Below are 271,148 nucleotides of genomic sequence, written 5' to 3'. Positions count from 1 at the left end.
GTGTTATGTAAAAAAAACAACAACTGTTAATCATAAAAAACTGCCTTTGTTAGCCATACAGCCATGTCTCTCAGCTGCTGGGAGAGCATGGTGAAGGAGGGGTGGGGACGAGGTGTACAGAAGCCCTGCAGGACACAACCTCAATCGCCATCTCTCTTTGGCTAAGGAATTTGGAGCTGGCCGCTTTCAGGTGCTTCTCTCTTAGGATCATGCCAAATTCAGTGGGTTACAGTCATTAAAACTGCATCACCAAGGCACTAGCCTGGGTAAACCCTGACGAACTTCTGGCAAATTTGAGATTTGCTCTGCAAGTCAGTCTGGCGAAGAGACCATTCAAACCCATTTCCAATGTCCCCAAAATCGAGGAACCAATCACAACCGCTGAGGCGGGCTTTACGCGACGACGATAGCGCAGCGACGGCGAGCAGCTTTTTGTTTACATTCAACATGATGGCCACCTGAAGAGCAGCGTCACCCAGATCGTTGGTCTGATTGGTTGAAGGACTATCCAATGCGCCCAGAGGCATTTGAGCGGCGTCCGTTGGTGACGCCCCTTTGGAAATGAACTGTCAATGAACCTTTCCCAGACCCACTCTCAGTTACAACTGAGAAGGGTCTGGTGTCAACCAGGCTACCAAGGCACCACAACCACCGTATTTTCGACCCTGTCGGCAGACTTTATTTTTTTATTTTCATTTACTTTTCATGATTATTTTTTATTTGACCTTTATTTATAGGACAGCTGATGACATGAAAGGGGAGAGAGAGGGGGAATGACATGCAGCAAAGGGCCACAGGTTGGAGTCGAACCAGCGGCCGCAGACTTGATTTTAGGCATTTCTGTGCAAAAGGCCTGGATTATGTTGAGTAGCAACATTTTTATCTTATATTCAATGGCAATGTATTTAATTATTATTTCTCCACTCAATCACAGCGCAAAGATTTACATATTCACATATTGACATTGTGACACTAAGGAACACTGTGTCGTCATGGTGAATAGAGAGTGAAATCTTCGGTGTTTCACTACACTAAACTAAACCATCTTGAACAATAAAGAACAAGTCCACAGTCAACCTTATATGTGTCAGGAGCCCACCCAGTTCACCCTGATGGAAGATCAGGGTCTACTGATGAGAATGTTCTGCTTGTAGAAAACATTTTATATTTTTAAACAAGAATCTCATATCCTGGAAATAGAATAAAATGAAAGGATAATCAAATTGGCTGCAAAGATAAAAGGTGAAAGGAAATGTACTATTCCACAGCATCTTGCATAATATATGTGATGCTCTTGTACAGGGCGGAAATTGTCTTTCTAAAAATATTAGGGGAATAAAGGTAACTGTGTTTGAATGGGAAGCTGGGAATAATTGCATGCCCCTGATAACTACAATATAACCAGTTTTTCTTTAACTTTTTGTCATAGATTGATACTTTTTTTTAATATATTATCTGTAGGCTTATGCAACTACATGGTGTAATACAGAAATCCAGGCAGCGATAACTTCTTTTAAAAAATCCATTCATCCACAGTGTAATAATAGTTTGGGATTTATTTGTGATATAAAGATGATGCAAGATAGCAACATTAGGGTGCCATGCGGGGCTGCAGAAGTCACACAGTGTCTGAAACAAAGCCATCACACACGCTCACACCCATGGACTAGCCAGACCCTCCTCCGCACCGCTGTGGAGGAAGGTCGGGCAGTGCGAGACTATTTATAATGTGAAAGTAACTGAATTTGACTGTTAGTTCGATCTCTTGTTTATGGGAAATGTACGTGTGTGTATGTTTGCGTGTGTACACATGCATGTGTATGTATGTGGGCGTGGATAAGTATATTGCATATTGATGTGTTTTTACATATATATGTCTGTGATGTAATGGGTATATATTGTGTGTCTAGTGTGGACCCCAGCAAGTGCAGCTGACTGCTACAGCATCAGCTAATGGGGATCCTTATAACAAAAAATAAACCCCTAATCAGAACCTTAATTTAAAAAATAAATAAAGCTGTATTTAATTGATTTATGGACAGGCACTCATCTATCTATTAACTACTACTACTATTAACTTCTCAAAATGTTTTTTATGAGATTAGGCTTCATGAGCAGCTCTCCTGATGTGTGCAAGAATGTTTTAATATTATTCCAAATTCTATTTTGAGTGATAGTTTTATTCTCAGAAGAGTCATTGTCAAACATAACTCATTAAACCACAACGCAGGCAGCTTTCCTTCATGTTGTTTTGTTCCCTTCACAAATGAGTGTGGTGTTTCCGTTGTAATTTAGAAGCCAGACCTAGCTGCTGTAATTCTGTACATAAATCACAGCGCTCATTAACACCCAGTGAAGCTATCTATGGACCAGTCTGCATTTTTATGCACAGTAACTGCTGTTCCACTTTTCCCCACAGACACTGTGTGTTTACTCATTGAGGTTGTTTGACATGCCGCATAACCTCTCAGGATATAGCCGCACATGATGTTTTTATCCCTCCTCAAACAAATGTGTTCGAGGATGGATAAAGACATTTTTGTAGTATAAGGTCTGATCCACAAGATGTGGGCACATCACCCAGTCACAGCTTTCATGCTCTCCATCGGAAACCCTGGACCCTCTGAAGGGCAGAGAAGGAGGAGGAGGAGAGAGTTTGCCAGGTCTTGTTTTAATGAGGGGAGCACCTTGTTATCCAGGCCTCCTGCTGTTCATCTACCCTAGGGCAGTTGTCTTGGGTAAGCAGGATGAGGATGGGAGGTGACAAAAAAGGCCATGGCTCCGTGTGTAGTTAGTAGTTAGACTTGCACGGCTTAATCTTTGAGACAGGCATATTTAATACATCTTAATCAATTAAAATACATAGTAATGATAGCTGAAAAGGGTCTTCAGCAGCTAGAGTGAAACCTGGTGTAGTGCTGCTCTACAGGACATCCACAAATTGACACCTCAGGTTTCAAACCTGTATGTATTTTCTTTTGTTTAAAACATTTAACCTCAAAAGATAAAAACCACAGAGGAAAAGGATGCAGAGTTTACCGTCTGGACCCCAATGTTCCTGGAGGATAAAAGACCTTTAAGGCCTCAATTGCCTCCTTGGAAGGAACTGACTGACCCATGTCTGCACTCCTGCTCTGCTTTTTTGCTGCTGGGGTTAGTGTGTGGTCTGCATCCTCAAATACTCTCCCCACACTTATTCTGCAGCTCTGGCAAACTTAGCTTCCTTTGATAATACACACGCTGTTTTCTTCTTTTTTTTCCTTGGGAAAAGATGCAGGACATGGAAAGTCATGTATCTATGGCTTAAATGATTAAGAAAAACACGTTTGGCTGTTCAGGGTTGCAGTGTTACAGCATGTGGAAATCGCAGTCCTAGTTGTAGTGCTACAGAGAATACTATAGGCTACTACAGAGAATCTATATGCTCGCTAGTTAATGAATAAGGTCATGAAACCCCTGGGCACAATTAGTTTTCATTAGTAATGCACGGGTCAGCAGTGGCATCATCCAGATCTTCCCGCATATCAAGAGCTCAGCTACCCGTGTGTGCCCAAAATAATTAAGTTCAGACCTGCATCTGCATAATGATAATTAATTTATTAATGATGATTAACCAATGAATATGTAATGCAAATGTAAAAATGTTGCTGCTGTGTACATGAACACAGCAACAGCATTAGATAATCAGATTTTCAGTAGGCTACCAACTTTTAAGGATCATTTTAATTTCTATAATATACATTTCTATATTTCTTATGTTAACAGCTAGCATGCTAGCAGAATAACATGCTAGCAGATTTGCTCTCTAGCAATAGTGCTGGCTTTGAACTGATTTGTATTTTTCTTGTTCCTATGCTGTCTTAAATGTATTCTGTGCTTGTGTGGCGCACCATCACTGAACAGTGCATAATGCAGCATTTGTCATTTACACAAACAGAGCCCAGGGACACAAACATGTGTGGTTTTCATAGTCATAGTCACAAAATTGTCAAAAATGCCTCATGTTACCACCACAATCAGAAGAGACTGGCCCGATCTGCCACAGTTGGAATTAATTTTCAATCAAGTTCAGAGGGGTGGTGTAAACCTTTCATCATCCGTTCAATTGGAACATATTAGCACATACTATGTAAACACTTAATCTAATCGTATCTCTCTGGTTAGAATAAATATATTTTTTCTGCACGTTGCTCATTCCGTGAGACCAATTTTCTGTCACCAGTCTTTGCTTCAGACTTTCATCCAATGGCTCCTGGCAGAGGAAGGAGCACCAACCATTCTTGATGAGCTGTAAAGGATCTCTTTCACTCCTTGTATTTCCGACAGATTAGATGCTTCACAGAGGGCGGAACCACTTTGCGTACATCAAAAAAGTTATCTGATTACATGCTTTGGGGCATGTAAACGTACATCTTATCGAATCACTTTATTTAGCATCCACGTAATTGGTTAAGTTGGAATCTCTAATCAGAATGATATCAATCGGGGATGAAGAAATATTGTCCATGTAACCGCCGTGTGATTATGAATTCTGAAATGTGGCGAGGACCGATTCGCCATCACAATACACTTACTCAGGCCCTCAAATGGCCTAACCCATGTGATGGAATGTCTGGCCCAGGAGCCATCGAAGCTTCCCATGTCACTGTGTGTTAGCATCATGCTGCAGCACTCACAAACACAACATGTATCCACCGGTCTCAGTAACTCCTGTGTGTGCCATATCCATGCTGGGTTTATTTACAGAAAGAACCTGACCCCAGCCTTCTCTTGCATGCCTCAAGTAGGTATGACATGAAGCTGTGATAAAAACTAGAATGTGAAAGCCGTAATAGCTTCTGATGCATTTCTGCTATCTAAACCTTGAAGTTGTTTCTTTTAAAAATGACTTTTTGAGAGCTTGGCTCATTGGTCCTCTGACACAACATACGATCAAAGGCACCAAAATCACCTCTGTGCCTCCAGTGGCTCGCAAGACTTTAAAATACAGCATGTCATGCTGCTGTGAGATAATGAGCATATGTTGCATATGTTTTCATCTATAACTACATCTATAACAAGACATCTAAAGCTGCCAGGCTTGTTTACTCGTCTACATCGCTAACAATGTCTTCATTATTTGTGAACTCCATTATGAGAAACGTTTTGTTTACAGGCTTTAGAATAAAATCCAACACATACATTAAGTGTTTACATGCAATGCAATATATATGTCACATATTGGGTAAGGTGACCAAACTCCCTTAAGCTCATCATAGTTCTATAACAGTTAGTCTATAGGCTATACACAATGTTCCACTTCCGGGATTGTTCTCGTTCTGCCGAATATTCCACCGGATGTCACTCTTTTCGGATGTCCATTTTCGGATGCCACTTTACCTTCCGCTTCCGAATTTTAAACTCCGGTGGATTTCTGAGGACTATGGTTAACTGCTCCTCAGATCTCTGCAGGGTAAATCCAGACAGCTCTCTAGACTGTCTGTCAAATCTGAGGTTTCTGTTATATGACTAAAACAACCTTTGAAAGTACACACGTTCCACCAAAACAAGTTCCTTTCCGAGGCTATTTGCAGAGGCACTGTGGCTCCACCCATGACGATTGTGATTGGTTTAAAGAAATGCCAATAAACCAGCACGTTTTTTTGCTGTGTGGACTAGCCAGACCTGTGTGGACTAGCCAGACCCTCCTCCGTAGCGCTGTTGAGGAAGGTCTGTCAATGCAAGACTATATAACAGTTAATATCAAACTAGCACAAAGGTGTATTTTGTTTGGCATTGTCTGTCTCTTGCTGAAGTTGGTGAAATTAACTGACTCACCCAGACAGCTATAAACCTTCACTGGAACATGGAAGCAACATTCACTCCACTTTCCCTCTGCAAAAAAACATTAATCGGACATTCAGAGAAGATAATAGCAGACATTACCCCCATTGAATTTTGAATAATAGCTCCTTTGATGCAGATGCTTTATGCACACTGAACAGCTGTCATTCTTTGTACTCCCAACAGTAGCCCTCTTCTGTTATATGTAGACACACAAATGTGTGAATAGATAGGTGGATATGAATGTGAGCAGAGATATGTGTCATGTATAAATATATATGCCAATTTAAACGAATACATTGTCTCAGGCTTTTCTTTATTAATGTATGTCCTTATCACATATAATCCTTAAAATAGTTAAGGTAGTTGACATACAATATTCCTAAAATATCATACTCTATGTGTACTGCACTATATTAAATTATATTAATATACAGATTACATACACCGCATTGACATGCATCCAGCACTTCAGTTTACACGTGATACGTCACCGAACGTCATATGATACATCAGACTAGCATACAGTAGGAAATGTACTGTATATATCGATACTGTTCTTTTACATTAAAACATAGACTCCTGAAAACTCAAAGTAATAAAGCAATGCCCTATTTTCCTCAACTTTGCTGATGCTTCAAACTAAATCCTTGTTAGACTTTTCATCCAAGAGACCAGGGTTCGTGAAAAAAAAAGTAAACAGAGAGTTTTTTCAACTTAACCCTTGTGTGGTGTTCATATTTTTGTTACACAGCCAATGTTCCCGGGTCTGGTGGACCCACCACATTATTAGGCGTTTAAATCAATACAGCCATAACAATTTATGTAAAAATACTTAACAGACGTTTATTTTAGCTCAATTACCAATGATATATACAATATATACAAGTGAAAGTGCTTGAAATGTAACAGTTTTGTAACTTTTTGTGAGAATAACAGGTGCAGAAAGACAACATAGTTTCATAGCACCTATAATTAAATACACTCGGGTCCACTAGACCCGAACACCTCATATGTAATAGGTATGTGTAGGGGGGGGTGTACCATGTGCAGTCATTGAAAACAAGTTATTTTTTATGTTCTTCACAGAACATGAGCCAAGGCCAATGAGTTTGAGTTAGAAGAAATAATAAATAGCATAATTTTTCTTTTAGCACACATTGAAAACGGGTCCCACAGACCCGAACACCTTACAAGGGTTAAAAGAAGAGATGCAACGTCTGATTTTAACCCAAACTACAATCTTTTTCTAAACTTAAACAAGTAGTTTTTGTGCCTAAACTTAGCCATTTCATAACGTGTTAAAAACTTGACCGTTACGTTCTATGCTTTAGATATGAGGACAGAAAACGCTCCTGTGGGTCCCATTAGAGGGTGGAAATAAACAACCTATGTCATCATATGTTTTGAAGGACTTTGCTTTGCATAGTTCATAGCTTTTAAACAGATAACGCTACAGATGTTTCCTACCAACCGATTTACACATTATTAACGTCTTTACGAGCTAAGACATCTTTAATCATAATGCTGCAAACCAATTTAGTAAATCAATTAATTAAAGCAAGTTAGTAAGAAGAACTTTACGCCATGGGTTTACGAATAGATGGTGCAACCGAATCCAGTAGAGTCCACTCAAACTACGTCATACATTTCAGATCAGGATCCTCCTAATCTATTACTACTTTTCACTTGCTCACTCTTTTGTAGCTAAGAATGTTATAGTTCTTAGATGACACTTATTGTAAAATGATGTGACTCCCTTTGTGCCCTCTGTGCTCCAGCTCTGACTCGACTCTCACTGTTACAAGCTCTAGTAAATAAGTGTCTAAACATGACTTGATGATTTTTTAAGCTTCTCTGTGAGAACCCCAATTCATCAATTACAGCCTACAAAAGTCTACAAAAGGTGTGGCGGAATTTGAAAGAAGACTTACAAAAATAATGTAAATTACCATTAGACTGTCACAATAGATGACGGAAATGAGAGGAAGCCTTTGTGGAAGAATGTCATGAAAGTCAGGACATCCCAGAGAATGGGTTAGCTACAACCTTGTGCAGTGATGATTTTCTTCTTCTTTTCAAATATAATGGAAAGCAAATGACAGGTGTTGTACTCCAGGTACAATAATAATAACTTTATTTGTATAGCACCTTTAAAAACAACACAAGTTATACAAAGTGCTTTAACAGAAAAAACAATAGCATAAACAAAACATAAATATACACAGCACATCAATACACATAACTATACATACGCAACTAAAGATGAGGCAGCTCTAAAGGACAGGAAGGAGAAAAAGAAAATTCACAAGTAGATTGAAGAAAAGTGGAAATAGCAAGTTATAGGAGGACAGTCAGTAAGTGGCGATGAACAGAGAAAAGGCAAAAAGGATAAAAAGATAAAAAGACAGCATCACATAAAAGCAAGTCTATAAAAATGTGTTTTAAGAAGTGACCTAAAAGAAGTCACTGATTCAGCAAGCCTTATCTCCTCGGGCAGGTCGTTCCAAAGCCGAGGCGCCCTGATCGAGAAGGCACGATCACCTCTGGTTACAAGCCTCGACCTTAGAACGGTTAAAAGGGCCCGAGGATCTAAGGCTACGAACAGGCTCGTATTGGGACAAGCATCTCCGAGATATAGTGGGCCAGACCGTGACGAGCCTTAAAAGTGATCAGTAAAATCAATTCTAAAATGGACAGGGAACCAGTGAAGTGAAGCTAGGATTGGAGTAATGTGTTGCCTTCTGTTAAAACCAGTAAGAAGCCTGGCTGCTGAGTTTTGAACCAGCTGGAGGCGGGATAGTGATTTGTGGTTGATGCCGGTTAAAAGAGAGGTGCAGTAATCTAGACAGGAGAAACTGAGGGCATGGGCTACTTTTTCCAGATTGTGCTGTGACAGTATGCTTTTTTATTTTGGAAATGGTTCTGATATGGACGAAGCAGGACTGGACAACTTTATTGATATGTGGGGTGAAGGTGAAGTCTGAGTCAAAAATAACACCTAAGTTTATGGCAGTGGGATTGATATAACTGGTTGATGGGACTAGGGATAGTGTTAGGTGGATTGAACAGTATTATTTCAGATTTGGAGGTGTTAAATTGGAGAAAGTTATAGGCCATCCAGCGGTTCACATCTCTGATGCAGTCTGAGACTGAGGAGGTAAAAAAAGAGTGTTGTCAGCATAGCAATGAAAAGAAACATTATGCTGCTGGAGAATTTGGCCGAGTGGAAGCATATAAATAGAGAATAAAATTGGACCTAAAATGGAACCCTGCGGTTGAGTTGTAGAGGAAGAGTTGATGCCTATGGTTACCGCACAGGTTCTGTTAAAAAGGTAAGAAATAAACCAACCAAGTGCAGTGTCCCTACCAACCCAAAGTTTAAGACAGTTTATTAAAATGTTGTGGTCTATTGTATCATATGCAGCACTTAGATCTAGAAGAATTTAAATTGTGCTCTCTCCTCTGTCAGTGGTTAAAAGTCATTGGTAACTTTAAGGAGGGCCGTTTCAGTCCTGTGTAAAGCTTTAAAACCAGATTGAAATTTCTCAAATAAATGATTGTATGCCATAAAAGACAGAAGTTGGAGAGAGAACACCTTTTCTAAAACTTTTGAAAAAAAAGGGAAGTTGTATTCCATTTTGTGGATGTCATGAATACATCAGATAAGTGAGAAGAAGCCGTTTATTCCAAAATGCTTCTTTGGTTTAGCAAATCTCCCATGAGCATGCATGTTTTTCAAAACTGCATCATCATTGAACTTTACCAGTGTTTGAAAATAATTTTCTCACACACAACCTGCAGCTGTCCTTGTGTCCTTCGGTTTTTGTACATCCAGTCCTCAGCTGCTATTTTGATAACCGAGGACAAAAATCCATGCTCTGCCAGTATGCTGCTGTATGAAAGGAGCAAGGCGAGGCAAGGCGGCCTCTGAGCTGCTTTGAGAGAATGTAATTTGAAGATTGTGAAGTGGCATGACGGTGCTACTTCTGAAAGAAAAGAAATTTACCAGATGTCTGCTTACCTTATAAATCCTTGGGGTGTGTTTGTCTTTCCTTTTTGTATTTCCTTATGTTACCATACCAATGGGTTGAGAAGGGATACAGCTACAGTGACGAGTAGACGTTTCCTGGGTGAAAGTATTACAATTATATTAATTATGTTTTATTAGATTTGGTGAGATTTGGCGTAATTTTATTAACTTCCGGCCGTAGCTGTATCCCTTCTAGCCACTACCATACCAATGCCTTCTCATGAACGTGTTAGTATGATATCGTACAAAAAGGTATGCACAACAATTCGTATGATATCTTACAAAAATACAGCGACCACTGACCAGTTACTTGACGGCAACTTGTCTTGACTCCTCCCTTATCTTTTCTCTGGGATTGTCCCAGCAGGTGGGGCCCGGCATTACCAGGAGTCAGCCACACCATGTAATCTATATCCACGACGTTCCACTTCCAGGATTGCTCCGTTGCCGCCAGAAATTCGCCGGATTTCACTCTTTTCTGCCGGATGTCCGGTACATTCTGCTTTCTTTGTGTTGGAATTTTAAACTCTGGTCGATTTAAAGACTATGGAAACTGCTCCTCAGATCTCTGCAGGGTAAATCCAAACAGCTAGCTAGACTATCTGTCCAATCTGAGTTTTCTGTTGCACGACTAAAACTACTTTTGAATGTACACAAGTTCTTTCCCGAGGCTATTTTTCAGCTGCACCATGGCTCCGTCCGGCGCCTAGCACCGGCCATGAAGGTCTGACAAAGCGAGACTAGCCAACATGAAACCTTATACAAGAGGGTCATGCAATAGAATAAACAATGCTGATAATGTGTGAGCAAATGATGCTGGCATGTTGTATAGCACAGAATAAGGGCGCAACAGCAGCAACATTATGTCATCCAAGGGGCTGATCCTCTGATGACATGCTCTGGCAGAAAGAGTCAGATGTTTGCCACAACCCCATAATCTAGCGGCATGCGTTCCTCTCACATCTTTATGGATGTGGAGCAAATGAGATTGGAGATGGTACAAAGGGATAGGATCAGAGGATAAGCTCTGGCTGTACTGCAGTCTGTGAAATCCAACATGTATTTCCAGTGGTAAACTACATGGTTCATCCTCTGGCACGCTGCTGGTTGAGCCACAGAGGGAAGGATGTACGCATTACGTTACGCCTCCCTTTTTTCATGAGATCATATAACCATTAGTTAAAACCAACACACACTGCCAAAGGGGGTAGGTCATTGGAGCCAGTAATTTCTGTTGACACACTGGGGAGCTGAAGATGTCAAGCCTGTCAGGTTGCCCAACACTTCCATCTTGATGCTTTCTTAAACCCCCGCACTTCCATCAACCCCACCCTCCCAGATTACAAAAATGTTTGGATAATAAAAATGTGTCTGGTAATAAATTACTTTTTAAATTTAGGAGATTTATATTCTCAATAAACCGGGGGTAATTAGAGAAACATATGAGACAAAGGCCCCTAAACATAATAGTGATAATCCATTCATATGTCATAAAACCAAATACTAAAAGTCCTGTCTCCCGGCAACACAAAAAAAGCACACAAAAAAAAATATATTAGCAATCACTTGAGGCAGTACCAAATTAGATTTTTACTGATGTGCAGCTTCACAAAATGTAAAATAACATGAATGCTTTTAAAATGATATGAGATGCTGACACCACAGAACCAGCACATTGAGATTTAAGAGTGTGCTGTAATTGTACCTGGGTATTGTTCCTTTCAATGTCTGTAAGCTACTGGGATCTTGAATTTCCCCTTGGGGATCAATAAAGTATCTATCTATCTATCTATCTATCTATCTATCTATCTATCTATCTATCTATCTATCTATCTATCTATCTATCTATCTAGCTATCTATCTATCTAGCTGTCTATCTATCTTTCTATCAATGAATAAAACTCATGTGAAATCAATATACTTCTGAGTGATGGAAGCATTTTGGAGGCAGTCAGCTGGAAGTACCTCGAGTCAAAAGTAAACAATGTGTAGCTGCTATTAGCTGTTTTGCTACACACAGATGGAATTGCACTTCTTTTCTTTCCCTTGTTTAATTTGGAGCAACGTATTACTGCACTGTCACTGCACTCAAACTATATGCTGGTCTTTTTGAAATTTCTCATTTTAGTCTATTATAACTGGTTTCCCCCCCTTGGATTTCTTTTTTTTTCTTTTTTTTTTTCTTTATTTATTTATAAAGGACAACACACATTAATCAACATTTCTGTAAATGTGCCAGTGTTAGCCAGCCGGCTAATTTTCAACTATAGTCCTTCGGCCAGATGATTTTAGACCAGATTGGCCTGTTTGAAAACTTCCCTTGCCTTATATATAATAATATATATAATATAATAGATGAAATAGGGCCTGTATGGGTCACCATTGCGTGCTTTATTTTATTCTTGTCGTCCTGCGTGACTCAGTTGTCAGTGTCACTCTGCCGGGCTGTGATGAAGACAGATTTAGCTCAGAAGTGTTGATTGGCCATGTCAGTCAGCTACACAAGAGGTGCCACTGCTCTGAAATACATCAATGTCGGGCTCCTTCGCTAATCTGAGGTCTCCGCAGCTTGCTCACTCATCATCATCATCATCATCATCATCTGCATTTGTTTGCAATGTTTTATCATGTCAGGTTGTGAACTTTCCTTTTGCCACTTTTAAATGTCATACATAAAATCTGACTGAAAAAAAACATACAAATGTGGTTGTTTGAAAAGTTGTACAGTGTATTCCAAAGTGTGATGACTATTGGAGGGCTGCAAAAGATTTTCAGGTGATTGGGCGCCTGGGTAGCTCACCTTGTAGGGCATGCAACCATATATACCATATATAGAGGTGTACTCCTCGACACAGCGGCCGTGGGTTCGACTCCGACCTGCGACCCTTTGCTGCATGTTGTTCTCCTTCATGTCTTCAGCTGTCCTATACAAATAAAACCCTAAAATGGGCAAAAAATTATCTTAAAAAAAAAAGAATTGCTGAAAAGAGAAAATTGATTATCAAATTTGTTGACGTATAGTCTTCTGTCAAGCGATTAATCAATACTTGTTTCAGCACTATTATTTTGGAATCGGGACACTAGACAGATCACCCCACTCATCCTGAGATTTATTATATTTGGATTGTAACGAATGGACCATCAAGCATTCATTCAACCACACAGAAGGGTTAGGGTATGGGTAAGTGATCAACATTATATAACGACTTGATTATTTTTAATGACAATTGTGACAATATCTCCATGCATAGTGTTGGAGTACATTTATCTAGTATATGATCATTGTTGTAACTCAGAACAAATGAATTCACAGTTTGAAATAAAAAAGTGGCCTGTATCACTCAAGTATACTTCTTTCCAGTAGTGCAGTGGCCTCAGAAATGCTTTCATTGGCGAGTACATTGTGGAGAGTGGGTTTGAATGGATGTATTCAAAGCTGTGGCCTTGGAATCTAAAGAGGTGGGGTGGAAAAATAAAGAGGCTAGGAATACAACAGGATGCCACACTACATATGTCTGCACTAATCAAGACCATCTTTAGCATCTCTGAGTGTAAAATACGCTTTTGCTTCTGGAATTAAAACAATTCATCGTAAAAGCAAAAGAGCATTTTCAGAAAAATGAAAGGTATGGGTAATGTCGTGTCAACTTTTACCTTGGTCTCGTTTTTTGGTTTTGTAGCCCGTGTGAGGTGATTCTGGTGTGAGTGAGTCACAGAGTTTCTGAATGGCGGGCTGGGTTTATAAACCTCCGCCAGCCCTAAACACATGAGTTTGAAGGCCACTTGTCTCTGCTGTCTGTCACGTATGCACATGCAGGAAGGTCCGACAGCCTCAGAATCCTTACTTTTCACCCTGGAGGACACTGGAGCGCAAAGACAGCTCTTCATCATGAGGTCCTTCTTCCTACTGCTCTTCACCTTGTTGTTGGTGTCGCACGGATCGTCAGCAGTCATCACAGGGGTGAGTGAGAGCAAACAGGTAGATATCACAGGGGTGTGATGGGAATATGCAAGTACTTGTTTTTTTAAACTATATTCACAAAGGAAAATGTTGCCTGATGTGTACTGTGTAATTGTATTTTTTGGTCTGAAGGGCAAACATTTAGCATATGTCATAACCAATGAAAATGCTGTCATATTTTGACACTTCAAATGGACGATACTTTGGTATGAAATTAAACTGTCAATGCAAAAGAAACAGAAAGAAAATTAAATAATGTAGTAAAACCACATACATCAAATAAGTATATAAAGTGACAGTAAAGGACAAAAAAACTTGTATGTATGCGTGTATCATGTCTTATTTATGCTTGGACCAAAGACTCATTGTCACATTTATCTTCATCAAATTATTCTCCAAATATTTATATAGGCTATAAGTATTTGTATTTTACTGTGCTTTTACTGTGATGGAAATTACTCATTCTTTAGTACAATGTAGTTTTTTATTTGTTTACTTTTAAAGAGACTTGCTAAAAAAAAACACAAAGAAATTATTTTCTTAAATTTCTCTCTAGAATTTGATGCCACACATACAGCCAGTATGTGAGGCTTTTTTATATTCTAAAAGCATGAAGAGCTATTATAATGTAAAAGGAGAAGTGTGGTATATCTATTCATTTATTCACATCAATTTATAACAACCCACCTGTGAAGTTGCAAATTCTTTTGAATGACTTCCCTTTCCGGATCAGGATTTACATAATTCTATGAGCATAAATCATGGCCATAACCTGCTAATAAAACAGCCATCCCTGTCACAACAACCCTATGGTCGCTGATGTGAATTGAAAGAGGAGCAGGCAGCCATAAAACAGACAGTGATTTTCATCCATGTCTGCCGCATGAAATCACTTCTGTTCCTCTTCATTGCGTTTCCTTCAGCTCATCCAATGCGAGAACTGTCACTCAGATTGTCATCCACACACTCAAAACAATAAATTACTACCAATCCTGAGGTGTTTTGTTGGGGTATGATATGACTGATAGTGTAATAACATTATGCCATAATATACTGTTAACGTAACAGCATGTTTGCAGTATTTTGTGCTGCTAATACATTTCTTGTCCATCACAAAAGCTCACAAACACACTACCTGCATTTTCCTGTTAATATCATAATTAGTAGTAGCTGGCTGTTCATTTACAGTCTTTTTTTTTTTTACATGTTCGAAATAAAGCCGTCATCCATTTATTCATTCAGACCACATTTTATTTGAAACAATTTTCAAACCTGAAATGGTGAAATGGTCTCATAATATAATAAAAAAATATAAGTGATATTACTGTAACAGATAGTAACAGTCATAACGGTAATAATGAGTACATATTAATAAGGAATTCATTACATTAACTAGTGTAAAGCACAGGGGTAATTATTAGCTGGAAATTGTTATTACAGATTTAAATGATGTTGACAACTTACTTCATGTCCATAAAACTAATCATTCTTTTGGTCTAAGTCATTACGTAATATGCCTAATTAATTCACAGCATCTCAACTGTTTGTGTGTGTGTGTGTGTGTGTGTGTGTGTGTGTGTGTGTGTGTGTGTGTGTGTGTGTGTGTGTGTGTGTGTAGGCCTGTGAGAAGGACTCTCAGTGTGGAGAAGGCATGTGTTGTGCAGTGAGTTTGTGGATCCGCAGCCTGCGTATGTGCACGCCCACGGGACAGAAAGGAGACAACTGTCACCCTATGAGTCACAAGGTGAAATCGTCGACAGGTGTAGCCTACTGTCATCTCACCTGTGAAGTGTCCCACGTCACTGATTTGTCTCCATACAGTGGTGTCATGGCAGTGATGCTTTCAAAGCACCTCGACCCTCACCTTCAAAATTCACAAAAGAGGCCAGAAAAAAACGGTTACACTTTACTTGAAGGTATCTACATAAGAGGGACATGACACTGTCATGAACGTGTCATAAACATTATAAACAAGTCATAAACGTTTATGACATAACGCTCCTGTCATTAAGTGTCATTCGGTTTTTGTCATGACAAGTTAGGGTTAGGGTTCGTGCGTTCATGACAGTGTCATGTGTTCATGACACTGTCATGTCACTTATGTAGATACCTTCAAGTGAAGTGTTACCGAAAAAACTATGTGTAGCAGAAGCAGTTAACAAGAACAATCCTGGGACTGCGAAGTCGACTGACACTTTCACCACCTTCCATTGCATCCATTATGTCTGATGAAAACAAAAAATTAATCGCATACCAAAGGTGTCTCTCTTTCTGCTTCCAGGTTCCTTTCAATGGGAAAAGACTCCACCATACTTGCCCCTGCCTGCCCAACCTGTTGTGTATCACCACAGAGGAGGGGAGATCCAAATGTCTCCCCCCATACAGCTATTCCGATTACTACCTCTGAGGACACTTACAGTTACACCGTTTGCCACTCGCACTGTTCTGCCTTTAAAAAGCCTGTTGTTTTTGTTTGTTTTTTATTTTATTTTGAATAAAGAGATATATTTAATAATGCATCATCATTTGGTTCAGGTTGAATTTACTCTATATTTAAAGGATAATGCCCCCTTGCATTTTAGAACCAATAATATATTTAACACAATGCCAGATGGGAAAGGATGACTGCTCCCTGCTCTCAATAGCCGCTTTCCGACCGGAGGGATTTTTTGCAGTTCCTAGAACATAACGTTCCCAGAACCCTTTTTTTCTCCAACCAATTTGGGGATTATTAAATTCCTCTGGCCACAGTTCCTGTACCTCTTTCAGCTCCTACTTCAGGGCAGGGTCTTTTCCCTTTTCCGCATAGTGGTGGTTAGATGGCTGTGTTATAACAACAAAAAGTCAGTTCCTATGGCTGCTTGGCCAGTGTGAATGCAAATGGAAAAAACGGTTTTGGGGAGAGTAGTTAGTAGAACTGTTTAGAAGTGGACTGTTCCTATAACTACGATCCTGTAACTACTTGGTCGGAAAGAGGCTATTGATGAGAGTTGTGTTATGTAGTCTTGTTAAATAGTACAAGACCGCTCCATATAATGTGTTTTTTACTTAAACATGCACAACTTTGCCACTTTACAAACTTGAATTTTCTTTTATATCTGCACACCACATGTTTATTTGTATATTCTACATTTGCTTTGTCTGTTTCAGTTAATACATTTGAAAATAGAAATGTTGCATTGTATACGATACAGACATGGTGTTAGGTGTTTTACGCCCCCAACGTCGTCTTCCAGGCAGCGCTGCATGGAAGGCACTAGGGTTAGGCAATGGTTAGGGTTAAGGTTAGGTTAGGTTTGGGTTAGGGTTAGGTGCCTTGAAGCCGACGGTTGCATCGCTGCCTTGAAGTTGACGGTGGGGGCTTAAAACACCATCGTGCTACAGACACCTCACAGGGGCTCACGTTAAATAGTTTCTCTGATTAATTGGATTATTTCATTTTATTTTTTCGGCATTTTTGCCTTTATTCGATAGGAAAGCTGAGACATGAAAGGGAAGAGAGAGGGGGGAAGACATGCAGGAAAACCGTCACAGGTCGGACTCTGGACCCTCTGCATCAAGGAATAACCTCTGCATCTGTGCGCCCACTCTACCAAGTGAGCTAACTGGCCATGATTAATTTGACTTTAATCAATATAATTGATATATATTTTAAGATTTTTGCAATCAAAATACACATGGGAACAAGTCTTCTTCTTCATTTGTATTTGGTAATAGGAATGATCTTGATTTTAAGAGACACATGCTGTCTCATGGTGTTCTGCAGTAGTTGATCTTTGGTGAGCTTTCAGCTTCCCTCTCAGGAAACAAGAAGAGAAACACATCTTATTTCACTGGTGGTGATATGCTAAGTCACATGCAAGTTGGATGTTATTAGAGTTGATGTAATTACCTGTATATGCCGACTTTAAACACGTGGTTTGATGGTTTTATCTGGCTATAACATGGGAAAATGATGGGGTGATTTTTTTTTAGAGAACAATGAATAATTTATTTGAGAAATAAACAGCAGTTGAATCAATATTAAAACAATCATTAGTTTCAACCTTTAACTCTTACTTACATTAAAGTCTTTTTTACAGGTGCTGAGGAGGACTACTTCTGCAAATGTAAAAAAAAAAAAAAATAGTTGTATAAGGCCTTTTGTGGCTGAAGAGCAGACATGTATAAAGTACTACAGACCCATACTTGAGTAAAAGTACAAGTGCTTTATCAAAAAAGTGACTTGAGTAGAAGTTGAAGTGCTCTTTAAGGACCACACTTAAGTAGAAGTTCTAAAGTATTCAACATTTTTTGTACTTAAGTATTGCAAGTAGTTTATTTTAAAATTGACTACTCAAGTACAGAAAGTAAAAGTACAAGTATTGTGTTATGTAGTTATTAAAGAAAGCAGTCAAAAGTTTGAATATCATATTGTTTATATTATGTCAAATGTTTAGCCAAGGCTGTATCCAAAGGAATTATCAAATATTAAATATATAATATTATATTAAAGATAACAAATATTAACAAATACTGAAATAAAATGTACAATTATCACACTGTGCAAGTAAAATGAACATCCTCTCCAGCACAGTAACCCCAAAAAACATATCACACACTAGCTAGTAACGTGTGATGAACAGTGGAAAGTTAGAAAGCTAGCAAAATACAGATAATAGCAGCTTCACATCACAGGGTAAAACAGTTAAAAACATTCAGTACTCATTGCAGACTGAAACATCTCAGGAATAGCTTAATCTGCTGCAACAATAGCTAAATAGAAAGTAGTTCTACTTCGTTATTATACATCTCTGCTGAAGAGGGAGCTGCGTGAAATCGGATAGACGTCCTCAAGTTTATGTCACTTGAGACTGAAGACTACAAGTTTTAAAATGAAATGTGTGGTTGTGGCTTGATGCTACAATAGCTGGTACTAGTATAGCAACCCCAAATCTTCAAATAAACTGTTGTTTGCATTTTGGGTAACGCAGGCGCCAAGTTTTGACAAGGAACAATTAATGCTTGGAATAAAGGGTTATCCTTGGTTCTGCTGCGTTAATTCTGATCCCTGGTGTGCAATGTTAAATTGATGGAGTACTCCTTGGTTTGATCATTTCCTAAGTACATTTAATAACTTTGGATACCTGACCGAGACTAACCTCATCAGACCATACTGTTTAATTAAAAAAAAAGCATACTTTTCCAACTGTTCAAATTGTGTTTTAGGAAAAGCCAGTGAAGAGGACAGAGATCAACGTATTTGCTTCGTGGTCAAAAAGACTGAAAAGGTCAATAAAAGAGCCAGCAGTAAAAGTCCAGCAACGAGAGTCATATTTCCCCAGCGTCACAACGGAGCCTGCGTGCCCTGAAGACAACACGATGTGCCAAAACTACTCGACCTGCAATACACGAGAGCACGTGCAGGTGAGGAGCTTCGTGCAGCTGAGGAGCCACAGCAATTACACCATGAGACGTGAGCACGCTGCTAGCAGAGCACAGCCAGCTGTCAGGGACAAGCGAGTGCATGTTGTGATGCTAATGGTTATGGATGCACTGAGGGCAGACAGTGTGTTGAGGAGCTCGGCGTTGTATGGCAGATCAGAGCGCTCAAAACACCTCACTAAATCACAGTGATTAAAGTGTGTACTGAGATAACGGCTCAGCCTTAGCAGTTTGGTGTAATGGAGACCAATGCCAATGAATGCAACGGCAATTAGCGGAATCAATAGGCTGCTACTGGCATAAGGAGAGAGGAGGGGATTGGGGTTTGAGGGAGTTTGATTAAAAAGCAGGTGCCAGGAAAACGGCCTATTGAAACAAATCTAATTAGCTGTGAGTGCTCTGTTGAGAAAGAAAAATCAAACATTTAAAGGCCGTTTTATGCTTCTGCGTCAAATCGACGACATAACCCCACAGACCCCTCTGCGTCTACGCTGGACCCTACGCTGTAGCTTGACGTGCACCTCTCGAAAAATGTAACTACACGTCGCAGCGACACACGTTGCTCGGCCGTGGCTTGGCAGCGTTGCATTTCCCCTGACTCATGTCCTGGTTCTCCTTCTCCATAATCAACATGAAATCAAGGAGAGGGTTAACTTTTCCTGCTCCAGATTTCCCACCGTGGTCAGAAAACACAGAGGAGACACTTTGTTTCTCTCACTATTACTCTAGAGTCAGTACTCGCTCCGAAGCTATTCGCCGTCACTCTCTCACTTCTCCCTCGCTCTAACACACTCCCCACACACACACACACACACACACACACACACACACACACACACACACACACACACATGCCGGCTCGATGCACACACCAGCGCACAAGTATCAACATCAGGCCACTTATGTAGGCTACGGTGAAAGCTCTGCGTGCCTCCGCAGAACCATAAAACGGCCTTAACTTTTTAACTAAGAACCTACAAGCGGTTCACATTGTATTTCTGGTCACATTTTGTTGCCAGCCAGGAAAGCCAGCTAGGGAATATGTCAGGTTAAGGTTTGGTGTCAGGATCAAAGAGCAAAGGTGTCCTTAGACTCTCCCCTTTAACCTGATGTTAAACACATACAAGGAATTAAGGAGGAATACAAGGAGGCCCGTATGGATTTTAGATATAGATGAGGTCATGATATCCCCTAAACCCCCACCCAAAGAATCCAGTTCAAAATTCTCCTCATCATCAACTACAGTACAAAGCCCTCCACAACATAGCCCGATCCTACCTCACTGAGGTTATTATTAATGCACCTCTCATCTCTATCTTATTTTAATATGTGGATTTTTTGTATTTGTTATGCAATTAACTGTTCATTTTTATTTATTTATTTCCCAAAATGAAGGTCTAAATGCTAAACGCCTTCTCCACACTGACAATGATTTATATATTGAGTCTAATAGTACTGAAATCCGCCTAAAATATACCGACCACATGCACATTTTTAATGGTCGAATCTAACAAACCCTCTTGGTTATTAAAGGGGCACTCTGCCGATTTTACACATGAAGTTGAGTTTACTTGTCAAAAGTAGTTCTATTCAGTCTTTGAACACAGATGTGTTATTGTCTGTTGTGTCTATGGAGGAGCTTTTTTAGATCTACAAAATAACCCTCGAGACTAATTTAAACACAAAGTGAGCATCACAAACTGAAAGTGTGGGGGTTTGAACAAACTGGGCATTTAGACGCTATCCAGTTGCTTTATGGGAAATGTAGGATTTGGAGCCTGATCTTTTCTAAAGACTAAAAATCAAGATTCTGCCTCCGCTGCTTCAATTCCGACCATTCTTCTTTTAACCTGTCCCTTGTTACATTACATGACGTGTCATTTAGCTGACGCTTTTATCCGAAGCGACTTACAATTGCTATATATGTCAGAGGTCACACACCTCTGGAGCAACTAGGAGTTAAGTGTCTTGCTCAGAGAGACATTGGTTGATGTATCACAGTGGGAATCAAACCCAGGTCTCCCACACCAAAGGCATGTGTCATATCCACTGCGCCATCACCACCCACTTCCCACTTGTGAGTCCTACAACTTTATGGAAGAGCAATTCTAAATTGCTGGAGTGCTCTTATAAAAACTCTAAAGCCCCGGAATAAATACCAAAGACATGACCGTTTCCTATGGCCCGATAAGGAGAAATCCACACTAGAAACACAAAGATAATAATGTCTGTATTGATTAAGCAACCCAATTTGTTCAAATATGGGGTGCAACTCTCACTTTTTCTCAAGTGGAAAATCTTTAAACATATACAGTATGTCAGCCTCACCATTTAACAACCAAAGCAACAATCTCACGCCTGTTCTCAGGGGATTTAAAAAAACAGATTATAGAACCCAAACAATGTATCATCCATTTCCTTATTTATTTACTAAGAAATACAAACAATGCAAACAACCTTTCCAAAGCACCAAATTGTTAACATTTCCATATCGGTAGAAAAAGAATGCTATCTGTACAGTAGGCTATATCCACACGGGAATGCGAATTAACCCATTTCTCAACACAGCTGACCCTTGAAGAAGAATAATAACTTGCAAAATACCTTTAAACAAAAAACCTTTTTCAACACAAAGAATCCCAACGGGTTATGACATATACAACATGTCTGGTTAAAAAAAGCAGAATGAACGAGGGAGAATGGCTTTACATTATTTACAAATGTGACACTGTCCTAATTAAAAAATATACTGAGATCTGTTTCTCATTTGTGGTATCCAAACGACTAGAAACCGTCACAGATGCTAGAAACGGACTCTAATCAGCTGACAAAATAGTTCTGTTGTGTTTCAGTCATCAGTTCTGCAAAAGGCAAACAACCCCAAAAGGGTGCGGACGGGATATAATTTCAAAATATACAAACAGATAACCAAAGTGACATTCATGTACAACATTGTAGTGGAGCAATAGAACATAACATGACCCATAACTGTCATAGAGGCTACTCTATATTTGGAATTCACCTAGAGGGATAAATAAAAAGGTGGAAAAGGTGATTGTTTTGTAAAAGCATCACATTCTGCTTCTATCCCTTAATATAGCTGTAATTAATCTGATTCGGATTATCATAAAATAGTATGAATTTACATCATATTCAACTTTTTTTGCTCAGAATAAAATAGCAGGTGGCAATCTTTGCCACAAATAAAAAAATATGGGCAAATTGAACTGCAGTGGGTTCACCCTCCACAACAGCCTGTGTGCTTGTACAAACACATTTTGGGGACCAGTCTGTACATTCTGAAACAAGATGTAATGTGTCTTTGGCAGTATTTTAGGGCCTGTACTGTTCAGATGACACAGTATGGCTCCATGGGTGTCTGTGTTCCCAGGCAGCAGGGGAAACAGGCTCTGAGGCGCATCCGGAGCTCCTTGTTGAACAGGAAGCTGATGATGGGGTTCGCTCCCGCCTGGGCGAAGCTCATCCAAACCGCAGCGCTCAGGTAGAGCTGCGGGACCGGGGCTCCCTGCACAAATATTCTCAGGTAGCAGGCGCTTATATAAGGAGCCCACAGAATGAGGAAGGTCAGTGTGATCATGTAGTACATCTTCCCTATCCGTTTCTCCATCTTAAACTCGTCCAGCACCAGCAGCCTCCTGTTGCCGGGGTGCGAAGCTTGCCTGATGCCCACCAGCGTCGGCGGAGTGGGTCCGCGGCCGAAGCCTGTGATCCAGTTGGCGGCGGCCTGCCCGGTGGCCCCGGGGCCGTGGAAGGTCCAGTTCTGGCTGATGGCAGGGACCAGCTGAGCCGGCTTCATCTTGCGGTGATCGTAGACGAAGCACAGCATCTTGATGTAAACCACATGGGTCATCCCCACGATGACGGCCAGCATCAGCATGAAGCCCAGGGTGTCGTTCGCCTTCACGTAGCGGTGCTCGAACGTGCACTGCTCCTCCTCACGGATGAATGTGTAGGTGCCCACGTCGAAAACCGGAGGGAAAGCCATGGCTACGGAGAGAGTCCACACCATGCAGATCACCGCCGCGCACGTACACAGATTCATCCTCTTGTAGTAGAACCTGTGGTGGGCGATCGCCATGTACCGGGTGACGCTGACGCAGAAGAGCAGGAAGGCGACGTGGAAGCAGAAGAGCACCGACATGAAGGCGACGATCTTGCAGCTGAGTGCGCTGTACGGCCAGGCGGAGCCGCCGCTGATCGATGCAATCACGAAGGGGAAGCAGACGGCCGAGCGGAGCACGTCTGCCAGGCACAGGTCCAGGAGGAAATAGTAAGGAGCCTTGTGCAGCGAGCTGTCCTTCAGCAGCAGCAGCGACAGCGACGCGTTGCCCAGCAGGCTGATGCCCATGATCAGACCCAGGGAGGCCACCTTGACCGCAGAGGCCGTGGACGCATAGCTCTGTAAGGACGGGCTGCTCTCCCCAAACTCACTTGTGTTTGCCATCTATGCAGCCGAGGTAGCGTGTATTCCCACATCAATTCATTGACGAGCGGTATAGTAGCCTATCCTGCCAAGGCTGACATTAAAACAAAATCAACACGATCCGCCACCCCTTTAAAAGAAATAAACACTCAGGATTAAATTCCACTCAGAAGCATCCGTTCAACATCGGTTCGCACCCACCCCGATGTGCTGTGATCCCCATCAATAACAAACATCTACTATTTCTTTTTCTTCTTCTTGTCCTTCATTTCACAAGTGTCCGGTTCAAAAACCAGTCCTGTCTGTTGCTCCAGTCTCTGCTGAATAGAGGCAGCCTGGTTTAGCTGTATACACTATCTCAGAAGGCATCCCTTCAGCAGACAAGCGGCTCAGAAAACACATTTCAATTCCCACCGATGGCGGAGGTCTCCCGTTCGTCTTGAGGAATAAAAAAGCACACAGTGTTCGGAAGCATGGCGCAAATACGCATCCGCAGTGTCATCAACGGCAGCTAAAATCTCACTTATAGCCTACTAAAGCAAACATGTTTGTAAAAGCCGAGTGGAGATCGGAAGCTTGCAGAGGTGGAAGCGGTGGATCTCACACCGCAGCGTCTATAGCGACGCACGTCCGTTTGCGTGTAGTTAGCAGGCCTGGGATCAGTCAGGAGTCTCATCTGCCGGTCTTTGTCTATTGCAATCTGTCTGCAAGCACTGACGAGATGCAAATGTTGACAGAGATTGACAGATATGCCCTCTAACATTGCACAATATTGGATGTGCAGGTTAAAAAAAAAACTTTGATTTTAGGAAAATACTAGGCTTATACAAACATATTGTATATTATATTATAATTAGCCTATCTATAGGTGTAGGCCTATTAGAACAGTCAAGCACGCCATATATGTCCATTAATGTCAATTTATAGTCTTAATTATTACTAGAATAACATTTCGAAACACACACACACAGACACACACACACACACACTGCATTTCAAATATATTTTTTAAAAGCCGTTGAATGTTAATCAAGCCGTTGAATCTAAAATCAAGCTAGAAATATGCAGAATCAGACAAATGCAACAGAGAGATCTTAAAGAGGTCATAAGAAGTATTTGTTAAACACAACATCTGAGTACAAGACCTTTAAAAGGACAGAAAATACAGGGCAGAAGATTCTGCCTCTGTCTCTGTATTTTCACACACACACACACACACACACACACACACACACACACACACACACACACACACACACACACACACACAATAATATTATACTGTGTGAACATACAAAAGACACAAATAAAGACAAGTAGTGGTAAATAATAAAAATCATATAGCCTACTTTGCCTCTTAACTCATACAGGATTCATGGTCATAGGTCAATGTGTAACAATGTCTTGGGTCTTTTTTTAGGAGGCCAGAAAAAAATAAGATTACACACAATACTCTCCAGACTACCAAACTAACTACTATCTGTCCTTATTGTTTTGAATGCACATACAGTTTAGCCTAAGGTACACTGAACAATTGACAGTAAATAGTTATAAGGTGCATCACCCATTTATTACAATGTTCACATCTGCACATATTATGTGTTGTTATAAGTCAATCTAAAAGGCGAAATTAAATGGTTTACTGACTGATACTCACTTAGGCTCTCCCAAACTCAACACATAGCTACAATTTAGAATGAAAGGTATCACAGCTACAGCTGATGTGAGAGACTGAAGGATGACTAAGTTAGCAAATAACAGTGTGGGTTCAAATAAGGTAAAAAGCTGCATAATACATACAGTGGGATCTCAGAGGATACATCTGCAGAGGAAAAGTGGGTCGAATAAAGAATGTTATATTTGATGTCTGATGGTGGCAGAGGATTTGACAAGCAGCTTGAAAACAGCTGAAGAGACCATTTGCATTCTAAAAAAAACTGAGAAATGAAAGGTTATCTGTTTTTATTTCTTTTTAAAGCACTGCCTAAGTGCAATATGACTGCTCCGGATATAAACAACCCAGAATCAAATTATCTAGAATATGTGATATAAATAATAAAATCTTGCTCTCAGCAGAAACTGTGTACTTTCAACTGCAGTTGCCATCTGTGGCTGCACCTGCTTCTGCAGTGGTTCACCAGCACCCCCTGCTGCAGTGGTTCACCAGCACCCCCTGCTGCAGTGGTTCACCAGCACCCCCTGCAGCCAGCTCTAAGGATTACATGAGCGCATAAGAAATCTGGCACGTTAGCCTTTAATGATATCTGACAGACAAATATTGGCCTTGTCCACAACTGACCAGAACCCACATTGGTCACGCCATGCTGAGCCAAAGTCCAATGCTTTGTAACACTTTCCTTTCCATGCCTGGCCAGGTTTTCTTTGTGACCCTGTGACCATACTGGAGCCAGATCCCATTAAATCCAAAGGAATAAAGAGAGAACGGTGTTCAGGCAAATACTAAATCCCAGTAACAGCACTGGGTCAACCAAATGGTTCCTACTATCAAATGGGCATGTGTAGGTTAAGTTTAGCATTAAGTTTAGACACATAGGCCAACTGGATGTTATGGGGCTCTTATGGTCAACAGCTGAGATTGAGCTTTAAAACCTCACATCCTGCTCGCTTAAAGAAACAACCGTCTTGTTGGAGCTTGCAAAGTAGACTGCTTCCACCAACATGCCCTAAAACAGGCAGAAGGGGCTTGAGATTGAAGATAGTGTAATAAGATGATGCCTCACTCAATAAAAATAAAGAAAAAAACCTGCCCATTCCCATTGCACAAGTGGGGATCACTCTTTCCCATTGACTGTAAATAACAGTCTATGCTCTTTCCTGGTTTTCAGATAAGAGATGCTTACTTAGAACTGAGTGCAGCTCTGGACTATATACATTAATGTAGAGGTAATATAAAAAGTGCAATTCCCAGACTCATTCAGGTCTAGCCTCCTGGTGTGGCCGATAGTAAACAATAAATGTAGGCTACACTAAATTTCTATACATCGAAAGCTGAGCAACTTCTCATTCCCTGTCCTCTCCCTTGTGCTTAATGTACTGCTCCACATGTGTAATGCCTCCTGAGAAAAGCAGATTTTTTCATTGCTGATGAGAAAGGAAGCAGTTGCATTTAACTCCACAAAAAATGAATGAATTGCCCACCTCTCTGGAAACAGTGCTCCGGGACAACCTTTCTTTCAGGAGTAGAAAAAGACGTTTTGGTGGCAGCATGTGTACTGTGGTCTTCAAGTGTTGCAGACTTTCTAGAATATTACATGGTTACTATAAATAAAAAATGAAAAATCCCCAAAATATTTGGTATGTTTGAAATAACATTTAAAAAATGCCAAAAATGAACCGAAATATCTGTGATGATAAGCTAATATCAGCTGATTTCACATCCTGGCCAATTAATCGGTCACACTCTATTATTAGGACTACAGGTCAAATTGTTACTGTTTCTGTACAGGCCTATATTGTTAAGGATTATGGTCTGGTTGGTATTGTGCTACATACGGTAGTGCAAAGAGCCTGTGGTAACCTAAATGTGTAAAAGTAACCTACATTTTAAAGCCAGTTGCTAACAACAAAGTTAACCACCTATTATGCAAAGATAAATAAGATAAAGGTGGCATACAATGATGCACTTAGAATCCTGTTGAAGTGTTCAAGATGGACCAGTACTAGCCATTTGTTTGTGATGAGTAATGTTCCCACCTTCCATGTGGTGCTGAGGAATTTATGTACAGATTCATGTGCTGATTAACAGAGTCAAAGAATACAATTTTAACTGCCTTAACCATCCCTGCACTTAGTGATACCAGATATACCTCCCAACTCTGGAAACACTGGAACACACATCTGCACCTGTTTTAATTATTGTATTATAATATTGCACAATAATAGCTGTCTGTATGTATATATGTACAGTATGTTTTGTGTGTTCACTTTATGTAATATGTATGTATTTATGTTTGTATATATATACAAAGATAAATACATACAGACTATATATATATATATATATATATATATATATATATATATACAAACATAAATACATACAGACATACAGACTATATATATATATATATATATATATATGCGTTATATATGCAGTTATACAGCTGGACTGGAGAGGGAATTGTGATTCAGGTCAGCTACCAGAAAAACTGACAGAGTGAGGTCTCACTCTCTTGTTCCTGCTCTCTGGCATGGACCAACTGTGACGTTTGTTTTCTTCCCAGTGACGCAGAGACGTCACCAGTCGGTAGGCGGAAAGCGGTAGTGTGTGTTTCGTATCTGGAGATAAAGCCTAGCCGGGTGCTTTTATTAAGGAGATACACAAGGAGATATAAAAAGGTTAGCTTTGTGCCTGCTGAAATGGCGGTTCCGGCTGGTCAGGCAGATCTACAGATGGACAGGGACGCCCTGAGCGGCCAGACGGTTTCCTCTGAAAACAACATTGACATCGACGAGAAAGAGTTGGAAAATATCACAAAGAAACACCGAGAAGACGAGACGACAACGCTGCCTCTGCACTCACCTTGGACGTTTTGGCTGGACAGGTAATATTTTCCCTGTCTTCCGCGTTGTCTGTGAGTTTATAGCCCCCGGGACGAGCAGGAATGATGGAGGAAAGATATTACTCAAGGCCACAGCTTTCCGCAGGCCTTCGGGGGCTAATGTAGCGGGAGAGGGTTTAAAATAACATTCTTCTAGGTACAGTACCGTTAGAAAGTAAGCATTTTCACGGCTATAATGTTATCCAAGGTAATGACTCCTATACGTAACACAGTGGACATGCTTACCCTGTTATTTTTTGGTATTAAAACACGAAAGCAACATGGAGCAAATGTAGCGTGAGCATTTTAAACAGGAATTCCGTTAGAAAGTAAGCATTTTCACGGCTATGTTGATATCAAGTAATTACGCGTTATTATGGCTCCTATGTAACACGGAGGACATGCTTACTCTGTCATTTTTTGGTTTTCAAACATGCAATTCAAGTGACTTTAGCTCTGTTTCCCAGCAGGGGAGCCTGAGAGGGTGTGTAGTCCAAAAAGTAGCACAGTTAGCCTAAGAAATACAGGCTTCATCTTTTCCATTAGCCAAATATGTAGGCAGTTAGTGTTGACTAATGCGAAACTGTAATAAGATACATTGTAACCTTGCTACGGAAACGTTCATATATATATATATATATAAAATATAAAAATATATATATATTAGACCTTGTTGTATTGTTTATTGTTTTACCTTCCACCTTGGAGCAAAGGTTTCCAAAATTTTGGATGACACTGCATAAAAAAAGTCTATAGGCAAACACATAAAAGTCACAACTTTTATGTGTTTATGTGTTATGTGCTGGCTTGAAAGGAGTGAAATATTAATGAATGTAGCCTACTCCTGAAACTTTTGAAAGTACATAAGAATTCCCAGATCACAGACCCCAATAACACTGAAAGAATTTAATCAATAACTTATTGGTTGATCTACTTGTTTTATCAAGTCGAGATGAAGTATTCTCTGGCTCCAGCCTCAAGTGTGACGATTTGCTGCTTTTCTGGGTTTTATATGATTTTAAACCGAATATATTTGGACTGTGGATCTGACAAAAAGAAGACATTTGAAGATGTCACATTGGGCTCTCAGAACTTGTGATGGGCAATTAACAGTGAACAGTTAATTTAATTGACATTATATTATTAGTTTTAGATTAGATTAGATTCAACTTTATTGTCATTGTGCAGAGTACAAGTACAAAAACAGCGAAATGCAGTTTGCGTCCAACCAGAAGTGCAAAAAAAAGCAGAAAAGTGCAATGTGATATACAAAGTACAGACAGGTGGTGCATAGACAGGACAAGAAATATATTGCAGTGCTATAAGAGCAGTATGAATATGGCTATGTAATATGAACAATGTATGAACAACATGTACAGATATGTGCAATGTAGTAACAGTGACATTATACTAGTAGTAAGAATAATATAGCTATATGCAGTGTATTAACAGAATATATAATAAGAAAAACAGAATAAATATGGATATTCTGTATGAACCATATAGACAGATATGTACAGCTATGTGCAGTGTGGTAACATAAGAGTAGTAAGAATAAGTGTATGTGCAGGATGAATAGTATGAAGAGCAGTAGAATATGGCTATGTATAGGTGTAATTACAGTATGAACATTTGTAAATAAGAAATAAAACAGTATGGGTGGGATAGGGTAGTGGAAATTGTCCGGGGGGGGGGGTGGGGCGGCTAGTGATAAGTTGCAGCCCTATTTAAGACAGCTTGGTGTATCTACATGTAATCTATGTAATTTTCTTCAAAATATTTCTTCAAAACTCTGTTCTAAAGCTGGTTAACTCTCAGTATAATAGACTAGCTGACCAAAAAGAATAAAGAAAACAAAGCATGAACCTGACCATGTTTTGTGTGTAAGCAGTGCAATCAGCTTGTTTATTTCCTTGTTCCATCAGTGTATCATTACTTTGGGTTAAAACAGTTTTCACTTGTTCTTTAAGGTCATTACCGGGCACTACGGCTGCAGAATGTGAATCCAATCTGAAGAAGATCTACACCGTGCAAAGTGTTCAGGTGAGATTTGGTGTCAGCTTAAAGAGCTTCATCATCTTAAAGTGTAATTCCCGTTTTTTTTTTCAACCTGGACTCTATTTCCCCATGCATTGGTATCTTAAGTGACTAATGTGAACACAGATCTTTGAAATTGGTCCAGTATTCAGCGAGAACGCTGTAACCATCAGCCACGAGCCAGGCTGCAATGTAATCATACAGGGCAAATGTGCATCGTCAATTTCCGTCCACTAAAAGTGCTGTTTTTGCCACTGACAAAACTCAGCTCGTTATTCTAAGTGTCGACAACATTATGGAAAGGATCCCTACAGAGAGAGACCTTTTTGTTAAAGAGTGAAATCCTTTTGTTTAAACCAGAAACACTGGTTTAAACACTCCATCTACTTCGTAAATAAACAATAGTGTGTATAGAGCCCGCATATTTGCACATGGAAATTTAAGGATTTATTTCAACCAAACCAGAGTATCTTTGATAGTTGGATTTTGTTTTTGTCGACTTTAAATGAAGTGTGTTTTACGATGATAACATGACTGTTTATTTAATTTATTAAACAGTCATTCATTTATTTCTCTCAGTCAAGCTCATTAATGAGCAGCGATGAACGTATGACTATGAATTCTTTAATGTATATCTGTGACTGATTGTATGTATGGATATGAATGGAGGAATGAATGCATTTTTTATAACTGAATGTATGGATGTTGATGAATGGATAAATTAATGTTTATTTATGACTGAATGCATGGATGCTTATGGAAGTAGGAATGATTGTTTGTAAGGGAGAACAGAAGAATGTAGGAAGGATGGCTTTTTTGCACAAGTATAGAAAATGGTAATTTGCAATTTGCATAGCTCTTTGAGTAGCCCAAATGTTTACTGTACATTTGTCTTTTAATTGTTTTAACCCTGTGCTTGTTGTGTGTCTCTGTTGTAACTCTTGCAGCAATTTCTCTCAGTGTCCAAAACAAATTTCTCCTTAGGACGACTAATAAAGATACTTTGACTTTGAAATGGAGTCTGGTGGGTTTGGCGATAGCGAAACAAAAAGGATCTTACGCTTTAACAAAATGATCGACCTCCGTATGTAGTGTACTGTTGATTGACATCATAGATTTTACCAGTGAAATTCAAACGGTCTCAAATTATCGTTACTGCAATTGTGTGACGTTCCTGTTGATTAACATAGTGTGGCATGCATGGCGATAGCTTCTGATCTGTGTTTCTACACTCACTGTATGTATGTTGCAGTGCATGCATTACTACCTTTTGATGTCATGCTCTGATGGCATGTACTGTATGTTGTAAAGGGGTAGTCAGTTTATTGTTTTCATGGGGACTTTCAGCATGTAAGCTGTAGTTAAAATAAGCATAATGTTTGTCCAATCATCACCGAAATGCCAAATCACAGGACTGATGCCTGCGATCTGTCAATTCCTTGACAGATATTTTAATATAAAAAATGGGCATTATACAACTAAACAAACAACAACAAATCTAAGTCAGTAATATTTGTGGTGAAGATTTTTAAGTTTTGTTTACGTTTCAATTTTTTTTTTTTTTAAACATAGAACTAGGGCTGGGCGATATGGAGAAAATCAAATATCACGATATTTTTGACCAAATACCTCTATCGATACCGCAACGATATTGTAGTGTTGACTATTGGTGCTTTCACAAAATATTTACACAATGAGATTTTTGATAAATAATCATCAGTAATGTGGATATAATGACTAAGTGAGTAAATGCAAATAATAGAACAGTTACAACAGTCTGGTAAGTTCAGAAAATGACATCACTTTACTGTTATGCAGCCTTTAAAACCAGGAAAAGACAAGACTTATGCCATATTACGATATTACGATATCCAAAATCTAAGACGATATCTAGTCTCATATCACGATATCGATATAATATCGATATATTGCCCAGCTCTACATAGAAGTGAAACAGTAGTTTCAGTGAATAAGCTGAGACATACAAAATGCAGTCAAACTCTTATCTTATCATGTACTTTGTACTGATTGGGACATTAAAGCTAAAATCCAAGGCTTTTCACAGGTTGTCCCCTGAGAGCAATGGTGGTGGAGTATATGAGTCTAGAGAGGAATGCCATAACAAAACCTGGAAAATACACCAACAAGCAAAGTGTCATACAACCGTGCTTTTGTCTGATTTGATGTGTGAAATGACAAAGAATTTGCGAAAATGTTTTTCTTTTAGCATGGTGGCTCTATTTTTTGGGATTTGGCTTTATAAGCATTGTCAGTATAGCCTGGTCCTACCAGACTCTGGTACATTTCATTAGTACAGAGAGTGTGGCCACTCTCCATTGACAAATGATAACTTCCTTGAAGGTGGGTACTCTGTTGAAGTTTAAAACTATTGGATCTGCCCAGAGCCACTCTGGATCTGCCATAACCAATCACTAACGTTTGGTCGTGATGTCGGCTTAGCATCGCTAGCGTTAGCCTTAGCCAACTCCTTCACCACTAACGGAGCGAGCTGGAAAATCAAACTTTTCCCGAACCCCGTGGGGAGGAGGGCAACAACATCATGGCCACCAACAAAACTCAGCAAAGATTATTCTTGCTCGGGCTTTAACTTCTGGATATTCGGCAGCATTGCCACAACGGACCGAATGGCTTCGCTCCTATCTTTCTCCGCCGCCATGACGGAGCTACAACTCAAACTAGCGCACAACCTCAACGTCATCGTTCTCAGCCACTCCCTCTGTTCGCTGATTGGCCCGGTAAAGATTTGGCCAGAGAAAACCCACGAATATACCGCAAACCCAGACGGAGTTTGAAGGAAAATGAAAATTGAGCGGAAGTATGTAGGAGGGCGGAGCCAGGCTATTGTCAGTATACATTATTGTGCAATTGTGTCACAGAATAGTAGCTTTGTCTTGGAGCTTGAAGAAAGGAAAGCAACTCGTTTTGGTTGTAGGCATGACTTGTCTATTTTTTTGTTTGCAGATGTTCTGGAGTGTATACAACAACATCCCCCCAGCCACAGCCCTGCCTTTGAGATGTAGCTATCACTTAATGCGCGGAGAGCGGAGGCCTCTGTGGTGAGTCTGTTGTTATTATAAATATTATGATTATATTCCTTAACTTCAGCATGAATAGAGGGCAAATTCTAACTGTAGTCATGTAATGTTATAACCTGTTAAAATGCAATACAAGATTTTCTCCAGTTGCATTGGACATACAAGAAAAACTGATAATGTAATAATGACAATACACCCACTCAACTTTAAAGGGATGTTAAATATATTTAAGTTTATCACAACAACTTCACTTATGACAATGTTATATTTTGGAATAATTACATCGTTGTTATTATTATTATTATTATTATTATTATTATAATAAGACCATCAGTTAGACATGTTGCATGATAATTGGTAGGGCATATATTAAAGGTTACCTGTTTGATACTTTCACAGGTTTTACAACCCATTCTGAATGACATTTTGCATTAACTTTTTACCATATCCAACATTTATCTCTATGTCGCTTGAATTCATTTTAAGTAAAATATGTATATACGGTAAAAGCTGGTAACTAGGTTAGGGTTGCATAGTAAGCATCAATTTAAATATATTTTTTTTTTTACACCAACAGGGAGGAAGAAAGCAATGCAAAAGGAGGAGTATGGAAGATGAAAATACCAAAAGAAAGCACTGTAGGTGTTGTGCTCCATTTTGCTTCTTTTTCGCACAATACTATCACATAATATTATAAATACCTGAATTATGAATGAACTCATCTGTGTTCTTCCTGCTTCAGTCTGCAGTTTGGAAAGAATTGTTACTTGCTACTATTGGGGAACAGTTTGCAGATTACTGTGCCTCAGGTGAGCTACTATAAGTCCATACCCCCTGCCCCCCCCCCCCCCCCCCAATTGCAATTGCATTGATGAGTACTGTATTTATTCACTGTCTGTTTTGTCTCCTTTTATTTTCCAGACGATGAGGTTGTTGGTGTCAGTGTTAGCGTTCGGGATCGGGAAGATGTCGTACAAGTCTGGAATAGCGATGCATCTCTTGCTAACGAAGCAAATATCTTGGGAAAAGTCTATGAGCTCCTCCCATCCATATCTTTTAAAGCTGTTTTTTATAAGTGTAAGTATGTCCATTTTTCTCCCCACTTACATGATTTGTACCTTTCTGGATTTAGAAGTGGAATGAGCTTAAGCTTTACAGATGCCTTGTCAGAAACCTTCACGTATCATGAGTCAAGTCAGACTGTAATAAAAAGTATGTACAGTATATTGACTGCGGATTGAACTATGCACATTTGAAGCACATAGTTCCAACCAGAGCATGCACACATGCCAGATCTGCTGTAGGCTAATCAGGGCTTTATATTGATATATGCTCCATATGGCTTCATACCTGCTCCACACAACACATTCACAAGGGCTAGTCTTCTCACTACATGTTAAATACGTGTACCCAATATTAAAATGAGCTGAACAGAGAAGGTTTTTGTACTTATTATACTAGTTTTTAAATTAAACCTGTGCGTAACTTTTTGATATTAATAAACGTCTGTTACATTCAAGCTATTGCCAAATGAGTTGCTACAAAGCTAATCATGTTTTTTTAATCCTCCTCTCCTCCTTAGCTGCTAGCAACTGCGTGGAGGAGGGGTGGGGGCGCGATCACGTAAAGGCCTTTTTACAGTCGCCGTTCCCGTGTCGCGCGACAATGTGACGTCAAAATGACGTAGCTCTCGCTGGCGCGCCAGGATTTAAAGTGCGCCACCAGAGGACGTGCACCGCTCTGTTTTTTTCAGCGGCGCACGACAAAGTGGAAACAGGAAGCATGGACGAGTTCGAGGGCAAGCTTTTCAGAGTGACTGAATGTCTCTCTTGTAAACTTACTGGGTTAAGATGAGTTCTTTTATGGTGAATGAAAGGTTGATCCGACGAAGTAGGTCATCGAATCGTTGTGCAGACATTCTGAAGTATTCAAAGTGCTTCCCTTCGTCTATCATCCTCATTTGTTTCACGAGGATATTGAACTCACCATATTTATGTCTGACATTATTCAAAGGATGAACATTCCACCTTCTTTTTCTTCGTTTCTTTGCAAGCAGGCTCAAAAGCAGCTGTTCTTCCTCATCCATTGACTCCAATATCATCTTAGCCACTGTTGACATTGACGTCGATGCTGCTGCTGCCAGTTCTGCCATTGTTTACCTTTTTCTTCTTCCTCTAGTCCGTAGAAATAGCAAAAGTCGGTAGCCTTTCCTCAGTTGCGACCTCTGTTCAAGACTGCAACTAGTGTCGCGACCACCACGCGCGAGTATAAACAGTTACGGCGCTCCCATGCCGTCACACTGTCGCGCGCCAGGTCGGGAACGGCGAGTATACTGAACGTTTTAAGGCTTGTATCATGTTGACGCGCCGACAGTGTTGTTGTCATTATTTACAATTCCTCATGGGGGCGACAGAAACTACGCACTATAGCTTTAAAATCTGGGGATGGGTATACAAGTTTTTATGTTCAAAAACTAAAAAAAAAGGTAATTCTGTAATCAAGGTCCAAATGGTGTCTTGCATGTAAAATGATGTTTGTATGCCTAACAGAAGGGTTAATACTCACCATGAATCACTGTGACATTTCAGCTCACATGGAACATCATGCCTTTGAAGGAGGACGCTCAAGACATTAAATGATTGTAATGCACTTTTTATTTCAACCTGAACTCTGTACCTGCCTTTAAGGCGCTGTCCACAACCTAATCAAGGATATTATTTTGCATTCAACAATGAAATGTTATCAATATATTTTTATAACTTGTTATGACTGATGCCTTGTGTCATTTCGATGTGGGTCCTAAAGCTCTGAACTCTTGAGAGAATGTATATCCATATAAATCTCATCCAGAGTGCATTAGTTCATGTTGGTTTTGACTTCCTCCTTTTGCTGAACTGAACTGAACTGTCCTGGTCCTGTTCTCTGCACAGCCTATGGACCTCAAAATGTATTCCTGGTATAGAAGTAGCAGCTACAGAATTAGTGTTTTAACTGTTTGATATGTAGGGTATCTTAATTCATGTCATGTTTAATTAAGTCTGCTTAGTCAGTGCCAAGGCACTTTTCTGCTGTTTAAGAAGTTTGCATCCCAATGGTGTTTTATTCAGCTGGAGTTCTTCCACTTTTGAGGATGAACTGAATGTCCCATTTGGTTTCTTGAAACTTCATCAAGCGTACATCAAATTTAAATCAGGGTAACACTTGGACATATTGCACATGACTATTTTGATCACAGTGTCCCTTAGTTATAAAGCCATCGTAGGGAAGAAGACTCAGCTTTAGACTACGTCCACACTAATACATTTTCAAAACCGTGTTTTAAAACGAAGACGACCTCCGTCCAGATGTGCGTTTTACCACCGTTTCAGAAATAATCTCCATTATAAAATGCAGAATTTAACTGCACAACAGCCGCAAGCTTAGACAACAAGGTCAGCAGCGGCTGTAAGTAGTTATCCATGTTGAATTACCCACTGGTAGTCAAGGTTGACGTTGTTTGTTTTCTCCCAGAAAAGGGTCACATGATAGGGGCGTAGCGATTCAGGGAAAGATGTGTGGATGTAGCCTTAGTTAAAGAGCAAAAGCCATCTTGAAAGATGCCTCTTATGAATGTTCTTAGCCACACCGCATTTGACATTTCTTTCAATACACCGTGTTGAAAGTAGCCCCTCTGCTTTCCTATATGGGGTCACAGACTGTTTAGTGTATTATTACTCTGAAGATATACTGCACATTGTTTGTGACATTTTGATACAATATGTCAAATTGTATCATTATGAAAAATAACAGATTTGGCGAGTTTCAATTCAGTCAATGAGTCAATTTATACTGCTGCTTCAAAGAAAAGTACACTTTAAACCAGAAGTTACACTGACCTCACCTATTTGATCATGTCCGTAATGAGAAATAGTATCACTATTAATAAAGAAAATAGAAAAAACATTTTCTACCAGCTCTACCCTTTACAAATCTGGGTCATTTTTGTGAGACTTCGTCACTCAAACAGTTAAGCGATTGCAGTGTAGGATACAGTAAACTGAATGCTTCTATCAACCATTTTTTATTGTGCAGCTTCGGGGGGGGGACAATATTTCCTTTTTGCAGTGATATGAACAAAGTAAATAAAATGTAAATGAAAATACTATTATTATCATGTGTGTTTCTTTCCTTAAAGGTCCTATGACATGACATGCTGCTTTTTGGATGCTTTTATATAGGCCTTAGTGGTCCCCTTATACTGTATCTGAAGTCTCTTTTATATAGTCCTTAGTGGTCCCCTAATACTGTATCTGAAGTCTCTTTTATATAGGCCTTAGTGGTCCCCTAATACTGTATCTGAAGTCTCTTTTATATAGGCCTTAGTGGTCCCCTAATACTGTATCTGAAGTCTCTTTTATATAGGCCTTAGTGGTCCCCTAATACTGTATCTGAAGTCTCTTTTATATAGGCCTTAGTGGTCCCCTAATACTGTATCTGAAGTCTCTTTTATATAGGCCTTAGTGGTCCCCTAATACTGTATCTGAAGTCTCTTTTATATAGGCCTTAGTGGTCCCCTTATACTGTATCTGAAGTCTCTTTTATATAGTCCTTAGTGGTCCCCTAATACTGTATCTGAAGTCTCTTTTATATAGGCCTTAGTGGTCCCCTAATACTGTATCTGAAGTCTCTTTTATATAGGCCTTAGTGGTCCCCTAATACTGTATCTGAAGTCTCTTTTATATAGGCCTTAGTGGTCCCCTAATACTGTATCTGAAGTCTCTTTTATATAGGCCTTAGTGGTCCCCTAATACTGTATCTGAAGTCTCTTTCCCAAAATTCAGCCTTGGTGCAGAATTCCAGCCACTAGAGCCAGTCCCACAATGAGCTTTCCTTAGGATGTGCCATTTCTGTGTCTGTAGCTTTAAATGCTATTGAGGAGGAGAGAGGGGGGGGCAAGGTGGAGGGTGGGGGTGAGGCCTTGACCAACTGCCGTGCTTTGCTTGTTTTAAAGCCATGATGTCTCTCTCTCTCTCTCATGGGCGGGCCAAATTCTCTGGGCGGGCAAAGCAGAAAAAGGGGAGGTAACCTTTCCTCCTTATGACGTCATAAGGAGGAGATTCCAGATCGGCCCATCTGTGCTTTAATTTTCTCAAAGGCAGAGCAGGATACCCAGGGCTCGGTTTACATCTATCGCCATTTCTAGCCACTGGGGGACCATAGGCAGGCTGGGGGAACTCATATTAATGTTAAAAAACCTCATAAAGTGAAATCTTCATGCCATGGGACCTTTAACAGTACAACCAACAATAAATATGAAAGGCCAGTGTTGCCATTCACATGTGGGGTGTGCATTAATACCTCAGTGTTTTAGCATCTTTCACTTATGCCAAGCTATATATTTGCTAGCGTTACAAATACTGAATGGTTATTAAAGTGTATAGTGTCCACATCACTGGACAGATGTGTCAGTTTGTGAAAAATATAACGTTGAAAAACCAAAACGATAATTTCAAACGATTTGTTAAGTAATAGACTTTAAAAAAAACAAACATATTATTTGTGATTTAATGATGTATTCCTTTAAGGGTTAAATTAAACAAAGAAAAAGCATGTCACACCATTAAAACATTTTCATGTTCGGCTCATCCTATTGAGTGCTGATTCATCACATTTAATTGTAACAGTTGCACGTTATACTCTTACTGGTATGTCTCCTGAGGGAAGATGGGAAATGCCTTCATTAAATTTGATTTCAAAATGTGTGCAGATGTTTTGGCAGGAAACCCAACAACTTAACGTTTTTATTTATTTATTATTGTAGCTATGCTACTTTATACACTTGCTCTTTTCTTACTCTTAATTTACCTTGAATGTGAGCAACTGCAACTAAATAATTTCCTTGAGGCGATCAATAAAGTTTTCTGATTCTGAACAATTCTGTTATTGTCCACAGTGAACTCTGTAAATCAAGCTGGAGCTAAACCACATAGAATTAGTTGTTTTGATCTCTTAACATGTCAGACTACCAAATATACAAGATTTCATGTCTCCTGTGCAGTAGCTTATGTTGACCAATTACATGGACAACTTGCTTAGATTTTAGAGTGTCTATGTCCCCTGTGGTTATAAAATGCATTCAGAAAGAGTAATTTAGAAAACCAGAGCAGAGTGCATATACGGTATACTGTATACCTCCACTCTGCTGACCATGCCTACACTGAGCTGCACTTCCACAGCCAATTGAAATAGTTCAAAAACATGGCTGGTGAGGACCAGCACACTTACCATCTCACAAATGTGATTGTACCCACAGTCAAACATTATAAGGATCCACAGGCCAGTGGCTTGTGTGGTTCAGAAACATTTCTCTAATGATCAGAGGGAAAAAAAGAACAACTGATCCTGCCAGCAGCAGCTACCAAGAAAAGCCTCTTGATCTTTAAAGAAATGCTCCTGTTATATGATTTGCACTGACACACACACATTGTTACAGAACCTTGGTGCTGCATTTCAAAAGCAACTCCTCAGACTAAACCCTTGCATGAAAACTTGTAGAATATAAAAAATATGTTTTTTTTAAATCTTATTTTCAGTGATACTGTTGAAACTGAAAACTGCTAAAAGTTGTTTTCTGCGACAATAGACATTGCCATTATTCATCATTTGTGTATGAAACATATGAATGCCAAAAGAAAGGATGTTTATTACCTACATTGTTATAAAATGAGGTAAGTGTGTTGAAATACTAAGAGCATGCAGGTCAAAGCTTGATGTTCTTAGCCATAATTGTGGTATTTTTTGTGGGGGTTTTTTCGGTGCCACTTATTTCACTTAGAAGTGTGAACTTATTGTAACACTTATTTAATTTTTCCTTGTTGTCTTTGGACTTAAATTGTTCTACCACTTGACAAAATGAACCACTAAGTATGATTAAGCATGCACTTTAAAATTAAAATGCAAGTATTATGTAAAATGTCAATTAAACTATTAATTCCATGTAATAGTACTATATAAAACTGGTCATAGACTATGATGTACGATTTGACTTGCAGCACACTGTCACAATGATATACAGTTGTGTCACGCTATACCGTTGAGTATGCTTCATGTCAGTATGCCATTGTTTTAGGCCTAGTGGTACATTGTGTGTATTAGCAGTTGTGTAAAAAGTCTCACATGACAAGGCAAGAGAAATATACTAATTATGGAATACCTACAATTACTGGATATTGGAAAACCCCACAAAATACTGTTTCACAAAAGAAAGAAAATGTACAGTAAATTCCAAATATTCAAAAGCCACTTTTAAGGTATGCAACATGCGGCAAATTCCCATGAGTCTTTCTAGGTTAAGATTATATTAAATGTATTTATCCCCATACAGAGACAATCCCAACACATCAGGAACATCCTGGGTAAAGTTTTTTAACAAAATAAGAAATACAAAAAATTCATACAGTTATCAGTGTAATCTTTGTTGCAGTTTTTCTTTTCTTATTTTTTGTATGTGGCAAAAAATAGAACTAAAATATAACTGTCCACTTTATGGAAACCATGCATTAAAGAGAGGGGGCTTGCTTTCTCATTCACCCATAGGCAATGATGTATATTTGCATCATGCATTATTATCAGAATCATGCTGGCATTACACATACTGAATGGTTATTAAAGTGTATAGTGGACAACAATGGACAGATGTGTCAGTTTGTGAAAAATCTAACGTTGAAAAACCAAAATGATAATTTAAAATGATTTGTTGTTAAATACACTTTAAAAAGCATGTCACACCATTCATGTTTGGCCTATAAATTAAAAGTTGGTGCAATCCTTTACACAATGTCCTTATAATGCTTCATAAAAAAAGTATAACCTTTTTATAGTTGTTTATTTATGTTTGAAGACTGGAAATGAAAAGAATACCATGCCACATCAACCACCTACAACTGCAGAATGGTGCATGCATCATCTTCTCTAGTGTGTCCTCCTTTTACTCATTTTATAGTTCTTTACTGGTCATTATCTGAATAGCCTCCTGCTTTCATTACTGAATGCTGCAGCCCCCAGCAGCAGGGGGAGAAACAACGTATGAAACCCATCCTTCCCTCTTTGGAAATCAAGAGGAGCTCCCATTCATTTGCTTAATTACCTAATTAACAGAGAGCTAATTACTTTGTTGTGTGCACGCGTATGTGTGGAGAGGCTGTTACGTAATTGATAGTGATCCTCAATTAATTTGTAACTACACTCCATCCAGTCAGGGCCTTAATCCACACAACACATCACCAGGGCGACACCAACAAAACATGATAATAAATTCCGACGCAGACACATGGCTGTCGGGCTCCGCTGAGCTCATAGATCCAGTATTGACATGCAGATCAAGCCAGTGAAGAATTAAAAAGATCATGTGTTAGATTGTCTTCATAAAACTAACACACACACACATTGGAATGCTCTCATTAATTACACCAGCCAATCATGTTTACAACCTTTTGAAAAACAAAACCCTGCAGTAATCTGAAAGACTGGCTCAGTATACAAATCATAGCAAAACTGCAAATCCTGTTAGGAATATAATGAGAGTCATGTCATACAATAACAGATAACATTTCACGAAGATGAATGCCATCATAAATTCACCACTGACTAAAACAGACACATTCAAAAGCCAAATAAGAATAATTTAGTAGTTGATTTCTCTAAGGAGTGTCAAAAGGTCAAATCTTTCATGTTAAGAACTACTTTATTCTCTATTTCAGACCCAGTGGGATCCATATCACAATAAGAAACACACAGAGTAAAACATAAAGAGAAAGAATAAAAAAATACAACAATACAAAGCCTTCCACAACGTTCAGTATCTAACATACAGACATATTCGCCAATGGTTCCACAGTCTGGAAGAAAATCTGACAGAACTGCGTACAGGGTTAGCCAAAACAGCGATTAAGTTGTTTTCTGTCTCAGATACCCTACACATAAATCTATACATCAGGTTAGGTACCCCGACACTGATAAACATATGGCTTGAACTAGAGCTTCTTGGAGCTCTCAGCAGCAGCCTCACGCTGTCATTATAAGCCACTATGAGTTTTCTAATGCTGCCTTGCTTATAACGACACCACAGGTAGATTTTATGGTAATGCGTAATGTAATTCTTCATAGATTTGAATTTTCACTTCTGGCTGTATGTGAATTAGTGTTGCCTGCCCCAATTCATAGGTTTGAATTCAACTCTGCTGCTTTGTACTTATCAGTCGAATGGCTCAGAGGACATCTGTGTTGCTGTGGCTTCATGGGCCCCTGAGGTCATTAAACACAACATTGTGGTTGTAGGCCATGCAGTGACTGGTGCATGTCTGTGTGACTGCTACAACATATACAACCACTGCGGCTTTACAGTGGGAATAAAGACATATTACTATATGACTACTTTGAGCCCTCATGACATGTCCCCCTTTTTTAAAATTTTTTGTATCAATTCTCTTGTGTTAAAATTGTTGTTAAATGTACTGCATGTCTCTAAAATGTTCATAGGCTCAAGACCCAAGGAATGTGTGAGTGTTTTCCACAGTATGCATGTAACAGGAAATAGGACAGTTTGTGTTTTCCTGTTACTATGAATTAAGAGTTGTTTATATTGTGTTTGGTGCCAGTCGCTGAGCCGTTACAGTAACTCATGTGAAACACAGTACATTGCATATAAAACATAAAAAATAATAGGCTACATAATTTTTTTTTTTTTTTTAAATCCAAAATTTTTGGAACCTATAAATGATTGAACCCAAAAAAAAAAGAAAAAAGAATAGCAACATTTTTAGTGGTTTATTGTTGTTAATACTATGCTAAAGTATCCAAGCATTATTGTTTTAATTTGAAGCTCAATAAGTAACATGCCTGACCAGAGGAACGTAAGACTGTGTTGGTAAAAAAAAAAAAAAAAACATGCTAGAAGGATATTACAAAAAACATGTAGGTACGATAAAGTATAATAACACAAGAGATGATTGATAATATGAAGTAAAGTCCTCATATACTCACATACTACAGATTAAATGGTTATTCTGTGGAAATATTATAGGGTTGTTTCCTGTTACTGTTTCTCTGTTGAACGCTCAGAATTAGCCCCCACCCTTACACTGAACTAAGTCAATCAACACTGTTCTGCTCATCTACATCATTACTATTTCAATCTTACAATTACAATATTGCTATTAATATATTACCATTGCACTGAACTGCCTTGCACTATATTTATATTGAAATCTTAAATCTCAGACTATACTGATATACTATTCCTTCCCTCTCTTCAATTGTTATTGTATATTTCTTGTAAATTTGTAAATTCTATTTTATCGTTATACTGCATACTTAACAGTATTTTTTTTAATATTTCTTGCTGTCCTTTCTGTTTTTATTCTTTATAGGTTAAGTGAGTGTTGTACTTTGAGAGCAAAGATTAACCGGAGTCAAAATTCCTTGTTTGTTTACGAAAACCTGGACCAATAAATCTGATTCTGACTCAGATTCTGATTCTGACTGATCCTGGTCAGAGGGTGGCGCTCTCGACTAAGAAACAGACTTTCCTGAGCGGGTTGATGAGCAGCATTGCCCCCAGATGCAGACGTGATAAATGTAATGCCATTTACAGCTAAATGAGCTGTGCTTCTCAGACCTTGATCAAGGACAAAAAAACGACTTCAAATATTTTCTCTTGAGGTTAAATTAATGTTGCTTTACAATGAGTGTTAACTGGACTGTTGAGCTGGCCCATGATAATTCTCGTCTTCAGGGGTAAGTGACAGAGATTTTAATTACTGTCATCATGTTTTTGCTCTTCTTGTGACAGACAGACTGTTTAGGAGTCCACACAACTTTTCAACCACAAATATAAATAAATATGCTAAGCAGAGATTCTTAATAACTTTGTTGAAATTTACATGCAGGTAATGTCCCCCATTCAAAATGTTATGAAGAAATTGGCCCACATGCCAGAAAATATAACCACACCAAACCGAGAGAACCTGCACTCTTGTTATCTACACTGTCATTTTTAAAACCATAAAAACCACCTCCTTAAATAGTTAAAACTCCTCACAGTTGAGATTAAAACATATTTGATGATGATGTCAAAGCATTTCATTTTTCTGCAGTGAGGGTTGCGAACAGTTATGATGAACCTCGGATCCAAAAAAAAAAAGACAGGAGAATTTTCTGAAATAATAAGTTCATTCTGCCTCGGTTGTAATTAGTCAGCTTAGACATTTTAGCTTTTCTGACAGCCCCCCCTCTCTCCTGTCACACTTTCAGCTAAAACTAATGCATATCATTACATTTCCCCGTAGAAAGGACCCACTAAGTGCTGCTGAATTGTACTTGTGTGACTACGATGATGTTTCTGTGAAGGAACTGCGATGCAACGAACGTTGTTTACGAGCAGGTGGATATGACGTCACGGACTTGGACAGCAAAACAACAACATCCAAATCCGCGATTCTTCCTTTTTTTTTTTTCCTCCTTCTTTTCTCGGCGTGTTGAAATCTAATAACAACATTAAGAGAGGAGCTCGTGCCTATCTCTGCGAGGCAAAGTGGGAGGCAGCGAGTGTGAAAGTCCACATTTTGCTTCTTTCTTTTTTTTTTTTTTCTCGACGCCCTCGGTAAGATGATCTCTTTCTCCTTGTAGTTAAGTTAGTTAGTTATAGTCCCCCCCCCCCCACTACCTCCACCTCCACCACCACCTCGCCACCAACACCAGCGGGCGGAGTAATAGCCTATTTACGTGCGGTGTTTACGGTGTGATTTGTTCTCGCATGCGTTCTCGGTACACAAGCTCGCGTGCACGGTTTGAATACTAGCAAATCGGTACCCCTCCGCGTGCGCCTGTTAGCTGCTGTAAAGCGTTTTCCATTCTGGTAAGTTTCACTATTATGTTAACATTAGCTTTGCTGTATCGTATATATAGAGAAATGCTGCACTCAAACACACACGCACACACGGAGTTTGTCTCCGCGCTTTGCTGCTGTTTTCTGCAATGGTTACAATTAGCGAAATAAACAAATAAACAAACACCTGTATTATTAGCATGTAGGCTGCTTGGTAGCGCCGTTTAATGTCTCTGTAACAGGAGTGGTTTTGTTACTACGAGTGTTGTATCCTCCACTTTTTTGGAAAGTTGGGTTTCTAAACTTAGTTGAGGCTAACGTACGTTGCTCATGAGACCCCGGGGGAAATGCACCTTTTATAACCAGTTGGTTCTAAAGTGCTGGTTGATGATAGCCGGTTAACAGTTAATTACTAGCTACCTGTTACGGATACAGCCGTAAAAGTTGTTTAGTTTACACGGTGAAAGGGAAGTTTGAGTGCCGTGATTTCTTTTGAGTAACGTTAGGACCAGGGAGGGAGCTTTACCCCACGTGTTAGCAGTCCTCCAAACTCCGAAAGACCGGAGGAAGGCATTACAACTGCCCCGAAACTATTGCTATTATAACTGTAAGTTTTAGCTAACGGGCAGGTCAACTTTTATCTATTTATTTATGAGTATACACTACATTTAAAGCGGATATTCATCTCATAGTCAACTTTTCGTTAACACAAAGGATTTAAAGAGCAAAATCGTATTGATAGCTGTCACAACTGAAATTCACACCTCAACAAAAGTTAAAGTTTGTGACATGCTTTATTTAACTTTATTGCTCAAAGTTTAAACGGAGCGGTTTAGAGTCAGACATGGGGTGGATTAAAGTTTGACGTTTTCTTAACTGTAAATATAGGCTGAAGTTACAGAGCATTTTAATATCAACTGGGAAAAATAGACTTAGTTAAATTTAAAACTGACCTAATATTGCTATAGTGTATAAGTAGATTAACGTTATGTGGTATCCTAATGCACTGTACAAAGGAATGCACAAATTGTAAAAATACATTCAAAGCAGTCAATTTTAGATTTATTCTATTTAAATTAATATTTTATTACAGGTGTATTACAGACAAATGGACATCGCTAACAGGTATGATAATGAATTTTACTGTGCAGTTTTTATATATATATATATATATATATATATATATATAGGGCCTACATACAGTATTATAAGCACATGTCTTGTGTAATTAATCCATGTTGATTCATTAGTAATTTGTAAAGTCAGACAGAATTAGTATCCTCAACAAAATTTTATATATATATATATATATATATATATATATATATATATATATATATATATATATAAAGATACAAAGTAAGTATTGAGAGTGAACTGCATACATACAATAATTAAATATTAGCCTAATATATTTTACAGTAAGTCTGCAGCTGGCAACAGCAGGACTAAAACCATCTGAAAATTTACGAAAGGGAAACTGCAGCTTTAACAACTATTGCTGGCAGGGCTCCCTCCTTCTTGGTCTTTGGATTAGTCATTGTCTGAGGGAGAAAAAAAAAAAAAAAAAACACCTTTTTGTAGGAGAAGTAAAGTAAACAGCCTCCAACAAGCGAACCTTGACAACCCAGATTAAGGAAAACATTGGAGATCAAACAGTGCTGCTGCTGGGCTGTTGTCATGAGCTGCCTGAGAGAGAGCTGCAGACTATTTGAACAGGCACTGGGGTTTGTGTGCTCACTTATGCAGAAATGGACCTTCCCAAATGCTGACCTAGGTTTTAAAACACAGGATGAACTTTTTAGGATGAACTTTTTTTTGTGTGCAACTTTTCTAAGCCTGCTGTTTGACACGGCTGTTGCACACAGACATTTAGCCTTCTGCTGTTTCTGATGGGAACACTGTCCCCTACGTCTGCTTCTACAAACTAGAATGGCTGTACTTTCCGTGCTCCATACTACAAGTGAATAAATTGAGTTGGGGTAAAAAAGCTTGAAATTTGAGGAAGTGCAGCTGTATAGTAATGACGCAAGATGCTTAACGCACCAATCTGTGATTTTGTATTATTTGGAAAGCACTTGTTTCTAGTTTGGCCTCTTCAGGCTGGGGCTAAGGCTATTCTTTGTAGAGAGTTGAGGTTCAACTGGTAAGAAAGTAATCAGTCACTCATGCATTCAGTGTGAGGACTCCAATTCCCGAGTGGAGCGGCCCTCTCTTTCATCTGACGGCTCAGTATTTGTGAACACGTTGTGCTGGGTACGGAGGGGCTGAAAAACTGACTGTGCACCCTTGCTTGCAGCTGAATGATAAGGAGTTATTTCTGGTCCAGTGTGGGAATAAGGTTCTGTATTTGCTGTATTGTTTCTTTCAGATTTATTTGCCGGCTTCACCCCTCATTTGATTTTTAGATACAAGACGCCCTCAAACCAGTTGCTTGAAACACTTTTGCACAAAGCAAGACAAGTGACAGATGAATAAAGGGAATGTTCTGGTAAATGAATTTGTCATGTGATTTTTGCATGTTTGATTCACACAACACAAAAGAGGAAAAGCACTAGCAATAGGACTATGAGGGCAGCACGCTCATTAGTGCTCCATTACATGAATGGAAATGATAACAAAGGAAAGCAGAACAATATTTCCAGGGTAAAGGTTAGTGTGTCCCGGCCCCTGTGGTGTGCCCAGGCAGATGGTTGTCCATGCCAGGGAAGGCTATTGGTCGGAGAGTGGACAGCCTCAGGTGTGCTCTGTGCAGCTCCTCCGTCTCTATGGAGACTGCAAAATGCTCAGGACGGCCATTAACTCATGCAGCCATTAATTACTGTCTTCTACTGTCATCTGTCCTTAATAAAGGCAGGGATGCTGACAAAAATGTCATCACTGTGCATGCAACAACAATCAATTAAGTTGCATTACAAAATTAATTAACTGCTGGTTTTGTCTTGCAGGAATACAGTACAACATTGGGGTGCATGTTGTGTCTATTGTTGCAAAAATATATCTAAGTGTCCTGTTTAGTCCTTTCAAGTTGGTGTAATGAATTAGTTGTTGGTGTGTTGGTTTCAGACAAAAGTAGTGCTATTTTAATACCTAATTGGCTGGGTTGTACATGCTGTGAAGTTGTATTAGAGACTAGATGGGCTGCAGAACAGTTTGCAACAGCCTCTGCTGTATCAATAAGTTATATTGAAATGGTACCAGTAAAAACAATATTTTGCTCAATCCCTTTCCCTGTATGATCGCTTTTATTATTTGTATGATTGAATACGTATTTTCGAATTCTCAGAGTAATATCAACTAGGGCTGACGATTATTTTCATGGTCGATTAATCTGTCGATTATTTAATAAAAAAATGACTCAAACGATTAATTATTTAGTTTATTTAGTAATTAGTTGGCGATTAATTTAATAGTTGACAACGAATCGATTAATCGATTCATCGTTGCACCTCTAATATCAACATATTTTTACCTTGGGATTTAATCTTGGTAAAATGTGTGATGTTTTTCTGACTTTCTTACTTGAGATCACTCAGAAAACTCAGCAGAAAAGAAGCTGATTTGACTGATCATGTTTGCTGATCTCAAACAAGATACAGACAGTTTAAAATGAAAGGGAGTTGGCTTTGCACTGTGGTGTGGTTTGTGTTGACATCTTGATATGAGACCTTTATTAGGGTTGTGAAGTAGTGTAGTCAATCGAGATGTTTCCTATTTAGTTTTCTATATCTTCATATTCAGACAAAGGTGTTCACGCATTATATAAATAAACAAAACTTAGCCAATTTAGAAAATTTGAGAATTTATGAGATGAATTATGTCGCAGGTAGACAAAATTTAAGTTGTCTCTCTTTTGTTTAAACACTTTATATACTGCCGAATGGTTTTTATTCTTATGCAAACGATTCCCTTTTCTCATTTTTGAGTGAGTGCAATAGCCTCTTAGCATTTTATAACTTAAAATCAGAGTTTTTTTTAAAATTTTTAAAAAAATTTTTTATTAAAAACACAAAACTTGTCTGTTTTGGGAATGTTGCAGGTGAGCTGCAAACATTTCCATCCAGACATGAGGGGCTTAACCATATCCTACAAGCTGTGCTCAGCTGCCAGGCGAAACCTCAGCTCCTGCTTCCTGTTTCTATCAGCTGTCCAGTCTGTATGTCAGTCTGCGTGTGTTTATGACGTGGCTTCGATGGCCTGATGGATGACGTTCATTTCGTGTAGTTATTACTCACATCTTGTTTGGTTTATCATGCCAGGCCGACTGAGTTTGCTCTCTCTGTTTTAACCTCCACAGTATTTCCAAAAGTTTATGTTCAAACAACATGTGATTTGAAGCCCGGTTCTCCAAAAGATGTCTCGCTTTCATTTGTCTTTGAGTAAAACTTTACACAGCGTAAAGTAATGTAGATCCTAATGATAAAGAAATTTAGCTTTCTCGCAATTTTGGAAAAGTCAGAAGAAAGATTAAAAATAAGTGACTGTTGCGTTCCTGGTGCAGCTATGTTGGAATTAGGCTATTCCTGAATACTGGTTGTATGCATGTAGCCATGTCATGTAGACAATGTGACTCGAGAGTGTAAGAGGAAGCATCACTTTAAAGTCGTAGTTGTCGAGTTGTTACATGTATTCAATATTATATGTTGATGACAAGTTGTGTAGATTGATATTTGTGTGCTGCCGCTAAAAATCACTTTTCAGTCAAACGTTGCGATATTGTGTTGTGATATATCGTTTTATGATGTTTTAGTGGTGGTATGTGGCACGTGGCATGTTCTCTGTTCAGCTGTGGTGGCTGCTCATGTTATCTCACAGCTTCCTCTGTTTATGCCAAACTGCTGCTGGAAATGTAAAAGTCTCCACTTGCACCAGGTGTTCAGATCTTAAGACCTGTCCAAAGCTGGATGCTTAGAGCTGCAAAATAAAAGCTTTCATAATCTGGCTATAGGTTACATCATTACTATATTATATCAACGTGAGAATAAGAGTAGCAAAAACTGAAACTGACTAATGTGAAAATGTCCCAGGCTTTTACTTACACCCCGTTAACTGCATTAGGCAGCGCGATGTAGAATAAGGTTACAGGAGCACATCTTTAAGAGGCCTCATCCTTGACTTCTTGGCTGTGTTTTCAGTTGGCAGTCCCAGCCTAATAAGAAACATAACATGGCAGGGCCTGCTCTTCCATCATCATTGCTGGGTGGAAAGTTGGTGTGCTTTGATCATGTCTTTTGGGCGCATCACTCCGGCTTAGCCTGCTGCTCGCTATGTGATAAGCCATCAGAGTACTCAGATCTAAGCCGGCAGCTCCGTGGGCTTGAGGAGAGACAGGAGAGAGTAATGGAGATGAGGAGAGAGCAGCAATGCAAATTTTGTTGACAGACTGTTACTGCAGCTGTTTTCTCTGCCTTTGAATTCAACAATGTTACTGTCCCTCTTCACTCTGTCTGTGAAGAAAAGGCCACTTTCATTTTTAGGTAATTAATTTGTGGAAAAACACTGTTACCGTGTTGTATAATTTGCCCTCTTGGCAATTAAAACGGCTTTTAATGAGATGCACATGTTAATTGCCTCAAAAACATGCGATTTCATTATTTTACAAACTGTAATGCCCAGATGTACTCTTAAGCCGCGGCTAACTGATACAAGTTCACTTTGAAGTTGAGTGCTCCGTTTTCGCACAGCTTTCTTCTGTCCGTCCATAAAACATCATTTTAGACCCCCCATTATGAAAGGGTGCTCCTAATTGACGGGTTGTTGCTTGTTTATTTGATATATATTTACCGGCTAGGTGGTAATTGGGAAGCAGTAATTACCCAAGATGCAGTGCAGCGCTTCAGCAGAGGTGCTACCACGCTGATGAGTCTAGAGCACAGATGAAAGTATGCAGGTTACTATTATCATCCTAGCAGACTGTTTAAATACTTGACAGCGGAGAGCAGAGATTGCTAATTGGCCCTGTGTCCCTTTTTATACAGTCTTATTGTTTACTGTGATGACGTACAGTGTGAGATCAAAAGAATGGTTCTGTTTTCTGTGTGTGTGTGCTTTTTTTTTGGTACAGTTGTTACAAGTATGCCTGAGCAGTTAATAGCAACAATAAAAGGCCAGTGTACGTAAGGGCCTCATGGATTCGGAGTCCCTCCTGTTGATGTCGTTCCTTCACTGATAATGGCCTTGTTAACGGAGATTCATTACCTCTTCATTCAGAGTCCCCTGGATATTGAGGGAGAGCATTCTCAAACTACTGTTTGCCACGGTGAAGTCATCCTCATGTGGTTTTGTAAGCTATTCATGAGAAGTGGTGACGGCATCTTCCCTGACTCCTGATGATTCAGTTGACCTGAGCTGAGACTGGGGTTCCACTTTCACACCAACTCTCGCTTTCACTCCCTCTCCTTCTCTCAGACACCTTCTCTCCCTCTCCAATACCCTCGAACACAGAGAGATGCACACCTTGTTTGTGCGCAGGCTACTGTTGTTTGATAGCCCGCTCTCCCAGTAGATCTTCAGACGTTGTTGTTGTTTGCCTGTATTGGTTGGAGTGTGTGCCTTGCATTTGCCCGGGCTCCTTGGAGGGAATTTGTTTTTGTTCTCAGTGTTGTAAACAGGGTGGGGCTCCATTCCCAAACCACTCAGATGGAGATGGTTATTTTCACAGGAGTGATTTTATTTTTTTTGTTTATCATCTCGGTCAATAGATTAGCCTGGGATGGAATTATGTGTTGAAGCAGATAGTGTGGCTAACCATTTGCTGCATGTGCTGAGCAGATAACCACTTTGTCACTGTTGTTTTTTTGTGATTAAAGAAGCACAAATGTTGATAACTCTCACTTTCTTAGGGCTGGGTGATAATTCATTAGTATCATTTATATCGATCTCTATGATTATAATATGCCCTCATTAAAAAATTTTAAAAACACATTAAACTATTAATATATGTATATTAAACATATTAAACTCTTCCACAGTCATAATGTTCAAATATTGTACTTGATGATCACAATACATTTTGTCCAGATCCTACACCCCTAGGTTGGTCATATACTTTCACTTTCGATTTTGGAAATTGTGAGATTGTAGTTCCCCTTGCTGTTCTCATGTATAACTCTAACCGCAGTAGATAACATTTGGTACTTTAAGTAAAGTTTTCACTCGGGTCATGGCATCGGTTTCTGACTTTGCTCAAAATTGTTTTTGCCAGGAAGGAAAAGAGGGAGGTTGTCCTCATGTGGTTATATCAGAACTTTAACATTAGTAGATTTCAGTTAAAGGCCAGGTCATATTGAGTTTAAGTCTCAACCCAGTTTCCAAAACAACATTTTTGTTTATTAGAACAAATTGGCTGAACACACCCCTGGCTAGGAATGACTATGGCCTTTTTCGAGCCCACTAGTTTGCTATGAACTTACACTAGTTGAACCATGGTTGAAAATGTCAAGTTGCAAATTAAAATGTTTGAGGTACTATTTGGCCCATATACGGATTTATGTAGATGCGCAGCGTGGTGGCTTAACTATTTAAGGCTCCTGCTTATCAAGCATGTATTAAGGTGAGATCCACACAGAGATCCCTGTCAGGTGTGATACTTATGTGGCTTTCACAGAGCGGCTCGGCATCAGAGGCTGCGGATGTGTGTAAAGTCCCTTTTTAGATGATGGAAGGCGACAGCCACAGTGGTTGCTGCTGATCCTGCAAAGAATCACACAGCAGCAAGCACAGCAGTCCGCTGTGTGACGTGCAGCGAGCGGCAAGTTTGAAATGGTCAGCAGCTGGAAGTCTGTCGTTTGTAGGGCTGGGTACTGAATTTGATGCTTTTTAGGAACCGACCGAATTGCCTCCTTAGTATCGAGTATCGAAAAATGCCAAAAGGGCCAAATGTCATCAGCATCAGTGAGCCAACCAGAATGCAGCATGCTTCTACCAAGATTTAATAGTGTTTGTGATTGGCTGTCTAACGTTACACGTCGTAGAGACACACAGGAAAAACTCTACGCTACGCACAGAGATGGGGCTCACGTAGTAGGAGCCGAAAAATAAATTCAAAGTCGATTTGTACTGTAATGTGTAATATTGTCATTTCTTTTTGATGAAATGAATTTTCGTCAATATTGTTCAAGAACTGGTATCAAAGTCACGGTATCGAACATTATTATTGTTATTTTTTTTTTTTTTTTTTGGGCATTTCTGCCTTTATTAGAGAGGAAAGCTGAGATATGAAAGTGGGGAGAGAGGGGGGAAGACATGCAGGAAAACCGTCACAGGTCGAATTCGAACCCTGGACCTTCTGCGTCGAGGAACAAACCTCTGCACATGTGCGCCCGCTCTACCAACCGAGCTAACTGGCCACGGTATCGGTACTTTTTTGAACGATACCCAGCCCTAGGTGTTTGTGAGTGGGAATCGCATCCTCCTGAGTCCTGACTCATATCACTCTAAGTTACTGTCAGGGTCTCATTACAATGAATACAGAGGTGGGAAGCAGCTGCATAGGCTACTGTACGTTCATACAGCTGAGGGAAACTCAGTTCCTATAAACAAGGCTAATTTCTCTCTGTACAATAGAAGACTCACTATCACATCAATCCCAGACACTAGCTGTATGAGTGTAGCAATTTATTCAACCATATATTTTATACAAAAAAAAACACACTCAAAACTTCAGTGAAATGAAATAAATGGTTATGAATTTACCATAGCTGCTCGATTTCTCAACTCAAAATCTTCTTGTCAATTCATCTTAAATGCAGTTTGAATGATTATAGAAGACGCTTCAGCAGCAGTGTGTGTGTGATAGCCTAGTGCTGACATTATTCCCCTGTTTCCTGAGACAGATGTGCTTCACCTCTGTACACTAAGCATGCACATGCACCCTGGTAGTCAGGTGACATACGTAACAGCAGGTGGTAACAACAGGCACACAGCTCTCTTGTAAGAACGTGATCTGTGAGGGTTCACAGCGGTAAGGAAAAGAAAAACAGCAGAAAGTTGATGGGAGTTCAGACTTTTTGGAGTTTAGTGACGAGCTTTTGTACACCAGCACAAACGCACGCACGCTCTTGAAAACTCTTTGATAAACCAGCATTTGCAGTTGATCTGAATGAGTTAATGCTGACTTGGCTTCATGTCCCTGACACCGCTCGGCTTTCTTGTGAATGGGTGAACGCGCGTTTATATTACGGATGGAAATTTTGTTGAATGTTATTGTGGCTTACAAGGTGTTTATCTAAGTGACTATCCCACTGGTCTATAAAAAGACCTAAGACAGAGAGCGAACAAGAAAAAGAGTGGGTGAGCAAGAGAGAGAATCTGAACTGGAACTGAAACTTTATTTGGTACTTGTTTTGTTCCAGGAACTATAAAAAGCATGAGAAAAACTCTAATTCTGTAGCAGAAATGTGAATAGCGCGTCGGTTGCAGATCTGTGAGTCTCCGTAGTAGAGGCTGATGACGACCGGTCCTACCAGAGATGAACCTGTGACAGCAGTTGCTTATGTATTGGTCAAACACACTATGCATGTTACAACACGACGTGTGTGTGTGTGTGTGTGTGTGTGTGTGTGTGTGTGTGTGTGTTTGTGTGTGAAACATTTTATTTATTGTCTTATTTATATCTATTATACTAATTTTTTTTAGTAAGTGAAACTGACATGTGACATCAAAGTGCCTTGTGCATCACGCGCACATGTTCCAGAGTTGCTTTCCTCCCAGCTCGCTACGGTTAACCATTTATTATTTACTGTTTACAGCCTTTTGTCGGAGATTTACTGCACCTGTTGTAAACGCTGCTGAATGTGGTGTGGTGTAAGCAATCAACTGTTCTGAATTATTGGATATTTTTCTAAAAGCCTTTTCATGTTGAGTATATGGAGTGCATGATGTACACGCTTTTAATGTGTTGACCAATCAATTCCTCCCGCTGAAAACAACTCTGTTAGAAATGAGTAAATCAATCTTTTCATATCCTACTACAGACAGGCTTTTGCCGTGGGTTTTTAGTGCATTTTTGTGTACTTTATACACAATTGTATGCAGTGATTGAAGGGCTAATTCAAAGAATTTTAATCACTCCGACCAACCCTCTTGCAGTGTCATCTTTTTTTTTCAAATTCCCCATAAAATGAATAGATGAGCAGCCTCTTTTTAGAGCATAATGGCTTCATTAGAATATGAGATAGATAGTAGATGAAAACTCTGTATCCTTCATGCACTCTTTCTCTTTCACTCAGTCACTCTGATCTCTTTTTTTCTATAGCGGTCCTGTGTAAAAGACCTTGCAGGCCACAGTGAAGTGTTCAGTTGAACCTCACATAGACAGACAAGAGGATTGGAGAAAGCAAAGTTGAGAACAATTTGAGCAGTACATTTTTTAGAGTAACTGGTGCAGGATCGACTGTTTCAGAGCCGGCTTAGCTAATGTATGAATGCTGTGGAACCAATAATACATTGGTTTTGTTTCTGTTTACGTCTCTCCACCTTCATTGATTGCAATGACACACCCTTCTACCAGATTCACAGTTACAGCTATTTTTTTCCACCAAGTAAGATCATGCCATTGGAGGCTGTGTGTTGGTTTCTCATCAGGGCCAGGCTAACCACATAGTGCCAGTCAATATGTAAACAATGGTGGAGACAGTTTGTCATTGCCTAACTGACATTTATTTATTGCTTGGCTGCTGATTCATCTGAGAGATGTTATCTCACAAAGTGTTTTCAGGGCGCACTGTACTTACAGTGGTTTCGACAATTCATTTTGTGATCTTTGTCCACCACATTCACTGTCATATACTGTATATGCTAAGATTGTAGGCCATGCTAGGCCACTCAGTTCTTGTTTGGACTCATAAATAGGCAGCTATTTTCCAGACCACGTGACCAGACTTGGAAAAACAAGTTCTTGCCTAAACAGACAATACTGTTGCTAACTACAACTACCTGTGTGTTGTCATCGGCACCCAGGTCTAAATGTTAATATGTATGGAGGTGATCGCTTTAAATCTTAGTGGATTCATTGTGCATGATATATATATTTTGATTTACTGTGCGTCTTATCCCGATTGGTTTGCATTGCAAGCAAACCATTAGTTTAGTTTAGTTTATTATTTACAGATGCATATACACATAATCAATAAAATATGTGATGGAGAGATGCATCTCTTAATCTGAGTACTCTCCAATACATAATCCATTTAACAGAAAGAAACTAAAATAATTAAAAGAAAAGAAAGGGGGGGGGGCAGGACGACAGTAGTAAACAACAGTAGCCTGCGCACAAACAAGGTGTGCATCTCTCTGTGTTCGAGGGTATTGGAGAGGGAGAGAAGGTGTCTGAGAGAAGGAGAGGGAGTGAAAGCGAGAGTTGGTGTGAAAGTGGAATTGAGTAGCAAACAAAGTCAAACACCACCACCCCAGTCTCAGCTCAGGTCAACTGAATCATCAGGAGTCAGGGAAGATGCCGTCACCAAACGAGAATTACACACAATTTCCAATCAACAGAAAAATACAAAAGGTAAAATAATATTAGGAGTTACTTGAGTGGTTTACAAAGACATTCCATAGGGATAACATTGCACAGACTACCACCGGATTCTTAACTCAAGATAACTGATCAACTAAGATCAACTTATAAACTCTAGTTTTACACTTTTCTTTTTTGAAATCATGGTCAATAAACCTCATTTCAATTAAATAATACCTAATTTGAGTTAAAAAAAAAAGCTGAAATTATGAATTATTTTGACAAATAGATTTAGTGGATAATCACGACTGTTAAAGTTTAGTCCAGATACGTGTTGTCTTCCCGTCGACCAACAAACTGTTTTCTCTGGGTCCAAAATTTCAAATTGAAACTTTTTTTTCAACGTTTTGGTCGTCTTTTTCGACACTTTTGTTGCTTTCCCCCCCCGATGTTATTGTCACTTATTTCGACGTTTTTGTCGATATTTTATTTTTTAGTTTTTTGCGCCTTTTGAAGTTTTTGTTTTCCAACGTTCTTTTATCAATTATTTTCTTCAAATGCTATAAATTGAATAAAAAAACCCCCAAATTCAATGAAAGTAGGTAACTGATCATTTATCTAACTTGTGAAGAGTGTTGTAGGGAAACCATCCACCTTTTTGAACATTTTTGTTTGATGTAGAAACTTTTTGAAAATTGACCTCGAGGACAACAGGAGGGTTAAATTGTACAAGTGAATTGAACTCACCATTAGTCTGGTGAACATAGGAAGTAGGGGTGTGCAAAAAAATCAATTCGTATTCAAATCGCGATTCAAAATCGATTCATAGAATTCCAAAAATCGATTAATATTATTATTATTATTTTTTTAAATTGTATGTCTACTGCAATCACATGATAGATAGATAGATAGATAGATAGATAGATAGATACTTTATTGATCCCCAAGGGGAAATTGAAGGTCCTAGTAGCTTAAAGACATAACACACAACATACACATGTGTATGTTGTGTGTGATGTCTTTAAGCTGTGTACATCATAACAGGATGTTAAAATAACAAATAACAAGAAAAATTCCACATGAATAATATGGACAATAGAAGATACTAAATAAACTAAATGAAAAATCCACATGAATGTACGAAGGTACGGGAAAAGTAACTACATTTACATACTGTGAATCGTTTTTTTCATCGAGAATCGTTTCTGAATCAAATTGATTTTGAATCGAATCGCGACATTTTCTGAATCGTGCACCCCTAATGGGAAGCTCTGTCCATGTCCAAAATAACGTTGAATTGCTAAAGGTAATAGATTATAAAATATAAATTTTCAATGCTTTTCTTTTATTAATGGCAAAATGTGCTATGCATGGATGAAACTTGAGATAACAATGTTATATATTTGCATAGAATTTGCAATACAATAAAATAATATGGCTACCTAATATTCCCATGGCAGTAGGGCTGGTTAGTTTAACTACTTTGTAAACAAAATAATAACATTTCAGTATTTTTAAAGAAATACTACACTAAAAAGCGATCTTTTTAGTATAGGGGCTATGAGGACGCAATATCAAGACACAGAAGAAAGGTGGTTAGCTACATTGTGCAGGAACTATTTTCTCACTTATTCTGTTTGTACATAGAATCCGTCTGCTGATAAATATAAGTCAAAATAGTCTAATGGGAATCAACAGGGTAAAATATAAATATAAAAAAATTAAAAGATCCATACCAAACAGTGATGCTGGGTCAACTGCCTGTATAGACAACCAACTATAGGGGCATTTTGTTTGTTAATATACTGCAGTAAGTCTACTGTTTACTGGCAATGTGATAGGATTGAAACGTGTCATCCACGTTCTGCGTTGTTTCTGTCCTGTAATGCAATTGGTTTCTGCTATGGAAAATGAAATGAATTGCCATAGAATAATGATGTCAAAATCAAGTGAAATATCTATCCCACTCTAACTCCAGCTAAATGAAAGTCACAGTTGCCTTTTTCCTTTTTATGCCTCTTTAGATGGTGCACCATTTGGTCAGTGGCAACTGACTGAAGTCTTTTTTTTGATAAAGTCACCTGGGTTACAATGAGGTTACAAGAAGCAAAAAATGTTGCTCGCTTTCATGTTCTGGGAGTGACACCTTAGATATTTCTCTCCACTTGTGCTAATGTAAATGATTGCATGGAGTTTGTCCCTGCTGATTAAGGCTGTTTGGACTGTTCTTCTTTGGAACCGTGCCAATTGAATTTTCTGCCTTCTAACACGCTTGGAGAGTGGGGAATATGGTTCTCATTGGGCCTGGGGCTTGATCTCCTTCTAGCCTCCCCCAATCCTTTCACATCACTCTGACAATTAGCAAGCTCGACCATCCCCAGATGACACACGTAATTAAAGAGTTGGCATTATAATTACAATGTGTTTATTGTCTGTTTATGGGTTTTGTGCAGTGCATTACGCACTGGGAGATTTCTTTGGTGTAAATGGATGGAGGGCTGTTAATATATTTGGTGGTAAATGCGATTTCATGTGGTTAACATCTCGGTATCGCCTTTATCAGCCCTTTGACAGTTGCTCTGTTTGTCGCACGTACAACACGATTTGGCTGACAGCAGAAACTGGCACCCCGAAAAAAACTCAAATTATTTAGTCATGGGCTTTTAACAGGCACAACAGTAAATGCATGTTAAGTAAATGATGCAATTTATTCCCTTCTCCTCATTTCCAGGCTGGCTGCCACAGCGCTTCTGCCAGCTTTAAATAAGTGGTACCCAGATGGTATTCACATGATGCCCACTTGGTTACAAAAACGGTCCTTGGGAATGAAGCCGACTGCCACAACAAGCAACGGGTCAGCCGGTGAGCCTGTTGCGTGTGCAAATGGGTTAATGTTGTGTCACTTTGCTGAATTCTTTGGGAAGGTTGTATCTCAGGGGTCCTAAAAGAATTGGAAAAAGAGCCCCGGTAATGAGGAGGGCGGGTTAGAGAGATAAGGGAGAGAGATTCTCTGCAGGAGTTCGTTTTTTTTTTTTTCTTCCTCTGCTTCTTGATTCCTCGGAAAAGAGCGAGGGAGGCAAGTGATGAGCTTTGCCTCTGGAGTAATATGAGTCTGTCAACAAAGCGATTTCTTTACCTTCTTATCTTAAAAAAAGGCAAAGACTCTTTCCTTTTCTTTTCTTCTCTTCTCTCCATGCATTTTGCAGCTGTGCTGGTCTCTGGGCTGGCTGTCTCCTGGAGAAGTGGTGAACTGTGTCATCTCCAGCCACTAACAACCAACAGCTGCAGCTCCAGCCACCGCTGCAGTTCGAGGTTTTTAACGCAGAGAAATAAATACACAAAGCCCCTGGAAAAAAGGAACAACACCACAAACAACACACAGCTTATGCAAATGCTGGGGAAATGTGTTCGCGAATCGATAAGCCCTATTTGTGTATGAAGAGACTATAGGACAAGAGTGACCATTTTACACAGAGATATGCATTACTAAGTTTGCTATTTTATCTGCAGTAGCTACCCCAAACATCTGTTTAGTTTTTTTTTTTTTTTTTTTTTTTTTTAGTTTTTTTATCTTCTACAGTACATGTTAAACCCACACATTATGATGAAACACAAACTATTTGTTGTTGAGTTGTGACATGAAACGACTCTGGGGAGGGTGCTCATTGCTGTTTTACGCAAAAAAAAAAAAGGCACCAGATGTTCGAGGCAAAGTTTTAGTCATTGTGGTGGGAGAGGGGTCAAACTGACAGTAGGTCAGGGGTCGAGCAGCATAAAAATCTGCAGCACCCACACAGTTAATTAGAGATGAGAGATTTATCGTGGAATGGTATATGTCACCATGTTAAGTTCTAGTTTAGCTGCTGTTGTTTTAAAACCTGATCGTCAAATAGAAGGGTTCTGTCAAACGGTGTGTCAAACGCGACACTTTCTTTTGTGAGATGTTTTTTTTCCATGAATGAAAAATCAAATCTCAACAGCTCGTCCCATTGTTTAGCTTTTTCTCCCAGTCACCTTGTAATTGTTTCTGTGTCATAAGCAGCTATTAGTATTGCTAGAAAATGGTAATGCTTTGAGAGACTCATCTCTTTGAGAGAATGGCTCTCTATCACACTCTCACATTCTTTTAAAAGGGAAAAGGAAGATGAATTTTGCCCATAAAGGCTGTATCACAAGGGCTTTTTATCCTAAATGGCTCTGGGGATTGTTATCTGTGGGAAGTGTGTCCTGCCTCTGTCGTGTTCAATCAAGTGTCCACTTAGCTGTGACTGGGAGTAATTGTTCCCAAGTGGGCCACACACTGACCTGTTAATGTCTGCGTTGACCCTCTAACCTTGTCAGCACGTCTTGGGGAGGAGTTTAAATCATGTGGATCTCCTCCATGTCTTTACGCTACCGGGTCAAGTGGGCGTCGGCCCTGAAAGACCACTCTCTTGTAATTGTCCCCAGCAGCATGGGTCAACCATGGGTGTTCCCAAAGACCGGCTCCTATTAGATGAGGTGCTGGGAATGGTGTAACTTAATGGGTCAAGCCATTGATCCGATACAGCACCAATGTCCCCCAGACAGTGCAGTCACAGTCTCTGACTGACTCTGGCTACATTGTAGATCCATCTCACTGACTTTATGGATGCCAGGTCGCAGTCTTTTTTTTTTTCCAATATGATCTTTTGTCTCCCTTTTCACTCTCAATTTCGCTTCTTGTTGACAACTAGTGCAGTGCTCGTTGAAAACGTGCCTGTTCCCTGTGCCTCCAGTATTTGTTCTCGCAGCTTTCTCGAGAACCGCTTCGCACTCGACACTGCTCTTCCTTGGCTCCTGAGCAGTACACCTGCCATGAGCTAGTCGTGTCCCCTCTAGCAATGCCAGAGTAGTCATCTGCTAACATCTCCAGTCTCTCAGGGCTCTCTTTCTTCATCAGTACCTCGAAGGTATTGTAGCGAGCGACGGAGAGCAAGCTGTACCCAGCATGCCGTTCGGCGGTGTAACAGTCGGGTCTCCTCTCAATACATTACACAGTGTGTACATAACGCACTACTAATAAATATGTCCCGTAGCTCTCAAGAGCTCGCACTCGACACTTCACTTCCTTGGGTCCTCAGCAATAAACCCGTCAAGTGTCAAGTCAAGTCAAGTCGATCGGATGAACGGTTGTCAAGAAAATCAAGTTCTTCATTGTAATTCATGGTTTGAAATGACGACGACAACACAAACAATAAATGTTTTCATATGCTGTGTTTTCAAACGTGCAGCAGGTGGCCTGTACTGATTAATATGGCAAAAGAAACATAATTTGGTTCACCTGACGGGTGCTAATTTCTGACCCTTTTTTTACCCCTTAACGTGGATGGACAGCTTTAAGTGCCTGTCTCGTTTGCCTGGAAACTCACAAATGAGTGGCAACTAACACACATGCTGCAAAGTGGATGGATGTGAAGTTTCCTCAGAAACTGACAGAGTTTGTAATTTGAGTGAAAAGGGGATTACAACCACATGTTTCCAGAGTAAGAGCGAGTCTAGTGTTGAGCAGCTGGCATGCAAAAGGCCACTTTGCAGTTGGAGGTAAAAAAGTTTAACTTTATGTCGGCGTCTTAGCATGTAGTGTATCTCAAAGTGTTTGGTTGTTTAGTCTTTTTTTATGGACACATTATGCCATAAAACCTAACCACTTTTTAAAATCCAGTGCTTATTAATTTGCAATAAAGACTCAAAATCAGAGCTGCCTCTTATGCACTCCCAAGCTATTTTAACATCCTTTTTGTGAGACTGCACATAAATCCTTCTCATCAAGTAGTTACTGAAGCTTGAGGAAGTTGTACGTCGGAGACACGGCAGCGCGCTCGGCTGAAGTCACTGGGTGATCTCGTTCTCAAAGTGAGGGGACCTTTTTAAAGCAAGTGCTCCTTTGGAAGGGCATGGAGATTCACAGCCATAAATCCACCGGGGGGGTGGTGGGGGTGTCTGTTGGGATCAACATAGCATATTGGGGAGTAATGACAGGGATGCGACCGAATAATCAAATGGGTCTTATGTGGGGCCGAAGGCAGGCCCAGGAATGTGGACGCCGGGCTGTGGAAACAACGGCTGCACTAATAGAGTTAGTTGAATTCCACACTGTTGAATTATGAGGAGTTAGGACGTCGGGCTGGGGTTTGTTGTGTCTGGTTGGAATTATACCACTACACCCAGGAACAGAGTTATAGATTTAGTTTTTGACACGTTTTCTCATAGAGCAGGCCAATTAACTGGGGGCTGAATTGCTTTGCTGTGCTGCTGTAGCCACATTAAACGGCAAAGTGGTACACACATATATCATAGGGCAACAAGCCACACATGCAGCCATGGCTCCTGTGACAGGGACAAAACCAGAAGCCATCTATTCTGCTGCCTGATTTGCATGATCTGAACCGTATCTGGAAGTCATTAGCATCTTTCCACTTGTTTATCTGGCTACAGATGAATGCTTTTGAGCTTAACGCCAGGTTTTTGAATAAACAAAATGTTGTCTCATATGTTTTTGTAGTGGTACAAGTCATGCATCATTTATGTAAAAAAAAAACAAACATGTAATATTATGAATATTTGTTTGACTTTTTTACTGAGGTGGAGACCACTGTGGGGTTTATAGGAGTCTCCAGAGCAATCAAACCGGTGGTGTCATACCAACATGTAGCTTTGTAGTGTGTTACAGTAGTTTAATGACCTTTTTGTAGTAACTATCTTATCATGTTAGCTTGTTGTAATTTAAATTTTGTAATGTGTCAGTAATGTATTTAAGATGCCATCGCTTATTTATACATCATTATTTTTGTTTTTCATTACTGGGAACATTATCAGAAAAAAACAAACATACAACCTGTTTTATCACAGCTGACATAATGTACAGTGCAGCACGTTTTTAACGCGGGTATTGCAAAAGTTCTCCCCACAAGTGAACAAAGGGCAACCATGTGCATGTTTACTGTTTTTAAGGTGTGAAATAAACCACAGATGCTGTTACAAACACTTTTGCTAGTATTTTACATTGTGTGCCTGTCAGAGCTGCTTATCTGCATGTTCAGATATAAAAGATAACTTGGTATGCATGTAGGCCAGGAGATAGCAACAGGAATCAGTGTGTCATAACATATCAAATACTTGTGGCTGACAATGATCACTTTTACTTTTGCCCGTTCTTATGTCATTTCTGTACATGTGGGCTCATTGGATTAGGGTAGGGGCTTTCCCCACCTTTTCACTTCCTGTTTGTAATAGTTGTATCTTTCCCCTTCTCTCTCTCTCTCTCTCTCTCTCTCTCTCTCTCTCTCTCTCTCTCTCTCTCTCTCTCTCTCTCTCTCTCTCTCTCTCTCTCTGTTTGTGTCCTCTGTGAAACCCCAGTGGTCCTGCCCTCAAGACTGTGAGCTGAATTCTGATTGGAGCACATGGAGTGCCAGTCTGTCCTGCACCAGTGATCAGGGTATGTGGCAAACCTCCCACTAACCCATCTCTTATTTCATACAGTAATGTGTGTGCTGTTTGTCTGTGAAGTGGCTCCAAAGCACAGTTAGGTCCGACTACTACGCTTATTTGTATCAGGCCATAATAAGCTGGAAGCAGATCCCAACAGATGTATCCTGACGTTACCCTTTTATCACCTTTATTGCTCAGCTGTTTAGGCCAGTGAGCATGGATGTGAATGATAAAGAAACAAATAGTACAGACTAGGGCTGAATATATCAGGGAAAATATCTATTCACGATTTTACTGGCCAATGTTGCAATTGTATAAATAAACTCCAGGACTCTATTTGTGGAGACTGGTTCCATGCCTCTGAATTGCTGCCCACATACATGATTTTGCCAGTGATTTAAATAGGTGTGGGACTTTGAATGGCTGATTTCTTATAGTTTAAAATCAGCAGAGCCAATCAGGGCTACTTCACAACTCCTTATCCTGGAGGCCCCGATTCCTGAGAGCTATTAAATTAATAAGCTTAGAACAATGATATGCTATTCTTACATGTAACTAGAAGATCCTGACCGGGTCCACCGCCATTGTAATAATTGTCGATTAGTCAATGGACTAAATAGTAATCAGCACCTATTAGGCTATAACTAAAATGGAAAAATTGACTTTTTCAAATAATGTTTTAATATAAAAATGAATAATTGTCCAGAATACTTGAGGATCTTCATCTACTAAGTGCACAATGAGCTCAGATGTTTTGGTTATAAAATGAAAATGCATAGCTCAGAGTCTTTTGTGTGAATGTAGTAAAAACCCAGACATTTTTAGTGCTTAAGACAGAGCTGTAGTTAAGTCCACCTTTGTCGAGTCCAAGACAAGTCCAAGACCAGGACTAGTCGAGACCGAGTCAAGACTGAGTCCAAATGAGAGACAGTTGAGACCGAGAAAGAAAGCATCAAATTAGGCCACATTATTAACTTTAAGCATAACAATTTTACTTAAGTCACGTAAAGTTGAAGTGCAACTTTACATATTAGACGTTGAGTCTTTTTATTCTGGTGTAACAAGAACATTCTGGATTGCTGATGGAAATTGTAACAAATAACAAGCAACACAGGTATCATAAAAACATAAAGACATGTTCACATTCTTAAACTTATTACTTGTCCTGAAGAATCCATAGTACAAAGTGCTCGCTGATATTGTGTCTGTGGCCAAAATGAAAATGATTAAAGCCTGATGAGGCATATGATGCACCGAGGACCACTACCAATGCCTGTTCTAGATGGATTTGGAATTAAACCAATACCTGTTTTCTGAACAAGCACACGTCATCAATGGTTTTGTTTTGAAAGAGTAAGTTACTTTAGAAAAAAAAGCATATAGTGCTGGACTCGGTCAAGACCAACAAGAATATTTGGCGAGTCCGAGACAAGTCCGAGACAATAGAAAAACGTCTCAAGTACTACAGCCCTGGCTTAAGGGTATTATTTATCTTTTGCAGCTTTTCATTTAACTATTAATAAAGTACGGAAAATAAGGTTATTTTCAGGTTAAAACTGCTAGTTCATATTATTTGTAGGATCTTGACATTATGACTTGACTTGAAACTCTATGATAATAATAGTAATGAAAATAGTATACTGTTAATTGTACACGTGAAATCAATAATTTATTTGCTATTGAAGCAGATTGCCCTCTACCTGAATGTTGCATCGTCAGCTGCTTTGTGTTCGTGACTCTCCTTTGTTTTTTTTAATATCTTTGGCGTACTGTAGTCTTTCTGTCCCTCTGCTCACCTCTGTCTGCCCTGGGAGCCCTGATTGGCTGAACACTTTCTGCACTATAGTCTGGCTGCTTGCCAGCCATGCTGCCAGTGGCTGCCGTGCCCCCTGATCAGAAGAGAATGTGACATTTGTGCAGAGGTAATGGAATCTGCGTGCAATTAAATCTCTGACTGTGAAGAGGAGTCTATCTCCTCCATGCTCCCCGTCTCCTGCCATTGCCAGCAGCAGGGGGGGTCAGGCACAATGATGAAACCCTCCCAGCAGGCCCTTCGCTGCACTGTCTTTTCCCAATCTCCATGTCAGGTTGTGTTTTTTAACTTTGCTGCACTATCCATGCCTCTAACTGACAATTAATTACAGAAAACGTCCATTAGGAATCTGTCCAAATATTGCGTGATAATTAATATTCAATTATAAAATAAATTTACATTACAAGGCTGCTACATTACCAATGCTTTAATGAATTCTGCTGCAGGTGACAGTTGTTATTTTGTGGTGACTGTTGTTGGGCAGTTAAGTGTGTTTTGATAAAAAAAAAAAAAAAAAAATTGTAGGGGGAGTGGTAGAGAGCAAGACAGAGAGAAAGGAAAGGAGGCAGAGGGCAGATACATGCATGGATGAGCAGTGGGTCATACTCTATCTCTCTGCTCCTCTTTCTCTGCTGCCCTGCCACTACACTTAACGCCTCATTTGTGGGCTTTGTGGCCAATGGCTTGAGTCTGTGATCTGTTGCCATAAAAGGCAGTTTTTTTCCTCTCTGCTGATGGGGCACTTGCCTGTGGGTTAATACCAGACCCCCTCTATAGGCGGACTCATATCTAATGGATATGTGTTTCCCCATCAGGGTAGTTCATAAACATAAAACTCTCAGCTGCCATTGTACTTGGTGGAGCTGGTTGGGAAGGACAGAGCCACGCCATGCAAGCATTTCCCTTGAACTTGTGTAGGAGTAGTTCCTTTCTGTGTTCCTTGTCCACACTGGGTGGACTGAGATGCAGGATTTCCAGGTCAAGGTTTGGCTAAATCCTCCCTGTGTCGCTCACACCCTGTGTGGGTCTGTCTAAATGGCACCTACACTTCTCTTCAGATCAGACACTGGACACAATGTTCAATATGAATTGGGAATGCATGTTCCAGTTCCTTTTTGAACAGTGAACAATTACATTTTATTTTCACATGCTGCTGCTGCAGAATCCAGCTTTAATGTGGCTGTTTTTAAGTCACGTTCAACTCTTTAATTTTTTTTCACATTCAGCTTCCCTGGTAATGCATTTTGTCATGATGAATTATTAATGTCAGCGTTGGTTGAAGGGAGTGTTGTCTCAGAAAATAAGAGGGTCACTCTGTTTCTTTTTTTTCCTTCACCCAAGGGTTAATTTAAACCAACAATTAAAAACAATCCTCCCTATTTTCTTTGCTGCACTATGGGTCAAAATGAAAACTGCTGGGTCTCAACTTTATTCACCAACATCCTGCTAAACAAATGCAACACTATTCCTCTCGGCTGTCTCTGTGTTCCGCTATTGCAGATGACTTGCGCTGCGTAGTGGGATAAAGAGGAAAAGGCTTTGCTTGGGGAAGGACGGAGAAAGAGGCTTGCTCCATTAGTGTCATTTGAATGGTGAATTAGAGCAGTCTGACAGATAGATGCGGAAAATTGTTTTAATTGTATAATCCTCTGTGGCTAGTCACTTGTGCGGAAATGTGCTGTGATGTGCGTGACGGTCAGGGAAGAGCACATTTTGGCCTTTATGTGCTCATTTTGTCTTTGTACAGGAAATGAACAACAATCGGGGGTCCTGAGGATAAACATAAACACACCCAAACTCTCAAACCCCCCACCCCCAGGCAGGTTATGACATGCTCAGTGAGATGCTGCTCTTTAGAGTAATGTGTCTGGCCAGTGAACCTTCTCTTCAGGCAAAGAGGAGGGTGCCTGTAACCATAAACAAGATGGCACAACTTAACACAAATGTAACAGCTATGCAGAAAGGGGCAGAAAGCACTCGCTTAATCATATTCATTTCTGATAAGATATAAAATGCGAGACTACGGACAGATGGCACTAAATCTTTGGCTTTATATCTGTCGCTTGTTCTCTACTGTTTTTTCTCTCTTGCAAAACATTCCCATAAGTGACTTTGCATAAAGTACCTATCTAAACTGCCAATTTGGTTGGAAAATAATAACAGTTATCATCTCTTCCTGTTTCAGACAGTGAGCTGCTATTTCAATGAAGAACTTGCTGTATGTTTTGTTGTATACAGAATGTTCAACTGTGAGGCTAATTTAGCTTAGTCTTTCTTCCTTCATCCTTTTTTCTCAGATCATTGTTTTTATGGTTTTGAATAGAAGTAGTCTCGCATTGCATCCTTAGAATTAAATATTGCTGCTGTTTTAACAAAGGCTTTGTGGTCGGATTAAATAGTTTAGGGCTGAGGACATCCTCATCTTAATTCCAGTTGACTAATATTTTGCTATTTATCAGTGAAAGAATTTGTTTATTTAATTGGCAATTTTATGAAATATGTACCACCCCATTTGGTGTCTTGTAAATATAAAAAATTGCAAATGTGTATGGCTTACGTGCAGTTTAGTGTCACAAATAATTTTTCAAAAACGGAGTGTCCCAAATGATGAGGGTCTTATTTGAGACCGGTTAAGGGTTAAGGGTAGGGCTAGGGTAGCACAGGTGGTTTAGCAGGTTCATAATTAATTAAGGACATTGTATGGGGAATTTGGGATACTAAACTGCACGTATACCTTTTTTTGAAGTCACAGTGAGTCACGGCAATGCCGATAAAGTGGTTTCAAGTGTGGTTACAGTTTTTCAAAACTTCACGCAGACACCTTTCATTGTGATACGATATTAATGGCGAGCCGAAAGCAGTTGCTGTGCTGTTGACATTACGCTTCCTGTGAGATGAGCAGGCACAACGGTGGTTTCTGTGCCCTGGGGACTGACTGACAGGCTGAGGTTGCAAGGCAACTTTATTTCTACAGCACCTTTGAGCAACAAGGCAATTCAAAGTGCTTTACATGAAACATTAAAGAGCAATTAAAAACAGTCATGATGAAAATAAAACAGGCTAAAAAAGAATAATGGGACGGGCGTCTGCTCGTTGTCTTAGTAGCAGGAAAGTCATAGATGTGAACGTAGCAGTGCAATCTGTGTACAGTTTATCTGTCGCTGTCAGTGAATAAATACTACAACTCCTCAAGACCAAAGCCAAGTTCCTGTGTCTTGCTTACTACCTGCTGGTTAAAGTGAAGGGGTTAGCCACGGCGCGAGTGACAGTTTTAGCACAGGCTCACTAACTTAAGGTGGGCTGGCTTTAAGGTAGATCAGCTATTCTGTAAGTGACAAGACTGCTCCTCCAAGTTTAGCTTTAGTGATCTCTCCCTCGCTGCAACCGGCAACCAATAAGTTGCATGCAAATAACTGCCAGTGACGTCCCTAATAAGCAAATGAGCGTATGACGTAATTAGCTCTAAAAACCCAGGGAAAACCCTGCTTGCAAATAAAGCCCCAATTGAATTGAGATCAAGTGATTCTCCGTGAAGGGCGAGAGAGAGAGAGAGAGGTGCGCAACAACCAGCTATTTTTCCACGAAGGGCTAGTCATCGAAACACAATGCGATTTGACTTGGGAGATTGGCTGCCGGTTCCTTTTGATTTAAATCGTGGTCACCACTACGTATTTTCTTGCCTTTGTTTCGGTAGTTGTGGTGTTGTTTGGTCTAGCGTCATCGTCTTTGTTGGTACACGATCTGTCCTGCCTGCATGATCCGTCATGCGCATGCGCAAGATGTTCGCGCATGCGCAGATGATAATCTTGTTTTACCTAGGATACGACACTGCACGATCTGTTCCACGCTAGCCTCCACCGGGAAGCTAATGTTAGTTTAGCTAACAGCTAATTCAGCTAACCGCTAGCTGACAGCTTGATTCAGTCTAAAATAACGTTAACTCAAACTAAACGGTGGGTAAAGAAGGCTACAGCTAAATTAAGACTTTACAGTAATAACAATAAAGACAAGTATTGATTGATTGTATTTTAAATGAGTAAAGTAGAACTGACGTAACAGCTGTTATATATTTTAACGGTTATTTTCAGGTTTTATTTTGAGGGTCTTTTAAAGTTATTACATGCTGTCTCAGCTAGCGGTTAGCCAAATTAGCTGTTAGCTAAACTAACGTTAGCTTGCCTATGGAGGCTAACGGCAGACCGCTACAACTACTACCCGAAGCGTGGAACAGATCGTGCAGTGTCGTAAATCCTCGTACAACAGCGGATGTGCAGGCAGCACGGATTGTGTACCGACAGTCTTCTTTATGTTTAGCTGCCAGTTCTTTTCACAAACTTGTCAATGCTTTGCTAGCATGCAGTGCTGCAGAACCATGCAATATTTATTTATATATAGCGTCGCTAGGTGTTTCCCCCCCGCCGTTATAACTCCAGGCCACCCCTAAGAGGTCATGCCCCCCCAGTTTGGGAACCACTTAGTGAATGGTTTTTCAAGCCTATTGGGCTAAGCCCAGGCCAAACACTGATGTGCTGCAGTCAGCAGCTGCATGCAATTTTCAACTCAACTCATTCAAGTGTAATAAAACAATGTAAGGAGTGCTGGAGGACTGTGGGCCTGGATGCTCTCACTCTTGAAGGGACATTTGAAATAGAACATAAGACAACAGTATTCAATAAGTGGAGCTGCTACCATATAAATTCCCTTCATTGAGTAGTTGCTTCTGTTCCTAGTTTGACACATTTTGTCATACAATACCCAGGTTGGTTTGTCATCACAACAAGCAGGCCTTTGATACTTTATCATGTGATGGATATTCACACACTGAGCTGGTCTGATGAGAGTCTTGCAACACAAAGCAATTCATGGACTGAGAGCTTGTCATGTCTCAGTTGTTGCCTAGTCATGCTCTGTTGCTCAGTTGCACCTCCTGTGATAATGCCCAGGGGATTAGCAGGTAACAAGGCAGCAGCACTCCTCTGAGGATGTCGCGCGTGGCTTTGAATGTCTCATACGGTACTACATAAAGAGAGAGGGAGTACCACCAAATGGTGACTCCCCTGCTACACAGGGAGCCTCCTCCTGGATAATGTAGTAATGAAAGGTGACAGGAAGGACTCAGGGTCTGGAACGAAGCCGGGGCAGCTGGTCAGAGCAGGAGAATAGGAAGCAGTGTGCACCCGGGCTAAAGTGCAGCGAGAAGCAAATTAAAGCTCATATCTGCCATCTCCCTCGCCTCCCTGCACTTTCCTGTTTGGACTTGAAGGTGATTGGGAGCCAAGGCGGTGACAGTTGACGGAAGCAACGCGGAGAAGAGAGTATTTATTTACAGTGAGATGCAGCGATGCTTGTTCAGGATGCGGTTTCACGCAGGATGTGCCTCCCCCTCCCTCACATCCCCCCCACACACCTCCTCCCAACTTTCTCATCTCCACCCTCACACTACAATCCCCAGGTTTGATCAAGAATGGGAAGTGGGTTATTGGGGAGGAGGGTTGGCCTGCTGCAGGGCCAGGCAGCCTGTATTGTGTAAGAGGCTGGGTCTGGATACAGCCAGCAGAGAGCCCACTCAGCATGCCTTCCTGCCTGGCCCAGGAGGTGGTACCAAAGTCAACACAGGTCACTGGGAAAAAGGAGTGTGAAGCATTAAGATTGCATTGTGTGACAAAGATTGTCTTTAGCAAAAGGAAGACAGTGATCTATGTTTGAAGTAGAGAAAATGAACAAAATTGAGCATATACGAAAAGTAAAACGTGTAAAAGAGGGTGTGTTTTAAGACAGTCCAAAAGAGAGTGTGCCAGGAATTCCACCTTGTAAAGCCAGGGTTGGATGGGGGGTAAGGGTGTGTAAATCCCAGTAATTACACTGTATGCTGTGGTTGCAGTACAATTACCTTTGTCGTCACCCTACAATACAGTATTCACATTACAGTAAACTGCTCATTTTAAAGATGCAAGTGTGTGCAAAATGATTTCATACCACCCAAGAGTAGATATGCAGGAATCGGACTTCATTAGTCAGATAGACTTGAACATGTAGTACGTTTTCACCTGGCCATCCCTGGCTTTCATCTTGTGGGATGTTGAGCATGTGTAAGCATGTGAGTGTGCTGAAAAGGTGAGCCATACAGATCTCTGCTCACTAGCTGTCATGTCGGCATTAATCCTCCCAAAGTTTCAAAGGCAGGTTTTATGACCTGCCTTACAGCCTCATCTATGTGGACAGCAGCAGCATCTAAACTCTGGAGAACCTGCTACATAAAATGCACATCTGTTAAAGCCTAAATTGTAAAACAGCCCCCGCGTGTCCAGGCAGCTTTGAGTTAATAATACACTCAAAGTACAGCTTTTAACACTCCCTGCAGCAACAACAGCAGTGATTGTCTTATGGTTACTTCTTTTTGATCAGCTATTGTATCCATTTTGACCACTGCAGTTTTATGTATTTTTCAACGTTTTTGACCTTTAGTGTCTGTGATTAGTGTCTGTATAGTCAAAACAGACTGTAGAAAGCTGGCGGTGTCTTTGCTAGAATTTCTTTAGGTTTACTCCATCTATTTAATTTTACAGTTACAGTTACATCTAAAATGCACAATAATTAAAAAGAAGCTTGAGCATCTAATGTTTCAGACTGAACTCCTGACAAGTTGCTTAGATTGATCTACTTTTGAATACATTTCATCAAGTTAACCTTTAGTCAACAATAGCTTACCTTGCTTGCATAGTAAACACTTCAAGACTTTTTGAAAAAAAAATATTTTATTTATTTATTTTTTACAGTTCCATGAACCTTGTGTGTGACTTTTACATTAAACAGCTTCATTTTGAGTGACAGAATGACGTGTGGCGCTAACAAGGCAGGCGTAGCAGGCTAGTAGTATTACCAAATAATGGCAAGTATTATGCTCAGTCTTGAAGTGTAACACCACAGCCAAAATACTATTAAGAGATCTGTGAGTGATGCAACTTAAGTAGCAGTTGTTATTACAGGGACACAGTTATTACACACTTTTTTCAGTATCCTAAAGAGGAAGTATGGTTTCTCTTCTTAAGGTATTCAAATATTGCTCTTATTGTACTGCGCGCACACACACACACACACACACACACACACACACACACACACACACACACACACACACACACACACACACTGCACCTGTGGTTTAGCTGTGTGCCAGAGTACAGACACTTAGCTTTGGACCTGACAGAAGCAACATGACGTAACATAAACAACATACAGTAAATCTCTGGGCTGAGTTGAGGTTTGTTCAAAGGCATCTGGCAAGTAACCTGAAGGAGAACCGCTATGCAGTTCTGTCATGTTCAAAGTTTAGGGGGCCAGGCAATCAGCATTCGTTTGGAACTCAGGTATTATCTGTGCAAGCAGTTTTATGAAATGGTCAATATGGGTTGACTATATGTTCAGTAGAACATGTCATACATGCTTCTTCTTTTAATTAAAGCTAATTTAAGAGCTTTAAAGTATTGCAACACCTGTTGTAATACCGTTTCCCTATTCTGGATTTTGTGCACAATACTCAGATTGATTTGGATTTGATTAAAATTATTGTTCAGCCTGAAATAAAATCATCAGTATAGAAGGACTGACAGCAATGGACAGCCAATGTGAATTGCATGCACATTTAAAGCTGGTAGAAGGTTTGATAAATCTGTAATATTTGTATTAATTGGAGTAAATAAGTCAAAACTAGTTCTAACTACTAGTAACTTCAGAACCCTGTTCAAAAACAAGTGAATTTAGCCAACACTGAGAAGAATCAGAATCAGAAAGGGCTTTATTGCCAAGTACGTTTTTTTACACATACAAGGAATTTGTCATGGTGTTGTTGGTGCATGTCACACATTCTCTAAATATAAGAAGGATAAAAAGAATATAAACAATATAAGTATAAACATATACACACAGTATGTATTAATAAAGATAAAAATAGAATGTAAAATAAAATAATTAAATAAGTGAAACAGTAAGAAGGCCAAATCGATACCCGATTGTATTGTTAAGTGTTTCTCTCAGGTCAGAGGGTGCAGCTACAACACCTGTTACTTTTAAAGGCACAGAGGGAACAATCTTAGAGAATCCTCAATGTTTTTATTTATTTTATTTGTGTCTCGTGTTGCTTTCTGTAATTGATAATGACAACACGGTAACATCTTGCATGTATCGGAAAAGATTTGTTATTTACTGTGATAGCAAAAGCTCTGGTTGAGCGTAAGCTGGGTCCTGGCTTAATTGATATTTTGGAACATGAGCTCAATTGGATGAGTCATTAGGCCTATTACCAGAGTTTCATTAAATGCCCCAAATCAAAAAGAAGAAAAAAAAAATGTGTTGTGGAATATTCCCTTCCTAGGATAACAGGAGGTTGGATTGGTAAAAGGCAAATAATATATGTGTGAGATTGATCAGTGAGTAGCGACCCCATTATCTCCTGAGATGTTAATTACACTGTGCTCAGCTTACATGTCAAAAGGCAGATAATTGAAGAAGGTAAAATATGTGCCACACTTTATTTATGCTGTCACTTGGAGCTGGTGGAAGATCGTCTCTCTTATCTGCTTTTTATTCCTCTTCTTTCTTCTCTCCTTTTTTTGTCCATGATGTATTTATTGTTGGGTAATATTACATTGTCAGAGTTGATCATTTTGCAGGGATATTATTCACACTTCATTACGCGTGTGTGCGCGTGTGTGCGCGTGTGTGTGTGTGTGTGTGTGTGTGTGTGTGTGAGACACACAAGAATCTTCTGCCCTGTCTCTGTATTTTCTGTCCTTTTAAAGGTCTTGTACTCAGATGTTGTGTTTAACAAATACTTTTTCGGACCTCTTTAAAATCTCTCTGTTGCATTTGTGTGATTCTGCTTATTTCTAGCTTGATTTTAGATTCAACGACTTTTAAAAAAAAAAAAAATATTTGAAATGCAAGCCTGCAGTCACACTGATATTCTGGCTCTGTCTGAAAATGACAGGACTGCACTCTGGCGCCATAGGCTCCAAGCTGAGAGAAGTTTCAACTCGTCAAATGTTATTGTATGTGAAGAAAATAATTAAACTGTCATTTACGTTATTAAGGTGAAGTTAGTGTAAGAACAATCTTGCCTGGTTGTTGTAATCAATGCAGCTGCTAGATGATGACATCAATATAAAAAAAAGAGAGGAATAAAAAGGATGAAAACATTTTTGGGAGAGTCTTAGTACCTTACAGAATCAGAGTGGTCATTTCACTGAAATACACAGTGATGTGAGAGGGTGCAAAAAGCACCAGAAACACTTTTAAAAGTGGTTGTTTCTGTTTTGAGTGCAGTTCCCCCACTTGATTAGCTTTGCGGTGCCTGTAAACTTCCTATTGACAGTGTATAAGCCATAGGGGACACGCTGTACTTAAAAAAATAAATAAATAAAAAAATCTTGTTTGTCATTTCGCGTGCTCATAGAGATAGCGTCAAAACTGTTTCCTGTGGTTTCCTGTGGAGAACTGTGGTGTCTCTGTGTGCTGCAATTTACAAATGCACGTGAACACAGTCTGCAGTCTGTCCCAAAAGCAAATGTGCACATAAGCAAACACACACACACACACACACACACACACACACACACACACACACACACACACACACACACACACACACACACACACACACACACACACACACACACACACACACACACCTACACCTGAGTCCTCTTGTCCTTTCTGAACCTCAAGGGAGTGGCCAGACTGTGGTCATCACACCTCAGGGGCTGATGGACAGTTGCTGCCCAGATGATTTAGTGCATCACCTGGTGGACACTGCTAAGAATGAGCACAGCATGATGGGAAACCACATTCACAACACTGGGATGTACTGTCTGATGACCTTATATTCCGTCCATATACTCTTCTGGTTTTGTAGTTTACTTTCACTCATTGGTACATTTTCTCTTTTTGTCCCTGTCAATCTGTGAATAAGCAAGTGTTTATGACATCATGTTAAAAGAAGAAAAATGTCCTAACAGGAAACTTCCTCCCCACCACACACACACACACACACACACACACACACACACACACACACACACACACACACACACACACACCTTTTCTTTGCTTGACTAATATCTAACATCCATTACCATCTTTTTTTTACTTGTTTATCTGCCTTGCCAGTAGACCAGAAGGCTCCATAAGGCAGACAATGAACTTTATTGGATTTAAAGTTTTTATGGTATTAAGTTTGAAGTGTTTTTCTCATTTTGCCCATTTTTTGTTTGCCGGAGAAAGACCTGTGCTCTCTCAGATGCCAGCGAGCAGTATTTTGCTGTGGCAGTCCAGCCTTATCTGCGCTTGAGGTCTGTACTTTAATGGGCTTTATTGATCTAAACAACATCAGGGGTTGCGGTGATGTTATTAAGGCAGAGATAACTTATATGTAATTCCACTCCAACAATATATTAGCCTTTTATTGGTCTAAATAACTTTGCCTTTTAGACAGTAATGCACCAGTAAGTCACAGCAGCTCTTCATGTCGGCAGGATCTTAATAAAGCATTTCCTCTGGACATCCTGCAGCGGAGAGAGTGAAAAACGACAGGTTAAAAGGCATGCTGGGAAGTTTCCATGCCATCACTGTAAATTATCTCTTTTGAATACATAAATAAAGATAAAAGAGAGCTGTGAACGGGAAGGTGGGGGGGATTGGTGGAAGTTTGTACAAACGTGTTCCAGCGTTTTCTCTGTTTCACACATGGAGGTCCTGTTAGAAGGAACACTGCAGGTTCCAAAAGCCAAACTATTAGTAATCAGGGACGTCATTAGGACTGAAAGACTGGGGGGGGGGGCTTAGCCCCTATATTTACTGCTGACATAGTTAGATGTTAATCTGGATTAATCAATTTATTAATTCATCATTTGAATGGTTGGTTACATTAAGATACCGCTATTGGATCTGATAAGTAATATACTATAAACAATTCAGAAACACAACACAACAGTGCATGCAAGAAAAAGGGAAGTGGAAGCATGTATCACACAATATCTGCAATGTGTGTTTGCATGAGCAGGTATAGTAACCACCATTAGGCATGTAAGTGGACATAATGAAAGTATTGATAGATATTAAATGTAGATTTAATACAGAAACGCATTGTTATGACTGTAATGCAAATATCAGAGATACATAATAATGACAATATAGGTCAAGCTTTAGATGTTCCTTAAAGGTTTGTTTCAATATAAAAGAAATGATGCAGCCACAGTTCGATGAATTAAAACTAGAATATATAATGATATAGGCAAATTCATTTTTGTTGTTTATTGATTTTTTTTTCCTGTAGTATTGATTCAAAGTGCATTGTGCGTCTGCAAACGTCTGAATGGACAGTTGCAATATTTCTTTCCTTTCAAGGGCAGCATTATCCAATATTTATACGAAATAACGAACCCATTTATCTGGAAGTGTATTTTCAAGGGGTGGGGGGTAGGGCTTTATAATTTGCAGCTATTTAAAGCCTTGGTTTTGGTAATGAATTATTTTGTCATCTCGACTGTGATGAGATTCATCTTTAATAACTGTAACAATTATTTTATTAAAAAGAGAAGCCATGCATTATGGCTATCTCGCCAAGGTCTCAAGCTGGAAGGAATTCTCATTAAGAGCATTATATTACCCCGGTGTGCTTTCAGTTGGATGTCCCGCTGAAATTACATTAGGTGTCAACAATGTTTGTGTTAGAAGTAAGCAGTCATATTTACAGAGGCTAGCTTTTTCATTTGCTGGCTGACACCGGGAGATGTATTAAAAAAGATACTAATGCTTTGTATCTGATTAAGTCACTTAGAGAGAAACTCCTCTAAAGTGTTGACTTTTAATATGAGGCAAGCACTGCTCTGTAATCACAAAGACATGAATCTTTATTCGGAGATGAGGAACTTTTGATTGCTCTTGATTCTCTTATTATTTAGTTGGCACAAGAGACTGTTCTCACCCCTCATTCCCAACATTTAGACCCTTCCCAAACTGTAAGCATCAGGTTGTTTTTGTCATGACTGATTTATTAGTGTCTTTTCATCTACATCCTGTGTTTCTTCTGATGGTTAGCGTGGTGCGCAACATTGTGTTTTGTTAATGGCTTCAGGCCCAGGGTTGCTGCTAATGACATGGTTGTAATTGTTTGTCAGTGTGATAATGTGTGATTTCCTATTTCCATGTGAAGTTGGACATTTGATGAAGGAGGGATCTTGTCAGGAAGACAAAGTGCTGTCATTTGTCACCAGCTGAATGAGCTTCTCTCCAGACATCCTCTTGGTTTTCAATGGCAATATTATATTCACAGAATATGTCTTTTGGGGGGGGTGGGGGCGCAATTGCTATGATTTCCACATCATTCAGTGCATTGTATAAAAGAGCAAGAAACCTAGATTAAGATTTCAACAAAAAAAAAAAAAAACAATGAGATGAAATGTTTCTCTCAGGTTGTGTTCTGTGCTGACATATAGGAATCTGTTAACTGTATTTCACAGAAAGACGGAAGTGAAATTACTGTGTGTGGTAATCTTTTATTCTTAGTGTTTGCTAGGAGTCATCACTTCCTTAAACTTAACATTTTTAAACTGAGAAACTATTTCATCATCTTCAGAGGAAATAATTTGTCCGTTCATGTCACTGTATTGACAGTTAGGATTTTCTGATTTCATATATAGGAAAGTAGCTTTTACATTTTGTCTCTCTAGTAATATCACAAACTTATGAGGCACATAATTGCAGCAAATGAAGGACAGAATTGTGGGACTGCCTTCATACTTTTCCAAAAATCTTTGATGTAGTCGCCCCTGAACAGACTGCTTCTGTTTCTGATTAGACTGATTCCTTATTGTGGGGTTGGGGGCAGATCCTTCCTAGTTAACAATCTAATGAGCTAAACAAGCCAGACAAAGGAGAGGTATAGTGAATAGGTCTCCTGAGGGAGCTACTTATTGTCACAATTGCCCCTCTGTCTTCTCTTTCCACTCCATATCGATTCATGTCTTCATTGGTTATGCTCTGTCCTCTGTAGCACACACGGGTGGTGTAATCAGCTAAATGTAGTCTCTGCTTTCTTATTATTACCTGGGTGCTTAACACTGGGTTTTTTTTTTTTCCTTCAAGGACAAATGGTATAGGAGAAGGCAGATCCCGTGTGAAGTCCCTGAGCTCTCGCCGAGCGGCAGATCCCTTTTCAGTGCCAGCTGTTCTCTCAGATAGACCAGGCCGTGCTGAAATTCTCTTAATATAATTCTGGGGGCTCAGGAGAATTGTGCAAAACAAGCGTGCCAGCCAGGAGAATGTTGAATTTTTCATCAGTGGGCCTCAACTCGCTGAGTTAGTGGGCAGCGCTCTCATTCATGAGCAGATGTTCAGCGCAGTTACACTCTGCAGTTAATGTGAACTTACTGGCCTCTCTGCCATTGGCTGCAAGGACGTTGGCAGCGACCTGGCATCTGAGAATTACTCCCAGTAAAAGGCGCAGGCCTGGAAAGCGTAGCCCCGGCCTTTTTTAGCCACTTCCCAGCCCAGGAGCTGGATCCTGGACAGGGGAAGGCACTGACAGCCCATCCGTCTTCAGTCCGACAGTGATGAAACACTTGCCACTGTTTGCTTGGGGAATAGCAGTGAAATTCCTGAAGATAATTTTCACACAAGTTGTTCGTTAATTTCTAATGACTTGCTAAACGTGAACCACTTAGCAGGTGGAAAGTACTGTATGTGCATGAAATATAAGTACATGAAGGTACCAGCCCCCGCTGTTAGTATGAAACAGTTTTACATGCAGAGGAATTATTCCAGTACCCTTGAAAGAGGAAATTCATAGGAACAAGGCACCTGTGAGGGGGTAACAGTTTGGCCCTGGTAGGTCTATAGCTGAAACCAGCTGGTGCTGTGGTCAGCCTGGTGGGCTGTATCCTCTCCCCAGCCTGGTACTTCAGACATCTGCATGCCCATGCTGCTCAGCCTGGGTTTGATGTGGCCATACAGATCTGTAATGGTTTCCTTCTAACTAAGCAAAATGCTATTTGATGTAAAGTGCCATTAACTAGTCAGAGTGTGTACGTGACATCAGGTTTAGTAGGCGGCATGCCAATCATCTCGTGTGTGTGTGTGTGTGTGTGTGTGTGTGTGTGTGTGTGTGAGAGAGAGAGAAAGTCATCACAGTAAAGTTGTGCATATGGGACTTAAAACTGTAGAAATGACAAGCTCTTGTTTCCTCTGCACGTCTCATTTTCACTTTGTAATTGGTCGTTTTCAGGTTGGCTTTACGAGAGCAAAACTAATTAGTGTTTCTAAATTCAGCAGGAAAAAAAAAAGTCAGTCGGCTTGATTGTTCTGGTTTCCTCTCCTCTGTCAGGCGCTCAACAATAAAATAAGACTCTAATCATTTTCAAATTGCTCGTATTTTTAAACCCCAGAGCTGAATGTCACTCCCGGTCTCTTGGCATTTTGTTTGGCAAGATCAGGGAACAGTGGTTGCCCTCTCGCCTGTGTGCTCTCTTTGTAATTCGTGGGAAGTTTGGACTTGGAGCCGGTGGAAAAAAAAAAAGCGTTGTGTTTGAGGTGGGGTTGTTTCTGCTTTGATTGGGAACGTCCTGCTGACAGGAGCAGCCTAGCAAGTTTACAGTAGCTGTGACATTGCTGTTACCTTTATTCAAAGTGCTCCAGCTGCAGCGAGCCCTCAGGAAGCCCAGCGCAGGCCCAGCGCAGGCCCACATGGGCGGCTGGCGGCCCACAGAGAGGAGAATGAGCCCTGTTTGGGTTGGCAGACACTCCCCTCTCGGGGAACTTTTGCTGCCTCTGCAGAAAGGCCAGTGGCGACGGCTCTGGTGTGGCGGCGGTGATTCTCAGGACAGGATGGACTTTTTCCACCTCTCCTCCCTTTCAGGAAACACATTTAGCTGTTTCTTCCCTCTGTGTTTGCAAACGGAGGGAAGGAGTTAAGGTGAAGGGCCACGGGGCAGTGGGGCAGTGGGACTGAATGACAGCTCCACTGTAAGAGGCTGAGTGCTAATGTGTGGTGATTTGAAAACGGCAGTTTCATACCCTGAACAAGTTATTTCAGGATACTTGACCTTCATTCATATTGAATAAACACACTTAAAGTGTGCTGTAAAACTTGCACTAGAGCTAGGTGATATGGAGAAAATGAAATCTCACAATTTTTTTTTACCAATTACATCGATGGCGATATTCTAGGGTTGACTATTGGTGCTTTCACAAAATATTTACACAATGCGATTTTTGATAAATAGTCATCAGCAATGTGGATATAATGACTAAGTGTGTAAAGGCAAATAATAGAACAGCTAGAACAGTCTGGTAAGTTCAGAAAATGACATCACTTCACTGTAATGCAGCCTTTAAAATTAGGAAAAGACAAAACTTGTCATATTACGATATCCAAAGTTTAAGACAATATCTAGTCTTGTATATCGATATCAATAAATGATCGATATATTGCCCAGCCCTAACTTGCACTGTTTTTATTTGTCCATCAACACTATAGGGATTCAGCCTTCAGAAACGAGTAATTAAAACGCGCTTGATCTAAGGTCGGGAAGGAGCAGTGTTTAAATGCAATTAGTGCAGTATTCCAATTAATTTGGACCCAGTTACAGTTTTTGTAATGTTTCATTATTTGTTTAATCAAGGGAGTTGTCATTTAAGATGCTAAATATATATCCACATATATTTAAGGGGGGGGGGGGGGCACTGTGAAACCTATTTAATTCTGCTATTATGAATATTCATTTTAAAGTGACTTGTTTTGTGTTCCTCCACTATTACTGTCATACTCTGAGAAGCGTGTGTGTGTGTGTGTGTGTGTGTGTGTGTGTGTGTGTATGCTCACACACATAATCAACCAAAAGGCATCTGTGGTGACTTCACTGTTAGTATTTATTGTGCTTTTTGGCTTTTTACCTTTCCTTTATTGTGTTATATATCTTTTTGTGCATGTTATAGGTTTTCAAAGTGAAAAAGCCCAAAGTCCACCCCAAAGGGACTTACCATCTCCAACAGAAAACACTGTTCACAAACTGCTCCAAACAGCTCTATTATAGTCCAGCCTTTACTTCCGTGACAAGTCACTTTACGTCACTTTGTAACACACGTTATAGAGAGCCGAAGTCACGGCCTTCAACTTCCGGTCCACGGGACCTATCTTTCGAAAGAAATATGAACGGGAGTGAACGGGGAGAGGCAAATTATTTTTTTATCCCATTTGAATTGAGCCATGGATTACAAATATGATGTTCCTCAATTTAAAAGATACTTTTTCAACCGAAGAAAGTCTCAGTTTATTGTTAAACTGTTGAAGTATAAGACAATAATAATAAGATAATATGTAATTAGAAAGACTACACATTTCAATGTCGCATGGATTACGTCTCGCTGAAGCTACGATGTCTGTGTGTATCGTACCGCGGATGTAACGTTACTCAAATGAGCAGTGGATCTTGCTTGTTCCTTTGCTTATCTGCTGAAACACTTCACTGGATAAAACACATCAGGTGAGATAACGTTACATGTGTTGTGGAACAGAGCTAAGCTAGCTAGCAAGTTGAGCATCAAGCTAGGTGATGTAAATTGTGTCCGACGAGAGATGTTGTTCACTGAGCGGTTTCACACAAAACTAAGTGGTCATATGACAAACCTACGGCTAACTGAGACTTTCTTCGGTTGGAAAATTATCTTTTAAATTGAGGAACATCATATTTGTAATCCATTGCTCAATTCAAACGGGATCAAAAAATAATTTGCCTCTCTTGCCATTCTTTTTCCGAATTTAGGTTCCATGCGGTCCACCAGAAGGGGAGGGACTTCGCCTCTCTATAATGCTCGCCTAGCTGTGTGGCACACCCTCAAACCAAGCTAGTTGGAGCGGAGGCCCGAAGAGTTCAGATAGTTGTATTGCCATGTCCAGGAGACAATTTGAAAATTAAACCATGTAAACCTATACTGATATAACCTCTAAATACAATTATGAACCTGAAAATGAGCATAATATGAGGTCTTTAATAAAGGTGATTGTGGAAAAACATTTTTTGTTAATCACCATGTTTCAAATAATTTCCATTGTTTCTCCTCATCCCTTTCTACCACGCCCACCTTCCTGCCTCCTCTCCTTTTCTTCTCTCCTCCCCTTCTACCTGCTCCTCGCCGGTCCAGCTGGGAGACTCCAGTGGTGACATCCTGTGGGGCCAGAGATCAAAGTAAGTACTTCTCATGCACGTCCGTAGACGGTTCAAGTCCGTTAACACAGAAACACTACTCCTGTATTGGCTTTTTGCATCATTACTTTAACTTTTGGACAACCTGGATTTGAATGTCTTTTCAAAGAAGGGCATTATATATGGAAATTGTTATGAGTTTGAGTGCAACTAAATGATAAGGCGGGTTTTGCATAGTAACCGATTTACCTCATTTCCTGCTGCAGTTACATATTTACATCCCATTTGAATGACGCTGAACATGGCGACAATGACGAGGCCGAGTCAGTGCGAGTCCTCTCGGTGTTAAAAGTCGCCTGGGAACCTGAAAAGTAAAGGATCATGTCTGCATCCCCTGACCATCCTAGAAGCCATTACTCCTTGTGTGGTGTATAAACACGTCAAAAACAAACAATGGCCCTGGGCAGACTCCACACCGCAAAACAATCTCAAAGCCTGCATTGTAGTGTAAACAGCAAACATGGCCAACCTTCACGGAGAGCAGACTTCACCTTAAACCCGGTGTTTGTTTTATAGTCCCTGTCGACCTTGGTCAGATATAGTTTACATCTCTTCAGTTCTTTTTCAGGTCGATGTAGCTCAGGTTCTGAGCTGACATTTAGGTTGAGGCTTTCAGTGGACCTTGGTAAAGGGCTATGTTTTTATTTTTATTTGAGGTTCCTTTTGTTTATTATTAAAAGCGATAGTGCGTAGTTTCTGTCGCCCCCATGAGGAATTCTAAGTATTGACAACAACACTGTCCGCATGACGCAAGCCTTCGGTGGTCGCGCACCACCCCCACCCCTCCTCCACCAGTTTCTAGTCGCTGAAGGAGGAAACGGTGGATTAAAGAACACATGATGGACTCTTCAGAAGAGGTAGTTTTTTTATGTCCTCTTCATCTCCAAAGTGACTGTTGCTGTTGTTCGTTCTCAGCGGTGACGTAAAACGCACAACTCGAGTTTCTGCGCGCGAATGTCACCGGACGACACCATTTTGTCAAAACAGCCATACTGAGAAATACAGAGAGAGTTTGGTGGAGTTGATAGGCTTATTTAGCTTTGTATCAACTCATTTGGCAATAATGTAACGGACGTTCATTAATATAAAATAGTTGCCCACTATAGGTTGGAATATATGTTATGTGTATATATAACTTAATACAAATTATTAAAATGTAGGTTTTTGCAGAGATAGGATTGGGATAAAAATAAGCTCTGAAATAGCATTTAGAACATCATGGGACATTACACTCTCTTCAGAAGCCATAGTGATACATTTACATTTGAAATGAGACATTTCTCAGGACAGCTTTTCAAAATAAAAAATGATTAAAAAAAAAACAACTAAATCCATCTGCACTCTTCACATCAAAGGTGGATGACACTGAGAAGATATTCAGGGAAACATCAATGTTGTTCTAAACTGAGTGTAAATACTGCTTTGCTGGGATGTAGATTTCCCGTACAGGGACCCTATGTATCAAGTAATGAATATGCATATTCTTGTTTCATAGACTCTTCTGCCTCTGTGAGCTCTTGCGCACTGAGCCAGGGGTGACTGTAGGGCGATATGTGAACCTGTATTTTTAATAAAGCCCAGCTGCTGAATGATCAAATAGGGTCTCTAATTAAGGCCTGAGTGTACACCCATGTAAAATTCTCTCTGGAATGCTAACAACCTGTGATATTTCCAGAGGAATTTGCTGTGCAGGTCTCAGAGAAGGGAGGAGGAGTTGAGTGTTTGGGGTTCGGCAGGAGGAGGGGCAGTGTTCATGTGGCAAGCCAACATGTTGTTCACATCCGTGTCAGATTGAGGCTAATGAAGGCCAGGCTGATCCTTGGATGCAAGCCTTAAGTAAATGATCCCTCTTTGAATATATTAGAGCCCCCATAGCAGCGTCGTGCCTTCCTGCCGTGCCAGCACTGCTACGTGTTGTCTTGTGGTCTGACGAGGCCGGTCAGAACGGCAGTCACGGTGTTCAATCATGTTGTATACCATCCAGCTCCATTTCAGCAGTGTTGTTACATTGACTTGGTGGTGAGGAACTACACACACACACACTGATCGTTTCCAGGTTAGCGCTTTTGAAAAACAGTTTGATAGTAAATGGAAAGTATGAGTGTTGTGTTATTTGACAATGTAAATGAGCCATCTCAAATTTTTCCCCACCCTCTTAAGAGGGATTGCATTTACATAACAGGCTGGGGTTTGGTACTCATGCAAATTGTTCATGTAGACAACGCTTAGTTTCCCCATTTTGCTGTTATTTTTGAGTTTTATAGAGAAAGAAATAAGTATGTTTATCAAAAATATTTAGCCATAATAAAAATAAAATAGATAACCAAAATAGTATAATAGAAAAATAGAGGGGGAAAGAACTTTTCACTGCAATTTATGGCCACACTGGCACTTTGCATGTAAATGAATCCTAAACGTGTAATTACAAGGCACTTTTGAATATTGATTGGAAAGACAAGGACATAGAAATGAAGCACTTGTGAATGCGCCCGTCCTAAGCTACTGTAACATCCCATTAATAAATACCTTTCTGGCGCTTTAGTGCTGGGCTTGCCTCACACTGAGTGAAACAATGTCGTTTGATTTTCGCTGATATAGCACGTGTACTTCATAGATGGATGGATGGATGGGATGGATCCAATTAGCCATGGTCATTGCTCATGTATTTAAGCTGACAGTGGGAGTCTGGCATAGAATATCCTTGATTTTGGTAGTTCTGTGAAATGCTCCTGCCAGGTACTTTAAAAGCCTCTAAAGAGCACGTTGTTCGGAATGCACCTCTGATGGACATTTGATTTACAGCTGTAGCAAACTTTCTCAATTAGACATGGGAGGGAGATAATTGATTTTCAGTAGTACAATGATGGGGAATACTTAAAGGATAATAAAGTGACCAAGATCCATACCTTTTTCTTTTTCCCTATTATACACAATCAACACACAAATTGTTTCTGACTTTTACTTAAGATGTCATACAGGGTTTATTAGCACATAATGCATCTTTTAATACAGAGCACTCACATTCTACAGCCTACACGCCACACATTTGCAGCAGGACTGATGGATTATGACACCAGCTGCACAGGTGCGCGTAGTGTCTCAGAAGGCCTCCTGACCTTCCACATGATCTGTACCATGCTGGCTTGTTTGTGAGCGCGAGCCCCTGTTTGTAAACACGGGACAGAAGGATGAGAAGTACATTTGCCCCCGCTCGCGCTCAGCTTGCAGACAGGCACCACGCAACGTGACAAGCAACAGATGTGTCACACAGGCTGAAATCAAAACAGCCGTCCAGCATGGAGTTGTGCTCACCATCAGACGTGGTTGCTGTGATGAGGCGGGGAGGCAGCGAGCGCTGCTGGCAGATGAGACAAGGCAGCGCCTCTGCTGCTCCCAGCTTCCTGTCTGGGAGAGGACAGGCCTGTTTGTATGCTGCTTTGACACTCCTAGTCACTTTGTCATCTGGGTGCTTGCTGCTGCTCTGATCACATGTACACGCTGCATTCAAAGAGCGTCATATCAGCCGTGTGACAGGTAGGCTCCCAATGAGACAACAGCCAAAGGGGGATGTCCTTTTCGATACGCTGTGTGAGTACAAATGCACAGTGCGCTAAGACAAAATAACATCACATGACATCATTCTGAATGCTCTTTATGTTTTCTCTTTTTATCCAGTTTGGAAAGAAGTTTGTAACACAGTGTCGTTTTTCAGAACTGTCCTGCAACAGAATAGAGAGGCCTGCGCAGAGAGGCGGGGACCAAAGTCACACTCGGCTCAGCCATAATGTCCACTTCATGCAAACTGATTGTTGTGTTTGACAGCGGCAGTAAAAGTGCAGCAGGCGTTCGCTTAACACAGGGAACATGTTAATGACATTCTCTGTAGCTTAATCTGCCTATTGCCGCTGCCCCGTAAGCAAATAGTGTGGCCACATGTTGAGCTTTGAGGGGGGAGAAATTGGAATCCATCATCAGAACAAGTGAATGAATGAAGGTGCAGCAACAGCTGCTTGACTGATCATGTACTACAGACTGTCACCCCACATCTGTTTACCGCTCCGACAGCCACATAAGTGTTTATATCCACGGCTGTAATTGAGCTATTTTCCGGAGGGCAGCTGTGACCCACATTAAGTTATATCCCAACTTTCCATTAAAGCGTGGGGGGAAGTTTTACTGATAGTAATCACGCCCAGCAACACTGCTATGTAAATATGGCTTATCAGCTTTGCCATTTTGGTTAAGTGACATGTACGTGGGCGATTCACATACTGTGGCTCTGACACTGGCCACGTACAGTAGCTATTTATCAGCATCGGTAACTTGCATTGTTAGTATGTAGAAAGCAAGAACATGATGAAAATGATGGCGTGTAATACCCATATTGTGGAGAACAGATGCAAATAGGCTCACAAAGTCTTTAACTTGCAATGTGGGCAAACTTAACTGTCTGCATGTACGGTATATGGAAATTGCACTGGGAATATCTAGATCTAAAACACACCATTTCAATATTCAAATGTTAACAGCAAACAATATAGTGCATTATGGCTTTTAGTATTTGCGTACAACTCTGTTTGCTGCTGTGAGCTGGGGATGAAACAAGAAAGAGAGAGGGAGAGAGAACACACTGGACACTGAGTGGAGGATATGGAGCACACAAAGCATTTGTCTGCCAGTCATAGGAAAATAACATCTAATACCTGTACCAACTTTTTGTTAGTTCTTAATAAAAAAACAAGAACTACCCCGTTGTTATTATTGTACATAATACATCTAGCTCAATCTGATTTTTATTTACATACATTACTATAACTGACTACCTTTCTAGTAATGAAAAAGGAGAGAGAGCAAACTTTATTTAGTTTATCTTTATTTCATTGCAGTTAAAGGGGAACAGAAGAGAATAAAACCAATGAGGTAGCCGACTTGCAGAGATCATGGGCTACCTGACAGTGCTTCTGTTTATGGTACACACACAGCTGAATCTTTGCTAATTTGTAGACACATTTATTAAGCAAAGTACACCCAAAGCACTCATTTAGTTTAAACTAACAGTGTTTTTGACAACACAGTCATTGCCAACCCCAATTTTCTTTAACTTAAGGAAAAAGTTTCAGATGTTAACAGGTGTTTTCACATTTAGTGTTTATTTTTTTATTTAATTTATTTATTTATTTATTTATTTTTATCCTAGTTGCAACCGACTATTCTACACAAAAATGAAAGTGAAGGTTATGCAAGGTGCTCAGAATGTGGTCACTTTTGAAAAGGTATTGCACCTTGGGTTGAGATTTGATGTAGCAGAGCTTCCAAAAATGTAGACAGTGCTGAGTAACAACAAACTTTTTTCATCTCATTCAACCAATCACAGTGAAGGGTAAACTACATCCTATCTAAACATGGAACATGTGATATTAGAGACAAATCAACATCTGTAGCACACTAAGCTGTGGGGTCAGATACAACGGAGCAACAGGTAAACTACACGAGCGGTCCTTTACTATAGAAACGACAAGGTGCTCCAGCATTTAAAAAAATATATGTTTCTCCTCCCAGGGAGCGCTCCAAGCAGAGCTTTTTCCATACAAAAAGCTCAATATGCAACATATTTAAATTGGATCCTTAGGCTTTGGAGAAACAAAACCATAAGGGAAACGGTGATCAGAAAACCTTGTGCAGCTGGTTTTTGGTGTCTGGTAGGTCTTTTAATGGAAGGACCTCTCCAGAAATGATGCAATTTTATTAGGCAACATAGCCAAACAGACAGAAATTAGCCACCATCAGGAACGTGATGTGTTGGAATGCAATGCAAAAACACTAAAATCATTAACAATAGATGTCACACATGATCTTTTCAGATATTTTTGTACTTTTCTTGTAGAAACATACATTACACTAAATAACCAGGTCTTGTGTATCACTCTCTATCTCGCCTCACTCTTCTTCATCACCTTGGCAGTGATTTTTGTGGGCACTGAGCAGACAGACACCGAGGGATGGTGAGAGGAAGAGGAACACTATGTGACCGAGTTAAACATATTAAAGGATTGCCAGTCCAAGCTGTGACATCTGTAGCCACCATCGACACACATTGTAATTAATCTGCAAGTTTTAATTCTATATGCTATTCAATAACAGCCCCCAGTTATGAATAATTTAAGGAACATGGGAGGCTGCTACTTGACGCCTTTTCACTTTGTGTTTAAATTTAGCTGGTGTCATTGTCCAGTAGTGTGATTAATAGTTTATCAGTCTGGCCTATACATCTCCATGAAATATCTCTTTCCATCTGTCATTAAACTGCAGATGGAAATTGGTTAGATTTTCAATCAGGCATAGATTAGACTGAAAAAAAAAGGGAAATTACATAAAGAAATAGCCATCAAGATGTACTCACATGCAGGTAAGGCTGTGACCCAATATAGGACATCATTTATGGAATAAGTCTTTCTAGCACTACGCATTCTCTGTTGAAAAATGACACTATCTTTGTATGAAAATTGGAAACCTCATACAAGGCACAGTATGCATCCTAAATGTGGTTTTAAATAAGACTGAGATGTGTAGCAGTCAAAGTGAGTTGTGAGAGAGGGGCCTACTGCAAGGGGTTGACCAGTGAGCCAGAGATTGGCTTCCTTGTCAAATAAAGATTAGGCATTTTATTTCACCATTTAATCCCTGTAAATCTCTCATGGAGGAACTTGGGCAGTTCAGGGCTTTTAATGGCGCAGAGGCTTCACAGTCTGCACGTCTGTCTCATCGATGAATGTAGGCTACACGAGTAGATACAGCAAACCGTGGCCCCTGGTTAGTCGGTGCATTTAAGTCTGGATTACAAACCAGTTGAAGGTGAAACCGGAAGGTTGCTTGTTAGCTTTACGTCGCCAACAAGCTCCAGTCCAGTTGAAGTTACTCACAGAGCACTGGAATTTCAGATGTAGCTGTTATTGTGTTTAGCTAACTTGGTGCTGCCGTTTGACTTCTGTGGCTTCATTTCTCACATTCTCTTGTTATTGAATGTCTTCAGTTTTTTCCCCCCTTCAAATATGCTGAACATTGTCTTTATTGAATTATTAATGTGTATATTGAATTATTGAAGGAAGATAATTTCTGATCAGATTAATATTAACTCCCTGTGAAATATTAATGACGAATGTTAAAAAAAAAAAAAAACATTAACTTACAGAACTATTAATATAATCATAAACAGACGCAGTGGAAAGTGGCATGGAGTCAAATGTGCTAGAACCGCTCCGATCCCTTTTTAATGCAGTTTCCCTTGAGGTCGGTGAATATGAAATATTGCACTAGTCGACTTTGTACTCAGACGCTTGGCTAATGTCATTGGCCAGTCCTGCCCCCGGGCCTGACGGCAGTGTCACAGAGGGGAAGTTCACCGGCATTTGTCTGCCGGTTACCTTTGTCACCTTGTCCACAGCTGACCTGAACTGTGGCCAGGGGAAAAGTTACAAAGATGTTTTGGTGTTAATATCGGTCTGGTCGCTTTATCACCCCTGCTGATTGGCAGAGCTCCACTCACAGCTCCAGTATTCAGCTTCCTCCTCCTCACTACTCTCGCTCCAAGGGCTGGTGACTAAACTCAAGTGAGGTGTCAGCTTTACCCTCTTTACCTTCTTTTTTTTTCACAAAAGGTGGCACAAAGTAAATCTAGCGAGCCTAGAACGGATCCAGTCCTTTGTTAGTTTTGATTAAAAACTCTCTTTAGATTAATGGTATTCAGCAAAGATTTCATACATCAGTTTGCCATTCTTTGACCTGTTATCACGAACTTCCAATTGTATTCATAAAATATGGAAATCTGAAAAAAAATAAATTTTTGTAATTATTGTAACATAATGGCAAGCACCTTGAAAATATGGTTACATTGATTATGTTTTAAATGCTAATGCCGGTGAAGAACATAATAACGAAGACATGAAAGACACTCTATTCAAAATCTGATAGCCAGGGAGAAGCAAATTATTTCAAATATTTGATATTGAAATTATTTTCAAATGAACAGAGACATGAGTAGAGCAGAGGCGAGTAGTTTCCCCTGGTGATCCTCCAGGCTTCTTTGTTTCCTTGGTGTGTCTCCAGCTCATTAATGTGAGAACCAGACCATACTCCATAACCCATGGCTGGGGACACCTCGGGCCCAACACACACACACACACACACACACACACACACACACACACACACACACACACACACACACACACACACACACACACACACACACACACACACACAGATATACAGTATACACACACACACACACACACACACACACACACACACAGATATACAGTACACACACACACACACACACACACACACACACACACACACACAGATATACAGTACACACACACACACACACACACACACACACACACACAGATATACAGTACACACACACACACACACACACACACACACACACACACACACAGATATACAGTACACACACACACACACACACACAGATATACAGTACACACACACACACACACACACACACACACACACACACACACACAGATATACAGTACACACACACACACACACACACACACACACACACACACACACACAGACACACATATATACACACACACACACACACACACACAGATATACAGTACACACACACACACACACTCACACACACACACACACACACACACACACACACACACACACACACACAGATATACAGTCCACATGCACACACACACACACACACACAGATATACAGTACACATGCACACACACACACACACACACACACACACAGACACACATATATACAGTGTGTACACACACACACACACACACACACACACACAAATCCTTCAGCCGTTTAAAGTCCACTGGCTCTTTCAGGAAGTGATGGCCGCCGAGCTGTCCTGATTAAAATGACAATAGTCTAATTAACTCGACCTCAGTCTCAGTGCACTAAAACGGTTGATGGCTCACCAATTCCTGTTTGAAAGCCCTTTGTCCACCCCATCGACCCCCCCCCCCCCAGCAAAATGCCTCAACCCCATCTGACGAGATTAGCTAATGGCAATTATTTCTCATAAGCTAATTAAATCTAGGCAAAGTTTTGCATTCTTTTTTTATATATTTTTTTTTCTCTTGTAAAAATCCTTATGTGCACTTCTCCAGGGATTTATCATTTAGGGTATGGTATCACAAGCACCTTTCGGCAAGGTAAGTCCTTTAGATCATATACAATTCCAAAGTGGTGTTTTGGTGTTGAACCGGATTTTATTTCAAGCATTTTCAATCATAGTCATTTGCCACTTCAGTCCTCTGTATGTCTGCTGGTTGTGTTGCCTTCTCCTCTCAGTGGCCATCAGTCAGGTCAAACAGGCAGATAGAAAAAGGGCAAAGATTGCACACTTAAGCAAAGGGCTCTATTTGCATAGCCAAAATCTGTGTTTAACAGACAATATTTGAAAAATGAGACCTTACTTGTGCCCCCCCTCCCCAATGATTCTTTTGCATCATTTGATGGACTCATCTGAAGTGCAGAGGAGAGAAAAAAGAACAACAACATAAAAAAAATAAAACTTTAATGACTGAAGAAGAAACTGCTTTTTGTTCTATTATCCTTCTTTTGGTGATTAAGGTCTATAGGGAGATAATTACGCTTTAGTCTGGAGTTAATGAAACGAAAACTTCTCTTTTCTTGTGAAAAGGAAGGGCAGATCTTTTGTACTGCTATCTGCAGACAACTCCCACCCTTGACAAGTCACACAGAGAATTGGTTTTGTTTTAAGGTTGCAGCCCTCTCTGCTGCCTGTCAGTCTGTTGCTGATATGAGGGATCTGTGAATGAAGCCAGAGTCAATGAGGTCTGTCTCCGCCGCACTGTTGCATCTGCCTGTCTGTGAACGTTAGGCACGCTGGAAAACATCAAATGAAACCATCACAACAGGTCATCTGGGATATGTGCTGATTTAAATAAGAGAAAATCCGGGGTAAAAAAAAAAAGAAAAAAATCTCTTCATTCTTCCTGCTTCACGATGTTCTGTTGTTCCTCCACTTACAGCGATGAAGCATGTGTTCGCTATCGGATGACCCTGCTTTGTTGGACATAAAAAGGAATGCACAGATTTGAATTTATCACCCCCACAACGTCGGAGCCATGTGTATCATCTGACTTCCGGCAGCCTTTTTGAACACATGGAGGTGTTGACCAAAGCATTGTCTGGTAGGCCCAAGCTGCGCGGCACAAGTGGTGGCCAGAGAGAGCACATATTAAAACTGTCCTTGTGGAAGCTCACATCTGGTGTGTGTGACCACATGCCCCAACCCCTCCAAAAGCACTCTCACATTTCATCATCTGTTCTCCAGCGCCAGGGTGCTCCGGCACAAGTTGGCTGCTCTGGATCCATCTGTTGTTATTATTTTCCACTGATAATTGGCTCGAACAATGGAATGCCTGTGTCCCCCTTGCCTTTGAAACACTACACCCTGTTTATTTTCCAGAGGTCTCATTTCTGCTCTGCTTTCTCTCTCTCTCTCTCTCTCTCTCTCTCTCTCTGACTCCCCTCAAATTCTCCCTTTGCAGCCTCCCTTCACCAAGTGTCACCTCACCCATAGCGCCCCCTCTCCCTTCCCCCTGATCCATTTGAGAGGGTTTCACATGAAAATGAAATTTTTGACTGGCCGCATCAGTATGTCACTCAGCATCTGACACCACTCTCCAGAATTTCTGGAGGGGCTCAGCTCCCATTCTCTTCTGTTTTTTATTTTTATTTATATATATTCTTTTTACTCTGGCAGTTTCCCCCTGCACTGCACACTTCTGCATTCCTGTCCTTAATGAGAAAAAAACAGAGGGAGAGACAGATAGATGAAGATAATAAGAGGGAGGGAGGAAAGTGGGGACATAATTGAGACACTTAAGAAAAGAAGACATGGACTTGGTATAAATAATTTTTTTCTGCGGATTAAAATTCAGCTTTTATTTGTTTTCCTTTTCCACCAGGTGTGTAGTGGAGAAGCATATGTGAAGATGAATTAAAGATCACCATGTGCATTACAAAAAAAAAAAATCCAGGACACACTTTAATGAAAACTCACCAAAAAATTAATTAAATTTGATATTTTAAAGTGTAATTGGTGTTTTAGGTTGTAATTAAGCAGTTTCATGTTAAAGTCTTCATGCTCTGGTCACGTTCATGTGTATTCCTATTATATCAGACAATTGGATTCATTTTTTATCACCAATCAACAAAGTAATATTGGCTAAGTTTGTTTAAATGTAGAATACTCTTGTGCAGTAAATTACAAGGTGCAAACAAGATATACCAGCACAAAAATGTAATATCTTCTTTGTGACTTGTGAAATGTGTGCACCTTTTTATGGCTTCTCTATAAAGGCCTATTCTTCTCATTAAGGACATTTTTTTGAAGATTGAGGAAGTATTTCCTTTTATTTTTTTTCTCCTTCCTTTTGTTCTGCCTCATGTGAACGTGTTGATGTTCATTTGTTCTGCCTGCTCTTGTCTAATTAAAAGAGGCCAGGACAGGTAGGGCTCTCAGCAGGCATCTGCTCTGTGCCAGTTCTTCATTTGGTGAGTGTTTGTGTTTATGCAAAGGGGCCGCTTCCTGCATATTTAATCTAGAGCAAGGCAACAGCTTTTGTTGTGTTTAGACCACATACCTCTCTCTCTCACATACACACACACACACACACACACATGCACGCATGCACGCACGCACGCACGCACACACGCACACACGCACGCACACACACACTCTACTTCAACTACTCCATACCTGCTACTTTCACTGGCAGCTTTCTCCTCTTCTTCAGAAGTGGATTTCTAAACACTCAGTGCTTGGAGGAAATGTGAATCAATATACAGTTTCATGAACATGATGAAAGTCTATTTAACTGATCATGGGTAAGTCTGTAAAGGTTTCATTATCTTTTATCATCCCCCCTTTTGTCTTTTATGACTGGTGGATGTATGTATGTGTGCATGCCCAGTCTTATGTTTGTAGGTGTGTACTGTAAGTGATTGACAGAGTTGGTGTATAGGGTGTAGATAGCATTGGGTTTTACTGTAGTTACTGAGTAAGAGTTACTACTACATGGCCAGTATTTGGATACAATGTAGTCTCGCTTTGCCCGACCTTCTTCCACAGCGCTGCAGAGGAGGGTCTGGCTAGTCCATACAACATTCCGGGATGGGAGAAAAAAACGTGCTCTGGTTTATTGGCATTTCTTTAAACCAATCACAATCGCTAGCTCCACACAGATCCGCTGCAAATTAGCCTCAGGAAGGAACTTGTTTTGTTCAAACGTGTACTTTCAAAGGTTGTTATAGTCATGCGAGAGAAAACTCAGATTGGACAGATAGTCTAGCTAGCAGTCTGGATTTACCCTGCAGAGATCTGAGGAGCAGTTAACCATAGTCCTCAGAAATCCACCGGAGTTTAAAATTCCAACACAGAAAGCAGAAGGAAAAGGACATCGGCGAAAAAACATGCATCCGGCAAAAATGTCATTTTTAAGACAAAACAATTAATTGATTGATAGAGAAAATAATTGACAGATTCATTGATAATGAAAATAGTCGTTAATTGCAACTCTAGTTGTGTGTCTGGCGTTGTAATTTAAAATCTAAAGCTTTTTCCCTCAAAGTGCCTAAATGATAAAATAAACGTTTATTAAACGGGTAGCTCAAATCAAGCAGTCTGATTGCTTCATAGTTGTGATATAATAACCATATACAACGGCTTTAATTCAAATTCCTTTGCACAATAAGTATCACTCTGGTCTGAGAAAAAAAACGGTGGACTAACAAACTGATGTCTGGTGCCACAGAGGGAACCCGTTCATCTGTACACACACTACCATGACACATAGCTGGTTTAAAATCCTCAAGTGTGCACTATATTTAGAATATTTTTGCTGCTTTACCTTGCTGTCAGACCGCCCTTTACGACGAGGAACTGAAGCCGTTATCTATGCTCTCAAAGCCACCAGGCTCCATTGACAAATAGTGGAGTTGCTGGTCTACTGCTGTCTCGATCGGTTCATTTTTTTTGTGGCGTTGTGTTCCTTGCTTTAGCGTTAAAGGTACATCGTGTAAGAATTTCTCCCATCTAGTGGTGAAATTGTATATGACAACCAACTGAATATTACTTTCTAGCCCCTCCCATTCCGAGCGCGTTTTAACTCCTACGGTAGCCGTATTATTCCAAGATTAACACGGCTTCCAGTACGAGTATCAGTGCTATCGTTATTCTGTACATTGTCCAAGATTAATAGTGTAAGGCTATGTTTACAGCGTAGGCTACATATTTTTCTCCGTGAGCAGAGTCAGAGATCAGCGATGCGACGGAGGTGCGAGGGAAAGCTAAAGGAAGAGGGAAAAGTAAAGAAAAACCAAAAGACAGAGCCGGTGGCAGTGGATCGGTGAGGCAAAGAAAAACTAAAGAGACACTCTCCAACGATGACGAGGAGAGAGTGGAAGCCCTTCAAAGACAAAGGAGAGAAGCAACGGAGGTTTGTGTTTTTAATAGATTTCTCTGAGCAGTATGAACAATGTCAATGAAACCGAAATTAGCTCTTAGTATCTCCATCGTTTACACGCAGCTGTTCTAGCTGTAGCTAGTCTGTGTTAAAACTGCACATGACGTGAGCTGCCAGGGAAATCACGACACATGATTACGTTTATGTTACAAGGTAGACAATCCTTTTTCATTTGACGCGAGCAAAAGTATCCTAGACGTTGTTCTAGCGTTATGCACAACCATGCTATAGTTAGCCAAGCAACTATAAAACTTCGAATTTACACAACTAGGCTGAATTACCTGTCGAGAAGAAAGCAGGCAACTTTGGCGTCCCTTTTTAAACTCCTTGCTCCTTATCAGCTCTTTCCATCTTGGAAAAGCCACTCCAATATTAACTTTGGTCTTGTTGCTTTGCCTGTTGCGTTGTCGTTTTTAATTCTCTTTTTCGCTTCTTTGGCGACTCCGTTACATGTCCTAGAGAATAGGCGTGATCCTCCATCTTCAACAGGCTTTCAAATCTGCCGGCAGTCGCAAGTAATCTCCCCCTGGCATTCGTCACGGTGCCACTGAGTGTAAAAGTGCGAAAGGCGGAGGTATGTCCCTCTTTGGCTAATGTATTTTAAAGATGGAGGCGCAACAGGGCTACCACCATTCGAGCGACTCGCTCGTATGTATTGTGAATGGCTCGTAATGATTCTAAATGGCAGATTCTACGCGTACGAGAATACTTTGATTAGTTGGTGGAAGTAATTACACCTGAATGAGCACATATTTGTGAAAGAACAAAGGGGTTTTTGCTAAGAATCAACTCAAAAAATTACACAATGGTGCTTTAACCAAAAGAAATAGCCTGTGCTAGCTGCTAGTGTAGGCTAACGTTACATGTCACCTTAGCTGTGATATAATCACAACATACCCCGACCTGTTGTGAGCTATTGCTTAATTATATAAACGACAACTTTGTCAGTAAAAATTCTTGTTGCTAGTACATTTGGCCTTAAACTATATAAACTTTTAATAGATCCGAATTGCGATGAGGATAAATAAGAACAAAAAAAAATGGTTGATTAATGGAGGAATGTGTTGGGCAATTTAAAAATTCACAAATGATTGGAAAAGATCACCCAGCTGTGGTCGTGTGAAACTTTGTGTGAAAAATGTTTCCTTTTTTTCCAGTGCAGTAGGGTTGGAGGTGATAGAAAGTGGTAACCCCACGGTGATGCGTGAGGGTATTAGTTCCTCCCTTCACTCATCACCTCTTGTTCTCCCTTTGTCTTTGTCTGGGGAAATGGAATCTGCAGCTTATTGATATTAATAGCGCACAGGATCCGTGGTCGGAGAGGATCTGGGTCCTGGGCGAGAGTGGAAACCTGATATGGCTGGGTTGAATTGACAGTCTTTCTACTTGACAGGGTGGAAAGGGGTTGGCTATAAAAATAGGATTGCATAATGTTCACTGTGTGTTTGCCCTTTGTATGCTGTACTGTTCATGCGTGATCAACTTTTTTTGACTGTGCTGATCTAATTTCACGTGCAAAGTGAGACTTTTTTTCACCATCTGTGTGGATCCTGAGCTGCCACCAGCTTTGACTGCTCAGCAGACAAAATAATTCACAAAGTGCAGTTTTCTGATGCTTTTTCTCATGGATCAATAGATCAGAATTCTCAAAGATACAGAGTAGTGTGCACTGGATATCCACTTGATAGGGCTTCCTGTATTCAATGAGCTCATTTAAATAGTGTAGCGAAATGTGTGGCCTTGTTTGTTTTGGGTTAAGAGTGAAATTCCACTTCCTTGGTATTAAGGCAGCAAAGCTCTCTGTTTGCACTCTGTGTACTTTGTTCTTAGCTCAGCAAAACGTGAGGGCAGGTCCAAAGTATCGGGGGGGATCAGACAGGCCTGACATTCACCAGACTGCACTGTTGCCTTTTAAGCTGAGGGGGAAAAAAAGAATGTGAAGAAAGCACCCAGAATAAGGGCTGGCTGGATTGAAGTTGGATTTAATTGGTGGGTTTTTACTCTGTTTGCGTGTCAGAAAGTGCTGTTGTTTACAGTCTGTGTGGGTGTTACAATATAATACCAGGACCATGCCAATCACATCAAAAAACAAAAAAACAATGCTTGTTTTTTCACTTTTTCAAATGCTGACTTTTTTTGTCTTTACGAGACTGTTTTTCATTTAATCAGTCCTTCTTAATAAAAGCCCAGAAGAAAAATAGGAGAAAATAGTGTGCAGTCAGCCCTTTTAGCAGATCAGATCATACAGTAAGCAGCTGTGTTTGTTGAGAAGTGACTCGTGCTTATGATTTCCCTGTGTTTCAGAGCACAGACAGTGACTTGGAAAATCTCCTGCACACACCCAAAAAACAAACACCAATGACCCTGTGTATATATAGTAGTTATCACTGACTCTACTCAACTAAAACTCTCCTACGCCCTCCTTCTTAGTTACACAATGCTCTTAATACAGATTCACCAGCCTTAAGGAGTGTTAACCAGTGTCTCTACATTTTTGGGTTTTATTCAAACACACAGTTAGGCCCTGGCAATGATAAATAGATACTGTTGATTTATTCAGTGGCTGATACTAAGTGATCGAAACATCCGGGATGGGCTGTAAAGAACCGAGAGACAACTCTGGCAGCCTCCTATTGACAACCATTGAGTTGAGCATTAATTAATATGGTAATGATGTGTGAAGGTTCATTAACGAGCCGCCACAGAAGTAGCCACAGATACAGTATTACCCGTGCTTGGAGTAATTAATGGAATAACTTTACTTAGTGGTAAATATTCATGGGCCCTCATCTTTTTGTCTGCACAGTGTGAAGAGAGAGGAGAGCCTGTCCATTAGAGGAGCTGAAGAGCTGTCCACAGTGAATGCGGGCCTTTTGTTGGGATTGGGTGCGTTTCAGTGGAGGGGTATTAATTCATATTTTGAACATGCAATCTTACAACAAAGCCAAAGGCACTGATAACATACCTAGGACTAAAGAGCATATTGTGAAGCTGCGACCACCTCACTAATAGGTAAGTCCACTTCACAGGTTTGTGGACAGAATAAAACCAGTCTTTGTTCGTGCTCAGATGTAACCACAGCAGTTCATTATGATAGCAAAAAAAAACCTTCTGATTGCCGCCCACACACACACACACACACACACACACACACACACACACACACACACACACAATTACTATAAAGCCTGTGGTTGCATGGAGAACAGTAACATTTATTTGGATCATCTGATACTGAGGTTTCAGGCTAATGGTCACACTATGTATTGCACACACGAGTCTTACCATAACTACTATGAGATTTTTCTTTATCAAAAGCCTTTGTTGTCCTATTTTCCACTTTGTTTAACACAGAACACCTACAACATCCTCTCAAGACTTTACAAGAGAACCTTGCAAAACGCTCCTTAGTTCCCTATTGTCTTTTGAAATTGTTGCATTTTGATTCATATTCTTAGCTAAAGCCTCTTACTGAGCATGCATATAACCCACCTAGGTGGGTAATTATCTCAACCAGGAGTTGTTCTATTCCCTAAAATCTCAATGTGGGAGTGTGTGATGGGCTTGGTTTTCCCAACCGGGCGAAGCAGCGTGTGCTTGTTTATCCTCACCCTATGTTCTCTGCACCCCCACTGTTCTAAATGGTAATATTACAGCTTTGTGCTGTTTGAAATGGAGACAATTATCTGTTTAGGCATTACAAGATGGGCATTATGTTACAAGGAGAAAAGGCATACAGCTGCTATCAGGATCCCGTTGTTGCCTTTTCTCTCCAATACAAATTTTCCATCATTAAAATGATGGAACATTTATCTAAATCGATGTTATGCGTTGGGTAAACTCATTTAGCTCCCAGGGCTCTTTCAGGTGATGGGAATTAATGATGTTTAGGAGTTTGAAACTGAAAATATCTGTCATTTGTCACCACTCTCCATTGATTTACGGTTCCATTGATGATATGTTAATTGAAGTGTAATGAATCACAATAATAGGGTAGTTGTGTGGGAATGGTCCATTTTGGATGATTGTTCAACCCTCAGTAGAGTTCAGAGCGAGCTGCATGTTGACTCGTGTTTTCAACAAGGGCATTTAACACATAATTAATGCTGAAACTGGGCAAGTTGGACCAGTGTGTTTTTTTTTTTTTATTATCTTTGTCTGCTTTAGATAAACACTTGCACAAACGCCTGGCCGCAGTTTTGACTGCCAAATGTAAACGGCAAAAAAGAACATTGGGAGAGGGAGTTGGGAGCTTTTTTTGTCTTTTTCTTTTTCTCCTTTCATATTTGGATATGCTTTAATGCTTTTATTCAAATGCACCTGAGATATTGCCACACAGTCACTTCTCAGTTTACCATAAAAATAAGATTTTGTTTCCTTCTCTTTTTTTGTCATCTTTCCTTGCCTGGGTTGAGTGCTCAGTTAGGAAAGCTGTGTGCATGCAGATCAGGGCCGCCCGGGGGGGGGGGGGGTTGAGTCAGGGCAGAGCAGGTACAGGTACACTGTGCTCACCACTGGGGGGAGGGGGGCATTATGAAAAGTTTTTGTCTTGCAAATAAACCATTCACTCGCATCAGACAGCTCCATTGTTCATTTGTTATCGTCAGTGGGTGTAGTTGTAGTTAACAGACAGATGGAAATGCAAGGATGTGTCTTGCGTGACAATAGTCGGCTTCTGCCCCGCTCAGAGCTGAAATGGTGGCTGGACGTCGGTAGCACCAACGGGAGGTACAGTGAGCGGTGCAGCTCCATGCAGACACAGGGAAGCAAACAGCACTGGAATGCAGAGAATTGATTTCTTTCTGATGATTTTGCAGAACACGTATGCGACTGTTTGTGCACGTTATCAATTCTAATCAACAGCAACTGGTGGGAAAGTTGTTATTAGCAGCATTTAGTTTACACCCATGCCCTCTGTGCTTCTCTCTTTCATACATTGGCTTGTGGGTGCTGTTGACAAGCAATATGTTTTGCAGTGGTAATTATTTCTTAATTATAAATATTTTCTCCATTTTTTTTGTCCGCAGGGCAAGGAGGCTGTTTTACCACCGCTGGAACTGAAGATTGCTTTAAATAAGCAAGTCCTTGTAGAAGGTAAACACACCATCTTTCATCAGACTCTAGTCCCTGCATGTGTGTGAATGCTGGATTGATTTGGCTTAATAATAGGGCTGTCAAACGATTATTTTTTTTTAATCGCGATTCATCGCTGAATTTCTATAGTTAATCACGATTAATCGCATATTTTATCACATGATTAAAATTCTTTTATTTTGCATTTCAGAACAGTTTTTAAGTACATATTAACAATCGAAAGCAATTCTTACCAGTGTATCTTGATTGGGAATCAAATGAATGCAAAGAAAGTTACTTTATGAACTTGATTTTAAGATTTGTAATTATTTATTTACTGTAAACAAAAGAAAAATGTTACTAAACAATATAGTGTTTAGTAACTCCTAAATAATGTTGATTACTCACTGACGTCCAGTGATCACCGCTTAATGAGACAGCGTTTGCAGCACCTTGCAGCAGTTGGGCTGCTTTCTCCGTGTGGTACAGGCTGTGTGTGGGGCTGCTGTCCCCCTCGACGGCAATGAGACGGGTCAGAACATGCCAACCGTAGTACGTCTTTAAGACCCGAGTCCTCTACGATGCTGACAGGTCTGCAGTTAGTTGCCACCTGTTTCGCAAGAGCTGTAGTCATTTTTTGGGATTTGGTTTCATCCACAGGTCGGCAAGTAGCACTCTCCAAAATAGTGCTTTACCTGAGTGGGTAGCATGCTAGCGGGTAGCATCAACGTTAATAACTGTACTACTATGCTTAGCTCGTAGCTGGTAGCTCCAGCTTGACATGCTTCGGTGATATTTTAATTTGGCTTTACACAATATGCATATGGCTTTCGACTTGTCTACGAGCCGTCCTGGAGTTTTGGAAAATAAAAAGCACCATTCCGAGTTGTGTTGCTGCTGTCTTTCTCCATCATGCCTGCAGCCTGCAGCAGCAGGATGTGTTACGAGGAAGTATGGCAGCTTGATGATAAGTAAAGGTGCTGCAAAGGGTCAAAATAGTAGCCTGTTAGGCACGACGCGAAGCCGAGTGAAGTGTAAAATAAATTAATTAAATAAATGCCGGCATGCGATTAAAAAAAATTAACACGTTATGCTCGGCCCTTAATCGCATCGCGATTAACGCGTTAATGCTGACAGCCCTACTTAATAACTAACTGAATGCAGCGGGGTTGTCATGTTTGTGTACTGTATTTTGCAATCTGTCTGTGCGGGTCAAGAGGGTGGGAGGGTTTGTGTGTGTGTGTGTGTGTGTGTGTGTGTGTGTGTGTGTGTGTGTGTGTGTGTGTGTGGGGGGGACTAGCATGGTGAGTAATAAAGAGACAGTTCCCCTGAAGATCAAAATGGCGTTAGTAAGAAGTTGGGTGTGTGATAACTAGTTTGGAAGGAAATGAGGACATGAGGAATTGAGGTTGCTTAATGCAGAGATATCTTATCTGTCTGTTTGTACATTTTGACATTTGTCGGGAAAAGCTGAAATATGGTAATGCCATGTTTACCAAACAAGAGGGGGGAGGTTTACCGCACTCAGTCTTGTTATCGTTGGCATCTTAGCCATGCTGGTGGATATCTTGTGTTTGCTCCTCACACCCGTCTCCCTATCTGGGAAAGTTTGGGGCCCCAAGGATGTGAACCTTTGGCTGGAGCGATCTGGTGAGGCTGTGTGTGTGTGTGTGTGTGTGTGTGTGTGTGTGTGTGTGTGTGTGTGTGTGTGTGTGTGCTAGGGGGTGTTAACACTTCAGGAGCTCAGGGCTTCAGAGGAGGAGTGTGTGTCTGTTTTCTGTCTCATACAGCCTAATGCTCACCATCATCTCGTTCTTTCATTGTATTTTTGTCTATTTTTATCAAGTCTTCTCTGTCTGTCTCTCGCTCACTCTCTCCCTCCATCGGCACATTGTGACTTGTAGGTAGATTGGACACATAATGTGCCAAATAATGACTGTACATTTAAATAGTGCGTTTTTTGTTTGAGCCTGTTACAGAGCAACTAGGCTGTTGTTAAATATGTAAGGTTTAACGCTGTTTTTTGGGATTGCAATAGTGATTGAGTTAATTATATGATTATTAAAATATACAACAACTTGGCCTGCCCATGGAAGGATATCCACCCAAAATAAACAAAATGCTAATTTTCAACATTTTCTTGCCACAAAAAATGCAAACCTGTTCAAGTGGTAAAATGTTAAGAATATATTTCTTTAAAAAAGGAGATTTCTACAACTCAAACACAACAAAAGTGGGCAACATTACAATAAAAGTGTAATAAATCCAATTACATCCTAGATAGAAGGGATGATGGCACTTGCGGGCCACTCTCTGATTTTTAACAAAAAGCTGTTACTGATACATTATTCTCATCTTAAATATGAACTGCTGCAGCATCTCTGTAGAGTTTGGAAAAAGCCAAAGCAGCTGTAACTGTCATCGTTACAGTCAGCAATGGCTGTTGGATTTCAGCCAGACTAGTTTCCTCTTCATTGTAAAAGGATGTGCTCATCACCATATGTTAAACAGCCTATACTCCTCTTTATTTGACTCAGACAATTACCCCCACATTTGAGAAACAGACTTGAAGCAAATTGAAGCAGAGGATTCATGTTGCTGCTGTTTATCTGGAGTGCATTCTCCGCATAGTCAGGTCCACTGCAGCAGGCCCCCTCGGCTGCCTGCTACAGTTGTAAGAGTAGCCCTGAAATCCTCCAAATGGTTGTGTAATTCATGTTAATGTGGCAAAAATCAGTCTAAGGACTGACACAACTTTTCAATGTGATTTTGATTGCATCGCTAATGCAGGAATCCCTGTGGCAGCTTATGGGATTACCATGTCTTGGTGTTTAAAGCTCTTTCTTTTTTCTTTTTTTTGTTTTAAAGCGCAATAGACTCTAACATAGTGTATGTATTTGTTTGTGTCTACATTTGAACCAGCTATGCTTTTTAGAATATTTGTCATTAATTGAAATGTAAGAAAAGTCTTCTGAAAAGCGAAAAAGCAAAAATTGATTTGGATATCTGGAATACTTATCATCCCATCGACATATCTGTGCGATAGGGCTGCCTCTGATGTGTGCTGTGTGTAGGCCTGCTTTCTTTGGCCAAGTTATTTAGACCTGATGACATCCAACTTCCCAGTATCCTCAGATGCTTCAAAATGTTATCGTCTCATGCTGGGCCTTCATTTGAATTTCATGAATCCATGTAAGGGAGAGAAGAACACATCATGCAAACACTCCTTTTCTTGTAATTCTTCCTTTGCTGTACATGCTTTGGTTTATATTGCCTTAGTTTTAGCTGTTGAAGTTGCTTTATTTAATCCACTTTTTATGGAAGTGTTAAGAATAAACAAGTGGATTCATGAGTTGGACCCACAAAAAGGTCATGTGCAGATTTATGCTGGGATGAAAATAGGGCCTCTGTAATGGTTCCCTTGACTGCATTTATTGCTTACTTTAAAAAAGTAATTTCTTTATATCAGCATCAAGCTGGCAATTGCCATGTATTAGTATTAAGCTTGGTAAGCTTCTAATTCTGTGGCATTTACAGCTGGCTGTGTTTCCATGCATTTATAACACTTTGATTCTTAAGAGCTCCTGTAATCGCTTATGCCTAGCTTGGAACATAATAAACAACTCGCTGTAGCAAAAGTGCCACATGGGGGAGATTTCTTGGAGGAAAGTTAAACGCTTCTGTCACTGGCAGTTTTGTTGCTGTGTTTTTCATGCACTGTAAGTACCGTAATCTACTCTCTGAGCTTGGCTGCTGTGGTTAAAAACAGAGACAGGCAGAATAGATGCAAGGCAGCGTGAAAATGAAAAATTATCATCCCTACAGAGACGTCACAATAGAGACCAAGGCAGAGCCATAAAGCGACGGTGTGCCTCTGCCGTTTCCTGTTGATTGAGATACCAGGATGTGTGAAAGCCTTCTAAACACCCTCACCTGACCCCCGTCGGCTTTCCCTATCTGATGCTCTGCTCCCAAGGCCGCATCAGCTGCTATCAGAGCACACACTGGCAGATCGCCCGCCTCTGTATTGTCTGGCTAAACAGGTTGCGCTGCTAGATGCGTGCCTCATTCTGAATACAATATGTCACACAATAGAGCTACATCCTTATTTTCTCTCGCATCTCCTACTACTTTCTGATGAATTATCTTGTGCTGCGAGGTAGAAAGAATTGAACTGATAATGTTATCACAGATGTGTTATCTTGAAGCTACTTAAAATATCTTTTTGGGGAAAAACGCGTTTGGCAAGTTTCAATCTATTTTTCTATCAGCATCAAACAGACACGTCTTCTTTTGGTCTGAAACATATTGACGGACATATAAACTCTGGTCTGCTAGGAGAGTGAGGAGCTTTGATAGTGTCTTGGTGCTACCAGGTGCAGACAGCGAACGTGACAGTCTTTGTGTGAGATTGACTGAGGCGACAGAAGTAAGCAAATTCCATCCGCAGATGAGTTGTCTTACAGCGAGATGAAAAGGAAATCACAAAAGTGAGAAAATGTGTCAAAGCTCTGTTTTTTTTAGCTTTGGCCTTGATTTGTTGTCTTCTGAGCAAAAATGACTATACAGAGCTTTTCTTTTTTGTGGTAACCCAGGCCGGCATCTGTCAGACTGTCTATACTGTACCAGAACTGCTGTAATATCAAATATAAAAAAAAACTAAAAAAAACCGTAATGTATGTACATACTTTCCCTGCTCCCCAAAACAATATTATACATTTACAGTATATATTATGATACTTAAAAAGGGCACTTGTTTATGGTTTCCAGTCTGACTTGAGAAAGTCTCTGACTATTTAAGGAAATTAAATAAAGTTCCTACAAGGCGCAGTCATTCTTATTTGGATAGTTTTGTCTTTGTTGCAATCACTTCATGTCATGGTAAATATAACTTTGGCAGTCCATTGCTTTCTCTGTTTATTTTAGAAAACAAATCCCTTTTTAGGGATAAAGCACCTGGTGGGGCTACTTAATGGAATGGCTTCAGCTCTACGCAAATAAACAGCTTGCATTTTGGTGTGAGATTAGGAGAGGAAGAGTGAGTGAGGGAGTGAGGGAGGGAGGGAGGGGGAGAGAGAGAGAGAGAGAGAGAGAGAGAGAGAGAGAGAGAGAGAGAGAGAGAGAGAGAGAGAGAGAGAGAGAGAGAGAGAGACCAAACAAAGAAAGTCAACATGTGGAGAGGACAGAAGTGGAGAAGTTGCACGTCTACTTCCAACTATAGTTGACTGTATGTATTGTATGTCTATAGAAATGCATGTGGACAATATTGGCACGTTGTACTGATCCTGGGTAAGACGTCATGCTGAGGTAAAACTTTTTTTTAATATAGTCGACCAGTGAATCACCAGTAGGATATTATTGAAAAGGGTTGGAAAATATCAGTCTTTGTTTCCACACTTGCACGTACAAAACATGTGTTTATGCCTTATCTTAACCTGGAAAGGAAAGATAGCGTGGTAACCAGAGCCAAAGAAAAGGGAATGAACAGGGAGGAGAACAAGTAACCAGTGAAACATTAAGCAGAATAAGGGCTACATTTTTCTGAAATAGCTCAACATGCTATTGAAATGATTGAGATATGGAGCCTTTTAAACCAAGCACGTCAAATAGTTATTTCATTCAACCATTAGTTTTCCCACTGCTCCGATTCACATTGTATATGGTTAAGAATTAGGTCCCCACTCATTCTCTTGTTGAATTTGTCTGGCTAATGTTAACCTATTCGAAATACTGAATCAGAATTAAGCAGCTAAGTGACATTTTTTTGTTGAGGCTACGTTCACATTATCGGATATATCAGTATTCTGTATAGAAAAATTACATCGTCCACAGTCAACCAAATCAAATAATCCGATATTAAAATCTTTAACGTATCGAAAGTCTGTACTGAATGGCCAATCATAAATAATATAAATATAAAAATAATACTTATTGTTACTAACAAATATTTCCCGCACTTGTCACACCAGAAATTGACACTTCTTCTAGAAGCTTGATGACGGAGGGATTACTTGCAAGGCTACACTAGCCTGTACTCTTCACACACTAGCCCGCCAGGCTAGCACTAGCATAGTCGCGCTTTGCCAGACCTTCCTCCACAGCGCCACTGAGGAGGGTCTGGCTAGTCCACACAGCATTCCGGGATGGGAGAAAAACGTGCTCTGGTTTATTGGCATTTCTTTAAACCAATCACAATCATCTTGGGCGGTGCTAAGCACAGGGCAGAGCCACTGTGCTGCTGCAAAATAGCCTCGGGAAGGAACTTGTTTTGGTGGAACGTGTGTACGTTCAAAAGTTGTTTTAGTTGTGCAACAGAAAACTCCGATTGGACAGATAGTCTAGCTAGCTGTCTGGATTTACCCTGCAGAGATCTGAGAAAAGGTTGACCATAGTCCTCATAAATCCACCGGAGTTTAAAATTCCAACACAAAGAAAGCCTAAGGTAATGGACATCCAGCTGAAAAGAGTGAGATCCGGTGGAATTTCTGGCGGCAATGAAGCAATCCCAGATGTCGTGGATATAGACTAGCACTAGCACGTCCTTCTATTTTCTCTGTTTTGGGCCTTTTTTCTCCCCTGGCATTTTGTTCTCTGGATTGTACGTTGTTTTAATCAATAAAGAGTCATGGAAGGAGGATAATAAAACAAAAGTTACTTTTCATTAAATAAGATTCAGGCAGTAGCCTACAGACCTACAACACACGACCACATTGGTTTTACTCAAGACCAGGGTGGTGTTGTGTTGCAATGCGTGCGCATGTGCATGATAGTGTTACATTGCCTCTTAGCGAAGGGCTTTTATTATGAAAGTTAAGAACGGAAGGGTTGAAGCTGTAATGCGTTGACATTAAGAGTTTGCTGCCTTGGTTCAGACTACGGAGCCTCTGTATATAATAATCTTATTATTTATTATAAATTATTATTGTTTTTCAAGTATAGGCACAACTCATAACCCTCGGCTACAGTAGTGTATCGGTCTTTATTTCAAAATGTATTTTAAAATTGTAATCCTGCTAATCCCATTTCTACTAAATGTGTCGATGAACTGATTATGTCTGTTTTTTCTGTAATTTAACGGAATACAGTAACGTTTTTGTATTCTAATTACAGTACGAATGCTGTTCCGTGTATTCCAGTACTCCCCGAGCCTGAACACCACTAAGAAGTGTCAAGTGATGATGGCTCGGACTTTCCGCTCTCTGTTCTCTTAAAGACGGTTTGCTATTGGCTATATACTGTATATTTGGTGCAGATTCCGTTGTCAAAGTTCACCAAAGTAGAATTGAATGTAAAAAAATTGGATGTGGATTAACCTTGCCCCGTTGCAATAATTTGATTTGGCCGAGAAAGTTTGTCAGTTTTAAATGCTTGTATGACTGGGCCATAAATCATAACTTTCGATTGTATTTTACTCAGGTCAAGTTGTTGTTCAAGTGGCAGTTATTGCTGGGATAAAAAAAAAAAAAATTAAATGATACTCACCTTCATGTTCTGCACCCTCTTAATCTCAATGATCACTTGTATTGTGTTTCAGTATAGCCAAAAACAATATTTCCATATTTGTCTGTGAAGTATAAAATAGGGATTTTATGAACGCAAGACCATTGATTGAACCACTGTTGAGTGGTTTTAAACAGTACAGCTTGCATCTGTGCAAGATGGTGAATTAATGTGGAGGGAAGGCCAAACTGGAGAGGAAACAAAAGCATCCTCAAATGTAGCTGCCTTAGTGTGGACAAGGCCCGGGGGTGGAAACCGAAAGCTGGAGGCTATTTCTAACCAAATGTGGGTTTATTTATGTAATCAAATGAAAAAGGTGGAGGCATTTTTTAAACTTATATTTATTTACAGTTTTTTCTTTTTCTCTGGTTTTAGTCTTGGCTCCTGGGTTGTTTTCCTAAACAAAGTCTCTCTGGCTGGCTAGAAAAAGGAACAGGGGTGATCAGTGCACTGAAAACAGGAATGACAAACACCATTAGCTGAAAAATTTCCATCTCATTGCAACTATGTTATTGTTTACTTTACCATACACGTCCTAATATGGTTACCTCCCTGTCAAAGCGGGCCAGAGCAGAGCCGAGGGGCCCTCGCAGGGAGACGCTTTCAGCTGCCACTTAGACAATAAGAAACAAATGTCACAGCTCGGCAAAATAGCCTGGCTTTCACAGCCTTACAGTACTTGGCCTTCCATGCTGCTTGGCGCAGGCTCCCGTGTGATATTTATCTACTCTCCACTGTTAGATGCCCAAGTTACAATGTACCCCCACCCCTCTCTGTCTCTGCCCCCTTTCTTTTGCTCTATCTTCCCTTCTGTCTTTCTTTGTCTGTATCTCTCCATCGATCTCTGTCCCTGTCCTGGTGTTAGCTATGTGTAGGTTGACTGATGGGCCTCTGTTTGCTTGTGTTAAGTTATTTATCAGGGGGTGGGGTGATGTGTTTGGAGTGGCTTCTGCCCTCCTCACTGTGGCCGAGCGGAGGCCAGTTCAGCTGCAGGTCACGCCCCGGCTCGAAGCCGGCTCTGCGTTTGAACTGGAAACATCTTGGCGACCCTTAGAGACCCTGTATGATACTTGGATGAAATCACAACCACACAAACTCAGAAAATGTATTCTGCAGAGTAAATAGGGTAGATGCTAAATCGCATCTGCTAGACTGGTCGTCGTGGTTAGGTTTAGGCATGAGGAGTGGGGATTGGTTAGGGTAAGAACACCAGGGCAAGGCAATCGGAGGCAGAAAAAGGCGAGCCATGAGGCACGTCCTTTGACGTCGATACGTCTGGCAGATCCGATCTAGCATCTACTGAGGAAATGTGGCATTCTGGAGACAGTGGCTGTTTAATTTGAATTGTTCTGAAGTTTGCTGAAGCCTCATTTGTTGTTGTTATGTGTGCAAATGTGTTATTTCTCATTGCAGATTGAATAAAGTATAAGGATCGACCGATACTGGTTTTTAAAGGCCGATACCGATTATTAGAAGATAATGAAACCGATAACCGATATTTGGAACCGATGTGCATTTACAGTGAAAATGAAAATCTTTAAGTCAAAATTGAGATTTTGGAATGTTACAAACTCCAACACAAAATAAATAAATAAAATAAATGAAATGCTTTGAGCAATTATTTAATAAATTCGAAACTTTAACATAATACCTAGTAAAAGATAGTCAGATAGTGTCGTGGGCGCGACATTAAGACATCAGACTCAGCGGTGAATGAAACTGAAGCATAGGGACAGACACAGAGCTGTAGCGGAGCCAAAGTAGTGCACTTTTTTAATGAATTATTAATAATTATAATAATTCAAATTAATTATCTTTATCTGCAAATAAAACGGCGATACAGGTAATCTGCAGACTGCCAAAAAACGGCCCGATAATCGTCCAGGGCCGATAATCGATCGATCTATTTTTTTTGTTTTGTTTTGTTTTGTTTGTTTGTCTTTATTATCTATACCCTGTAAAGCGACTTTGAGTTTGTGAAAAGCGCTATATAAATTAAATTTATTATTATTATTATTATTATTATTATTATTATTATTATTATTATCCCTAGATGTAACCTATACAGTCCGGGAACATTTTCAGCAACAGTAGTTTGTTTAAAACAAGGAGAAGTGAATAGTTTTGCATGAGCGGTGATATCGGTTCAAAATCCAGATAAAATGTCATCAGAATCATAAAACTGGACGTTGCTCAAATTGCCAATCTTCTGGGATCCTCAGTGGATTGTCAGTAGGCTATTAGGCATTAGGGTCAGGCTACCTCACCACAGGTTAGTCTGACAGGAGGTGGAAATAGGCTTCTTTCAGATGCATGGGCTTTCTCTTCCCCTGTTGGTGGAGGATGATGGCAGCCTCACCTCAATCCTAAAATCCTCACGTTTATGATATTTGCCCAGTATTATCTGTGCCTGTGGATGAATGGGAGGACAGAGCATGAGGAATGTAGAAGGTCAGGCTGCGTGATTTACACAGTACAGAGCCAGAGAATCCTTGGGAAAATACTTGGGCCGGGATCAAACAGACATCATGTGATATGTTCTTAACACTGACCTTTAAATTCATGCATTTTACTGCTACCCTTTGGCAAATGATGCACTACATGTAACACTATTTGTATTGAATTTTGAAAATAACTGCACGTTAAAGAAAGCATTATGGACATTTATTTGCAAAAGAATGCCGCCTTGTGCAACAGAGCTTGTTTTGTGCTTCTGACATTTTTTGTATCTTCATAATGCCAGTATTTTGAATATGCACGGACATGCATCGTAAAACAAGCCACTTTTTCTGAATTCCTGGAAAAGATTTGAGATCCAGGTTTTCATTTTATTGCCAAAAGGCCAGTGTCTAAATACTTATTCAGAGTCCCGGTGACTTTGATGTTTTTGACGCGTTCACGTAAATAATTGGTCAAATAATTAGTTGTAAGTTGACATTTTTTAACTAACAATTATAACATTCAGTTATGTCATAATTTAGTTCCATAGTTCAAATGGACATACGGTTCATTATTTCTTCAGTATTTGTTCAGGCCTGCCTATAATTTCCACCCCATTGCAGTTATATTTTGTTGATAAGCTAATGGCACAGACCTTTTTTTTTCGTCGTTTTTATCTGAGCGGAAAGACTATAACCTCTTTGAAGTTAATGAACTTTGTGAAAGGGTTGTTTACTGGCTTCAAGGTCAGTTTCTGAGAAGGGCAGCAGATTTTCTTGTAAACATATTAACAGCCAAAGATGTGTAAACACTGTAAATGTATACAGGTGGGGAGGGAGCCATACTGGCATATTTTCCTGTTTTCTCTTTGTTTATCCTAACCTTTCCCATGTATGACACACGTATAAATGCTGTTGCGTGCATATGTGTTTTTTTGACTCTGAGAAATATGTTTTGACTCTTAGAAAGCATAATGATGTGCCTACCCGCAGTATAAAGCTGGGAGGGGAGAGAAGGAGAGGCTGACAGTAAGGCAAACGCAGGACTAGTGGGGGTATTAAATATGAATTAATGGAATGATGCTCAGGCACATCTCTGGGTGTAGTGTAGTGTTAAAAAATAAAATTTATGTTGCCGGCTACTAGCCGTGAAGGTGCATTTGGACTTAGTATCCTTTAATTAGAAGTGAGATATTAGCATTTCATAGGGCTTTATGCTGGGTGAGGGGATCGGCCGGCCACCGCGCCTTCATTACCCAGCTTCTCTGTGTAATGAGTGCCATCATTAGCTGATGGAGTGGATTTGCCCTAGCTCTACCTTGAAAGGCACATCTCTTACATACTTGCAAGGAATAAGGCCTTTTAATGGATTTCTTAATGAATAAAATAACATGCCACTTCTTAAAATTTTTACGAGTGCATTTCTGATGATTTCTGCTGCCTTTTTCCTTTTTTTTGTTAATTAATAGCAAAATACTAGTGATAATAGTGAAAAGTGGAACACAAAGGTATTCACGGGGCTCGGTGGTAGTATGACTGACATTTAGCACACCGAAAAAATCAACTTCACTTTTTATGTTGTGCGATCCATCATAAATTCTGAATCATACCAATAATATGTGGACGATAAAAGTGCTACATCAAAAGGGTCGACTTTCATTCATATGCACATGAAATAAGGTGTGTGTGATTTCTGTCAGAGGTCTGAGGAAGTGCTCTCTGAGCTGCAGTGCTTAAAACTCTCCAGGTTTAAAAGGAAAAAGGCAGGACAGCTATTGGATAAAACCTGAGTGCAAATTATATATGCGTCTGTGTGGGAGTGTGTGCACATTCAACAACAGTCAAGACAGTCAGAGCCGAGGTGTTTTTTGTGATATGGAAGTCTCCCTAAGCCTTCGGCTGTAGCTCCATTCTCAGAATCAGGCGTGAAGTGATTAGTATTTTATTGATGAGCTCCTGAAGTGGCAAGTGTGGGAAATTGGATCTTTGATCTCCTGGAGTTTGGGAAATATATCCTGAGAGTGTGGAGCTCTCCAGGTAAAACACTCCCATCCTACCAACATCACTACGCGCATGCACACACACACACACACACACACACACACACACACACACACACACACACACACACACACACACACACACACACACACACACACACACACACAGTTTTTGGAGGGATATTCCACCCCTTCCCCAAACACATATTTGTTTTGGATGTTTTCACTGAGAGTCTACATGGTGATTACAGATGTTCATTAACAAAATTGCGTATTTGTTTTAAACTTTAACCAATCACTTTGATATGCTAATTACAGTGTAATTTAATTTGAGCCCTGTAATGATGATGCTGTTATTATGGACATAAATGATGCAGTTAAGCTGAGAGTAATCTCATTTGCATACTGTACATGCCAGTAAATTAAGCCCTTTCCTGCATTGCTTCAGCTTTAATTTTCCAGCCCTTTTCACACAGCATCCCTCAGCCCCTGTGCCTAATAGCAGGCCAGCTTGTTTGATGTGGAGAGCCGCTTCCTCACACTAAATCTAGTCACAATATGTAATACATAAAGGCTCTCATTATAACTGTAAGTGCTCTTTTAAGAACTTGGCATTAATAAGCAGGCCAGGTTTTCATACTTTGTATTGATGCACAAAAACTGTTTTGTCCCTTGCCATAATCATCTTCAACATTTCCCTAATCTGCTACTGAGAAATAAGAACTGTCATGGTTGTGATAATGATGTGCCCTGGAATAGTTAAAGAGCCACTAATCATATTGTATATGTCATCTTCTATGTGTTGATCAGAGATATCTTCAAAGAGGTGATTGTATTTTGATATTCCTCCTTTGAAAAAAGGATGAAGGGCATTTGGACGTGTGTTTTAACTAACACATTTTCCCCTCACAAAAAAACTAATTGAAAAATATTGCCTTATTGTATGTTTAGAGCAAATAATTTGGCTTCTTTTCTTTGTACATGCTTTTTGATGTCTGTGTGAAAGAGGCACATTCCTGACAGAGGGACACGGCTGGCCTTGATAAAAGCTCCCGTGTCTTCATTAGAGAAGCAGCACCTCATGGTGTCTGATTGTCTGATGTTTGCAGTGAGAAGGTAAACATGTTTGTCATACAGGGGTGTGTTTATGCTGATCAAACATGTGGGATAGGCCGTGGTGAATGTTAAGGACTTTGGCTCTGCACAGGGTTCATCAGCTCTGTGGACACACAGCCTTACGATGGTCTAAACCTGCCCTTACATCCCCATCCGACTCCCCTTTTGCGTTTTGAAGGTGGGCTAGGATGGTGGTTTATGGACTTTAACACTGACAATACAATTGCCCTTGACTGAGAATGCTCCTCCATTTTGTACCATAAAGAATATTATTTTTCTGCCAGCCAATTTTCTCTGTTAGTCTCTAATTGGCTACATAAATCTCGGCCGTTGAGGGTGAGAAATGTTGCAGTGTCACACAGTGTAATCTTCACCCTTATTTACCAATTCATTAAGATTCATTGATGCAGGATCGGTGAGAGGAAATGACAACATAAATCAGGCCTCCAACATAATGACCCTAATCAGTTGGGAATTGCAGAAAATGTCATGATGAACTATGTCCTTGTATTAGTGCCACTGTACATTGTCATTGTGCTGCTTTATGAGTGGGACGCATCCTCCTGAGATGGGTTTTATTTAACAAAAAAAAAAAAAAGAGTTGTTAAAACCTGATTCCATTAAAACGCAGAAATTCATGTAGGGTCTTTTGGTATTTAGCCCCTTGCCCTTTATCTTTAGTTTAACTGCTTAATGGAAGGCACAAACTCCCTTCCTTTTTAACCCTATCTGTCCTCTCTCTGGGAAGCTGGGGTTTTTAAAATAATAACATGCTTCTTAGGCTGAAATGACCCTGGTACCACAGCGAGGAAGAATTGCTTCTTCAGAAGCTGCAGGAGGGGATGATGGGTAAGACCACTCCCATATCAATCACAGTGAATCAGAAGACTTAAGGCCCTGACACACCAAGACGACCGTCGCCCTAGTTTTTGCAGTGTGTCCCGCACCGTCGCCACGTGTCGGCCTTCGTCAGCCTTTTTTTGAATTCAACATGTTGAATCGACGTAGGCTGTCGGCTAAATAGCCTATCCATCTGATTGAAAATGGTAGTGAGGAAAGGAAACAAACGACTGAGAGCGCACACAGAGGGCTCTTTTCTCATTTTTCATCTCATCTGATTAATCCAATACACATGGAGCTGTCAAAACTGGCCAAAAATGATGTTCGAATGTTCCTTGGATTCCAACGATGGGAATATCTATTTTTGCACAATATGTCCATAAGATGGCAAACGTTTGTACAACGAGGTACATAACTACTTGTGTAGGTGTATTTATTTCAGCATAAACTAACCTTAATGTTTCAGGGCTCAACGCTAACTTTTTAAAGTGGTTGCCAGGCTTGGCAACCAGGCATCAGCTTTTGGTTGCCGAAATTGACAATACGGTTGCCTGTCTATATTTGGAGCATTTAATTTCCCATGTAACTAAACCACACATTTTAATAATGAAACAATGAGAGAATGGCTTGCAATATCATTTCCCATCCCTCTCAAATAAAAAACTCACGTTTCGGATCACGGTTTTGAGTCACGGATCAGATGCACAAACAATGTTCTCATTGCTTTCGTTAAGGTGTAGAGCGAAAGCAACTTCAATGGTCGACTGGTGATACTTCGAGCAACGTTTCATGTTGTGTCGAGCCTTCTTAGTGTTTTAAAAATGTTGATTTTAATGCGATCATAGTAGTGCCCCTAGCACTCCCATTCAAAAGGCCATTTGACCGAAAAACGAAGATACGGTAAATCTTAAAATTGGCGCTTTTAACAAAAGTTTGACTCGGGTACATTCACAAAAAGACCCTAGGTTGCATTTTGGCGAGAGTTATGCTTTAATCAAGTTACTACTGTTGCTAATGGTAGGCTAACGTTACCTGCTGCCAAGTGTAACGTGTTAGTAGTGTTTACTAGCGTGACATGCAGCGATGTTTCGGTTGCCTCTAATATCTGTTTCGTTGCATCAGAGAGCAGCGCAGACATTTAAGTGGCATCGTAATGAGGCACCGAAATCCGCGTTGCTATTCTGTCCGGTAGACACCGGGCACTGGTGGCATATTAGATTTTAACATGCGCTGTTAACGTGATCAGAAAATTGCGTTGCCTGTATCTTTTCACAGCACACGTGTGTGGAAAGAGGCCGCACAATAGCTGAAATGTGTTGCACATGAATGTAGCTGTTTAAACTTCACAGAGACAACCAAATAAAACATTGACTTCTTTTGAAATAAGATTTTCCAGTTTTGTAGGTTTTGATTTTATATATATATATATATATATATATATATATATATATAAACACAAATATTGAACAGTAGTCTGTGCGGTGTGTTCCAGTGCTAATTTTTGGCCAAGACAAAGGCGACGTGGGCGGACATAAGGCGACGCCACAGTCGGCCTTCGTCGCCACTAGTTCTAGTCACCTTGGTGCGTCAGGGCCTTAACAGCAAACCAGTTCTTGTGTTACAGAAGTTTTAAGCAGTCACTGAGCACTGGCAGTTGTAAGTGAGACACTATTGAAATTAAATAGCCATTGCCCTCCCATGCCATTATTTGTTTGTAAAGGTTAATGATTGTGTCTGGAAAATCAATAGCTTAACTTAATCTCTGTGTGAGTAACTTTAAAGAAAAGAGGTGGGAGACCTGTGGTGTGTTTTTGTCGGTAGAGAGACGTTTAACAGTGCTAAGAATCATTTAAATAGCAGGGGTTAGGCCAGACCCCACCGTTTCTTCCAGTTATTATGCATGGTACTGAGAGAGGAATCATAATAAATGCATCTACCACACTTGATGACTTACTCAACAGTAATTAGTGGCTTATTTTGTGTGTGTAGAGCGGTGGTGTACCACAAGTCTATCTTGGTGATTTAACAGAAGTGCAAAGCTTTTCCTAAAAATGATTAGGCTACATGTTGTCAGCTCACAGAGGAAGTATGTACTCCAGTGAGTTGACAGCAGCTCTAATAATATTGTCCTCTCTTTGCGTAGGTACGCAATATTAATTAGACAAGTTCGTTAAGGCTAACCTTGGTTTTCCCTAGGAAAATGCATCTGACACATTTCCTCTCCACAAGTTTGCATTTCTATACCCACGGGAACCGCCCTTATATGATTTCTAGTAAAAAAAAATGATTAAAAATATATGACACACTTTAAGTAATGTTAAAACAATAAGTGCTTTTGCAGATCCCATAGGATGCAGATAGATTGAATTTGTGTTTTTCTTTGGGTATGCATGTTTGACAGGTCTAATTGGTAAGATGAGCTTGAGGGAAGTAATGCCTGCATTGAGCCTGTGGTCAGAAAGAAAGGCCCTATGTCTCCTGGTGTCTGTCCTCTCGCTGTAGTGTTAATGGGCATGAGCCACATGTGAGCGAGATTGTCAAAGTCAAGTGAAGGAGAGTTTCTGAGAAAACCACTCCTAAAAGAGGCTCCACATCCCAGAATTACTATTCCATTCATGTACAACCAGATTTAAACTCATTAGACTTCTCTATTTACTTAGTCTCTATCGGCCCTAGTTGTACTAAAAATACCATGGCCTGCCTTACTTTGGCACATTCCGTCATTGTCTGTGCACAGCAGGCCTTTACACCAATGTGTTTCAAGTTTGGCTCCATGCAAAGAAGACAAACTGGTTTGTGTATTTTCTGAAATTATGGATCTACTCAGCTTCACCACCGGAGTCTGCCTTCTAGTAGCCTTCTTTTTGTTAATTTATCTGAGCTTGTAGCGTGATAATAGGTTGATATCCACATGCTTGGATGTCGAGCCTCTTTCCACTGCTCGTGGTGCAGTAATAGGTTTGGATCTAGATTTCATGCTTGAGAATCCTATCACAGTCGTCCCAATATGTTATAAATATGTGTTTGGCACCCTTGCTCATATTTTATGCCTGCCTTACGTGGGATTAACTGTTTTTTTAGAGATTAAATGAAATCAGTAGGGGAAGTGGAGACAGAAAACTATGGATTCTGGGTAGGGGCGCCCCATTGGATGGATTTAGCTCAGCAGATGGAAAGTTGTTGTATTCATGAAAAAGTCATGGCCAAGGTGACGTGCAGCTTGAATGTCCCAACACTGCATTACCTACCTTGTCTTTTGTAATCACTACTTATTTGTACTGTTTGATGTAGCAGATGGAGTAACTCGTGATCTGTTGAAATCACACATAAATGAAGTAAACAAAGATATGCACTTTGATTTATGATAGATAACATCTTTGTCCGTTCAATCCCAAACCCTATCCTTTTTGTTGTTGTTGTTTTTTTCACTCCGTACCCTGATGTTGTGAGCACCAGCTCTCGGAGCTCTCAGACATCCTTTGTTTTTTCCACAAACCCAGTTACTGAATGATTGAACAAGGTAAATGTTTAACATGTTTTTACAAGTTTCTCGCTGCGCTGTTGTGAAGAGCCACTGTTTGTTGGGTCTGGAAGAAACACTTGGTTGCTTTGCTTGACAATGTGTTTCCATAGGAGACCACCGCGCCGGCTGCCCACCCCGGCGTCGCCCATCTTGTTCTCATTCACGGTGGCTCGCTAGCAGCTGCAACACACCAGCTTTATGCGTCCTCAAATGTCAGAAGAATGACTTTTTGTTTATCTTGACTTCTGCCTTGCTGTTTATTCTAGCCCAAGCTGCATTTGCAACGGCCTTGATTCCCTAAAGCCACCCCCTCCCCTCCCTTCCCAGAACCTGTTTACACTATGCCTGCCCCGAGTGTCACCTAGGAAATCGGCTGATCATTCCACCTGGTTAATATTAAATGGCTCCTGCAAGGAGATGTGTTTGTTCATAAACACAAACCCCCGCCCCCCCTACACTCCTCCTGTTTACCGTAGCCATGGCAGCAATCACTTATTAAACAAACAGCTGCTTTGTTTGCCAGAATGAGTGGTCGGCTTATACCCCGTACAAGGTCTGTGAAGAACTTGGAAAGCGCTTCTGTGTCTCGTGTGGTGCAAGGATGTGGGTTTTTTGATGGAGGTACGAGTTTCAGGGGGTGGGGGTTCATACTATATTTTCACAGTAGTCTGGAGATATGCTTTGCTTATCTGTGACTTGGTTGAAGTGGCTGACAAGATTACATAGTTGTTTGGTCTGACTGTGAAGTCTCCTTCGGCAGAATATCATCCCTGCCGTTAGCTCCTCTCAGCAGAAAGCAGACTGAGAATTGTAGTCAGAGCGGCAAGTGAATCCCGATGGAGTCTTTTTGATCGATCGGTTATTCTCTTTGCAGAAGGCCCCAGTTTGCAAATAATAAGTGGAAGGAGGTGGGATTACAGTAGGGCTGGGCAATATATCGATATTATATCGTTATTAATATATGAGGCTAGATATCATCTTAAATTTTGGATATCGTAATGTCCTGATATGACACAAGTGGTGTCTTTTCCTGGTTTTAAAGGCTGCATTACAGTAAAGTGATGTAATTTTCTGAACACACCAGACTGTTCTAGCTGTTCTATTATTTGCCTTTACCCACATAGTTATTAGGGCTGCACAATTAATCGCAATTGTATCGAAATCGCAATATGGACTAATGCAATATCCAAATCTCAGGGGGGCGCAATATTTGTTAATGGCAAAACATGTGTCAAACCATTCTGAATTAAGTATTGTGGTGCTGCAGAGACATCCCAGCCTACAAATCGTATCTTACAGACTAAAGAAAAACATCTTTGTTTGGTACAGATCCTCGCAAAAATCAAACTATAATCATTTTAATTTCTTTCAATGTTAATAATTTTCAATGAAAATGAGAATAATGATACAAAAACGATCATTCCCTCCAATATCGTGAATCATATTGCAATCGCAATATCAGTCAAAATAATAGCAATTAGATATTTTCCTCATATCGTGCAGCCCTAATAGTTATTATATCAACTGATGATTATTTATCAAAAATCTCATTGTGTGCATATTTTGTGAAAGCACCAATTGTCAACCCTGCAATATCGATATCGAGGTATTTCGTCAAAAATCTGGGCATATTTGATTTTCTCCATATCGCCCAGCTCTAGGCTACAGTTTCGAAAGGTTGTTGGTATTTAGCCCAATTTCTATGTCTGTTGGAGTAGTTTGCTGGCTGTGATGATGGATTATTTAACATACAGCTTGTGTTTGTCTTTTGACTTTTCCCTAGAATCAGGAGCCAAAATACAGCCGAACATAAGACTCTTAAGAAACCTTGAGAAGCATTCTGTTGTTGTACCTTTGGTACACGCTGATGTGTTGTCTAGTCTAGCAACCAAGCCGAACCTAAACCGCTCTAAATTGAACCTCTTACCATTATCTCTCCCTTGGTGTGTCTTTATCTCCAACCCAAGAAATGTTGTGTGCTTGTGTAAACAAGGGCTGTGTGAACAGTCTGTAAATCGAAACAGGTGGCCGCTAAGCCCTTACTGTCATGAGTAGGGTTGCAAAAGGTTGGAAAATTTCTAAAGGAAGTTAAGTACATTTTGGAATTTTTCCATTTTTTTTCCATTGAAAAGCATACCTTTTAAGATTGAACCTATTTGGGGGAAAATACACATAAAAAAGCAATACTAGGCATTTTTTTTGTTAAAAGCTTGCCCATTTAATTGAATTGTAACCATGCACTGCATTCAGCAGCGCACTCTTCCTAGCCTGGTTGACACCAGACCCTTCTCAGTTGGAACTGAGAGTGGGTCTGAGCAAGCTTAATTCGCAGCGCATTTCCAAAGGGGCGTCACCAACGGACGCCGCTCAATGCCTCTGAGCGCAATTGGATAGTCCTTCAACCAATCAGACTAACGATCTGGGTAACATAGCAGCAACAGCGGCATCAACGGGTTGCTGCCGAAGCGGTGGCCGTCATGTTGAATGTAAACAAGAAGCTGCTTGCCTTCGCTGCGCTATCGTCATCATGTGACCTTGTTATTTGTACACGCTGTGACTATACAAATCACAACATGTAAATGGGAAAATGTTGGCGTTATTTTGTCACTTATTGGGAGCAGTAGGCTAGTTGGAGCCAGTTACCTCCAGGATCTGTGCTAAGCTAGGCTAGCGGTGGGTGCGTCAGACAGAGTTACGACACGCACGGAGATGAGAAGGGTATGTATGACCTTATCTAACTCTGGGGGATATGGTGAATAAGCTAAAGTCCCAATAAGTCGGCGTGTTCCTTTAAGATCAGGATTTTTTTAACTTATTAGAGGCGCAGAACCCCACACTGCAACTTTTCGGAATTGTTCCAAGCAAAAATACAATTGTAAATATGACAAAGAGTAAAGATTAACCGCCAACAAGGTCTACACTCATTAATTAGAATGGTTTGTTTTCCACTATGGCATAAACGGAAACGTTTTAGTGGCCGCTCCCAGTAATGCCGACCAAGTCTATGCCTGACAATGGACACCTCGTTGGGCAGTAACCCTTACTTATCTCCCTTGGAAAGTTTCCACCTTGAATATTCACAGAACATTGCAACTCTGGTCATGAGCATTAAAGAAAAACAGAACATGGAGAAGGGTCAAAGCACAGCTGTGCAGGCCGACCCTACCTTGAGTCGGCTGCTGACTTGTTTGAGCTGTTGAATTCCAGGCAAGCATGACAGGGGAACAGGCATTAGATTTCCAGGGAGCGGGGAAGAGGAGAGGCAGGGTTGATGAGCTCTGGCTGCCGGCTGTTCTTAACCTTCAACCTGTCTGGTCAGGTGGGAGACACATGTGACTCTTGTTTGTACTGTACTCCCCATATCTGAGGCAGGGAAAAACAAAACAGACTGTAAACAAACAGAAACTCTGACCTTTTTTTATTATCCAGTGTTTGTTCCAAACACTTGTTTTGTTTTGCAAGCAAGTCTCCTCAAAGAACAAACCGGCATCTAATAATCGACAGCACAGCAAGTTCTTTCCATACGAACTGTTGCCTTGTTTAGAGCTCCCGGAATTTCCATTATTTCATATTCTTTCTTAACTATTTTCAAAGCTCAGATAAAAAAAGTTGACATGCTCAATTCTTTTTTTCTTTTTTTCATGTCTCCTTTTATTTATTGTTTCATGTTAAAATGTTTGTGTTTGGAGTAGGGCTGCACGATATGAGGAAAATATGCGATAACATTGAATATCAATATTACTTAAATAATAAATAAATAAACGGATGTAAAAGTGTACTCATCTCTGCTGCTTTTAGTATTCTGCTGAAATTGCTTGTTGAATTTCAAGCAAATGAAAGGAAATCATTTCCAACATTCTTTTATTGAAGAAATTGAACATTGAATTGAATATAAAAAGGCACCACTAAATAAAGAATGGCTGCTACATTTTAAAGTGCAGTTTTCTTTCACTAACACAAAAACTCTCTGAGTGTCTTTCGCGATACGTCGTAGCCTTTCGCGATGTATTTATTGCACCAGTTGGTATCGCCATGGCGATTAAAAAAAAAACAAAAAAAAAAACCAACATATATTGTGCAGCCCTAGTTTGGAGCAGGAATACGTATGCTTTTAATCCCAGTAGCTACACCCCTTTTAGCAGGACACTTGACCCATAATTACAGCTGAATTTGTATGTGTTGTATAAATGGAACGGATGGAAACACTTGGAGCTTTTTAAGTCATCACAGGCGAGGCAATCCTCTGAGCAAAGTGAAAATAAATAGATAGATAAACATACGCAGGGCCAAGTCACGTGGCCGAGTTGCCCGGGCCCCAGCTGATGATGGTGTCCGTGCCTCAGTGCTTCACAGATTAGCATTGTTATCAGCACAACTCTCTAATAAGGCTCTTTTCTATCTTCTTGATATTTATGATGGATAATGCCCATTTTCCATTTTCTTTGTTCCTCCAATTTTTTCGCTCATGATATTGCAGCTTTGAATTATTCTGTGGTAAAATTAATGAGAAAGTAGATTTATGGGTTTCATTTGTTTGTCAATTCGAAAATTAATTGGGTGTTAATTTTAGCCATCGCCTCATCAGTGCCGGTTCCAAGCATGCGCGCATTACTTTGCATTCATTGTAGCCATTCTCTGCTTTATTGTGGGTCACTAGTTTTGCATACATTAAAATAGCCCCGCGGCTCATTCTCTTGATTACTTTCGGAGATGCCATGCATTTGGAAATTTACGCCTTTCCGTTACAATTATGAAAATTTTGCATGGAATGACAGTGCATGTAAAATAGCCATTACCCCCCCCCTTTTATGTAGCTTTGAAAAAAAGAAAGAAAGCAGGCCCTTCTTTTTTCTGCATGTGGAAAAATTTCTTTTATTTGAAAAATAAATGGGGGTGAATAACGTCAGCCCATGGTTTATTTCAAATGGCATTTAATTTTGGCCGAGACTGTGTTTCTAATTGGTGTCTCAAAAGGGGAGTTGGTGCAAGCAAGGGCCTGTAGGTGGAGTTGTGGCTGGCTGCATCCCATCCCATAGTATCCCTCTTGCTCACTCCTTGTTTAGAAAATCCCATTATGGAGGGAGGCCGTGCCAGACTGGAGGGGTGAGCCGGGTCAACATCTGTCTGGAGGGAGAGGGGGGCCGGCTCTAGCCCCAACCCAGAGAACAGGGCCTGTAGGCCGGGCCCAAGCTGCTCAGACAGGCCTCTAAAGTGTGGGGGCGTTGTGACACACAACTGAACCGGCACAGGCCACAGTGTCAGATGACTCACTCGGATATGCTTCTCGCAAGGAGGGCTTCTACAGGAGAGGAGCTGTAAACCATAGTGAACTTTTTGGGTTTGATTTTTGTTCTGGTACAGTTTTAGCACGCCGTAGCCCACAACTGCTACTGATCATACTGAGCTGGGAGACTGTCCCAGAACCATGATTTGAAAGGGAAGTGCTTCTTATAGTGCTGTTAATTTTTTAATAATCCCCATGTCTAGATTATTATCTCAACTATGCTCTGTAAATATTCTTATGTGACAAGTTGTCAACATCAATTTCCTATCTGTCAGCCTGAGTGTGTGTCCCCATGGTGTCTGGGAGTGTGTCTACATCTTGTTTAGATCTGGACCTCTGGGGACACGGTGCCTGTGTAGTTGAGCACACATTAACTTGCATCGGCTCTCCTATTACACGCCTTAAATGCAACACCATAAATCTGCATTTAGTTCCATTTTCACCTTCTTTCATGATGAGGCCCAGTGTTTTAAAGGCATTTATTCTGCTTCATATAAATAATTAATCAGCCAAGTTAATTCGCTTCTGTCTGACTTGGTCAGCTTCATTAACCGCCCTGGAATTGGGAGGCTGGATGCGTTGTGCCACTGAGGCCTGCGACCAACGCACAACAGCTGTAAATCATTCTACTGATTTGAGGAATACGGGCGCAGAAATGCACCAGCGCCACTGGCACTCATCCCCATGGAGACAGAGAGGGGCGGGGGGGATTCATGTCTGTCTGGCTTTTGTGTATCCAAAAGCAGAACAGAGGTTGTAAAATGTAAGCAAATAGCTGTGTATTCACATTTAACACAGATTACCACTGTCATATGTTAAAATAACACAAAAAGCATGCAATGACAGGTAAAACTACACAGCCAGTATTGGTAGGTTATCCTTTTGAGTTAGATTACGTTATTAAAGACAACGTTTTTTCCAACAACTCAAAGGGGTTTATTTATATCAGACCTGTATTTTGGTGTTAATTGAGCACCCCTGAAGGATTTGACTGTTTTCGCCGGGCCTCAGATTAGATGTTTCTCATGGAGATTCTTTGGCAGGCCTCACACAGTCACCCTGTTTCCCATTAAAAAGCTATTCTGCCGTGGTTCTTCTGGGAGCCATGCGAGTAAATATATCCATTTCCATAGAAAGTGTTTTGTTTTGGAGGTTCAGTGTTTTCTTGGGCTCCTCCACTCTCACTCAACTCAGGTTGGGTTCCTCTGCGATGTGTGCTGGACCCCAACCCCGTCCACCGCACCCCTGCATATAGGCTACCCCATAATGGAGAACACAAACAAAACCTGAGTCCCACTCCCTCTTCTCCGGCCCAGTATGGACTTGTCATCTGCAAAGGATCTGCACCGGAAAAGACAAAACAGGTCATTATTCTGTGCAGAAGCAGCCTGTGAGCGTGTGCATGTGTGTTTGCTTTATTGCATATGCCACAAGCAAACAAACAAGACACAAGGAAGCACAAACCGACAGGGAAACCTGCAATAAAAGTGAAATTGTGTGGGAAGGATATGACAGATGTTTATAGTTTGGCCCAGAGTTGAAATGCGACCTCATTGCTGTGTGTTTTAACAGCTGTTTCTCCCCGTCTCCATCCCTGTTTTCTGTCTTTCTGTGTCTTCGCTCAGGTTTTTTAAGTCATGATGCAAGAATCTGGGACCGAGGCAATGAGCAACGGACCAGCCAATCAAAATGGAGGAGCGAGTGTGGAGGGCGGATCCGGGGAGGTACGAACCAAGAGCGCCACGCCGTCAATGGAGGTGACTGCAGCTGACCTCCTGCATCTCCAGCAGCACCAGGTAGACCAGACCCCCTTTCGCACCTGTCTTCACTTTATTAAGCCATGATAACAGCAGGCTTCTTCCCCCTCTTAAAGTGCCACTTAATATTTCATTCCACCTCAAAGTACATCTAGTACATAACACATTATTATTATTATTTATGTATATTGAGGCCCTTCTTGAATATTTAAAGAAGGGGAAGTGCTCTCTCTGTGTGATTGTGTTTGGTTGTGAACGTGTTTATCGTAGCATGCAGCATCTGCATTTTGGTGAAATATTTATCGCAGTGTTCTGACATAATTTAAGTATGTAGGTGCCGCATGATTTTGTAGACAGTTAAGAAAGCATGACCTCCAATAGGATGACAGCATTTTCCCCTGGCTCATTGTAAACACACCTCACACTCACAACTAATGCCACACTCTGCCTTGTTAACCAATGAGATGCGGAGATGCACGCCGGCAAAGCCCTAAACATTTTCACCATCTCAGACTTGAGGCAAACAGACAAGCTCTTTCTGTTGGTGTCAGCGTTATGTGTGGCACACGACAGTGTGTTTAAGGAAACAGCATTGAAAAGATCAGTGTGTCTTCTGCTATCTTGGTCTATCCGACAGGACGACAACGGTTGTTGTCAGGAGCTGTTTGGTGATGATGCACAGGCTCTGTGCCGCTGTCTGTTGTCACAGCGCATCCATCAGCATTTGCACAGGGAGGGCAACAATGCTGCAGCATGGAACATGGGAGACATGACACTGTAACATATAGAGCTGAGCAATAATCCACTGTTATCATTTATAATCTTTCAGCAGAATCATTAGGACATCAGTATATGGTGCTGTGACACTGTTGTCAGGATAATCAGGAAATTCATTCATACCTCATTTTGACAAAACAAGTATGAATCATTTTTCATAAACAGCTTAGCATTACTGCACGACATCTCACATGGTGTAATGTGCAGGTCAATTCAGTGATAATCAGTTGTATACATCCTTTTATCATGGTAAGACAAATTATTCATTTTTAGTGTGTCGTTCAGCACTATTTATATATCACTTGAATAGTAAGTGAATGACCTAATAAGTGATTATTTTACATTGTGATTAGTCATATATTGTCATTATTTCCCCCCTTTACCCATGCTTCATTTAATTGTAGAGTTGAGAGATAATTATTGGTAGAGGGGCAAACATACAATAAAGGCCAAAAGTACATGGTGTGTGCCTTGGAACAGGATGCCTCTGTTAAACACGTATTTCAGGGTATTAAGTGGGACAGTATTGGATTAAATACCAGAGAAGAAGCTGATCAGTAAGTACAAAGAGAGTGTCAGCATGCGTCCTGCTGTGTTTTAGTTCTGTAGGCCTTACCAGATCTGCTCTTCATCCCCACTCCCCCAGCTCCAGAGCCCACCTCCCACCCATCTTTTTTTCCAGCTCAAAATGAGCATGTCGTCAGTGAGAAAATCACAGCCATACTGAATTCATTACTGCAGTAGTCACACAAAACCATAGATAAAATATCAATAACTGCAGGCCGCAGTTGAGTAAACAGTTGCACTGAAACTTAATTCCTGTTGACTTTTCCTTCTTTATGTGCCAGGGGCACATTCTGATTCGCTCTGCAAAGACAACAGGGTTACAACTTTGATGAATTGACACAGGGGAGAGAGGGAGAGAAAAGTGTCATGGATGTGCACTTGACACCAAGAAGGGATGGAAATAAAGCCTCCCCGCTAGGATAGAGCCAGTCGTCCAAGCATGGTCTCTGTTTTCTAGCCATCCAGAAAGAACTATTACTCCCCAGATTCTCCTCTGGCATTTAAAGGAAGGAAAAACGAGCAACTCTTTTTTTCCCAATTCAATGGATTACAGTCGTATTTCCTGCCCTCTGCTTTCTACTGTGGTAAATACCAAGTGTTTTTTGCTTCATGCCTTATAAAAAAATCTGGTGGTTAATTTCTGTGGCCTGCAGTTGGAATTGAAACAGAGGGACGCGTATTCATTGTTGTGTGTGATAAACGGCGCATGGATGGGGACGGAGGACGAGATGTCTTCACTCTCAGCTCCTGACACTGGGCTTTGATAGGCTACTTACCATGGCAGTGTTACTGGGAAGGCAGGCAGTCTTGTTATTCTCCCATTAGACTAACCCAGGATTTTCACTCATGCACCATGAACCATGTTAATTGTCCCCAGGGCATTACGATCTTCACTCAATTACTTGATAACTTTTTACTTTAGTGGCATTTCACAGTCTTTCTTTCAAGTTTTATTTGCAGCTTGCACTAATACGCTTTTAACTGACATGCATTCTTTGTTCTCCACGACTGCAAAGATGCTATTACCCCTTTAGGGGATGCAAAAATCAATCTAAAATCTTCTCTGACTCAAAGTGCAAATGTCTGAGAGTCCCCTGAGTGAGCGGGAACAACAAACCTGGCAGTGGCATATCATTTATTCTTATTAGGCAACATAACTATGAAAGACAGTCCTCATTAATAAAGATGGGGGATGAAATAATTGTAATGTGTTTGATCATCTTGATTCTGACAGGGGAATTCATCTTGTAGACTAGTCAGATTTGGGGGAAGTGGACCATAAGCTTGAGTTAAGCATCTCTATTAGTAAGTCAAATACTGTTTGTTAAGAAGTAAGGATGAAAAGAAGGCGCCGTCTCTCTTCTTTTTTTCTCTCTAAAATGCTGTAGAAATGTCGCAGATTTCACTTTTTTGAGGAACTCGGAGAGATATCAGTTGTGTCGTAACGGTTAGACGTTAAAGTGTGCTCATTAATGTTTGTTGTGCATCCTGTAGCTTTTTTAGGCTGTGCTCAGTTGTTTGCAACTGCTTATGTACAATGTATGAGTATCTCCTTTTGTTTTTTTAGAACATGAATATAACATCTTTTTCACAACATATGTGTTTGCCCCAGAACTTCAGTATGTTTATTTTCTCAGTGCTTGTGTTGCAGAAGTTGTGGTTGTAACGTTGTCCTCATGAGGAAGTGAAGCTAATGTACAACAGCAAAAACAACAAAAACAATAGTATGAAAGAGGAGTGTTGTGCAATAACCTGTTTTGTGATTTAAATGATTTTGCAACAGGATGTTGTGTTGCTGTAGCAGTCAAATAAACACACAGTGACAATAATGTTAGAGACTTTGTATTAGCTTCTGTCTTCAGGACATTCAACTCCCTCCACATATTTTCTGTTATATATGGTCAGCATTTATAACATCTCATATGTTTGACCATGGAATAGATTCCTTCATTGAAATTTGGTTCAACTGATACAACTGTAGAGCATTAAATATTGATATCCTGTCTTGTATAAGAGCCCTTTTAATCAAGTTAGAGAGATTTCTAAAATATCCGCCTGTCTCTTCCTCTCAGTGATACTGTACAAATCCCTGTAACAATAATCTCAAAAGGAAAAACGAAAACAGTGATGAATAATTGCTTTTCTTTTATTGCATACACATCCATCCATTCTGCTTTGTCAAACAAGTGCCTTTAAGCTTTGTTAAACATCATAAGATAAGGCCAGCCAATTATGTCTTTTTCTTTTTTTTTCCCTTTCTCTCTGCCTTCGTTGTTGGGGTGTCCGTCGTGTTGCGTGTGCAGAGAGGAGAGAGTGACACGCATAACAGTGGCCACAGAAAGAGCTGAGCGGGCACAGGTTTCCTGTTTGCATAATGCAGGGCTTACATGGTCCCTTGTGGAGGCTTGAGAAGGTGGAAATGCACGTCTTTGCCACCGTCACCGAGCTCAGCTTCAGGGGGAGGTGCTAGATGATAAGCCTCGTTATCACAGTACACTCACACAGGTACACACCCAGAGACACACACACATATAAACACATAGATGCTCAGACAAAATAGAGGCCCAAAGGCCTTGCCTGCCAATGCAGGGCCTGCTGGTTTATGGTGTCCAGTCCACATTATGGGCTAATGGTCAGACTGAATGGAGTTAACAGCGTCAGCTCAGAGAGGAGGCCAGAGAGCATTTGCTGCCTAAGATCTCTGCTAATCGCATGTACTCCGCCGCAGAGCGGAGGGCAAGAGGGAGAGAGTGCTATACCTGGATTGAAATATGGTGTTTCACAAGAAGAACGCAGCCTTATCACTGCACTTTTGAATTGAATTCCTGCTAGTATCTCTGTATTTGCTCTACTGCAGAATTATAAATCTGTGCAGTACAGTGCTGTATTTGACATACATGTAATAAAGGCTTCTTTCCTCTTCTTTGGTGCTTTTTAACCAATAGCTGCGGTGCATTATGCTACTGAATGTGTGCTTCCGTCCCAAGCCATGTCTTCTGACTCATGGACACATGCAGTTTGTGCAAGTGTGCATCCACAGAGCGGCTCACACTGAACGCATCCCAGTCCCCACGGTCTCCCTGTGCATACTCATCCATTTCTCGGAGCTCTCAGGTATCTTCATGTATACTGTTCATATTGTCAGAGGAGGCCAAGCCGAGGCTCCAACTTATTGGAAAATCTGGCGGAGAGGATAACATCAGTGTTATGACACTGCATATTGCCCTAAATTGCTTTATTGGTAAAATGATAGTGCTCGTCCAATTTGAATAATTTTATGGAATCCCTCACTGAACAGTTTAATTATGTTATCACACAACTGGCAACATCTGTCTTTATACCACAGCACATGACAGTTTTATTACAGGCTAAATTTCTTTGCTGGTTCTGGCAATTGATGTGTGATCTGATTAATAATCACACAGATGGAGGTGAAAATTGAACAGTGATGCGCTGCTATGTTGAAAAATGGAGGAAATAATTATAAATAAAAAACACAGCCTGCTTCACTGGAAATATCCCGACTGTTTTTACTCAGGCTTAAGCTTCTCTTGAATCTTAATGCTTTTTTAACACAGCATTTTTTTTTATTTTTATCAGGAAACAAAATCTGTTTAGTCTAGGTACAGCTTTTCAAATCCTTTGTCATCTTGGTTTTGTTGGTAAGGTTTTGGGAGGTAAACCACCCAGCACCTCTCCTTTGTCTTATGGATGCCTTCCAAGACAGCCAGCCTATGAACTCATCCATTTTGTTGAGTCTACCTCCAGCCGCTGCTCTTCGACTGGGAAGAGATGAAGCACAGGTTGCATGTGTGCCGAAGCCATAGTTTAAAATAGTTGACTGTTGCTCGGGTCGACATCCTGTTTACACACCCTGCTTATGTGGGCAGCAGGAGGGGGATCACAGGAGTTGTTTGACATTGTGGTACTCAGAATGGACACACACACACACACACACACACACACACACACACACACACACACACACACACACACACACACACACACACACACCTTAATTTCCATCTCATTTCAGCACATAAGAAAGGAAACAAAGTGTGTCAACATGCATATGAGTAATGTAATTGTTATACTTTCTGCACTAACATGATCTCAGTCACTACCTGGTATCAAAGGCTTCCTATTAGGAATTATAGTTCTCCTTTTGAAGAAGAAGACATTGTCAGTAGTTGATCTTTGTGAAAAGAGTACTCCACAGATATAACATTGTCTGACTTTTTTATTCTATGCATTCTTCTTCCTTGTCAAAACCTGGCACCTACATTTCCCATGATACAACTTGACTGCCGACAGCTAGGTCAGAGAATCGGGTGTGTATGCTAGTAGCGGCTACTGTAGCAGAGATGAGGAGTAGGCTACAGAGGTCTGGTAAGCTCACTTCTTTCCAGCTCTACACCCCTAATTTTTTTTAATTTATTTTCAAACTTGTAGTTTTCAGTCCCAACCGACGCTGACTCAAGTGACATCACTTGAGGCAATTCATCAGACTTCACTGTGTGGACCTCTGCCTCACTCCGGGCGCTATTATGGAACCCACGTTTACGCAAGGTAACATAACCTGATTTGTTCAGGTCCTATCCCCTGACCAATCGGCTATCCTAACCTTAAAGCGTAACTCTCGCCAAAATGCAACCTAGGGTCTTTTTGTGAATGTACCCGAGTCAAACTTTCGGTTAAAAGCATATTTAGGACGGAATCTCCACTTTTAAGATTTACCGTATTTTCGTTTTTCGGTCAAATGGCCTTTTGAATGGGAGTGCTAGGGGCACTTTTATGCTAGCCTCAAAATCGCTATTTTTAAAACACTAAGAAGGCTCGACACAACATGAGACTTTGCTTGAATTATTGCCAGGGGCTCTACACCTTAACGAAAGCATTGACAACATTGTTTGTGCACCCAGACTTTACTAAAAAGAAAGGTTTTGAGCAACTCACTGTAGCTGTTGTTGTTTACGCTATCCGGCATCTTCCCAGTCAAAAATAGGCGATCTCCGAATGCGAATGAACGGACTCCATAGGAGGAAAGTCATTCTTATATGAGGCTCCATTTTCAACTACAAGGTCAATATTGTGTTTCACTAACGACAAAACAACAAATTTTCCGTGCATTTATATGGAACTAAGCTTTTGGAGCTTTCCATCTTTACTCTCCTCCCTCGACTATTTTTGACTGGCTTGATAGACGGCGACCAGAAGAACAACAGCTACAGTGAGTTGCTCAAAACCTTTGTTTTTAGTAAACTCTGGGTACGCAAACAATGTTCTCAATGCTTTCGTTAAGGTGTAGAGCCCCTGGTGATACTTCGAGCAAAGTCTCATGTTGTGTCGAGCCTTCTTAGTGTTTTAAAAATAGCTATTTTGAGGCTAGCATAAAAGTGCCCCTAGCACTCCCATTCAAAAGGCCATTTGACTGAAAAATGAAAATACGGTAAATCTTAAAAGTGGCGATTCCGTCCTAAATATGCTTTTAAACGAAAGTTTGACTCGGGTACATTCACAAAAAAAAACCTAGGTTGCATTTTGGCGAGACTTACGCTTTAACTACTCAAAGTCAATGCCTAACCCCAACCAATCGAGCTGCTTCGTAGGGCAGGACTTGCCTAGAAGTTACAGGGTCCATAATAACGCCACTCCCGGCCACTAGGAGACGGGAGGAGTGCAGGCAGCAGCTCCGGAGACAAATCTTTAGTTAGCAACTGTAGCAACTTTAATTCAGACAGCGCAAAGCTGTCTGACAGCGCTGGGGGTCACAGTGGGCTGGTGGCCAGCAACAGGACTGGGTCTAACCTGTGTAATGGCACTAACGGAAAGTCTGCTGATCCTGCGGGGAGTTAGGGCGGTCCGGGATCAACAAACTTTCTGTTAACCCTAACCCATTTACCGAGCTGCTGAGAAAGAATCCTAGAGGAACCGCTGATACGATTCTTAATATTGATCTGGTTTCTTGCGTATGCAAATGTAGCCCGTGAAAAACGGATTCTGCCTCCTCTGTCTTTAAGGCTTGATATACTGTGTGTCCCTGTGGAGAATTGGTGGATGAGGAAACTTCTCAAGTACGTGTGCACATACAAATGCCTCCCATGTAAATGATGCAAGTGTATGCTGGTATCATTAGGAAGAGTGAAGTGGCTCTCATTGTGTGGCGCCCGGATGGTCTTTGATGGCCGCGGTCTGCGTGTTTGTGCTGAACTGGGCAACTCTAAACTTTGAGCAGGTGTCTGAAGCAGCTGGCTGGAGGCAGACGGGGAAACACGTCTGCATCAGTTCTGTATTATATGGCTTAGAGAGAGGCCTCGCCTAGCCAGAGGACTAATGCATCCTCAATGTTTTATTTAAAGTAGTGTCAACAACTGCCTCTGAATGCACCACATCAAGACGCACACACAAATCCTCACAAATGCCCACACACACACACACACACACACACACACACATAGGCACAGAGTAATTTTGCGCTGTTTAGCTGAACAACTTGTGTGTTTAGTGTTGTAAATAAGTAACCGTTTTAACAGGGCCTCAGGAGACTGTGGTTGGGAAAGTACACGCTCAGACATGACTGGCTTTAATAGCCATTGTCAAAGCACTGTTCCAACAAAACCCTTTCTTCACGGGATTGGAATGTTTACATGTAGTTGAATAATAATGCCATTTTAAGGAAAAGCTACTCTTTAAGGATAGCGAATCTGACCCAATTTATTAGGAATAGACTTAAGGATGCACAATTCCTCTTGGGAAAACATTCAAGCGCATGGCCTATTCATTTTTAATGAGAGCACTACTTTAAAAACTTCATAGAATTAATATGTATCAGTGAAGTCTTTCCTGTGCAGAAAACTTCAGGGTAATTAATATTCATAGGCTGTGCTTGTTAACACCCCAATGCTAGTGCAATGCAGATCCAATTAACATAGAATGGACCCCAAGGATTTGGGCAGATAAGGGTTAAATGAGCTATTGAAATTTAAACTGGGACTCTCTCCTCTTAAAACACTTATTTGTTTCAATAAGCCCTAATCCTTGTTGCAGATTAAGGCATTTTTTGGGTGCACATGTGAACGGCTACAGAGGTAGAGTTGCTTGAGAAACTCTGTATGTGCATTCAAAGTAGTGATGTGTGTGCTTTGGTAAATGTATGTGCATGTGCATGATATATGCAAGCATGTGCAGGTGCTTGTATACATGTATGCATAGAGGGCATCACCTACATAGCCAGGCTAATGGTAAAATCCTGTAGTGAGCCTGGCTTTTATATCTTATTCACGATCTCTTGACACAATGTGGATAATAGACATCAGTGTTCATTCTTGGCGCCCTGGCCGGGCTGGGTGACAGAGGGTGGGGGAGTGCTGGGGTTCAAAGAGAAGCTAGGTGACGGTAGCAAAATTCCTGTTTGCCACCTGCTGCCATTTGTTAGCACTCTGACTGCAAATAATGCCCCCCCCTCCCCCCCTGAGCATCGTGAGACAACTGTGCCTCTCGTATCTCAGCAAGAGGACTTAAGGACTAGATTTAAACAGGTGAGCTGACTGATGAAACTAGGATAAGGTGGCTTAAAAAGAAAGGAGATCATATATATATATATATATATATATATATATATATATATATATTTTTTTTTTTATTTTTTTTATTTTTTTTTATTTTACCTTTCCTTTAAAATGTGTTTTCACTAAAGTTAGTTCAGCAAACTTAAATCAAGTGAGAGAGAAAAACTTTACAAAAACTATAACCAGCCTGGAACTAAATGAAACTGAACTTTAATATTTGTAATGTGAATTAATTTAATGAACTGTCGAGGACAGGTTTGCATCTTGGTGGACAATAAAGTAAAAAAAAAAAGTAAAAAAAAAAAATGAACGGATCCAAAGTGATCTACATATTTCAAGAAAGAAAACAAACAAAACCAAAACACATTAATCATTATTATTGCTACATAGTTGTATATAGTAATGCCATAAACTGAATACATCAGCACTATGTAAACACAATAACGATGATGTAGGGTGATATATAGTGTGATGATATATATTGATAGAATTATTAATTTGTAGCCTTTCATTGATTATTTTATATCTTCAATGAACAGTTTGATAAGTTAAACAACAGCCTATTATGGATAGTTTTTCTTCTTTGGTTACAGATATATTTTAAAAATGTTATGTAAGTTTGTTTACCACACATTATAGAACCCCCCCCCCTGCATTGTGATACCATCACCACCATTTCAAGCTTTAAAAAAAAATAATCAAGATATACAGTAATATTGTAGTCAGATTGTCCAGCTGTATCTTTTTGCTGTATTGAGCTGGAAATGAGCCACAGACATAATGTACACATATACATCACAAGCCTGGATGGACCTTTTTTTGCTTGTTCAGCTTCCCTTGGCCCTTTCAAACTGTAATGGAAAGCCTTGCCCATCACAAACTACGTAACTAGTAAACTAAGTAGCTGGTCAAATTTAGCACTCAAGGACAATGTCACTAAAAGACTAAGGTTGACGATAACATACTAATAGCATAATTATAAAAGAAATTCAGCTTGTGGAGTAGTAATGAAATTCCCGCTTGTGTACAGTGTGTATCCGTTTTTTGTGTGATACAGAAACCAAACTGACATCTCTGTTTTTGACCCACATGGGTGGAATATGATAAATGACCAATGCTGATGATCAAATGAGCCTTCATTCGAAGTAAATATGCATGGACAGCCACACCATGTACAGGTCTCTTAGAGTAAATTTGATTGTTTGACATGTATTCACCCATCAAAGTATGTATCAGTGATTAATAACAACCCCCCCCTGCGCGTTCAACAGTGACATGGCCTCTATTTGAGAGAAAAATGGCACAGGTCGGTATTCACTGGTGAATAGCTGTATACCATTTAGAGAATGATATGCCGTGATGGGATGTCTCGTCATAAATAATAGTGATGGCACCTCCGCATCCTGTGAATGGCATGTGCCATAAATACTTAGCCAGGCCAGAGACAATGGTTCATATAAATCCTCATGCAACCTTTTTCTCTGTACCAAAAGGATATATATTATTTAAATGGACAGTAAAAACAAATGTTTTTTCCTCCTTGTTGGCGGCAGAGAGACCTCCAGAGCAGGACAATATGTGCCGCTCCCTCACTGTGGTCTCTGATGCACTGTTGTTATTTGCTTGTTTACAATCTTTGACATGATGTAATGGGATGGCTGTGAAAGTACTAGCCAGTAAATGGCACAGAAAATAAGACGGCCCTTTATGTCTTCCCCCTCCTCCTTTTTCCTCTTCTCCCCCCTTTCTTTCGTGTTTTTTTCCCCCCTGCAAACGGGGAATATGTTCTGCATTTGACTGAAGGAACATGAGCCTTGAATATAAGTAACTGTTTTTTGCATTAGGTACTCCCTGGAGGTAGGGGGAAAATATCATGTCCCTGCGTGAAATGTGAATGTGAAATCTAGCAGAAAGAAATATTTATGACCATTTTTTGCTTGATTAGAGCTGGATGCCTTAGGAGACGGTGAGTGGACAAAAGGGTTCTGCTTCTGGGCAGATGTTAAAGAAAGAGTTGTTTAGGGAGGAGTGCATTCTGTTCTGTGTGTGTGTGTGTGTGTGTGTGTGTGTGTGTGTGTGTGTGTGGGGTCGAGTTTGAAGCACGGTAGAGGAAATTGACTAAGTCCTACAAGAGTGTACTGGTAAGCAGATGGAGAGCACACAAGATCCATCACTGGACTTGTTCTCAGACACACAATCAAGTAATGTCTCAGATGCCAATGCTACATTTGATATTGAAAATGCTAATACAACTGTGATACTGGTCACAATTTATCATCCAGTTGAGGGCAACTGGGTTTTAGTCCAAGACACGGTCAACTGTTTAATGTTACTGCAATGTTTGTCTGAATTTGACTTTGATTTTACTGCTACTTTCCAAAGTAAAAAAAAAACAAACACAGACTGCCTTGTCTTTGGTGAAGAATACCTACTAAAAACACACGTTATACTAATCACTACTCAGTGCACACTGCCTACAACACATATTAATTATTATTAATTATTATTAATTTAGTGCTTCAGATGACCTTCCGGTGCTCTAAAACAACTCAAATTTAGTTTTATCTCAGTAATTTAGTTTTATCTTTTATCTAATGATACTACATTTTGTAAATCATTTACAATTTTACAAGCCTAAATTGATTTGGCCACACTAGCTTACATTATGCCATAGTATTAGTGCTTGATATGTTTGGCAAGTTATTGCTGTATTTTCCTTAATAATAATGATTAATTATGTTGTTTGATGCGGGCAGTGGCAGTGCTTTTGTAGATCATAATTAATAGCAAAAAGTTGCATTTTATTATTATTTTATTATTTTATTCTACTTCTACTGTAAATATTTTGATTCATATATGTGCATGCTCTTGAGAATGATGATGAATAGGAATTTCACCTGGTTAAAACACCTTTAGTGCAAGTACGGGACATCAAATTCACACAGCAGTATTTAAGCAGTACTGTAATTTTAGTTGTCATCACTCTGCATAATAATGTCTTGTATACGTGCCTTTCAAGAGCTAAAATTGCCACTTAGAAACTTGATAGTGTGGAATGTATCCCTCTGCCAACTATAACTTAATGCTGTTTTGTCTGCACATTTGCATATTTCATACCCAGTACATTATATTAGCATAGATTGCATGCAGTAATGGCGAGGGCCAAAATAAGGATTATTGAAAACCTACAGGGCCCACGCATGGATAATTGAGTTGTATGAATGGAAAACTGCACCTGGTCTAAGCAATTTTGTGTTTGCAACTGTTGTCAGTGAATGTGCATCCTATTATGGCACTATATGCAATTTCAGGGAGCGTGTTAGCTTGTGAATGTGTCATCTAACGGTATGTGCTCAGGGCCAATAGAGAGATATTTCCCTACTGTGTGCACGAATCCCCACTGTGCTACTTGGTATAAAACTTTGGATAATTAAACACAAACTCACTATTCCATGTTAGGCCAGGGAGAATCATCTCTGTAATCATCACCACTTGCAACAGGCTTATCAGTGTTGTGGTGCATCAGGACGGAAGTGCCAACATATAAATAATCAGTTAATTACTGTATTGATGCAATTGTCTTTGTTGCACAAGCAACTCATCTCTGGCAGCAGATTGATTGTGTTTAGATGGAGCTTGTGACAGGGGAGACGCCATAGCTCTTAGCGCCATTTCCAAGTATAAAATTGTGTTGTAGTATGATTCATTTTTCAATTTCTCTCTGCGGATATCTAATAATTGTGCCCATAGATAGCCAAGGGCTCTTATTAAACATTAACATGCAAAAGAAAAGTTAGAATCAGAAAGATGGTATTTTGGATTGAATAATGTAAAATATCTTTAGGGCTTCAGGGAAAGAAGCAAACTAGTCCAGGTTTATTCTTCAAATGTTTTCCACCACTGCAATGCCTACTCCTAATTACTGAGCTCTTATCTGCACACTCAACACTATATTTATTTTTCCTCATTGCTAAATGCAAATTTCTCTTAACCTTTTAATAACATATACATGTCAGTAATTTTTTAAAAGGGAGCATTAGAAATGTCAGTTGGACTCTGCCAGGATTGTGTTTTTAATTGGTATGTAAGTCTACTGGACAGACACTTTTTAATTTTTTAATTACATTTTTTGATAATTAATGGGAGACTGTCTCCAGCATATAAATGCTTGGCTCTTTGATCTGGTAAAGGGAGTGTTGCGAGGCACATGGTTCTTATTAACATTTACTGGCGTAAGAAGAGAGACACTTTGCCTTTAAGAAACCGAGCTTTAGAGGAGGTTCCTCCTTCAGGTCTCACTCTGTCTCCTTTTCCCTCTCTTTCTGTCGTTCTCTGCTTCTGCCTGTGCTGTCTCCATCACTTTGCTCACTTCCATATAATATCATCTTCATCTCAGATAGCTGTGGCACAGGGGAACTGCATTTGTTGATCAGATTTGGCTTGGCTGACGCCTCCTCCCAAGAAGTATGGGGATGTGCGTGTAATGCTTGCCTGAGCCCAGCCATCGCTGGCTGATTGAGTGGTCCTGCCTGTCACAGGACAAGATAACCATATCAGTAAATACTCTCCACTCCTCAGCCCCTCACCACCACACCATCGCTACCAGGGGCAGCGCTGCTCTCCACACACACACTGATGCATCTTGTGAATTCATTTTCAGCTCTTCTTTGTGTCATGAACCTATAACAGCCCAAATTGTGATACATATTTAGTGCATTCTTTTTTAAATCCATTTCTATCACAGCTATGAAAGATGCAAATAATAGCACATTCCATATTTAATACACGGCCATATTGTACCAGCTCTCTGCCTCTCCAAAGGGAATTCTGACTCAAGTTACAGTTAGCTTTTCTTCTCAATTTGATGAGGTCTCTAGTCGGTATCGCACCACCAGACTCGGGTTTCACAGTGCGATCTTTTGATATCCCCCTCTCTTCAAAACATCAGCGGCATCGAAGACGGATTGAATTAGCGATTTGTGGTTTATTTATCTCGATCTGAGAGTCATTTGGTGCTCTCTGTCTTAGCACTCAAGCTCAATGAAAACAATAAATGGTGTCCTTATCTTCTGGAGTGAAATCAAGATAGGCGCAGGAGGCTGTGAGTTATTTGTGGTTGATTTGGGGGGGAAAGGAGGGACAGGAAATGGACACCCCTCTCACATTACATCCCGCCATACAGCGGGAGAACGGGAGAGGCAGAGGGAAGGTTTTTAATCAGCAGAAAGATGTGCTTCTAATGTAAAAGTGTCAAAGATGTGCCTTAGCCCTGCAATGAGTGAAAGTCCTGTGTTAAATTGAAAACGGGGCCACTGGGATTTGGAGGTGAGAGAACTGGGACTCAGTGGTAGCAGCATCTTGGTCAATTATCACAGTCGCCTGTGCTCTGTTCTACTTTTGAGGCCTCTTCTCGTCTGTCTGTCTCACTACACAACCAAGGACACATGCAACAAAACAAGATCAGTCAATGTTGAATATGAGCAAATGTTTTTAAAATGGTTCATTTCTTAGTCCAGTGGTGATTCTTCCCTAAATCCCAAAAAAATGTGGTTTGGTTTGGTTCAGGTGGTTCCAAGTCTTTGCTTGCTTTATACTGTAGGTCATGAATGTAAGAGTGCTGTGTGTGCCTCGGTACCTCTACATGCCCTGCCTGTAGGAGCATCGCGCTAAATGCTCACGCTATAGCTGCATGCCCTGGCATATCCCAGCAGCCTCTCTGGCTGGAGAGAAAAGGATCACTTCCTGGCAGGTGCGATGTGGGGAGCCACAGCTCATGCTTTTTCGCTGACTCGCCACCAAGTGGGAAAAAAAGGAAAAAAAAATGGTAAACTAGAGTGGAGAAAAAAGGAAAGTTACCCACCACTCTATTAATATGTGTTCAGTCTGTTTCAGGCTGTTTTAACCACCTGAGCGGGAGCCAGGAAGCCAGCCCCATATTTTAACCAGATGTTTAGGAGGGGAAGGGAAAAGCCTCACAAGAGTCTTGCAATCAAAATAATTATCTTTACGGGTGGATGTTTACAAAGTGCTAATGTGATATTCTGCAGGCGTACTAACCGAGTCTGCTTTTATGTGTTAAACACGATAAATGCTTCTGTCTGTTAAAAGACAGACACCTTTTACTTTATATAGGAGCAATGCAGTTTATCAATGTCTTTTCAGCTTTCTCCAGAGAAGGGAGGAACGTCTGATCCTTCTACTCACTATGAGCCAGCAGACGGGACAGACAGGAGCGGATGCGGCCTCTTTGATAGACAGTCAAAGGAGCACCAGCAGTGATTTGTAGCCACAGGGCAACAGTACTGCTGTAACCTGTCCTCTTGCCAAGCTCTCATATCAGATGGAGGCATAGGTACAGGCGGTTCAGCATATTTTCATCATAATTCATAAGATCAAATTGTGATTTTTAATTTGATTCTGTATATATTTATTTATTACCTGATTGGGCGAGTCAAATAGACATTTGCAGTATGTAGGCTGAGATCTAATAGAATTCCCTCATTTTGCTTCAGGGGAGTTTGTTTTTGGAGCATATTAGCTTTGGCGCATTGTAGTCTGTTGGCCTTTTCTCTCAGGAATTGATGTTTAATTTGAATAATCACAAAAAGTGTGTTCTTTCGGTTTGCGGGGACATCAGTGTCCCAGATGAATAAAGAAGTAAATGAGGGGAAGAAAAACAGGTAATTATGCTGAACCAGTAAATGAATGACCCACTGACCCTCAGTCCTAATTGATTTGGTAGAGGCAAATCGTTTTTCATCACCCATTTTGATGTGGTTTTGCTAACTCTCTTTTAGCTTCTTTTTTTTTTTATAGATGTAATTAATTGGTTGTGTGAATAAAGAATCAAATACTAGAAACAGGGTTGGAGGACATCTGTGTCTCTTCCATTTACCGGCAGGGCAATTATAGTTGGCAGCCTGTGCTCTGTGGAATGATATCATATGAAAGAAGAACACAGACTTCACCTCCCACCAGAGTCATTATGCCCACAATGTTATTTAGCTTTATTTACTGTTCGAAAACCATACATGCATAACATTAACATACTGTTGAGTTGTTTGTAGAATAGTTATGGCTTGTAGGTACACAAATTATGCAAATGAATGAAACAGAAGTGTGCAGCAGCTGTGTGTATTTCAGAAATAGCATTGTTCGGAGAGTGGCTGCCCTGGGTCAGGCCTTCAACCTCACAGACCGCTGCAAATATGTGGCGGTCAGTGAGCGTGTGCCAAGTTACAATGCAACGCTACGTGTGCAAGCACACTGTCTGGGTGATGACATGTGCTACTTTGCATGTAAATTCTTTAGCGATTCACCTCCAAGTGAACCCACTGAGAGCGATTCTGGTGCTGGCTTAAAGACAGAGGTGTGTTTTTATGACTAGGTGAGGCACGTCCTCTCCAAGGCCCTCAAGCACTGTGTCCCTCTACCCTCCCCTTTAATCACTGTATCAACCACTCTCATAAACTCCATGAGGTGTGTATTAGTGTGTGTGTGTGTGTGTGTGTGTGTGTGTGTGTGTGTGTGTGTGTGTGTGTGTGTTTGCTTGTGTGTTTAAAAGTGTGTGTGTGTGTGTGTGTGTGTGTGAAAGCCATGTATATGCGTCCATGAGCATGTGCCCTTCCTTGTTTCCACATTTTTAAACTTAATCAGCAAAAATAAAAGCCGTTGTAAGCTAGCTCATATTAAAGAGGTGATTATTGGTAATAAATACTTTTTATACATACTTATTACAGAGGCAGTTTTCTTCTTGCGCTTAATGAGAGTAATTTGATTTGCTTGAGAGATTACAGTTTCCTAGAATTAATGCGGCAATCCCCATTCCAAGATAGAGTGAGATCTAAGATTCTTCACAGGTCGTGTGCTGCTAGATGCACCCCTCTCACATAGCAGCTAATGGAGTTGAACAGCAGTCTGTCATCCCCCCGCCCACCAACCTAGCAGCTCTATAGCCCACATGCCCTTGGTTCCTGCAGTGCTTGTTGTTTGGGCTACTTCTGCCACCTGCATTTTACTTTTACCTCTAATTCACACACCATCCGCTACTAAATGTGTCTCTCTGAAAAACAGGGGGATGGAGATTTATTGTATATATGCAATGTTCAGTCATCAATGAAAATTCAACATCTGGACAAATTATTCACCCAATTGCACTAATTCAAATGGTTTTCCAGTTGCATCAGGACCTGTTTTTTTCAACCATAGTTTTTTTCCCCTGTCTAATTCCCTCAGTTGGTCGTTGTTTAATATTTCCATCACATGTTTATGTAAGCCCTACAAGCGTAGTGCATAACTTAATTTGCACTGTGATCATCTTCTCACTTCGACATTTATTGAAGCCTGCAGCCTGCAGGTCTCAGCAACTAAAGCTGAAGGTGGCTCAGGCAGATTGAGGGTGGCCAATTCTGTCACCATACTGCACTCTGCATGTTAACTAAGCTTGAGGTGGTTTAGAAAAGTGCTTACACTCAAAGGACTTTTTTCGTGACTTGTTAGTCCATAAACACTCAGAATTGTGAACTGTGAATGTGGTTGGCCAATCTAATCTTAAATCCCAGACGACTACGAGTACGTCTGATGGCCTAAGATTTTATCTTTAGTGGTAGATAGACTGTCTTTAAAAAGAAATTGGTTGTTGCCTTAAAGCTACAGGCAGTAGCGGAGTGGCAATCGGGAGAGTCGGGACTTTTCCCAGTGGGCCGGTAGTGTTTCGAGGCCACGAAGGCCGGTCTGATAATAGTTATACATTGCCAGTTCTTAGCAACACCATACGGTGGCCTGGTGTGCAGGCGCTGCCCGGCCCACTGGTCAAACTGTGCAGCCTCTGCTCAACCCGTATGGCGGGACGCAGCAGCCTCTTATTTCAATACAAACACAGGCTAATCAGAAAGCACTAACGGTCACCAAGTGCAGGTCACAACCATGTCTAGGATTTTCAGAAATATAGGTGGATCAATGAGCGGCCCCTCCCCAAATGGCATAGCCCTGGTCGGCCTATGACGTAAAGCCATCGAGCACCTCTTTTTTTCCTCGTTACGTTTGGAAGTCTATCGGTAACCTTAACAGACGGTGTGTGAGTCTAATGATGGACAGCCAAAAAAGAAAAGGGGAAGGTGGCGCTGAGAAGGTCAGACTCAAAAGGAAAAAAAGGGATTGCATTGCTGTGCTGTGTGTTGTTCATTGATTCACCGGACCATCCGAACCCCCTAACAGTAAAAAAACACATACAACTGTGAACTTTGCCTTAATACTTTTCCTATTGAAAATTTATTTTTTCGTTCAGAACACAAGAGAAAATAAGAGTTTACTTGCAACACGTAATAAGCTAAATAATTGTTTTTCTCGAATATTTTCTTGAATATAATCACGATTAAATTTCGATTAATTGCACAGCACTATTTCCGATTTATTTTCAGATTCTCAGTTCTGAACATTTGCCTATTATTTGGTTATAAATTAGGGTGAAATACTTCTCGACTGGGCTTCACCATTGACATCTGATTGTCAGGTTCATTAATCAGCTAGTTTACTTGACAAAAACTTGCTGAAGATTTAGTGCAGATCGCAGCAGTTCCACAGATTTTTCAGCAACAGGTACATTTTTCCAAATTAAATGTAAATTGACTGCAGCTTTAGTTGATTGTGTAAATATAAACAGTTTTGTTGGCTAAAGTAGCTGCCACTCTTTCCATGGCAGCCATGTACAGGCCCTCGCTGCAAAATACAAACCTGTTTTGCCATTTATTGGGTTGTTGTATTAAACTAGAAAATGCATTTCCTGCAGAAAATGCTTGTGACTGCTGACCAGCTAAATTGCTTAAGCTAAACAAAATTGCTGGCTTTAATGCATAAGAAGGTAAAGCAGTGAGAACAGTTGGAAAAGTAGGAATGGTTTAAATTAGTGTAACTTTCAATGAAATGTTAAATAACACAAAAAAAAATTCTGAAAAGCTGTCACTAAGTTTTGACGTATAAATTGTGTATGGCAAGTAAATATTGTGGGCGTGAGAGCAAGTTATAGAGGTTTTAAGATTATTTTCCAAGGCTTCCCACTATAGGGATGTCATCACCCACTCTAGGTCATGCAATATTCACTCCATTATAAGCACTGAAAAAGCCTGAAGAAACACTTGACTTAAACAGTGATACCACACAAACTGTAAAAGATATCATGAAGCTGAATACAACTGTAATAGATAAAGGTTTTGTGAACAGTTTAAAGTTTGATTGACGTCTGTAGGTGAAAGTATGTAAGAGGAGTAGCATTTCAAAAAGGAAGAAGCCTGAAGAGGATTTGAAGATTGCTCCATTAACTTTAATGTAAAATAAAAAAATGTAAAAAGCTTAATATTTTAAAAAGTATAAATAGCAGAAACAAAGTTGAAGAAGTCCCATCATGTGCGTAAAGAGCTGAACATTTTGATATTTTAATGTTTTTTTGTAGCTGAAAGTATGCAGAAGTAAGAGGCGACCAAAGAAAGTTGAAGAATAAAGAATCGGATAACAATACTGTGAATGCTGAATGCTGCTGAATCAGTATTCACACAATAATGTTGATGCACGTAACGTAAAGCAGGGGTCATTTTGTTTTCAGCTTAACGTTTACCAAGAAAACAAGCTTTCTATATGGTTACATTTTGAGTGAGAGGAGGATGGTCTACTGGATTTTTTGTTGTTGGTTGTTTCAGCTTATCCTGCTTAAACATACAGTTTATGGCTGGGGGATTCTTCAGTTACCATCATTAGTGGTTCACTTGTCACCAAAGGACCAGTCAGGTGGTTCTGTTGGGTGACGTCATTAGACTGTAGGCACTTGTGCCTTCTTGATTGCGTTTGCATACATAACAAATGTCCTGGTTGTCAGAAAACCCTGTTTTTGTAACTTCACATGCTTTCCACAGTACATTTACACAATAATAAGCAGATTATTAAACATAATTCTAGATAGTTTTTTTATAGCTCTAAATTTGCATAGTGGCACACAAGTGGCAATCCCTTGTTTTCCCATACACCTTCCACACCTTCCTACTATGTCAATAAAGATTTAGAAATCCTTGAATAAGAAAAGAATCAGTCCTTGAACCATCAAAAAAGTGAGGTCCACCATGTGTCACATCATCTGCCTGTGAGACTATAATACATTACAGTCCAGTGTGACAGGTGATGTGTCTGACCCCGCTGGAGATTACTCCTCTTTATGGCCAGAGCAATCAGATTCCCCCCCCTTCTTTTTCTCTTCCCTTTCTTTATTCCTGGCGGCATAGGATCATATTACCCATCTTGGAATGACTTCAACAGAGACACTGCTATTCCCAGGGAGCTGTCTCTCCCCACTGCAACTCAATCCATAGCCAATTGGACTGGCCTGTGATTTATAGAAAATCCTCTACTTCGGAGGAACTATTGCTCCACAGACACACATACACACACACACACACACACACACACACACACACACACACACACACACACACACACACTGGGAATTCTCCCTCAGCAGCTCATGATGTCTTAGGTCTCAGGTCAGGACAGTTCAAGGCAGTGAGCATCAGTGGGAAAAGATGTACATTCGAAAACCACAGAAAGCCTTAGCATAAAGGCTACGGTGTGTTTGTTTAATGAAAACAGAAAATCTGTTTAGTTCAAGAAGAGAGGTTTTAGTTTTAGTGTCTTCGTGAAATCAACACGATACTTTGAGAAGATACTCGTCTGTTCTTTGGGCAGATGTCATTTCTAATCAATCTTCAAGGGAACAGTCAAAATTAGCTTTAGGCAGTGTCATGCTTGTTTTCTGTTGTACTGATTTGGGGGATTATTCATCTAGATGAGTTACTTTTGCATCCACACTGAGTTAATCAACACACCCTGTGGTGCAGAGGCTGAAGAGTGGTCAGCTGATCACACAGGCCATCAGTTCAGGCCCCAAGCACTGTGACGCTCCATGACTGTGCCAACTGTCTGATCACTCTTCCCCTTTCTCAAGCACTATTCTATAGCTGTGTGTCGACTAAATTCATCTATATTCACCACAACTAAATTGGAAGATTTAGGGGGTTTTACTGGTCGTATCCCGGAAGTCTCGAGTGTATCAATAATGTTGAGTCCTCCGTCTATGAGACCAGGGCAGATAGAGCTTCCCATTCTAAACAATATCATTCACGCATGATAAAATCTGCTCACAGTATTCTATGTCTCACGCTGGGTTTTTGGAAGCGCCCATTTTCCCAAGCACAACACTCCCCCCTGCAAAGTGATGCAACACTTCCAACAAAGAGGCAATCGGTAGGAGCGCGTGTTTTCTAACAGTCCATCTAAGGACCCAGCACAGTTGGCATGCCTCTTCTCTTTTCCTCACACTTTATCAACTTGGCGGATATTATCGCTGTATTCAGTGGTGGGCATCCTGAGGCATCATATGCTCAGAACAAAAAGCTAAGGTCAGGGAGAAAGGGGCTGCTGAGATCTGCCCGCTGCATTTTTCCCAGATCATTTGTGCTTTTTTTCTTCTTCTCTTTCTAGCTCATTTTATCCTCGTCTCACTCATATACTTTTTTTTTGTCTTTCTCTCCATCTGCCTCTAAATGACACCTAAGCGCTGACTGCTCCTCCGACTGATTTGCCTGTGTGTGACCTCCCTCCTTTAGTAGAGCCATTCACGGGCAATGCTGAAGTAGAATGCCTGGCTCTTGGCGGGTAGACAGTGACACGCGGCTGTGCGCTGATAGACTTTCCACTGGAGTGGATTAAATCAGCATCAGGCGAGTGGAGCTGATTACCCCAATATGAAAATGCAGTATCTTAATGGTACATATTTTCATGAGGCAGCCCAGTTGCCTTTCATTTTGCGGCTAATATGTCTATTCTTATGAGTCATTTACTTCTTTAATTACCTTTAGCAGCAGATGCACAATGGTGTATTAATGTGAATGATTTTTACTGCCACTTTATCATACTGAGCCTATGAAGTTGAAAGGCGTAATTGAGGTGGAAGAGCGACTCATGAGAGAAACAATATTTAGTTGACAGCTCCTCTTGTACTCTGGGAGGGTGTTTATGAGTTTACACTGCACTAAAGCTGTAATAAACACAGCATTCGTTTAATAATGGCGGGGGACAAAAATGCTTTCACTCAGATCTGCTCAGTTATTAAATCATCCCGTGAAGTTGTTTGGTATAATCAGACGACACATTGCATGTGTATGTGCTCACTTGCATGTTGCGTGTCTCGTCACTGTGTTTTGCATACATTTTTCTGGGCAAATAAAATTACTGTTTGCAGCAAGCAAAACCGTATTTGCAGTTCACCCATTTGCAGCATGTGCAACTCTGACAATCCATGTCATTTGCATGTGTGTGTGTGTGCTTGTGTTGTGTCTGTGTGTTTTATCTGCAGCTTGTGTACTTTCCTTGGTGTGATTTTCTGATCCAGACCACTCTGAATAGAGGCCTTCTTTAGCCATCTGTTGTTAAGCTGCTGGCTAAGCAAGGCTGGGGAATCCAAACAAACGGCGAGCACACAGCAAACGGAAGCTGTCAGGCTTGCATAGCTGAGCTGACCTCGCCGGGTTGGGGGGGGGTCAACACCTCTCTGTACCAGGCTCCGAATGCCCGAACCGCCTGGTTGGGGCACTGTTTACCCTCCCCTCTGCATCTCCTGCAACCTCTGCCTCCCCTCTACTACATTCTCCTCTTTACCCCTCTCTTTCCATCTCGCTTTTACCTCTCTCTTCTCTGTTTCACACTCTTATTCTCTTCCTCCCATCTGTCTGTGCCCTGCACCCCTTCTCTTTTCACTCCACTCCCTCTGTCATCAGTCCTGCTTCACAGCCCCCTCTCTTCTATCTCCACTCACAGTTAATAACTTTGCTTTCGTCTTGTTTTTCTAACAGTCATTTTTTTCTCCAAAAATACATTTGTCAGGGCTCTGTATTACCTGTTATGGGGAGAGATAGAGAGGGGGTTGCACGGGCAGGTGTGTTGGACAAACAAAATGGGCTTTTTATTGAAGTCAGATTTTGTCTTATGTAAGTGCACGCACAGCCTTATTGTTTAAACGCGGATATTTGAAATGTTTAGTGTTGTCATAAATATTAATAGATTAGTTGAAGAGTGCAGCGAAGGAAAGGAATCTAATGGTTTGAAGTGGGTATAAAACGTTGATTTATTTATGTATTCTACATGAATTAGTTTGGAAATCTAAACACAGACTGGAGAGTGTTGTTGCGAGGGCCCTGTAATGCACAAGGTTTGAGCATCAGGGCCTGTTTTCCATGTGGAGTGGCTTTTTTGGAAATGGCATTAATTATATACTTAGTGGGAAACCAGACTTCCCCTGCTTTGCATTGCAGATAAACGTCTGTATCACTGAGGAAAAGAGAAAAAGAAAGAAAAAATGCAATTAATATAAATAGACATGATCCTTACTGCTTATCCGCTTACATGTTTGAAAATCACCCCCCGCCAAAAAAAGAAAAAAAAAAAGATATGCATTTCAATTAAAATGACAAGTGAATTCCATTATTATATGTTTGCATAGTCAACACCCCTCTAACACCATATCTTCTATCTGGTATTATGAATATAGAGTCAGCTTTTTTGATTTCATCGCCACTGTCTACAATAGCCCATATAATTTATGAAATGATTGGATAACTTTGCTTTCTTGGGCTGTCTGTAGAAGGACGTTCCATTAGCTCAATGTGGTAGCAACTTATGAGGAGAAGCTGGTGAGGGAAGAACATGGCCTCTTGGCTTTGTTACCACTGAGGAGCAGAGGGCCTTGTCTTTGAAAAGGAAACAGCAGAGGTGATGAATGTCAGGTGAGTTGAGACGCGCGATCAGTCAGAAAGTCAAGCAGATAACCTTGACATTTAGGCCAGTGGTGTTGAAGCCCCACAGAGGCTGCCGGGTGGGACCAGAGGGCCAGTTGTCTTCTGAGCCGAACTACATTAAGAGCTAACCTATTACTTGTGTTGTTGCTGGCTGTCTCTGAGCCACACTCTCCTGACTAATAAAGCCTGGCAAAACGTGGTCACTGAGTAAATACACTGAAGCACACACAGAAACCCACACACACACACACACACAAGTGCAGAAACACACAAACAGATGCACATCTCGTTCCTGCTCCCATTCTCTGAGTGGCCGCAGGGATCCGGTTACACCTGCTTGCACATCTTCTAGCAATTAGGAGCAATCTGCTTGAAACCATTTCACGTTCAAGGTCTTCCCCAGCTGTGGCAAGAGGAGCCGGACGTTTATAGAACTAAAGAGGTCTCTCTGTTGATGGGCCTGAACAAACAACGCTGGCCCGTTTCTCACTGTCTGACTCCCAATGGGGACACCCTGAACGAAACCCCCTCCCCCCCTCCACATTTACCCACATCATCTCTATTTTCTCTGGACCTTTTATCACATTCCCTTTCTTTGTGGCTGTCATTTAGAAAATGTGATGTGAGTGCTCTGTGATCCCTCACACTTCTCTTGGATCCCTTTCCTTTATACCCAATTATATTTGGTATTGTTTTGATTGATACTGTGGGTCAGTAAAGTTGCATTTTAATGAGATTAAAGAGAGACATATCTGAAAAAAGAAATGTTGTCGTAGTGGGAAAAGGTGCAGTGAGGGATTCAGCAGAGAGCAGACTTGACTGTGTGGCAATGCTCTGAGCTGGGATTTGCAAGACACCCAGAGCTGGCTTTAGCAGCAGGAAACCCCAAAGCTTGTAAATAATCCACATGTGCAGACTGCACATAAAGACATCCAGTACTTAGCAGTTCCCTTATCACAGCGTGATAGCCCAGGGACATAAGAGACGATCCTGCCTCTATTCACTAATATGGTGTGAAAGTAGATGCAGATAAAAAAAAACACCTGTTGTTTATTGAGGAAGTTGCGTTAACAGGGGGAAGAGGGTGTGAACTTTAAACACATTTGAAATGGGGAATATAAAAGAGGACTGCAAATGACAAGGATACCAAATTGCACCAGCTTTGTTGCTGATAAAGCCTTTGTCATATGCTGGAGGGTGTTTTCTAATCAAAAGCACCTAAAGGGTTCACTCCCTCCATTGTGTGTGTGTGTGTGTGTGTGTGTGTGTGTGTGTGTGTGTGTGTGTGTGTGTGTGTGTGTGTGTGTGTGTGTGTGTGTGTGTGTGTGTGTGTGTGTGTGTGTGTGTGTGTGTGTGTGTGTGTGCGTGCGTGCGTGCGTGCGTGCGTGTGTGCGTGTGTGTGCGCGCGCGCGTGCATGTATTGTAAACCCACAAACAGTGAATATGATGTGTGAATGTACTGTAGGCGTCTATCACTGCAGTTGTGTTCTTCTTATTCCAGTAACAAGCTTGCCTCCCGAACAACCTCAGTTTGCGATTATAATATGACTGCTGTAGTCTTGTATGCTTACACGCTAGATATTAGGACCTACACACATAACCAATGTATGTGTCAACGCACAGCATATCACAAATCCTGCTTGTTTAGTTATTTTTAAGTAAACTTCTTACTCTTTATACATTAAAGAAGTATACAATATACAGTTGTGCTCATAAGTTTACATACCAATGCTAAAGTTGACTAAAAAAGAGGAATACAAAAACATATTTTGGAAATTGATGTTAATGCCTTAATTAAAAAAGCATAGGAAAAATCCAACCTTTAAGGACACTAATTTTCATTGTGAATGAATAACGTATCGTAAATAAATAAATGTTCTTCCTTAAAATACAGGGGGCATAAGTATACACAGCCCTATGTTAAATTCCCATAGAGGCAGGCAGATTTTTATTTTTACCCTTCACCATACCTAGAGATTGGCATGGGGTACTTTCCATAAGATCATCTCTCAATGCAAATCAAACCAGCTATTAGGCTAACTGAAATAAAACCATGCCAATATCCAGGTATGGTGAAGGGTATGTGATGATGTGGGGCTACTTTAATTCCAAAGGCCAAGGGAACTTTATCAGGATGCATAGTATCCTGGATCCATGAAATAACTGGCCTTTAAAAATAAAAATCTGCCTGCCTCTATGGGAATTTAACATAGGGGTGTACTTACTTATGCCCCCTGTATTTTAAGGAAGAACATTTATTTATTTACGATACATTATTCATTCACAAAGAAAATTGGTGTCCTTAAAGGTTGGATTTTTCCTATTGTTTTTAATTAAGGCAATAATATCAATTTCCAAAAGTTTTTTTTTTTATTCCTCTTTTTTAGTCAACTTTAGCATGGGTATGTAAACTTTTGAGCACAACTGTATTATAAAAGTATGATTCTGTCCAATTGATCATTTTCAGTACACTATATAGTTAACTATAGTTGTCAGGGCAACCTTCTGTAGTTATCATTATCTGGCCTGAACATATTTTGCTGATCAGTTTAACCTCAACTGTCTTGATTTGAGACTATTATATCACCTAGGCAACATGCTGTCTCCCCACTTTCTCTGTGCTTCAGATGCCCTGTTGTGCCTGTCATCAGTTTCCAGTTTATCACATTTGTCTGGAGCAGCTCTTACACTTGCATGCCTATCAAGCGTCCAGTACCTTTTGAATGGATGATCAAAAGAAGATAAATTCCAGAGGAGGAGGGGGAGAGCTCTGATATAGAGGAGTGGATGCTGTGTAAACTTGGCGGTGACAGTTCACAATAGGTTATTTTAGCCCCGCATTAGGCCTCTCAAAGGCAGGCCAGCTCCAGTGGCCTTTTGAAAATACAAACATGACAGCAACATTCCTAAACGTGGAGCCGATCTCACAACATAGGTTCTCAGCCCGCTCGCCTTTTCGTCTCATTATTTTCTGTCCCAACAGCAGTCTTTTACGCATTTTGTATCTTTGGCTTTCAAAAGACAGCATAGGCATGTGCTGTCAGGCAGCAATGTGATTTCAGTTAATTTGCCTCTGTCAAGAAGATCATCGACTATATTTTCCAGTGCATGATTACATAATTATTGCCCTTACTTTAATTGGAAGAATACATTAATGAAGCTGTTGACATGAATAGTAACATATTCAATTCAATTCAATTTTATTTATAGTATCAAATCATAACAAGAGATATCTCGAGACACTTTACAGATAGAGTAGGTCTAGACCAAACTCTGTACTTTACGAAGCCCCAACTATTACAGTGGTTGCCTCAAGAGCAAGCATTAGCAGTAGCTATTGCGACAGTGGCAAGGAAAAACTCCCTTTTTTTGTTAGGAAGAAACCTCGGACAGACCCAGACTCTTGGTAGGCGGTGTCTGACGGCACCAGTTGGGGGAGTGGTGAATGGTGGCAATAATAGTCATAATAAAGATAGTGAAGCAGTGATCACAATGGTAGTCATAGTAGTTCATGTCATAGTAGGGCACAGCAGGGCGTTACGGGGTGTAGTGTGGCACAGCAGCCTGGGTGGACGCGGTTGGACGCGGCAGGACGCAGTCGGACACTGCGGGGAAACGCAGAGCGTAGCAGGGTGTAGTAAGTCCATAGCGTCAGCTGCACCCAGGACCCCGGTGTAGGTGCCACCCAATTCCAAGGCGATGTTCTGGGTGAAGAAGAAGCAAAGGGACTCCGGGGAGAAAACTCCCCAGAGCTAGGTTAGTAACAGGCATTTCTGGGACTAAGATGCACACAAAAGGAGACAAGTGAAAAGAGAGAAGAGGGAGCGGCTCATTGTGTCCTTGGAAGGAGCTTCCCACAGCAGTCTAGAGTTATAATAGTATAACTAAGAGAGGCAGGCTAAAGAGAGGGGCCCTGGACCGGGCTCGTACTCTCCCCTGCCGGAACGGGCTTGTACTTCCTGCCTCCCTCTACTCTACTATGCTGCAACTCCTCACTCCCTAACTATAAGCTTTATCAAAGATGATGGTTTTCAGTTTATTCTTAAATGTGGCGACGGTGTCAGCCCCCCGAACCCAAGTTGGGAGCTGGTTCCACAGGAGAGGAGCCTGGTAGCTGAAGGCTCTGGCTCCGATTCTACTTTTAGAGACTCTAGGAACCACAAGTAGCTCTGAGTTCTGGGAGCGCAGTGCTCTAGTGGGACAATAAGGTACTAAAAGCTCTTCTATGTATGATGGTGCTTGACCATTTAGTGCTTTGTAGGTCAGGAGAAGGATTTTAAATTCAATCCTGGATTTTACAGGAAGCCAATGCAGAGAAGCTAATACAGGAGAAATGTGATCTCTTTTGTTAGTTCTTGTCAGAACACGTGCTGCAGCATTCTGGATCAGCTGGAGGGTCTTGAGGGACTTATTTGAGCAGCCTGATAGTAAAGAATTACAGTAGTCCAGCCGGGAAGTTACGAATGCATGGACTAGTTTTTCAGCATCGTTTTGAGACAGGATGTTCCTGATTTTGGCAATGTTACGAAGATGGAAAAAGGCTGTTCTTGAGGTTTGTTTTAAGTGGGCGTTAAAGGATAGATCCTGGTCAAAAATGACTCCTAGATTTCTGACAGTAGTGCTGGAGGCCAGGGCAATACCATCTAGGGTAGCTATATATTTAGATAATGAAGTTCGGTGGTGCTTGGGTCCCAGCACAATAACTTCCGTTTTGTTTGAGTTCAACATCAGAAAATTGTGGGTCATCCAGGATTTTATATCTTTAATGCACGCTTGAAGTTTAGCTAACTGACCGCTTTCATCTGGCTTGATTGACAGATATAATTGGGTGTCGTCTGCGTAACAGTGAAAGTTAATTGAGTGTTTCCTAATAATATTGCCTAGAGGAAGCATATATAAAGAGAATAGAATTGGTCCAAGCACTGAGCCTTGAGGAACGCCATGGCTAACTTTAGCGTATTTGGATGGTTTATCGTTAATATTAACAAATTGGGATCGCTCAGAAAAATAGGACTTAAACCAGCTTAGTGCGATTCCTTTAATGCCAACTAAATGTTCCAGTCTCTGTAAGAGGATGGTATGGTCAATAGTGTCGAATGCAGCACTAAGATCTAATAAGACAAGTACGGAGACAAGTCCTTTGTCAGCAGCAGTTAGAAGGTCGTTAGTGATTTTCACCATTGCCGTCTCTGTGCTATGATGCATTCTAAATCCTGACTGAAAGTCTTCAAATAGACTATTTCTATGCAGAAAGTCACACAATTGATTAGCGACTACCTTCTCAAGGATTTTGGAGAGAAACGGGAGGTTAGATATAGGTCTATAGTTGGCTAAGACCTCAGGGTCGAGGGTGGGTTTTTTCAGAATAGGTTTTATCACAGCTACTTTAAAAGACTGCGGTACGTGACCCGTTAATAAGGACATATTGATCGTATCTAGTAATGTGGTGTTGACCACGGGTAGTGCTTCTTTAAGTAGCTTCGTTGGAATGGGGTCTAAGAGACAGGTAGTTGGCTTAGCTGAAGAGACCCTTAACATTAATTGTTGGAGGTCTAAAGGATAAAAGCCGTCTAAATAAGTATCAGGTCTTATCGTTCTCTCTAGCCCTCCTGCGCCCAATGGTGAGTCGTTGGAAGCTGTGGGCAGAAGGTGATGAATTTTTTCTCTAATTGTTATAATTTTATCATTAAAAAAGGTCATGAAGTCATCACTGCTCAGAGCTATAGGAATAGATGGCTCAATAGAGCTGTGACTATCTGTCAGCCTGGCTACAGTGCTGAAAAGAAACCTTGGGTTGTTCTTATTTTCTTCTATTAGTGTTGAGTAATAGTCTGATCTGGCATTTCTGAGGGCCCTCCTATAATTTTTTAGACTATCTTGCCAATCCACACGAGATTCTTCCAGTTTGGTGGAACGCCATTTACTTTCAAGTTTTCGTGAGATTTGTTTTAATTTGCGAGTTTGGGAGTTATACCAAGGTGCTAGTTTCCTTTCCTTCATCATCTTCTTTTTGAGAGGAGCAACCGAGTCTAAAGTAGTCCGTAGGCAGGCCGTAGCAGCGTCTACAAAGTTATCAAGTTGGGAGGGACTAGAGTTAACATAACAGTCCTCTGTTATATTAAGGCATGACATTGAGTTAAGTGCTGTTGGAATAGCTTCCTTAAATTTAGCTATAGCACTGTCAGATAAGCATCTAGTGTAGAAACTTTTATTTAATTTCGTATAGTCTGGTAGTAGGAATTCGAAAGTTATTAAAAAATGGTCTGATAATAAAGGATTCTGCGGAAATACTATTAAATCGTCAATTTTGATGCCATATTCTAGCACAAGGTCGACATTGCATTACACATATGTGTAATGCAATGTTGCAAAATGCCATCATTGTTTAAATTGTTATGTTACCCCTCCGCTTTAAGCTAAACACCTTAATGCAGTCACAATTATCCCATGGTTATTCAACTTTCTTACTGTTCCCAAATAATGTATACGAAGGCAGTACTTAGGTCAAACTCAGATGCTACCTGCGTTTGATTGCATGATCAATACTCTGCAAACAACTTTGATAATGATAAGATTTATAATTGAATTGTTTGCCCTTTGTTTATATCAGAACGTAGCATCAATATTAGAATATGAATGTACTTGTTAAAGCTATGACGAATTATAATAATGACAACAAAACTGTCGGCGCATCCACACGATACAAGCCTTCCGTGAACGCGCACCGCCCCCACCCCTCCCCAACGTAGTTGCTAGTAACCAAGGAGGACACGGAGGATTAATAAAAACATGATGGACTCTTCAGAAGAGGTAAATATCTTCTCATGAGTTTCTGCGTGCCGGAAGACACAATCTTCTGAACATAGTCATACTGAGAAATAAAGAGAGAGTTGTGTGGCGCTGATAGTCTTAATTAGCTTTGTAGCAACTCATTTGGCAACGGCTTTAACGGACGTTCATTCATATCAAAACGTTACTAAAGCTTTAACAGCCCATTGTTTTAAAAGTGCACATCATTGCAGTATCACAATTTCTGTAGCTACATGTGGTAACTGATCTGTGATGACAGTGAAGGAAGACTTCCCAGAAATGTATCTCTTCATCCATTACTGTCTGAATTTCCTATCATATCCTGTTGACTCAACTCTCTTTGTTCCAACACCCTCGGTTGTAAACCCAGACACACACATGCCACACACACATTTCTCTGCATGTGTCATCAGTAACAGGGGAAAAGAAAACAGCCAACTTTGTTTACTCTTCAGTGTGCCCGTAATACCACGCCCTGGGCGTTGTGAATGACTTTGTTACAGCTCTTTTTAGTTTCTTGAATTTCCTCATAAATTATCAGCGTTTCACTGTTTTAGTCATTCAAGTTCTCTTATTCAGTTTATCATGCTGTAGTGGCTAAAATAAAAAACATGCCATGGATCCTTGTAGAATATAAGAGCTGCTAATTCAAAATAATGACACTATCTCACATACATGCTATTAGTAGTATGGATATTGTTTTAAAAGCTGGTAACTTTGCTGCTGTGATTTGATACTGACATATTTTATTTTTAAGTTTATTCTTATTTTATTAAGTGATTTGTTTCCCAATAAAATGGTAGAATGAAAGAACATAATATAACCTTTGATTAGCTGATGACATTGGTTTCATCCGTTAAATTTAATTAAAGTTAATTAAAGGCCTAAATAAAACAATAAGTTTTTGAGTGCCAACGACTTTCAATAACAATTACCATTTTAAAATATTTGTCTGTTTTTGATAATAAAAATGTTTCGAGACAATGTGTCAGCAGTTTTCCGATCTATGTCAGATCAGTTTACAAGTACATAAGTAGTAGTAAGTAAGTAGTAGTACAAATAAGTTGCTCTGGAGCTAAAGCTAAATGCCTAAGATGTAAATATTGGCATCATGTGGGAGGGAGACTTGCTCACATTGTTCTTAGTTTCAATTTGTACACTTTCTTTATGAGTGTACTTGCTTCTGGGGGGGTCCCCCACAAATTTCAAAGCAGGGGACAATTAGGCATGAAGAATGAGATACGTTACTCTAGTGTCATTTAGCTTTACATGAGATCTCAGAGACAGACAGAGAGAGGGACAATTTATGCACGTTAAGCATGGTGAAATGCCAGGAGTGTGGCCTCTTTGTAGCCTGTGGTCATATTAATGCCTCATGATGTCACCCAACAGCCGTGTGTTTGGGAGGGTCAACACATACACCCACACACAGACCATCATACAGCTGTTCGCTCCAACCCCTTACCGTCTCCCGCCTTTCTGTCTTTAAGTATTGTCAGACTTTACTGGCAATAAGACCAATTCTCAAAGTTATCTCTATCTTTTCATCCGTCCACAGAGCTTCTTATTTGCCCTTTCCCTGTAGATATCTGGCGTTCACACAGTCTTTCACAGGTTTCACTCACTTATTCACACGTCGCTCTAACGTTTTTCCTTTTTTGTGTTCTCGCTCTCTCTCTCTCTCTCTCTCTCCCTCCCTCCCTCTCTCTCTCTCACACTCTATCTCTCTCCCTCTTTCTCTCTAACTAACTTGTTGTAAAACATTCCACCATGTACTTTTTACAATTTCTTCTCAAATAATTGACTGGAGCACTTTTAGATTGTCCGTCTGTGAGATGAGCTTGGATGTGCCCTGACTGTTTGTTTAATTGTGGGAGCAATCGTCTGAGGAACATGGAAAGAATGAGGCCAGTTATTTACTCAGATGGTTTACTGGTGGAGGTGTGAGGCTGGCCAGCTCACTGTGGGAACACAACGCTTGCTTTTCTTGGTATCGCTGACCGTTTTCAAGACCACTGTGTTTTTTTCCCCCAGCTCTCTCCAGCTTTGTTTGCTCTGGATGGCATGTTTGATTATTTATCGTAAGGGAATAGGGAGTAGCTGGAGCAATAAACATGTGACTGCACTGTATTTTGTTTTCCACTGAGAAGGCCGTGTCCTTTAACAGATATTTGAAGCAGCCACAAAGCCTTTTATTTGGGAAGTTTGACTGAGCTAAAGGAGGATCAAAAGCGCTGATAGTGTCTTTGACCATTTGTGTTTGCTGTAAGTGCAACTTATCAACGGATACATATTTCTTCTAGCTGCAGTTGATATCTTTGTCTTCTTTCTGTATGTGAATTTGTTTTGACATCTGATCATTGTTCTCATTGTTTGTGGAGGGATCGTTTATGCCAGCCTTAGATTTATGACTCTGAATGGGAGAGTATGAAAAGATCTGTCTGTAATGTTTGTTTGTTATCTATCAGAAGGCCAAGGGAATATTGTTGTAAGGGGATACATCTGCTCTGATAATAGGCAATAAAGTGTCCTCAAGGGACTTTTAGCAATTCTACTTAGCATTTCTATTGGACTGTTTAAAAAAAAATATATATATATTTTCATGTTTTTCTCTTTATTAGGCTCTCCAAGTGGCTCGGCAGATACTCCTCCAGCAGCAACACCAACAGCAGCAGTCCCACTCACAGCAACTGCAGTCTCAACAAAACACTGGCGGCAAATCCCCTAAAGCCAACGACAAGCAGCAAAGCCTGCAGGTACTGTAAATGTGTTGTCATTCTCAGACAATCTCTTATTTATTTACTTGTGATAATCAGGTGGCTCGGTTATTTGACTTTGTGGTTGATCAAATAAAAAAAAAACAATGAAGTGAACTTGTGCAACTCTCACTAGAACACAGTGTGCGAGAAAAGCACACAGCACTAGGCTAAGTTCACAAACAGGAAATTAATTTTGGCAGTGCAACATTTGCAGTTATGTATGCTCACGCATTATGTGTGATTTAGCAGCACATATGCCAGAATGTTAGAAAAGCCACCGTGTGGCCAGTTTAGATCCCATGAGCTCATCCAGAGTCATTTTAGTGCAGCAACAGACATCAGCATGTGCGGCTGATCCTGCCATCGGCAGTGCAAAGGCCTTTTCTTGTTGACTGCACTTAGTTTAGGAGGTGCACAGCTTGGCTAAAACGCAGTTGAAAGTGTGCAAATGAGGGAGAAGTGAGAAAGCACCATTCCTCTCACACAGAAGTGAGTCTGGTCAAGCAGAGGAAACTCCATGCTTTCCCTGTTTGCCTTTCATCCCTGCTCTGCGTGCACAAACACACACACACACACACACACACACACCAGAAATAAAAGAGGGGACAGGTCCCTACCACCAGCAGTAGGAGGTGCTATGGAGGGCTATGGGGGAATCCAGGTGGAGGGCTTGGATGTGAAGTAGAGAGAGGCAAGCAAGGGGTGGGGAAATGTGAGGGTTGGGAGAGGTATAAAGACGGTAGGACAGTTATTTGGAATGCCTTTGTGATGCAAAGACAAAACAGCAGGAATTTTTTTTTTTTTTTTTTCCATCTCGTTCTGCTTGTTATATGAACAGCGCTGCATATCTGATGCAATATTTACGTTAATTTCAGATCAGCTGCCTCAGAGATGTATATCTTTGTTTGAACAGGGAGCTGTTGTTTGTGTCAGTGTGAAATTGCAAACGACTTCAGGGCATATTTGGTAATTAATACGGAGGCCTGGTTCTCTATGTGTGTATATATATAATATTTAATACCCTTACTATCCCGTTGGGGGCCCTTTTTAATGAGCCATTGTAGCAGCTAGGTCTAATGTCAGGTTGTGAAAAAGCCTCTTTGTTGTGCAGATGTCTTCGGAATAGCTCCAGAGGATGAAATATGACTGTGATGACCTTTCAGTTGTGTGCATATTTGTCAGGATTCAAATAAGTTGAAAGGATCAAACTAAACTGTTTCCCCAGCCTGGCAGGGAATTGTGCTGCAGAGGTCAACGGAGGGGACCACAACGGCAGATTCCAGCGTACAGCCAGTTGTTGATACATAGTAAAGTACTAGACCATCTCCAGCAGACAAAGACAGAATTAAAATTCTAATTTATTAATGTATACACAGAGCTTGGCCAAGCTGTCACTCAGCTATTGAAAAGAGAGTCGGGCCCTTTCCCCCGCTTCCTCTCCCCTCTCCTCTCCTGCCCGGTTCTTGTGAAGAGAGCACAGGCTTGCTGTAGTATCTAACTAACACTGTAAATTGCCTGCTCTCTAATGTTGTATGTTATATTTTGCTGGCTTGAAACTACCATTATGAAAAAGCCACAGGTTCAGACAAGTGTGTGTTTATCTCTGAATTACATATTCTGCTAATTAAACGCACTTCAACCACATACACATGCATAGTTTAAAGCCAAGTGTTCATACATAAACATTAGTGTGAGGATGTATTACATTTGTTTTTGTTGGCTTGTTTTTTTTTTTTTTTTTTTCCATCACTCATGGTTTTGTGGTGTTGAGGTTTTTTTCTTGTTTTCTCTCTTTTCTCATACTCTCTCTCTCACAAACACATTTTGTGAAACACCAGAGGGTAACGGTTAGAATCTCATATCACTTCCTCTTTTAAGAACAAACCTTTGCCTAGAGAAGCCACTTCACACAGAACATTCATTATCTCCATCACACAGCCTGGATAAGGATTCTCCGTTGAGGTGGACTGGGTCATCAAAAAACATGATCCAACAATTATGAGGCTGTGTAGTAAGCTGACACCCCATAAAAGCACCTGATCTGCGGACGGGACTCCATTCATCTCAGTGGTCTTCCCATTAGGCACAAGAAGATGTGCAGAGAGACTTTTACTCATTTGGAGATGTGACTCACTTTCCAATTCATCCTTATTCAAGTCAAAAAATAATGAAGCACGGTATATAGAGAACAGCTGAAAAAAATGACCTGCATAGAGTAGTAAAGAGGGGAAAAATATGAGTCAAACAAGCCTCAGGATCCTTGATCAGCATTAAATGGCTCTTTGGTTTTATATCTCCAACAGGGGTGCCCCCCACACCCCCTCCCCCCATACACTGCCCACCCTTGCCTCTGGATGAAGATGCCTTCGCTGTATACTCAGCAGCCTAGAGGCGCTTTAATCAGACTCGATATACAAACAGCTGCTACGCAGGCTGGAAAGCAGCTAAACATACTTGACTGGTCAAAAAGCCAGTAAATTACATTGACTGAATGACACGTGTGATTAAAAGAAACCATGCCGCCGCTTTTACCTTTTGCGCTTCACACCTACAGTGGCACAACAACGAGAGCCGGCAACTCCCACCTCGCTAATTACCATTATCAGTGAAATGGTAGGGTTTGACTCATTAGTTCCATGTGCATTTAATTAGAGGCAGGCTGAAATTGGATTTAACTTATTACTTTTTCATGGATCACTTTCTTGTCATCACTTCAAATTGGATTGCAGCCCCAGGTAACTAATTATGCCAGCCGCAGGATCAGGAGTGGAGAAATAGGTAATTAGGAACAACACTGTCGGACCCTCGCTGATAGTCCACCAGCACCAAGGTGAGAGGAGGGGGGGAATTGAAGCTCGTTTGTGGCGTTGCTAGCGAGCCTGGCTGGTTAACTACACCTCATTGCGAGAGATCCTAGGTAGGCATCCACCTCCTACAGGGGATTATGTGGCATTCAACTGGGCTGAATATGTTGTGTCAACATGGTGTCTTTGCTATCAGTGTAATGCCTAGATTATGCTTGTTTCCCATCCAGGATTGTGCCTGAGATTGGCCTTCATTATTCATGTCACTGGTACAGTGTGATGTATGGCCGGCAGCCAGCTGAAGTTCCCTGTGTCGACGCGGCTTGAATGACATTGACTGGTTTCTGTCTGCAATATGTCTGCACTGATTGTAATGAGAGTACATGAATTGCCAGATTCAGAGCAGATAGTCTGCGTATAGAGAAGGGTTACGTCACTGTACTTACTATCGAGAGCTTTGATGTTTAATATTTAAGTGAAGCACTTCTTTGTAAATAATTTGAAGCTAAAAGGTCATATTTATCCTTTAGATTTCATAGTTTTTTTGTATTTATTGTAATAATGTGATGGCCTTTTGTTTTTAAATGAGAAACACTATTTACTAATCTCTTATAAATGTTGCATTGAACATTTTCATGATGTCAAAGGTGCATCACTTGTTATTCTTCAGACACAGAAAAACTACTGATAATGTTTCAAAACCATGCCAGCAGACAATTTTCTTATCTGTACTCTTACCAGTTGAAGCCACAATCCACACTTATTTCTTCTCCTTTCCTTTTTTTCTTCTTTTCTTTTTCCCTTGCTCTCTGTCTCTCTCTCTTTGTGTTTTCACACCATAGTGTACAGCCTTACAGAGGGCATCTCCAGGTCAAAAGATAATGCATTTTCAGTTTACAGCATGAAAGCCTTTTAAGTTGTAGAGAACCCCTCTAATGCCCCTCCTCCCCACGTTTGCTCTTCACATCCTTCATTTGTGGTCTGTTGGGGGGAAGCGCGATGTGACACAATCCAGGGGCCAACCCTCTGTCTGACAGGACAGGGAGAAGCCGCTGGCTCTCTCTCTCCCTCTCCTACTGTTTTTGCAGTAGGCCCATGGCATTGTCCTGACACATGTATACCACAGCGCTCCAATCTGTAAGTCATTAGAGCACTAGGCCGAAAGCCTGTCAGCTGGAGCTCAGCCAGTGCTGCAAGGCGATCTGAGGCAGCATTTTGTGGTGTTCCCGCAGCCCAGTGGGCCAGTGGCTCAAAGTGGCACGACAGTGGTAGCCCATTGGCGAGGTGACAGTGAACCTGGATTAATGTTCTGAGTTTCTCTGAGATAAAGATTCTCTTCACACAAGGGAGACCTGGCCAAGACAAAATGCCTGTATTTATATTCAGTTAAAATACATTGGAAGGACTCTCTTAAAACACAAATTAAAGCATTGCCAATTTCTAATTGATTTTCTTTGTTAACAGCTACTTTAAGATTGCCAAGATTAACCAGCCTATTAAAGTTCAAATCTCTGCAGGTTGTTTTGCACAGAGCAGCAGATAATTCACAGAATATGTGGTTGTAACCACTTACACCAACCAACGTAAGTGTTCACAGTTTGTACCGTTTTTCAAACTGCATCGGGCTGACTAAAAGGAATAGTTTGACATTTTGGAAAATACGCTTATTCACTTTCTAGCGAATAAGCATTAGATGAGAAGACTGATACCAATCTCATGTCTCTATGATAAATATGTAGCCACTGCCAGCAGCCTCTTAGCTTAGCTTAGCACAAAGACTGAAAACAGGGAAACACCTAGCCTGGAGTCTTGTCGTCACTGTGACACACCAGGAATTGGCCATAAACCACGAGTTGTTTTTACACTTTACACAATCGGTTGTTATTTAGTTAGCTTTAGAGGAGCTGGTTGTTGGATTTTGTTACTTTTTTGGACTGAACCAGGCTAGCTGTTTCCTCCTGTTTCCAGTCTTTGAGGTAAGCTAAGCTAACTGGCTGCTGGCTCTCGTGTCAAATTTAGTGTACAGACATGAGTGTTATCAATCTTCTTATCTACCTCTTGGTAAAAGAGCACAAATGTCCACCTATTCCTCTAAGAGCTGTGTTATTTTACCTGAATATGCTCTTGGTGGAACTTGTCTTTGCTTCTTTACTTCCAGGATGCGCTGTTGCCATCAATATTTTAGGGAATATATCGTTCAGAATAGCTCCCCTTTCAGTCTGCAAAGTGTCTCTAAGAGTTAAATCCCATAATTCATCAGCTGTGTGCGTGAGCCTCAGAAGACGTTCATCTCTTTGTGTTTGTAAAAAGTCTCAAGGTGATGCTGTAATGAAATCTCATTTTGACGCATGCGTTGCTTTGAGGTGATCCAATCTGTCAGGAATGATCAGCACAACAACGCGGCCGGTGCTCACACGGAACCCCAGGATCAGGCCGTCTCTTTTGCTGCTTGTTTTCCTTGTCATATTGTAAAAATGTATTATGTGTACTGTATAGATTAGAACCAGGTTGGGGATAATCCTGTCGGAATGAAGTCATCTGTCCCAATTCCACGCAGCCAAGCAGAAACTGAGGGGGGGGGGGGGGCCCCCCTCCCAGCCAAGACGATGACTGTCGAATTGACTCCAGTCACAGCGCTGGGAGCCACTTTTTCAGGACCCTCTTTCCATTTGAGGCCTGATGTTTCCCTTCAAGCAGTGAACCCTCTCACCCCTCCACCCCACTCAGTCATCCACCCAGATACACACACACACACACACATTTCCCCCTAAAATGTGTTGTATCTTTGTGTCATCCTCTGGCACTATATCTTGATGTCAAGCGTGTGTTGTTTGGAGTGATTCACACGCCCTTTGCGGAGGGGTGGAAGGATGGATGGATGCACAGTCAACCATAGCATTAATAAACACTAACAGCTATGCAAGGTGCAGTCAAGTCAGCATCCACTCACAATGCAGTTTCTCTTTGGGTGTCGTCCCACACTTTTTGACAGCTTTGCATTTCTCTGATTCCATTTTCACTTGAGAAATATTGTGTCGCTCAGACAGCATGAGAGAGATCCAGAGACAGAAGGGCCTTCAGCTACATGAGAACATCATTTGGAGTTGTGTTTTATGTTTGTGTTGGACACTGTACAGTAAACCATCATAGTCATCCATGTAGTTACACCCAATCTGCAAAAAGCACCAAGTCAAAGTAGCATTGCATTTAAATGTAGCCTTATTGGTTAAAATAAATTCATATGTAGAGTGCTCATCTATATCTTTTACCTCCATTAATGTTCCTCAGGAATAATATTGGTTAGTGTTGGAAACAGGACAGGCTAACAAATACTGTTTAATAGCACCACAGAAAGGGTTAGCTAAACAGTTAATCATGGTGGGTAGCGGTACTGTACGCTTAGTGTGCGTACCACATTGAGAGCGTTCCTTAAAAAGTGATGACAAGAGCCACCCACATGACAAAGTTGCTTGTACTCTGCTGGAATCTATTATATATATATATATGCAAATATGTTTAGGATTGCATACATATATATATATATATATATATATATATATATATATATATATATATACAAATATGTTTAGGATTGCATATCAAAGCCTATAACAATACAATAACAGGTGTTTTATACATATACTAATACATATACTTATTTGTCTCAGATTTAGTGGTAGTAGTTATTTTTATATCTCCACAGCCCCCACAGAACCATCGTTATTGCTTATTACAATTCCTGTGTTCAAAGTTTCTGTGTATTAATATAGTTTCTGATTGAAATCAAATATGAATCAATCACCAAACAAAACAAGGCAGAAATTCCCCCACCGCCTTATATCGACGTTGTTCAAACCCAAAAGTGTTCTTGTTATGACGAAGTGAAAAACCACACTAGACGGTACACGCTGAAACACAAGCTCTGTTATATACTGGCTGGCATATCACCTCAGGAAATATTTTGCTGTATTTGCAACATGTGCTGACTAAACAATGTCTTCCTGAATGATGAAATTAAAAGTAAATAACCAAACCCATATATAATAGACCAGGGGGAACACGGTGACTCAGGCGTGACTTACTGTAACTCCACTCTGCTTCGGGTGATAACCTCATTCACTCTATGACTTATTCCAAGTATCAGAGGGAGTATTGGTAGGTTGCCGATGTTAAAAGGTGAGTTCACTGTAATGTCATAACAATGGATATACACTTTATTTAAACAGATTTTTTTCTTTTTTTTAATACAGCACCAACAATAAATAAAACTCAAAACTATCAAAACAATGAAACAGTTTCACTTGAGTTCGAACAAGGGTACAGAAAAATAAACTACATTTTCAAATAAATGCAGTTTGAATAACATTAAAAATCAAGAGAAGTACAAAAGAACAAAAGCCAGTGTGTCAAACCTTGATGTAGTAAGCTCTTAAAAAATGAGCCTTGAATGGAAAAGACCAGATCACTTTTAGTTTAGTTATAACTTCAGAATAGAAAAAACAAAATAGAAAAACTCTCCTGTATGATGCCAGTGCAAGTGAGTGGGTTACCAAAATCTTTCTCAACTGTGCAAAGTTTTTGCTGTAACTTGGGGGGAAAAGAAAACAGTTGATTGGATGCTTTGTGTCTCTTAATGTTGAGATAAAAAAAATCATATGAAGATCACACATTATGGTACTGTTGTGGATCTAAGAGGTATTTTTTGTTGCCTTGGCGATATTATATAGAGCAGCTGTTATTTATATAGGTCCCACACCTGCCCTGCTGACTCCCACCATCAGTAAACAATGATTTACTTTACACACACACAGGGAAACAGACTGTGTTTGTTTTCTCATGAAAATGGTCCAGGTCACCAGAGCCTTTCAAGAAAAGGAATAACTATCGTTTTGTATTTTCCTCCACTTTTCTCGTTCTATTTCTGTAGTAGCAGTAAGACACTGGCTGGCATGCCGGTGCAGCTTATTCACTGGCTTTGTTAGTGTTTTGGGAAGGCTGTGTAATTGGAGGCGAGACGTTATCTTTAGCCAGTGCCGAGCGGAGCACGGCACAGCTCAGGCCAGACCAGACATTAACTCATACTTTCACTCTAACTCAAGCAGGAAATATAATGTCATCCACTTGTGTCATGAACACAATCGCTCAGCACTCTCTGTAAACTATCACAGGGGACGCCGGTTCAAGGCTCAAGGATATTGATGTTTCTCTGTGCGTAGAAGAAGGGGGGAAAAAAAATGTATATAGCGTGTGTATCGCATCGACACATATGTGTAATTATTTTACATGGCACGGGCACAGAGGCAATGGATTAGAAAGACAGTGTGTGAGAGGAGAAGCTTGAACTGTGTGTCTGCTAAATTTATCATGAGGCCTTTGGGAGCGTTGAAATGAGAACAGTGGCCTATTACTGCTAAGAAGGTGTTTTATTGAGAATACGCCGACATGCCACCCCAGGGAGAGTGCCGGGGGAGAAGAGTGTGGCTGTAGCCTCAACCACTTTGTGGATGTGTGTGTGTGTTTGTGCGTGTGTTGAGTGCGAGCACATGCCTGCATGTCACTGTCTTTTTTGTGTGAGCCGTCTTGAGGGTGTCAGATAATATATATTTTTTTTAAAAGTGCCTTTTTTTCCACTCAATTATTCACTATGATACGTATTGGAATTGTCACTTTTGACACTTGAGGTGTCCCAGTCAATAATTTATATAGGTCAGGCCAGCTTAGCAGAGCTCATTGTTAGTTATTAGCAGATGAGAGCAGTGGCTTGTTATGCAGCCGCTCTGTTTATTTTACCTGTGTGTTTGCGGACTGGAATGCATCCCATGAACATTCCTTCATCCTTGGTGAAGGGTTTATAGCTGTTGATATGAGCTGTTTTAGAGCTCTGTTATTTAGCTCTGTGTTTATTGTCATGATAATTAACAAAGTGAGGTGTTAATCTTGCCTCATGCCCTTTCTCAAAACCTTTAAGTGGGTTGCACAAGTCAGTGAATCTGATTTGTTTTGTTAAATAAAACTAAAAATAGGTCTTATTCCATTTCTTCATGTTTTTATTTCCTATAGAATGTAATGCACTTATAGTTGGATTTAGATAAAGCTAAGATATGTTCAGCTAGAAGGTTAATATACAGTATACGTATACGTTGACAGGAGCCATGCTGCCTTCGCTCTCTCCTGGTGAGTTCAGTAGAATCTCCAGTAGGTGGCAGGGTCCTGTTTTTTCTCTCCTGTCTTTTCCCCTTACTGAGTGCACATGGGTGTTAAAGAGTGTGATGATATTATGACAGCTAATTGCTCTCATTGGGATGGAGTTGGATGGATTGCCTGGTTCTGTAGCTGGTGTAATGTCGGTTATTAATGTAAGTGGTTTTAGCTTGTCTGAGGCCAAATTGTAGAATAAGTGTTTAAAAAAAGTTAATTCTGCTCTGGTTGATTTTATGACAAAAAACACACCAACTTGTCTTAGTATATTGCAACTAGTTGCGTGCTACAGTACAAGTGTACACGTGAACATTAGTGGAGGAAATACATGGCAAAAACAAACTGTTCTCATAAATACATTATTTACTTTAAAATCAAATACATGTGGTATTTTTTTCAGCTTGGGGAATTTAAAAGGAAGAAAAAGTCCAAATAAGTACAAAGCGCCTGTTTGTGCATTTGTTGTTTTCAGCAAGTGAAATGAGTTGTGTCTTTGTTCCAGCACTGTAAACAATTCCATTTAGCAGAACAATAAAGGGGCTGATAGCGCGGCCAGTTTTCTTTCTTTCCGCTGGATAGCTGTGTTTACTTATCTGTTGTTTAATTAAAGGGCCTCTTTTCTTTAGGCTCCCATTGTTTCAATAGCACGGCCGGAGTCCCGGCAGGGGTCAAAGGGTTAACAGCCGTCAACTGTGTCTTTTTTTTTCTTTTCTTTTTTTTTGAAAGGGGCCCCCGCACAAAGGCACGGGTTCACCTGCAGCCCAGCCCGCGGCTCCCTATTGTGTGGCCCCATTTGAATTGATTATGTTTAGAGGGCTGGTTGTGATTGGTGGAGAAGGGCGTGGTTGATTGGATAGTTTTGTATCTTGTCAGCCAGGGAGCAACCTTGCGCGTGCAATCTGTCTGTATTCTGAGGAAGGTTGGAGACTCCACAGCACAGCAGCGCTTGTTCTCAGCCTCCCTGCCTGCCAGCCCGTGTGCCTCTGCCTCTCTCTCTCTCCCACTCTCTCTCACGCTCTCTCTCTCTCTCTCTCTCTCTCTCTCTCTCTCTCTCTCTCTCTCTCTCTCTCTCTCTCTCCCTCTCTTTCCCTCGCCGCTCTGCTCTCCGCTCTGCTTCACTCCACACTGCGTGGCCCAGCACTGTTTACCCTGCCAGCTAAATGGAGTTTGTCAGGTTTGTCAATATGATTGATTTCTGTGATTTTGCCTGTTTTCTTGTGTAAAAAACTTGACAATTTAATTTGACTGGGGAAAAAGAGAAAAGGAGGCTTCATTGTCTGTCTATCGCTGATGTTGTATCATTGTAATTGGTTCATTTTGTCATGCATGTTTGTGTGAGGGAAGCAGTTATCCAGGGTTTACTTTGCCGTTGAGACACTGACAGTTTACAGGCTTGTCCTGACACAGAAAGCAGGTGTCATGTACATTAGATTTACTGTATCAGAATGTATTGCAAACAAGACTGTCTGGATTAGCTGCTTTGGTTTATCTGTGTATTGTGATGTTGATGATTTTGAGCATTTCACTTTTACTTCTAGCAACAGTTTGTTTAGCTTTGATAGTTCCTCAGTTACAGTAAAGTAACTAGATACATAGTTTTATTTCATGCTGTTTGTTTAGTTTTGTTTACTTTGCTGATAGTGAGCTAACCAGTTAAGCAGGATCCATTACGTTACTGTACTGTACTGTACCGTATGTCGTTTGAGAGTCCTAGGAAAAACGGGAAAGGTTTGCACTTTTAAATTTTTTTTTTTTTTTCAGAAAAGTATTATATTATTTCTGTAAGGTTGAGAATATTTCTAGGGTAAGGCATGTAAAATAGGCAGAAAGTCTTTCCTTTTTTTTTGTAATACATTGGGTTTAGCTGGTTGTGTGTTTTGTGATGATTTGCTTTTCTGAGTTAATGAGTGCTGGTCAGACTTTGCTTGCTCTCAGGCTATGGCCTGGGCTAATCCTCACTCTCCTCATGGTGTCACAGTGAATTAAGACAGGCTGGCACAGCTCTATATTTGACACCGTCACCACAAAACCACGTTGGAGACGCGCTGTCACTAAAAATGTCATCGCTCATATCTTCCTGCAAAGTTGGAGTGTGTGAATGTTCGTACGTGCCTGTGTTTGTGTGTTTCTGTTCTTCCAGCAAAGGGACTTAATTATACATTAAGGAGGGAAAGTTGTGGTCATTTTCTTCCATTTATTTCTGCTGTCAAGTTTATGTCTGATTTGACAGCTTTGATGTTTTACACAGAAGACAGCTATTGATTTTCTGTTGTCCAATGACCTCAAGTATACAATGATTTTAAGTAATACACTCATGCAACTATAGAAAGATATGGAAAGGTCTCACATGTGATTCACTTTTTCCGAGTGCTGTTTTTGGCTTTTTCTGTTAGCACTTACCATTCAGCCGAAACTTTTTTGGGTGCAATGTTTCAACACCTTGCATCAGTGCTAAGAAAGTGGGTGCTGAAAGAAAGGAGAAATGGAGGTAAATAGTGGAGGCGAATATCGGATGGATGAGGAGGAGAGCGAAGCCTAAAACGGGGCAGTGTGCACCGTAATGCCGTGCAGCTGTGCAGAGACTCGCAGTTTGGGAGAGCTGGAGTGCGAGCTGATTGGGTTGACAGTTTGTAATCAAAGTTGATTTATTGTTCATTAGTAGTGCATTAGCCCTTTCAGGCAGGGGCGTTATTTGTGCAGTGGCCTGTCAAGGCGAGGGGCGGCGAGCACCTGTCATTTCTAAACCATGACATAGGCAACCAGATATTAGCTGTGTACCCAGAGAGGGGGGCACAGGGGGCCGCCGCAGCCTCACGGCTCGCTGGGATATCCTTTACAGGGACGGTCTTTGCTTTGTACTGGAGCGGGCAGGCAAGACAGAGAGGAGAGACGGGGGAATAGTTTAGCAGTGATATAGTGAGCCACCAGCTGCTCTCTGCTTGTTATCCCCTGGCTTTTCCGACTAAAACATGTTACGTGAAAAAGGCTTTCATTCATTGTTTTTTTTAAGGGTTATTACTGCTCGGAGGTTGTGCGTCTCTGTTTCAGATAGGAAGATTAACTCTACACTTGAGATGCTATGTGTTTCAAAGGGTTGAGATGGGAGGATAATTATATGATTACATGGTGTAGAGTGTTTTATGGCAGAAGGTCTTTTTTCACCACTCATCTCTGTCACAACCTATATATTGTTAAAACAATAAGGTACGTGATGGTATTGACATGTTGCACTGAGAAAATAAGAGTATATTATTTGGGCTGTGTGTGAACATTAACAAGTTGGACATATCCTGAGTTTTGTTAATGCTATAAACCTGCTGAGAATTGTTTTCTGTACCATTGTATTAATTGCATGTATACTTTATATGAGTCACATAACACAACTGCATTAAGAGTGTCAAGAAGCAACACAATTTGTGGCCCTCTTGTTTGCCGTCATGGAAACGAGGATTAGCTTTGTGTTGCTGGTGTGCAGAGAATAGAAACAATCTGCACGAGGATGTGTCAGCCATTGTATTTTAACTACAGTTTCATTTAAAAGGGATTTTAGAGGCAGTGATCTTAATTAAATCTCAACTGACTCAAATAATGCATCTGAAAACGTGCACCGTTGCGTAACCGTGTAGAGCTGGCAAACCGTAGATCACGGGCGCACAGTTCACCCCAACAGTGATCGTACTGTAAGGCGTTTCCTGGAAAGGTGAGAACAGTGGACGGTGGTGTGTAGGATGGTAGCTGTCACCCTGAATTTGTAAGCCATGTTTCAGAACTGTGGCTGTGAAATACGCACTTGGAGGTGTGGCTTGATAGGTCAAAAAGAGTGACAGGACATTGAGTCACATGGCAAAATGTAACCAAGCACTTAGGGTTTTTTGTGAACCAGAATTTCTTGTTTCTAGTTTGTATTTGGAAAGGCTCCTTTCTAGAAATGTGTAACTGAATCACTGTTGTTTTAATATGACCACTATTAATAATGGTATTATTTTGACAAGAAACACCATTTACATACATTTTTTTGAACTACAAATAGTCAATTTCAATTTGTATATCTGGCTATACTTAAACATTTATGGTGATGCAAACGATGGTGTCTCTGTGTGTGTGTGTGTGTGTGTGTGTGTGTGTGTGTGTGTGTGTGTGTGTGTGTGTGTGTGTGTGTGTGTGTGTGTGTGGGTGGTGGGGTGGTGCCCTGTGTGCTTCCCTCACAGCAGTGGTCACCTGCAGTGGTGGCTGCCTCCAGTGTGGGAAACAGCGTCCAGCTGTTATTGTTGGGGCGAGAGCTCGCTCTCTTCACCGTGCAGTTTGTTTGTTTAAACCCGACACTGGAACCAGCTCCGGCGAAAATCTGTTTGTTTGTAGTCGAAAAAGTTAATTAAAATGCAATCTTCACTTTTGTTTTTACAGTTGCTCAAATAATTTGAGCCCTCACACCCCTACACCCCTAATTCAGGATATATAGTGTATGGTAAACGAAGACCAAATGTGGCTCTGATTATCCTGTTTATGTGAGCTGTAAACATTTTTAAAACTGATTGATTGTGGATGACGAGGAAGGAATAATGGAGGTCTTAACACATGTAGGGACGGGTCGTTCTGTCTTGTCTTTTTTTTTCATTTGCATTTTTTTCGGCTTACTAAAGAATCTAGGATCTAAAATGTGTTGTGTACACAAAGTATGTTTTGTAACAATTCATACACCAATATGTTGTTGTTATTATTATTATCATTATGATTATTAGGGGAAAAGGTTATTGGTGTGAATAAACTGCGTCTATTTTTTTTTTTTTTAGAGGGAAATAAATGCTCTCCACCTCAGAGATTTCAATCAACCTGAATGGATAATATGGAATTAGTCTTTCCAGTCTTGTCGACGACTAATTATGTTCGCACATCACTTAAGTACAATAGCTCCCGTGAAATCCTCATTTCAGCTACATTTTCATGCACGAGATCATAGTCAGGATGGGAAGTCGTTTCCATGCGCCACGGCAGGCCAAAGTAAAACAACAGCATCAAACGGACTAGACTCTGTGATTTCTCCAGGGCTTGTTATTTCTTTTTTTACTTCTCCATTCCATTTGATGCCCCTACAAAACAAGATGACCCCAGGGAGCACAAATGAAAATTTGATAATTCTCCTTTTTTTTTCTTCCTTTTTTCTTTCAGCCAAGCTGCACCTTTGCGGCCAGTGAAACGTCTGTGTCGGTCTCACTGACATTCACCTCCTCGTCCCTCATTTCTGTTCCTCTTAATTGCCTCAGTGTCGGGGAAAGGGGGCTTTCTTACAGCCTCGTTCACCCCTACTCCTTCTCACCGGGCTTCGACCTCTGACTCGTGATAGGAGGGGGTGCTCGGGGAGCATCTTCATTAACTCTGAATCAGTGAACGTTTTCAGATATGCGGTTTGTGTTCCCTCATTAGATAATCTTATGTTGCGCTTTTCCTCTTGAAGTTGGCTTACTGTATGTGTCCTTTAATGCCAAATGCTTTCTATACCGCATGTGTGTGTGTGTGTGTGTGTGTGTGTGTGTGTGTGTGTGTGTGTGTGTGTGTGTGTGTTTTTTGTGTGGTCAGAGGTGGTGCAGAGAATTAGGATATGGCTGATCCATATGTTAGACAAAAGGAATATTTAGTTTTGGTAATAATTTAAACATTTAACATGTTTAAATTAATCATGATTGATTTCATTTGTTAATGTTTTGTCCATTATTCCATATTAATTTTATACTGAATAGACATTGCCAGTACTTGCTCACTCCATATGGAAAACGTTGTTTTGCTGTGCACATGTGCTTGTATGTGCTTGTGACAGTTAACATGCCACAGTTTAGATTTGTGTGTGTGTGTGTGTGTGTGTGTGTGTGTGTGTGTGTGTGTGTGTGTGTGTGTGTGTGTGTGTGTGTGTGTGTTGCCAGCAGGCCTGTGCTGGTACAGTATATTGCCTCCAGTCACTCTGCAGCTGTGTGAGAATGTTCCAGGTTTCAATGTTTATGTATGGGAGGCACCTGGAGAGCACCACACCTTCGTGAAATTCATAAACGTCAGCTATTTCTGGCATCCTCAGAATGTCCTCTTTTTCACACCCTCATATTGGTAGAGTAGATTAGAGCTGGGCTCAGTGGATCCCTCCCGTTATTAGCCCAGTATGAGTCTCCTTTTAGACACCTACATCTTTAGATGGTGATATATTTTTTTGTGGATCATCTGGAGTCATGATGTTATCCAGGAGAAAAGGGAGTGCACCATATGGGAGTGCTCTAAATGGCGACTGGCGTCCTGTGTTTGCGTTAAATGGGCATGATACAGCGGCCAGGGCAATATTTTTCAGTTAAAGTGCTCCCTCCCGCCCTTCCTCTCAATAGGATCCAGTCTTAGGCAGATTTTCACTCCTTCAGCACAGGATTAAATGGTAGTAGTTACATTGATCAATAGGTTAAGAAGCGTACAATCCCTCTTGCTGCTAATGACCTCAGTAGTAATGGGTAATAAAATGGGGGTCTGTAATAGCCTCTTGCTGGGGCTGTGCACAGAGGAAGCTGCTCTAGCTGTAGTTACTGTGAGCCAGACGCTCCTGACAAGGCAAAGTGTGAAACCATGATGAGATATACACCCAAGGTGTAAAGAATTAAGACGGTTAAATTGAAGGAAATCTCAGTGTAATTTGTAATGAAATTGGCAGCTATTGAGAGCTGAAGTGTGTAAAATCTCTGTGTTAACATGGAGTTTGCTCTCCCTTTTTTCACATCACACTCTATATAATATGGCATGACAAAATGATTATACATTTGAAAATAAGACAAAATTTACAGCTTTAGCACGGTAGTAAAAAATAGAGCATGACAAGTATGGAGTAGATTTTTAATGCATGCAGTTAAAGCAAACCTTAAAAAATGGGCATTATTATTTATCCTCGGTGTGCGTGGGGGGTAAATGTCATGTTTAGACGGGAACTATATATCACATCATGTATGGCGCTTGCATGTCAGCAACACAGGGCTGCTTGGTTGACCTTCAAAATAGTTCATCAAAATTAGCGATGCCCAGAAAAAAGGACTTCAGTGGATAATGACTGTGAAATTAGGAAATGGGAGGGCCAGGCTATGCAAATGACAGGACAAGTCATGTGCAAAAGTCAAGATGAACTGCCTATTAAGACATAATACAGGGGGGAATTAATATTGCATTTTTTCCTCCTCGCGCTCCTACGCCTGGTGCTTGAAATGAGAAATGTGAAGTGTGTGTTAGTCCTGGGTGGGGCTTAGCCTCCTTCATTCTCTTGGGGCTAGAAAAACACAGCACAGTGTAGTCTGGCACTGCTCAATAAAGTTAACGTAGAGCATCAAAGCTGGTCTGTCCTATTTGACATCACTGCCCTTTCCTCTGCATTTGCAGTACAAGCTGTTCATTATGGCAGTGCTTTGTTTTTGTTTTATGCTACAGTGGGGAGAATGAATAAGGTGATATGCATGCAGGGTGTGTGTCAAGAAAAGCCCCTTAGTGTCCGGCCGAGATTTTAAACAGCGAAATTACATTCAGAAATGCATGAAAAATTCAAAGGGGTGTCATTAGCTATAAGGCAGCCACACAATTTGGGTAACCTTGGTAAAGACAGACTGTCACCGACAAGACTGTCCGCTCTGTCAGCTGCTGACATCAGCCTGAGCGATACAAAGCACATTTTAACACACACTTATGCACATACATTACTAACATGCACATACACAAAAGAACCATCGCCACAACATGTTAACAGCTGCAAAGACGCAGCACTATCAAGTACGTCTTAGTTTCTGTTTGTCAACCGAATGTCAAAGAAAGGAGCTTTTAATGGTGTTGCACATCATAGCAGTGAGTGGCAGCATCCAGACACACTCCGAGTCCCCTACGCTGCCGGAGCAATTAAGGCACCCTGACAACTGTGGGGGCTCTTTCAGTGTCACAACAAATCACTTGTTTTGAGGAGTCATGCACTCACACCTTTCTACTGGGAGTTAGTTAGAGGCCTGCGTGTTCCTCACCGTGGCTCCTCCTCCAGGCACTCTGTATCTTCACAATAATAGATCGCTGTTGACAGCGTCTCTAATGAAATGTTCTCACATGACATGTTGTGCGTGTGCGATGAGCAAACCGCAGCATTTTTTAAGCAATCTTTTAATGTCCTCAGGTATAGCATATTTTCCATGTTGTATAAACGGCGAGGTCTGAGAAGAATCTCAGCAGATGCGGATCATATCCGATGGTGCTGAGGGGTTGTGTGTGAGAGGGGAAAGCGGAGGATGGAGGTTGGGGTGGATGTGCTGGCCCTTTACTCCACAGGCCTGATCCACTCCTGGCTGTCTTGTGTCCTTTAGCCCGCCTCAGTCTGGTGTGGTGTCATAACGGTTAGAGGGGTTGAAATGTGTGTGTGTGTGTGTGTGTGTGTGTGTGTGTGTGTGTGTGTTTGTGTGTTTGGTGGAAGGTATGTGCAGCTTGTAACACATCAAGATGACACTCAAAAGCAAGGGGACATTTTATATATATTATAGAATATATTTTATATATTCTTTTGTTGAGTAGTATTGTTTGTCAATGATCTCCAACTTCTCGCCTATTGCATGCTGGGATAGGCTTTAGCACACTTGTGCGTGGGTATAGAAGATGCTCTGCTTTTGATTTCCTATAATAATTCTGTTCTCTATTAGTGGACTTGTGGTTTTTTTTGTTTTTTTTTTACATCAGTCTGCTCATTTTGTGTGTCTGTGCAGGTTCCAGTTTCAGTGGCTATGATGACACCTCAAGTGATAACTCCTCAGCAGATGCAGCAAATCCTTCAGCAGCAAGTCCTGAGCCCTCAGCAGCTCCAGGTTCTTCTCCAGCAGCAACAGGCCCTCATGTTACAGCAGGTAATGTACATCTGGCATTCATGTCATGAATCATTTTGTCTGAAAATCTTATCTATAGAGACAAAGATAAATTCACTTTGAGCTTCTCTCTTTTTTCTTTTTTCCAAACCTCAAAGACAACATTCCTCAAAGTATTGAAAATTCTCACAAACCCCACTGCTGAGTTTAAACGAGACTTTCACTCACATGTCACCTTCCGTCTCTTCTGCAGCAGCAACTCCAAGAGTTCTACAAGAAGCAGCAGGAACAGCTCCACCTCCAGCTTTTACAGCAGCAGCAGCAGCAGCAGCATCAGCAACAGCAACAGCAGCAGCATGCAGGCAGCAAGCAGAGTAAAGAGGTAGGCTGACATCACTCCAACCGCCTGCCATTACCAAACCCGTTGGCCAGACAGAGCATGGAAGGCATGTGTGCTCCCTCCCTCAACCCCATCTGCTTTCAGACTGTGGTTAAAGTAGAGAGGAGAGGGGGAGAATCAAGTGCACTCATGCTTCTGATTAGCATGTCAGACTTGCTGGATAAATGGCAACAACTGACTGATACTGTGCTAAGAATACAGTGTCTCTTTTTCTGGAACCGTCTCCACATTAAATGTATAATATTTTATAGAACCTGAGCCTCGGCCCATTGTTCTATTTTTTTTCTTCTTTTTTTCAAGTAAACAAGTGCCCTATGCAACAAAGAGATGACCGCTCCTGTGAGCCTCGTGTAGGACATAATGAAAGGCAGAAGGGAGAAAGGCAGGAACAGGGAGAATATAAATCTGAGAGGCATTTCTCGGTAATTAACATGGAAATGGCAGAGGAAGAGAAGGCATGTAATTGTGAGATATCAGTGCAGAGAGCGCTCCCAGCTTTGTTGCCTGTGTTGAGTTTTTTTTTTTTTTCTTCTTCTCCATCTTTCTCGCTCTCTTCACTTCGCTCCCTCCAGTACAGCAGGGCTTGCTCATAGGCAGCGGCCTAATGTGTGTTAATGACTGGAGGATACAGGCATCACTGTGCAAAAAGCAAATTATTATTGTACGGTCAGAAGAAGTTCAAAGACAATCTGGGAATTTTTGCTCTTGTCGCCATTGAGTACCATGTTTGGAGAGTAGAGGAAAGCATAGAAAATTAAGTCCGATGTTAAAAGCAAGACGCACACACACATCCACGCGTGCTCACGCTCACACTCACACACGTCCGTGTCCTGTCGAAGCTCCCAACTTCAAAGTCGTAGCTCCCTAATTAATGAACTGCGGGCTTCAGTTTGGACAAGTTGTGGCGTGATGCTCCCATAAATCAACATGACAGCAGAGCTCCGCGGTCTCAGATAGGGCCTGTCACCAAGCCTCATCTGATGTAAACACTAGAGGAGCAAGGGAGAAAAGAAGGGGGAGGCGGGGCAATTGATCAGTTGAATGGAGCATGAGAATAAAAGAAAAAACAACTTTTGAAGCATATTATGTATGATCACAGGAAATGGATGCAGCCTCAAGAGGCTCTCCCCCTCTGCCGATGTTTTCTTTCTCTCCCCATCGCTCTCGCTTTTTTCAGTCGCATTTCTAGCAGCCATCAAAAGACAGAATAAGAATTATGCAGTGACTCCCCTGTGGCTGCCAGACAATAACCCCCTGTTGTTGCTTTGTGCCTCTTTTATTTTAAAGACATCAAAATTTAGTTTTTCAAAGATCTTTAACTTTATATTTGAAGCTTGACAATAAAGGCCTGCCAGTGTCACTCTTTATCATTTGTCAGGGACTGTATTTTTCTCTCCCTCGTGCCACTTCTTGTTAACCTCTTATTTGGTCTATTGGGTCTGGGGTTTTTAATGTGTCTGCATGCTGGGAGCGCACAGGAGCTCCTGTCAGCTGATGGGACCAGAAGGAAGAGAAAAAAAAAACGTGAAGGGGAGAGAGTTAAATTCACTTGCAATACTTGATTTTCCTTTCTTCCTTCTTTTCTTCAGAAAAGCCACCCTCTATTTATTTAGCGTTTTGATGAAAGACATTGTTCCCTGTGAACTCCCACCCCCGTAGCACCGTTATCTTTGTCTCAGGCTGTCAGTGAGGAGCCAGAGCACCAAAGACATGAGAAACTTTTTTCACAGTGATGGAGGGGGGGGGGAGAACCACCACCAACCACCTCTTTTTTTTTTATAAATAGGAGAGATCAGAGAATATCATAGGCCACCTGCATCCCGAATTTACTGAAACCCCCGTGAGATCTTTACCAAGTTTCTCTCTCTCTCTCCTCTCTCTATCTCACTTTCCTCTTCTCTCATTTTGGTTTAGATCACACATGAGCCTGTGAATGAATGTGGTTACTCTCAATTATGACCCTCTGCTACCACTGTCAAAGTGCCTTCCTCCCCTGATTGATCCAACGAGACGAACACTCTCGCTGTAATAGACCAGTTCTGCCCAGAGCTTTATTTTCAGTGAGCCGATGAAGGAGCAGCAGGCAGGGTGTGGGGCAGGAGGAGGGAGAGGAAGGGGGGGGGGGGGGGGGGGGGCGCGTAGGGAACACGTTTTTATCTGGCTGTTTCAGTGGTTTCAGAGCCGCCAGCAAGTGACCTGACAGCCGCGTTGTACCGGGACCTTTTTTTGTATGCACTCAATTGTGAGAAGTAAACAAAGTGGTGTATCCTGTGTTTGGTAACAGGGTGCGGTGCACAGCTTGGCAGCCCCTGCACTGCTTTTAGTGCCCCCATCCTCTCCTCCCACCTGATTGAAAACTGGCCTTGTATACTCATAAACAAGCCTAGTATCCTGTTGAGTCTCAGGCATGCTTTTTTTTTAACCTTATCTATTAGAAAATACAAAATGTGCCCTGATAGATGTTAATGTTTATTTGGTAATAATTATAATATTTAATAATAAAAGGCATTTTGGTGGGTTGACTGTGGTTTTGTTGAGAGCAGGGATTGACGAACGGGTTAAAAGTCATCTCTCTCCTCTGCCGCTGTTATCTTAATAACATCGCTCATTTGTTTTGACTCATAGGAGATTGGGGATATTAGATAATTTCCTTCTATTTATTATTTATTATTACACTGACTTTCTTTTTCTCCGTTTTATTTTTGTCTCTTCTCTCTGTCACTTTTTTCATCCTATCAAAGTTCACACATTTCACTTAACCAGTGCCAAAAATGTTCCCCCTAACCCTTAAATCAGTAAAGACACAACAGCTTTTCATTAAAAAAAGTCCTTGATGACACAGTTAGATCAACAAAACAGCTATGTCTCTCAGTCAGTCCACTGTATGTGACGGAACAAAGCTTGCTGCGCTGGTTGGGGGGAAGAGTGTATCCCTGAGCTCAGCGCCATGCCTGGGAGAGTTGTGAGAGTTGCTAGGGTGGTTATTAAGCACTCTGATTTAGTCACACGTTGTTTGCTGAATTATGAATGGCTGTAATTAAATTCCTGTGGCTCTTATTATGAATGATTAACTATGTTGTTTCATTGTTTGTCATTTGCCTCCCGACTCCTCGTTAATTAAGAGAGAGAGAGAGATGTATGCTCTACCTGTCTTAAGTGGGCACAGACAAACCCACACTAAAGGCAAAATTTATGAAAATTACACTGTGCCATTGTGCGTTAGCACGCGCAAAACCCATTAACTTTGTGTTTTATGAATGAACATGTTGCTCTATGTGGCCGGGTTGGCTCGGTGGGTAGAGCAGGCGCACATATACTGAGAGGTTTATGCCTCGACGCAGAGGTCCAGGGTTTGAGTCCGACCTGTGACGATTTCCTGCATGTCTCCCCCCCCCTCTCTCCCCTTTCTCACCTAGCTGTCCTATCACATAAAGGCGGTGAAGCCCAATAATAATCTTTAAAAAGAAAAAAAAAAGGACATGTTGTTCTAAAGTGTTACATTTTACAACCTATGAACTCTGTGGTCTTGAACTCCAAATGCTCTCTTCAATGTTCTGCATACATGAATCCAGTAATGCACAAACCTGAAATTCAGCTTTACATGTTTGCACTTGCTGTTGTGCGTCTACTGTATATATGTGTTTGCTTATGGTGTGCCCCTCTATCTTTCTGTGTGTGTGTGTGCGTGTGCGTATTCCACTAGCAGCAGGTGTCAGCCCAGCAGTTGGCCTTCCAGCAGCAGCTCCTGCAGGTCCAGCAGGTCCAGCAGCAACATCTGCTCAACCTTCAGAGACAAGGGCTGCTCACAATCCAGCCTGGACAGACCGGCCTGCCACTGCACTCCCTCACTCAGGGTCAGTACCTAATATCACAGCACTGTATTGAACTACTGGCCCACTGCACTTTGTCGTATATCCTGTCCATCAGTACTCAATTGCTCCACAGGAGCATTTTTGGTAACAAAACACTGCAACAAAGTTATGTCTGGGGAAGATCCAACGCCTCTTTTTTTAGATTTAATCTGGGTTATAAAACTAAAACAATGGAGATCAGGGTTATGCTAATACATCTGTTTATTGATTTATTGGGTGACCCTGACCTTGTATTTAAAAATCCCATATTGGTCAGTTGATTTCCTTATTATGGGAGTTATTTTCTAAACACAGCTTGTGACTGTTATTATTTTTATATAATATGGACAATTCTACTTTAAATATCTAACCAGAGAAAGTATACAGTTGTACTGGAGGAGGATTTTAATCAGCGGTCTGTATAAGGCACAGTGAAACCTGCTAACAAGTTACATCGCTGTCATGCAGAGCTGTTGGTGTGTCAATTTAGAAACAGTTTTCAATGTTTTCACACACCAGTTTTACCAACAATCTATTTTAACATTGCAGCTTATGTAGGTTTGTATATCTGTATATTCAGAGTTGTGTCATCTGCTACTGTTATTGCTCTGCTACAATGCCTGTACAAATTTGCTTAGTCAAAGTGAACAAAGCACCACTTAAGTATGCAGCCACATAGTGTACGTGGTTTCACTGGCTCAGGACACACCTACTGTTCAGTAAATGTTCACTCAACACAACATTATTAAATGGCATCTTATGCCTGTTGTCTGAGTTCACTGTTCACTGCACCATGGCAGTTTGATTGTGGTGTGCTACAGTTATCATCTGAAACTTTAGAAGTAAAATATCCCACTGTTGAGAGTGTCCTAGCTTTGTCCGTGAACTCTCTCTCCTGTGCCTGTGATTGGCATCCTGGTGGCAGTCTCCTTCAGCCTGACTGAAGACTGGATCTATTGTTCGTAAACTGCCAGTGAACTTGTCATTGTGAAACCGCCCGTTACTTGATAGGGAGTCAATACTTTTTGTTTGGCCAGGAAGTTTATTTCCTTATTTATTCTTTAATATATTTGTTAAGGAGTGGTCTCCTTGTGACAAAGGAGGCGTCATAAGGGCTTTAGAACATGACATTGACTATTCATTCCCAGCTAAGACAAACAGTTTTGAAATAACAAGATAAGGGCGATAAAAACGGGAGGGAGGAGGGGGCCAGGGGGGTGCTTAGGTATTAGGCAAACACAAACACAGTTTGTACAGTGCTGTTATTGTTTGGACTGGGTATGGAATTACTCATCAACTCGCAGACGATAGCCATGGGCACAGGCGTGGAGCGCTGTTGGGTTGTGAGTGTGCTTTGCTGAATTGCTCTGTGTCAGATGTCTGGCAAACACACACACACACACACCCCTTGAGCAAAGCAGTATGTGTTGATATTTCTAGGTACTGTACTTTTGATGGATTTCACAACAGTCCCAGAACATCCTGTTTATACTGTGTCATCGTCAAATACCTCCAAGGCATCTCACCATGTCAAAAGAGTAGGTGTATTGAATTGATATCCCTTTTACCTTTTACTTTGTCAGGGCTGCACAGTTAATTCTATTAAAACAGTGATTTAAGTCATTAATTGCATTGCATTAATACAGAGGACCACACCACACTAAATTTCTCTCTAAGGTATATCACCACGTGACAAAAGATAAATCATTTTAGCCTCCTACAGTGCATCACCATACGATACCATAAGGTCTCATAGACACAATGAAAGTAGGAATTGTTAAAAGGAAATATGTTTAGTTGAAGAATCATAAGAGATAATCTTACTTTTTAATTCTGAGTGAGACAAATATGATTTTAATTTTATAAGGAATTTTCCACTGTCCACCCAGTGTATTGAAATTAATTGTACTCTAAACTGAGAGGATCATTTCTGGAAGATGAGGCACTGTATCTCCCCACATGTACAATTTGTGTTTGTTACAACCAGTCGAACCTGGTTAGTTTGTCCCAATCCATCGGTGGTTAACTCTGTGCCTCCGACAGCTGTTACAACACTTAGGATAGTATTCAGGCACCCGGTTTGTCTTCCTATGCTACACATTTTCTGCTTGACTGTTTAAAGTTATTGATGACCTTTCTGTTTTCCACATCACTAAACTCTTTCATGCATCAGTGGGCCAGGCCTATGGTGCTCAGATCTAATCTGCAATACTCAGCTAGCAGTTAGCACTGCGTCAGGAAGTGATGAGTTGATCTGCTCTTTTTGGGTCCCGTTGATTATGGATTCAAACTCGGGGGCAGTAAATTGGCATGACTTTTTAACTGATGATTTTTTCATTTCAAAATATAGATGTCGGTATAATTATTTTAGGAAGCCACTGTTAGCAAATGCAATCTACTCTATTTTTTTGTTATTTTTTTCATTTGCCAAGACAATGAAAGAAACAAAAGGTTTTCAAATAATAGGTCACTGTAACGGAGTAATTAAAGAAAAGTAGGTGTGCAATCTGCAGGTGTGTTTTGGGTACTATGATGCAGTTTGCAGCTAATTTTTCAGTCTCTTGCTTAGTTACATTGTTGGCTGAGATGGATTAGAGTCATAGAGGATCATTTTTTTCTGCCAAAACGATGGACTGAATGAATGCATTTGAATTAGCCTTTCAAACATTTGATAGCACTAATTAAGTATGAACTTGTAGATAGCAGTTTTTGAAAACAATTGCTCACATTATCTGGAGTATAATTTGTTTCTGTTGTCGTAAATTCTTTTGACATTAATGTTCAAAGTCTTGGAAGCGGCCAAACGCTATCTGTTATAAATTACAACAATGTGTTTGGGGAGGATATAACTCTCATAAATATAAATTTGATCCACCCTACCCCTCCGCCTGCTCACAAAAAGCCTGTCCTCTTGACCTGATAAGTGAGTCAGTGGTTGCTCAGGCTCATGTTGCTCAGGTGTGTGTGTGTGTGTGTGTGTGTGTGTGTGTGTGTGTGTGTGTGTGTGTGTGTGTGTGTGTGTGTGTGTGTGTGTGTGTGTGTGTGTGTGTGTGTGTGTGTTTAGGCACACCCTCTGAGGTTGCTCTGTAAGAGAGTGAGTTTTTGTAGCTGCACAACATCATTTAAGCTGTCTGGGAGAGGCCAGTGGGACAGTGACAAGACAAATTTGTCGGTAATATGAAAGCAAAGAATGTGGCGAGCCATGAAGTGCTCACAGAACAGCAGCACATCAGGGACAGCGGTGGGTAATGCGGCTGACCTGTCAGTGATTGATACGTCCAGCAGTGGGCTACTGGTAATAGTTCCTGCAGCATTAGGACAGGACATATTTCAGGCCTAAGGGGTGCATATCAGCAGGCCAGTGATTACGGCAACATAAACAGGGGTGCAGTAAAGGTCCCAGCCTGACGGAACAATAAACTAATAGCGATGTCACTGTCCCCCCACGGCACCAGCACTGTGTGTGAGAAGTAACAGCTCGGTTTAAAGAGCCCGGAGCACTGGGGGCCATTTTTTATTTGGGGGATGATGGCCTGCAACTGATGTCATTATGAACCTTAAATCAACTTTCTGCTTGCTTGAACATGGTCACCTGGGTACAGGGGGACAAGGACAGGAAAAGGTTGAAGAGCTCGGCCTGTCTCTCTGCCAAAGCTACCTGCAGAGGTAAAATTGAGTTGGGAGGCCGGTGATCAATCAAGTGTCCCAACAACATACATTTTTTAAAGTGCTTGTCCGTATTTCCCAGTCGTAATGAGTGGAATAGTTGTGTTGAAAAATGGAAAGGGGAAAGATAAACCAATCCGGCATTTAAAGGATGGACAAACTGGGGACCCAAGAAAGAGGATTTACAGATCAATGTCATTATGTGTCCCACAGTAATCAGATGGAGAGCAACTCAATGCATTTTGTCCAAACACAAAATATAATACCCTCTGAGACATTTGTGTAATGATATTTTATTGTCACTTATGTGGAATCATGAGCCATAGCTGCTGTTGAGTTTGAAGAGGTTAGGGTTAGATAGGAGTACCGAGAGGGAAGAGGCGAACGGAGAGCAATAAAACTAGGGACTAGATTCAGAAAGAGACAGCTTGGTCCCACTCTGTTACCTCTCTCATCAGACCGGTCTATCCGCTGCGGTTTCATCTGAGTAAACAGTGGTGTCGGGGTCACCAGGACTGCTGGGTAATTGAGCCAGTGTGGGCCGCCCTGTCAAGCACATCGGCTAAAAATACATCGCCCACTGTCACCGGGCACCAAGTGGGGGGAAAATGATTGTTCCCGCTGTCGGAGCGCAGGACACTCGCATCACCAGTGACCTTCCGCTTCCCAACCAGCCATCACAGAAAAAAAAAAAGAAGAAAGAAACAAAATAAACTTTTGCTCCAAAGTCTCCTCATACCATCACAACAATTGATCCTTTGAAAATGCAACTGGAAATGAGCAAGCTGTGGATTAGCATGCTATGACACAGAGCGCAATATTAAGCATGTTTAGCCTGTCATGGACGTGCACTTCCATTAGGGCACATCAATGGCGATGAAGAGAATAAGGGGGAATACAGGCAGGCAGAATAGAGCTAGTGTGTTGAAATATTCCAATGAGGAAAGACGCTTCTTGGAACGTGGAAAGGTTATTGATTTGTCCTGTAATCATTTCCTGCTCTTTGATATGCAAACGATCTAGTGTGAATTTACAGCAATTCTATCAGACTCATTTCACAGTTCTTAGCCCCTGCATCTCTCTGGAGTCCTCCGCCTCATTAGGCCAATGTTCTCCATTACCAGCATAATTAAAATCTTTAGTAGCTTATCACATTAAAAATATTTTTGCTGATCGCATTGAGATCTTCACCTCACAGTTATTTTCCACAACAGGAATAAATTAAGACTAAGCATTCTGCACACAATGTATTACAATCTGGTGCTTGAAAGGAGCACTTCTGGTATCTATAGAGCTGGTGATGAGAAACGGGGAGAGGGGGGGGATCCGGAGAATATAAACCCAAGAAGATAAGCATGTGCAAATCATCTTTCATTCGCCAGTGCTCATTTTGAGAATGGATTTAATTAATTGTAATGTTAAACGAGCGGTCTTGCCCATTTGCTCTGTGGTTAAATTCACCACGTATCCAAGGGCTTCTTTCACCATGGTTAAAACATATGGCTTATTTAAGCACAGATTTGAATACCCAATACAAATCCACATATTCCCCTATTAGATCTTTTAGTACGCTATTAAAATCAGGGTTACCCAGATGTGGTATGTTTTGACTGAAAATAGCCACAGATTCTGCACCCGTGAGGCTTGATCTTATTTTACGTATCAGCTTTATCCTCATTTGTGTCAAATGAAAGCAGACTTCTCAGGCACAGTAACCGACACACAGCATAGATGGACACATGTATTATGTGCAAACAAAGGCTCTCTTCTCCCAGACATGGAACGTGGGGTGCACAAACACAGCATTATCCTTCTTCATCCCGGCTCTGGCCCTGGGTGTCGGGACCACTGTCACTCATAGGCAGAAGAAAACACATGCACTTGGTAGATGTGTTTCCAGCACACAGAAAAATGTCTTCTGTCTTCAAGGGATTTTTTTTTTTCAAAGGGCTGTGTGAGCTGCAGTGTGCTTGACTTGTTAAATGAGGTTTAAGTCTGCTGTGTCAATTGGAGGCGGTGCAGAGCTTTAAGTATTTTGCACATTAATGCGCTTTTGAGAATATTACCCCAGGGTCCTGTTTCTCAAGGAGGCAGGGGTGGGATGTTTTCTAGTGTTGCTATTGTAAACTTTTTGTTGTGTATGTTGTGCACATCTCTGTTGTTGAGAGAAAATTATGGTGATTATTCAGATTTCATGCCTTGTCTGGGTGTTAATTATTTACTCTGTGGGCATGAAATCTGCGTGAATGCCAGGGATTTGTGTATACAAACACACTTCAGATCACAGGACAAATGGGAGGGAGAGAAGGAGGTGGCGGAGAGGAGGGGAGGCAAGAGCTCTCAGTGCATTACCCTGTAGTGGAATATTTTCTAATTAATACTCGGCTTTGTTTACAGACGCTTTGATTTAATTAAGTGATGAAGAAGAGAGTTGGATTAGCTGCTAATTGATTTAATTATCCAATTTGTTTGTCTCAGGCATGATTCCAGCAGAGCTGCAGCAACTGTGGAAGGAGGTGACAAATGCTCATGTGAAGGAGGAGCACAACAACAGCAGCAACAACGGCCACCGGGGCCTTGACCTGTCCTCCCCGGCAACACCTAAGAACCCACTCCTCAACCAGCATGCCTCCACCAACGGGCAGTACCTGAGTCACAAGAGAGAAGGGTGAGTCTCAAGGACGTTTGTGTATTTCTCGTTTTGTTTTCTTTTTTCCTGCACGTGTCTTCACATCGTTCCTCACAATGAGAACATGGGTCAGTGAAGACACACAAGCTGTCCTTTCTTTTTGTCCTTTCTTTTTATTTATGTGTATACATGCGAGTATGGATGTAGGTGTGCGTATATATATTATGTATGTATATGTATGTATATATGCATGTATATCCATATGTGTATGTATGGGCTAAATGTTGTCATGCCTCTTAATACTGCAATATGCTTTATACATGGATTTGTTTCCAATAAGGAGTCGGTGGGGTGGTTGGGGTGGGCGAGGCGGGATGAGGGAGAGCTTTAGCGAGTATGAATGTACATGTGCTGTATTGTCTTTGTCTTATGTCTCGAGGACCCCCTCGAAAACGAGATGCTTCATCTCAAGGGGTTATGCTCCTAACAATAAATTTCAAATTTCAAAATGATTTTTATTTTTATTCTTTTATACAACAAGAATCTTTTAAAACACTGTTCCTTACCTAATTTGTAACCTACAACTGGTAATTAAACTTGTGAAACAGTCTTCACTGTCATCTTTGCATAAAGCAAACAGAACGAATTTCCATTTAAAATGGCAATTTCTCACAGGGCCCCAGTTGATAGACATGTCCCCATAGGGTTTGCATAGAGATTACTCTTAATTTATAGTGTGTAAGTATTATTTCCATTAAGGCCACCACTTTTCTATGTGTCTGGATACAGCTAGGGATTCCACAGAAACACCTGGAAAAAATACAGGGATTTCGAGAAATGTGCCCACAGTCGAAATTGGATCGCCAAACTATTAATGAGGGGGTCAGGTTATTGAACCCCCTCATTAATTGACGACCTGTAGAATCAACCTGACAATTACCTGTCACATCAGGAATAACAAAAGCATTACAAGAACAACACGCTATTATATGCCAAAAACTACATACCATGGGTGGGTGTATCATACTTTCAAAACCAGGGTGAATCATCTATGAAAGGCGTTTGCTCTGTGAGCTGTGTGTCTGTGTCTTTAAGCAAGGAATTAATTTGGCATCTTACACATTTGCTTGTGTTCTTGCACCAAAGCCTGATCTTTGAACTGCTAGTGAGGAGCCTCCAGGCACCGTGAGCTCACGGCATAACATCTGACTTGTGTTTCAGTGATCAAAACCTACGCGTCATTATGAAAGCATTGCCGATGAAAACATGTGACTTTGAGAGGAAATGCTATGATTCACTGATGGAGAGATACAAACGGAAAGTAGTTATTTCTTTTCAAGCAGTGGTATTGGTTTTAAACAGATTAATATTACCTGCACAGACTTATCCTCTTTACTGTGTTTCAGAGTTATCTTCCAGCACAGACACCGTAGAAAAATAAAAAATTTAAATAAAATGGGCGATAGTTGCTCCCATGGTTGACAGTATCCACAGGCTTCCAGTCCTCCTTCATCCAGGGTCTAGCTCAATGTCTGTTTTTTTTTTTTTTTTTTTTTGAAGTTAAAGACAAATCGCATATTGATTTGCTCACATCACACATTGTCGCAAGCGAGCAAACAAGGTGAGCATCAGTGGCAGGAAAAGGCAAGAACCAGCCTCAGCTGAGGGCTCCATGAAACATCGGAGAAGACATAACGCAAGAGCTGGCAGCCCCTCCGCCTCACGCTGACTGTCAGAGATTAAAGAAGATGTCAACAGCAGTTTAACACAAGCTTAAGTGAAGAAGACAGTCTCAGTCGGAATATTCTCGCAATATCTTCGATCTGTCAGAAAACCAAGCAGGTGATTCTCATCCAGCCCATCTGCTCGAGGAAGTCGTGGATTACCTACCAAGACTTTCCAATGTGCAATAACTAAGAATAGATGGCTGATACAAAGTGAACACAAAACATTGCTCATTAAATGCTGAATGATGCCAATTTAGATCCACGCGACCAATAACCCTTTCTTGCGTTAATTTTGGAACACTTAAATCACGCAACTATCAAGAGCATTGTTCCTCTCCTCTCCTTTTGATGATGCAGGCTCAATTCTGATCAGACTCCATGGGAAGAACATTTTATTAAGTATGGTTATTCTAAGCAAGGCTCTGAGAAAACGTCTGTGTTATAATCCAGGGATTTGAATAATCAGGTTGAAGATAATGGGCTGGGCCGGGCTGGGCATAAATAGAGAGCATCCACTCATCCTCCCAGTGCTGAACTTAATGAACTTTTAATTGATGCGGTTTTGCAAGTCCTTTTGTCATGCAACAGAAACAAGCCTCTCTGCTGATGGGCCTGTTTTCCCGACTGGCTTCAGATTGGTTTACAGCAGGCCCTAAGTACCATGTAGTTAGTTTCATGTGTCATATAAAATCTGCCCAGGCACAACGACGCCTGCAACTAAAACCTTAAGTGCATCCACAGGAATCACTCACCGGCTTTGCACTTCCGTCTTAAGGAAGGAGGAGAAATTCAATCACTGCCGGCTTGACACACCGAAGACTAAGGCACGTGTTCCTGCTTTTACTCGTCTCAAAGAACACTCTGGCAAGGCAGGCTGGGATTTCTGTTTGTCTGAACAACATCTCTGATATGACCAGGGCCTGAGTCACTCAATCTGTCAGGCCGTGTTGTTTCCCAGCCCACGAACTGTGATGCATAGATGAAGATATACCCCTGTGAGCCAGGTCATCTTTATTCAATGATTTGCTTATTTAAATGAAATGTGGCTGATCTGTATCTGACACAAATTCCCAATACAGTGCTGCATCAGCTTTGTAAGGGGGAGCATCCTCACAAAGCGCTTGGCCCACTTTACTTCCCAACAACCATCACAGCAATCTGTTAAGGAGATAAATAATCAGATTTGGCACGGCACTCCCATCTCTCTTGCCTTTCATTTGTCTTACACCAGAAAAAAAAAAACCCTTCTAATTAAATCATTTAGGGTGAACCATGCAGTGGCACAGAGAAGACGAACGGAAAGGATTGCGTATAGGGCCTAGAGAGTTAAAAACGGGGAGGGTGGCGGCTATGAATGGAGGATTGAGGGGGAGGACACAAGGGAATAGGCTAACATTAGTACCAATGGTGAGGGAGAGTGTTGTGACTGGCTTCACACACATTGTGGCCACAACTCTGACCTAGCATGGTGGACATCAATCTTCCCTTTTTTTGCTGATAGATTGAGTCCATCAGCACACAATGCCATAGATCATGACTTGTTTATGGCCCAAAGCATCTCATCAAAAGAAGTGAACTAGAAAACAAGTGGCCAGCAGCTGTCTGAGTCATCTTTGTTTCTGTCTACACCTAAAACACAATGCAACACCTTTCGCTCCCGGTCTATAGGCACTTTAATGGTCCTTCTCCTCTAAAGGAAGCTGATGACGTGGTTTTCCTCATCGCTGTTACAGGATCATTAGAGTGTTCTTTCCCCAAGGCTGCCTGACAATAAAAACATCCTGACAGACCTGTCGTGGGTGCAAATCAAATTTAACACAACGCAACTGCTGAGCGGTTTTCCTTAATATTTTTTAATTGTTTAAACATTTTCTCAAATGGGACCAAACCCCATGAATCCTACACTCTTCTCCTATTACACTAATGTAGCTCATTTGGTTTAAATTCTGTCATTTACTACTGTTTAGCCATCCACCGTTTAAAAGGGCTCTTCTGCCGCCAGCCCCTTACAGCGCTTTGTGCTCACTGATTCCCACCACACTCCACATTTCAATTTCTTATTAATACAGAATTAACCAACAACCCTGCTCGCAAAGAATTGAAAAAGGATCTCTTTAAATTAAAAACCAGCGTTACCTTCACCAGTACACACATTTCCTTGTTAAAAACTCATTATTAATAGGTCTTCCGCCATCTATTTATTAGCTGTATCAAAACAGAGGTCTTAATGTGAATGCATTATTCATAATTGAATTTAAAAAAGAAATATGAAAATATGAAGAAGAAAAAAAAGGCTGCTAACCACATTCATGAATGCTTGACTGCTTCCTAATTGCAATGCAATTATCACATGTTATGAACAATGTGAACTCCTAAGCAAGTAATTATAACACAAGAAAACCTGCGACGACCTTTCAAATTTCCTACTTGAGGTACATCTTTACTAACATGGACACAAATGAGATTTTAATCTGGACATCGGCTTGTTTAATCCTGCAAAATTGGCACGCCATGGTTAGATTACTTTTTGTTTTAACTAATTCATTTTTACATCCAGTTTTTTTTTATCGCAGCAGATGGATGATTGGCTAAACAATGCAACATGTTATTCTCAGTATTTATTTTTCCCTCTCTATCCTTAAAGACATCCCCTGAAGTAGTAGTATTAGACATTATCTCTTACTGAATATATGTATATAAATGAGATTTTAATGGTTAGTTATTCCCACATGGCAACACAACCGTTTGTGGTGTAATGAATCTCCCTATCTGGCCCGTTGTCTTAGAGAGCAGGGCTCGGATTGGAGGAGAAGCAGCAGCATTGTGCTCACAAGCCACCAGAAGCACAGGTGGTAGCGATATAGGCCAGTCCCCCAGGCTCTTGTAGCTGAAAGTTGTGTGTCTTGTATAGTGCCTGTGTCCATATGGCTGCCTGTCTTGTTCTCTTAGCAGACATTGCCTCCGCACAGGCCGCTTTTTCTGAGCGCTGATTGTGGTTAGCTGTGGTTCCACGCCTCTCGCCATATGGAAGAGGTTGTAAAGTTTGTTTTTCAGGGACGTTCCCGCTATTTAGACTGATTGTACAAAGCCATACGCTCCCCATAGATGCGGTGCTTGTCAGCCCCTGGTGACATGGATTGGTCAGTAGATAAATTGATACCAGGCGGGGATGTTTACAATTTGTGCACGGTGTAAAAGTGTCTGGTGCTTTCGGGGGGTTTCATGTTGTGGTGCACACTCCTCCAGGTGGGCTCTGGGTCATGATGCAGCAGGCAGTGCCGGGCAAAAGCAGCAGCTGAGGGAGCCCCCCTCGCAGTCCTGATCAAAGTGAATTGCAACATGGCTCAGTGATACTAACTAATTACATATTGATTTGGTTGTGCTTTCACAACATGGGTCCCTTCTTTTAAGAGAAGAGCAAGCAGAGATCACACAGGTACACTGATTCCACACAGGCCAAGGTTCACATATCAAGTTGAAGTCAAGGTTTTCATGTGGAAACTACATACAGTACACACAGGGAGGTGCTAACCAGGCATCAGCTTAACAGGAGAAACCATCTTCTGTGACCCCTCGTCACGTTGTGTGACCACAGGCCTGTAACTGTGTTTATATTCTAGAAAACTTAAAAAAATTTAAAAAAAAACTGTTTTTATTAATAGCTGTGTCTCTTTCTCCTGTGATTTTCTCTTTTAGATCCACACTAGAAGAACATTCCCCACACAGTCACCCTCTCTATGGTCACGGTGTTTGCAAGTGGCCTGGATGCGAGGCGGTGTTTGATGATTTCCATTCATTCCTCAAGTAAGTAAAAGTCACCCCCTGCGATCAGAGGCACTACAGGTGCAGCTGGTTGTTATTCCTGAGTGTGGGTGCCTGGGTTGGCCCTCTCTTGACAAGGGTACTGTGGCGGGGTCGCCTTCTGAGAACGGCATGGGCCTCTTAATTCCTGTGATAAGCGCAGTTCCCATGGTGACTGGGGCCGTTTTTCCCAAACAAACAACGGTAGGATGTTTATCTGTGGCAGCCCACACTTAGGGCGCTCTGCATGTTTGCCCTTGTCACTGGACAGGGGGTTTGGTGTGTGTGTGTGTGTGTGTGTGTGTGTGTGTGTGTCTTTGCCTTGCTCAGCTCTTTCTGTCTTTCTCTCAGTGCTTTATTTGCCTTTCCCTCTCCTTTCTCATGCTCTTAGTTCTTTGACTTGTGTTTTGGTTTACAGTGTTGTTTATTTTATTGAAGGCCCACACCTCAGCACTGTGTTAAAATCAACCATGTGCACTGCACTTGAAGAGCTCCAGCTAAGTCAGCATCACCTGTGTAACAGGTTCGACCCTTTCCAGCCTGACCAGGCCTTTTGTCAGACCACTGGTTTACTAATCAACCCTGTGTGCAGTGCGCTCACAGTAATCCAACACATAACAGCGCCATGGTTACGGAGAGGATGAAAACATCTGCATTGTGGCAGCAGATCAATGGCTCACTGTCACCCGGGATTAGTCGCACTTTAAACAAGATATGACACAATTCCATTATCCTAAAACAAGCACTCAGCGAACACACAGTTTCCTCACAGACGGAGAGAAAGGTGCTGCAGAGGGACGCCTCACAGGCAGCTGAAAGTTTTGCATGTCTTTGTCAACATTTTGAATCCTCTTCATCGTTTACTTAAATCCACTTAGAGAGCAGTTGGCTTCAGAAAAGCGTATTGCTAAATTGTTTGTTAGTAAAGTACAATTTCTCTGCAAATGAAAAAAAGAGGCAGTTATGTATTTTTATTTATATTTAATAAACATCCTGTGACACATAGTTATTAAACCACATATTACACACATAGACGCATATTTCAGCTTTCGGAGCGCCCTCTTCAATCCATCACTATTTATTGTATTCTGACTTTGCCTCACCCTTTGTTTATAGAAGAGGGGGGAATTAAATTCCGTGCGCCCGGTAGAGCTCTGCCTTGAAAAGTCTCTAAGTGCACTCTGCTATGTTTTTACAAGTGTTTTTATCATGGCAACATCTTGTTTACTTTAGTTGCCTGCTCAAACTGCTTGGAACATGTTAAAAAAACATTTGGGGAGAGTCTCCACAAAGCTGCCTTTGTTTTTAACAGCAGGCAAGGGTGCGAGCCGCTCACTAAGGTGTTAACTCTCAAACCCTAAGGCACTTCCACATGAAACCCAGCAACCGTTACTGCTGGCCCCCAAAAACAATATCAAAAATAAAAACAAAGAATAATAGTCTCCAACGGTTGGGAGAAATGGTAAATATAAGAATATGTTGTGTGTGTGTGTGTGTGTGTGTGTGTGTGTGTGTGTGTGTAGTCAGCAGAACACAGTGTACTGTGTACCAGAGAGAAAGAAAGGTGAGGAGGACTCTAACGTCAACCAGATTTCTGCTCCACTTGCCAACAGCAACAACTGACACAGGACTGAATGTTTTTTTTAAACTGTGTGTGTATTTATTCTATCTTCTAAAGAAAACATTACATACCTACACGCACTATCTTGATAAATACAAAGCACCAAATCCCTGTTCCTGTTTTTGGGTTCAGCACACAGAAGGGCGGGGTTAGGTTCATAGCAGAGCCTGGTGTTTTTTTATGAGGGGGTCAAGACCCTTCTCTTCAGTGTCCAGTCAAAGGTCAGAGCCTGTAAAACACTGCAGTGCCCTCTAGTGCTGCACTGTCGCTCTGTTGAAACCACTAAAACTCATCTCTCACACCTCAACACAAGTCATTGTTTTGCAAGTTATGTTGCTTTGTACCACTGCAAGCCATGCAGACAAGTGAAAAAACACAAATAAGCCAAATATAAATTCACGTAAAATAAGAATAAGATTAGTTTTAAATGCTGAAATCCTGTGCAAAAAGTATAAACTTAAAATGAATAATTCTAATACAAGAAATGATTAGAAATCTTCTTTTTTTTAAATGTATATCCTACTGTAAAGATTTGTGCATTTCATTTCAAATTTGGCCCAACAGTGAAGAAGATAAAGCGTCCTTAGAGACAGCCTTAAGCTCTGGGTATAGTCTATATAATTACATATTCTAAAGGAAATAAAAATAAGAAAACTAACTCATATGTTAAAAGCCCACTGTTACAGGAATGTCTATTTAACTTGTTTTATTGTGGCAATTTACATTAGGGACTGTCATCCTGCCAGAGAGCTTTTAAAAGTGGCTTCATTTGAAGTCCAGAAAGTGACACATGCCAACGTTCATAGCCTCTCTCGATGTCCCTGTATCCCCTGCTCCCGTGTCCAGACACTCCTCTCAAGGCTGCATTAGGGCCATTTGAATATTTCATTTCCTATTAATTATGCACTGTGACTCTCCATGTCATTAGAAGAAATAAAGTGGAATGTAACAAAGGATGAAAAGAAGCAGGGCACATGTCTCCTATGAACAGAGAAATTCCAAAGCTGCTCACGTAGGCCACCCTTCATTGAAAATGCAGTCTGTGCCAGTTAAATTGAAGTTGAAACGCCTTTACCTATTATTTTCTTCTTTGAAATTTAGTAAGATGTCCTGAAATGTTTACCAGTTTCATTTTCAGTCCTACTTAATTAAATGGGCATTTATTTGACTCAAACAAATGGAAAGCCCCTGAAGAAGTCTAAATTGATTTCAGGAAAGGGGGATATTACCCACGCTTTCTTTGAATATGCCTTTTTAATTTCTTTTTTTTTTTTTTTCCACAATAATTAACTTCAAGTGCTGAATGTATATCACAGTCATTTTGAAAAATGTATTATCAAAACACAATAGGAGGACCTGAAGGGGGGAAAAAAAGACCACTCTTCCCATAAAGATTTAAATCATTCACTTCAAGGTTGAAAATACCGCAGCTGAACAGAAACCTTCACATTTCAAGCAGAGCACTATCAATTTTCCCTCCCTCCACATGTGTCTGTTTTCTGAGTGTCTGTGTGGTGTTTAATGCACAAATGTGTTGTCTGTACATAAAGCAATGGCTTCAAATTTATTGGGCTATCATAGCGCCAGCGCTGCCACTGTGCCTTCACAGGTTGACTCTGGCTATTTTTGATTTGCAGTAAATGACAGAAAAAGTGCATTTGAAAAGGCGGGCGCCTCACACACCTCTCTCCCATCTGCCGGCGCCACTGTGTGCACACAGACATGCCTGGTGACAGTGACCTACATGGTCACCGAAGATGTGATATAATTTATGATATATATAATATATTGGATCCATTAGCGAGCATAATGAAGTAGTGAAATGAAAGGGTATTTGTGAAATCAGTTCAAACATCCTGCTTGGATTATGATTAAATGATTAATGAAATGCCCCTGCATAAGCATTTTCAAACAGTAATTCATGCGGCGGCTGATAAAATTCCTCCAATCATATTTCCTTCACTCGTGAACCTTATCTCCACCATTTTATATAAATCACAGGAAAAAAAAAACCCGTCTGCTACCCAGTGAGCTACTTATTTAGATTAGTTATAAACGTGCAGGAAAAGAGAACATCTTCCCTGTATAAAATAATCACGCACAATTATATTCATAATTCAAGTTTGTGACAGATCCCATCTCCTCGTCCTGTTGTCCTCTGCGTTTTGGTCTGGCTTTATATGAAATCACTTAATTACACAATTAACAGAAGACACACCAAAAAGGGGCAAATCCAACCAACAAGGCAAAAAGAAGCTAGAATTATGGCATTATGGCACTGGTGCATAATGTAGCAAAGGAGTTCAGCCTGAAATTCTTCAATCATTCCTCTTATCTGTGAGCTTTAGTTGGAGCAGACAGGACTGTCATCAAATATTAAGTGTCTTTCCCATATGTTAAGAAGTACGTATTTCTGCTGGTTCTGCAGACATTGTATGTGTAGTCTTTAGTTCCATGTTAAAGCTCTGAGTCATATTTACCTAAGTGTTGCCACATATTCGCAATGCATTATGCTTTACTCAATGAGCACATTGCCTCATTAAACCAGACGTCTTTTGTTTCTTACATCTAAAAGGCTGCAGAAGTTGAAAGTCGAACTGACATCAGCGTTTTTTTTGTGTGTTCTCTGTTTTTTTTTGTTTTCCAGGCATCTTAACAATGAGCACGCCCTGGATGACAGGAGCACGGCCCAGTGTCGGGTGCAAATGCAGGTCGTTCAACAGCTGGAGCTGCAGGTATTGTCTCTCAGTTTGTTTTGGCCCAAATATTTATGTGTCTTCTTCTCCTGACACTTCCTCAGTGTCTGCCGAAATCCCTCCGCGTCCGTCCGATATCAGCCACGGGGTCACTCTAAAGGAGGCAGCAGAATGAAATCATTTTGTACATTTGCAAGTAACCAGTCATTAAAAATGTGTTATGTATGCATGACAGCCAGGAAAAGATATATGAAGGGCCCGGGGCTAAGTAGAGAAGATAATTACATTTTGAATTTTACTGGGTTTTAAAGTTATTTATGACTTTTAACTGTTTGGTGAAATGCCTGGGCAGCATAGTGTGGATAGGCGCTCAATGTTGAGTGACAGAAAGGTTATTGGAGCCCACCGCAGAAAACGTTTGATAAGTAGTGGGTTTAATACGATTTACCCTATGTGTGATCTTTAATTGTCTTTATCTGCGAGAAAGAAAAATCTGCAAGTCTACATTAAGAATGCACTTATGGAAAAATACTTGGTTAACTGTCATTCCATTAGGAGGTCCATGTAATGGCCAGTGTGTCAAATGTGTGTCTGTGTGCAAATGGTGAACACTATGATAATGTAAGCTTGCACTTATTTATAAGGATTACAGGGGAAAATAAAACCAACCATCCCATTAAATTGTGTTTTTATTAATTAGCTGCTGCTACACTTGTAAAGTAAATACAGCACAGATCAAATTTAATGCATTCCAGATTTTATGCAGCATTCACTTGTTTGAATTGTTCAAATCTTAGCCACATAATACCCAAAAAATTACTAATAATGAATATACTGTGGAACAGTTGTGGTTTACTGGATGTTAACCTTAAACAATGAGAGTTGAGTTGCTTAAACATTACACCACACCAACGTCCTGTTATTTCCGCTCTGGTGGTGTATTATCCACAGGGATGGAGCAAAGCTTTATCAGACACAGACTTCCTCTACAAGCAGCCTATCACCATAATTTAAGCTGGCAGCTAAGACAGCGCTGAGTTTCAGACAGGTAGAAAGGGCCCGGGCCTGTTATTGGGATTGGGTTATATGAGACGTAGTATGTTTAAACCTTGAAGTGAAGACAGTAGTTAGGTTGCGTGAAGTGCAGAGTTATTGACAGCTTCCAAAAGCATTTTAAAAAACAAATTATTAGACGGCCCAAGACAAAAAAGGATTGATTTGTTCAAACGTTGTAAAAGATGCCTTCTCTGCAAAAGGGATGTGTGGAATTAATAAAAGTATAGATTTATTTATTTTTGTTCACAAAAAATCTAATATGTTCTCTTTCCCCATTACAGCTATCGAAAGACAAAGAGCGTCTGCAAGCTATGATGACGCACCTTCATGTCAAGTCCACGGAGCCCAAAGCCACCCCACAGCCGGTGAGCAGCGACCCAGTCATACGTCTCTTTCTTGTCCCTCCCCCATCCTTTTGTTTGTCTTAATTGGCACACGTGTATTCATTAATCCCTTCCTCCATCTTCTTATTTATCTGCTAAATAAAAACAGCTGTTCTCTTGAGGGAGGCAGTAAATATTGTTTGGACCACATCTGCTGACATCCGAGATTCAATTTGGTGTCTGTGATGAACTGGATGCACACACTGTTACAGCCCCAGAGAACTAGTGCCTGTTTGGGCAGACAGGAAAGATGAGAATGCACAGGAAAATAGAAATACAGCAATAATAACAGACTATATTTTATAAATAGGTAAAATATGTCATTTATTTTAAGAGCTTTTAACAGCAAAGTTACAGAGTGCTTCCCTGCCAGATAACATACAATATAAGAAACAACAAATTCATCCATGTAGAAAAATGGAGAAAAAAAGACTGAGACAGTATCGCATGGTGAAACAATTGAAGCAACATATTAAAATTGTAATATTTCATGAAGATATTATTGATTGATATGTAGAGATATAAGAAATGGGTTACTGATGTTGAAAGAAACATTCTAAGCTTAATGTAGTGTCAATTTAAAATATAGGTGGTAATAGCACCTGCTGCTTTTGATTTTAATATAGATTTGTCTATGATAACAGGTGCTTTGCTGAGGACATTTAAATCCTCATTTGGGGTTTAAAAAAATCGGCCATCTTTAAAAGTAATTAGTAAAATTACATCAACGCTAATCTTAGGCCGAGGTGTAATTTAGTTTTACATTAAGTCAACTGTTTTTAACCGTGATTAAGTTGTAGTCTTAACTTAAATGTTGTTTAAGATTAAGTTTGGCAACAAAATAGACACCAGAGTGAATTTAACATCTTGCAGGATGAGAAAAGAAACAAAAATGTCTTACTGGTGATTAACCAAAAAATTCTGTAGGTGAACAACTGAAACTTTGAGTAAATGTACAAGCAGATCAATTTATTATGTTCTTGACACATTGCAGACATCATGCTTATCACTCTTAATATATGCCCTGCCATAAAGCCCACTGCTTAATCCCTATCCTGTAGGGGCAAGGGCTTAACATATGGCATTTAAGTGGCTGCGGTATTTTGTCATGTTTAAGAAGGGGCCTCACCACCATATTTCAGTCTGTATGACAGTTTATTCAGTGACCATTTCACAGCGAGAATCTGAAATCACGCTCGCACAGAATGCACAGTATGCATGCAGGAGTCTCGCCTCTCAGCACACGGCTTGGATCATTTATTTAGAGAGTCAGAGAGGTGGCTATTGACGTACCAACATAAACTGCCTGGAGATCTCGAGCGACAATAGACTGTCTGTTAAAGCTGCGTGTGTCACACACACTGATCGTGTAGATTAGAGTGCATATCGAGGGCTCTGACACGGGGACATTTGTATATGAAAAGTGGTAGGAGCGGCAGATAGCATCTTGAGTTCACTACCTCTCCTCTCTCCCCGGGGCCTGTGAGAATGGCTGTGTCAGAGCTCAGTGGTAACGCTCTCAAGGGGGCAAGCTGGGATTTTTATTCAAATAAATAGACTCCTATTCTCCAGCACCACTTTGCCTGCTGCGAGTTGCTATGAAATGCTATGATAAATATGTCTGGCTTCGGCTGGATGAGTGGTGGACTTACACAGGTCAGGGCCCATGGCCCCACTGAGGTTTTAGTGATATTGCAGCATCAGAGGTGTCTACCAAAAAGAACTCTCCTTTGAGGAGATTCAGAATCAGAGTATTCTCAGAGCTGACTGGAGATACAGCCACTCTGAAGAAACAATTGTGTTCTTCCAGTAATTGCTAGTTCTGCTTTTCTGCCGTTCTGTGGTGTTGCGTTTAATAAAGGCGTGTATAAGTAGCCAACTGTCATAGCAAAGTAGCTGGTTTACATTTAGTTATAATTAAAGACAAACAAACTGATACTGTGCATGCACAACGTCAAATGAATAGGATTCATTTTATTCTTCTGAGGTGGATGGGAGCGGGGGAAGATCAAAACCAAATGTGCCACATTAGCAATGCGTGTTTCTGTGTGTATGTGTGTGTGTGTGTGTGTGTGTGTGTGTGTGTGTGTGTGTGTGTGTGTGTGTGTGTGTGCGTGTGTGTGTGTGTTTGTATTTGCCTCTGTGTGTGTGGGTGGGTGTCTGCACTTGGTGTCACTAAGCATTCTTGTCAGAAATCTGACCTTTTACGCCATACATAATTAAGGAGGGACTTTTTGTTTATTTTCTTTAGCAGCTTGCCGAGTCAAAGCCAGTATAATTAGATCACCAATTACCATTTAATTAATTTCAGTCTGAAGTCTCATTTTGTCTAGGCACTGGAGTGAGCCCAAATGGTGAGGCAAACAAAGGCAAGGCTATTACCAGCCTGTCTGGCCTATTGTTGAAGCCTCTCTGTGTTTATGGCCAGGGAATATGGATGAAACATGAAACAAAGCCTGCTAATCCACAGGAAGAGAAGTCAACACCGCAGCCCCATTCTATTGATAGCATTGTGTCAGAAACACGCAAACCCAAGTGTGATTTATTTTGTTCATGATTTAGAATAACACGTCTTCGGCTACCGTTGGTGAGGATGTAGTCTACGTTTGTGGATCCCAGCAGTAATCCAAATTATTTGGGCAGACTCTGCCAAAAAGCCATAGTTCAGCCTCCAAAACATAAATAAACATTGTGAGGAGTTGGACACATGTCTGTTTAAGTGGGAGAATAAGAAAACAGAAATGTCGATCATTTTATTTAGAGCAATTTGCGACTTATAATAAGGTCTATTTTTTTTTGTAAAAATACAATAACAAATAAAACAAAACAACAATATCATTATGACAGTGTCATGTCAACACTAAAATCTGGGGATGCCAATCTTGGATTTCTCACATCTTTATTATTCCTGTTGGAAATGATTGTAATTGTAATAGAATGTGATATATTCGGTGGCTGAAAAGAATCTGTGTTGCTGTGTATCAAATGATTTAAAAGATGAGATGTGTCCTCCCAACACTGTCTCCCTTTTTCTAGCTCTCCATTTCTCTCTCTGTATTTTCTCTGCTTTCTTTTTCTCACAGTCCGAAGTCATGTTTAATTTGGATACTGGCCTCCTTCGGCAAATTAGCAATTAGAACAATTTTGTGGGAATATGTATATGTGTCATTAGTTTTCCTGCCAATTAATAGCTGGATCATGGGGTCAGGCTAGAATTTTCCACTTGACTGCAGCTCGAGTATGGAGGCTTGGCGCTTGGCTCGGAGCCGCCACAGCTGCTGGAAGCAATGCTATACCTTTGGAGCACTTGCCATAATTAGTTTACCTTGTAGCCATTATTACTTAAAACCCTCCTCCTCCTTAGTCCACCCAACCCATCTGCACTCACAGGCTTCAATGGTAAAAACCAAATATTCTCTGCATGAGGCTGTCCGTGGAAATACTGTGATGCCATCTTTACCACGGCCATCGTGGCTCTGATGATGGAGGTCAGTCAGATACAGTAGTTAATCATCAGATCACCTCCATAAGCAGCTCCTAATTAGAGTCCTCACAATACAATTTCAGCTTGTAATTAGCCCAGATTGGCTTCTTCCTCTGGCTGCCTTATTAGCGGGGCTGCTCAGCGGTAGGTGAGAATCACACGTCATTTTTCAGAGCTGTTGGGGCCGCCCATCTTCCCTTCTCCGCTCAATCCTCACTGGTTACCACGGACCCACAGTGGATAGATAAGGTGGGGGGTGTTGTCCAAACAGGACAAGAGGGACAAAAGATTAAACAAAGGCGGTGAAACAGAAAGCTGGAATAAGGCCTGACACGGCAGCAAGGGAGAGGGAGGAAGAAGAGAGCAGAGCGTAAAGAATAGAGGAGGTTGGGAGTGGAGGAGCGGTGCTCCGGGGTTGTTTTCTAAACGTTTAGCGAACATTCATGGATCATCTCAGGGCCAGCCTGCAATTAGAGAGGAGATATGCATAGTCAATGAGGCGTCTGAGACACAGGGGTAATTAGAGAACTAACTGTGCTCCTGTCTGTCTCTCTGTGTCGCTCTGTTTGTTTGGTCTTGATCGGGTTTCCAGCTCAACCTGGTGTCCAACATCACATTGTCGAAATCGGCCCCCGAGGCCTCTCCTCCTCTGAGCCTGCCCCGGACCCCCACCACACCCACAGCACCTCTAACACCCCTGTCCCAGACCCACTCCGTCATCACAGCCAACAGCCTCCACAGCGTGGGACCCATGCGACGACGTTACTCGGAAAAATACAACATGCCCATCTCTCCAGGTACTGCAGGCTGAACACGCATACTCACATGTACAAATAAACACATGGAATCTTCCCCGTTCAATAACGCACATGACACGCAAACCACACATACTGTATCTGTACTGTACACGCAACCTTGTAATCATGCTATTATTTGTGTCACTAGCCACTGATTACTGTTGCCACCTGATCATTTTATTCCACGGTGACACCGTTTGTGTATGTTCCCTGTGTGCAGATCTCAGTCAGAACAAAGAGTTTTACATGAATGCAGACGTTAGACCGCCGTTCACGTATGCCTCACTAATAAGACAGGTAAGGACTCTGCCTGTGCTTTTTAATGTGTTGATATTTTAACAGCCTTCACACTTCCCAGTCATAGCAAGAAATACAGCAGATATGCACTCAGCTATTTGGAAAGCCACAAACTGCATTTCTTCGACTTATTTTTCTGTTCCTTTCTTGTTAAATTTTCAAATGCAATTTAGACAGAGCCGCAGATTAACCATCTTCAAATGAGTGCAAGAATGCGTACGGGATTCAAAAAACAGCCACATATGACAATTGCATTTGATTAAGCATTTCAGTAGCTGTGATTATTACCAAATTCATTTCACACAACAGTAGGGATGAACCTGTTTTAAGATGGCCAGTCAATTATCGCTGGGCCGCAGTAATCTGGGATCTCAGGAATTAATCTGAGCCGGCCATAATTGCTGCCCTGTAATCTGCCTGAGAAATGTTTTCGCTTGCCCTTCATTTACACCCACAAAAGAAAATATATTCAAATCTGCCATTTTGAATAAGAAATGCAGAAGACTTCTATAAACAGAGCAAGCAGTACACTTTGCATGGACAGTTTCTTTGCTGTTTGTCTTTGTTTTTCTCAAGAGAACACACAAACCTGCATGCCTCTTGTGAATTATTGATCACTTTGTGAAGGGAGCAAAATTGTAAATGTTTGTTTCTGTCACTGTTCCTCATCCAGGCAATTCTCGAATCTCCAGAAAAGCAGCTAACACTAAACGAAATCTACAACTGGTTCACACGAATGTTTGCATATTTTAGGCGCAACGCAGCGACGTGGAAGGTAATTTTGCTGTTCCTCTATTCTTCTTTAAAGCAGCACCAGAGGAGAAGGAGACATTGTGTTGATGTTGGGGAGAATTAAATGATAGCCAGGCATAAAACCTTTATAAATGAAGCTTTACCCAAACACATAACAATGCTCCACTTATTCTGTCCAGATGAACCACCCTTTAAACAAACATATGAACCACATAGAAAAACCAAGGAGAGGACTATGTGCATTCTTGTAAAAAAGAAAAGAGAGAGAGAGAGAGAGAGGGAGAGGAAAAATGAAACTGTTTCCCTCTTATATGTGGGGATGTTCTGTTGGTGGGTGGCATTAGTTCAGCGTAGCCGTGCTCTGCCAATGACTCCTGGCTGAGCCCCTTGCACTCACTTCAGAAGGGAACACTCTGTTTTCAACCAGGCCACAAACACACCACGCACACAACAAAAACAAAACAACAATCTAAAATAAAAAACAGGAATTACTGGAGTACAAACTTGTATTTGAATGAGGAAGACAGTGATGAAGCACTGAAAGCCTCTCCTAAGCCTTAGCTAATTTGTCACACACACACACACACACACACATACACACATGCACTATCACCACCCTGCTCTACCCCCGTCCTCCATCAGCTCTTACTGACAGCCCTTCCATAGGGGCACATTGGTGTTATAACCACCGGATTCCACAACTCTCTCTCCACACACACACTTAGTATATACACGTGCACTCAGCATAGCTCCTGCAATAACAAAGGGGTGATATATGCAGGTCTACTTTCATGCCTAAATAATTTGGATTGGACGCTGGATTTAACTTTTAATAGGTCTTTTATTCTCACATTGTAGTGGGGAAATGACCAGAACCTTCTCTAGTCAGTGCAAATATGATGAATAGTAGTGTTCGGTTTCTATATCTTACGGATCAGAAAGTGCAGCTTTATGAATTGTAAGAAAAAAGGATGTCACTAACTTTATTGCCATGGAAACCAAGAAATATTTGTGTGTTGTTTAAGTCATTTAAAATGTCAGGGCCATTTACTGCCAATAACAATCTGGTTTATGTATTGTTTTCATTCAGGTTTCGTCCAGTGCCAAAATATTTCTTCTTTGATATGAGATTTTTCTTTCCCATGCAGACATGTTTACTGTTCTGATAGCAACCTTTTCTTCTTTCTCTTTGTTTTTACACCAACTGCAGAATGCAGTCCGGCATAATCTTAGTCTTCACAAGTGTTTTGTGCGAGTAGAAAACGTAAAAGGGGCTGTGTGGACAGTCGACGAAATAGAGTTCCAAAAGAGACGGCCTCAAAAGATCAGTGGGTAGGTTTGGCCTTTTTGAGCCGTGACCAGCATCTGTCTCACCTTTTACTGATGGGAAGAAGATCCTATTACTGCTGCTGCTGCTCCATCTCATTGTCTGTGTGCCATAACCTCCAAAGTCCCCGCTTGCTTTGGTGTGCCTCCCCTTCATACTCTCAGAAGCCTTTTGGTGATGCCTCATAGCCCACGATGGCTTATTCTCATTGTGATCCTCACCCTCTCCTCCCTGTGTCTGTCTGTCTGTGTGCCCGTCTTCTGTCTGTCCTGTCGATCACTGCATCTGCATCTGGCCGTCTCCCCCTTCCCCGCTGGTTTGCTTTCCCAGGGTGCCATTCGCACCAACCTTTCCCTGCATAAGTGCTTTGTGAGAGTAGAGGATGAGTTTGGGTCCTTTTGGACTGTTGATGATGAGGAGTTTAAGCGCGGCCGCCACATACAGCGAGGCCGTCCTCGGAAATACGCCGCTGATGAGAACTTTGATGAGCTGCTCGTACAGTAAGCACTTCCGCCTGCCCTGCAAACTTCCAGAGGCCCAGCCCCCCCTGCATGCTCCCCCCTCAGTGTTGTCATCATGCTTTTTGTGTTGAGCGTCATGCATCATGCTTTCACAGGATCTGCCTCCATCCACTTATTCTTTCTTCTCAAAGTGTTAAAGATAGTTAGTTGTGTGGTGTTGTCAAGTGATTGAACATCTTAGAACTATAGCCACATTACTACACCAGTAAATGTATTTAGTTCTTATACAAAGTGCATTGATTTCTTTTTATGAAATCAGATACTGTAGCTAAGGAATGCATGCTTGGTGAGACATGGGTCTGTGGTTCTAATTAAATTTGTCTTTTTGCAGAAGTCCAGCCTTAGTGAAGAACATTCAGACCAGCTTGGGCTATGGTCCGACCCTCTCTGCTGCCTTCCAGGTAAAAAAATAAATTAAAAAAAGTGACCTCATCTTTAGCTGCCTCACTCAGAACTTTTAAAGACCGTAAATAACAAAAGTCTCTCTCCATCTCATACAGCCAGTTGCCTACTCCTTGTTTTTAAGAGGATGTACTGGTGTGAAAAGAGTGATGGGCAACTGAGAAAGTGCTGACAACCCTCTTCCGTTTCACAATGTAATGCTTCGGGCTTTGCTTTTCAGGCTTCAATGGCAGAAAACAACATACCTCTATACACTACTGCTTCCATTGGAAGTCCCACCCTCCACTCCCTGGCTAACGCCATCCGTGAGGAGATGAATGGAGCGATGGACCATGGAAACAGCAACGGCAGTGACAGCAGCCCGGGACGCTCGCCCCTGCTAGCTATGTGAGTGGCACACACGCTTTCTATCTCCACCACAGTCTGTGTAAGAAAAGAAAAGAGAGGAAAAGAGTTTCAGATGCTTACTCCACTGAGACACCAACACTCTAAATAGATTTAGACAGAAAATGATTTCAATTCCCACCCAATGTGCTCTAAAATGGCCCAATACATGGCATTAGATGAAACAGAAACAACAAGGACAATAAATAAAGTAAAGAGGGATGATATTGGAGTGGTGTGTGCGGGGTCATGGCCAGAGCTGTGGCTGGCCTCCCTGTAGAAAAAGGAAACTCCACCTTTTCGAAGGAAGAAAAGACCGGAGCCCCTCTGTTGTTTTAACAGTGAGTTTATGAACTCTACTTATGTGTCATGCTGTCCGTCTGAGTCCCGCCATAATCAGCATTCCAATTTGTTTAAATATTTACAAAATGCCAGAACGCAGAGTGACAGAGCTGTTGGCTCTGACACGGTGAAACATGAACTGCATTCAGAAACGCCTCTGAGCCGCTGAAAGAAAAACAACACAAAAGCATAATTAGTCTGGAGGACATCATCCAAGATTCTCGTGTAGGAAAGTTGCGGTCGGCCTGGAAACCGCAGCTCCCCGTTTACTTGTTGTATAGGAGTGTCTGCTAAGTTGTTTGAAGCCTAAAATAATACAGCACACGCTGCATCGTTTCCAGATGTGGGGGCAGACCACCGACTCGTGGATGGCCTCCTGAAATGTCTGAGCTTGGGGGAAATTCTGCCTGAAAACAAAAAAGGTGCAGTAATGAGCTCCTGGCCAAATGGAGGAAAGTGCCATCCCTAATCACTGTGAACATAGCTCTGAGCATGGCTGTGGAACAGGAAAGGCAGAGACAGGATGGGTGTGCTGGCCTAAAGGCAGCCTGCTTCTCCCTCTGCCCCTCTGCTTCTATCTTTAGGCTGATGGAGCTCACAAACTCCTTCTCCATAATTATGTCTATAAGCTTTATGCAAGCACAAAATGAGCAAAATCTGTTTTCTTTTGCTTTTAAAGAAGTTTATTCTCGTATTACCAAAACATACCCGGTGTTTCTTGCCTACAGATTGAGCATTAAATGTAACATACCGCAGCACCATCACTGGAAGGCTTCTCTTGCTCAGAGATTAAGAAAAAATTTTTAAAAAATCCCTGTGTTCCACATACAAGTTCATCACCACTGTTCAATTGTAATGTGTGTTTTCCACATGTGCCAGTGTGCTGCTGGTTGACAGGGCACAGCGTTTCAACACTGCAAAGAAACCCAAGCACTTCTCTTTAAACAGCCAGATGAGAATCAGGTAGGATCCAGAGAAGGTTAATTATAGGCAAAGTGTAGAATCAGCATGCAGTTCAATAGCATAATAATAACAATTTCATGACTGCCCTGCAGCCACAGAGTCAGACCTGAGGCAACGGCACTTGTGGAGTTACTTTGATGTGAAAATGATAGAAAAGCTGACTTTACTTTTTCCCCTTTTTTAAATTCACACACAAATATGTCAGTTCATTAGCATGTGAGTTTCTCCATCACAATAGTTGCAAATCACACGAGACATCCTGGTGTGAATAAATGAAATGCGGGCTTTGGTGATGAAGAATGTGGCAGTTGTCCCTTGTTGTTGTAGTAAATGAGCCCGGTGCCTCATCCTGACACCGCTCTACCTCCACTACAGCAGCCTGGCACCGCGGCCGGTTAGAGCGGCATGTCCCTTGCAGCTGCTCATAATGCTTTTCTTTTTTTCTCCTCCTTTCTGCCACAGCCAGGCCTCCTCTCTCCCTCTGCTTTATTCCTGCTTCGTTTCTGTAATGAGAAATTTGGCAGATCTCATCTCTTTAGTGGCTCTTTTGCCCAGGCTGTGAGCTGGGGGGGGCTCATGTTTTTCACCTTGTTTACAAGTGACAGCGTTATTATTCTCATAAGGGCTCTGTTTCTTATCACAGTGTTGTGCCGAATGCGCCGCTGCTGCTCTCCTCGCGCGCCTCTCCTGCCAGCGCTTTTCTTCCCTTATTGACACTTGCTTGAAAATATGCATTAATTCTGGAGTTTAAAGCATGTACGGCAGTGTCTGGTCGCTGTGTTTGCTTGAAGTTGATTAATGATAGAAGCCAGCTCCGGGTCGTCCTCTGGAGACCCGCTTCGCAGGTTGTGCATGTTAACGAGCAGGAAGGGGAACACACAGCGCGCCGCTGATCCTCCGCCACCAGGAGGCTGACAACGGCAGCCCACTCGCTCTGCAGAGTACATTCTCTCCTCTCCTCGTCTCACGTTGTTAATCTTCCTCATTTATCAATTCTAAGTGAATACCCTGTTGTCGGTTGCCATGAAAATAAAAAGCCTGCAGCTTTGCCGGGATTGGAATACCTCAAAAGAAAGCTGAAATTATCATCAGCACCAGTGAGGCCCCCACTCGCAGTCTCATTGAAGCCAGACATTTGTTTTTGTTCCCCTGTTTCTTTCTTTATAAACAGAATCAGCACAGGTCTGTATCATTGTGTGCCTGTGTGAAAGGTTATAAAAAAAAAAGGATTTAAGAAAGTTAAGGATAGCAGAACTGGAGCCATATTTTTTCTTTCTTCTCCTCCTCCAGGCATCACATCAGCGTTAAGGAGGAACCACTGGACCCCGAAGACCATGAAGGGCCCCTATCCCTGGTAACGACTGCCAATCACAGTCCAGATTTCGATCACCACAGAGATTACGACGACGACCAGGGCCACGACGACATGCTGTAAGGCTAGCGCCGCCCCTCGCCCGGCCTCAGAGGCAGAGGCAGTCTGGGTCATCTGGGAGACCGAAACGCTCCGCAGATAACAAACACTGAACTGCAGTCTCAGCCACTGATGACAGCTCTCAAATGTCTCCGAGTTAACTTTTTAGTGCCATTACAATACCTAGCAAGAACACACACACACACACAAAAAAAACCACACATGAGGGATTTTTTTCTTTCTCTCTTTCTACTTTTGATTTAAGTAAAGCTTAAAAAGTGAAACTTCATTTCTACTCATGTGCGGGATGGACTTGTTTGGTACGGCGGCGACGTGCTCGTGGTCAGAGACCCTCGCCGCGCAGCCAGGACGGACTGCACTCAGCGGACTGCAAGAGGGGTTGTGTCTCTCCCCAACCCACCCCCTCCGCTCTCTCTCTCTCTCCCTCCCTCCCTGACTCTTTCAGACACACACATCTGACCACAAACTCAAGAGAGAGAGAGAGAGAATGACTGACGTTTAATTTACACCGTGTGTGTGAATGCAGCAAGTGAGGACTTCTGTACATTGTCACTGCCTTCAACACTTCTCATTGGTTTGAGTCCATCTAGGGTGGGAAGGATGTTTTTTGTTTGGGTGTATTTTTTGTTGGGGGGGTGAGAGGTTATAAAATATCAACATAATGTGTCTTTTCCATTCAATGCTGTTATTGATGTTGCATCTTTTTTTTTTTTTTTCTCTAACTGATCAGACCTCATGCCCATACTGTGGAGATTCTGTGTGGTCAGTACTTGATGATGAATGTTTATGATGTCCTTTCATGTTGTTCTTTTAAACACACACATGAAGCAGAATGTCCCATAAGTAGTAGTTTTTCTTTTGTCATTTATTCGACAATCTTCAAAAGAAAAGTCACCACGCTGACGTGTAGCCCGCCCCCTCACCCCCTCGTTCCTCCCCCTCCCCCTTCTGCTCATGAAGTCCATTGGCAATGCACTACTCGTAATGAAGGCTCTCTCCACGCATCAATGAAGTTTAATTTAAGATGCGAATGAATGACAGAGAAATCATGCAGGTTGCATGATTTATCCTTATGAAATTATACTTCAAAACAGCCCCTCACGGCAGAGCATGTTGAGCTGCAACAGAATTTCTGATCGCTTACAAGCTCCGGGTTTTTTAAAGCAAAATGAAAATGTCAGGTGTGTGCCAGAGAGATAATGATTTAGACCAACTAATTGTAATTCCTGAACACAACTGCCATTGTGAATCAAACGTGTCTGCCTTTTTCCACGCTGTAATTTCATTCAGTGCTTAAAGATAAACGTGCATTCCCTGTAGTTTTATTTGTATCACGCGCATGACCAGTTTTAAGTTTTAGTGAGTGTTAAAAATTGCACACCGGATGAAAACGCTCACTTTCTTTCATCAAGGGTAAAAATCCCAAGACTTGCAATAAGACCTAATTATTGCACATTCCAGCATTTGACAGCCATCATAAAGGGCCCACACATACAGTACATGCCATTTAAGAAATGTGGATACTTCGATGTTCAATGTCACCCAAAAAGCCAATAGTTGTAGTCCACGGCATTGGACCGAGTGGAATCCACATGTAGTTTAGTGATGCAGCAACAACAAGTCCAGCTTTGGTAGGGAGTTAAATTTTACAGAGACCATGAAATCCAAGACTGCAATCAACCACTTTTTATTATTATTTTTTTTTATTTATTATTAGTATTATTTTATGTTTTATTTGGCTTTTTTTCTTTCGTTGTTGATGTGTTTAAATATCTTGTTCTGTGACTACCAAAGATAAACTACAAAGTCAATTGTTGTTTGTTCCATGCAATAGCAGATAAGGCCAAATAATATCTCCTCCGTTCTCTCCCATTGGACGATCTCAGCAGATCGAGCCAATGGCAGATCGAATCGAAGGACTTGCTCCTCAAACTGGTGTTTTCATTCATTTTTAACAAAACCAAAGGGGGTGTATTGAACAGGACAGCTGCAGTAATGTTTGCAGTGACCAAAACTGAAAGGGAGGCGCTGGCAGTCTGACTACACGATGACCAAATTAGGGAAACTTTTTGTCTTTGGGCCAGTGAGTGGAAAAGGGAGCTTTTTGGTCAGGAGCAGATATGAACATAAAGGGTATGTAGATTAAGTCGATGAGGAAAAAATATACTGGTAAATGGAAAAAGCTTTGCAGAGAACAATGTGAAACGGATTTTATACTTCAACTGGACCACACAATGATTCAATGTTTCTCTTCTTTTATTCCTTATTCATTTGTATCCTTTAAAAATGATTGTATGCCACTCTTTAGGGGTTTTAGCGTTATTTGGAAAGACTTTATGATTGTGTTTAGTTTCTGTCAATTTATTACTTTTTATATTAAAAAAAAAACACTCCTGTCAACTAATAAGCTGGGTACAAGGTACTTTATGGCAGTTATTGTTACTATTATGATATTTTTAAGTTCACCGCTTATTAACTAAAAAGGAAAAGGGCAATCTGTGGTTTCCAGAAGTTGTATTTAATATCCAGGCAGCTGTGGGATGGGTCAGTCACAGCCAGGCTAAGATCGTGAGAACAGGGGCGAGCTCATCTACAAACCCCCAGTCATGTGGCTGGTTTGTTTGGTATTCAAAAAGGAGGAAAAGCGCTGGTAGATTAAAACATTCTCAGCATGTGTAGCTCGACATTACTAAAGATAACAGCATGAGAAAACCGTTTGTACGCATACCTCAGTTCAAACCTATAGGGAATGATTCAATTAAATGAGAAGAAAATAAACAAACATTTCACTCAGTTGCACTTAGTTGTATGTCTTGCATGTGTAGTCTGATACTGTAGAGAGAAAACTACAAAAAAAAAAAAAAAAATTGAAATTAGAGCTTGTTTATATTAAAGGTTTCATCTTTTTTAGTTTTTTGCCAAACCAATCCAAACCTCAGTCCTTTTGTTCATGGAAACATCAGCCAGCTGTGTGTGGCACCGTTCATCCTGTCAAGGTCTGATGTACTGATGGGTTGTTTTAAGGGCGTTCCAATATTCGGTTGTACATACATGTCGCTATAGCCTTTGTCTTTTTCCTGTCTTTTCCTCTCTCTCCTTTTTTTTTTTTTTTTTTTTTTTAGATCAAAAATGCATTTGTGTTATGATGTTTGCTTTATCGCGACTGCTTTGTATTAACTATGAAATCGCTATGAGAAAAACTGCTGTATGTATTGGAATAGCAAACTGTGCTGCAAATGTATTTTACTTAGTAATCCTTGCTTTAAAAAAAAAAAAAATGAAAAAAAAAATGAAAAAAAATCACATCATCCACGCAGACATGGGTGAGCTGGGCAGGGGCAGGCTGGGGGGGGGAGATTATCCCCGATTTTGGATTTTAAACTGTAATATAGAAAACAGACTTTTCTCTGTTATCATTGACCTAAGCATTTTGTACAGATTTTTCCCTCTTTGTGTTAAGCTGTTTTTTGATACTTCCTTTTGATGGTCCAACCACTGCCTTCTGTGGCTGTATGTTAAAGATTACTGCTCTGAGAAAAGGGCAGACAGGTATATTTCCTCCACAAGACGGAGATATCTTGCATGACTAATCCCAGGGTCACAGAGATGGGGAGGGGTGGGGGGGATATGTTTTAAGTGGTCAGTAATAATATAAGGGTGTATCAATCTAATGATATTTTATATGAAATTAATAGGAAAATCAAAAAAAAAAATATGCAGTGCCAAGATGTAAAGAATATTGTTAAATGCTGTTTTTATTGTTAGAAAAGTTAATTTCACTCACGCATCAAAGATGTGTCTTCATCCATGTCATGTAGGTAAAACACACATTTTGTTTGGCATCAAGATATTTATATTTTTTATCTCAAGGGTCATTGTAAATGAGTCAAACCAAGCACAGCAGGCAGGTCAAAGGTTAGACGCTGTTGGAGACTAACGTCCTGGACACTGGCCGTGTGGCATCGGATCCCCCAAACATCACACACTGGCACCTGAGCTAAAACCATTGTTTCATCCATCACCAAACATCACCAGCCCGCTTTCATTCCATCCCCCTCTCTCACACCAGACTTTGGTTTTCTGCAGATGGAGGGGGAGGGAGGGAGGGAGGGAGGGAGAGAAGGGAAAGGAGGGGGTAGACCAGGAGCTGTCACGGTGCTCTCATCCTGCAGCAGCTTTTCTTTTTCTTTCTCTTTCTTTTTTCTTTGAAGATGTACTCTGTAGTTTCTTTTTTCTTTTTTTTATAGAGAAATATTATTGCTCATCACTTCCATCAGTCTGTAACCTCCTCATCATTCCTCGTCTGTCTGATGCAGACCACTCTGTTGTAGTCAGTGGCGATGACTGACGTGAGCATTCTAAACATGCAATAAAATGCTGGTTGTTCGGATCGTTTGCTCCAAGTCTCTCATTGTATCGCTTTTTGTACAGTGTGGCAACACAGAGCTGCACATTCTTACTGTATCCCTTGAACTCTAGTGCAGAATGCAGAATTAAGTAGTCATCTTAAGCCTAAATACATTTACTTTTTATTTTGACTTGCACATGAAAGATGCACTTTTTGCTGCACTTATAAGGCTTTATAATGCAAAACACAGGCTTTGTGTTTAGCAGCCATCTACTGTAAAGTCATTCACCGCATCAAAAGTTAAGAGAATACATTTTTTGATTGACACAAACTCATATTATGAGATATACAGAGCATGAAATAAACTCCATCTCATTTGGCCTGTAGAATTGTTTCATACAGACCTGTGTTTGTCATCTGCAGCAGGACTCTCATCTCAGCCTCAACGTTAAATTATATCCTAATTAAAAAGAGACAGTTAAACTGTCTTTTCCTAACAGCAATTTAGGTAACTGCATTTGATAAGCTATAAATTGTAACAGCATTAAAATTCCAGAAATAATAGCGATATGGATTTGGTGACGGGAGCTAATGCTGATGACCAGGACTTGCGTTATTACGACAGAGGCCCAGGTCATGTTGGCCACTAAACAGGAGACAGAGATCAAGTCTAAGCACTTTTAATCTTGTGAAACAAGCAATTACAAATAGTTGCATTGATTTGTTAAAAAGCTTTAGGTGACATAAATCGTTTCTTGCTTAGCTTATTGCTGGAAAACATAAATGTCAGGTGTATTATTAATTAAGGCCTTTGAAAGACATGATTTAATGGAAACGATATAAAATCACAAGCAATCTTTCTGTCGGCAGTATTTCACTGGAGGCTCAGGATTCATGTATATCAGTGTTGTTGTCATGACACTGATCACAAACTGCATCAGATAACATAAAGTTAGAGGGAACACACAGTAATGGAAGGTGTTTGTGTTTAAAGATCATCCAGAGCAGAAACGTTCCCATAAATTAGTCGCACAGTAACTTACAGAGAGGCATTAACATATAATATTGTTATAGACCATAAAGGTGGATGAAATATTATGGAAACAGTGGATCTCTGTGGATATATTGGTACAATGACATGATCAGCCAATACTGGCCCTCTACACATAAATCTGAATCTTGCAGATCATTGACAAGACCTGTTTCTGTCTCAACAACAAACTCTCGCGAAATCTGGAGACACGAATAGGCTAACACGATACACCACAGATAGTCTAAATCCACAACGTTCCACTTCTGGGAGTGCTCCGTTGCCGCTGGAAATTCCACCGTATGCCACTCATCTCGGCTGCATGTCCGTTACCTTCCGCTTTCTTTGTGTTGGAATTCTAAACTCCGGTGGATTTCTGAGGACTATGGTTAACTGCTCCTCAGATCTCTGCAGGGTAAATCCAGACAGCTAGCTAGACTATCTGTCCAATCTGAGTTTTCTGTTGCACGACTAAAACAACTTTTGAACGTCCACATGTTCCACCAAAACAAGTTCCTTCCCGAGGCTATTTTGCAGCGGCACCGAGGCTCCGTCCGGTGCTTAGCACCACCCAAGACGACTGTGATTGGTTTAAAGAAATGCCAATAAACCAGAGCACATTTTTCTCCCATCCCGGAATGCTGTGCGGACTAGCCAGACCCTCCTCCGCTGCGCTGTGTAGGAAGGTCTGGCAATGCGAAACTAGGCCACAGATAACTTAATTTTATATGGCTAAATATGGCTTTTAGCTGTGTAAATACCTAATGTTTTTTTTATGTTTTTATGGCTTTTAGCTGTGTAAATACCTAATGTTTTTTACTCCTTCACTTTTACCCCAAGTGAAGGAGTTCAAGTATTGTTCGCGATTGAGGGGACAATGGAGCGGGAGATTGGTCGGAGAATCGGCGCAGCGGGTGCGGTATTACACTCAATTTATCGCACCGTTGTGACGAAAAGAGAGCTGAGCCAGAAGGCAAAGCTCTCAATCTACCGGTCAGTTTTCGTTCCTACCCTCACCTATGGTCATGAAGGCTGGGTCATGACCAAAAGAACGAGATCCAGGGTACAAGCGGCCGAAATGGGTTTCCTCAGGAGGGTGGCTGGCGTCTCCCTTAGAGATAGGGTGAGAAGCTCAGTCATCCGTGAGGAGCTCGGAGTAGAGCCGCTGCTCTTTCGCGTCGAAAGGAGCCAGTTGAGGTGGTTCGGGCATCTGTTAAGGATGCCCCCTGGGCGCCTCCCTAGGGAGGTGTTCTAGGCACGTCCAGCTGGGAGGAGGCCTCGGGGAAGACCCAGGACTAGGTGGAGGGATTATATCTCCAACCTGGCCTGGGAACGCCTCGGGATCCCCCAGTCGGAGCTAGTTAATGTGGCTCGGGAAAGGGAAGTTTGGGGTCCCCTGCTGGAGCTGCTACCCCCGCGACCCGTTACCGGATAAGCGGAAGAAGATGGATGGATGGATGGATAGAAAAAGAAAATATAATAAATTATGCAAACATAACTTTTCATTTTTCCACATGAAGTTCACTATACTTACAAACAAGGCCACATCCACTTAGTAGACAGGAAGTGTGTACCGTTTCATACCATTGGGGCAGCTTGAATCTAGATCTGATCTTTAGTTATAGATAATCTTTGGTAATACCAGGAGGAGTATGCATTTTCAATCCCATCAAATGAAAACATTAAAAATGTCTTTACACTAAATTAAAAATGTAGTGTTTATTGTGTTATTCTCTGAGTTGCGCATTCAAACTTTGATGCAATCTGTTATTTTTAGCTCTAGAGATAGACTTTCAGCACATTGCCCAAACTAGCTATGTAGGAAGATGCAGTTCATATTCTAAATGGACTACAAAGCTGTGATTGGTTGTTTTGCCATTATTGAGCACAACACCAGACATATTTGTATCGCTGAACAAATCAGAGCCCATTTTCACCAAGAAAAACTGCTCAGTCAAAATTCTGACTCATAATTTATATATAATTTTTACTTGGTATCTCAATATTTTGATTTAGTATATCACAACTTTGACCTATCATGATTTTCATTTTTTCTTCCATACAATCCAGAGGTTTTGAGCCAGGCAATCTTTTCTTATGCTGTGACCACCACAGATGGATTTCTATCCAACTCATCGGTACTGAAGTGAGATATCTTAAAACCTGGGCAAATAAAACCAAAACTACCTACAAGCCTAGATACCACTGGAGGTAAACTGACCCTATTACACTCTTAATTTTCCTTATTAATCACAAATATTGCTATTTAATCTATTTAAGTGATGCTCTCTTCTTCTCTGTTGTGCTCTATAGACACCAGACAGATCACCATTCAAACAATTTTGCGCTGTTAGATTGCAAAAACCAACATGGATGGCCGCTGTTCACTTCATTCTAATTGAAGTGTGGCACAGCCTCATTCATTCACACAAGAGCTTCAGTCAAATAGTCGAAGCTGGCAAACTCCCAACATTGCAGTGAGGCAATTAGCAGTCCTGCAGTGTTTGTTATTCATGGTTTGATGTAAAAATGTGTTTATTAAGATGGGCTGCAGGCCCTGGTGTGCAATAGACCTGCTTGTAATTAGATTCCAATTATTTGTCTGTTTCTGATATTGTAAACTGGCACTTACCACATCAGTTAAATTGACACACTGCACTGCTTGGTTTACTCGGTAATTAAAATGTGTTCTGTTAATTAGATGATGACCACTTTATTCCAGGGCTCTTGTGTTTGGGCTCCTCGGCAGCTCGCTGTTTGGATCATGAGTTGCCAGACGCTTCCCTAATCAGCCCTTGTTTTGTTTCAATTACCACCTGCTGTTCAAAAGGCATGCCTCGCTGCCCCCACCCCTACACACACACACACACACACACACACACACACACACACACACAACAATAACACAAGGCCTGCTTTACTACCAGCTCCAACTCCAACACAACAATCAGTAATTTACAGCTGGGCCCACTTTCTTCTTTATTAGAAGGCACAGCTAGGTTTCTAAGAGAGTCCAAGCTATTAAAAAGGGAACTAAAGGAAGATGAAAGTATAAAGGTACTTATCACATCAGTTAGCAGGCCTCATGTGAGTAGCCAATGGAAATTATGCTCATTAAGTAAACAGGTGAGATGCTCCTAGATGTCTCCTTCTCTTGGTAACAGAGGGTTAAGGGTGGGGGAGCTGTTGGATCCACTGAAGAGTATACTAACTGAACATGACTAAGAATACAATGCAGGTGCTGTAATAGGAACTGAATGTGGGTGTACTGTTGGTCAACTCGCTCATGTTGTTATAGCAACTCAAATTCCCAAATTACTTCTCTTCTTCTCTGAAATCAATTTCAGTTTAATATTTGGCTGTCAGGAGCAAGCATTATGTAAAGTTTATTCTTAATTTTGGAAATAATAGTTTGACAAACAATCTCAACTCAAGGTCCACTTCTTTGCTTTTTCCGGACTTTTAACCGTATTGTACGGTTTTCATTAGCGGGTGGAGTCAGCTCAGTTGGTATGGAGATAACAGGAGATCTGTTGACATGTGAGCTCATTAGTAGTTTCATTCATTACTTTTAGGACTAATAGTCTGTGTTGAGGCCAAGTCAAGACTGATATCACAGTAAATGCAGACCAACTCCAGACTGTGCACACTTCTTTATACACTAAATATAAGAATAAAAAGTCTGGTAATATACAATATTTGAAATAACCCAAACAAAAAATTGATAAATGTTGTGTGTGTATCAAGTCCAGATATATCTTATTCCTTTGTGCCACAAAGCTCTACTGTTGCCAAATACCCCCAAATGCCCCAAATACTTACTTATCTTGAGAAAGCCTGGGAGAAGAGAAATCTCTTACTGACATGGTTCTGTAGATATTTGTTTGTATGTACTGTATGTAAAATGTATGTTTATTTTGTATAAATATTTTTTGTGTGTTTTTAGTTTTCTGTCATTCATGTATTTCTTCACATGATACATGCGAGACCGGAAGCTGTCTGTTAAATAGTGGTGTCTTGTTATCCCATGTGGAATGGGTCAAATGTTGACACAGAAATAAAAACAAAACTAACAAACTACTAGTACACCAAATATGTATTAATCCACAGCTGAAATAGTCCCTTACAAGTGTACTGCTACTCCTCTTTGAGTAACCTCAATTTAACAATTCTGCTGTTTTAGGAAATTATGGCGCCTTTTAAAAATCATACATCTTCAGTAGGAAGCTTAGGGCGTAGGGTTGAGTGCAACAAACAGCATTGAGAGCTAGGATTTGTTGACAATAACAAAATATAGAGCTTAAAGGAGTTTTTTAAGGACAGATTTAGATGAGGGGTTTTGCGCCATCCAGCATCCAAATAGTATGCACCCTACCTGACATACTGCATAGCAAATTTAACTTAGATTTGATTGAGAGAAAGAAACTCCAAATCAATAATATTGCCCATTTTTTATATGTTATGGTGAAAATCGAGTCAAGGCATGAGACTTGGGCTGCAGCCCTGTCACCATCAGTATATGATGTACTGCATCATCACTTATAACCTGACCATGTGGAGCAGGTGTGGAGAGCAGAGCCTCCGGTTGATCCTGGTCCGCTGTAAACAAAGTGACTCCCATGGAGAACTGCACTCACTGTCTGACCTGCACTCATGTGCCAGCATCCAGCATTACTGTAAGAATTGTTTTGTTTGAATAATTGAAGGGATGCAAAACAACATGAATAATTGCGTCTCGCTTTCGCACTTTGTGTCATAGTGAATTAACAGAGAAGTGGCTGCTGCTGGGACCATTTTAAAAAGAGATGATTTCTGATCAGGTGGGAAGAAGAAGAAGAAGAAGAAGAAGAAGAAGAAGAAAAAAGAAGAAAAACAAGCTACTGATTAATTGTCTGGTTTCACATAGCTTTCATTCTGGAGTGTTAATGTTTTAAGACCTAAACACGTTTTTACGTAGAAAAACATTTACATTTTTGACACCTTAAAGCAGGGGTTCAACGTTTTTTAAGGCAAGGACCCCTTAACTGAGAGAGAGATGGAGCAGGGACCCCCTACTACATATATTGTATAAAATGAGTTGCATGTTAAACTGGGCCTACAATAACGTGTGGGTGGCCTAAAGCCTTTGTGCATACCTTTTTAGTGTATTATACTAAGCTATTAAATAATTGTTGGCATTATTTTATAAATCATGTTTTTATGTTAAACATAAATGTGGCAGAGGGAATCCTTGGGATCAACTGTATCTGTGGATGGCTACCTTAGTGACTACCTTACCTAAAGGGCAGTAAGCCTATCAATAATGTCTTGGGGGGGGGGGGGGACACTACCCAAAGGTAACAAATCTGTTAACATAGTAGGTAGAGCTTAAGAAGTGCTGTTAGGTGGATTTTGTTTTTAGACAGAGCCATGCTAGCTGTTCCACCCAGTTTCCTGTCGTTGTGCTAAGCTAAGCTAACCGGCTTCTGACTGTAGCTTTAACGGTTTCCTCATCTAACTCTCTCAATACTCAATACACTCAATACACAAGCTTTCATTTGATTTTTGATTTAGAAGCATTACTCATGTGGACATTTTAATTGCAGTTGTGTGGTTCTCTGAAAGATTGAGTTAAGGAAGTGCATCATTGTAAACTGTAGATAGCCTTTATTGCCAACAGTCTGAATTTCTATTCACTTCTCTCCTGCTCTGATTCCTATACTGTATGGGCTTTCTCTCCTTCCCCTGTCAGTGCTTTTCCCCTCCTTTCTTTCTAAAAAAGCTATCATTTAAACATGTCATGGGTAGTGTTTACCTGCAGCGAACCTTGATTGAGAAAGCCTGTGACTTTACACTGATGCCCTTCTAATCTGTATGACTGGCATGCTAATTTCTTTGACGCTGCCATTCAAAACACAAACATGAAATGTTGGTTTTAGAACCGGGAGACCTGGTAGAGTGAATTTCAAGTGCTTATTCAAATATTTCATTAAAATGTAAATTTTTACAACGCTGTACGTCTAGCTGTGCACAAGGCATGACTTAAGAAGTTATGAAGTTATAACAGCATTTCTCTCTCTGATGCCAATTAACTGGTGGGGGGGATATAATGTCCTTACCTTGTTTTATCGCTGCATAACAGCGCGCCAACAAATGCATCACATGCAACAGGAGTTTCAGGTATTGACAACTAAGATTGGTGGACTGGAAGGGGAAAAAAAAGGGAAAGTCAAACATGAAGCCTCCTGGAGAGTGGTGGCTAATCAATTCCCTTATCTTCACAAAGTGCAAATGAAGTGATTAAAATTAAGGATATGCAAAAGAAAGGAGTGAAAGAGAATTGTAAATGAGTTGTGGCCACACAGCAGGTTTATCTCAGACATTTGTCAGGACTAGAAAACAACCTGCTCACTCAGCTCGCTGTGGAAGAAAGAAAGGTGGTAATGATTTGGATTGTTAGCTGATTGTGAAATGTAACCACTGTGGATTATTTCTTGTTGAAATTTTAATTTATTTCATGTTAAAATCATATATCTGAACCTATGTGGTTTGAATTCCCCACGACGTGAAACGACTTTTTTCAGGTTTACAAATCATTATAATTTTGGAGTCCGAATTTGACCGGTTCAGTATCAAACAGATTGTTTGATTTGATGTGAATTTTTAGATTTGAGGGAAATTCAAACCACATAGATTTAGATTTAGTTTAAAAGTCAAATATTTCAGTGCTGATTCAGATGTGGGTCAAAAAAGACCTGGCTTTTTTTTATATTGTATCCACAAACAAACATTTCAGCATATTTCCTCAATTTTAATGTAGGCCTACTACTTTTACCTTTTCAGGAAATAAAGCTTTAGAATTATTACCTCACCTTTCCATTGGTGAGCCACAACTTATGGAAATGTATAGGAACCTTTTATCCTTCTCATTTATTGCTGTTCACATATCTAATTTCTGTGAACCACACATCAACATCTGAGCATCAACACTGAGCTACATTACTTATTCTTACATTATTATTTTACATTAATATGTGTGTAAGTACAACACTGCTGTTTAACATACGGTTTACACATTGAGAGTATCTGCCATTGCCGTCATATTAGCCTACTTTGTAGCTAACTAACATTACTGTTGGATTAATTAACATAAGTAACTTTGTAGCTAAGTATTTTAGAGAGACTAGTTTAACTATTAGCCACTAATTTGATTAAAGGTACACATAATAATAATAATAATAATAATAATAATAATAATAATAATAATAATGATCCAGGTAATGGTGATCCAGGTGATGATAAATGGCATACTGTTTATAATTGTATATGTTTTTATTAATTGATTTGCCATTTTTTAAATTTATGTAGTGTTGACATTGCTGCTAGATGAATGGTCTCAGAGATACTGCCTGGGGAATCTAGGTGAAGTGAAGTAAAGTAAAGTAAAGTTATCTTTTATGGTGTTCTTAGAGGGGAGGCATGCTCTCCGTGTATGTCAACCATCAACAAATGAGTATTGCTATGTATTTAGTATACGTCTGTTTGTCTTTGCTTAATTTTATTTGAAGTGCTTTTCTCTTTGGGATAACTTCGGGATAAGTTAACATTTGGACCACCGGTGATTCTTAAGGATGACTTATGTTGATTTACTGTGCCAAATATCGCATGTTACAGCCCTGTCATGTTTATGTTTATTTTATTGAAGATGAGCCTTACTGTGACAGTTCTGATTTGCACCTGTATTATTTGTTGTAGTGTGATTATTTTCTGAAAATTAATAAACACACTTGTTGGGAAAAAGTAAAAGTTATTTCTAGAACACATTTAAACACATCTTAAGCTGACCAAAGTGTTGTACAAACAAGCACTAAGGTGCTGTATGAAAGAACATTGAAACACAAAGAGAGCAACGACAACAACAAGCAGCAACGCACAATTACAGAATTATAGACAGTGAGGGTGTTAATTGATTGATTTTATTTGAATATAAATAATAAATATAAAAATAGAACAACATTTTACACAAAAAAATCCCCTGCAAGGCTTTTCCCTTGTCAACATGCCAAATTGCATGTTAGCATGTTGACTTTTAGGGTGTCTATCTGGTTTATATTCGCAGTTTCTCCACCTTGATCAGACACTGAAACTTCAGCAACAAGAACCTCCGGGTTCGTATCGCTCGAGGTTCTTCCCTCTTCCCTTTTATTTCTTTATTTATTCTCTCATTTTTAACTTGCAGGGTGAAGAAGACAAAATGGTTCCAGGTGGTGATGAAAATAAGAGCCATCCATCATTATTTATTAGGCATGAAAAAGATACACAATAATGTAATTTAATCTCTCAGCAGACAATTATTTCCACATATTGATAACGCAATGCGAAAAGTGCCATGAATCCTAATATGATGTTTGCTTTTATTGGTGTATGATACAACCATAACAAATAATGTAATTGTATCAGGGAGAAAATGTGATTATTTGCACATGCTAACATTATAATATCAATCTGCCGCAGACAATAGTATCATATTATTTTGCTGTGCTTAACTAGTTACAATTTGCATTAACTTATTATGTCTGGCTGGCAATGAAGACGGCTCTCTCCCTCTGGTCTGTGCTTTTCTTAGTTTCTCATTACATCTCTGTGAAATTTTGGAAAGTTCCAAGTCCAACAGCCTGCATGATTTCTGACTTGAAGAGGGAAACTTTTACATGGAGTTTTATTATGATTTCTTCTTTGCGTGCTATAGCATTAATCTATTCATTTGCAGCTCCAATCCGAACGAAGATGACTATCCAGTGCTCATCCAGGCCAGTCTGAGGTTAAAGAAGCGCAACACAATAGACACAATTTCTATGCAAATGATAGCGCCGGAAACAAAAACACCTTTTCCATTAAAAAGTAAAATGCTTTAAATATTTGCATATACTGTAGGTGCACTGATTTGGCTATTCACAATTTCAAGATGATTAACATTAATGAAGGAGCGGCTTGATGCACTGACTGTCAGGCCACATCAGGCCACCTCTGTAACCCATGTGTGTTTTGCATGGCGAAGCATTCACGCCATAGTGAACTAATGACCATGTCAGCCTGTGTAAAATTAGACGGTGCATCTACACAAGTGACATTATGACAATGTTTTATTGATGACTCATTATTAGCAGTCCAGCAGTGAGGTGAGTTTGATCCACCCAGAAGATGTAAAGTGTAATAATGATAATGCCTGCTTAATTATTAATATCCAAAACCTAATCCATCTCTGCAGAGAATATGTACATATTTTAGTTTCTCATTTGAATTTTTGCAACAAACACACACCTTAAAACCATTAGACGGCGGTGGTAATGACAGGTTTAAATGGGCTGATTTTTAAGAATTAATGTGTTATTGCCACTGCATGGCCTGTGCTGACAGAGAGAGGTCTTCCTGTTTATTCTGTTTGATTCTGAAAGCGTGCAGCATCCCACTGCACGTCCCCGTAGAGAGGCGAGCAGAGCACACACTGAGAAGGCGTCATTCTGCACCGGAGGCTAGAGGAGTGTTTGCAAGTCATTAGTGGTTTGTAAATGATATTTGTTCCCATGTGACATATCATTTGAAATGGTTTTCTAATAACAACACCCACTGATAATAAAATAAGAGGGCCCTCATGTTGTGATTATGCTTTTCATAAATTTGGTTTTGTAAAAAAAAAAAAAGGGGGAGACATTTCAATATGAATAAGTGCTTAATATGTTGATATGAATTTTCTATCGCACTAATACTCCAAATGATTGCTCTGCTTTACACTCAGGTTCAGTTTGACCAGTGAAAGCATCTCACGCTGAGCTGAATAAAACTTTGATTGTAACCTGACTCGGCTTTGCTGTAAAAGAAAACGCATCTTTCCTCTGAAGCTCATTGCAATGTACTGTATTCTGCACGTAAAAAGCTTGAACTGTCACCTCCTTACTCAATGACTCCTGACAAATACCCTGTCTTCCTGTGGTGCGTTTCCTGTTCGCCGCAGCACAGAGCCGAGACAACTTGGCACAGGACGCGGTGTGTCTGGAGAATAGAGAGCCATACTGCCGCTCTAACACCATTTGCCTTGTATTTTATGAAATGAACCAGCGGCTCGGAGATCAATAGGCACCCGTGGTGAATGCGAACAACGCTGCTGGGTCCTTATCAGGAGCCCGCTGCCAATCTGTGGCAAGCGAAGCCTGCACCTTCTCTGGATACACCATTGGTCTTTGAAATTAAAGTTGACGCCTGTAATCCAGGGAAATGGTCCCTCTACTCTCGCTTAACACCGGTTTAGTTTCACCCCAGCTGATGATAAAGCATGACAGAAATACAGAGCACTATCTTCTTGCTGGGGTTGATAGGTTCTGCCAGCTTATCAGGAAACAGGCAGCTAACCTTCTTGTGCCTGGCCCGTGGACAGAACTGAGGAGTCAATTTACAAAAGAAGGCATGCCGGGTGGCTTGTAAATAAAACCATTCTTTCTTTACAGAAGACAAAAAAGTAAAAAAGAAAATAACCAATTTTAGAATCCACCCCTAAAAAAGTGAGTAAATGTATAACACAGGAGGCTAAGCGCTAGTGATAGAGTGTATTCATGTAAATCCGCCCAAGCACAGCTGCAGGAAATTGACAGGGATCTACTGGAGCGCTTTGCCTGTAAAGGGTGGGATTTACATGCTTAACTAGGGCTTAACCACCCTCCCCCGAGTTTACCTGTTACTCTCTGGCCTCTGAGCACGCGTCTGGATGGGCTAAGGTTGCACTGCTTATTCTTAATGCCTTTTCATCCCCCCTCATATCTGTCATTCTCAGAAATGAACTCATAAACTCCATGGGGGCTACTTGGTATTGCAAAATTGCTTTGGCATAACAGCACATCAGGAGTTTGTGTTTGTTTCCTGCTCAGGAGGCCTCGAAACTTTCCACAGCAGCCATCAGATGAGCCAAAGTTAAAGCACATGTGTACTGCAGGATGTGACCGACGCTGAATGAGGCTGTGAGGTGTGAGTGCTGCTGCAGGACTGCTTTTATGGGTAATTGAGATCACATTAATGCATGTGTTCCTCCTGAGGAGAAAGTGCAATTCTTTTCCTTTTGGACAGGATGTGGCTTTGGGCAGTTAGGGATGGCGGCGTCGCTCCTGGGCTCCACAGCCCTCAGCTGAATCTCAGCCCCTGCAGGCGGATTCTGTAGACCGCTTGTAGCAGTTTAGACTAAGCAGAAAAACTGGTTTTCTTTTTTTTTTCTTCTTTATGAAACTCACATCTGTACACGTAGAGCACGCAGCAGCGAGCTTATGGCAAGGCAGTCTCAACAAAAACATTGAAATGTTTCCTCGTTTGTTTTTTTCCTCTGAACTAATGTAAGATTTCTCCAGATGATTAAAAAACACAAATAGCTAGCACCAATTCTATAAATGCTGTCGCCCTATCACACAGGAACCAAGTGCTGATGCAAAGCGTTCCTTTTTGCCTTGTGTGTTTTGTATTTTCCCCCCTCTAAACAATGATTTTCAGAACTGTAGCCGCCGCCAATAAAATTAATGGGAGGCTTGCTGAGTCCATACAGGAAGTAGGCTTTTTAAATAAACACATTGTTTCCAAACTAATACACACCCCTATTGTTTACAGACGGGGAACTGGGCTTGGTGCAGACCGGGCCGGTCCACCCCAATTAATCCCCCCTCTCCCTCCTGTCAAGGCTACTCCATTTCTAAACTAAGAGGAAAAAGATAAAACTCTCAAGCAGGACTTAACTTTGATGTCCTTTAAATTTAATTTTCAGTGATGTATTGTGACTTTGGAGTCCAACTGAAATTTGAATTCTCTTCAGTTTTTATGTAAGATAATATACTACAATGACAACAACTATCATGCATAGTTCTCAATTTTTCAAAAGAGATAAAAACCATTTTTGAACATATTTGTGGAAACAGGGTCGAAGCCTCGAGTCTTACATGAATGCATGGTGTTTTTTTCTTCACTTTCAAGTCAACATAGCGTTAGCTATCAATAATTACTGATGTAAGCTGTCTGTCCCTTTACAACATTCAACATTTGGGACGACCCATCATGCTTTTAAAGTGCTCATATTATGCTTATTTTCAGGTTCATAATTGTATTTAGAGGTTATATCAGAATAGCTGTACATGGTTTAATTTTCAAAAAACACCATATTTTTGTTGTACTGCACATTGATGCAGCTCCTCTTTTCACCCTGTGTGTTGAGCTTTCTGTTTTAGCTACAGAGTGAGACATCTCACTTCTGTTCCATCTTTGTTGGAAGTCACACAGGTGTAGTACCTAAGTAAGGACTACTAGCCAGTCAGAAGCAGAGTATGAGGGCATACCACACTAGCAGCTAGGCGAGCATTATAACGTGTGTTACAAAGTGACCACGTTTGTCTCTGAAGTAAAGGCTGGACTACAATAGAGCTGTTTGGAGCAGTTTGTGAACAGTGTTTTCTGTTGGAGATGGTAAGTCCCTTTGGGGTGGACTTTGGGCTTTTTCACTTTGTAAACCTATAATGTGCACAAAAAAGATATATAACACAATAAAGTAAAGGGAAAAAACCAAAAAGCATAATATGAGCACTTTAAAGCAATACTATGTAACTTTTCCCGCTTCGGTCCCCCTACAGGTTGGAAGTGGAATTGTCCATTACATTACATTGTCCAGTTCATTCAAACTACAGATCCGCTACCCGATCTGGCAAACTTGCATAATGTAATGTAATGGACAATTCCTCTTCCAACCTGTAGGGGGACCGAAGCGGGAAAAGTTACATAGTGTTGCTTTAAAGGACAATTACGGTGCAAGATGAACCTAGGGGTTAATAACATATGTGAACCGAGTCAAACGTTCTCTGGGATCTGTTTTCATGCTAATTAAATGTGTCTGTAGCTTGAAACTAGCTACCGCAAACTACCGGTGTTTAGCTGCTAACGCTAGCTTTCGGGCACAGGGTAAATCACTATTTCTACACTACTAACAAGGCTCAAAATAGCACCAACTGTAGCATAATGAGGGTTTTGCACAGACAAACAGCTCCTGCACAGTGCTGTTTGTCTTGCATTACAGAAAGAAGAGAGGTGCTAGCTAGCGTTAGCTGGCTCTCTGTCATGGGTCAGGGTGATGGCAAATGTTTAGGCCATCAACACTTATAGCAAACAACAACCAGCAACCAGCTAACGGCTAACAATGTAAGCCCCCCCAGTTGGTTACCTGTCTGTGTGGCCGTTGGAACTCAAGTGATCGGCAACTATTTTTACTGCCCGTCCGCACAAATATTGCACCAATCAAATTACAGTTTAGCCCGCTAGGTCTAGGTGCTTATGTGGTGTTCGTTAAAGAGTGTTTAAAACAGAAATGTTAAATAAACAACATTAGATCAATAATTTAAAAAAACACAATCCTTATCTAGACATTTGAAGGGAACTTCACAACATGCTTTTGAGCAACATGATTCTTTAGTTACTTGCATAATTAAAAAATGCCTGTGTTTGAGGTCTTCTGACTTCTGGAACAGAACCCAGAAGATGGGGTTTCATTTTGGCTTGCTTTACAGGACCCTGTTACTGCCAGAAAAGTAAAAAAAAAAATCTTCTTTATGGTAATTAAGAATTAGCCTATGTCCAAATCAGAATGCAAGTCAAAACAAACACCAAGGATATACTGTATATACATATCTATTCTTTATCAACAAATGTAATTTCAGTTCAACTCTAAAAACCCTACATCAGAAAGCATCCCATGATTAGAACATCTAGTTATAAATTATCAACTATAGTCAATATCAACTTCATAGAACATCTTCTATTAGCATGCAGAGGCCCTTATGTAATGAATATACTTTGCATGATCAAATTATCATTCCTGAATTTGAAATATCTGTGGATATCCAGAACCACTCTGTCAACCACTCTCACTTATCGCCTCCTGCATCGATTTTTCTCTCCAAATACTACCAGTCACTTATACTTCCATTTACATAATGCCCGATGAACAAAAATTTGTCGGACAGATTGTAATTCATATCTCCAATCCACTCGCTTGCTGGCCCTAATACTTTAGGTAGCTACCTCACATTTACATTTCAATCAGTGATTATAGCCTCTCCTCTCACCTCGCTGAAAGTAAATACGGGACTCCACTATCTCAGACTAAAATGCATTTGGTGGGACCGCAGGGATAGGCATGAATATTCTGTCTGGTACATATTTACCATGTGCTGCTAAGTGTCACATGCTGCAAGTGCATCCTTTAATAGCTCACTGCACTGTATACAACGCAGTGTGGCACTAACACTGCCAGAAGCCTCAGACGTGCTAAAAATGTCACATTTTGGCTTAAAGTGTCCACCCAATGGCATGTGACATGTTCTCTGAAGTGGCTGTTTAGTGTCCAGCACACTCATTCTATCTATACTGATGATTGTTTTGTTTGTTTAAACCTACTGCACTCACACACTGGGTTTATCTCAGGATGTGTTTCTAGACTATTAGTGGGCAGAAACTCCAACACACGAGCTGCTTCCTGTAAGTTTTCACACAGCTGCAGAGATTAAACACATCATGATGGAAAAGGTCAAGCAAGTGGAAAATGTCTCTATTGTTAGTTTAGTGTTGACCGCAACTGTGAGATGACCGTTTGACATGTTTGTTGTTTTTGCATAGATGGCTCTGAGCATAATAAAGGAACACAATGCTGTGTGTTTCATAAAGCTGACCCCCCACACAGGCAGCTGCTGATGACAAACGTTGGGCTCTCTGTAGTCGGAGTGAAGCCTTGCAAAGAAAGCAGGTTATATCTTCACTGTGCTGGAAGCCTCCATAGGAAAGTCTGCTGCGTTTGGAAAAGCTCACTTCCATGTCCTCCACCACTGGACGCCTGCTGTCTGTTGACTTCTCTGTCAGGGGTAACCCAATATCCAACTTCATAGGGAAAAGTCTGTCAGTTGATGAGTCATTGTGAAGCTTACGCTCATTACTTTTTAATTGCTCTTTACAGTAGAATTTTCTTTGTGTCGGGCCTGGCACAGTAAGGTGAGCCGGGAACTGTTGAGCTCACATGGGAATTGTTTGCGTGTTTTGTTTGCTTGTTTTGGAACGACTTTGCAACTCATCTATCATACAGCAAGGGCAAATCATAATAATCACACTTTGCCACAAACTGCTCTCCCCGGCCTTCTGTTTTCCAAGTCTGGTTACACAAATGTTGGCTCCGCAGAATATTCAATAGACATTTATAGGAAATAAATTAAGAGATGAATGCAAACCATATGGCATTCGGAGGTTTATTTGTAAAGCCCCTGCATCAAAGCTTTTTCCAGATCACACCATATTAGCTATGTTTTTCCAGTCCAGCAAAATCAGGAAGGTAACCACAGACTTTCCTGATGGGAAACACATGAGCGGCGGTCCGCAGAGACAAGGAGCCTCATACATGGACGAGGCATCGTCAGGGAGCATCAGTGAAAACAATTATTCCCCGCATGTCTGGATGTCATATGTCATCCTGGGTTGACTTTAATAGGAGGGGAGCGCAATGGAGCTGCGTCACTGCTTTGAGAAACCTTTTTAGCCTCGAAATGACCCCCCCCCTGCTACATTCTCACTTCTTTGCACGTGAGGCGGCCTGGATGCCTGTGCGGGGTGTGGGCTTGAAGGAGCCAAGAGGAAAAGGCAGTGCCCAGGGTATACACTTCCACCCCTGCATGAACACAAGACCCACCCTCTCCCCCTTCCCTCCCAAGCATTTCATATAGGTTAGACAAGTTTACGGTTTTGTGCATTTGAGTGTGACAGCAGCAGCCCTCCTGCGTGTGACAGGCCCAACAGCAGCAGTCTGCCGACACTCGGGGTGGTTTCTCCTTCTTCGCTGTTGATCTTGGGCTTGTGCTGCACACACGCAAGAGGGCCTGCCAATGTCAGACGTGGAGCGCCACACCACACCACTGAGAGTCCGCAACTTTAAACCAGGAAATTATCATTTTTGCTGTGGAGACGCACATTTTCTGCAAGATGTCAAGAGCAAGCGGGTTGTGGATGCTTCTATAGAGCTTTAAAATCTAGAACGTGCATATGATGTAGGCTGTGGAAGTTTTAGCTCTTGTGCCATTTCACAATGTAGCTAACATGGTATGGGGTCATCTCTCTCATTTCTTTTTTTTTTTTTCTCTTAGATGCATATAAACACACACAGATAAATGCACTATATGCTCAGAGTGATCAGAGCCTGCTGTGTGCCATCGGGCAGTTTACCTCAGGACTGACAGAAAAGCACTTCCAGGAAAAGAAAAGCCAGGGATTCCTGCTGAGGGAAAATGCATCAAAGCGCCTGACTTAAGGCTATAATTAGTAGCTGTGGTGTTTGAAATGTGGAAGAATGAAGCCTTTAGAGAATTTGAATTGTCTATTTATTTACGTTTGTTGTTTTAATTTCCCCTCCAAATGAGCACATTTTTCACAAGGATTGAGTTCGCCCTGGTGTACTTAATTTGCTTGATTGTCAGCGGTATTGTGTGCAGTGGAATTTCATGAGATGCAAAAAAATAAGCATGAAAGGTGCCATGTTACAATAAGTGATGTTGTTTTAGGTTTGTAGAAAACTGTTTTTTCTTTCAGGTTATATGACAGAGTGGGCATCCTTTTGGCAGAATAGATCAGCGGCTATGGATAAATAAAGTCAGTCCTTTCAACAATGATAAATGAAATCCTAAACTAAACTAGAAATGTATGACCTGCCCCCCCTGTGTCTCCTGTCTCGTGAACAAGCCAAACCTGTGCCCACTGATGAAAACCACTGCCTTCAGAAGAACTTCAGTGTAGTGCAATCTGACCACAAAAAATGCCACTGGAGGGAATTTGAAACCATTTCCAACGCTTGCTGGTGCAAATAATGAGGTCCGCCGTCGTTTATTTTATAAATGCATTTAATAACACCTACAAAAAGACTCACTGTGAAAGATTAAAAACGAGCAGACGAGATCTAAAAACATCACTCGTACACAGCTGAGGTTGAAAAACTGTGTGGCTTCCCAGATCCTAATTCCTCAATCCCCTTCTCACCTGTGATTCCCTTTCTAACTTCTGATTAGCACACATATACACAGGTGTGCAGGTGACGTAGCGAACAAACCATTCACACAAACCTACCACACACACACACACACACACACACACACACACACACACACACACACTATACACATAATACACGCACGCAGCACATGTCTAAATTGGCTACAACATTCAGTATTGCCGTCCCTTGAGAAGAGAAAAACTCTTTTATTCTGTCTGCCACGACACATCTGCTGTCGGCTCACTGCTCCACCAGCTTTCCTTGAGTAAAACGATTTATAGATATTTAAAATTTACTGATGTTTTCATGCACTGTGTGTGGGGAGTTTTATACAAGGCATATTCCACAACCTGTTCGAAGAAAACAAAGTCCCGGTTGTAAAATAAACTTCAGGGCCACGGATTCCATAAAAAGGAAAACATTACTAACAGCATGATCATTTTTTATGTATGAATTATATTTGCACAAGTCAAACTGTTTCACAGCTCCGGTTTAATGCTAAACTGTGCTTTAACGGAACATTGCTGGGGACGGCTGATCAGCTCACATGGAAGCGTTTCAACTCTGAGCAATCATGGCTCAGTTTACTCTGGCTACTATACTCTGCACCTTTGCAGCACCTCATCAACACAATGAGAAACAGAGAAAGTCATTTGTGTTTGTTGGCAGCTGAGAAGCTGTCTCTTAATCAGGCTGACTGTCAGCGACGGTCTGGGAAAGAATGCAACATCCCTGTTGAATTGCTATCTGTAGCTTTATCAAATCTTCACACCGGCAAGTTTCTCAGCAAGGGATCAAATAACCTTCAGCTGCAATATTTCCCCGCATGTGAATTCAGTGTGGATTTCATGAAAAGCTAAAGAAAAACCACCTCACCCCATCTGAAAAACTAGATAACTGTAGCTCTCTCATACTTGATTTGCAACAGGTATGCACCCACTGTCCAACAGGAGAAAGTGTTTATAAATGTTCTCGCTAAGTAAGTCCAAGTGACTGGATCCATAAGGAGTGTAAATTTGTTTCTGTCTTTTCATCTACAAAGGCAGAAGGCAGTAGCAACTGGTTGCAGAGAGAGGCCTGCCAAGCCAAATGATTTTCTTGGGTTTCTACCAACTTCCCCTAAATATGGACAACAGATTCTTGGTTTAAAAAACAACTAATTTTCAGTCTATATCAGGGGTCTTCAATGTTTTTTTAAAACAAGGACCCCTAAACTGAAAAAGAGACAGAGCAGGGACCCCCTACTACATACTGTATATTGGATAAAATTAAGTTGCATATTAAACTGGGCCTACAATAAAGTGTAGGGCGGCCTAAAGCCTTTATACATACCTTTTTAGTGCATAGAATACTAAGCTATTAAATTAATTATTGTGGGCATGCTTTTATAAATCATCTTTAAATGTTGCACATACTCTACATGTGGCACAGTGAATCCTTAGCATTAACTGTATCTGTAGATGGCTACCTTAGTGACTACCTAACCTATAGGCCAGTAAGCCAGTAAGCCTATCATCAGTGGAGATTTATATTTGCTAATAATATGTTGGATTCATGTTAAGACATTTTAATTTAGAAAAAAAACTTTCCAAAATTAACTATAATTTGGTGCCCCCCCCCCCCCCCCCCCTCCCCAGGGGTCCCGGACCCCCTGTTGAAGATCTCTGCTCTAGATGATAAAAAATACCTGGTTTCATCCAGCTTTATTGTGTCCTGACTATATGTATCTTATCATAGTTTCAGATATCCATAAAAACCACAATGTGCGACCAGCTTAACAAGAAGACACGTCAGCAATTTAGCACTCATTTATTTAGCATTTGTAACACCCAAACAATAGATTCATGTCAGCTACATGACAAATTCATGAATACTGATTCAATCCCTATGTCAGGTTTCATTAGCTGCCTAAGTGATCCTGCTCTCACTCCTGATAAAGCAGTGGGACAGTGCATGATTTCATTGAAAATGTATGGCAAATGCCACCTGAAATTGGAAAAAAACAAGATCCCGTGGTGGATGACAGTTTGGGTTGTGAGTGATTCTGTGCTTCAGCATTCCTTTTGATTATTGATTGACTTATTGATTGACATAAGCCACTTCTTCACAGTCTATAAGCACAACAGGCCATGCCTTGTACTCAAGCAGAGGCATTCCTAAAATGTACCGTCACTCTTTCCTATTGCAGGCTGTGCTGAACTGATAAAATACAAACGCTCTGAGAGGTAATGTGTGAAAGCATTTTAAATTCGACAAGCCTAATAATCAGACTGAATTGACATTTCATTTCTCTTCATTGTTCATCGTGTATATAATAACCCATTTCTGTAGCAGGAACTCATAGTATGCTATAATCGGGAGTCTTTAAGTTGTTTTTTTTACACGAGAAGTGACACAGGAAATGACGTATTACCATGGGTGAGATTTTTTTGTCCCAAAAATGGAAGTCTGCCAGAAACATGTGCTCCAAGTTGTTGGTGGCTGATTTTCAGCAATGAAACAAAGAAGAACAAGAAAAGAGGGTTAGGGGGTGTTGTCGTTGACACACATGTTCACACATCTTTACTATTTATACCCTGCAACAACAACTTTAGTCCGTGTTACAAATGCAACACATAAGATCCTATTGATACAGGCAACCCTTCCATCAGGTATCCCCTCAACCCTTGTCTTGGACTCTCATTGGCTCTTGGACTCCCCGACAGGTAACGATATTTAGTCTGCTAGATATCTGGAACGTGTCTGCGAGGCACTGGTGTGCGTCTTTGAACAGTTCACACATGGTGCTCAAGTGCCCATGTGAGAGCGCCCATTTGAGAGAGCCCAATTGAGAATGCCGAGCCAATGCCAATTTGCCTCTGATTGGGGGCTTTTGTCGGGGAGCTCCAAAAACGGTCGGCGAGTAGAAAAGGCTAAAGTTGCGTAGTGTGAATTAGGCCTTAGAGAACCATTAATGTCCTTGGCCATAGAAAAAGCAGACTGTATATGAATTATAAAATCAAGTAGTATTCCTCTTTAAGGATTTTGGTCCAGATAAAACATCCCATTGTGTATGATAACTGCCATTTACCTCACTGTCCTCATAAAATATTGCTACAATTTATCTCCTCTTTCAATTCCCCCATTTGAATTTGGTAACGCTTGAACTGGCAATTTATTCTTTTTCAATGAATAATGTGACACTGAGCGTCCCTTGAGTTTCACTTGATATTGTCTTTCTTATTTGTTCTTTCATTTGACTCCACTTGAACATCATTTAAAAAAACAAGTACAGAGAGACTTACTTAAAACCCTCTTTCACTAATCAGCAATTCATCAGATCACTTGTCTTTGTGTTCATCCGCTTCAATAACTCTTACAACTGATGAGAGTCACCTCCAAATAATGTCTTCATCATACAAGTGTCGAGCACAGAAATCCTCACAATTCCCTGTTTCTTTCTCCAATGTCAACAGCTGACCATCTTTCAAAGTCAAATGCAGTGTCAGTTTCAATAATTAAAGCTGCTTGTATTTCAAATAGAATATTTCATTTACAAATAAAAATCATATGCGGAACAATACCATTGGATGGACAGCTTTGCATCAATGATAGAAAAGAATAACCACACAAAGCCCATCCCCCCACCTGTGAAAGTGATTACATTTTATGATTAAAAGGAAAAATAATTGAATGCCCCTGAAAAACTCCAGTTAATATTGACATTTTCACCAGAGTGGATCTTGGTTGAAAACAACACAGATGATTCTGTTATTGTTGTAATCTTTAGATCAAAGGGAGCTTTAATAAGGCCATTATAAATACATCTGAAAATTCACTCTGATATTCAGCAAACAAATCAATACAGGATGTGCACCGTTCATTGGTCTTTTATTGCGGCACTGTAGGCCTTCGCTGAGATACCACAGCATAATGACCAAAAAACGTGGAGGGCTTCAGTGCCCCCGCTGTGTTCAAAGTCAGTCATATCCAGTGTACTTTATAATTGAAATAAAGGTAATCTCGCCATCCCTTTGAGCTGCAGCTTACATTATTCTGGTGTTGTCTGCAAGAAATGTGCAATGGCCAGGTGGTGGTAGGAGTCTATTACAGAAAGGGGAAGCTATGGTCACCACAAAAGTCAAGTGAGAGGCTCAAGTGTCTTGCTTGCGTGCTGCTGACCCTTAAAGCGTAACTCTCGACAAAATGCAACCTAGGGTCTTTTTGTGAATGTACCCGAGTCAAACTTTTGTTTAAACACATAATTAGGATGGAAGCGCCACTTTTAAGATTTACCGTATTCTCGTTTACGGTCAAATGGCCTTTTGAATGGGAGTGCTAGGGGCACTACTATGATCGCATCAAAATCGCTATTTTTAAAACACTAAGAAAGCTCGACACAACATGAAACTTTACCACCAGGGGCTCTACACATGAACTCCAGCACTGAGAACATTGAAACCGTGTCGATATCCGAATACGAATGAACTGCTACTTCTGCTACTTGGGCGTAGTGATATGCTTTGCAGCACCTGAGAAGCCCCGAGCAGATCAGCAATGCTTCGCCTTTCTGAGACTATAGTTCCCAGTTTATATATGGTTAGAAGATGGCTGTGTCTCATGTGACCTTCTTATTTGTACACGCTGTGACTATACAAATCACAACATGTAAATAGGAAAATGTTGGCGTTATGTTGTCACTTATTCAGAGCAGTAGGCTAGTTGGAACCGATTACCTTCAGGATCCGTGCTAGGCTAAGCCACAGGTTGAACCGTCGGACAGAGTTACAACACGCACAGAGATGAGAAGGGTATGTATGGACTTATCTAACTCTGGGGGTTACGGTGAATAAGCTAAAAGTCCCAATAAGCGTCCCAATGTCGTGTTCCTTTAAGTGTTAGTGCATGTGTTAGTTTTTGACCACTGTATTTTTGTGTGAATAAAAAATAAGTTAAATAATGTATACATGGCTATGGAAGTGGGCAGTATGGATGAAATTCATATTCGATTTATCAATACATATTGTGAAAGTGTACTTTTTCTGGAACATAAATTGAGAAGCTGTTTATGGATAACACCAGACAGGAAAGATAAAGCAGTCCTGTTCACCCCTGATATTTCTTTTTTTACCAGAAACTCCCTCTTATATTAGAGTGTTAAAGATATTCTGCTCTCTTTTATCATCTTTTGACTTTGCTCTCACTGCGCACTGCAGCCCTCTGGAGTCACCGTCCCCACTCAGCAAACCTGGGGTCCCGGAGGGGGCTTTTAGGCCACGCTCCTACACTGAGGGGCCTGCAGCTCATCAATTTTGCAGAGGAATAAAGTAGGCTGGTGGTCAGGACAGGAGTACTGAAGCCTAATCAACCATCACCTTGCTCCAAACGAGAACAGTAACAGGGATATCGATTTAGAGATACACTTTGCCATAACTGTTTAATAAATAATGAGGAAATATATGTGTTATTGCACATCCTAAAGATGTTTACCAATGGTACAGGAGATTTGATAACGTGCCATGCTGGTCTTCAAGCCTGAGATGGCATGTCAGTCAGTGAAGAACACCACAGCTCTTGGTGTGTCTTGGACAGTTTTAACACAAGTAAAGGATTCAGGATTTCTACACGGGAATGTCCATATAAAACAGTAACACTTTATTTTAAGGGTCCGTAATTTCTCACTAATGTCCTTGGAAGGTTCCTAGAAAGATCCATGTAATATGGTACTAATAATTAGGAAAATAGAAACAGAGTTTTGAGAGAGTGTTTTGAGTTTAAAAGCAGTAGTTGATTTCCAGATGAATCTCCTTTAAAGAACTCATCCTCTGGCAAGAAATATGATTAAACAACTAACGTAATAAATACAATATGGAAAGTTTGAATAATGCTACTTTCTATACTCATAATAGGTCAACTGAAAACTTACAGATCTTTATAATAATGTATGTTTAACTGTGATGCGAGTGTCATATGCGCCAGTCATTAACACCTAACTACACATGCCACCAATATCATGTTGCAAAAGAGCGGTCATGTTATAATCAGGATAGTCTTATATGTCTGTACAGAAGTATTTAGGAAAATCTGTAAACATGTGCCTGTAATTTGTTCCCCAATAATTTGTTTATTACCCTATCATTTTGTATTTTTTCTTGTCTGACAAATCTACTGACAAATATATTGCAACATGTCCAGGGAAGTTCATAGAGTGATTCTGGGAAACGTGATGTGAATAAAAAAACTCTGTTAGCCTTTAGCAATTGAACATAATTGCATAAAAGCAACAGTGGTAATAAGATATCATCAAAACCAGTCCAACATGTTCTTGTTTACAAGCTACAGGTAATATATTTAGTTCCTTTATATCCACCATAACGATCACAGTGTCAGTGTTTCTCAAATAGCTTCAGGTGAGGACCTGATCAAGCATCTAAACCAACAATGTGTCATTGTACAGCTGAGTCATTATACCCCACAGCCACAGACAAGGTTGAGAGAAGTGATCAGCTTCCCTTCTTACCTACAGCACATGACCACTTTACACTCCTTACCTCACTATTGTGCACTGCAGTATATAATAAACCTTGTTTGAAGTACATTAACCTGGCTCACAACAATGGTAATGTGCACCCTGAGGGGGAAACCGGCGTTATTGACTTCCTGTTCCTGGAATGTTTTTCTCCTGACTGTTAACTGAACTTGTTTTAAGTTTGCAGGCATGTGTGGAAAGAGAGTGTATTAAAGGCATATCTTACTCTTTAACTGTATGAATGGGGATTAATTGTTGATTGCAGGGAGGGCTGGAACACATCTGAGCCTTAGATTAGATGGTAGAAAGCTGAATTCCTCCAACCCTAAAATACCTTGAGATTCTTAAATAACTTGGTGTCACAGTAAACATTTGCAAAAACACACACATACTCTTCAGACATCCACAAGACAATAAAGAAATAAATGAATTGATTTAGAAAAGAATTTAAGGAAATGAAAATGGTCCACAAATCATCAAGTGAAAAAGTGTTAAAAGTGGAGTGAACGTTTGAGGGATATTTCCGCCTGTAACGAAAACACACACACACACACACACACACACACACACACACACACACACACACACACACACACACACACACACACACACACACAAAACCAACAAATGTGTACAGTAAAACTCAGCTCAGGCCTTTTCAGGGAAGACATGTTGACATGTCACAGTAGGAAAAGTCACAGGTGTAACTAAAATGAAGGATGGCCTAATTCCATTTCGCTGCTTTAGTTTCAGGGTGCTGTATTGTGCATGCTGGCTCACTGTCACACTGTCATGGGACACATGAATAGAACAGAGGTTGCTGGAATAAAAAAAAAAGTTGATGTTACAGAGCCATCGTTAATGTTATAAGTAAGACTTGCGCTTTTCCCACTATGACAAGTCAAAATGTCTGCTGTGAAAAAGGCATATTAAGAATTTTTATGATATTCATAATAACGAGACACAGTAAGCGTGGTTAACATAGTGGAGCATTTAGCAGTTAAAGAGCCTGATATTTCCCTCAGGAGTTGGTAGAGACCAAATACAGAGCCAAAAGTGAGGGAATATTGGGTTTACATTCATCAGGTGGACAGAAACACGACTCAAAATAAAAGATCATGTTGCGCTGTAACTGCTGGATGTGTAAATAAGCAACTAATTGATAACAAGTTCACCATATCAACTTAAAAGATGACAGTGCAATGTAAATATCAGTTAAAGGCAACATTTAGGGTTTACAACAGTTACAAGTTCACATTGTATTACTTTTGAGATCAAGCTAGTTGCCAATATCAAATTAGAATTATTATAGTTGTTATTAGTCCCATCAAAGGGTGAATTTACCCTTCGTGGTGGTACATTATTTAGTCATGAATATTGATTAATTATTATTCTTTTACTATTTTGACATAATAATTCCTGTTGTAGAGAGGATGAGACTACAAAAGCAACTCTTGAGGCCTCACTCATTTCTTTGACATTAACAAAACTCATATGTAAAACTAACACTTTAAACTAGTCCAGATATAGTTGAACTTTTTCCTCCAAATGTCGACTGTGAGAAATGGGTTTTGTTATGTTTGGGTTATGACACTATTAACACTGTATTATTGTCTACCTCACTGTCCACAACTATTCACTGAATACCCCTAATGTGCAGAACGCAAACTGTAGCCTCCATAATGTCATCAACATTACATTAAATTACAGTATAACTGACTGTTATTGTCATTAGTGTTTTTTTCTCTTTAACTTGTGGGTGTCATTGAAATAAGAAACCAAAACCAGTGTCTTATTTTCCAGATGTTTGCAAATGATTTCCATGAATTCTACATGATGCGATTACATGACAACTTAAAGCAACACTAAATAACTTTTCCCGCTTCGGTCCCCCTACAGGTTGGAAGAGGAATTGTCCATTACATTACATTATGAAAGTTTGCCAGATCGGGTAGCGGATCTGTAGTTCGAATGAACTGGACAATGTAATGTAATGGACAATTTCGCTTCCAACCTGTAGGGGAACCGAAGCAGGAAAAGTTCTTTAGTGTTGGTTTAATGCGATATTTCCTAAAGTGAGATACCCTGCATTGTGTTAGTCAGGATTATTTCCTTTGATAAATGTCTCAAACTATTTTCAGTATTTCTATTATGGGATCAATCAATCAAGCTTTATTTGTCATTGAAAAAATAGTGTATTAAAACAACGGAATTCAGGGTGCCGCTCCAGATCAGTGCTTTTAAAAAGATAAATAATAAAATATGTATTTTATTATTTCGTTCCCTACATACATTTCACTCTCTTTTTCTCTCACTCACACACACTCACCCACCCACCCACATATACAGCACATGTATCTTGGGATACAGACAGTTGACTGACACCCTCCCATCCCTCCCAGACAATACACACCTTCCCTCACACATATGTGTAAAATAGCAACAGGCTTCAGCATAAAAAAGTTCACAGTTGCCAGGGGTAGTGTGGTTGGTCATGACATGATTGAAGTTACCTAAAGGAAAAAGCATTTATTTGTTTTATTATTTACTTTTTCACTAAGTAACTTTATCAAAAAACTAATGTTGTATGTTAGATTTTGAAAAGCACTACATATTCATGAACCTCACAGCAATAAAGGGTACATTTGTGTAAAACTTTGAAGAAGAAACCCAACCACTCTGCTTTGGAAAGTAAACTTTTACATTAATTCACGCTCTCAGAGCAAATAGATGAAGAGACAAGCTTTTGGGAAGGTTACATCCACAGAGCTGTTTATCAAAATAAGCAGCCAGTCCAGAGTGGTCAGCCTATTGATTTTGCTGCCAAATATAATCTGTTTCACCATCATAAATCTGTGTCTGACATCTGCACAAAGCCCCATTTTAGCCAAACACTGCCAAGTAAGGCTGTTTATTCACTGATGGTCTGATAGTCTCCATGACAACGCTCACTACAATTAGACAACTGTAATCCCGCCTTCAAACATGCACGCAGTTAATTATTTCAGCACAAAGTGAGAGGCGAAATGCGGAGAGGGGAGATAGCATGCAACTGTGGAATCCTGGTCTGCTGCTGTGAGTCCGCCTCATGCAGTGTGTGTGTGTGTGTGTGTGTGTGTGTGTGTGTGTGTGTGTGTGTGTGTGTGTGTGTGTGTGTGTGCGTACATGTGCGTGTGCGTACATGTGCGTGTGTTTGTGTGTGTGTGTATAGACTCTGAACACAGCACAGCCAGCCTTTAATGAAGACCAAACGAAAATGAATAATAAGAAATGAGGGATGATATTGAGAAATAAAAACAAAAGTGCACCCAGATGTCTTTGTTAGTATTAGCTGTCATTTACGTCATTTAAGTAGTGTACTGATACAATTTTGAGGTACTTGTATTTTACTTGAGTATTTACACTTTCTGCTACTTTATACTACTGCACTTAATTTATTATTATTATTTATTTCAGTATAGTCACTAGTTACTTTGCAGATTTAGAATAATAATACAAAACAAATAAATTGTGAGTTTTATTACAGGTAAAGCTAAGATTTACCTGTTATTTGGTACACTTGTACAGTTTGGGGTGCCAAATATTTTTAGAAAGTGAGCAATCGCAAAAACGCCTCGTGACAGCCATGGTGGCCATTACTTACATACTTTCTGCCATAACCGAATTATGTGTTTTGCATCATATCTCCTGAACCAAACATGGTAACACCGAATGGGTGATGTCTACCCCTATGTTTTTATTGGTCCAGGATTACAATGATACCAAATACAACATTATAAACTGTTCAGGTAAAAAGTTAATGGTACATTGAAGAAGGAAATTACAGTATCTGAGAACCTAGGCTAGATTTTAGATTATCATGTCTGTTGCATGCATGTTGTGTAAAGTTTTGAACATGTAATTCTTTTGTTCATAAACTGTGATGATACAGTGACTGAAAGTAATGGAAAAGTATTTAATATGACCTTAACAACTAAGCTTAAAAAGAAAGTGTCAAACACAACAATTTACTATAAATATTAGGGGTGGAACTGGAACCGCATACATGTCTAGTCGGTCCAGTGAGTCCTTACATATATGTCAATGAGTGAGTCCACACAAAGCAAACTAGTCCCTACCATATACAACCAAACACGGGTGTACTGTAGCTGTATCCCTTCTTGCCTCGACCACAAAAGGCTTCCAGGCCCATTTGCTTCGCTGTTTGCTCCGCCGTTAGCTGTTAGCGCCGCCGTTAGCTGTTAGCTCCGCCGTTAGCGTGTGAAGCTAACGCCACAATTCGCCAACTGCTCTGTGTAACCGAAGCTGCTCTTTTAACACCCCTGCTCTGTGCATTCACATATGAGAGCAGCGCTTGTCTCCCATATCACACTACTGGCTGATTGTCTTATTTTGTTTACAAGTTCCAGATGCAGTCTGGAGATGATGTGGAGTAGCCTATAGGCTACTTACTGTTTGCTGTTTATACACTTTAGGCTGTTGCAGCTAGCTCAGGGGACAGACTGGATGACATGCACAATAAAAAAAATTGCCTTCTGCATTTTTGTTATGCTTTTCTCTCCATTGTACCGAACCGAACCGTGATGTCTGAACCGAGGTATGAACCGAACTGTGACTTCAATGTACCGTTCCACCCCTAATAAATATATAACTAAACTATAAATATAATTAAACTTTTATGTTTTGTTGCGTTGTTGAGAAGCATGACAAAGGAACTTTACTTGGGTTTTAAAGAACAACAGCATTAATTTAGAGACACACTGGATGGACCCACTTGCCTGTAGAAGAGTTGTCCACAATGATCTATAAACGCATGGGTCCATCAGCCCATCCAGTCTGTTGGTGATGGCATATTTGATGCCACCTTCTGGCTTGTCCCCAACAGTGTCCTACTTGGTACACTGGTGCAGTGCATTCTTACTGTCACCCTGCGCAATGTGGACACAGATGTTCTGGTCCCAGCTATTACCCATGTGTCAGAGCTGCACATTGAGGAGCTGTGGCAAGGCAAGGCAAGGCAAGGCAGCTTTATTTGTATAGCACATTTCAGCAACAGGGCAATTCAAAGTGCTTTACATGAAAACAGAATAAAAAATTTAAAACAGATAAAATACAAGAATAAAAGTTACAGTGCAGTATAAGAAATGAAACATTAAAGAGCAATTAAAACAGTTAAATATATAAAAGCAGATAAAATAGGAATTTCTCTTTATATGCTTATATAGATTGTTATACAGTGTCAACAATGCAACTTCAGTCTTTGTTTGTACTTAGTGTTCCATTTTTACCAATATGACAAACATCTCAAGCAGTCCGGTCCATATTTTTCCAACCATCTCACCCACAATGGGCCCAGATGCTTCGCACGGCTTTGAGCTTTCATTACTCATAATAACAGAAGCTAGTATACTTTTTCCTGTGGGTGGCATTTCGGCAAGAGCTTAAGATACATACCTGCCCAGCAGATTTCCAAGTCTTTGGGTCCTGACAAATCCAAGGCCCTTCCTGTGTGCCAGCCAATAACAACATGCAGGGTCTGATACCAAGGCACAAGGCACTTAAGCATCTGTATGATACCAAGCAGTGGTGCATTCACGCTCTGCATTCACACAAAATCAGGCAACCTTCATGGTTGTGCAGAGGTGTGCGAAGGTGTGCGTGTGTTTATTTCTGCTTTAGAACATAACCGCCGGAACATAATCAGAAAATAAAGTTCCTCGCATTGCCAGCCCTATCTCCACAGCGTTGTGGGCTGTTTGCATTTCTTCAAACCAATTACAATCGTCTTGGGCAGCACTAAGCTCAAGATGCAGCAACGGTGGCTCTGCTAAATGACCTCGGTAAGGAACTTGTTTTGGTGGAACATTTGCACCCTGCAAAATAAAACGCCACAATACTAAATAAGGTCAACTGTTCACACAATACAGTAACGTGAGCTATTTAAATTAGCAGGATACATGATTAAACCTAATTTGTTCTTACCAGTGTATTGCCGCGTGTACTTCGTCCACAGCAATCCCACCAATCGGTCCCAGTTACAGAGGAAATGCAGTAGACATATTCTTTATAACTCTTTACAATCATTCCCTAAAAGAACCCATTAGGCATGCCTTGTTGCATGTTCTAAATCTTCTACAAAACTTGAATTTCAGAATGTAGTTTGCTAGCTCGAAGTTTGTTGTTGTTTCCAGGAGGGAACGGAGTTTGAGAACGGTAACAAAAAGAGAGAGCGGAAGGAGAGGGTGAGGCAACTATCCTGGAAATGTTGATCCAGACTATGTTCTCACTAACGCGACTCCCTCTTTTCATTCACTCTCTAGCTTGCTAGTTATGGGTGTTCACCCTGTTGGCAGTGCATCCCACCACATAGCATCTTTAGGCATTTTTCTGTTATTTACTTGATAATTAATTGATGGAATTGGAACCTTTACGCATTACAAAGTCAATGAAGAGTGCCGAATTGTTTTCCCCTCCGTTGTCGGTGGGACTTAATTGTGCTCTTTCGCTATACTGTTCTATTCTTTACAGTCACTGTATCATCAGGGTTAATGAACAAAAGGATTACGTGTAAAAACTGTTGCATGCATGCAACAGACATTATAATCTACAGTCTAGCCTAAGTTCTCAAACCTTTTTCAATGTCACTAAATGCACCATTAACGTTTTACCTGAACAGTTTTTGATGTTGTATTTGGTATCATTCTAATCCTGGTCCATCAAAACCATAGGGGTAGACATCACCTATTCGGTGTTACCATGTTTGGTTCAGGAGATATGATTCAAAACACATCATTTGGTTATGGCGGAAAGTAAAATGGCTGCCATGGCCACCACGAGGTGTTTTTGCGATGGCTCCCTTTCTGAAAATGTTTGACACCCCAAACTGTACAAGTGTACCAAATTCTATGCTTTTATGAAAAAGTGAACATTTCACCTCAAATTTGGCACATATCATCCGGTCTATACAACAAGATACTTAAGTACCCACCAGTATATAAAGTAGTTATAATTAGCACCTTTACAACTACAAGATTAAAGTGATGTACACATGAATGCATCTTTAAGTATAATACAATACTATTATTCTGAAATGGGCCATTCTGCATAATTAGTAGCCTGCTTTTACTTCTGTTTTTAAGTATCTTTTTATGTTAATATGTTAGACTTTTTACTTAAGTAAACCTGTGAATGCACTGACTTTTATTTGTAGTTTTTGTTTTATTATTTGAGTATGTCTACACTGTGGTATTGTTTTACTTAAATAAAAGATCTGTCCTCCACCAATGAACACCACACTTCCAGTTTGTGATGCAGGAGTTATACATTTGTTGACTGTAACATCCTTAAACGACCACAGAAAACCATATATATTACTATGAACCATCTGGACCACGGAAAATTAACCATCATCTGTAATTAAGATGTACATGATTACATAGATAACTGTTTTCAAAGACTTAGTACTCCCCATGACTGATAAACTAACCTCCATGTGTAAGATCAGAGTGCCCCTTTAAGGATCAAAATGTAATGATTCAAAATCCTTCTCTAACTCCCTCTCTTCATCTATTGAGTATCTCCCTTTCTGTCATTGATATTGATTTAATAAGGAAGAATAATGTCTTTTACCTGGATTTAATTAATCTGAGTACTTTCTGAAAAGAGGCCCCTAACATTTTGTACATTCAATCGATTAAGCATAAACTCCTCCATTAAAGAAATATCGTGCAGCTTGGCTAAAGTGGAAACCAGGAATGAGAGATGATGAATGAAATGCCGTCAATGAGGTCTATTGATGGAATAGACCTCATTGACGGCATTTCATTCATCATCTCATGTCAGGTTGTGTTTTCTCAGTTGTTAACTGTTCATGTGTTCACGTTATTCCACAGAATACAGCACCACATGCTTCTTCTTTCCTCCCCAACCTGCTTTCTTCAAATGTTGACTCAGACAGTGCCCCTATTCCCAGCAGGCCCTTCAACAAGCACCATTTGCTCCTGCTCATACCATGTTAACAGGAAAAACTCATTTGGCATGTATTGTTAAAATTTTTATTAATAGCAATTTATGTCACTCAGTCAGAGCCTCTGCAGAAAAATAAAACATGTGGGCCTTGTACAAATCTATCACTCAACTTGTCAAAAAAATTTGTTCTCATGCAATATAAATAGGCCTTGAGTCTGTGGGTAGAGAGATGGGATCTGTTTCTGTGAGGGCGACGGGCTGGCTGTTTAGAGACTCCCAGTAAAACAGGTCATGCTGTTCACATCATGAAGCCTCAATCACAAACAAATGTTTTATTTAAAGAGCCAAAGCGTTGTTTACTCCAGTCTGCTTACTCTCCTTCCCTTCTCTTCCTCTCCGGCTCGGGTGTGCTCTGTGTGATCAGCACATTTGAATGCTGGAAGCATGCTAAGAGGAAACAAAAACACTCCTGACAGGAAGCTCTACCCTGTCACGTAAAGGAACAAATAGGTAGGCATGTAGCTAAGTGAACAAATTGCGCCGACACAGTTTATTAAAGGAAGCATTCAGGGAGTACAAATGTGTGAACCGTTGCAGAACTCGCAACAGCTGTAAATAACCTCAGCAGTGCTTGTTTGCTGAGTGGGAAGGTACATCTGAGTAAAGTTCACAAGAAGTCTTGGCTTTTACTGTATTTGTCATTGATAAATACGGGAGGTTGATGTGTTGCTGCCGTCTGAGGTATTGTCAGAATCTGTCAAGTTATTATGAGTCTACTGAAGGATCTCTGCCGGGTCAAAGTCCTCTCTGTTGTTCTATCGACTGCATCTGTGACGGAAAGCCGATTCTATTGACAAAATCAGCAGAGGAGGGGTCTACTATCAGCATTAATCTATAACTATGGTTCCATAATTCATCAAGGTTGTTGTCTCCTTAAAGAATAATTCCTTCTAAAAATGTATACTGCATAGCATACTACTCTTTTGCAACAACAAATATGTTTTGAGAGAATTGTAATGCTACCCGGACTGTCACACAGTAGAGAAATTACCGTACAGTACAGGAGAAGCTCGCAGGCAGTTTCGACTCAAAATGCCAGGGCCGATTTTTGGTCCCAGACAGTCCGTCCCTGTCGATGACATCATTGATGATTTTGCGTGAAGGAAGGCCAGAGAGGTCAGGTCTTAGTTTTAGTTTGCGTTTTCTGTTTTTAGTGCTATAGTGTAATAATTAGATTCTCTTTAGTGTGTCTTCACATTTGTGTGATGAAGGATTTGTGCTATTTAGAATATTTCTATATTTTATTTGTATATTATTCCTAATATTTTATATTATTGTTGCTCTCTGCTCTTGTTACATTTTTTATGATTGTATATATTTTTGGCACATTTATGTATATAGTGTATATATTTATTTTAAGTTCTCATAACCTATACTGTCATATTTTGTGCAGAATTGTGTTCATTGTCTTTTGGTAATGTTGGAGGTGGAGATTGTGCACCTTACAAAGTGTGTTTCCTGTTGTAATTGCAATAGTTATTTTTTTTTTTTGGAGGGGTGCTCGAAGGGGGTCTCGCCCAGGGCGCTGCCTACGCTCTCCGTCTCTGCAAGATTGGGAATGATTGAGATTTCTCTTGGCACAGCTACCAGAAGACTTCCAACTTTCAGACAGGTTGCTCACGTCACATCTACGTCTTCAAGCTCAGTTGGAGGCTGCGCAGTAACGCTCAGCCATCACCGGAAAAGTGCTTCTAATATCCATCACTGGTCTCCGTCCAGAGCAACGGGATCTGTTGGTCTGTTTTATATATGTCAATGCACATAACCTACCATCAAACCACAATTTGGCTTTTTACACTAACAAGCTTCTAGCTGTAGCTTTATATTTACTGTACAGACATGAGAGCGCTATCGATCGTCTTATCTTACTCTGCTAGAAAGCGAAAAAGCACATTTCTTAAAATGTCAAACTATTATAACGTTTTTATAGTTATGTTTAGGCGACTCAAAGCACTTGGTTAGGAAGGTTAAGAAAACATCGTCATCTTGATTAAATATTGAAAACGTTAACTGTGACACAAGAAAGGATTTGTAAACTTCTTCAATATTTGACAAATGATCTTTCCCTCCCCTTAACCAAAGTGCTTTCATTGCCTAAACCCAACCACATGCAGGACATGAACCCTGGTCTCCGGTGTCAAAATCCTGCATTCTGTACGCCCACATCAATTGGAACACTATGTATAATTACATGTTCTCCAAAATACCATTTAGCAGGATATAAACAGAGGTGGAAAAATGAGCTCTCCATTGGAAACAGTCACAGACCAACGTCCCGTTTCAACATTGACTGACTACATTTATTGTAGCTGTGCGTGCTCACAAGTTTTTTGTGCAATGAGGGATTCTTATCAACATAAGGTGCACTCAATTTTGACTTCACCTCCAAATAAAATGTTTTTTGATTATCTGGCTAAACTTTTGGATTGTTTAAAACCTGTTTGATCATTTGATTGCCCATGTTTTTTGCCGCAACATGGCTTTTTTGTTGTTCCCATATTTTAGCAATTACTAGTGAGTACAATGGTAACACAAGACCCATAAAATATCCACATTTTTACCGGTTCTGATGTGTGTGTTTTCACACATTTTCACACACCTTTAGCCCCTCAAAAATGTGATTCATCTGGGAGAATAATAATAATATTAGTAATATTGCTAGCTATTTCAGTAGGGCCTTTGTTGACCGAAGTTGTCGGTGCTCCGGCCCTAATAACTAATATAGCCTAAATGATGGCCAAGTTTATGAAAGTAAGACCTAAGTTGTAACAAACCTGAATCATCCTATAACCAGCACTATAACCTGCACTGTACTTTGTGTTCATTGAGTCGCTACTTTGATGATATTCATTTTAAAATACAACAACTCTCTATCTTCAGCAAATGACATATTACTCAGAAGCACATTAACGGCAAGTGTTTCATTAGTGCGGCTGTTGTTGTTTTTCACACTGGAAGGCTCCTGTTTTGCATATGATGAGATGATTGTGCGTGTGAGCGGGAAGGACTGAGTGGTGCTTAATGTGGTGGACAGTGATCAGCGCCACACCCCCCCTCAGGACTGCAGGCCATCTCATTTACATTCCCCCCTCCATTTGTGGACAGAGCGCCGCAAATCTAACGCTGCTCCACGCTTCCTGCCTGCAGCACCCACCCAATATGTGCTTGCGTGTGTGTGCCACTGCCAAGTCAGCCAAGGAGGATTTTGCACAGGTTAAAGCCTCTAAATGAAAGCCGTTATTCTCATGACTAATTCATGAGATGCTGAATTATGGCTGACAAACAAGAGACATTTAAGTATGACAACCAAAATGAGGCATAAAAGCTTGTATTCTGAGAGTTGCAAAATGTGACGATTGAGGGAAGTGTGGGAGCTGTTCCTCAGCGCAGTGTAAAATCGGACTGACCTGGTCAAATACAACTACACACTCCATCCTTGGGCTTTTGATGTGTTTGGTTCCCCTCTGCTCTAAACCCCCACTAACACAGAAAACATGTGTTTTGTAGCTGCAGGCCAGGAAGATGGAGTGAAAGCGAGAGAGAAAGGGGGGGGGGGGGGGGTGTGAAAACCCAGGCAGGGGTGCCATTCTGCTGGCCAGAGTCCGGCTCTTCACATGTCCTCCTCCAGCACTCACAACAGCTCCATACAGTGAGACAAAAGGTGAAGGGTAGGCAGGTCACACACACACACACGCACACACACACACACACACACACACACACACACACACACACACACACACACACACACACACACACACACACACACACACAGGAAGATTTCTACCCACCTTTTCCCCCATCTCCCTCTTCATCTGCCACTCTCTTCACTTCAACCCCTGCATCCCCACCAACCAACCTGCATTCATTCTCAAACAAGAGATGTGAAGGTTAACCTGCCTCTCATCCTGCCTTAAACTACAACAAAAGAAACGTGGAGTGTTAGTGGCGCTTTTGTATAGATCTAAAGATGTTGGCGCGCATAAACCCAGTGTCTATTTTGATCATGCAGGAGGGTGACGTGAGAGAAAATAGCACTTCAAATGAAATGCTACACAGCACTGGCGACAATTTGCGGGGAGTTTCTGCAAACTGTGATCACATGTGTTAAACACAGACCCCTTGACATTTGAGATGGATGGTTTGTTTGAGCTTAGATCAATGCTGCGGGCAAAGAAGAGAAAAGAAGAAAAAAAGGATAGAACACACTGAAGACTTTTTTTGTTTTATTTTACCGTCTGTTACTTACCTGCTAAGCAAACATGTCATAATGTTTGCAATAAGACTTATTCTGACAGCAATTGCCCTACAGGCTGGGAACAATTCTTCCCTCAGGGCAAAAAACATCATTAATGTTATTATTGTTTGAGTATTTCCCCCCTTTTTCTGTTAATTCAAAGGAGTTCTATTTACAACATGGATCTACATGTCTACAGTATTGACTGAATAATTTCTAGAGTGTGAATATGCAAATAGCCGCTCAAACGTTAGAAAATACATGCCCTAGGTGCAATTATGTAAATTGTCTTTGGTTATCCATTCAGTTATTCACCCTTGTATTCGCTCATGCATTCATTTGCCATATTAGGGGCTGGTGGTGATGCCCTGAAAGCGGCCGGCAGGCTCTGTGGACAGACAATGGGCAGGGAGAAAATCCCAATCTCCAGAGTTGTGCTGCAAGTTGACCCACTCACAGCACACAACACCATATGAAGAGAGATTGCTTTGAAGAGGCCCGCATGGCCCTGCACACCAGTACACAACAAAGAGCAAGAGCCACCGCACACGCACATGCCTAGGCACACACACACACACACACACACACACACACACACACACACACACACACACACACACACACACACACACACACAAATACAGTTTTATTTTTCAGATCTTTTCAGGAAATGTGAATGAAATGACACTCTAAATCAAAAATGTCATCGAATCCCTGCTGCTTAATATGAAGAAAAATTAGGTTTTGACAAGCAATATTAGACAATAAAGCTCACACTGTTCATGAGAAACACTGATGTGGTAAATGATGGAGGAAAGAGATGCAAGTTGTTCAAAGTAGATCAAAAACAAAGTTGTACACCCTCAGGCATGTCTATACTTTCCGTGCTTAAGTAAATGTTGCCCTTCATGTTTTTGTGCCAATGCGAATGTATACATTAACCCATAAATACATTTCTTAAGAGCACATGGGTGGGTCACTCCAAGGATTGATTTCCACGAGGACTGACGTGAAAAATGTACACATAATGTTGGGAACACCTGGTTCTGATCAGACTTTTGACCTCCACGTAACCTGCAATCACTAATTTTGAGCTTGCTTCCATATGAAGCGGGAGTGCGGTATTAAAGGTGACATGCAAAAAAAAATATATAAAGAAAAAGAAAAAAAGAAAGCTTAGAAAAATAAAGTACTGAACTGTATTGTGTCATAACCGGCCAGTCACGGTGAGATATTTTCATTCCTGAATAGCTTCACTGTGTAATGTGTGTGTGTGTGTGTGTGTGTGTGTGTGTGTGTGTGTGTGTGTGTGTGTGTGTGTGTGTGTGTGTTCAGGTGGGTGTTTTATTATTTCTTTCTCCCACCTCCATCTCTCTCTCCTGCATACACTCCCATTCATTAGGACTCATGCATTAAGGCTAAGGTGGTATTGATTTAGAAAAGCATAGCTGCCATATGGGTTTACTGTACGGGCTAATATTCAGTCCCAAACCATGATACAAAACAACAAAACCACAAACTGATGTTGTAACATTACACACCATACGCCGAGGCTGTAGTCTGATATAAAGCTTTGCTGGAGGGTAAGAGCGCGTCCCGTTGCGACACCCAGGGTGACTTAGAGATATGTTTAGCAGAGGAACAAAGAACAGGAAGGAAATGCAGAAGACACACTGAGCAAAGAAAAACATTTTTAAACACGACAGCAAAACACACCCTCCTCCAATCTTCAGTATTAACTAAGTGAGTTACAGTAATGAGTTCAGCAATTTCCACTGTTAATGTTATTGTTATTATCTTTCAATTTGAAATGTCTTTACCTGGTGTTTTGTCATCTTGTGACATACTTTGCATGGCTCAGCTCAGTTGAGGATTTATATTTCCATGGAAGCTGCCAATAGTAGTCATATTTTACTGATGAGGGCAAAACATCCAAAAAAGCCAAAAGACTTTGAAATGCTTTATACTTTTACTCTACTACATTTCAGACAGAAATAATGCACATTTCAGTTTATTCAGCTGTACATGAGAAATAAAAATTCCGCCACCTCAAGTAACTCCAACAGTACAATGCTACTTACACATTAATGCATCAGGAATAATAATTCTGTAATGTCATACAGTAGTAGAACACTAGCTGCATTGAGTATTTTTTACTTTTGTTACTACACAATTGCACTTTTCAAAACAGGGCTATTACTTGAACAGTATTTTTTACAGTGTACTATTGCTGTTTTAACTCAAGTAAATTATCTGAATACGTTCTCTACCACTGCGTGAAAGCCTCTGAAATCCACAGACACAGACATGACTTTAGCAGCTCCTAAAGGCAAACAACTGACACCCCTTAAGATGTGTAGTTTGAATAACACTCTCACATCTGTCATATGGACAGGATGATATGACACCAAATGGCCACTGAAAAAGAACAGCTATCACACCTGGGACTGTTCGGTTTGTGCGTGTTGCCGTGTCTGTTAGCACTGTATGCACTTTCATCTACCCTTATCCCTTATGCAACTTTTTAACTTAAATCTATTTATTTATTTTATCCTGGCATGACTGTTTGTGTTTTTAATGATGTGTTATGCCGTCAATGCGGAGCTCTTAAACTGCTTTTTGTTGTCTGTAAAGCAAGGACAAATAAACTATTCTATTCTATTCTATAACTGCACCTCCTGGCCTCATAGGCTATCCTCTATCAGCAGTGGAGTCACACCCAGACATAGTACGACACAGTCCTACATCTCCAAAGTGCACCTGCTTGAATGCTAATAAAATAAATTTTTCTCAGATTTTTGAAGTACATTTTCCATTTCCTGTTCATGGTGGTATGTGTTGAATTGAAATAAGGACAATCAGCTTTTTATTTGAAACTTGTAAATACAGGCACTTTCACCTCTCTTGTAGGGAGTGCTTTTTATCCCCTATAAGTGCAATTCGTCCCTGTGTGTCGGTGCATCCTCCACACGCAGGGCCTGAAAACGCTCCATGCTCCATGTTTGGGTAAACTGCGTAACAAATTGGAGAAAAAAGGCTGGAGTGAGAGACACAGAGTAAACTCCCTCTTGGACAATACCATGCTGTATTATTAAACAACAGCATAGGTCCTGGCGTTGTAACCTGCTAAGATGGGGGAACATGCTCATGGATGATATCAAGGTGACTAAACACACACAGCGCAGCAAGCCAGCTGCTGTTCAGGCAGCATGGTGGGGCTCACGCTGTGGACTAGGTGCCTGGCTGCATAATTGGGAATTATTAAACATGGCTCTTGCAGCGAGGTGATCATGAAATTGTATTTCCAGTCTTGAGGGATGAAAGCAAGAATTAAAATGTTACCGTTTGTTAGGGAGAGAGAAAAACATATTGAAGAGTCTTGTCCTAAACCTCCCATGATTCAATTTCTTTTAAGAAACAAAGGAAATGCATTTGGACAAGCGGGGAGATGGATGATACAGACTGCTGTCGGAAATTGTGGATTGTTGTAAATTGCAATCTGGATAAATATTTTAGTGGCAACTGGACCAACATGATGAAACGCAGGACGAGATGTCCATTTCTCTACAAGTGAAATAAGCAAACAGCTTCAAAGACAAACTAAGAGTAAAGTGAGAGCATGACAAGATTCTTAATGTTGTCAGCTCAATAAACTTGATCTTTAAAATCACATATCTAAAAATAAATAGCTTACCTTCTTCATATGCTATATATTATTAGGCAGGAGTTCTGCTTTATAGTCTATGTACAGGCCAGACCATGAACAATTGTTCACATTAAAGGTTATTATGATATAAAAGTACAAATAAACAAATACACCAAAAATAACAACATATAAAATATATTTTCTTTTTCCTTTTTATACAAGAGCACATATTTCTTTGGGTCATTTCTACCACAATGCACAAAAATTAAAGGTGTCAAGAGGGTTTTACCACTGACCTGGTCTATATATATATATATATATATGAATATATGAAAATATATGCAAAATACATGAAAATAAATGTGTTTTTTTTCATTGTCATTTCCAAGTGGTTCGAATTTCCTTTGTATTTCAAATAATAACCTGGGAACAGATGTTAACATTTCATGGGGTTTGTAGACAAAATCATTTCCACCACTATATTTATTAATGTGATGGAACAGACGTGATGGAATTATTTTGTTAATTTAAATACATCTACTTGGTTAGGTTGAGAAAAAGATGATGGTTTGTTACATAATTTAAGTTACTTATGCAAGTTAACAAAGTACATTAACGGGTCAATATTGACTTTTGGGGACGCATTCAGCTCCAACAAAAACGTAGAAATATGTTTATTCAAAATGAAACGGTGGTGCATTGAACACCCTGTTCTGTTATGCAAGTGCACTGCTGTTTTAATACAACAGGGTTTATACATGCTGCTGATTGGGTAACACCTTCCACACACCCACCAAATGAGAGAAAAAGTACCTCAAAGCCCGTTGCACAACTTTTTTTTGGTGTACACCATAGCACCATTAAACCATTTCAACTGTAGGAAAATGGTGCACACTGTTTTCAATTTGAACATGCCCTTGGTTTCACACGGGACATGATATGTCAAAGACAAATGGAATTCGGGACAAATTACGCTTCCCTCGAAACATAACTGAGAATGCATTCTCGCTCTATGGTAGCACGTTTTTTAGCAGACAGCACTGAACGAGACATCGAGTAAAACATCAGAAGTGACGTCAGACTCAGGTCGCGTTTGTTTTTTGGGCTTTTTCTCCTTTTAACTGTTGACAGGACTGCTAGGTGAGAACAGGGAAAGACGGGCAGGAATTCGTCACAGGTTGGATTCGAACCCTGGACCTCTGCATTGAGGCATAAACCTCTCAGTACATGTGCACCTGCTCTACCCACTGAGCCAAGCCGGCTGGTTGCATTTTAAAGGGATGGTTTGGAGTAATTTCACCCTAGGGTCCTTTGCACCATGACCTCGAGCCAAACACAAAAATATCTGATTTGGGTCACTTTGTACTGCAGTCTGAACGTAGCGAGCAGAGCAGGTTTTTTTCCCCCTGCTGATTTACATGAATTCACCTTTTTACCAAGAAAATTCCGATGTAAAATTCATGCTGCTCACCAGTGCTGTTTGACATTTCACCATATCCTGTTTTTTCTACCATAGCATGCCATTTCCATCTCACAATATGGAGTATTGTATGTACAGTATAGAAATAGGAATTAAAATCTTTGCTAATAAGAAAATTGTAGTTATGGTTAAAATAAATTCATAGAACTTAACATTGTGTAGTGTATATAATTGTCACTTAAACTGTCAGACTTCACTGAATTATTATTAAGCTCTAATAAATGATCAACATTGTTTCACACCGTAAAATCAATTAACATCTAACATTGTGAAAGTCATGATAGTTTGTAAAAAAATCTTTAGGTATAATCTAGTGTTGCGTCTTACAATATCATCATACAAACATCTGTTCTGTGGGGATTTCCTCTGAATGTTTAAATAAAATGACAACAATATCTATTATATCACCCATGATTGTTTCAAAACCAAAATAAGTTATAGAATTACATTCAAATTAAGTTAAGGTGTTGCATATATTATGTATTACATACATGCATTAGACCACAAATGTCAACAATTACAAATAAAACAACTTTCCTCTGTTCATCAAATCAAATATTATCCTAAACTTTGCAAAGGGAGCAAATCAGAAAAGTGTGACAGGCAACACGCATCTTTGAAATGAGTTCATCTCACTGGAATCATTAGTTTGGAGCTGCAAGCAGGACATTTTCCTCTATAGCAGCAGTTTCAAATCACAGTGCAATAATATTTTCCAGCATAATCTAAAATGATGTCGGAGAAGAAAAACGGAGAGTGGCTTGATGTGGCAAAGCAGCAGAGGATGTTAGCGATTGTCCTATATTGCTCATGCTCTCATGGATTACTTAATTATCAGCCCGTGCCGACGTTGTCCTCTGTTAATGGTAGGCAATATGGCCCTTACCTCACTTAAGGAATAAATTGTATTGCTCCATCTCTCTCCTTCTTGTAACGAACACACCCTCCCACACACATATAAACACCTCCTCTCTTCACTGCTCATATAGATCATTTAAGATGGAATGGGATAGTTACTGAAGCAAAATCCCGATGAGATCCAGTGCTGTTTCACAATAACAATTTCTTTAATTGGGCATCTCTGCCTATGTCACTGCAACCTGTTTTATTCATCTTTGCAAAAATCAGGGATGGGATCCTCATTGACACACGCTGGGTTTATGATTTTGAATCATGAGGAGTGTAACTTCTCCGAGAAATTGCCTCAGTGGGAAGCATTGTTGTGAGCAGAGGTTTAGAAGATTAAAAAAACTATTAGGTTACTCATGATCTCAGTCAGTCAGAGAGTCGTGAGCCGTGGCAGGTGGTGGGTCGACATCAAAACGAAAAATACACATCTTGAAGAGGAGGAAGGCAGGGCAGAGGATACTTTAGGTATCTGTGTCATCAGGAGGTCAGTGTCATTGGCAACTACAGGGCAGCAGACTGCTGGGCCAAAAGGAAGAAACACAGAGCGTCTGACAGTGGTGATTTTAGACCCTTTTTAGGGGTGCTCAAGCCCCCCTAAATTTAATCTCAGCCCTCCTAAAAATTATAATAAAAAACAAATTAATTATTTAAAAAAAAAAAAAAAAAACAATTACAGGTTCAAAGAAACAGGTTTACCATCCCGTGTCGCTGTCGCAAATGCTTTGCAGCTGTAAGGGTCAGTTGACGCAGTCAAGGACAGTTTTATTTTTTATTTATTTAGTGTTTACAGCTCATTATCATTTCATTTGATTCTGGTAGACCATAAAGGGACTTTCGTAGTTTTTTCGTGTGTCCAATATTTTGCATTTATCCTCTGTTATAATGATAAATACATATATTCATTGTTATTCAGTGAAATTACTGATTTGGGGGGGGTTAACACTTTTACAAGGCGCTGTATCCGTGTCACATTCTCATTAGGGGCTGAGCCCCCCTAAAGGTCTGCTCCTAGAATCGCCCCTGGCGTCTGAATATTAGGCTGTTCTGGGATAGCAAAAACACATTATTAGATTTTTTTTTTTATGAGATATGTAAATGTGAATATGTCTTACTGTAAGTTTTGAGGTGCCGTGTCCTACATGAATGAAAAGAATTTAAAAAAACAATTTGTTATTCACGGGCAATAGTTTGACATTTTAGGAAATTAGGGAGGTAGATTAAAAAGATCTACATCACTATCATTTCTGTACAGTAAATATGAAATTGCAGCCAATAAAAGTACTTATTACATGGAACAGTGGCCCTTGTGATTGACATATTACTATATATTACATTATTGTATTATTATTACAGTTGCATCATAATAAGTACAGTAGCATTTTAATGCAAAGTGGAGCTACTTTTACCTCCTTTCTATACTGTTGTGTAGTTTCATCAATCAATAACAACTCAACATATTTTATGAGATGATTACATGTTTTAATGTAAAAAGTAACTATAACTGTCAGAATAAAGTAATAAGCACAATACTGCCCTCTAAAATATAGTGGAAGTTTTAAGTACAGTAATTGCGTAAATGTACTTACATTACATTCCACTATTGGTTGGAACAAGCCGAATATACTATATGATGATATGATGTTTGGACTTTTCTACCTTTAAAGCTACTTTAATGGGAATAAAAATAAAATATCCCCTAAGAGAATGCTCATGATGTGTCGTTATTGGAAAGTGTAATCAAGCCATGAGTTACTGAGTCCCTTTGTATCTGAGATGACAGCCAAGATGCCTGCAGTGTGTATACAGCAGCTGACCACACACATGCACCTACAGGACAGGGAGGGCAGTGAGGGAGTCTGACACAGCTCTAAAGAGTTCCATTGACCTCATCATGAGTTGCACTCTCAACAGGAAGTCTCCTCTGGGTTACGCTTTCACTCCACTGTACTGAAAGTACACTCAAACTGGCTCAGAAACCTTTAATGGTATGCCAGGTCGGTGTGTTTTCCCCTCACAGGCTTGTTTGGAGTAAATATCTGGCATTAATATCCACACACAGATCTTTTGCCAGAGGATTATTGAACATTAATTACATTAGCATTTTCTCTCTGACAACAAGGTGGCTTCCTATCTGTGATCTTCAAACTGCGACTGGGAACTATTGATCTGGGCCATGTTGTCATTCAGATGATAATTAGGAGTGGGTGAGAGGTCAGCTTCCAATCCGTTTGAACATCTGGATGAGAGTTCCTCAAGGACAATGGGAGCCGCAGGATGCCGCCACTCTGTCGAGCCCTGTGTGTCTTCATGTGCCTAAGTCCATTATACAAATTGTCTAATTAATTCCCACATTCCAGCAGAGTGGCCCAACAATCAATGGAGCCAAAACACTGAGAGAAGAGCCCAGTGCACAGTTACAGTTGATGCATACAGAGCTGGAGGTGATGCACCTGATGCTAGGTTTAACTCTGACCTTTTTCTTCTGGGAAAATGACAAAAAGCAACAGTTCAGATTAACAGAAATTGCAAGGTGCAGTCACAAAACTAAAGAGAACACTACCTATTAGTAACAGGTGTGAGTGCACATATTATTTTGTGACTGACTTCTTTGACCATCTTATCTTCCTGAAGAGAACACTATTAAGATTAATCTCTAAAATTCTACAGTAACAACATACTGCGAGTGTGCCATAGCTGTAGAGGTGGCTCTATCACAGGTTAGCCTTATCTATAATTAAAACTGTATTTTAAGGACATGCAAATGGGGATATTAGCAGACCTAACATATATCCTTCTCAGTGTGGTGGGGACAAGAGTTCAAAAGAATCGTTTTACAGAGAAAGAAAAGTAGTTCAATGTATTCTTTTTCATGAGTAAATAAAGGTAATCTCCACGGGTGTATTAAATTCTGTCGCTGCTGCATTTATGTTATCATTAATGCGATGAATAATTCCGTTTGTACACTCTAAAAGTGCTTACAGCAGAACTTTGGAAAAATCAACTGAACAAATTGTATAAGAAATTCCTAAATGGTCTTGTTCAGAGTGTTTAAGTGTGGAAAAGATCTCCTGCCTCTCAGCGTTTTGTACCAAGACGTACTACTGCATGCTTGACCACTTAGAACAATGCCTTGTTAATCCAAAGTTCAAAGGAAACTGGAGCAGGGCAAGACAACAGATGTTACTCTGGTGACATATTCCAAAAGTACAGATAAGCACTGGATACAAAAGAGAAGCGGCTGTTTTAGTCTGTAAATTATTATTGCCTGTAAATTGTAACATAAAGAGCCTGTGGTCCTGTTAGTCAGACAGTGTGAGCTGTTGTCGCTACAGGCAACAGCTTATCGAGGTTTCTGGTAACATGTTGCAATGTAAATGAACAGCTAAACTGTACTTGATCCAAATGTGCAAATGCAAAACATAAATGTAAATCAGTGTGTGTGCCTGGGGAGGATGCAGACAAACAATGCAAATATTGCCCCCTTGTGGTTCATGCGCACTCATGGGTGTTGAGGGAAGCTGGCAGCCATCTGGGACAGCAGAGACATGGTACTGTGCCTGTTATAGCTTGGTTTCAGGACATTAAATAAAGGTTGGAGCAATAGAGGAGGTGCTTTTTTTTTTTAACTGATATCATGTTGGAATCATGAGTGACGTGAGGGGGAAATCAGGGTTATTAGGTTTTGTATGATGTTGAAAATTAAATAAATGATTTCGTCTGCAACCAAACCTCCAGATTAAGTCCATTTCCTTTTCCTAACCACATCTCTCTCTCTCTCTCTCTCTCTCTCTCTCTCTCTCTCTCTCTCTCTCTCTCTCTCTCACACACACACACACACTCTCTCTCTCTCTCTCTCTCTCTCTCTCTCTCTCTCTCTCTCTCTCTCTTTCTCTCTGCTGTCTCTCTCTCTTTCTCTCATTAGAGCAGAGTAAATTTCAATGTCACTTAAAGTCATGGCTGTAATTTATTGGCTCCTTAATACTGACGGACAAAGGTTGTGAGCAGCGCTGTGAGGCGTTCTATCAGGTTTATCTGTGCAGGTCATTAACCTTGACCTGGTGTAAATGCACTTCAGTCCAGGAAGCTCCCTTGTCCAGCATGTGCACATTTTCCATGCCCCCAAGAAGTTCCTCTCTGTGACAGCCACTCACTCCGCTGCACCGTTAGCTCAAGTGCTTTAAACTTGCCTTAATTGTCATATGGCAGCCAACGCAGCTTTCTTAATTGATCTGACCTTTCACAGTGCTTTCTAATTTCCAATCCCGCTTTCATTGTTCCATCTGGCACTTTTAAAGCGACATCTGGTTGACTGTACTTTACCCAGTGATCTCTGTACAGTTATTTTTAAACTTAATGTATGCTTCAACAGATGTTAGTTTTTATAGGTGAGCGAGGAGCTGGACTGCACTCTCAACACCAGCCCGTGTCCATAACACTTCCCCTCAACAATTCAAATATTGACAACTGAAATGACAAGCCGGGTCGCCAGCAAACTCTATGCTATTATGTTGGGTTTCTTGTTTTTGTTCCCTATTAGCTAAACATCAGTTCAACACAGCCTTCTCCAATCACTGCCCATAAATAAAACATTATAACTGTCAGTTTAATGAACAAATAAGCAATTGTGTTGCCATGCAGAGTTCAGTTTTGAAACCATGTCTGATGTCAGTGAGAAGGCAGGAATATTTGTTTAATAAATAATAAGCTGAATGAGGCCATTGTTCACCATGGACCCTGAGAGGAAAGAAGCTCTCTCTCGTACTGTAACAATATGGCTGATACTCAGATCTTTTCCAATGGAATCCCTATCAGGAATGTTATAATATTCCCTTCACTTTCAAGACCATAGCCTCTTTTTTCTTCACTCAAATCGTCTGATTAAAACCCCTCTCTGCAGAACAGTTATTTGTAGATCAGTTCTACCATGGGGCATCTTTCTCTCTGCACGTTCTCAACAAGATTCCAATAACTTCAAGCTGCAATCTCTCCTACTCATACTGTACGTAATCTTCTCTTTAACCCTTTCCCCTAAACTGCAGCTCTCTGTCCTCCCTATCTCCAAACATGGACGACATGTTGTGGACTTCCACATCCCTCCCTTTGAAAACTTCATTTTCTGCTTGGACATTTTTCCAAAAGATAAATTTCCTATAGCCTGTAGTTTCATGGGGAAGTGCTCAGAGATGGCTCTACCTGCAGGCTGTTAAATTAGTGCCATATAATTGACTGATTAAACGCTTATTGATTTGCTGAGATCCGGATGATGGAGGCAGAGGATATGGATACTCTCTTGCCCTTGCATTTTACACTGTCCTCTGCTCATGAGGAAGCATAATACATGCTAAGCCAAAGAGAAACTGATCTCTGGCTCAAAGAAATCCTGACTGGTGCTACATATTGTGGACTGAGGGTTGGACTTTTACCAAGATTTCTGAGAATTCATCAGGATTGTTACTTTTTCTGAGCAGACACTTTAATAAATGGATATCAGAAATGAAATGTAATGTGTTTGTACAGTTTTCTGTCTATTTGCTAACCAAATAGGGCATTGTTTGATAGTCTCACAGGGCTTCAGGTGACAGGAATTGACATGCGGCAGCCTCAAGGTCAGAGTCTGCTGCTCCGCTGAAAGCCTCCAGCCACTGATAGACACGTCTTCCCTCCTGAGCCGTGCTGGAGCGAACACACCACAGAACATCTGTTCGCAAACAGCCCTGATGGAGCCATACTGACACCGAGAGCGCACCCGCCACCCGCACCTCACCACCCAATTCCCCGGCCGGGGCCAGATGGCGGACCGCGCTGCCTCTCCCTCCTCTCCTCATTCAGGACAAATCATGAGGAAGAATGGCCTGCAGGTACCGCCCTAGGCACGCCTGTGCCACTCACCGCTGACCACCCTCTGGTGGCTTCCAATGTTCCCTCCTGTCAAAAGACAAATTGTCCAACAGACTGCTCTTTTATGAATTCACCCCGCGGTCCATTTCTCAAAAGAGGTTAAGGAAAATCCTTGGCCTGAGCTGCTCAACTTTGAGACAGAACTCTGTTCTCTGTAAAGTTAAGAGGCCTGGAAACAGAGCAAAGCAAGAGGTCATGGAACGGGGGGCTACTTCAAGCTTCTTCACAGTGGATGATTGGTAATCCGAGTCCAACTGGCACAGTCACCTCACTGCCATCCTCTGTGCCAGACCTCTGAATTATGTGCTCTGCTGCCACCATAAATAGGAACTTAGGTAAGGAAGAAGAACACTTATTTTTCAGTCAGTTTAAAACAGCAAAGCTTATTGCTGGAAAATAAAATACAGACTATTCCCATCTCCTGGCAAATGTTTATGTAGTGTCAGTTTGGAGAAGCTGAACCTAAAATTTAAAAAGGATGAACACACATGACTAAGGTTAACCACCAACACTGTGCAATAACACACAGCATAAATCATCAAGCAAACAAGCAAAATCATCTCATCATCATGAAAACCAATTGTTTTGTTCTGTGATTCAGCAGCGGCTGATGTGCTTTTCTCTGGTTACTCTTATGCGATTGTGGGTTATTTCTCTGTGCTGGCTCTTACTTTGAGAGCAGGCTGGAATATTTCAGCTCTGAAATCATCTCTTTACAGGTGACCCGGTTAGGAATGCCACCACAGATCAGGGATAAGTGTGATTAATCTCCACTGACATTCTTATGGCACCTTTACACAGCGTTCATCTTGAGGCTGCACAGGAGCGATGTGTGGGAAACAATATATCTCTAATGACAGTAAAAATCTGCCTCATGGATAACTGCAATATTTGCTCATTTAGATGTAGTGCTATTTTGGGAGTTACCTTTAGGTTTGCTCTAGTTATATTTACCACTAATATCCCTGCTGTATATTCTGAGAGCTGTAGAGATGTTCTTTCGCCACAGTGTCATGGTGCAAATTAGGTTTTAAATGGATGTACAACTGCTTGGATGTTTACATTATGCATAATGGTTGCCATGTCAGTTGCACTGGCAGTTTATTCTTTATGCTATACTTACAGTATAAAGTGGGCCCAGGCAAGTTTTTAATAGGTCAAAAGGTAGGTCGGAATAAGAAAAATGACCCATTAATGCTTTGCCATGCTGTCACAGTAGCACCCTGTATTCCCCTGAACAACCCACCTTTTGGTACATCTCAAATAAACATGATCTGCCTCTACTCTTTATTTTATGCACCAGGACTCGGCCCAGGAAATACATTTAACATTGACCAGGTATTTTAAAACTTATCACAGACTGGCTGCAAATAAATGCAAAGCTACTACTACTACTACTACGACAACTACTACTACTATGCATAAAAGTACTTATAGGGTTACAGTAGTTCACCCAAATCACAGAACATATTTCCCACTTACCCTTTGTGGTTTACAATCATGGCGATAGTTTTGTCTTTGTTTTCTGAGATTGCTGAGATTATTGCTGAGAATAAATGGTATTTAATTTGTGGTGCTTAAAGCATAAAAAAATAACATGTAAAAAAACAGTGACATGTCTTTCCAGAAACAATGTCCCTGTTACCGTAACTCTGGATGATCAACAGACCTCAAAGTCAACAGTTTTTAATGAGTTATTTTCTGAAAGAAGTTATGTGAATTGTCCTGAGTAACAGGGACATTGTTTCTAAGAAGAACTCTCATTGGTGCGTTTCGTAATTTTTAAATGCCATGTGTGCCAGAAACAAAATTCAGTACAACCACGCTTTATTAGGGTGGCGGCAGTAGTCTCAAAACCTCACCAAATAAAAAAACATTACTGTCTGTATGTATAGTACAAGGGATAACTGGGAAAATACAGTGCGTGTTTTTGTACGTTGGATGAACTGACCCTTTAAAGGTTAAAGCTGGGGATATTCTATATTTTTTTTGATTGTCAACAAATCCCATGAAAATGCCTAAAACCAACAATGTGCTAGTTTGTCTCTTAATACTTTGCAACCTCCCCAGCCTGATTGTGGCTCTCAGATATAAGCCAATTCATTCCTACTGAAAACATAAGCCTTATAAATGAGTGACATGAGTTTTTTTAAAGGCTCAGTCATTTCCTAAAACTGCTGGGCAATATAGTTTTTATCAAACGTCATTCAAGTAGGATTAAATAGCCCAATTGTTGGGGGCTTTATTCATGAAGGAACACGTCATCCAGTGCAATAGTGTGGCTCAAGCCGCACACATGATCCGCGGTAAAACCGCCAGTTAAGGGCTTTTCACACGGGGAGTGATTGTCGCGCCTCGTAATTTATTTTCAATAAGAAGCGAGCGGGCATGTAGGGGGGCGCAGCCAGTTTGACAGGCGACACAACAAGCGGGCGCAATCCCGTGAAAGCTTTCATGCTCGTCACACGCACACCCCTGCACCGCTGCAAGAGTTTAACTGTGTTGAACTTTTCCCTGCACGAGCGACGCGCAGTTCAAATCAACGAACGAGAGACGGATTCTTGCTTGTTTGTGAGTTCCCTAAAATATAAAACTGCTTTCTAAACAGTTATCAGAACATAGACAGCGGGGCTTTTGCTTGTCACAGCATCGGCACAATGTCAGTAATTATGACTATGCTAATTTAGCTAACTTTAACTATCAACAACGACAGTCCGTGGTTAGGAAAAGACTAGGATTACCACAATTTGTAATAAATCGACTTGTGATTAGGGATATATGATACCACAGTCAGCTAATGTCATAAGGCAGGGATACAGTAGTGTACAGAATCCCCATGGTTACCACACATTGATCGCTGGCGTATAATTGCAGAGCATTGTCCTTCATATGAGGAGAGCAGTGAGACCCCGCGGATCCACGCAGCTCCCTGTGTGAAAAGCCCTTTAGGACACAGAGCAGAGAGGCAAAGCGCAGCGCGGGTATACGTCATCATTGCTTCTGGAATTGGTTGCGCCTTGAAAGGTCAGCGGCAATGAAGTCAAAGTTGAAATAATTTGAACTTTGAGCGCAGAGCTCGGCGGCAATTCCGAGCGGTGCGCGACGTCAAAATGTTAGCGCTTGTTAGCGAGTTGTCTCCACCGCTCTCTCCCCATAGAAAAACAATGGCAGCGCTGGCACAGAGCAGTTTTACTGCAGATCATGTGCAAGCAGCTTCATTGATATGCTCTTGATAGTTAACCTTGAGATAGCATTGGAGCTCTATTGCACAGAGGAATAAGATATATATCAGGGTTTGGCTACATAGACAATGCATGGCACTAGGATACATCATTGTTGGTTTTGATTTTTTAGTAGTTGAGTTTTAAGTAGAACATCACCACATTTATCCTTTAAAGGCACTTGTCAGTTTAATACAATGTACCTTTGTCAATATTGCTTTGGACCATTTATTTAGCTTTTTACTCTCCATACTGCTTTAACTCATATTTGATCGAGATGGGTTTTTTTTCTCACTTTAAAAAGGATTGGAAAAAAGGAGACAACTTTTTGTAAGTTTTCATTTGGAGGAGCATTTGTAAGTTCAAATGAGCAGAAATAAACTTGCAGTTTCCCAGTACTCCCCAGAAGATCTATTGGGAATGAATAATCTCAACATATTTATAAAACATGTCCATACGAAAGCAAACACAAACTATCTTGATACGCCACCTTGCCAGGATTGCAAATCACTTATCGCTAAATCAATGGTGTGTTACTGGTGAAGATATATTCAGATGACAACTTGCATATGTGGGAAAACCCAATATCAGCTGATTATAAACTGAGAATCCTCTCAGCTGTGTTGGGTTTTGATAATATTTGTACCTCAATGATACATGAGTTTGGTCTGTCAGCTGGTTTTGGTATCCACATAATCAAACGTTGCCTCTACACGATCAAAATCTTTTCTCAACTCCATCCAGAGCACAGCCTCTTGACCCATGCCAGCTGCCTGGAAACATTTGAACTAATATTTACACCACTTAAGAAGTTCCATAAACATCAAATATCAAGTCGAGCATTTTCAAAAAAGCCTCAGAAGAGCTCTTAATGAGAAGATATGACCAAATTTGGTCAGCTGTTGCATCATCTGGATGACCCACCAATTTTTGGACAGCTTCTATTCAGCTATGAAACCATTCTGCTCTGCTATTTCCTGAGCAACCATTCAAGCATGTTTACAGTAAAACCAAGGCCCTTCAGACATACCACGCAAGAGCGCACTTGACCATGTGATGCGCTCTCTGAGACTGAGGTAAAAAAACTTCTTGAACTAAGCAGGCCCCTACGGTGAAAGATCTCCACCAAATTGCACTGGTGTTATTCATTGAGATTGCGCTAATTAAAACCGTGCTTCATGGAAGAAGGTTGGGGATGTATTTCTCAAAGTACTCCCAAGCTTAATGGTGCAAAGGATTTCTACCTGATGAAGGCATTCCTACCACAGGTATGTGTCCCGACTGCCAGCAGCACTGCCAGCCAAACTGCAATTTAGCTCTCCACTACAAGTGTTTACACCAAACTTTTTTTTTGAATACATTTTAAAAAACTTGCAAATGGTACGCTAAGCCTGTATGGTTTCATCTTGAGCCCTCACGGGCCACAGTGTGAGCTTGTCCCTGCAGAGCTGTGGCTGAAGCCCACTCACTGTCAGAGTGGAGCCAGTTGGCGCTGCAGGGAGGGCAGGGATAAAGGGAGGGTGTTAGTTGAAGGGGCTGGAGGAGGGGGGCTTCTCCTCTGCCTTCAATCCCACATGATCTCACTGGTCCTGGAGAGTATATCAGGCAAAAGCAGCGTGATCATTAAATGCCCATGCTGCAAATCTTTTTAATTATTCTTCTTCCTCCCTAGCCTTTTAATGAGAGGAGTATCCACAGATAATGCGGGTAATTGGACAATGAGATTCACTCATTCAATTATTGACCACTGAATGTGCTCAAGAGTTGATGGGTAATTCTCTGCTCTGGCTCCGGGGCTCAGCGTTCAGCATCCTGGTTAAAAAAAAACCAAAGAACACTCCTTCTGGTGGATTGTAGGACATTTAAGTCCATTTTTTGGGTTTCATCCAAAAAGCATATTACATTATAATTTGTTTGAACCATGAAAGGGTTAGATCTAAATACTGTGTGGTAGGCCTATCCATAAAATCTTGCTAAGTAACCTCTGGTATGCGATGCTGGCCTTTGCACTCAAACCACATATGCCAGTAGGAGACACGTATGTTGAGTAATCGGCTTTTGTTTGAAATCCATTGAAATCGGAGATGAGTGTGTACTAGTCATTTTAATGGTCTGCTCTGAATCCAGCAGAACAGTCGAGCTGCGTTCAGAGTGTCCACTGGAATGACATTAAATGTTCATGCTGAGAGGTGGTGGTCATTAAAGGAATGGTTTGACATTCTGTGAAATGCGCTTTTTCGCTCTCTTTCTGAGGGATAGATGAGAGGATTGATACCACTCCCATGTCTGTGTGGTAAATAGGAAGCTACAACCTGGAGAAGTGTAGCTTAGCTTAGCATAAAGACTGAAAACAAAGAGAAACAGCATAAAGGTCCTTGAACACTGAGTCCGAAATTTAAAAAACTAAATACGACCTCACGTTGTGTCAATCACGTTCACACACTGCCTCTGAAAATATCGTCCGTCATCAAAAAATTCGGAACAGGTTCAATTTTCTTTTTTTCTCATCCGTAGCAAACATTTTGATGTTTTTTAAGAAGGAGAAGGCATGAGCCCATCCAGAAATGCAGCACAGAAAGACGCTTGCAGAGTGCAATGTATCATTTCATAACTCAGATAGTCTCCTGTCAACAGGTCGGATGGTAATATCTAGTAGGATGATGATGAGAAGAATAGAAGAGGGGAATATGAGCAGGGGCGTAGCACAAAATTCTGGGCCCTGTAGAAAGGCATTTTCTATGGGCCCCTCCCCGCATCCACAGCTATTCATTCTAGCATCTTTTTGGGCCCTCCTCACATGAGGGCCCTGGGTACTCCTTCCCCTTTTTCCCCCCAATCCGATGCCCCTGAATATGAGAACACAGACAGAAAAAGGAGAGCAACAGTGTAGTGATGGAGACAGAGAGCAAGGGCAGCGCAACTCTTTCAGGTAACCACGGTGCCAAACGTAAGAAGACGCAGGCAGAGTGGACAGCCAGCGAGGTAACTTTAATGTCAACGGAGAGAAGCAAGGGATAAAGTGAGGGAGAAGGAGAGAAAGGCAGAGCGTTGCATTTTGTATTGTTTTTGCGAACATTTTCGCAACGGATTAATTAATACGCATCGGACTCAGTGTGCAATGTTTCTGTGCGTGAAGAATTTTTATAAAGACAGATACGAAAAAACACATACTAACATTTCAGATTCAAGGACCTTAATTCTATCACTCTGTAACAAAAGTTGCCTTCCAACACATCTAAATCTCACTAATTAACATCTCTTATCTCTTTTGTTTTAATATGTACAAAAAAGCATTAAAAACTACTAAACTATTTGCTGATTAATGGGGGTTACATGCCAAACTGATTGCATAAAAAGTAAATGGGAAGCATATTTCCTAAAATGTCAAACCATTCCTTTAAGTAGAACAGTATAAAAGGCAACATGAGTGAACAACATTTTTTAGCCAATGAATCTCATCTTTTGGGTGTTCCTTCCACACAAACAGCACATAATCTGCTGCAGGCCTACAGTAACTTCTTTAGACAGGTATTAATGATTTATACGAGCTGACATGGGATTGCAAGTAGCACAGTTTCCAGGCTAAAAACTAAAAGGCGACTACTTCCCTCCATCTGGACCCCTGCTTAATGCTCAATTGAAAAAAGCCAGTCTCTGGATAAAGGACTCCTCCAGTTTGAGTGAATTTCAAACCTGAAGGCAAAATCTACAAACCACAGCGAAAACCCCAGAGAGTGGGAGAATTCCCCCACTGATCATCCAATTTAGATGATAGCAGTGTGTGTGTAAAAAAAAAAAGGAAAACAGGGAGAAGCAAGAGGAAAAAAAAATCTCACAGAAATCTTCCATCACCCTGTGTCTTTGCAGCGGCCCACATTAATCCAGCGCATTAATCATGAGCAGACAAACAGCATGTTGTGTCTGTTGGTAATTGTGACTCTCAACCATACTTAGCCTATAGCTACTCTCAACATGAGCTGATAAACTACTCTATTACTACAGCACAATGCAGGACACGTTCCGTCAACAGTAACTTGAGAGCAAAAAGCTTCCTGCAGCAATATCACAAAAGGCAGTTTATCTGTGTTCAGTAATGGAATAACACACATTCTACAGAGAAGCCAAGATATTTCCGCAGTGGCATTGCTCTATCAGAAGAACTGGTGAATTTTTTTACACTCAGAGAAGAAGGCTTGCTACTATAGCTTTCCAGCACGGCACGCATGTTAACAACCCCAACCCCCCCCCCCCCCCCCACCCCCACCCCCCACCCCACACACACACCCCGCTTGTGAAATTCACACCTCCAGCTAGAGTCATTATCATAATTGTTACCAAATACTGTAACTCCCAAGTTTTAATTGCAATACCATTAATTTCCAATCTGTATGATTCCCTTGCACAGACAATTTCATTTCCAAATTGGCATACCCACTCAAATGATTTCAAATAAACACACTGATAAAAAATAATAATATCTCAAGGGCCACATAGCAAGAAAGAAGGGAGGGAGGGAAATTATTGTTTTAGGCAGGCAAATTGTATCAAGACCTAGTCACGGTTACTCCTCCAAGGCTTTAAAACAAATATGCCCTTCAACTGACGCGTTATCATCGTCTCCTCACTGCAAATAAACTATGCCTTGCCTCATTTCATTTCAAGATAAAAGACCAGTCGTTTGGGCATAATGGTCAGGGCCAACAAAATGAAATAAACCATTCATTAAATCAAGCACACAAGTGGTAACTTTTCTAATAAAAGATTCTGAAAGTTGAATTAATAGCAGTCGTTAGCGCTCGTTT

At 40.7% G+C, this 271,148-nt stretch overlaps 4 protein-coding genes and 1 long non-coding RNA gene across 20 annotated transcripts; 3 read left to right on the top strand and 2 right to left on the bottom strand.

Moving 5' to 3' along the window:
* The first annotated feature begins 13,581 nt into the window (after positions 1–13,581).
* Positions 13,582–16,400, top strand: prok2 (prokineticin 2). The gene is given in 4 exon segments (XM_031281004.2): positions 13,582–13,609; positions 13,612–13,817; positions 15,436–15,561; positions 16,099–16,400. Coding segments are annotated over 4 exon segments (486 nt in total). The 3' UTR covers positions 16,225–16,400.
* A 5,241-nt stretch (positions 16,401–21,641) lies between these two features.
* On the bottom strand, positions 21,642–24,606 carry gpr27 (G protein-coupled receptor 27). The gene has a single exon (XM_031280835.2). It carries the CDS (start codon positions 23,704–23,706, stop codon positions 22,591–22,593), a length of 1,116 nt encoding a protein of 371 aa, XP_031136695.1. The 5' UTR covers positions 23,707–24,606; the 3' UTR covers positions 21,642–22,590.
* Positions 24,607–27,911: 3,305 nt separating this feature from the next.
* On the top strand, positions 27,912–37,482 carry LOC116037158 (eukaryotic translation initiation factor 4E type 3-like). Its single transcript, XM_031280959.2, has 7 exons — positions 27,912–28,250; positions 30,218–30,290; positions 33,267–33,361; positions 33,918–33,978; positions 34,083–34,149; positions 34,262–34,417; positions 35,929–37,482. Exons 1-7 carry the CDS (start codon positions 28,066–28,068, stop codon positions 35,973–35,975), a joined length of 684 nt encoding a protein of 227 aa, XP_031136819.1. The 5' UTR covers positions 27,912–28,065; the 3' UTR covers positions 35,976–37,482.
* A 7,285-nt stretch (positions 37,483–44,767) lies between these two features.
* foxp1b (forkhead box P1b) lies at positions 44,768–214,357 on the top strand. Of its 16 annotated transcripts, none has more exons than XM_036001747.1 (21): positions 44,828–44,978; positions 59,393–59,523; positions 64,039–64,117; positions 83,117–83,160; positions 101,775–101,841; positions 126,147–126,317; positions 159,456–159,590; positions 177,340–177,477; positions 177,689–177,817; positions 181,539–181,689; positions 187,831–188,020; positions 193,405–193,512; positions 197,778–197,865; positions 199,164–199,247; positions 203,342–203,546; positions 203,767–203,843; positions 204,517–204,618; positions 205,807–205,928; positions 206,776–206,845; positions 207,067–207,233; positions 209,826–209,970. In XM_036001747.1, exons 6-21 carry the CDS (start codon positions 126,159–126,161, stop codon positions 209,968–209,970), a joined length of 2,070 nt encoding a protein of 689 aa, XP_035857640.1. In that variant the 5' UTR covers positions 44,828–44,978; positions 59,393–59,523; positions 64,039–64,117; positions 83,117–83,160; positions 101,775–101,841; positions 126,147–126,158. The 16 variants fall into 16 exon arrangements, with proteins under 16 accessions (XP_031136383.1, XP_035857643.1, XP_035857640.1 ...); XM_031280514.2 differs by lacking the exon at positions 44,828–44,978 and adding an exon at positions 45,044–45,233; XM_031280523.2 differs by lacking the exon at positions 59,393–59,523 and having other exon boundaries at positions 44,768–44,978.
* A 28,244-nt stretch (positions 214,358–242,601) lies between these two features.
* Positions 242,602–257,864, bottom strand: LOC118495291. The gene is made up of 3 exons (XR_004897646.1): positions 257,781–257,864; positions 254,293–254,302; positions 242,602–242,611 (listed from the first exon to the last, which is right to left on the bottom strand). It is a non-coding gene; the product is annotated as an uncharacterized LOC118495291 (long non-coding RNA).
* Between the last annotated feature and the right edge of the window lie 13,284 nt (positions 257,865–271,148).

Source organism: Sander lucioperca, chromosome 6, assembly GCF_008315115.2.
Source record: "Sander lucioperca isolate FBNREF2018 chromosome 6, SLUC_FBN_1.2, whole genome shotgun sequence".
In the NCBI taxonomy this organism is placed as follows: Eukaryota; Metazoa; Chordata; class Actinopteri; order Perciformes; family Percidae; genus Sander; species Sander lucioperca.
Note: the sequence above shows the minus strand (reverse complement) of the source record. Positions and strands in the feature narration are given on the sequence as shown.

Coding starts and splice junctions, on each gene's coding strand:
- LOC116037158 (XM_031280959.2), top strand. CDS start 28,066: ATGGCGGTTCCGGCTGGTCAGGCAGATCTACAGATGGACAGGGACGCC. Junction 34,150..34,261: donor TGCAGATTACTGTGCCTCAG/GTGAGCTACTAT, acceptor TTTATTTTCCAG/ACGATGAGGTTGTTGGTGTC. Junction 34,418..35,928: donor TAAAGCTGTTTTTTATAAGT/GTAAGTATGTCC, acceptor GTGACATTTCAG/CTCACATGGAACATCATGCC.
- gpr27 (XM_031280835.2), bottom strand. CDS start 23,706: ATGGCAAACACAAGTGAGTTTGGGGAGAGCAGCCCGTCCTTACAGAGC.
- foxp1b (XM_031280582.2), top strand. CDS start 126,159: ATGATGCAAGAATCTGGGACCGAGGCAATGAGCAACGGACCAGCCAAT. Junction 159,591..177,339: donor ACAAGCAGCAAAGCCTGCAG/GTACTGTAAATG, acceptor GTGTCTGTGCAG/GTTCCAGTTTCAGTGGCTAT. Junction 177,818..181,538: donor GCAGCAAGCAGAGTAAAGAG/GTAGGCTGACAT, acceptor GTATTCCACTAG/CAGCAGGTGTCAGCCCAGCA.